Source organism: Neodiprion lecontei, chromosome 5 (assembly GCF_021901455.1).
Source record: "Neodiprion lecontei isolate iyNeoLeco1 chromosome 5, iyNeoLeco1.1, whole genome shotgun sequence".
In the NCBI taxonomy this organism is placed as follows: Eukaryota; Metazoa; Arthropoda; class Insecta; order Hymenoptera; family Diprionidae; genus Neodiprion; species Neodiprion lecontei.
In genome coordinates, this window is record NC_060264.1 from 27,155,263 (window position 1) to 27,438,544 (window position 283,282).

Below are 283,282 nucleotides of genomic sequence, written 5' to 3' on the forward strand. Positions count from 1 at the left end.
GAAGAAGGAACACACATCTGGAGCGACGAAGAGATATACATATACACACAACGCGTGCGTACGTGCGTAAAACGCAGTGCAGGCAGCAGCCTTGACCTACCGAACATATATTTCTCTCTGTTCGTATATTATCGACAAATCAAAATGTAGTGTGAAAAAGAAGACAAGACAAAACAAAACAAAACTTTAACGAGCATTGCTGAAAAGCAAAGAAAGAAAAGAAAAAAAAACCGTCTACCGAAGAGTCGAAAAACATATACCTACATTCGATTCGAGAATAAACCGGCAGATATTTGATCGAAGAGATGTTCTTGTACTGACCCTTTGAAGGTGCCATTTTTCGACTCAACAAATTTAAAAAAACCGTAAAGAATTATGTTGACAAGTTCTCTTAAATACACAAAAGATGGATATAAAATAGGTGGCAAGAATACTTATCACCGTAACTCAACCGTTTAAGCCAACGAAAACAACAACAGGAAAGTGAAAAAAAAACAAACAAACACGAATCGATGGCAACCGCATTTTTTACCAAGAACCTGTTACTCAGAACTATCGCCTCGAGACGAGTTATCAAACGTTTATAACAACTTAATCTGGGGCTTCTGGAACCGTTAAGTCTTATCATTACCATTGTCATTATTATTTCACGATAATCGTTAATTCATTCGGGATTACTTTACGCACGGTTTACACATTTCTTCGCTTCTTTTTAGAAAAATCTTTCGTTTAATTAAGAATCGAGAGAGGGAGAGAGGGAGAGAGAAAAAGAGAAAAAGAATTTCAACGCTCGCGTGTTGAAATAATCTTCATCCTATGCTCGCAAGTGTGGAAGTCTCTTTACGTATAATATTTCACACGTTCTTCGAGGTCGTCGTGTGCAGATGGAGGAAGAAGTCGACTGCGCTAACCGTGAGCATTAAACCGGCTGAAGAAATTAAGAGTCGATATTAACGCTCGTCGTTACGTGCAGGCGTAAATACTACGCGGTGAAATCGTATGATAATTCCATTCCTTCGTTCGATCGCCAACGCGATGTCGGAAAAAGTGGTTTTTCGAGAGGAAGAAAGAGAAAAAATTCCTCTCGCCCAATGTGGAATTCGCGCGAGAGTCGTCGCAGCGTTGTAAATAGTATCTATTCCGTACGGTATCAGCAAAGTGAAAATACCGCTGATGATTTTCATTCTCGAATGTCTTCTTATTCTTCTTCTTCTTCCACTTCTTCTCTACTTCAATCAAGAACGAATTCCGACGGCTCGGTGGTGAAACGCGAAGGAATTCCAAGACACGATATAAAATTCTCTGGCGTTTCTATCTTTTCGTTTACTCTCTCAGGCAAGCTCTCCTCCCTCTCTCTCTCTCTCTCTCGCTTTCGTTCTCTCTCTGTCTCTCAAGGTCGAAACATCAAATTCCATGGTGGGAGAATTCCGTGACTGTCGAAATTCCACGACGACTGAACACCCTGGTTATTGACGCTTGTTAAAAATCGTAAAAGCGTGAAGGAGGCGAGATCCTAATAACACCGAGTCGTCGAGGTTTAGCGACGGGTAAGCGAATTTCGAGAGGTGCTGCTGCTGCTGCATATTCCGTCCGTTCAAACATTGAATAAAACATAACGAATTCTCGCGCAAAGTGCCTGTAGTAAGTAACAGCGAATTGCGAAGGAGAGAACGTCGTTTTGTTTCTACGTATCGGGGTAGCAAGTAAATACTCGAAAAAATTAGAGCGATGAGAGGTATGCGAGGAAAGTTAGCGGACTCTTAAAGGGCCGGTCGATCGAGCAAGAATTAGGAAAACAGGGGGGAAAACGGTTAGAAACAGGTTCGAAAAAGTACGAGGTTCCACTCAGGAAGAGGAGAAAAATAAGCAACTTCGAGAGTTTCTCGCGGGTCGCTGCGTAAACTCGGTGACGATTAAAGACAAAAAACAGAGAAAAAAAACAATCGGGAAAAAATAAAAAAGCAATTCACACACTTCCCGACGGGAAACGCGGTCTGGTGTTCGTGCACACTCTAGTGCGTGGATGAGAGTCTCTCGGACTTCTATCCTCGTTTCGTGTAAAATTCTAGTAATTCTGTTTATATCGTGTTGTTTACGGATGAAGGTTGTTTTCCTGTACATTACCTGTTAACTAAGTGGAGTCGTGGTTTCCGCACTCGGTTGTATTCGTCGAGGGGTTAAACCAGCCAGACACTTTTACCCATCCACTTGACACAGCGCGACACCCGACGAGTATTTCACCTCGGACGTCAATTTTTTACCACGACGTCGACACAACACCGTAACAAACACCGTAACACTACATAGAGAACACCTTCGACTTCTGCGAGAAGCGAATGTCACACGCTCATCTCGACTCGTCGGCCATTTTGCCACAGAGCCTAGGTATCTGGTATGTAGGTGGAATTGAACGCTATAACCACTACTGTAATATCCGACAACACTTTGCGCCCACTTGGTTGGCAGCTCGTCGCTTGTGTTAATTCCGCTCGGCTGTTTGGTTGGCACTGAAGTAATACGGTACGACCCGTAATAAGAGTCCACCGACTAGGCAGCCTGCGGCCATCTTGCGGCCGCTCAACGAACCTCGGCTCCATGCTCTATCAATAAATTCTCACGCTGTGCCGCGAGGTGGGGGGAATCCGTAAATACCGAAAAAACTGAATGATTTCAATTCGGTTGATTCTGATCATTGTCTTTTCCCATGACAAATTAATGAAAGGGGTCGTTGTTACGACGACCGTAATTGTTCTCAATTCGCGATTTAAGTCTGTAAATTGAATATTTGGGTGAAACTCGTAGTGATCAATTCGTTTCCATTAGCTGTATGTACACCTTTAATACCATCAAACTGAAGTTAGTAACGTTATCGTAACGTTTGGAATTATTTGAAATTCAGTAAACCGTAACAGATGAAAACACACTCATGTTTCGACATCTTGTTCGTTCAAAACCATTGTAAAATTAAATAAGTACTCATTTTTCCCCAATGTTTCGTTACGATAACGTTATCCATATGAAAATATTTTCTTCATTATTCATAAATGAAAGAAGAAGAAGAAGCAGTTAACACGATAATAACTATTATATATTGACAAAGATTATTTGCTTTGGATGAATGTTGAATTTCAAAAACTTCACCAAACCAGCTAATAACTGGATATTCAGGCTCTGATAATTGCTAAAGTCCCTATATCTGTATACTGTAAGACTGTATTCTGACAATAGCCAAATGACTGATCTCGTTATTATTTTTGAGGGGAATATCAGCTGGTGTCTCGCCAATTGCATGCAATGATGCACATGGTATGCGTGTACATTGTCCACGTACGTCAGTGTGTACATATAATCGCGCAAGGTGAAGCAGTGAGTCACAGTGGTTTTGGAAGCGTAATTAATGGACGACGTTGACACTGTCTCGTCGAGGTTTGCAGCACATGCGACACACTGCATACATATATAAATACATTAAACTTGCGACAGAAGCAGTCATATATATAGGTATATCACAATGGATACTCTCCAGGGTCGCTTTCGACACGATTCAATGTTATGCCTAAGGTGATCTTCATGCATTCGCATTAAATCCTCTCTCGTGCATACTATATCCACACGATATACTCGCAACTATACAATATAGAGTCTGGTATATAATGCAATGCTTGCCAAATACACATTTAACAATCAATTATTTTCAAATTTACACAAAATAATAAATATGCTAAAATTTAATTTACGAATATCGTTCTATTTCAAAGTATTTTACCATTTTTAGTTGTCGTCAAAGCAGAAAAACGATTGGCAGGCGGTTAAATTTATCAGAGTACAAAATTGAGGGAGACATTTCGCGCCTGGACTGCACAACCTGTGGCAAGTTTATCGCGATCAAGACCGTGGATGATGTAATTAATCTCGACGGTGTTATTGACAGCGATTGCGATGATATTTGGTTGGAGGTTGTAGTAAATAAATAAATAAACGATTGAATGATGATTGCTTACATTACCGTTTCTACCTTACATATCTTTCACGCATAAGTATTTTGTTCATCAGGCTAAAACACGAAAGGAAAAAATCGTCTACTACGCATTGTCTCAGATTATCTACTTAGAGCGTGATTCACCAAAGGAAGAAAAATATGAATCGGTCTTTGCTTATGCTGACGAATCTGACTTAGTTATGCTTAGATGGAAAAACGGTACGGCGATCGGATTTTTTACGCTCAAGCAAAAAGGTAACACACGTCTAGGTGAACATAAGTAACTCGAAATCCTAAGAATCCAATCTTATTAAATTGAGAAATTAACATTTTCCAATTCGGACAAATTGATTTACACTAACAATTCGTATGTATCGAAACATGCTGTTCCGAGCTGATGGCAGAAAACGTGATGCTTAAACTCGATCATATTCAAATACAAAACTTGATTTTTGTTCCATATTTTACTTGAACATTCATTTAATACCGGAAAATAAGTTTAACAACTTGGATGATATATTCTGTGCTTCATGTTCGAATAATTGACTTCAAACGATCAGCTGATAACTCAGCACGTCGCCATGCTGACGAAATGTATGTTACTAAAATATTATTTATAAAAAAAAATTTTTTGCAAAAAGTTAGGCCCTACTTATTGTCAACCAACAACACAACTTCATAAGGATAAAAATAATCTCTGAAAGAAAAATTGTCATTTAATAAACCTTCCAAAATTTTTTTCATGCACAGATTGTGACACAAGTTGGATTTCACCTCGACTAGATGCTTAAGGAAATTTGTCATTGACTGTGAAAAGCTGTAAAAAATATTAATATTTGATGACATTGTTTTTTTTATAGGTACTAAAATATTCCCTGAAAGTGAAGTGGAGTACGCGATGCCAGTGCTAGATACGGCCTACATACGTTCAGAATGTAGAGGTAATGGAATCGGCACTGAAATCATAACTAAAATAACGCAAATGTTTCCAAACGAAGACATTGGCTTTTCACGTCCGATATCGGATGGAATGTCTAAAGGTTTTGTTTACTCATTTATTTGTACAGATCGATTACTCATTAACTTTAAATATTTTTATTTTAATTTTTTTCTTTCTCTTTTTTCTTCCGTCCACAAACTGCAGTCTTGGCGAGATTTTTGACGAAAAGCAAAGAATTTCGTTTGAAATTTTGGGAAATTGTAGACGGCGGTAACGAGGGAAACAAAAAATTGGTATGGTATGGGTTGCAAAATAAAAGAAAAAGTTAATTATATTGATTTTAATTGGATAGCTGGGAAAAAAAAGAAAAACAAAAAATCGAATTAATAATTCAATAACGTGTGTATATATATGTATATATATAGCTATTATTTGGATAACATTTGTTATTATATATATATTTATAAAAAAAATATTAAGAAGAAAAATGATGGTTAAAATGGTTAGAGATGATATCAGTATAATATACAATATACGTTACATGCATATGATTTACACATGTATACTTTCAATCCGGTTTTACTTCCCAATTCAATGTTAGTCTTTTAATATATATAGTGTGATTGAACATGGAATGAAATATGCGGGTGGGGTGAGAAAATTTGTTTGTTTTTTCAAATTTGATCTCTATCGTTTTTATATCAATTATGTATAACATTAAGATTAAGAAGGCGGGTTTATTTAAAATTAGCCTTAATGTCGTTGAGCAGCATCGATCCTATCACCATTTTTTCACAGTTTACGCATACCTCCAAATCGTCAGTTTCTCCGATTTTTATTGTTATCAACACTAACGATTTAGAGGCTAAAGTCTGCGCCGCGAACCTGTAACCAGATTTTGAAAACTATTTTTATTTTGTGTAACCATCAATTACGTATGATTTTAAGAATTGGAAAATTTTATAGCATTTAAATGAAACGGAAAATTTACTGAAGGATAAAAGAAAGAATAAGGAAAGAGAATTCAGCTCAGGTAATTCTAGAATGGTCACTTTTGCGACCAAAATAATCCGAAATCGAAGATAAAAATTTTTTGTTCGACATGAAAAGAAAATACAAACTTATAAAACTTCACTTTTTCTATGTCTGAATAAAGCGACTGAAAGTTGGTAAATATCTTACCTTAATATATTGCCTTCACTAGAAATCAGAGCAACATTGGCAGATTCGAATACTTTCTGTGATATAATTTTCCTGTTGTGTCCAGGAAAAGCTATTTTCACCACATGCTCATTCATCCCTTTCAACTTGGCCTGTTCCGCGGTAAAGAAGCTCTCAGTCACCATTACAGATCGTACTAATTCACCTACGGGTGCTTTGACTGTTACTGAGGACGACAGCGTTTCATCGTCTTTTTGATAATTTATGTTTAAATTAACCGGCTGCGTTGAATCGTTGAAGTTAACGCCAATTGTTGAAGATGATGTCGTTTTCGGCTGAAGTATTTGTATTGGCATAAAATCGTGAACTTGAATTCCCGATGGCAGATTCTGAAAGGAGAAAACTATCGTCATTCCGTTTTATCGTGAGACGGTGAGTTGGTATTTGGCTAACCTGTAAAAATCAATATTTTTACGATAAATAGAAGTTTTGGAAACATGGTCAATTTTTCAATAGCTTTTTAACTTTGCATTGAACTTGTAGTATAGAATATTGTAGAGGAAGAGTCAGTCTGACAAAGCAAAACTTGTTGGTTTTAAAAGGATCAAACACACCTTAAAAAGTTTTTTTATACTTGAAAAGAATATTATCACATTACGATTTGGTTACCGAAATTACTGGCTAGTTTTACAAAGTAAAGTTATTTAACGGTTCAGAACAGTTGATAAAGTTCTACATCCTTCATTAACAGGAGAGGAAAAACAAAGAATGAATGAAACAACAAACAAGCAGCGAAGAGGAATTAACACCCTTCATAGTGGACAACCTCACCTTGTTTCCAACTTTGATATCTTTTATGGTAGTGCTACTTTCGTTAGAAAACGTTAGCTCAATGCTATTCATGGCAGAGCTAACAAGATGCTGAGATCTGGTAAACCTAAAATCAAGTTTCAGTCCTTTTCCACTGACTTTATTAAGCAGTTCTGTGGCCTTGATGGGAATAAATGAAGCCGCTACTTCCGTCACTCCGTTCAGCTGCAGCGGGTTCATTGGAGTCAAGAAACCACCGAGACTCGGTGTCATTATTGGAGTTATTGGAATCACTGAGAAGAAACGATCCGAATTAACCAGTTGATCCATTAAAATATTGAACCAAGAAAATATTTTGAATCACGCACCATCATCCAAATCCAAAAGCAGATCAAGATTGCTCTTTGGCTTTTCCTTAGCATCTTCTTTACCCTCTCTTTTAACTGGCTTAATCTTTTCTTCCTCTTCGGATTCCTCGCTATCAGATTCATTCTCGCTATCAAAATCCTGGGAACTGGATCCGCTGTCACTGTTGTTCAACTTCTTAATCACATTTTTCTTCTTCTTCTTTTCATCCTCTTCGGAGTACTTATCAGAATCGGAAGAATACTCCGAGGACTCCCTATCCTCAGACGAACTTTCCGAAGAATCGGTAGACTCGTCTTCACTCTCAGACTCTGAAACTAATTGTATTCTTCATTTCAATTTTATTTACGTCGCTGTAATATAAACGCAAAATTGGTTTCATTAAACTCGGCATTGAATTTTCAAACCTATGGATTAATTTGTAATGAAATTTTCGACGGGCAGATATCTTGAAATTTTCCAAACTCGACTGCAAAATATTACAGTAGAAAGAGATGACGCCTGACAATGATTGGTTTGCAAACAATACTTTGGAAACGATTGTGAAAAATTTCAAAAAAGGATATAAGGAATTTTCTTACAAAACGATCCATGGGTGTCAACATTTAGGGCTGAGTTTAATAAAAGAAATATCACGTTTATACTACTGAGACCGTTCAACGTAGCCTGTTGAGAATCAAACTGCAGTGGTCTGGCCCTTACTGTCCATAACTTCGCGAGTTTAGCTTCTTCCGCTAGTCTCAGCATCATTTGACAATTGCTTAAATTCCTACATAAATCATGCTCCTCACTCCATCTTTTCTTACCTTCCGCAGGACTGCTCTCATCCTCGCTATAAAAGCTCTTCTCCTTCTCCTTTGTCGCCTTCTTATCTCTCTTTTCCTTTCTACTGTGTCTTTCATCTTTTATTTCATGGGCGCTGACTGGCTCGGCGACATCTCTGACAGAAGGGTCTGGTGCAACCTCTGGAAACTGTGGTAAAATGTGATGACCGACACAAGGAGTGTCAAGATAATGAGAGAGCGTGCCCAGCTGGAACTGGGAGTCTTTAAATCTAGACTCCAGCATCGGGGCTGGTTTGGGTGCCAAAAATATCTTCTTGGCAAACTGTGATAACTTGGTTTCGGCGGTTCCGCCATCTTGATTGAATATGAAATGCCTGAGGAATCTGGCCCTGTCCCTAATGTCATAATTTTGGTCATACTTAGCCAGCTGGAAGACGTACTGACAGAGAAGTTTGGTCTGGTTCGGATTTGATAGATATAACTTCACCGCGAGGTTCAGCGTTTGGAGCTTTACAATGTCCTGTTCGTTTATGAAACTCTTGGCCATTTTTCTCAGCACATCTGGAGCTATTTTTGGCACTCTGTCTGAGTACTCTCCCAAAAGCCATAGAATCGAAGCTCTAGCTTGAGGGACAGTTATAAAATCCATCAGTTTTGCCATATGCGCTATTATATCTTTGTGCTCGTTTGGCTGTGTTTGCAACAGCTTCTTGATCACCACCACACTTTCAGCCACCACGGCCTCTGTGATCAGATAAATATTACTAATTGTAATTGCTTCATGTGATCACATGAAAATATTTCCTACAAAGTTGATTGTAAAGATTTTATGCATCTTATTATTTTACGTTTTTGTTCTTGTTTAGTAGATACGATACTAGTAGCTAGTAATAAAAGATTCTACCAAGAATAATCATGAAGCTTCATGTAATTTTTGTTGTGCAGTTTTATATTTGCAGTAATCATTCAAATTAATGGGAAATCTTTGTAGTCACTAATTTAATCATAAGTCAATCCAGTTTCCACACCAACAAGTGTACTTCGGAAGATCGATATGTATCAAAGTTTTTGTCTACTATTGTGTGCTCAAATTTCGAGAGAGGACGATGAACAATGCGCAAGTAAACAAGTATTCTTATCAACTTACCATCTCTGTTGCTCAGCAAAGAAACCAAGCCATTCAGACACGTATCAGTAACTTCCTTGATGTTACTGGCACATCTACCAATGGCCTGTATGCTAGCGCCAACGAATTCCTTGTCGCTGCTAGAAATGTAAGTCTGAAATTCTCTCAATATAACACCGATGCTGGTTTCAGTTGCTAAATTTGTAAGAATGTCAAGTTTCAGTAGCTTGATGTGTGTCGCATCCGATGTTCTGACAAAAAACGATTTCAGGAAAGGCTCGAACATACCCTGAAAAATTTCATTAACTTCTTTGATAATTCTGGGAAAAAAATTTCGTTTTCTTTTGTATAATATTCTGTTTTCTTTTCAAGTTAATTACCTTTCTGGATATGGATATGCTCGCTATGCAGTGAAGAACTATACTTTGAACTTCTCTGTGGCCGCGTAATAACCTGATCAACGCCTTTGCAGCTATCATCACTTCGCTGCGAGGTGCTGCATGGTGGTATAGCTGTGCAACAGCCATCACTACCGATGCGTTCCTACTCTGCAAAAGTGGTTTGGTATTCCTTAACAGCAAACGGTGGTCCGGGTCTAGAGAAAATTTAGGCTTCTTTGAGTTGGATGAATCCGAATCGGAGTCGTAAAATGGACGATTTTCCTCCTCCTCTGCATCCTGAAAACCAGCTTTGAATCGTCAGTGGAATCCTTCATCAGAGTGTCGGCATTGTGAAAGAATTTTTTTTTTCAAACTACTGCAAATGTTGCGAATTTGGACATATAAAATTTCTTGTAGATATCTTTTTGCTACATTTCTTACACAAGACTTTGATTGTATTAAAAAATTTCTGGTTCAGAATAAATGTTCTCACATGAGTGTGAAAGATCACAAATTTCCAAATATTTCGAATTACTTGATCGTTTTCTTTGGCATACTCTGTTTATCTTACTCACATCTGCATTGGGATTGGTGAATTGTGTTCTAGCATATCTGGTAAGCATATTGACTATAACGACTTGTCCCCATTCGTCAACGTCCACCAATAAGTTGCAAAGTTTTCTATAATTTTTATGAATCAAATCAATTCTTTCTGGACAGACCTCCTCGAAGGCCATAACAGCAGATCCAACGACTAGAGTAGTTTTATCTGATAATAATTTTTCTAAAACAGCGATGAGTTCTTCCTTTTGCTCCGGATCCAACGAATAGAGTTTTGGAATAGCATGAGCAGCTGTCTTTCTAACATAGGGAGACATGTCGCTTGCAGAGTCTTTAATGGCCAGCATGACAATAGGCACAATCATGGATACCCTGATACTTGACAAAACTCTCAGGGCACTGGCTCTTATCAGCTGATTCGGATCTTTCAGAGCTCGTTGAAATGTAGATATCGATAGCAAGGCCAGGTCCTGTTGGTCCTCTGCATAACGTACCAAATATACGTACACCAATTTTTTCACTTCAATATTCTTTGATACGACGTTCTTAACCACCGCCGGAAAAAGCTCCGATGCATCTCTACCTTTCGCCACCATCTGAAGGCACATCATACGATTAAAATTGTTTTCATATATCTGTGTATTTGTGTTATTTTAATTTTGAGTTGGCAAAGACATGTTTCGATAATGTTCTGTCATATTTGCCGAACTTCAGAAATTTGACTGACATCTTCTGGATCAAAGGGGGGCGGATATCGGAACTCAGTTGAAGCTCTTAAATTTTCACATAGGTTTGAACAGATCTGAGTTATCAATGTTTACTCACCCCGATAATTCGTTTCATGGCCTCCAGTTTAAGTCCGTCTTTGTTGCTGTCGAGCATCTGCTTGAGATCTTCATGTCTAGTAAGAAGCGTAATGAATGAAGTAAACTAATTAAAAATCGAAGAATCAAAATCGATGTGAAAACATACGTTTTAATTTGTACTGTTCTAACCTCTTCGATCGGGATCGAGAGAATTTAGCCGGTAGTAAATATGTTCATGGTTCATTGTGATTGGCAAGTGTTTAATAAGTGTGCGAAAATACGGCTTACTTTTTGTAATCAGAGTGAAAAAATCCTCCAGAAGCAGCGTCGGTCGCCAATTCTGGTTCACCAGCGCTTGCGGGCCTGTCATTGCTGTACGAACCCCCGTTGTTAGACATGGTATTAGCCGCTGCCGACAACATTGTTATTACGGAACTCGCTGAATGGCGATTGACCGAGTTACGTTCGTTTAACGGTGAAAAAATATCTCTAATGCATTTATCCTTAATATGTTACAATAGCTATCTATGATTCTTCACGGGTATTTGACAGCTATCACAAAACTCCGTGTGGTCGTTCAGCTTCGGTGAGCTGCCGTCACTGAGTTAATTTTTGCGCTTGCATCGCTACTCAACCTTGCGCAACAAACTTACATAGGATGCGTTCCGAAATTAGCTTGCAGCGCTAAAAAACTCACTAAAACAGAGGCAGAGCTGATCACGAACTCGGGAGTGCAAAAGAGATAAAAGATAGTTGATAGCGCCGGGAGCTAAGAATCAGAACGCACCCATACAAGTGCAGTTCCTCAACTGATCACGCCGCAGAGCGAGAGAGATAGAAAGAGTGTACTGGTGATTGCCTATACCGCCTATACCTAGTTACTCGTGGAATCATTGAAATCGAAGATTGAAATGATGCTACCTTTTTCTTTGACTCCTAAACTTGATGACTTTGAGCGAAAAAACAAAAACGCCGCCTTCAACTGTATCGTGCGTCATCTGTCATCTGGTGTTGCAGGTTAAAACTAACCATAGTTTGTCATAACACATTATGTGGTTAGCACTCTAGATTGAGACGGAATAAACGCGTTGCTCATGACCACGTCGTGATATACACGTTCAATGTGCGGTCACTATGTTTCACTTGAGGGGGGGGAATGTTAATTAGGTTATGAGTGCACGAGTGCCTGGATTTACAAACTCGCATTAGATTATTAATAAAAAAAAAATAGATTAACAATACGTGGTAATAAATATGTCACGAACAAAGTCGGACAAAAATGGTAACACGGCAAAGACAGAACTAAGCGTTTGGACGCGGGCGATTACTGCCAATTCGGAGTGGCCTGACAAGGTCTGACCATCAATCTTACCTACATTTATTTCATTACTGTTTTAGGATTTACACGAGCATGTAAAGTGCTATTCATTACACTTTGATATAAGTAAAATTACCTAATCACTCGTATTACTCGTCGACTATTATCCTGCAAAACACTTCTCTGATCAAAAGATCACTGCCAAGAAATTATGTCCAAATTACTTTAAAAAATATAAGATTTATATAAGGATTAATTATGTTGCACCTTTTATTACAACTGAATCTTCTTTCTTCTAACAGTGAACTCACAAGTGATTTAGAATTTTTCAATTCATTGATAAATTTGGCACAATTTGTACAGCGCGTTTCTTCAACAGCTGATAGCTATACCTAGCTGCTTAAAGTAACTTCACAGGTTGCATCAATTCGAGAACAAAGTTCTTTACAAAAAAACAGAAACTGTTTATAAATAAATATTTTTCAGAATTTTTGCATGTTTAAAAAATTGAATGAATTAGCAAATATCGGCGATATGAATTTATCAACATCTTTTGCGCTTGTAAGAAATATTTACTTTTCTCACCACAGGAAGAATTCCTTGATGTAATATATTGGTCAAGACAAGCAATAGGAATTATTGTTGGCATTGGATGGGGATTAATTCCGCTAAAAGGATTTATAGGCTTATTATTGTAAGTTTTATACTTTATATGAATGAAATATTGCTCATTTTATGTTTCAGACTTTGCCTGTTGTTAATTGTTTTTCAGAAATTGATTTATGTACGTCAACATGCTGCGTCATTGTATTTCAATGTCATTCATTATAATGAATTATATAAAACTGTACGATATTATTTGAATTAGCATTAGTAAGGTAATTATGTGGACCCAAGTGAATTCTTGAAGTCGTTTAAAGAGGAATTTGTTTTTTTCAGATTCTTTCTAGTTAATGCTGGTGTAATGTATGTCTACTTTAGTAATTTTCAACAAGTCGATGAAGAAGAATACGGCGGCCCTTGGGAATTGACCAAAGAAGGTTTTGTAACATCGTTTGCCGGTTTTTTGGTAAGCTTGTGAATGTATATAATTTTCAACTATATACATTCATTACTCAAAAATCACTTGAAGAACGCATACTAACGGACAAAATCAGATATAAAAGTAAATTTGCATATTTCTAGCACTTCTTTTGTATTCGAAATCAGGCTGAATTAAAATCTAAATAATCGAGCTTAATTATTGTTTTTTGTTTTCTTTTTTCTTTCTTGATCTGTGCAGGTAACTTGGATAATAATATATTCCGGTCTTCACTTCGACTGATACCAATTTAGGAGAGAAATAGCTGCTCAATAACCTGCCAAACAACAGTGAGACATCTAGTATATCTAGCATAATTGATAAGCTCTGTATAATGTAATACGATGAATTTGAACCAGATTAATTAATTCCTATTTATTATATACTGCATCGAGAGCAGCGTAAGAACTATAATTCACGATATTTGAATATTCACAACATACCGGATGTATCGAACGTGATCTTGTATTATAACGCCACGTCGCAATGTAAATTCCATTTATAAACACATTTCGCACACTTTAAATGTCTTCATTTACTGAAGCAGTCATTTCCAGATCTAATTGTAAGTTTGAACAAAGGCTGTGGAGTTTTTGCTGTTGGTTTTGGAATTGTCTAGGAAACATCCATATTCATGTAGATGACAGATTTTATTCTTCTTAGAAAACTTTAAAGAAAATCATTTCGAATGACATTTCATAAATGAGAGCATGAAAGTCTTCCTATCTGTCAAATCTCGATCATCCAATCATAAGACGCTTTCGACCGCGTGCCTGAACTTCCTTGTATTTTGCAATAACATCGCGTTTGTCCTTTGATGTGCAGAATTTTTGGTAAAACTGCAACATTTCGGGAAACAAACTTGGCACCTCCGAATGCGCGCTAAGCAAGGCTCTCTCCAGCACATACAGATCCACGGCTTTGTCTTCTGCTGTAGATTCGACATGAGCTAGTCCGAAATCTATCAGGATAATCTCTCCTAAGAAATGATGTTTAAAATTAGAAGATGACGAATTAAACTTTGAAATTCCTGGTGATAGGAATTCAATTTAAGGAGCAATAAAATAAATCACCTTCGAAATTATTTTTCTCATCTTTTTCACCCGTACGTTCTCTTTGCGACACGGGATAATTTTTCAGAAGCATATTTGAGGTTGTCAGGTCCCCGTGAATTATGTTTCTTGAATGTAATCTGGCAACGGCAGATCCGACCTGCTCTGCAATGAAACTTATCAAACAGCCCACATTTTCTTTGTCAGAGATATTAGAGTCTATGTAATCTTTTAACGTGATTGCATCATTGATATACTCCATATATATACGACGTCGATCAAAATCAACTAAGAATAATGCTGGTGTTTTTACACCTGTAATGAAAATGAAACAATTAGCATAATTACGAGACATGGTATCAGAAACAACATTGGAAACTAACTGTTCTAAGTTGAGAAATTTAAAAAATGTCCATAGAATTTTGTGAAAAGTTTAATAAATTGACTTAGTAATATAATAAAATGGACATTCGTAAATAGCAAGAATGAAATCCGAACAACACGGGTTCCAAATTCGTGCATTATTGTTCACTAGTACAAGTTTCTCAGTAATACGGAGATTTGAATTTTTGCTGTCATTGTAGTAGAAAAAAAATTCAAGTTCAAGGATATTTTTTTTCTGTTTATTAGAAGAAATATTTTTTATTCAAGTTATCATCATACCGGCGGCCTTGGCACGAACAATCGCGCGTGCTTCGCCCTTGGTTCTATCTTTAGTCAGGAGCGTGTCTAGATCAGGGTGTCTGTATTTTTTAACAAATCTTTCTTTAATTAGGGCTGGGCGCCCAAGATACGTTCCTTTAAATAGTCGGGCTTCAGCGCCCTGTTTGACAATTTCAAACCCTTTAATTTCCATCGTATCTTGACCCGAGTGTCTGTGAAATAAAAAACTATATGTTTTCAAACTTATTCCGTACCTCCTGTAAAATGGCAACAAAAGAATGATCAATTCTCATTTCGGTCCTGCATTCTTGGGACGTGCGTCCACCTCGCAACTTTGCCTTTAAATTTTTTCACTAAAACGTGGTCAAAAGTAAGAGAATCGATGATCAAAACTTAATAAAAAAGTAAACAAACTACTTTCTCTTCCGCGATCTAGTCGTAAGTCACCTTGCAGCGAATGATGAGCGTCTCTATAACTATGTCCGGTGAAAATCGGATACCTAAATCGGGAACACCCGATACGTAACAGTCGGACGCAAAACGCTCAAGCAAGCCTCGAGAAAAACAAAGTAACAATCTCTACAAATATTTTGAGAACCCCATTTGCGAGGTACAAACTATCGATTCTTCCAGATTTTACCTGTATTTTTTAAGATTGGATTACGGTTGAACCTTCCGTTGCGATGTAAATATTGGTCGCCCGAATGGCCGAGTGAAAAGGAACTGAAATGTGCGGCCCTGGTCTGGCTGTTGTAGCTATAACAGCTTCCCTGCTAGCGCTAGCGTTGTATGGGCGAATCGATCGTTACTTGGCGTCCTGCGCGCTAATCGCTATCCCGCCGCTATCTGCGCTAGTATTCGCTCGTGCATCGCTCGGACCGGTTTTGCATGAATATCAAGAACTGTCGAATGCTTCCGAGTTCGGGGAGAGAAAAAACGGAGCGATTTTTATCGGAAAAAATAGGCCGAATAGAAGAACGGAAGAATACGGCAGAAAAAATGAGGGACGAAGTGAAAATGGACGCGAATCGCTTGATAGCTGAAGTTTACAAGAGACCGGCCCTCTGGAACCAAAGACACATTTCCTACCATAACCGCGAAGTAACTAACCGCGTTTGGATGGAAATTGCCACGATTTTTAAGCTTCCACGTATGTATCTATCCGCCTACCTAATATCATCCTCAAATGAATGCCAAAAACTCCAGCCCGCCAAATGCAAACCCCTTTCTCTTATCTCGCACCAAAAGTCAAACAACCATGCCAACGGGAGTCACAGCTGTACACACGCAGCCAGGTTTGCGCTGTTTTACATACGGTACTCGCAAACTCTTTCCAAACACTCCTCTCGCCGAGGTTCCTCACCCATCGATTTCATTTCATCCTCCTTTTCGCCCTAAAAACGTCCTCACGCGATCGTTACGTGCGTATAAAATCCCCTCCCTTCGACAATTCAAGCGACTAGCACGAGATTGTGTGAACGGTGAAACTGTAATATCCCGATGCCACCTCATTTTAAGCCAATCGGTGTTTGAACAATCGGCGAAATCCTGTTCAACACACGTTTCTTGCTCAGCTCATTATAATAAAGCGTACTTTTACGTACAATTCACTTTGGGATAAACATCCGCACAAATTATCGGATAAATTCAAGTTGAGAACCCTGACTTTACGCTCTAGCTTCTCCGTGGTCTCAAACGCTCACCGTCAACGAAAAGGAGAAAATGATACCTAGCGAGTGGTTGCGACAGAGACTCAAGGCAGACGCAAAGGGGAGGGGCGGAGATAATCGATCGCGCTAGTGTTCGCTATAGCGAGTGCAGCTACAGCGACGTGTATAGGCTTGGAGGTCCGTTAGAAAACAGTATTTTCTGTTGTAAATAAAATCACAATGCTGTAGGTTTACAACTCGATTTCGAACTTTCGAGTGGGAAAAACTATCGGAAACCGAATGACATTAGACAGGTCTAGGCTGCTTGAGCTGTGGAAGTAACGTTATACATATTCTAAGTTATTTAAAGTTCACTGGTAAGCTTAATTAAATGGTACAAAATACAAACCAAATAGAAAGTAAGGTTCATCACAGTTTTCAAAATACAACAAGCTTTCTTAACCTCTCGTCATTGCGCGATTAGATGCATTCGGCCACGGAACAACTAGATACAAAACACCTGGTCGCACGCTAGTGCTGCCATCTAGCGCAACTGAATAGAAGCGTCGTGAACTTTCGCATTAGTTGGGCGGGAAAATATTTAGCGAAGCTGCGCGCAACTAGAAAAGTGTGTGTAAGTGTAAGTGGAGAGCTGGCTGATAACTGCAACTTATCCTGGGCTACGTGAATAAAAGTAACTAGGATCAGTCACTGCTGGACTCTTTGTCAAATAATGAGAGTAATTGTGTGTTTGCAGAACCAGTCCTTAAGGCGAAATGGAAGGGACTGAGAGACACTTTCCGAGCAGAATTGAAGAAAGAACAAGTGTACCGAAAGAGTAAATACCATAGAAATCGTCCGGTGTGGATACATTACAAGAATCTTCAATTTCTGAAGGAACAAATGTTACCACGACCGCCGATTTGGGAAAGAAATAGGCGCGAAAACGTCGAGGAAACCGATACGAGTGAGAATGAAAATTTATTGCAAGAGGATACTCAGGAGGCACTCTCCGAGCACGTCATGTCAATAGACGGAAACGACTCTGGTAAAGTGGATTCTGTAAACCAAGTCGAGGTCAAGCAAGAGCCAGAAGAGAATTTTGAAAATCTTGAATTTCAAAGTGTCTCGGAAAATTTCGCTGACAACGAAATGATGCTCCAAAATATTTCTCCTGAACAAGTCCTGATGGGTGGGTCAGATTCGAATATCAGTTTGACCGTTGATCCGTTAGAAGCAAGTCGATGCGATGATAATTACTATTTTTTAATGAGCCTACTTCCCCACATTCGAACTCTACCCGCGGAAAAAAGAATGTGGCTGCGAATCCAAATGCAGGAATTGGTGTATAAAGAGGTTTATAAAAAAAGCAATGCTGATGGAGCGGAAGTGACCAAAAGTTCGTGAATATTGTTATAATTTAAGGAACAAAAACTTTTTTCATTAATGTAAATTTTTCACTTTGTATTTAAATTATAGTATTAGCTCTAAGTCATGCATTTCAACGAGTTTTAATGCAACTCTATTTTATTATTGTAATATAATTATTCAAAGTATTAAAAACCTGATCTCTCATACATCTTTAACAAGATGTTATAAACGAGTGTCATCATTCGAATTCCAATGTTACCTGTAATATTTTATTCTTTAATTCGAAACACAGAAAGATACATAAATCGTTCTTTCTAAATTGGACGGGCATTATAATATAAATTGTTGAAAATACTGTAATACTGAAGGTACAATAAGAGTTCGGTTTTCGGAAACTTTCCGGAAAAATCTCTGGAATTTCTGAAACAGCAGTTACTCTATGGTGGAAATGTATAACGTGCAACAATTTAAAGAGCTCAAGCATAGAAATAAACAGTAATTCAAAAGTCACTCGACTCTAGCCGTGAATAAAATGTTTTTTTGCAGTTTTGATGCAAACGTATAAATCACACATGGGCGACCTTTAGCCGCCTGTGTGTAGGCAACTATTTTCACTGATGGAACTTCTACATGCATGGCGAATAAGAACATCCAAAATCTGTTACCAGGCTTATGCATTACGATAAATATGTCCTATACAGCTATTCCAGAAAAAATAACCTAGCAATTGCGCGAACTTGATGCATGAAGTATCCCCAAATATTTTTCTGTTGATGCAGTTTGGTTTGCCAACGGTGCGTGTACGCCCGATAGTTTATTCCCGTTTCTATAAAATTCCCTATTGGCGGTACCGGGTGCAGAGATGAATCGCTGTCGGGTGTAGAAATTTCTGGTTACTTGGTCGAGAGTATGTGAGAAGCCAGTAGAAGGTGAGTTGGTCAGACTGTGAATATAATCGAGGTGAGCCGCAACGCGCTTCACAGCTGTTGTTATTATTCTCTCATTCGCCTCTCGTGCATGCCCAGTCAGTTAAAACGACAACTATATACGTAACTTGGCTTACATACATACCGACGACACACTTGTCAGGAGAATAATAATGGTGAAATCGCCGTGTTGCAGCTGGGTTCAGAATCAGCTGAGTTTTTGAACGGGAAGTAAAACGAGAAGAATACTGGAAAAGCATATCGCGACGCAAAAAAAAAAAAAACCGTCGAACACCTTGCTATTGTGTAACAAAAATCACGCACAGATGTAAAATGACGTCGGTCGACTCCGGGGTTGAGACTGGTAACGATTCGAACGACAGCTCGGTCACCCACGAAAGCAACGTCTCCGCAAATTTCAACTCTCCCCAGGGATCAAATGCTGGTAACAACAACGCGGGCAGTCAGTTTTCCAATGTTGAAGTTGGACCGTCCCGACCTCTGGGTTTACCCATCGCTTCGATTTGCCCTGGTTTAAACACCAATGCTGATGGTCAAGGTACTTCGAAACCGAGCACCTCAGGACCTTTGGTATTGCACGCCAATGCCGAGCCTACAAAGGTATATCAATGTTATTAATAGCCCACTAAAGGCATCATCAATATACTGCGCTTTACTATTCGGTCATATTCAACAAATTACAAACCGTCCTTTTCTAGTACTCAATAGGTTTTCAAATCTCTAGGGTAATGCACGACTCGTATAACTATAGTTCAAGTTTAATTATTTACTATGTGCATGCAAACACTTCTCTGTATGCCTACCAATGGTACATATTTATATTTACCTTAGGACGCAATTGTGTTAATACATACATTATCATAAATTTGACTTTGAATTTGGATAGCGTAATTATATCCAAACAATATGTCAAATTTATTCTTATCTCATTTTATAACGCCCTTCTTTCGTCAGCTTTCAGCATGTCCCACCTCTCCTCCCCCCCCCTCTCTTGTTAGAGAAAGTTGAGAAACTTGGGATGTTTTACTAGCTTTTACTCGAAGGCCATTACTCCTCTTTTTTGGATACCTAAATATGTTCTTAGGTTCGAGATTATACAACAATAATATTTCAATAAATTTGTCAATCAAATGATGCTTGCTTTCATATGTAATTCATAGTCGTTCATTCCTTTCTTTTCTCTTTCTCTTTGTTAATCTTTTCTTGTATTCAATGCTAGAGGATTTTATACATGTCTATACTACGACTTATAATTAATACAATGAAAAACTTTGTCATTTGCTTTACAAATTTATTGATCAGTCTTTTGGTGTACTTAGATAGATTATACTTAGATTCAACGATTATAAAACAGAGATGCTTATATTTCATACAGGTTTAAGTTGTTCTTTTACATTTTTATCTTTTCTTAGGCGCAAAACAGAATTTCAATTTCTAGTTGGATAGTGAAAGGCTATTAACAGTAAAAAAATGTAACATCTATTACAAACTCATAATGTAATGAATAGTAAACTCAATTACATTCATCCCAATGACTTCACAATTAAACAAGATGTAGCATATCCAATTATAACCAAGGAAAACATTCACTCCAATTGCGAATATGTGGATGGTTTTTTTGTATAAAAGATAGTGAAACTAATTTTTTTCATCGTGATGATTTCAGGTTTTGGAGTTTCGCATACCACCGATGTACATAGAGCCTCTTTATGGAGCGAATGGTCAACTGCTCAGTACAACGATGGAGATTTTGAAAACAAGTGAGTTGCTATTTTTCTTAAGGTCGCTGAAGCTTGGACGAATCAAGTTTTATCGAAAGCTCAATTTATCATCGATTCTACTGCACTTTTCTCATTACACCATAAAACCAACTTTACATCACTGTGCCGAAGTGAATATGCCAACAAATCATTGGCAGAATTGTAAATTTATTTATACAAACTGTTGAATTTAAAACTGCATTTTTTTAAATATTGAGCATTCCTTAGAGCCAATGCGATGAGAGGCTGTATCTATAATTATGATTAATAAATCTAGCCCTCTGAAAACTGTGAATCATTGGGTTAAAAGACTCAGGAATACCATGGAAATCTCATTTTCAGATCTAGCTGTGTTTTCCACACCCCAAAGAGCGAGAGCTTTAGATAACTTCTCTAAATTATATAAATTGGCCTATCAAGGCCATGCCTGATATCGATAAGTTCAAAGAAATATTGACCAATAAATCGATGCCTCTATTTATCGATTGACTTAGATATGCTTTGGTCTCCGCAACGGGCAGGATCAACATACCATAGGAAAATGAAACTGCATGCCATGCAGCGCAAATCGAAGTTCAGGATGAAAACGTGGCAGGAGTTTCAAGGGCCTCTCGACGAAAGGAAGATGAGGCTGGCAGCTGCAACAAACAACATTGAACTGATGAGACGACTGTTAACAAGTGGTGTCTATCCCAATAATCACGATGAACAGGGAAGATCCCCTCTCCACTTAGCATCATCCAGGTTAGTGCTATAATTCAAGCTTTTCAATTAGTTCACTTCTGGAATAACAACATATAAAAAAAAAAAAAAAATCTCTGATTCTTCGAAAGATTAGACAACTGATGGTGAATTTTAGAATGCATTTGAGAAAAAAATTGACAAACCCAAACAGATTCTTATAATTTTAAGTAAGGAAGTAGAATACTCATCACAATCAGACTGTATTCAATTCACCAGTGTTTTAGACTTTTATTCCAGCTGTATAAATAGTTTGAAATATAAATAGTGAGAAGAATCACCTGCCCTGCTTACGAATATCATAAACATCCATGTTAATTTCAGTAAATTTATCTTATTTTTACAAATGGTCAAAAATTATATAGCAGGATAATTTAATTTACCTTCATGCGCAAAACAGAGAGACGAATCTAGTTTTCTATGAAAAAAAAAAAAAAAAAAATTTGGCAAAGCCCTTGACGAATTCTCAAAGACAGCGGAATTTCACTAGACACTTTTCACAGCAACATTCGACTTTGCGATACGTTAATTTGATCAAGTTTGTTATTAGCGATATTTTTTTTCGCGCAATTTTAAGGGGTTACACGGACGTCGTGCGTCTATTATTGGAACACGGTGCGGACCCGAATCAGCGTGATTGTCTCGGAAACACGCCTCTTCACTTGGCTGCGGTGACGAGTAAAATAGCAGTAGTAACACTCTTGCTGAAAGCAGGAACGGACGTTCTCTCATCTGACCAGCACGGGCACAACCCCCTTCAATTAGCGCAGACAAAGTTGAGATTATTGCAAAGCTTCAAAGGTTCGGACATGAATAAGATCAAAGAAGAAGTGCACAACGTGGTCGGCATGCTGCTCGCCTATTTGCAGAGGCAAAAAGATGCCAGAGAACAGGTCGAGGCTCTCAGCACATTCTGTTCCCGACTATCACTGTCCAATACTTCGGATGAAATTCAAGGCGACGTCAGGGACTTATTGGCTAACATAGATTCTCTCAGTCTTGCAAGTTAGAAAAAGGGTAAATGAGACAAGTTGAAATTGAAACTTTTGGATTTCGATGTATATCTATTTTAGTATTCTATACGTATATTAACGGTGTACTGAGTTTAGAGTCTGAGGAAAAGAAAAAAGATGACAAAACGTATGTAAAGCAAAAAAGAAACGAAACAATTCCGTCGATATTAAATAATTTGGATTGAATAGTAACTAGAAATTGTTGAAACTTTTAACGTTAATCTAATATTTGTTCTAATTTACCGTATGTGCAAATCGTCAAATACGTATAGAGTTTTGGAAAATACAGGGTGGATATGAAAAGAGTTGTTTTTGAATTTTTTTTTTACACTTGTAACTATGTGTGTGGTATACTCCGCCCAGCTGTTTATTACAGGTTTTTTTTCTAATAAACTCTAGCTACCATTTATTACAGACAAAATTTAAACAAAGAAAAATATTGAAAAATGGCTGACCGAGTCTGTAATTAATCCACGTCGCACGACTAAAACTCGGACTAAATTGTGCGCCTACGATATAATATACTTTGCAACCGATACATGCTAGTTGCAAATTTTTAATAATTTTTATATGAGGTTTAAACTCGACAAGATGGTCAATTCGATATTATTGAATTTATAGACATGTGTAGGCTTTAGCGATGTATTTATAATCGCATTGTCTAAGAATTGATCATATTGAAATTCATTTTCGTTTTCGCTTTGTTTTTCTTTTGATTTACATGGTGAAAACTTGAATTTACATATAATAATGCATGAAATTTCTTGAAAGGATGGTTTGAATATAGTTATAGTTCTTAGAATTAAAGAGAAAAGAATTAGTATCGTTTTTTGCTAATCGGATTTAATGATATGAATTTTCCTTAGTGATGAGAAGAGCAGACTGTGAAAATTTGTGCAAATGTCAATCTCATTTAACTTTGATAGCTTATAGGCAAGCTATTGTTGAGAGCTTTAGAGCAATACTTGAATTTTTCAAAGAACAACAGTTAAGTGAACCGTAATTAGCCTGCAATCAGTTGCATCTTGGGAACTGAGGATTGTAAAGATATTTTTTTTTTATCGGTTTATCGTTCATATTTCATACGAATTTTGGAGAATCCAACTATGAAATATCTGAAAAAATCACAGGTATTCTCAACGCAGATTATTCGCTCACGATGGAATGGATAAGATTTTAGGATTTATCGTCGCGTAGACGTGAGAATCGACTGACTTCGTGTAAATCGTTGTACAAACTGAATAACAATTATAAAATTAAACAATGAATGAAAAAAAAAGAAGTAGATAAATCGTTATGAATCTAGGTAGAGTATCGTACGCGATTAACTCGCGATCATATTGGTTTTAGAGAACAGTTTAACTCGAAAACTTAAAGTAGTATCATTTGCGTAATTGTATGAACTTGTAGATGCGTGATAAAGTGTTGAAATCGTACATTTCGCTATAAATTATCAATGTGTGTGATTTAAGCAATTCATATCCTAGCCCTACTACCTACTAAAAATTCCCAAATTCTCCCCATATTCAATACCTACAATGTTTAATTTATAAAATTAATATGAATTACGGGTGGTGTCAAGTTGACAAGTTTGATAAAAATTTTTTCGATTTTATAAAAGTTATCTTACAATAGAGCAAGCATCTTTGGCTAATTTAATGAGCCAAGGTGAAAAGTTTTTGCTCCAACTTACATAACACGCATCTATGAAAAGTTAAAAAACCGCAGTTGCCGATTACATGTGCCGTTTTTCACTCGCACGTCCGTGTCTTTGTAGTAGGTACGCAGTTTATTTTTCGAACATGTAATCTTATATGTAAGTTAAGTATCTTTAATTAAGTCATTATCCGAAGGAGTTGCAATTTTCATTTTTATTTTTTTTTTTCTCGTTTTTAATATCAGCCTATCTGTATACGTATACGATAATTGATGATTTTGCTCATTATTGTTATGTATTACTGTTGCAGCAGTCAGCTTCATTTTTTTTTATTAAGATCATTGAGTTGTATATAATTATTTGATTGTTTGTTTTTATTTTAATCAATATTCTTCTTTCAAAAGATGTACATAACTGATGTAGTATGATCAATGCATCATTTGTACATATAATACTATATTCTATACTGTACTTAGATATTACACGCATATAATTATACGATAACTACCGTTATTAAGAAATAAGTGAATATAATTATATATAAATATGTGTAGTATCTTGTGTAAACTTCAACGAGCCTGATGATACTTTTATCGATAAAGAAAACAAAATTTTTACGCTGTAATTCTTATAAAATTATTCTCATAATTAATTGAACTGAAAATACAGATAAACGTCTTACTTCTCAATAAAGTGATACGAACGTTTTATTGGAAAATTGTAATTTTGTTCTCTGTGTAATCTTCTGAAAACTTAACAAAAAATGTTAGGTTGTTCTGAAAAACCTTGAATAATGAATTTAGATGAATGATAAAAGCGCGACAGCTTGAATAATTTTCACCGCTCGACGATACTAAAGTGAAAATTGTTTTATGCTGTCGTCAATGACATAATGTCCGCGCAGTTACTCAAGGAAAAGGAGAAATATAAGAAGTTGCAGTGTTTCGAAAAACACTAGTAAACTGTACAATAATATAATAAATTCATAATTTTTATTAATACAACTAATATTTTAGTAATAATTGCCGTAACATTAAAATGAAGTGCCTGGATGGCATTGTTTTACAATTATCATTGGCCATTCTCGTACTAGTCGTTTAACAAAAAATACAAAAAAAAATAGCAACAATAATAAATGTATAAATTGACGAACGTGGTTTTCCAGTGCATTGCGAAATTGATTAAAGAGAAAAAAGATACAAGAGACAATCCAAGCACCAAATTTAAATTTAACTTACAATCCTTAATTATATATAGACTCATAGTTTGTCTCTTAATTTTTGGTAAAGCTAAAATTTCATATCACGCTTAGTTCCCGTTACAGCAGAGAGTGAAGCAAAAAAAAAAAAATCACTACGGCTAGACTATACCCGCAAAATTTTCGCACATATAAGAAGTTGACTATTATTTCAATACTCATTCAACTCGGTATTTAATCCGTGGAAGAGGATTGATTGAATTTACTATTTTGCTTTTCCTGCCAAAGTAACATTCGATTAATTGTCTTGACGTTTTAATTGGCACGAAATTTATGTATCCGAATATCATACTAATCACTTTGCGATGTCGCAACATGTATATATAATCTATTTACATAAAAAATTGATTAAAAACAAACAAGAAATAAGATTTAAAAAAACAAGTATTCAACTCCAACCGTAGCTTAAATAATTCGTCTGCAGCCGTTAATTGATGAAATGATGGAATTGAAGTAAGTAGGTCCCCTTAACTGGCTGTTGATATTTCATTTATACAGTATAGTTTAATATGTACACATCATAGCTTCGTTTACGAGTTGGAATTCAAGGGGAATGGAAATAAATATCATCGACAACAACAACAATAACAGTGATTCCGATACATAATTACAATCGCGAAACACGCTCTCTGGACCTATTCAATCACGAATATAATTGCACGCTCTTATCACAATTTAACGGTAATGATTTCGTGTGCACAATTGTTTTGACACATGCGTAAGTATACTCCTGATCCTTATATTTGTTATTGAGCTTAAAATTTTTATATTTAGCTGCTTCATCACGCGTCTCGAACAATACTCATATACATTTTAAAGACGGCGTTATAAATTTTATATGATTTTTTGTAGCCCTTGAATGATTATTTTTTCTGTAATTTTGTACTAAAAAAATTCTCGTTATAAACCATAACAACAACAATGGCAACAACAACGCACAGGCAATGCCCGAAAATTCTAATATGTATTTGGTGGTGTAATGATATAATACAAAATTTTATAATTTTGTGCAAACTGCAACTATTATTATTATCATCATTATTATCATTAATCATGTTATGCTTTTGTATCTCTGTTATTTTTACATTTTGAAGACATACGACACTCGATTGAAACGTCATAAGAAAATTTTTTTTTCCCCGAGTACCTCAACATTTATTGTAAATGCAGTTTATTGTTCTCTGTTGATTATACGTTTTTATTGACCCGTGTAGGTAGAACATCGCAAATTTTTTAAACCAAGTTTATTGAAATAAGTACTACGGTATTAATCTATGCATAATATCTAATCAAGTCTACTAGAAAATTTCACGAACACACGTGGACGCGATTTCGTATTATACTAGAATCAATAATATATCGTTGTCTAAAGTATTATTTAAAATTTCGCGATTCACTAAATATATACACAATAATTAGTATCTTGGAAGTTGAACTATACCACGCAATACGTATTATAGCTTCGGAAAAAGCAGAAACGACAGATTGCCATATATTTAATTTAAAAAAAAAAAAGGTATCAAATAATCAAATTAGATTATCTATATCATAACGAAAAAAATTTACTTACAGAAATTATAATACGCGAACGTGGCTGGATTCGCCGAGTAAAATACTTTCACCCGTACGATATAATTACATGTAATATTTAAACAAGTCATAACAGGAATAGCGCAAGTGATAAATATGGCCCCGTGAAAAACTCAAAACAATGATAATATAATAAATAGTGGTAATGAGCTTTCGAGGTATCAAAAACCCTCGCGAGATAAATTTTCCTAAAACCTGAGCCAATTTGATTAAACAATTTTTGTAATCATGTGCTCATAACGTTCGCTAAGGATGGAAATACTTCGGCTTGAAGCGGTCCATAATCTACGGCCTCCCCATCGACCGTCAAATAACCGATCATACCTTCGGCTGGTTCTATTCGGAATGCTTTTACAGGAATCATTTCAACCCCAGGGCAGTTGAGGTGGGAACCGTTGCTTAGACCTAATAGAAACTGTAATAATACGAGATTATTAGTGTGAAAAGACAAAAGCGTAGAAAAGCAAAAAGAAACAGATTGAGATTTTGCAAATTTCTTTAGTGATCCGATTACGGTTCAATTTTAGAAATCTCTCAAGAAATTAACGATTTCTATGATTACTACGATGACTATTTCATGCCTTTAATCGGATCTATCGCTAAAAAATGAACAAACAGAATAAAAGGTAATTAGCAAAATGCACGAATAAGGAAGAGGAATAGTATAATACCTGCAGAAGATGTGCCCTGGTGATACCCGCTCTAATAACAAGCAGCCAAATTACACCGTCAGCCAATTTAGCACGAGGCGCGAAGAGGAAATCCTGTCCGAGATGCGTCTGATAGGAGGCGTGGACCATTATGAAATCCCCTAAGAGAAAAGAAGGTACTATCAAACATTAGTGGTACTAAGTGTTCTACAACCGTGTTTGTTCTCATTGCAAAAGCTGAGTTTAATCTTCACTGACGCATCCCACGTTTATTGAACTCTGAATTAACATCAATTTAAATCAATAATAATTAGTCAAGACGGTATCGCATGTCGATGCAAACCTTCGACTTGAGTCCACGTTGAAGGAAGCGCTGCGGTCAATGCTGGCAACGTCGATGCTGGGCCGTACATAATTCGATTCTCACTTTCACCACTGCCTGAAAAAACGGAAAAATGCAGGGCACATTTTGTTATTTGATTTTGTAAACAGAGTGCAAGGGACGTCATAAAAACGTTGGATTTTTAACATTATCTAGGTGATTTGAACTAAGTCTATCATCTTCGATAAATACAATTTATCTCTTATCTTTCAGAGATGATGTGAGTTCAGTTTATCTTCATCAAGATAAATTTTCTGTTCGTATCCACCTTTTTTTTAAGTTAAAAAAATAAACCACCCTACTAAAATACAATTACACCACTTCGAATCGAGAATCTGATATAATTTTGCGAAAATAAATAACCCAATCAAAATGTCTGGTAGAAACTCCTCGCAAAAATATTTTTTTACGTGAGAATAATAATAAAAAAAAAAAATAATAATATCGTATTGTTCAAACTAAATTTTGCTTGATCTCGTAACATTTTTTGTTGTTTTAAAAAAACACCTACACTATCTATAGTTGCTTTCGCATAAAATTTCCCAGCACCTCGATAGCAAAAAATTATTCGCAGCAACAACGTATTTTATTTTTTTTTTGTCACCCACAAAGAAATATTTCGGTGAATCAACGGTTTTTTTTTCGCAGCGTATTAGGAACCTCCCGTTTTTATAGTTTTGTCTTTGATCACCTACAAATGAAAATGAGAACGATGTTATCCTTTATAGAGATAACTGTATGAGAAAGTATGTTAAATTTTATCCAGATGAATTTTTATAAGGATAATCTTATCACCATCGAAATGACAATAATACTCGGTAATTTTGTAAAACGCGATTTAATACCTAATTCGGCGCTCTGCGATTCAGAGAAACTCTGATAACTGGAGAGACCCCCAGTACTGTAGTATGTAGACTTTTTTGAAGTAACCGAGTAGAAGCTGTCGAGCCTCCTTCTGTGATTCCCAGTTTCTAGAGATAGGCTCTCAGTTATAACTTCGTCGACATTGGCGTCCAGGCCGTTTATCCTCTCCTGAGCATCTGGGATCTGATCGCCGTCAATCGCGTCGTGGTAACTCCTGGATTCGCAGATAGTCGAGTACCTAAATTCGACGTCAATCATCGACTTGATTCAAAATCCGAATAATGCAAAGCGACATGTCGAGTACACGCAAATATTCTAATCATGATTACCGGTCTAGTTGATCCCCGTAGCTTTTTGAATGAGAAATTTTGCCGATGTCGGGTTGCCGATCTTTCTGAAATCCGTTGCCGGTGGTGCCGTTCTCTTTTGGAATTGGCTTGTCGTACGGCAGGAAAGACACTTTGCCTTTGTACGTTCTGAGCCCGATTAGTCGTGCCAGGCTCCAAATGGTAAACCTTTGACCACCGATAGCACGAAGTTTTTCGCTCTCGATGTCAATATCGGATAACAAACCCCAGCCGACGGAGAGGAACGAGAACAGTATCTAAAATGATAAGACGTTAATGAATCAGTTTTTGTTACTGCTGTTGATTTGTTTTTTTTTTTTTTTTTATCTTATTCGTTATATCGATACACTAATTATAGAATATAATAATCACCTGATTCCTTGTCTCCACTCGCACTAAGTCCATAGGTGTTTTTCTACACTTAACGACTGATAGAGTACTGATAAGCATTGGATTCAGGTCAAACGGTTCTCTGAAAAATAACAGGGAAACAGAAACTGTTGTGAGATTGTTTATAGTATTGTCGTTATTTTTTTTTTTTCGCTCAACGTACATAACATATAGCAGAAAAATCATCATGGAAAAGAAATTGGTAGAAGAAGAATCTTTCAAGTGCAGTATAACGAAATAAATCGATCACTAACTGCGCGGCATGTGCGATGGACTTGGCGAGGCCGTTTCCGGATCCGCAAGGGATGATGCCGAGAGGTAATTGATTCATGGCTTTCTCCCAGTCCGGCCTTTCGAATAGTCCATTGACGACTTCGAATATGATACCATCGCCACCGACCATCAGCAAGCCGCTCCATTGGTAAATATCCTTCGACCTGACAAAGTCCCTGGCGTAATTTGGGTACTTGGTGATATGGATCTCGTACGATTTCTCGGCCTCCGATAAAATCGGATGAACTCTCCGTTGGAACGTTTCTCTCGCCCTGCCTGGTCCCGATTTCGGATTCAGTAGCACCAACAGCTTTCGATCTTCTCCCGGACACGCTAAGAATGAGAAGAAAAAAATTGAAACTACGTTAGAGCGAAAAGTATATACTATTTCAATTACGTCATTTTGTAAGATTAGACGACAGAAATCTTATCAAATCTTTAAATCACTATCTCCAACCAAAGTGGAAATATTTTTCTTAATCAGCCGAATTAATTGCACAAGTACTGGATATTAATGGCTGATTGTGAACGGTTAATACAATTTTCACAATATAAGAATAATTAAAAAAAAGTCTGAGAGGTTTTTCTTCGGATTTTGGATAAAAAATAAACTACAGCATTCTCAACAATCAAAATTATTTCTATGGTGCGGTAATTATTTTTTGCTCAAATTTCGTAGTTTCCCAAAAAATTTAACAATTTGAAAATATTTCGCATAACGTGTATTGCTCAATAGTTATTTGGTTCATTCTGTACAGCGATGAATTTTCTACAAGAATCTTTGAGGAAAAAATAATTGGCAATTCGTAGTATCCTCCAGCAGACCTTTATTGTTTAGAAATATGCAGTATCGAATTCCACATCACGGCCGCACGTGTGCATTGTTCATAAATTACAAGATTAGCATGAAGAGAATAAGCGGTGAATAATTAATCTCAAGGTCGTTGTCTGCGGTTCGATTTACTCCACGCGGACACTTGAAAATCGGTATTTTTTTAAAAATTGTTATACAGCGAATGAGTGATTGTTCAAAGAATATAACAATGTTACATCAATCGCATAAATAATATATGTTTAAGATAATGATCAAGTACATATGAATCATCGAGTAATTTTCTTGTAAGTAACAAGGTAGATCGTGAATTTTAAAAACAAATTTTTGTGCGGCAAATGCAGCGGTATAATAATAACAACAATACTAATAACAATAACGACAAACACATCAAATCAGTCAACCTGGAAAAGTCAGATTTGAGTCGATAAATGTCAAATGCGATAACATTTTATCTTCTGAAATATCGGCACGATAACGAATTATGTCGTTATTCGTAAGAAACGAAAACGGCTGTATTTGAAAAACCGTAAGATTAAATATTACAAGAATTTTCGGTGGGAACTCAAAACTGTAGAATTGTGTGGGCGGAAACAAAGGGAAACAAAAAATGATATGTTTTTGAATCACAAAATGAATTTGAATTACTTTGCCGATCTGACGGAGATCGAATGAGGCGCCAGCTGGCGGTGGCGTCCTGAAACATAGCGACCGGTAACGATAAATCGAAATCCCAATTAAAAAGAAAAATCACGTTTGAAATTAATTTTATTTTCGACCGCATGACCATGATGTATTTCCAATGAATTTGATCATGTTTTAAAATTTTAATCTTGAAGTTGAAACCACTTGAGTAAAAAAACCCTTTGACATCTTTTTGCATAGTATTTTCAAAAAGTATATTCAAAAACGCACAAATTTTAGAAAATAACATTCAAATTCAGGGTTTTTTCAAAAATTTATAAGTACGTGCCGAAAAAATTGTAAAAATTTTCGAAAATTCATGACCTCCTGAACGGTTGGGCAAGAAAATTCGAAAAAAATCAACGCAGCTTTTTTCACAGAATTCAAAAACAGGGTCATGTTCCAGCAAAATCAAAAATGGTAACCTTCGCGTTAGTTTCAGTTGGCATGGAATGCCCTATGTGTACCTATAATCAAACTTTGTAATTATATGTATATACATACATATCTTACATTATGCGAAAAAATTTTGATCAATATCAAATAGGAACAGTGTATTGTTTAACAAGGAGGCAAATTCCTTATTGAACACGATTCTTTATATAAAAAGAGAATGTTGCACGTTTTTTCCCGCGGCACGAGATTGAGGTTAGAGTTGCGTAATGTCAAATTTATTCGCGACTGCGCGTGCGCGCAGTGTAAAAAATACCGAAAATACGATCGGCCGCCACGGGCTGAATCTGCGTTGCCAACGTAACCAACTTAGCATAAAAAAAAAAATGTCCGTCTCAGAATCCGTGATAAGTGGGCATATCATCTAACTACGACACACGGATCAACTTTACGCGCAAGAAGATGTTTCGTATCAGTTTACGTTTCTATCTATGATATTATTGTTAGAAGAGGCGACTCGCAAGGCAAGATAAGCGTAAGCATTTATTATTTCAGTCTGACGTACGTTATTATTCCAGCAGTACGTGCAAACCTCGTAATATATGCAAACGTATGCAACACTTTGCACGTTTAGTGAAATAATCGTTTTGTTTTCATTCGACTGATTATGCCTACAGATGATTAATGCTGCGAAAGGAACGTGAGAAAATGGAAAACACGATCGGAGTTTCTTACCATTATCATCGTCATTTCGTTTTTTCATTTTTGTACCGCTGAATTCTAGGCCTCAAGATACATTAGCTCCGAGGAACGAATAAAAAATCCAATTTAAATCGAGGGTGAAGTAAAAGAGAGAGAGAAAATAAAAAGATGAAAAATTGGCGTATATCGACGAGAAGTTTGTTGCATCGATAATTATTATTTCAAACAGATTCTTTGTAGAACGGTAAAATATCCACGTATATTTATATCGTAGTTTATATAATTTCACCTTGAAAATCAACAATAAACAACGATAACGAAAATAAAAATTATGCGCGTCGCTCGACAACATCGACTGTTTGCGAAAGAAAATATACCGTATACATTATGTATACGTAAGAGCGATTAGTTCCAAATAAACCGTGTATAATTGAGTGTTTACCTGTCTACCTCATTACATTGCATCCATACATGAGTGAGCAAAGTGTGTATACGTACGAGGAAATGTTTCCATCGAAAATGCGGCTGTGTAAGGTAATTAAATCGTGAAAATGACAATGAAATGGTACGTATATTTAATTGCGAAAGAATTACGTGATCAATCATTCCTATGACGGGCACGTGCATACATCACTCCTGATTAGTCAATTAATCATTGAAGACGTGTTGTTGGGTCGTGGTGTATCCATGAAACAATACTCAGGGTGGTTAGGGTGACGTCAAGAAATTGAAGAATCGCTTATGCTGCCAATTTTCATACTTTGCAGTATCCGGATTATAAGAAATCGTTTTAAAATAGTAACAAACTTTTGAAGAGGCAGATATTTTACATATAGAATCACGCAATTGTAAAGAAATTTAATTATATAGATTGGTAAACGCGAGACGTAAGAAAAAAAAAGCAACAAAAAATATATGAATGATTAATAATTTTCATGTTCAATAATATGAACGTAAATTTTTCTAGAAAGAGAATTAAGAAGTCCGACGAAAAACACTGTGGGAGAGAAAAAGATAACAAATTATAAACCTGATCGTTGGACTTTCACCGGATGGTTTTACAATTCTGACACTTTTTCTCTGTCGAATCATAAAGACAAATTAGCATAGGCGTGTTTCTTCTTCACGTCATCGTTAACAGGAAGAGGTTCTTATAAACATTTTCGACGTACAATATCGAGTCGTTAACTGTCGGTATGTTATTCCGATATATTATAAAACATTACGGGATCTGACGATTACATCACCGAGATCAATCATCTAATTTTCCAAATAACTTTTCTATCGATTAAAAATTTAAAGGAACCTAACTTTTATGAGAGAAAAATCTCTACAGCTTTCTATTCAACAACTTGAATAATTCTGTAATTAGACATGAAAAATAAAAACGAAAGTACTTACGTAAATGATTTTTCCCCGATTCGTACCGAAAAGAGATCATTTCATTCGTTCATTTTAATTCGAAACGAACTCAGCATCATGGATCTTGTATACATAATAAATAAACCCGACTTAACGTATTCATTATGAAATTCTCGATAGCAGTTTCGTATCGAATTGGTTAAATTCAAGGCCTAATTAAACCCCAACAGCAAAGTAAGTAACAAGTACCAGATTTCGAAACAACTCAAGGTTTAAAAAAAAAAACAAACAACAACAAATTGTCAATCAATGATCGTAACCTTTGAGTCACACATTATTGTACTGATCGGTCAACTTTTATATCAAGATAGAGTTCCATGATTTTTGGGATCGCTGATTACGAATCTGATATCATATTTGGAAAATTAAGTATAGCGAATTTAATCAACGACCCTGAAAATCCCTGAACAAAGTTTTTTAACCGGATTCGATCGGATTTCAAATTTTGATCCGCCAACTCAAATGACGTGTATAAAGTTGATCTTTACAATATTTCTCAATCTGAAATATACAAATTTGTCGCAAAGAAAAATAATATACAATATTTTGTTTTTACGTAACTTATCATTTGTTTTTTTTTTTTTTTTTTTCTATCTCTGAAACTCTTTCGCATCGTAACTTTGCAAAAGCTGCACCGACGACGTGTAATTGTAGGCAATTGTGCAGCACTGCACCTCACGGCATTAGATTAGTGCACCTGAATGCATGACGTAGAAACCTGAGACTATTGTATAATAAACATTGCAGCAGCTGCAGCACGGAAAAATGCGCAGACCATTGTTCAAACGCGCATTAACTCAGCTCGGTACTTGAAACAAAGTTTCGCAGATGGGAAAATCCGAATAACTCTTTGGTCTGCAGGAATCTAACGTCATCCGCATTTGTTTTAGGATATTCATGAATGTTCGGAACGCAACGGTTTGAAATATAAACAAACGAAAATATTTACAACGATAAATAGAAAAACTTGAAAAATTCTTTCGCCGATAAATTTTTCGTCACGACAACCTCGACGGTTTCATTCATTTCATTAGAAACGTCCGTGTTCGGAACAGGGATTTTCATACCTTTCGGAATAAATTTCGCACTTTTCCCCGCAGGGATAAAGGCAAATGAAATAAAAATAAAATACAAAGGAAACTTAACACGGTTGCATGACTACGGTAAATTAGCTTTACTTCAATTTGAAGAATGACAGAGTGCATGATGCACGATCGGTCAGTTTGTTGTTTACGTAACAAACATGTTCGTAATCGTATAGCGTTTTATTTATGATTTTATACAGTATATGTGTGTAAAGTTGCATTCGGGGATAAATTTTCTATAACCACACAACGAGTACGTGTGAAAAATTTCACAACGCGGGTTCGTGAACCCCTTTCACTTCTATAGTTGTGAATAAACGACTGAGAATAACCATAGAGTACTTACAAGGATTTATATGCTGTACACGTACGGCCCTGATGTCAAGGTAAAAACGTTCGTAACATTACGATTTATTGCGTGTGTGTGTGTGTGTAAAAATTTTGTACGGTGCGGAGGAAAAAAAAAAAAAAACAACGAAAGATTCAAAGAAACTTGTGTCCCAATTTCAATTTTTCAACGAAATTTGTATGCATAAAAATATGAAAATCATTCTATTCCAAAAAATGTATATATATTCTTTTTTTCTTCCCTCCTTATTATCCATCGAAATCTAAAAACTTGCGATGAAAAATTTTCATTACATGCATTCACAAAGTTTTAGATCGAGATTTGTTAAAATTGACCTTCTTTCAGAACATCAGGAATGTAAGTATATATAATCTTGAAGTCTGGTTAGATAAGGAGAAAACGAGGGAATGGCGTATGTATTATAAATCGTTTTCTCGAGAAAAAATTAGTCTCATAATTAGTGACATTAAAGTTCCAACTTCCGGAGACTGATTTGAATCAGAGTCATAATTTACCACAATTCTTTCTCACTCCGTTCGTAATATCTGTTGAACAAGTTATTGGTATAATACAGAATTCCGATGTTTCGCTTCTTTACAATTCTCGACAATTTGCAAAGATAAAGATTTTTGTAATATTGAATTCAATTATTCTATACGTACGTTAAATTTGTTGCTAGTTTGTGTTAAAAATTGAAGCTACAATCGTAGATTATATAAATTAAACCGAAGAGTGATTTCGTACATACATTACAGACAGAATTCTTTGAAAATTTTTCCAGTTTTTTTCACTTCGTTATTTTCTTTTCGTTTGGGGATATTTAAATCGTTTCATCTGGAATTTTTGATATAATAGAATTTTACAAATTTTATGAAAATTCAAGGTGAGCTGATTAATTTGCAAAAAATGTAAATAAATATGTATACAAAATATGAACGGTTTTTTTTTTTTTTTTTTTTGTTTTTCTGTTATGATAATGAGGTTAATTGTTTCTTTACGATCTTCCGCAACGTCGTCAAAATAAGAATCTGAATCATTGAATGACCCATAAAAAAAAAAGACCAGAGACCGACAATGAATTATTCATGAGTTATAACCGATCTCGAGATAATAGCTGAGAGTTGAACCTATTATATTAAAATAACAGAAACGATTATGATTATATTACTAAAAGCACGCATGGGTGAAACGTGATTTGAAAGACTTTGATCCTATCGCAAGTAATTTAGGCGTGATTGTTAATAAAATTATTTTTTGGTCGGGATTATTATATGCGTAGAAAAAAAAAACCTTCGATTTCTTGTTAACCTTACAGACTAACTGCGGTGATTTTCAATGATAAACTTAAAAAGATTCGGGTCATTCCAGAGGCCGGTTTACGGATCTGTACATCTATAGACACAGACGTAACTATGACGAACAAGTTGTTTTTATTTTCATTCGGTATAATTCTTTCATAAATTTCGCGTCTTCCGCGTCATCGGGGAGAAAATTTGCAAGGCGAATTCTAGAACAGTTCGTAATTGAAATTTTTTATTCACGCCACAGAACGGATGAATCATATCTGCGGTTTAATTTATGCTCTTTTTTCAAGTTCGTTCGTTTCATTTGATTTTTGTTTTTTTTTTTTTCATTTTCGTCTTTTTTTCATTTTAATTTCACCGCACGACAGCCGTAACGAAGTTTGATACATTCAGCGAGTTCGAAAACAGATGTTATACAAGAAACCAGTTACACGCTATTGAATTAGAAAAAAAAATAGCAGATTATAAAGAACGATAATAAAGAGAAAAAGAAATTAGCATCGAACGATTTTGCGCGATCGTTTACATCGATGGATCGATCGATCAATTCTTTTCTTGCGTTAGGTAGACGTAGTTTTTTTTTTTTTTTTCTTCTTTCCTTCCTTTCGTATAGTACACAAAGAATCGGTTGTACAATTTTTAAATCGATCACGATCGATTATTACGTAAATTTTTATACATCTCTATTCCATTCTTTAGATTCTTATACCAAATTATACAGAATGAAATAACGGCGCAGAAACTTTGTACGTCGGAATCTCTATAACTTTTCGTCACGATTATCATTGTTATCGATGTTTTATTTTTCCGCTTAACTACCAGTGACGCGAGTCGTGTTTTCGAGAATGATTATGCAGGAGTTCATAACATCCGCAGTGGCGGCGATCCTTGAATCAATTATACCCGAGGAGTAGCCGCGTAAGAGCAGGTGGAGGAAAAATAAAAAAAAAAAAAAAGGAGGGGGGGTGGAGGGGGAAATCACGATCACAATCACGAACAACGAGAGAAATTCGGAAAAACAACGCGTCAACTATCTTATCCTGTACCTACTATTTCGACACAGCGAAACCTGAATTCACACAACCAATTCTGACGATCTCGGAGAAGAGAACCTTTTTATCTTCATCGATCGTTCCATATACCAAAAGCTTCGATTTTTAACACTTCGATCCCTTGTTTCGCAATATTTTCACCTATTAACCGGTAAACTTTTCCGTCCGGGTGTGACGTAAGAATCGCGACACAATAACGTCATGTGGGTTTCTCACTTTTACATAACAAGGTCATCGACCTCGTTGCACGTAGCATCCTTGCCTACGTTATACCTACAGAATAAACCATCTGCCTGAGACCAACGTGCAGGCTGAATCGATTCGCGTGCAGGTTGAGGATTCGTCGAGCGGTGCAAGTGGCAATTTCGAGATGCACTGCACCGTGTGATAACTCCGACTCGTTGATGCTGTTGTCGCAGTGTTCGGATATGTGATAAAAAGGACAAGTGAGGAGATGAAGCTTCTACAAATTTCCAGGTGAAACTATCCTCGACGCTCTTCTACAGATTTCTGACACTGTGCAGTACCGATTATCAATTTTAAAGGGGTGACTTTCGTCGATTTCGACGTTGTGCATAGCTCAAAATATCCGAGTCCACGTATGCTCAAACTCGGCAAAGATACTCTCACTTCATACGCAATTCTGAGTAAAAACACTCCGATGGATTTTCGTTTGACGGAGAAATAAAGATATGGCATAGATTCTAATTCAGGCCAAAAATTAAGCGGTTATTCCGAAATTTTTTCGACAGGGAAAAATTGAATGGATATTTTCAAAACTCTGAGGATCTTTCAACGCTGGTTTAAACTATATCTAGTAACTTTTTAAAGTCATTTGAATCATGATAAATCGAGTTGTTGTCCGCACTGGAGTTCGCAATTTTGTTTTTTGAAATATTCTCGTTGTTTGGATTATTTCCACGAACACGAAGCCAAATCTATCAGAGTTGAAAATTTAATGTTTTACACGTATTTTGAAAAGAAGTTATCATTTTTACCAATTTTTTTCTCACAGCTTTTTGCAATCGAAAACGATACTTTAAACGATGCAATTATCTCAACGGTAGGTTCGTGGTCTTAAAAATTATTCCAACAAAAAATTTTAGTCACGAACGTGTAGGTTCGTAGTTCATGTTATGACTCGTCATTCGTTGTGCGCATCACTTGACTCGATCCTGCTCAACAGTAATTATGTTAATGGGATGACACGCGATACTCTTCTTTAAGTGCATTCCTGTCTCAAAGTGTCCAAGATTGGTTTTCGTGTCTTGCTAGTGTCGATGTACGTATTTCAAAGAGTGAGTTTTATCAACGTTTACACTGCAATTGATGTAATTTCCTTGCTGTTTCAACCGCGAAAACTTCTTCCTCATCTTTCACGGATGCTAAGACACTAGATTGTTTTATAACTATGCAAAACAATTCTGTTTTCAATGTCAAACCTAAGGACGAGATTTTACTTTTCAATACGTTATCTCTTACTGCCACGAGCGTTCAAAGATATAAAGGTTACTTTAATTTTCGACCGATTGTTTGCTCTCGAGCTAATTATACCCGAAGGGGCGCAAACTGAATGCTCGTTAATCTGTTTTCGTCGTATTTGTCATCTATTGTTTTTACACCGTAAGAGAACACGTTTCTTTCAAAAAACACACGTTATATCCTATTATTACTACGTCATGCCGTGACAATAAACCGGAAAAACGGTAAATTCGAAATTTCTGTGCACTCCACGACGATATAACGAAAATAAAATATTATTCGACGTGTAAAATCGTGCTACCTTGAAACTCGGGAGAGGAATAAGAGAATTGATCTATGACAGTTAGAATGAAGGTTTAAATTACTGAATTCAGAATGTAGCCGGATAAAATCGCTTATAGTTAGATCTCGTGTGGTATAAGATTATAAAGTGCAATATTTTATCAACACGACGATATGATCGTGCCGTGTTCGCATCGTTAGTTCTGATCTTGCTGCTGTTGGATAATGGCACATTGCACACACGCGAACGATCAACGTTCATTCAATTTGACTCCCAAATTATGTTGCATTGATAAATTAGTCGTCACAAGAAGTAAATTTATCATCATTCGTGATGCAGGAGCATGACAACAGTTATAATTATAAATTCGCCACCGTAGAAATCGACTTGTAAAGAAGAAGAAGTTTGCGAAAAAACAGTTATACAAATTATACCGATTCGTACCGTGAGATCAAGATTACAAATTTTATATCTTGTACCAAAAAAGGTATAATTAATCACAGAAACGTAGGTTATCTGTATACCTTTGACGACGGTGAAAAAAAAAAAAAACAAACAATTTTTATAAGTCCGTGAATTTTTAGTTACTTCAATTGTCGAGGTCAATCTTTCACTCCTTATACTGCGTGGAATTCTGTCTTTGCAGGTATTTATGAGGGATATAGTGGTAATTTAATAGCAACATTCCAACATCCGAACGGATAGTTTTGCTTGATGTTTTTGATAAATAACTTTCCGACGTGGATGCGTGAACTACGATAACAAACAATACAATATATTGATATTTTTGAGGAATAATATTTTCCCGATTCGATACTTTTCGAATTTGAGAATATTTTCGAAAATCTCTTGACCAGGAACGACTTTGATGATTAAGTCTAAAATCACGAAGATATTCCAGGAAATCCAGACAATATTTCTCACTAATGTCTTGTATTCACTAGCGTGTATTATTACAATGAATAAATGATACATGATTATTACAAGTTTGTGAAGTACATTAAGTTGGCAGCGTTTTATGATCAAGTACTCGGAGAAATTTCGAGACCTTAAATATCATTCGCGATCTATAGACGAAGTTTTTATCTCAAAATTGTGCAACTTTGTCCGTTCAAATTGAATGTAATTTACAAAATCATTTCAACTCCAATAATTTGAGTGTAATTTACTTCACCAAATTACCGGTGTAAGCAATTGACATTGAATCTCAGCGTTCAGGTAAAAATTATTGGAGGTTTTATCTCCTTTTCGCATCGATACTGCACTTCGCATACTTGTTTGGCATGTAGCGTAAACATAGACGGGAATCTCCCATAAATTTCCATAAAAATATCAAGTCGCGAAATAAAATCAGTCACATTAATAGAAATTTAGGCTTAGAGATTAGCTAAGCTCTGAGGTTAATTTCAAATGATATTCGGTTGACCATTTTTCATAACTACTGTGCAGAATTACAATTGAAAAATAAAAAATTCAAGTGACTTCAAGTGGCTTTAAATGAATTGAAACAGGTTCTTGACCACACTATAAACTATATATACATATAACTACAGTGTGGTTATACTAATTTGTTTACGTACAACTTAATTAATATTACACATGAAAATTTCTTTACGCAAGGTAAACCTTAGGGTAATGATTGTGTCAATACTTTATGACATCATATCCATAATCCTGGTTCAAGATAAAATTCCCCAGGATTTCTGGTTTTTCCCAAGATTTAAATATGACTGTCGAACCGACGAAATGAGAATTTCCCGAATTACCAAAGGTTCAGTGTCCGCATTTCGAATATTATAGATGGGAAAAGTTTGATAGATAATCCTCGTAGTCAGTTTTTACCAAACGAGAAAAACGTTATTTATATTGACTGTTATGAGGATTCACGCATGCATCATTGACCAAAAAACATAGCAACTATCGCAATTCAAAATCTGCGGCATTTTCTCATTAGTAATACTGTAATAGGAATGAGTGACGTTTCGCTCGGTCGGTAAAGATGAAACAAAATGCTAACGAATGAGGAAAAAGTAGAAAAACGCGTTTCCGGTTGTAAGGCGAGAAAATTTTTTCTTTCCGTAGGTAAAAAAAGGTGGAAATCCCCTGCTTCTTACCACTGAGAAGAAGCTCCAAATTGGCGTCGGTAGGACTGAGTAGCGATTTGGGAACGGGTACCCTGGCGATGAGGCACTTGATGGCGAGTCGCCACCTGCTGGCTTCCCTTAAATTGTCCTCGTACTTGTCGAAGCTGCGAAACCTGAGGGTAAGAGTGCTTCTTTCGCGTCTTCTGGCGCCCTTGACGCGGGGTTTTTTCATCGGGTACGAGTAGATGTAGAGATAGGCGGACATGTCGAGTTCGTCGTAGGGCTGAATGTTTTCGCTCGATTCGACGACCTTCAGTTGGGTTCGAGAGGCGCCCGGGTGACAGACGCAAGAGCCGGCGTTTCGCTTCTTCGACCGCATGCATCTGCACCCGATAATATCGCTCAACGCGATCGTCTCAGTCTTGGTGGATCCGTTGGTCTCCTTTTGAAGGCTGAGACCCTTCTCGGTAAGCTTGACTCGGTAGAACGTGTTCTTCTTCGAAGTTATGTAGAATGTTTCCTCGAGCACCGGATCTGCCCGGAGCGCCTCGCCATTCCCTTCCATTACAATTAATCTTATTTAATTAAGAACAATTGCCAACGTCGCGCCGTTTCAAACTCGAGTTACCGGCCGAGTTCTCGTTCAGATGTTCCGTTGTCTTTTGTTTTACTCCTCAATGGCATCTGTCATCTCAACGAAATCTCGTTACTTGCTTTATTAACAATGATATCGTTACTTGTGCGAATGAAACTTTACTCCATTATTGCATACAGAGAAACTGACGAACACGCGCACACACATTGCGAAAATATCAACGAAAAAAAAATCGAACCAGTGTTTATATCAGATAAACGGTTAGAATACGGCGCGATGGATAATAAATCCGCATAGCATTTGCACGCCGAGGAGAATTCACGATAAGATTAAACCGCCTTTTGCAAAATAAGATTGAGGCAATAATCGGTAGGCCTCGAACCTCGTTTCACGCCGTAATCCTCAATAGTGTGCGTATATACGGCACCTGCACATTCGCGTCGATAGGATGCAGCAGCGAGTGGCGAAATACCCCACGCTTCATAGTTGTCCGTTGCTCAGGTGGCAAGTGACAACCAACTCTGTCATGATTTAACCCCCGACAGCCAAAGTGTTCAGAAGTTCCTTCACCCGGACAGCACGTCGTTGTTTTCGCAACAAACCCAGCTCGAATTACAGTCGGCGACAAAGATTAGGAAGCCGCGAATATCGCGCTGTATAATAATACTTTATAAAATCGTCCACTCGAAAAACAACCGCCTTCTGTTATTCGTTTGTTTACTATTAACACGTCCTTTTTTCGACTCGGAAACCAGTCAGTCGATTGCGCGGGGCCCGCCTCGTGTGCTGCACTGCGACAGCAACACCTCGTTACACGGCTAACGGGATCCTACGCACTGATCGCCGGGTCGCTCGTATCTCTTGAAGTTGGTCTCGATACCGTCTATAGTCTCATGCCCCCCCCCCCCCACCCCCCCGCCGCCGGCGACCCTCGGAGCCCTTCGCCACTCCGGCGCCGTACGGCTGCGTACAACGAGCAGGTGTGCATGGAGGTTCCCCACTACCCACTTGCCTTTCTAAGTGTTTATGCTAATTATCAGCAATGCGAATGCACCGATTCACCGACCGCGGCATAAGTGCTTGTCGGAAAACTTGTCACAACGCTCGTTGCTGAAAGCATGCTGTCATGAGGGGGAAATGCTTGTCACAGAGTTCCAAGTTGGTTTAGAATTGTGATGCCACCTAGTTACACTCCGTTGAAACATTTTTCATTGGTGAGGTTATGGGGCGGGAAACTTTGGTACGAAAATTTTGTACTGTTACCGACCTATAAGTGCTTACACTTTTCGTATTGAAATAATGATTAATATATTGAATTATAGAATTTTTAGGTGTGCAGACTTCTGCGCCGATTGTGAGTGATGATGTATTTCTTTCAATCACTTCAATAAATCGATATATCTACGAATGAAAATTGATTCGATACTATAATTTTGGATATAATTCAGACAGTGCAAGTTATTCAGTTACCGACAATGTCCGTAACGGACCATTAAACATTTTTATAAAATAAAGTCACATGTTGGAACTGTGATTAGTTCAACCAGGTTTTGGAAGCTTCTAGTTTTGCCGTTGAGAAATTATGATAACCTTGTAAAATGCAAATATAATGTAAATACGGATTTCACAAATCTACAATTCTAATAGAATGGTGAAATGAAGGTAACGCCTCCCATTGCATACAGCGCATGAAACTGCAAAGTTAAAAAAAAGTGTCGCGCGTTCGTAAATTTGATCGTTTCAATACTTTAAATATTTGTTATAAAAATGCCTAATACTGATAACAGAATACACAGTTCAAACATGTTCTCCGTTGTGGAATTTTATTCGCTTTAAAAACACGGCAGGATAAAATAAATACCTTACCCTATGCAGTATACGGTTTTGAGAAAAATCCGATAAGTACGGATAAGTGGTGTAATTTCGAATTCTCGCGACTCGCGGCTGCGTTCAAGATTGACCGGAAAGAGTCAACAGCCAGCAGTGCTGCCATCTGTTCCACTCTCTCTTTCATCGCCGTTCACGTTAATCGGCGTCAGTTTCTTTTTCCGGTGTGTCAAAATGGTAAGATGGTGAACATATTTTGTACGCTCCACGTAATCCCTTGGCATCTGTTAAATACGGGATAATGATGACTTGTGCATAAAGTGATCCTGTAGGAGGTGTATTAATAAAATGGATTTTCTGCATAGGGTATCGACATCAACCATAAACATGACCGTAAGGTTCGGCGAACCGAGCCCAAGTCGCAGGACGTGTATCTCAGGCTTCTCGTCAAGGTATTTATTCTTTCATTTGCTTGAACATTTCACTTCTCCTCATTATTTGCCTGCATCAATTCAAAAACACTTCCAAACTTCGAAATTTTCAAGTCTGATAGGATTTTTTACATAAGATCTTTCAGCTTTCAAGCTGTGCTAGGTTAGGTTAAGTTTTAATTGGTTGACCGTTTCACGGCTGTTTATTCCTTGCCGAAAACACGTGTTCAACACCAATTTATGAAGCGATCCAATTCAAGAATTGCACATTTCTACAATTTTCCGTGAACAAACTTATTTATCGATTGCGTGCCAACGCCAATATGATATCCGATTTGTCTGTCAGAAAATTCTATATTTTTTTTGCAAACTAACCTTCAGCAGTTGTGTGGTTGTTATGTTCCACTCTGTCGAGCTGTTTTCCGGTTTGTTTCCACATTTTTGATGTTTCGCATTATCTTAGGTGGTCGCAACACCGTGACTATGTTATATCTGACTTCATATAAGATAGTAGGTCCTGACAACCGTGATTTGACTGCGATGTATTACTACCGCTTATATTCTAAAGTTTTACTACGTTTAATGTGGTAATTATCACATTTGATGAAACCCAAAAGACAAGTAAAGAAAGAAAGAAAATTATCATTTCTTGTTGAGTAAGTGTAATAAATTGATTACTATCATAATTGCATGTGATAATAAAGGTTATAACAGTAAAAAGATGTACACATATAGCAGATTTCTATTGGAAAGAGACCTGATGTTATTTGAAAAATGAGAGATGTATCATTTCGTATTTGCTTGCAGCGTTGATGGTAAATTAAATATTATCTGATCCGATGTTTGAAAAAATTAAATTTCACCATTGTGATGTCAATTATTACAAAAAAGTATATCTATAACTTGTTGCGAACTGCACTCTGTGTCAGTTTATTCATAAGCTGGTTCAATTTGAACGTTCGCTAGAGAAAACGAAGGAATCGATTTTCCTATTCAGACTTTTGGCTTCCTGTTGTCAAAAGTTCCTTATAAAGGTCGATACAAAATGTAAGTTTTTTTTTTTCAAATGAATTGCTGAAATGCAATATATTACCAAATGGACAATGCTGATAGTTTCATGCAATATCCTTTCGCAGTTGTACCGCTTCTTGGCCAGGCGTACTACTTCCAAGTTCAATAAGATCATCCTCAAGCGTTTGTTTATGAGCAAAATCAACCGTCCGCCGATTTCACTGGCTCGTATTATCAGGTTCATGAAGAAAGAGGGTCGTGCTAACCGAATCGCAGTCATCGTTGGAACTGTCACTGATGATGCCAGAATTTTGGAAGTACCCAAATTGACGGTAAACTGATATTTTTTCGATTCAATTCTTGGTGATAAATTTGTTAATTTGCAGGCAATCCATGTTTCGACATTATTTTTCATCTTTTTTCTTGTTATTGTTCTAAGTTAGTTATTGCGATTTAATATTCAATTCTCTGTTTCTGAGTTTTCCTTCAAAGTTTGTACTATTACGTCAACCCGATACAATTTTAACAGAAAATCCCTTTATTCAGGACTTTTGCAGGATCTCGTTCGAAAAGAATAGCTGCCTGTTGTAATTGCGCAAAACACCGAACTGTAATTTATAATCTATCATTTACTTGGCCCTCATTAAATTCGGTCAATTTCGGTAGGTATGCGCACTCCGTGTTACTGCAAAAGCGCGAGGACGTATCTTGAAGGCTGGCGGAGAGTTGATAACTTTTGATCAACTGGCGCTACGTTCACCGACTGGAAAGAACACAGTTTTGATGCAGGGACGCAGGAATGCTCGTGAAGCAGTCAAACACTTCGGGCCAGCACCCGGAGTGCCACATTCTCACACTAAGCCACTTGTACGCTCAAAGGGACGTAAGTTTGAACGTGCCAGGGGACGCAGGCGTAGCTGCGGTTACAAGAAGTAAACCATCCTACTTCGCCGTCGTTTTTTTTTCGCCATCAGTACACGACTTTTACGTATAGATATTCATTTAATACTTCAATACCTTGATTGTGTATCGATTGTGTCGTACTTTGGTACAAGGGAATGGTGCGAAATAAATGTCGGTATTTAAAAACTAACAAACCTGCGGTTTTCTGTATTATTAATTCCTCATTTACCTTCCAATATTTTGATACAATTTTATTCATCAATTCTTGTAACTATTTCTATTACTGGTTAAAACTTAACAAATACCTTAAAATCCTAGAATCTCGCCATCAGCTTCGCTCGTTTATTTACGATCCGGCAGGATTCTGGCCAAAAATAAATTCATTAGATCATCATTCCGCACTTGTAAGCACGCATTTCAAATGAGGTATAAACAATTTTGGAACAAAGGAAATGAACAATGGTGTTATTGTTAGACTGACCGCTTCGGGTGTTTCAGTGGCCTCTGTTTGTCCTTCCGGGTTCTCTTCCCCTTCAAGGTTCTCTTCATCGTCAGACGGCACTTCTTCAACGAGACCTGGAGCCGGAAAGTAAACCGCAGTTTCGTCGACGGCCTTTTCGGGGCTCTCGCTAACGTGATAAGGTCCGATCCCCGCAAAAGCCAAAAAAGATTCGCTGTCTATCTTTTTAACGACGCAAACGAATACTTCGTACCTAAAACATCGTTGTTCAGCCCACTATTGATCGATGCTTCACGATTTTAACTATCAGTTTCAATTCTCATTGTACAAATTTCGGAAGTCTGTTAGTAGTGACATTTGTGAAAACGGGAAGGAACCAAATTTTAATCGTAATTCAGTTTAACAGGAGTTTCGTAAATTTCAATCGAACCTCGTAAAATTTGCAACATCTATTTGTTATCTTTCCAGTTTCGTTGAAACTTGTAGGGTAGGAAAGACTTTCGAATTGAGCACTGATTGCTTTTCAGCCGAATCAATTGCTACGGAAAAAGGAGAAGAAAAATCTACTATTTCGCTGAATTTCACTCCAGGATATAGAATGAGTTTGGTAATTAACAAACCCCGTTCGCTCCTCGACCTTTTCCTCGTACTCTTCGATGGACGTGGCAATGCGTTTAGCCTCCGGCGGTTTGTCGCGTTCAAAAACACCGAAGTTGATTAAATCGGATTTGTAGTTGCTCAGGATCATCTTGATGTCGTTCTTTTTCGTACTGTCGTATTTGAACACAATCACCGGTGGCCGAGACATTTCGTGTTCGAACTGTACAAAACAAACTCATTAGATATCAATAACAACGATGACGTGCTAACACGAATCTGCACTCAATCTCCGATCAAAATCATCGAATGAACGGATGACATCCATCCTAAACATTAATTGAAAACAACGATATTCGGCACGATTTTCAAAAATCTTAGTAATCGTCGCGGTCCCTTTGCTCACCGGATAATTTTTCTCGACGTAGTTTCGAAATATGACTTGAAAAACGGTGGCCTTGCTTCGAGAATTTGGCGGGGCCCAAACGACGGGGTAAATATCGTCCTTTGAAGGTGGTGTAAAAGCGGGTCGATGGCGCTCGCCGAAACTAGAATAAAGCGAATAGTAATTTACATATGTAATTAGACGCAATAACACGATTGAAGAATAAAATTTCTTATCGAGAGAGAGTTGGAATGACCGAATAAAAAGACGGCTAGTGAAAATGGTGGGAAGGACAAATCTTGAAGAGCAACGCTGATCCATTACCAGCCTTCCATCGGAAGTTTATCAGGTTTGGGTAGCGACGGTTCACCGAACAGAATGTTCAGCAGATACTTTTCAACGTCCATCTCCAACTTTTTATCGCTGATTTTCAGTCGCATGCACATACATTTTCCATCGAGCAAAAATTTCCTCGCAGTTTCCGTCATTTCGTAATCTGACTGTAAAAATGAGCGGTATAGAAGTAGGTCGAACGGATGCTCGTTGGGTTTTGTTTACCTCCTTGAGCATATCGTTGATCATCGTTTCGTCCAATTGCTTTCTAAACTCCTCAGCTATCTTGTAATTTTCGGGTAGTAATTCTTCGATAAGTTCCATGTACGGTGGGCTGGATTTTTTATCCCTCCTGTGAAATTCTTCGTCCTTAAATACCCACGGATAAAGTATCAGGCACGTTTCCTTTGCCAGTGAAGTTGTATAATGCGTCATTTCAGCTTCGTATTTTGCCTTTATCTCAGCCTCTGTTATCGTATATAGTGATGACGTTTTTAAATATAGTTACCAAATTAGTTGCAATGATTAATTTTAGAAAAATTATCTGGGTTTAATATGCTGTACCTTCTTGAGCCCTTTTCGCAGCCTCTTTGGCCAGTCTCGTCTCCTCAAGAATCCTCAACCTCTTCTCTTCTTCTGGACTTCGTTCAGTCACTTCCATTGAGAATCTAAAAGATATATTTTTGTCACAAAATGTGTTGGTTTTTTATTCATATGACGACGTAGGGATAAAGAATGAATTCCATAGATGGCAAATGGCGAGAAACTCACTCGGGAGGATCTCCGGTCTGCAATCTTTGCAACTCCTCATTCAAGACTCTCTGAAGTTCCGGGCAGTTGGCTCCGAAGAGTAAATTGATCATTCGTCCATTCTGAAATTTGTAAAAACATGCAGAATGTCGATCAGTGGATACGTAAAACATCGCGAATGCTTCACGCACGGCAAGGAATGTTTTTATCCTCTCAAAGAATCGTATGAAAATCAAATCATTCGTGAGGCCTTCTATAAAATGTACATAAATTCATGGAGTGAAATCGCATTCTTTCTCTTAACTGCAATAATTTTCATCAAATCAAAGCGTTAACTCACGTGAAGAAACATCCATGTCGGCTCGCTCTTTCCCCTAAAACGTTCGAGATCCTTGATATGGTCACATTTTGCCTGAAAATGAAGACTAGAAATCATGCGAGTATCGAATGAATTAGATAGTCCTTACGAAACTTTTGCGGATTTCAAAGTTTGTACTTTCTCTGTTTTTAAAAATTTCTCTGTTTTATTTTCATGCGACCGCCATGGAATCGTGATTATATCGTGACGATGTCCGTGCCAAATTGATTATTTCAAAAATAATTACAACAGCGTAGCTGAGCAAGTCTCCGCCGATTTCCATCTTGACCTTTTTCAAGAGACTTATCATCCCTGAGCAGGGTCCGCTCCATCCGGAATAAACGTCGACTACTGAAAACATTCACGGAGTATCCGATTCAGTTCCAAGTATTTGATAAAAATTAATGGGGAAGAGTTTTGTAACGATCAGCCGACCTACGAGCCCTTTTCTCTCCAATATCTTGGACCAGTCGTCATCCGTGTTGACTTCCGTCTGCAAAGCAGTCGGTGTGCTTTTCTTTGCCATTCGTCGGGCGGCGCTGATTCCACCCTTAGATGAAGAAAAGTTTTTTTATAATCTTCATAATTTAGGTAAAAAAATTGTCATCTCTAATATAATCTCGACAATTCTTCAGTGAGGAATATATTACTTGCGCAAGCGTTTGTTCCGCACAGACAATCTGCTCTAAATTCTATTTCAAATTTTGCAAGATTTTGTTTTAACATTTGGGGTGTAAGTTTTGGTAATCGAAGAACACGCTGATTATCTTGTGGTTTGGTTAAATTTTTTATTCGTATGCGAATATTGAAGAATACGATATTATCAACTGGTCAGATGTTAAAACGTTCACAATTTCAAACAGGAGGAATTCATTGCAGTGTAATAATACGTCGAATTGCTTCTCTACGCAGAAATAAATCTGACACGATTCAAACGATATGCAATCAAGAAACATGATAAGTATACAGGAACGAATGTATAAAATATCACCCTTTTTCGGCCCAGCATTTTCTTGTGTTTATCGATGGTAGCTTGGATTTATCGAAGATGAAGTCTACTTTGTAATGTTGGGATGAAAAGAGTAGAGGGATGAGCGAAGAGACGCGATAATTCGAGGCGGAATAACACAGCTGAGAAATCTGCCCCGAACGATAGTCGAGTATAAACTGCAGCTTTAAGGGCTTACAACAAAAGCTGTATAATTCTGATGTACTACGGGGACATCGCGACATCGAGGAAACACGCGAAGCCTTTGCTTGCGAGCATTAGCAAACTTCGGCTGTACTCATACAAACGCGAAATAATTATTGTACACCGAGAAGAGAAGAGAAGAGAAGAGAAGGGCGCTGGAAGTCGACTTCGGCGAATTCAGAGCCACGTTTATTGCCGACAACCCCTTAATTACATAATGGGATAAGTAGTTCATGTCGTTTCGCTATAAATTGCACGGCGGACGGTGATTCCGATCTCAAGAAAAAGTAGCAGAAGAAAGAAAAGGGAATATAAATCGTTCTTAAAAAATATAACATCAGCGTTAGAAAAAAGTTGGCTCGAATTTGACTGATTAGAATTTAATTTAAAGAGTTTTTCCTAAATATGGAAGATAAAAAATTTTAAACTCTTAAAAGTTATATGAAGAAGCTTCAGATGTTACTACAATGTCAACTTGTAAGAAAGTTCTTAGGGTGTTTTCGGTGTTTTACAGACATTGGACAAACAGTGAAATTAAACAAGTTGCAGAATTTCAAACACGATCATAAACGTTTTGCGCTGTGAAATTAACCCCGTTGAAAAATTTGACTTTGATACGATTTAGATTGCACAAAATTGCTCAGCTGCAACACGTCGCAGAATATTGTCGCGAAGTATATTTAACGGTCGATTTTGTTAATTGGGAGGATCGTAAAATCCGTCGAACAATGTACGGGGAAAAGTGGATGTAATAATAGAGATAAATCTATACCGAAAACGGTAAGCTGTAAATCACGAACGGCAGGGAAAGTTCCGAATTATATTCGGTTCACGATTTCGCGGTTTCGTATATACATCATATTTTAGGATCGCTTCCGTTTATACGTATATGTATAATAATATTACGTTCTCTGTGACGAAAATGAGTAACAGTTCCGTTTCTAATCTATATCGTATAAAACTTTTCCCTGAGAATGTCTCTTTACAAACAATTAACCGGAAGACATTTTATCTGTGGAATTCAGAGCCGTAAGTCCAATAAATGTATCCGAGTTTTTCTCGTTGGTAAATTCTTGTAGTAATTACGTAACCTTGGAAATTCTTGTGAGTCACCACTGTTTTTCAATTACGTTTTTTGTCGTTTTTTAATCGATTTATCTCAGTCCTTGTAAAAGTTCAGTGAGTAGACTCGTTTTCTTCTATTTGGAAGAAAAAAAAAAAAAAATCGGAGGACAGAAACACAGACATGGTATTTTTTTTTAATTGGAAAGTCTTATTTATAATTCGTTTTAGAAGTATAGATTTTTTATCGCTTGCAAGAGCTTGAAATTCGTCCAAAGTTTCGAACCGTCGTCATCGAAGTTGTTTGAAAAAGTTTTATTTCTCCTTTCTACATTGTTTTGTGATTTTTTTACTCGTAGATCTAAATTAATCGGCAACAAGAAATACCAATTACATACTTTCGAAGTATTGAAAAGTAGTCTTTGCAAAAATCTAATTATTTTTACACTGTAATATTCGTGTTAAATCGCAAGCTCGTAGCGAAGTTAAGAATGATAAGTTTGAGGGGTGAAAATCTGTGTGGAAGAAATGATGTATTAATTTTTTGTATTTTTCAAATACATCGATTCTAAGTATATAAAGTTTTCCTTCTTCAATTCTACTCCAGTAAACCTTGAGGTTTGTTTCACACGGCAAGTTTCCTCCGCAGAGGCCAGCTGAATATTTGCATTGAAAACTAAAAAATGCGGAAACTGTAGGAGAAGCCTAAATACCTGTGGATACCACTGGCTGTATCTGTTTATTATGCGGTAGGGTTTCAGGGACAATCGTTTGAAATACGTATATACCTACAAGAGAATAATTCTCGTATAACTATACATCGTATAATACGTATTAGGTATATAGTGAAATACGTTGAATTTACCAAAGGATTATTATCGAACTATCATTTCAACATTATAGACTACCATTTTCCTTTCTGCTTTGATGTGCCTTTATTGAATCAAACACGACATCTGATCAATATGTGTTGTATAATATTTGTATGTTCTGAGCAAATACGAATTTTCGATTAATTGACTTTTGTTTTTTCGTATGCTTGAACCGAATAAGAAAATCGTGTACCTATTAACGTTGCTTGTATTACAAAACGTGCAGATAAGATTGGTGAAAAGTGTATTTATCGCATATGTTTACTAATTTCATTCCCTGTCCTTTGATAAACCCACCAGAAAATCCATGGTTGCAAGGCTGTTTTGATCGAAGTCAAGTCAGTCCAAAGAATATAATGATCGATGATTAATGTTATATCAAACCGTGTATTAATACGTTAAAAATCAACTATCATTATTATCACTATTATTGCGTAATGATTTCTTTTCAATACAATTTTATTCACGAATTGACTGGAATTGAAAATACAAAAATTTCGTATTAGGTGTGACTGATCTTCACGATGGCACCACCATGTGTCAACTATTCTCAGCCTTCGAGAATCGCTCGTATATAAATATAAAATCACCGCATATGTCGAACATATATTGTGTATACGTTTGTATCGATATTATATGTACATATATGTACATTCATAGTGTGTGTCTATAAAATAACGTGCGATTCGAGCCCTGACGTGCAACGACGTGACTAAAACTTCACGGATCCCCTTGGAAATTATTCTAGCTGTGATTAGACAGATTCATCGATTACCAAAAAAATTTAAAAGGTATACAAAAAAAAAAAATTCTCTCTTCTTTGCTCTCAAACTTTAGCTTAAACGACAATTTATCTGTACCTATTGAATAATTGTGTGAAATGTTTTGCCTGCGATTTATAGTATATGAAAAAGTATGTTTCTAAAGCCAGGTAAAAAAGTAACTTAACTATTCTAACCAGTGCTACCCGATTAATCGATTAATCGATGATTTCGGTTAATTGTTATTCCAATTAATCGATTAATCGACGATTCAAAGCTGCCCCATAATAATTCTGCAGGTCGATCGGTACACGAATCGAAACCGTCGATTAATCCATTAATTGGGATAAAGATTAATCGAAGCTGCCGATTAATCGTTTAAAAATAATAGGTAAATATGTAAAACAGAAAAATAACGTTAGGTCAGAATTGAACTGTTCTGAGAAATAAATAGAAAGTTGAAGGAATACGAAGTTATATAATACAGAGTCAGAAGGAAATTCGGGCCCTGGTCGACTACGCGACTGGGATATAAATCACAGTGAGAAAATATGGGCTGCGCGAAAAGCGATAAATTTGACATATCGCATCACGCATTGCGCGAATACACGAAACTGTGACAGGTATAAACGCTCGAACACCATCGGCGTCAATATTTCTTGAATATTCCGGTACCGAGTTACCTAGCTTTGTGTAAGTGTGACAATAAATTGGCATCGTCCTTGGGAGACAAAAATGAAATCGCCGTCGAGGACGAGGCGAAATTGCTACACGCTCGTCGCTCACTTCCGGTACGGAAATCGCAAACAGGATTAGATCGCAGCTGTGAACCCGCAGCGAATTGATATATATATATATATATATATATATAAGGTGTAAGAAATTACAAAGGTATTTGTGCCTCGGCTAAGGTGGTAAACAAAAGTTATTTTTGTACTGAAATACTTTTTGCAACAATCTGTATAAGAACATGTAGAACATTTTGCGAAGAAGTTTTTATTTATCGTTTATCGTGGAAAAGTTGGAGCGATTCCTTATCGTTAGATGAAAATATTCGTTTCTTAAACACGAGATTTCTGCTCTGCACGTTTCCAGGTGAAATTGCTATTTTTTCCTATTTTTAACATGTGATTGAACGCGGAGTATTTTTACAATTAATATGTAATGTAATCATTCCTTGTATTTGGATTTGAAGAAATTACTCTCGGCTTCTTTATTCAACCGCTTTCTTGATTGCTTGCAATTCTCTTATAATTACTTCGATAATTGAATTTGCGTGCATCACGTTAACGGTATACGGTAATATTTATTGCTGTGAGATTAATCGATTAATCGTTTTTCCAATTAATTTCGATTAATCGACGGTTTCGATTCGTATACCGATTGGCCTGCAGAATTACTATGCGGGACTTCGATTAATAGATTAATCGAAATCGTCGATTAATTAGAAAACCGATCAGTCGATTAGCACTAATAATATTATTATCGTTAGAAGAAATATCTGCTAAACCATCGTCAAATTTTAGAATAATGGCAAAAAAAAACACTGGTGTTATAATGGAAAATTTAGAACCGATTATGATGGCAATCAATTAATCGCAGACATAAAGAAATAAAATTCACCCAGTTTTCATAGAATTTTCCAAAAAATTTATATATTACCAAAAACCATCATTATTTTGACTGCCTGTAAATTATAAGCAATATTCTGTGATCAGAATAAATTACCGACATTTTTTTTATAACAGTGTACGAAAATTTGAAATATCGATAATATTCCAGGTTTAATTATAAGATAAAAATGTTACTTTCGTTCCAACATTCCTTGTTTTCGTCATCAAGCTTGAAGAAACAAATTACGATTCGTTTCTGCATGTTATTTTATTTTTTTAAATATCAAAACCGACTTTATCGATTCTCGTTACTCCCACAGCAGCATAATTGCATGATTTACTGCAAATTCGTGCATATGACAGGCTTGTTTGCACACGCAGTAGGAAACTTCTTTGATTTGTCAACCGCAGGTAAAATTCACTACCAAAGACTAAACAGAATAGAAAAAAAAACACATACACACACACACACATCAAGGAAGAACTGCGTTATTTGTATGCCACAAGTGTGTATGATGATGACAATGATCGAAAAAAATTGTATTACGTACGTGTAATGTGAGGGAGAAATATATCCGTGTAAGAAGACGAGTATTTACTCGTTGCCATTGGATACGCGTATTTCGAGGAGCAAATACCAGCGTCAAGTAGTGTAATCGACAAATTGGTGTATATACTCCCTGTATAAGTCCGGTCTAATTGGGTAAATATTTAGGGATGATTATACGTATTTCGGATAAGTTTGAAATTTTTCTGCGTGGCAAGAGTTTTTATTTTGCAGGAATATAATTTCAGGCGACTTGCATGATGTATGGTAAAGATAGGAAGTTAATACTTGCAATAATTCTTAGGTAACTATATATCACGAAACCCTGAAAAAAGTTATAACTGCAGTGCGGTCGACTTTTGCAGCGGTTTCGTTAGTTAGTAAAAATGGCTTTGGCATATAACTTACAGACGCATAATAGCTGTAATATTAATTTCACGACAGCAGTATAAGGGATTAATTGTTGTATTATTACACATTGAGGTTAGATAAATTCGTTTCTTCTTAGCTATGTGACAAAAATAAATGCACACGGTAAACGAACAATTTCGTTACAAACGGGCACTACAGAATGCGTGGTCAATAATTTAATGAAAACGAATATCAGAGTGTACTCTGATAAAAATCATAAACATTCGGAAATGGAGAACACATATTGGTTTTGAGATAATTAATTGTCATGTAGCTGTCTCGCGTATTTACAATATTCCGAGAAAATTGTAAATATGGAAACTGAAAATTTCCCATCTGCTGAAGAATACTGTTGAATCATATAATCAGAAATACTTGGTAACTAAAAAACTCTTGGATAAAAATTTCAAAAAGAAACCCGAAACTCGCCTATGTACAGGCAATTGTAGTCACGCATGCCGCAAAGGTTGCATATACATAGGCAACACATGTATATGAGCATGGATGTAGGCAAGTATAGTTACACATTTGTGAGATGGTTGCCCAGAGAGAAGATACGATAAGTATCTTTTTTTTGGCATTACAACATGATTTTTCTAACTGAAATAATGTCGGTGTTGATTATCGATACACATAGACCGATTCGGAACTAAATTCTCTTCCAGACGATATCTTGAAATTTGCCAAAATCGACTGCAAAGTTTTTGTCGCCTGAAGAAGTGTTGTTTCAATTAATGGCGCGTGTCGTTTGTTCGTCAAATCGCCGCTGCTCGTCGCGCCGACCATCCCATTTCTCTACACCATAGACTTATAAAGTCTATGGCTTACTTCAATCCCATGTGCTGATATTTTGCGGTGTTCGACTTTCCGCGTGTTGTGTTCAGTTGCGTTGACTGTCGATTAAAGAATATCTTCGGTCGACGTGTGTTGTGCTCCGACGAAAGTGCGTGAATAGTGCAAAAGATAAACGCATGCCGGCATAAAGTAACGTTGCCGTATAATTTCTGCGTTTGAAAAAAAGTAGTTTCAATAGACGTGTGAAATTTTTCAAGCTTAGACGACGCACACGATTTAACCTCAAAACGTCCTCAAAATGGTAAGTCGTCGTTTGTTTTGCTCCTTGTCTGTAACTTTGTCAACACTTCTTCACGGGACGTCATTTTCTTATAAATTCTACCATCTGTTCTTCATCCCCTTCATTCTTCTGTTTGCTTTCAGTCTCTTTGGAAGTTTTTTTTTCTTGTGTATTCGAAGAGTAATCCGGATACAAAGTTGGGTAAAAAATAATCTCATATTACTAAAAGAAGAGAGAGAAAGGGATTGAAAATAGTATACACGGAATAAAATTCTTAATATTAACTATTCTTGCTTAGACTGATGACTAACGAATCTCGAATTTTGAAAACCTGATTCCTTTTGTTGAGGAATAAAATACCGATGAACAATAATAGATAATATGCATCTCAACTCGGACACATTTTTACAAGATCTGAGGATCTATATTATTACTACCTAAAAAACCACAAATCTTGTTTATATGGCAAAATATATTAATACGAGGTGCTTTCAGATAGTACAGCTAATAAACTGAACAATTTGATGTTTAGTAAAAGCGTGCGTGCCACAAAAATTACAGAGTTACGTGATTTAATCAAACTTATTGATATCCTTAAATCCTGTGGAATCAAATAATTTGTTTTTATATGAAATGCAATGTATATATTAGAAATATGTTTAAAATCTTTGCCAACGGATTTAAATATACCACACTTGCGTAAGTTCTGTGTCTTGTATCTTTCTGTTTGAAACGTCCAAGTGAGAACTTCACTTATAGGAAATAGAGTTGAATCGGAAAGAACGAAACAGGAGAATTCTTATCAAGGATGATTTTTTGCGTAATTGAGCCATCTGAAAAAGCATGCCAATCCTGACGAATGAAAACATATGTGACCTCATTGGTAGAGAGTCTTTTGTTATCGGTCATTGCAACAATGGGTGGTAACCGAGTGACGAGAGAAGCAATGGTTTGGTTGAGTTTTGGAGATACGTCGCTGTAGCAAAACCAGAAATTGTAACACCCTCCCAAATATTCAGAATTTGTACTAAATAACTTGCGGTTAATACGCGATTTAAAGTAAAGTTTATTCGAGTTTGAAAGGCTAACGTTTTCTGCACTCATCACTGATACCAAACAAATCCTCTCAATTTTGAGAAGAATATTAATATGTTTTCGCACAGCAACACTAAATTGACAACTAAGTTTCATTTCACAGAATTCACAGGTAAATTACAGCCCTTCTTTGCTTCCTCATTGTTTGATTTCAATTTCTTTTCTTTACGTATCAATTCAAACTCTGATTATTCTATCGTTTCAAACCGTGTGTGCTGTAATTACAGTTCTTGTTTTGATGTGCGTCAAGTTTGTATTCAGTTTCTCGTTTTGCAAGATATGATATCACTTAATAATGACTTTTAATTTAAAAACTACAAATTTAAGAAGCAAAAATCAGTCATATGTTATGTTCTTATTGTAAATTAGTGTCAAATCTCTTGCAGAATTGAATGTTTACGTATTATTATTGCAGGATCTAGATGGTGTTGCGCCTAGAACTTCGGAGCGCATTGTACGATCATGAAGACACCGACGGGAAAGCAACTACAGAGAATCGAAAAGAAACGCAAAAAAATGGCCGCGCTTCTAGAGATCACCAAACTCAATGACAAAGATCGAGAAGCTAAGGCGCTAGCCCTGAAACAAGCGGTAGATGGCACAAATTTTGAACTAGTAGGTGAAATTCCTATTTACATGGTTGAAAAAGAATGTGAACGCTTTGTTTCTTTCACTCTTTGTTTTCACAATCTGTTTGACTCTTCTCTTAATTAGACGCAGGAGGAGACACTGACGAATCTATTGAGCGATCAAGAAACGAGCAATGAAGTCTCCAGCATCGAAAGTCTGAGCAGGAAAAGACCATGTACGAGAACGTTGGATGATGCTGCACAAGGAAGCACTAATTCTGAGCCGCCGACAACAGAGGTGGAAAGCAATGAGGAACCTGATCCCCTTGCCAACAAAAAACCTAGGTATTTTTTAATTTTACTCAAAAACTGATAATATGCATTGCGTGCAAAACTGTAACATCATGGCATCTCTAAATGTTTAGAATTCTGTTAAGAAATAGCTTCACAGAAAAAAACAAGAGAATTCCTTGCTGTTCTTATAAGGACTCGCAACTTTATATATTGTTTTATTTTATTTTTATTTTATTCTGAGAGAGTCGTTCAGAGCGATTTGGTTTACCGGGATTTTGTGTTTCGATAGATTGAGTGGCGAAGAGTACGCCAACTTGAAGCAAGAGCTGAAGGAAAGAAAACAGCGGTTGAAAGTGATCCCTCGATTCCGTTTGAAAAACGTTGGGGAAAATGCAAGTCTAAATTTCAACGTCAAGGACGAAGATAGAATTCCAATATTTCTCAGCGACGTGCAACATCTTCTGATGTACTCTTTGCTCGGCCACCACTCTCCGTATTTGCCGGCCAGATGGTGTTTGCTTGAAAAGTATAACAAGGTGCAAATTTACGTTCTTGTTTTCATTTCATCAATATTGCGAGCATTGAAAGTCTTACGCAAAGAACAATGCTGGACGTATTTTGTTACGAAATTTATATGTGAAACCTACTTTCTAATTTTAATGTCAGCGAATTTTTACACAGGTAGCCCATACGGTTGTTCTCGTAGTCGAAGGACTGTCGTTGTATCATTTCAGTGCCTATGAGTCTATATTCACTAACATAACGACGAACCTGACACATCAACTCGAACTGGTCACTCCAGCTGTGTACGGAGGATCGATCGTCGAGGAGTTGGCTGCCGTCCCCCTCACAGGCACTCAAAGTGATAGACTGATCAAACGTTAGTATAAAAAACCTAGTTCCAAACTTTGAAGGTAATGAATAACATGCAAAACGTGGATCGCATTCTCGAATCTCATGCTTTTACATCGTTTGAGGCTTGTTTAAATTTGAATTTATCACAAATGCCAGTGGATTGGCTGGTTTCAGAGTTTGGATCACTGGAAGCTGCCTTGCAGAGTACCGGTGATCTAGTCAAGCTGTTGAAAACAGTGTTTCCAATGCAAGCTGCAGATAAGCTAGGTGTCGGGGATAAATCTTTCAAGGTTCACCAAAACTTGCCTGTCACCGACAAGTTCCCAAGAACTCAGCTCCTCTTGTCTCCGTGGCAATTAGTAGAAGAAAATTATCCGCTGCCACTGAAAGGCGAGTTAGCGAGAAAGTAAGGATCATTTGAAGAAAATCAACTGTATTTTTACTACCGTTCGGCTTATCAATTTATTTGATGTCCAATTTCTCAGTGTACGCCACATGGATAAATTGTATAGATGTTCGTTGGTATATACCGTAATTGACAAAAACAACGAATGTCACAAGAGTCGGCCAGACCTTTTTTTGCCTTTGCCAAATTTCAGATTGATATTTTGAATGTTGATGGTCTGAAATACTCTGGTTTTGCATAAAAAATGCGTGTATATACCTGTACTCAAAGCTTACAACGTTTACTTTTTTTTTTTATTGTAGATATGAGGACTACATTTTAACAAAGGACATGTATGTCGAGGCTACTCCAAGATCTCCAATGTTTGGTTTGGATTGTGAGATGTGTAGAACAACGACTGGTTTACTTGAGCTAACTAGGATATCTATCGTGGATGAAAGAATGAATGTAAGTTTGAGTATCGACTGGAAATGAATTTGTTCAAAGTGTTCTAAATCGAAACGAAGTTAGCATCAACTAGACTGTATCTGTAACTTGTATCTCTTAGATTATCTATGAAACGCTGGTAAAACCGGCGAATGAGATTACCGATTATCTCACTCGGTACAGTGGGATCACAAAAGAGCTTCTCCACAATGTCACAACAACTTTAGTAGAGGTGCAGAATGCTTTGAGGGAAATATTACCACCAGACGCTATTCTAGTGGGACAAAGTTTAAATTCTGATCTTCACACTCTCAAGATGATGCATCCTTACATCATCGACACATCTGTGATATACAATATCACTGGGGACAGGTAAATCCGTACGAAATTCGCAAGTATATTTTTCCATAATCTTGAAGTTCGGAAATTTGCTTCGATTTCATTTGATAAGCGATCATATTTCATGAATCATTTCATAGATAAGATGCTTTGCTCTGGGTCATAGTAACAGTTAACAAATAATAGTTATTCAATCATTTACACAGGTATAGAAAAACCAAACTCCAAACATTAGCGCGAGAGTTTCTCGATGAGAGAATCCAGGAAGGACGACGAGGACATTGTCCCTCCGAGGACTCAAGGGCTTCACTGAAGTTGGCACAGCTGAAATTGGCGAACAGTCTCGATTTTGGTGATGCGGTACTGGTCGGTCAGAAGAATATGGAAATTCTGAAAATGAATGCGGAGAGAAGGAAATCCTTTAAAGTCATAGACAGAATGGAGCTGAGAAACTACGCAACGTCAATTTTCAACCATGTTACCAAAGACAAAAAGACAGCGGCTATCATTGGTACCGAAGACGTGATGAATGAGTATTCTAGGTATCTCAAAAATTCATCTTTGAGCATCATGGATGATCAGAACTTCGACACAACCGATCAGGTTAGTCTGCAAACAAAATTAACGGGTCGAACTGCTCATTTGTCGATATGAGCTTTTACAAAACTCTATGAATTTATGCATCAGTTTCCTAGCATTTTAAAACATGGCACAAAATCATGTGCAGTACTTCATTAAATTCGATACAGGTAGTATCCCGGAGTTTCACAAAAACAGACGAAAATTCATGACATCTATAGATTCATGAGTATTCTAAAATTGTAATGAAACTTCATAAAATCGTGTTAGAACTACCTAGTTGCGATATGATTTTATACATCTCTCTGTGATGTCACTAAAATTGATTAAATCTGAGTAAAGTTGCTTATAAGATTCGATGAATATACGGATGTTTCGCAAAATGTGAAATATTTTTCTGAAATCTCATGCTGTTTCATAGAATATCACGATCTTGCACGAGTTTCTGTATAATCTCAGCAACCAAATACTCTGATGTTTTACAAAGCGCCACCGTATTTCTCAAAACTCAACGAAATCCCTCCATGTGAGGTAATGTAGAAGAATTTCGAAAAACAATAAAATCGTATGAAGTTCTTTGAACTTCAATTGATGTCGAAATCGCATAATCAAAGACTTCAAACGGATCTGGCAAAACTTCTATATTGTGAGTGAAGAAAACTTTGTGCATCGCATGAATACGGAAAAATTATCATCTCTGCAACGACTGAGGATTGAAACATGAGAGCAACTTGAAGAGTCTCTCAAAATTTTTCTCCTTATTTACAATTAAAGGCTATACGTATATCACTTGAAAAACGCGTTTTGAAAAAAAAAAACTGAATGTCCTTCTTCACGTTTTTCTTCTTAGGTGCGTCTTGTAGTTGCTGAGAACAATAAGCACGCGGTATCTCGAGCCTCGAACGTGTTGATGGAGCACGCCTTCACTCTTTGCCACCTACGGATCACGGAGGATCAATTAAAGAGCGAGAAGATAGAGAAAACTTTTAGAACAGTGAATAAATGGATGCAGAAGCTCTGGCAGCACATGGCGATCCACGGTCTAAGCTGCGTTGTGTTTGGGGGTCAAAACAACGCTGCCAACGGAGCCTGTTTCCTTGATATAAAGAAGGATGTAACAGTAATCGGGCCTTAGTCAATTTTCTCAGTGCGTGTCTCTCCAGTCTCTAAAACGGTGATTATATAGTGAAAATGGGATGAAAAAAAAAACAAAAATACAAAATACAAAGTCAAACAAAGCAATGGCGTTGTTTGATGATAGCTGTGACACCGAATCTGCGCCTGTTATGTAACAAGAATACCAGCTGCTACACGGCGACATAATTTCAAATAATCAAGATGGGAGTAGTGTTGACATGTCGCTCTCATTTTGATATATTTATGTTTGCTAGCAATGTACAAACAAATGTGTTGTCAATAAACATTTTATATTATTGTTTATTAGCTTCATTTTGTATGGTTCGACAATTCAATGACTTCTGTTATTCGTTGAAAGTATTTTTTGTTTTTCTTCTTTTTTCTGTACATAAACATTGAAAACTATATTATAATACCTAGTTAATTATATCTATATTCAAATCTAATGATATAATGATATTCTAATTGCCCACAAACTCTCGACGGTTAAATTTGCGACCGTTCTTCAGGCTTCTAACTCGTCTCTTCTACCGTCCGAGTTTTCTAATTACCGTGAAGAACAAGCGGTCCGTCGGACTTGAGGTACGAGAGTATAAACAGGACGAATGACGACGCATCTAATGACTATTGCGTGTAAATCGCGTGCAATCAAGATAGTTCTCGTTCTTCAACAGCTGCCACAGGGAAATTGTTTGCCGGTGATTTAAGTACGTACGTTGAAACGTGTTTTTGTAGCGGTCGTTCGTTTGTCACCGAGCATTAGCCATGAGGCTTTTCACCCCGTAGGTGTGCGCTTAATTATTACGTTACTTTTTTTTACCCAGTCCCAGTATTAAGTCGAGTAATTGCAACGGTCGTTGAGAATTTAAAGGCAACTTGTCTTGCGGTTTTTACACTTCAGTGGTGTTCCTCATTCACACTAATCTTAATCGCAGGATCGCATGCCTATCGGTATTCCTGCATTGCAGTATTTATAACTTGCGGCATACCTCTCGACGATTTATTTTACACCGCTGCCATTTTTCACTCTCATAAATCAATCGTTCGGAATAAGCATCAACGATTTCTAGTGTTCGCGTTTTGTCAGACTGAAAGTTGATAACTATATCATTTATATAGGGAGATAAATCGAAATTACATTTTCCTGTAGTTTTATTAGATAGTAGATTTGCCATCGTTTAATTGCTTGTGAAAAAAAAGTTATAAGGAATCGCCGAAAAATCGATATAATCTGTTCTGATTTGCAGGGAAAAAAATTTCACCTCATACATATTCTCTGAGTCAGTTTGAAAATGGATAACAACTTTACTAATTCGCGTTACTGATAATAACGTTCTGTCATGATATTTGATTGGCACCTTTAACCTTGTGTGGCTGCTGATCCATTTCGCACGGCAGGTACTAATTGCATGAATAATATTTGGCTTTGGATCAACGGCTGTTTTGCTCGGTGATCAGCTTGGTCCAGTGAACCTTGGTCTTTCTCAGTTCACCCACTTTAGGAGATTAACTAGAGAAACCGTAGCTGCAGAAGATTTGATAACTTTCGAAAGGAACGGTTATATCGAGGCTTTTAACGCCTCGATATCAACGGGAATAGCGTATATACGATGTATTCGTTGGGTCATTGGACTGATTCTGACGCATTCTCGTCACTCCAAGTCCGGGGAATTCTCTGTTTGTAGATCGGTCGATTCATACTTACTGTTGGGAAGTAATTTTTATTGGAATTCGTTTGGAAATGCTTTTTTTCAGTTATCGTTCCGTTCAGCTTTTTTCTTCCTTATTCGTTTATCTGGTGGAAGTGTTTGAAAAAACAAATGCGTGCGTGCGTTAGGGGCAGAAAAAAAAACCAAAAACGGTCACTGGATAATTGAACGTGGAAAAAGAAATCCAGTTCAAATTTATTTTCAGAATGTTCGATTCTTTGAGAATTACAACTTGCTAGAGTTTATTTTTATAAATCCAGAAATTTTTAAGGTCATATTCAATACTTATGAACTTATAAAAAAAAATCGGTGGAAAAATGAAGAATTTTTTTAACCGCAGATAATAATAATATCAAGATAGAAAATTTCGCAATACATACACCAGTTAGACGAGAGTACTTTTAATTTTATCTACGAATCTTTAAATTCTCGTAACACAATTGGGTGTTTCTGGGGAGATATACAAGGAGTAGAATAATGGCATAACACCTATAATAATTATCATTATCTGCTATGCAACGGCAGGATGCGTTGCATATTGAGGATCTGGTAGGATATCCTCACAACCAGAGAATCAGCGGCCTTTACGTCTAACCGAGTGGAAATAAACGTCTAATTCCGTTCCGAGGTACCTATAGTTGAAAATCTTATTGTTAGCACTGTACAAGTTCTTCAGTATTTACCGGAAATCAATTAGACGCACTCCGAGTTTGCAAAAATCACCAACTAGTCATTCCGGTTTTAATCCATATTTTTATTAACAATATTTCAACCTTAGGACGGTTTTATTCGTTCTCAGATAAGTAATGCAACTTTTATTCAATCATTATTTCTCAGAGTTTGATACAACGCCTATAACGTGAAAAAATCGGAAAATAATATGAAGAAATTTTGGATGGAATGACGACGTTTCAATCTGAAACGTTGAAATAGTTTTTGTTTTCTAATGTTTAAATTTTATTCAGCAAATCTAACTTTGATAAATAACAATCTCTTAAATATCGAAAAATTATCAATAAATCGTATTTTCAAGTGCGATCGGTGAAATAATTGAATTTTGCACTAAAATAGATTAATTTCCGTAATGCAGATTTTTTCGAGAATATTATTTATTAAGAAAATTATGTCTGAATCTATTAGTCGATACTCTTACCATTACAGGTTCATTTATGAATAGAATTTCTTGAAATCGGTTGAAAACAAATGGAAGAAAAATGTTTATTACTTTCAATTGAAACAATGTGGCACTTCTTTTTAACTACTAAGATTGAAAACTGTAATAGATGTAGTTTTTCTCTTCGTCCCACTGGTTTCAGACAAATTCACTGCATTATACCCATCTTACCCAATTTTCTGTTGTCCTTTTACTTTTCACCGAGGCAATACATATGTATGTACACTTGGGAACAATGAATCTAAGACGGCTGATTTTTTCCACCAGACAGTTATGTTGGCAACGCCGAAAAACCTACAGCGCCATAGTCGGCCGAGCGCGAAACAAACTCAATCTCAATAAACGTAACATAACCTATGATCGTATAATCTAACCTTAGAATACCGTGGGAATAATGACTTGTTCGATTGACACGTATTCTAAGGTTAGATTCGACGGTCATCGGTTATGTTACGTTTATTGAGATTGAGTTTGTTTCGCGCTCGACCGACTGTGGCGCTGTAGGTTTCTCTGTGTTGCCAACATAACTGTTTAGTGTGAAAAATTAGCCGTCTCAGATTCGGTGTCACCAAGTGTACATACATACATAAATATATTTCACGCGACAGCCTTATGATTGAGAGAGGAGACTGACATCCCGGCGTCAGTTTACGCTCGAGGATGAAATCTCTCATAGATACGGGTCAGATGATACATCTCTATATAAATACGTACAAGAAACCTTACATTACACGTTTAATGTGTGCATGTAAATTGGTGCTCGCGTAGGATAATTGCCCGCTAACTTTCTTCTGCCTTCCTATCTCCGTCTCCATATGTAGGAATACCTTTTGTGCATGGTTTTTTTTTTTCTTTGCATAACCATCTTTTTTTCCGTTAATACTTGCGCGCGGTGTGTGTATAGAAGACCTGTGAGAAGTCAGCCAGGTATGGATATCGGAGAAAGTATCATCTTATCTTTTCAGACTCCGCCCGCGCTGGAGATTCAAATATTTTACGCGTACAATTTATCCGCGCATTGTCTCTGGCCGTTGTAATATCCGTGTTGGAAATTTTCACTCCTTGTGCAAGAAAACTGCACCGATTTTTATGCCGATTTCTCGCAAAGTCGTTCTTCATTTAGTCACGTATTTGTGCCAATTTATAACTGTTGACAAATTTCGTCAATCCCGTGGTTATTCTGAAGCCTGAAGATTTCAGAAATATTTTGAAAGAATGGCAACCGCTATGTAAGTCAATGCGCAAAACGTGTACTGAATGAATGAGCGAGAATATTCAATGACCACAAATTTTTATCAAGCACAAGAGTAAATCTAATATTTACAACCTTTCACGGGGGATAGAAATAAATGAACATATTTGAACTTATTTGTACGAATTAACGTCGCACATTGTGTCGAATTTTGATCGTAGGCACTTTTTGAAATTAATAGTGAAAAAATACGTTTATCGGTTTTTTTTTGCTTTTGTCTGTTTAGTCTTTGAAGTAAAAAAAGGAAACGAAAGTGACGATGATCAATTTAACAAAAGTATCCCGCGATTCATTTCTTTTATTTGAAAGTAAGGAGATGTGTGAATATCACTTAACTTTGAAATTTACTGCGGCTGTTTGGATTTTAAATACCGGTGTATAAATGAATGGGAAAATTTAAAGAACACTGACTGCAACTCGAGTTATCAACAGCGCGATGTTGGTTGTATACGAGTATTAGCTTTCTCATGCAACGTGTTCTTGAAAGGTTTTTAGCGATTTCACTTGGCGGGTTCATTTGTTTCGTTACAAATCATGTATCGTACACATTTCTACATAATAAACATATACATTCCGTGTATCTATGATGTGCATAATTACATACACACGTCCGTACGTGCATAATATAGCAATACACATTTTTTTTAAATCTTCTATTTTTGTCAAATCCGTTTCACACGCTCTAAAAGTTTTCAAAACGAAAACTGTTCGTCGTTTTAAGAAATTTCATTACTTCCTCGGAACTTTGTAGAACTTTTATTTTTTTCCCGTGTTACTCAAGTCACCGAAAAATTATGCTATCGGTAGGTCATTAGCGTCAAACAGAAGATCGGAACTAATGTACTGAGATAAATTGGTTAGGATGTATCTTGAGCCTGTAAATTATACTAACGCATTGGCTCTTCTTCGGTTGATAATTCATAATTATTAATGTACACGTATAGTGCAGATTCGTGCAGGTAATTGGTCGGTTCCTCAATTTCTCGGCAAACTTTGAAGCTTGTAATCAGTTTGCACGTTATTCTCTGTGCCTAATAGCCGAGGATCAAATCTCTGGTAGGTACACTGCACAAGAGGGGGTCTGAAATCTGAGAAACCATTTGTGTCTACTGCGCGATAAAAAGGAGAAAGAAAAACGAAACCGCGCATAGCTGTAACTAGATATCAATTTTTACCTCACTCGGTTATAGACACTTACGTATGTACATGAAGAACATTCTAGAAAGAATATTGCAGTTAGTCTCGATCATTAAACGTGAGATTGGTAAATTTTATATTATTTACAGAACACACAAATTCAGTATTCAGTACACGAAACAAGACGGTATAGAATTCACTTCAAACTTGGCTGCAAATGAAAAGGTCAATTTTTAGTCAAAACCCGCAATCACGTTTCTGAAAATATCCGTGATTAATAAATTTTCAAATATGATCCCGTTCAGGGGAAATCCGTAATTACTTCAAAGAACCTGTCAACGAAAAGTTGCAACGCTTGATTTTGAAGTGAAATAGCGAAAAAACGTGATTTAGTAAGTGACGAGCAGAAAACAAAAATGGCGAGTGTATAAACGAGAAATTTTTAGCCTACGAAGAAATATTTCCTGAACGGAACCGATCAGTTCTCATATCGGTGAAGTTCAATCGGCTCAACGTGGTTAGAAATTCAATTTGGTGAAAAAATTATTCTGGATTCATTCGTTTATCGACAGAGATTTGAGCAAGCATTTGTCATGGATGGATTTGTTCTAGAAAATACAGTTCGCCGATTTCCTTTTGACCGTATAAAAGAGCGTGAGAATAGTGGTGATATTTTTATTCATTTGTTTGTAGAAATTTTAAATTTGAAGAAGCATTGAGGTGTCGGAAAAAAAAAATTTGCGATTACGCGGCAATTTTTTGTTTATACGATTCTTGAAGTGTTTTTGTTTCTTTGCAGACTTGTTTCTCGTTACGCAATTCGAATTACAACGAAGCCGGAGGACAAACGACTCTCGCAGTTTCCGTTCGTGTCCTTCTTTACATGTGTCTATAATTCATACGACACACACGTACAGTGCATTAATGTACAGATCCACCGATGATATGATTAACCAAATCCTCCTCTTCCCACGCGATTTCTATACATATATGTATACGTACGTCTGGTAATTGTTCGAAGGCAGGCAGCTGCAATCATTTTTATACTCGGATGTTGCATTGTTAATAAGGTGTATAATTCCGGGATCAAAATGAAAGTCGTTGACAAACTTTTACAACGACGAGGATCTCTTCTTCTTACCGGCAGAGGCAAAAAGTGCTTTTAGCAATTGAAGAGGTATTGCATCGATTAATCATTGCGTACTCAGCTCTCTGTGCTGGTGAGAATTCTCTCTGCGAATTCTGCTCGTTGCAGGATCTATGGTAAATTTATCTCGCTTCAAGTAAACATCAGAGTGATTCAGTGTTTTATTTTATTTCTTTTTATATTCACGCAGTGAAGTTCATAAAAAATTTTTTACGTGAATTTTTTACTCGGGAATATTTGAAGCGAAAAGTGTAAGAATCGCGAAGAAAAACCGCAAAGCGTATTTTTTTCGGAAAAATATACAGCCCACGATCAGAGAAACTCAGCAGCAAATTCGCACGGTCAATTTCTCTGAATTTCTCACTGTGTTTTTGTCGCGATTTTTTCCAGAGAAATTTGCGAGGAAATATTTCACGAGGGGCTTTCGATGCAGTCGAAGGATCTCAGGGTACAGTTCGTAGAACGTGAAATTTGAAATTCTTCAAATTTTCCCGGCAAAAAGTTCAATTTTTTTTACTGCAACTATTTTAAAACGGGAATCGAATGTGCATGGTTTACGAATTAAACTGTAAAAATTCAACAGCTTTTAGTTACACTGTTTACTTTTGGCTTTCACAGAAATTTGTAGAAGAATTTACAAATATTAACAATATTCAAAGTTGCTGAAACGTCAACTCGCAACATTGTTGAGTCCGCACTGTCGTTGTTATTCACAAGATTGTGATAAAGTAAAAAATAGTCGGTGAAATACATTTAGTATCTGGAAGAAGAAGATAATATCTGATCTTCAATTCGGTTAAGTAGTTAACCTTGGTCCGAACGTCTCTTCATCTTTAGACGGCGCGTCACTGGCCAAGTGTGCTGTAAAAAATATGACATCGAAATTAACAATTTTTGCGATCAATTCTGAAATTTAGCGTCAGGTATTGTTAGATTGACATAAGATAGTGCTGGATTGACATCAACAGCGTTAGCTTAACCTCGGAAACTGTTAGATTGGCATCGAATAGCGTTGGACTGACAAGAGATAGTGTAATGTTGACATTCGATAGCGACACGTTGATATCAAATAATGCTATATTGACATAAAATAGTGTCACATTGACATCGATTTAGTTAGCTTGACATCAAACAGTGTTAGATTGATATCCGATAGTGACACATTAACATCAAATAATGTTATACTGGCATCAGATAATGTGGTAATGACATCGATGCAGTTATATTGACATCAAATAGTGTTATATTGACACGAGATTGTGTAACGTTGACATCCGATATTGACACATTGACATCAAATAATATCAGATTGGCATCAGATTGTGTAACATTGACATACGATAGTGACACATTGACATCAAATAATGTTAGACTGGCGTCAGATGGTGTGGTATTGACATCGATGTAGTTAGCTTGACATGAATTAGGGTATAATTAATTCGCATCAGACAGTGTTGGACGGTCGTGTGATAGTCTTATATTGACATCAGAATTATAGTCCCCGCAAGTCCTCAAAAAAAATTTTCCTCACAGTGAATTCGAACGATTGCAGTAAATACAACCGGTGGTTTCCGTGGACTTGCGTAAATCGGTGATGTACTGGTGCACAGGCCGTGGTCGGCCCGTGTCCTCGGTTTGTTGGTGGTGCTGCAGCAGCAGCGGTTAGAAAGTCCATCGTCGTCGTCGAAGAGAAGGAGGTGGAGGAAGAGGAGGGGGGATTTAGTGGAGCGGGGGGAAGGTGAAGGGGCCCGCTAGGCTAGCGGCCCGTTACCGTTGGGCATCACACTGCTCGCCCAATCACCGAGTAATCAACTTCCTCCGACAGGATCGTCCGAAAAATCATCCTCAGATAATATCACATCCTCGTCATTCCATCGGCACCCTCGTTCGGGGCAACAGTTCGCGGTCTTATCGCACCAACCACCCTATTCAACGTCCCCTAAGGAGGCCAGACCATGGACAAGGATCAGCCAGACTCCCTGGCCACCGTCGCCGTTGGAGGCAAGGAAATACCGCCACCCCATAGCCACTATGCGCCCAGCGAAGTCTACTCCACCACCGAACCACCACCGGTAAGATAAACCAGCACCTTACTGTAATTTCGGGTTATCGGTGACGTTGATGGATGAAGTCGTCTTTTCGTCGAACGGATAGCTCAAGACTTAGTCCTTGCAGTGTTCCTTTGACGGGCTTCTCGTCATCTTACTTCGTTCCTCGTTCATTGTCTCGCATGTCAGTTAGCATCGTTTCATCTGCACTTCGTTACCATTTCGAACCACCGAAGGACACGTAGGTTGGATTATCGCAGCTACGCGAATCTAATACCGAGTAGTGGAAAGTGGTCGCGTCTTTATGTCATTGTTGTCATTCCAATTACCCACATTAGGACCTCGCGCTGTTATGAATAGAAATTGGAGAAATTATATTGTCCCGAATTGACTCGTCGATGTCACGTTTACTCACTGCAGTTATTGTCGTTACGACGGTGTGAGTCTCTTCTTAGTTGATTGTCAAGACCGATTTCACCTCAGGCGATAGTCACGGATATTACGAATTAGAAATCCTGGTGTATAATTATTGGACACTTCTATCTTCAATCTGGTATGCGTGTCGTTCCACTTAAGCTCGGATTTCGATCACGATTCCAGGTACTGCGGTATCGAAGCGAACGAGGTTTACCATTTGAATCACAACTTGTGCCGGGTGTCATTACGGTAAATGCCGTCCGGAAAGAATACCACGGCGCGGCGTTATCGTGAACCTTTGGAATATTCCGTGTGCCCAGTCTTTCGACGAAACGATCCATCGATGGACGAAAGTTTGATGCCCGAGTTGTAGCCGCAACCGGCCTTCTCGATTTTAATCAAACGGTAGAAATCGTTAAATTCCACTTCTCGTTAGGGTTTCCGAGTTTTCAGTCTTCTCTCACACCGGGTACTTATGCCCCAGTGGTTCGTAATCGGGCTTGCCTCATCGACCCTACTTTCCATCACGTTTTCACGCTGCATCGTGGCCACGACTGAGATCTAGAATAGAGAAAGATTGTCTCAGATCTAACGAAGAGATTGTCACGGCTTATGGCCTCGTTCGGAGAACCGCGATAGACTTATTTGGAAGTCAATCGTGGATTATAACCTGTTATTCAATTATTTTGATGTTCCAACGCGAACATTATGCGAATCGATCTCCATTCCTAGAGAATTTTCGCACATTCGTGACAATAGTTGAATTGCATGTTATATCGTCCGTTTTTATTATTGCTGCTTCAAAACAACACTCATAAATCATTCGTTTATCATTGGCTTGGACTCTGATACATTTCATCCTTTGGCACTATTCCAACATCCTCCTAAAGTGATTCGAGAAACATTCCAACATATTTCTGTCATCATTCGGGCCTAATGTTTGCGATACCGTTTGGAATTATTCTACAATATCATCGTTTCAATTGTTCGTCGTTTTTTTTTTTTGCATCCGTCTCTTCACTAAAAACTGAATATAGCGTGCAAATTTACGGTCTCTTAATTAAAAGTGTACACAGTGATATAATTTAACTAAAATTAGTCCAATTAATAGACCCAGAAAAATAAATTCCACATTAAAGCATGCAACTCAAACTTGGGAAGTACCGTAAAATCTCGTCATGCTGCAAATGATCTTTCGCCGTAATGCGTCAATAATAACAATTTGTCGAAAGTTAAATTTTGAGTTTGCAAAAAGTCCCCGTTTTAGCCCCATTAACGCCAACGACAAATGCCCCGAAACAATGAAAAGGGGAGTTGAGGGCGGGGGGAAGAACGATTCCGTCTGTTTGTACAAACCGTGTATCACCCACAGCATCATTGTATTCGCCGTAATGCTGAGATAGTATAAAATTTGACCCCGATGTGGACGAGCCGTGCAGATCGTCGGCTGGTAAGAGGAGGACTCTCTGCTAGGAGATAGTAGGTCATCGCCTGCGAGTATATCTCTCTTCCTCTTCTTCGCCATTCGTCCATTAGTTGGCTGGGAATTTTATGCCGTACCCGGCAATGCTCACGTTTCAATTACCGATCCTCCCGCAGGTTGGGCAATAAATCGTAGCTCCGTGGATCGGGAAATGGATAGTTTTGCGGCTTCTGAGCGTGAAATCTTTTCCACTTCTCGTTGGGGCATATTGTTTCCGTCTTCGCGTATCTACTCTCATCATTTTGCCCCCGATTATTGTAACGAAGTGAAATTATCCTCGTTAAATTTTACGTACCTTTCTTTTTCTTTTCTTTTCTTCTTCTTATTTATTTCTCTTTACTCATACTTTCTTTATTTTACTCCGTATACGATTTCCGTAAATTATCCCTACGATTTCCCGATTTACTCACCGATAATATCACAGATCGTTGTTGAGTCGACCGGTTTCATTGATCGTCGATCGTCCTTCGACTTTCGGTTTAACGAACGATTTTCATCCCATGCGTCGAAGAAGCTCTTACGTAGAAAAACACTGAGAGAGAATTTTAAGCTGAGTAAATAACGAGAGATACACGCACATAACGTTTGTCCGCTAACGAGGCGTGTCTGACGTGCTTCTTCCTTCCCGATCAACGGATCACTTGTAATGACAAATTGTACAACGAGAAACGCTGCTGGGCGAAGCTAAGATACAATTTTTAAGGATCGGTATAGAGTGGAAACACGACGCGAGGTTCACGCTCTTTTACACATCCAGCCTCACAAGATCGTTAACCCTGTTCCATGTTCAACGAATCCAGTCTCTTCTTCATCCTCGCAATATATATTATCATTATTACAGTCATTATTACATCGACCTGTAAAAAACCACATCTATACGCTATATCCAGGAGTGTATCAATTAAAACTAGAATTTCACTGTTAAATTTTGTCCGAAAACGAGGGAAAATGTTACGTGAACGAAAGTGAAAACAAAAAACGTTGATTACAAATCGATGATTTTATTCTACCTACGTGATGTATAAATTCGTTCAATTTTTTGTACCTTTCTCCATCTTTCTCTTTAATTTTCCACCATCATTTACCTCGTCCGATTCTTTCGCGATCGTTGTTAAAAAGAAGAATTTAGGAAGTTTCAGCTCTGCAATCCACATGCATTATTTATATACCCGTAAACGGCGGGAATTTACTGCCATTTATAATCCTCACAATACTTGGGGAGGCTGCGTTTAGCGTATTAGCATTTAAACAGCACACTGTGTTGTGTTATTTCTTACGTCTCGTTTCCGAGGGACGTTCGTTGTTTAAACGCTCGCTAACGAGTAAAAATATTATCCTCAAATACTGCCTGCACCTTGTATTCGTTTTACCTGAGACCGCGTCACGCGGATCCTTTTCACGGATCTTTTAAAACTTTTCTGCGAAACACAGAGACGTAACTACACGCGCATGTATTTATTATGTGTGCATAATGCTTTAGCAATTTTGCATTATGTATGTATACAGTGACGCGTTTGCACGCCGTTTGCATATATATATGTATATCAATGTTCATGTACACGCATCATGTTATTTAAATACACGTTCGAGAACGACGCAGGCTTGTTTTCTGCAGCGGATTCAGCGATTCTCGCAAGCTTGTTTTGTTTTTATTTTTCTCTTACCTCATTTTTCCTCTTTCGTCGAGCATTTTATTCGTCGAATAAAAGTAAATGTAATATAATTGTAAATTATAACTGTGAAGAATAATCAATCGATAATAAATAACAAATGAATAATGTCCGGAAATTTAATTACAACATTACTGTTATTCGTTATTAAATGCTGTAATCATATCACACAGCACAGGTTTTAAATTTTCGGGCTTCTTAAAATGTATTTATTTATTCATTTTTCCTTAACGTATTACGTATATTAAATAAGCTGTAAATAATTGCGATATTATATCTCATATAATCCATACGGTGCAGAATAATGATTATTTGGTCAATTATTCATAAAAATTGAATATCGAAACTTTTGTGAAAATATATATTTTTTTTTTTTACACCTCGCTGTAACGGTTGGGTAATTTTTTTTTTTTTTTGTTTGTCAAATTTTTGCACAGACACTTCGATATTGAAGAATAATTCTCATTTCCTGTTCCTATTCCTGTTTCAATTTTATTCTGTCTTTTTATCGTTGATTTCTTTCATTGTGCAACGATCTGCTTGATATACCTGTAATACCCGTAACTGCGTGTCCGCTTTTCGCGTTTGTATTACGTAAGGTGGTCATACAAAATCCCGGCACTGCGTATCACCGCGTATTTACTAATAATAATGTTTATTTTGTTCGATCGTTCCTTTTCCTTTCGCCTTTCGTTTTTATTCGAACGACACGAATCGCCGCGTACCTTTCAAATTTTCACCAAATTCCAGCAGCTTTAGCATACAAGCGTATCCTCGTAAAGATTTCCATTTTTCGAACGGAAATGAAAAAAAAAAAGAAATGTCACAGGTTTTTGTGTAAAAACATAGAAAACAAAAAAATAAAATAATTCATTCAAACACGGTACGTATTTCCTTGTCTCGAGTTTCTGGCAAAACGGAGGAACAGCGGCTGCGTCAAAATTTTATTGCGGTTCTTTTTTTTTTTTTTTTTTCGATGAAAGAACGACGATTTATTGAATTTTAATACTTTGCGCGACATTTTCATACTTGTCGTTTATTGCGCGACGTTTGAGCTGCTTAGATATGCGGCGTCAATATCGTATCTCCATTTTGAAAAGAAGGATAAATCTGACGTGCAACGGTTTCTCTATCGTCGATCGAATCCGGATAGAGTTATAATATTGGGTATCTCTTTTTCCTAGCTGCGTGTGTGAAGTACAACCGTATATGTGCGAAGAGCCGGAGGCGTTCATTCGATACGATTATATTACGGTATGTAATTTAGTAGCAACCGGAAACTGCTGTGCGGTAGAATATCCACCCGTTCCATCCTGTCCTGCTTCAGCTAATGCGTTAATCGATGATACAGCCTCCGTAATTCCGCTCTTCTCGCGACAATCGTAACGAAAACAGAGGAAGAATGAAAACGAGTGACAAGAATTTTTATCGACTAAATTTTGATACTTTTTATTGATTTTAATACGAGATAGTCGCACATCGAGTGGTTGTCCAGTTATTATTATATTTGCAATTTACGAAGCTAAGTCTTGAAAAATTATACAAGAATAATAAATATTGAAATGATTAAAAAAAGCTTGGACATTGATGCTTTGTTTGAAATAACTTTAAGAAATTAGTAGATTCGTTCGATTTTACTCTACAATGGATCATTAATTTGTTCAGAATACTATCTTCTACAAAGTCCCCGAAGCGGATTTTCTTTTGTTTCGGTAGTTAATTCAATATCGCCACTCATTGATCGTAATAAATATCGACGCAATGTTGTGAAATAAAATCTTCAACGTTGCTAAAACGATGAAAAAAAGGTGTTTCAGCGAGTTTGTAGATGATAGTCATCTGGTTAAAATGAGTCATCGTTAAGTGAAATCGAACCAAAAATTTATAAGATTTTTAACCATACCGAAGCGATTTGACACGAATCGTCGATATCTACTTTGGCAAATCAATAAATATCAGCTGCTTGTGCATCGAATATCTTCTCTAGATGTCTGTGTAATATTGCCTGCCTGATAGCAATTAAATGAACTGAGAAAAGTTGGCTGGATAATATGAATGAAAAAAAAAAAAAATGCAACCAGGCAGCTATATTTATACACATGTACGTTCATACAGTGCTATTAATCAAAGCCTGTGAGCTATAATGTTCGTGGAGTGATTACGTGCGAGGAAATTGCGTAACCATTCGACTGTATACCTATTATAATACCTGTTTACGAAATTGCATAATTACGGAGGCATTTCGGCACTGCCGGACGGCTCTTTTGCGTACCTCGTACCGTATTTTCATGCACCTCCACGAATAACGGGGGATCGTTTCCATTCACCACGCGAATCACGGTGTAAAACAATTTCATTATCACAGGAACCGGTGGCTGGTTCTTAAATCACGTCACAAAAAAAAAAATATCGTCCAAATCCGGCAAATATGTTTATTTAAGTACCTGGACGTTGACGGAAAAATTTAAAGACGGTTTAAATTATATTTTCATGAACGGTACTATGCAAATAACCTTTCGGAACACAAGTCGTCCGTATCAGAATCATTACTCGCCTGGTGAGAAAAAATCTCACGCTTCTACGCAACTGCTGAGCACGAAATTTGAAATATAATAATAAGATAATATTAGGTTAAGTTGAAAAAATGATTAGTGAAATATATTTTTAAATTTTATAATTCAACTACTGAACATTTTTTGCGCAATGAAATATTTAAACAATTTAATTATTTATGAAAATTTGTAAATTCGGTAGACTCATTGAACGAAAAATAAAGTTTAGAAAATTGCACGTCTCCGTGAAGGAAATCAAAATTCTAATTTCTCTAAAATGTCTTTTCAAAATTTGCTCTCTGCATGCGTCAACAACTCAAAAACGGTGAATGAGTTTCTATTAATTAATAAATTAACGGTTGATCAGCTCGAGGCCAATGCTTAATACGGTCAATGACTAATAGTGACATCTCGATGTCCTCTGGGAGCGATATAAAAGCATTACATATATACATACATACATATATATATGTATACATTTGTGCACACGTCTAGATGTATAGCTGAAAAGCGAATAATCAGTGAACTCTAACTCTGCGCGAAGGTTATTTCATTCCGCTAATTTTTTTGAGCATTGAACTATATACAGAGTGAATTGTTAACGAACGAATGATTTAACGCGCATGCGCCAAAGTTCGAGAGCAAGAGCATTTGTTTCATCAGGGTGACCAACATTTTTGAGGTTACATACATGGCGGCGATCTGTCATTTGAATTTAGGAATGTTGGTCGCCCTGATGAGACAAATGCTCTTGCCTTCGAATTTTAGCGCATGCGCGTTAAACCATTCGGTCGTTAGCAATTCACTCTGTATATATATTATATATATGTATAATAAATATACAGAAGCTAGCTGAGAATTTTTTAGAGTTTAATCAGTCCGTTTTCCTAATTATATACGCGCAGTAATATACTGTTAAGAAAATATCCGATATTTTCCCACATTTCGCATACATTATTCAATAACAGCTTTTATTTCATCACTTGTAACATAATTTACAACTAGATAATGTATTATAAGGATCCCACACTGTAGAGCTTCGAAGGCCTCGGCTCAGTTGTTTACTAACCGTGACAACAAGTCAGTCCTGTCATGGCAGGCAGAACAATAAAATATATCCTTGTTTGCCGGTGTTCCGAGTGTCTCGACGCAGCTGATTTATTCGTGTACCATTTTTGCCACTTTTCCCTGTCGTTGTTTTTTCTTTTTTTTCTTTTTCTTTTTTTATCGTCGTCTTATTTTCAAATTCTCTGTTTCGATCATTGTTTCCACAAATTCCAATAACGAGCTGTAACAAAATTGTTCAAATTTTCGAATGTTCGCCCCCCCCCCCCCCCCCCCCCGTTTGGTCGCGTGATTTTATTTTCAGACCTTTTGCAGGTTCTCGATTCCGATACTCCAGAATCGTAGAATAATCGTGCTTTGTTGACGCGTTCTTTCCTACACCTCAAACTTTCCCAACCCTAACAATTATGTAAAAATCATTCTGACGCCGAAAAATGTTTTTTACTCGCAGGCTTACATGAGGCCAGGAACGAAAAGCTCAGCGGTTCAAATCGCTCGTATCGCAGCCGTAACTTTGATCGCGATGTCCGTTGTTTTGGGCTGCTTTATTTTGGCTTCATCCTACGTTCAGGCGCGCGCTTCTTGCACCCCGGAAGCCATCGCAGCTCTTCAGGCTGAAATGAAGCTGCAGCAGCATCAGCAGGATGCCTCTCAGTCCCAGGGAGAATACATCAAGCATATTCAGCCGGAAGCTCTGGTGCAGGTACGTCGAACATTCTTTATTTTTATCCATATGAAATGCAGAATCTATCGAAAGCGATGATGAAAAGTCTTCGTTACTTTTGTTATTATTTGAGGATTCGTCGGTTGGATAATGACAACCCATATTTATATCGCCAATTAATTCTTATAATTTATTTGTAAACTTTAACGATGTAAGAGGAATAGTTATGGATATACAGGAAATTTATGGGAGGAAAATTGAACTGAATACGATGTGTAGATTTTTGTTTTCTTCGTCATGTCTATTCGATGCTAAGGAAAGAAAAATGATCATTTCTTCCTATTATACTGCCGATGATATTAATCAATGGTCAAATGGTTTCAAATTTTTTTTTTCGCTTTTTCCTGTTTGGATCAGGAAAATTCAACGAATGGATCCCATTTCTTCAAAGTATCATGTTTTAAACGCTGGAAAATTCTTTCAGCACGTAAGTTATTCCAGCTATTGTATGAATAATTGCCGGATGCAATTGTCTCTGCGTTGCTACATGCCCAAGGTTTGAAAGTAGAAAGCTTAGAAAAAGAAATCTTATTTACAACTAAACTTGCTGTACGTACAGGTATACAATGAAAGGATTTTTAGTAAAAATACACTAAAAAATTACGAATATTTTTCAAAAAAATAGTTCAATTTCTGTAACAAATTACAATTTTAGTTATTCATAAAATACAGAATTTTTTTTATACATAAAAGCCCGAAGCAAAATAGTGCTAAATTCAATTTAAATTTTGCCTAATGTCTTTTAGTATAGATGTCTCTCTAATTATACTAATTAGCTTCAGCTAAATGGGATGTTTTTAGCCATAGGAGATTCGATATTGACAGTATGAACTTATCAACAATCTGCGTACGTCAGTAATACAAAGTTCCGGTATTCGCGGTTTCAGCGATTACTTTTAACAGCTTTAGATCTGCGTTTGCATTTCGCGTCTGGGATTTTTCACTCGCGATTTCTGTTACATTAGAAATTAGTATTAATTCGCTGATAAGGATATGAAGAATCTACACGTATTATAACGTCATTAGTATATATTTAGCCAGGCCTAATCAGTTCTCAAACTCTGAAAGTATATCTCGCGTACGAAGATGAACAAACAGACGTCATTATTAGCAGGAAGTTGACCTAGAGGTTCGATAATAACTCACGTTACACACAGCATTCGACTCTCGTGAAGAAAAATTCATTCGTTCGCCATTCCCTTTATTCCGTCTTACAATTGATTCGATGATTAATTGATTATGTAATTCCTCGGTGTCATTTTGTTTCTTTCATTTTTTTTATAAAAAGTTCGAATCCTTTCAGAATTTTTACGTAAAATAAATATTATCATTCTCACCCACGACTAATTCACCGGGTTTAGTTAAAGGAATGCTAAAAATACACGTGATCGTTGTGATCGGTAATGATCGCAGATTCATAAACCTAGATCAGACAAGGCGGTACCAGGTTGTGCTCAAGGTGAGCAGGCGCGACACGAGGTTACGTAATTCGAAATGCATGTAAGAAATAGACACTAGACTTTATTCTATGTTACACGTACACACACACTATTCATGCACATCGTTAATATCTAAACCTATTTGCGAAACGGTGTGATTATTCCTGTTTCCGAAGAATTATTGCGATCGAGAGATAGATAAAGAGAGAGAGAGGGGGGAGAGGAATCATCGTTATTTAAATAACTAGGAAATCGATGTACTAAAAAATAACTAGAAATCATTAAACATCGACGAAGTTAAATACCTGTCAACTGCAATTTAATCCATTGAATATGACTGACTAGTAATTGATCAACTAAATTTGTACCTTCATTGTATTTAAGTAACGAATGAACTGAATAATTGGATACGAAAATTAGTGAATAACCAAAATGTGTCGCTTTCGTACACTTTGACAATAATTGATTGGGGTGAATTTTGACGATATCGAACAACTGAATGCGATACAAATGACGGAATAACCGAAGCGTTAGAATAAAGCGAAAGACATACCGAAAAAAAAAAATCCCATAAACTATTCAATATTTTGTAAAATTAAATATAGGTGGTATACGAGTACTAAAATACTATAAAAAGATAAGTAGCCAAGCAAATTTAACCGAATGACCGAGCAATTTATTGACTATTCCAGCGAAGTAACTAATCAATTGACTACAACTACGAGTAACTTAAAACACTCGATAAGAAGATGAATATTTAATTTGCTATAATATGTGGTTATTTTATACGTATACATACTGTGCGTGAGATTTGTAATTACTTTCAAACGTCACCACAGGTTGTACTTTCTAATCCGTTGTGCACAGTCATGGTTTATTATTTTTACGAAAATTAACAGACAGTTGAGCGGTCGTTGACATTTCATTCTGTAAAACTAATACAAGAACGTTGTTGTTTGTTTATAATTACTGTTATCTCGCAACGTTTTAGCTTTGCTTTAATTTTAACGTTTTTACACTGCATCTCACGATCATTCTGTAATCATTGTCTGAATTGCTGATAGTTGTACGGTATAAAATTGAATAAGCGTAGATTCGAACTTCTTCAGGAGAAGATTTTCATCCCAGCGACGTCACGCCAATTGCAAAGTTATTTACCAACCGAGAAACGAAACACTGCATCGGACTTCCGGTATTATGCCGCTTGTCAAACAGGAAACAGTTTTCTCTTTAGGTTAACCCGCTTTTCGCGTTTGTCTATGACAAATTTCACCTGCAGCGTGTGTTAAGTTGACTAAAAGACCGTTCAACGCGTTTAATATGGATGTAATTGGTGAATTGTAACGCAGGATCTCATTTTGAGAATAAATTTTGCAAAATTCACAAGATATTGATAAAATTTAAGAGACTCGAATTTCTAGTCAAATTGGAAGCGATTCCTCCATTTCAAAGGTATCAGAATTTCAGAGAAGTTTTCGCAATGTTTTCAAATCTTCTATATTGGCATTAAAATACTATTATTTTTTATCGGAGAATTTTACCACTACTTTTTTTTTAATCATTTTATTTTTATTAATTTTATTACGAGGTTGTCGTACATCGAATACTTATCGAATTATTGTGCTCGCAACGTACGAAGACTTTTCAAAAAATACAAGCATAAAAAATAATGAAATTACAAATAAAAGATTAAAAATTATCTTATATTATCCATGCTTCATTTTGAATCACTGTAAAATCGTAAAAATTGTACAGATTCATTCGATAATACTCAACGATAGCTAATTTTATTCAGAAGACTATATTTTCTACAAAAACCCCGGCAAAAAATTTCCTTCTATTTCAGTAGTCAATTAAATACCGCGAATCGTTGATCATAATCAATATCGGTGAAATATTGTAAAATGGAATATTCCACGATGCTAACATGGGAAAAAAAATGTTTCAATGAATTTGCAGAAAACAGTCCGCTGAATAAAATGACTCACCGAGAAGAGAAATCGAACTAACCTAATATATTTTAAACTATTTTAAAGCATTTTGAAACGAATCATTGCTATCTAGCTTTTGCTTTTACCTCTAGTAATCTATACTCTCGGTATTATCCGAGAAATATTTAAATTTCCGACAAGTATTTATTTATTAAATATTCGATGTACACTTTGGGTAAGTGATACCGAGATGTCTAATTTCTTGGACAAGTCGGTTAGGTTGGCAATGCCGAATTTGCCCGCAGCGCCATCGTAAACATAACATAACCTATGACCGTCGAATTTTTTATTTTTGGGTTAAATTCGACGGTCATAGGTTACGTTACGTTCACAACGATTGAGCTTGTTTCGCGACCGGCCGTCGGTGGCGCTGCAGGCAGATGCGGCATTGCCAACCTAACCGACTTGTCCAAAAAACAAGTCGTCTCGGAATCAATGACCCCGAATGTACGACTATCTGGCAATAAAATAGATAAAAAGTATGAATCTTTGGCAAACCAGCCGGCTTGGTTAACCTCCTTGAGATCCTGTTCAGAGATGAATTGAGAACTCTGATGGATGCAAGGGGAGCGATACAGTTAGGCTCTAAGGCTAGGAGAGAAAACTTAATAAACCGTTCACTTCTCGGAGCTATGCCGTGAGTATAACCTACTTTTGCACGACGATCTCCGCGAGTCCATCCTCGGCTCATCGTGTCTAGTGGAAGAAGCAGTAGCGTCATCTCCGAGGAGATCGTGCACCGCGAAATGTCGAGAGAGTTTAAACTTTCCACCCACACACATCGGTACTGTATCATATTATTCTTGAAGAATTATCGCGTGTATACGTGCGATTTCACGCTCACGTACCTCTTCTAGATTCTTCCTCTTCTCCGTAGTATTCTTATTCTTTTACTCTCGCCAATAAGGAGCGCACTTAAACCTCCTTTACATAATTTCTTTTTACCGCCGCGAGATTTTCACCACCGAGTGAAACTTTCCACGATTCAATATTATTCGTTGTTTGCCTTTTGTCTTTCGTTGTTTATTTATATTGTATATATTCTTTTTCTGCACAAATATCTGCTATGCGATTTCTACTGTATGTACGTTCGGTTCTATCACGATTTAGAAAGTCCTGTGCGATTTATGTTGTTACCAAAGAATCGTAATATCGTTATCCAGATTGTTAGAAATTCAACAGAGCTGTTAATAAGTGGCCGTGTTTTTTTTTTTTGTCCTTCCGAGTTTCGAAATCGCTAGTTTTTTTTTCTTTTATCTCATCAGTTTTCTTCGCGTCAAACCGGTAAGCTGGTTTTTTTATTTCTTGTTCAAATTCACCTCGTTGAAAAATTGTTATAATTTATCACGCTTCAATTTGTTTCCACTGTTTTCCAACTTGAGATATGCATCCGGTTTCATGAACATATCCAAGAAGTATCAAAATTCAAATCCGTCATCGTCCTAAATTACATAAAAATTTTATTTATTTCTCATCGAATCCCCTTTTCTTCGCTGCGATTTTTTATTGCAATTTTATAACTGCACGCAGCTACGCGTTCGTGCGTAATAGCTGGATGAAGAAACACCGCCCGAAGGCTTCTCAAGTCGGAGATTTGTGAAACTTCAGTGCGTGTAAAGCGAGTAAAACGTTTCAAAGTTTCACTGTGCGAAACGACGACAACCTGTATACGCTAAATCACAGTATAATACGCGATACAGCTGCTAATGGTAGTTATTCAGCAAATAGAATTATACTGCATGCTGCAATGCGGCGGTGTAAAAGGAGGCGGAAACTGCGGAAGTATCGGGTACCTTATACTTCGTGGCGTACAACTTTCTTTAGAAATTCATACTGTAATGCGTGCGGTACAAGAACGGCGAAACATGTACATCGTAAATAAAACCCCAGAGACGTGTATATATATGCGTGTGTGAATCGATATAATTCGATCACTTGTTGCAGTATAAGGTTTCAAATTTTAGTACACGATCAAGAATCTTGGCAATGATTATACCTTAGATATTTGAAAAAGCTCAAACATTTCAGAAATAAACGCATCAACAGAATTATTATTCAGACGTCAGGATTGGAATTTATATCGATTAAGTTGATAAAATTTTGGTAAAATTATTGTCTGCAGGTTTTTTGTTGTGCGAAAAAAAAAATTATACAATCCAATTCAATTGGATTTAATTACAGCACGAAATTTAACTGGGTTACATGTATACAACGGCATAAGCGGTAACGATATTACTGCTAACGATAATGACGACAATCGGTCGAGTCGGTCGCGTATTACACTTTATACACATGCCGGTTTGAACAATGTAACGATTTTTGTATAATTGCATAACAAGAGGCGTACTCTACGAGTGAAATAGGAAAACCGGTATACCGCAGAGATAACCGTGCGTAACTTTGGGAATATCTCATACACACAGAGACCTATACCTCATACATACCGTACGTATAACGAGATGCAGAGATGGTTATAAAGTCGGGGATCGAAGGAACAAACGCACGAGGTCAGTGACTGCGGTACCACAAGAGTCGGAGAGGCCAGGCTAACTGGAAAGTTGTCACTCATACCGATTCCCCGAGGAACATTCTCGTACTCGGAGACGTTACACGACGTGTAAAATTGCACACTGACGTCTCCGTACACACAGAAGCCTCGTAAACAGAACGCCTTTCTCGCGACGCTCGCGTGACGCAACGGACTCTAATTACCTCCTCCTGCACAGCAGCGGCTCGTCAGATTATTGCGATAATAACATTGAATATAGGTGTATATGTATATATAAGGCATGACGGAGGGGAAGCAATCGGACAACAACGAAGACGGTGACGGCGACTTAAATAGCGGTAATGCCCATGACGATGTCGGCGGTGGATGTCGAAACACTTCGATACTTCGATCCTGGGACGATCCGAGGTGCAGCAACCTCTGCCGGAAGTCGCGAGCATATTATGTTGCACATCGTATAAGCCGCAATCTGATTGTCATGTGGAAAAACTCCGGTTAGTCATACCTGGGTCGTTACATTCGTTCTTTGGTGTAATCACGTCGCATTTGAGGTAAACGTCCGGGACTTGTGCCGCTTGCATTCAAACCTACGTATAAATATACCTTTTTTCATGGCGGAACATCGGCTTTGCCTAGATTGAGTGAAAGCGGGCGAAGAGTTGTTGATCGTGTCGTTGACGGGATAAAGATTTCTCGGAATCAATTTTCGACACTTGTAGATACATTGTCACTTTGGGTCAACTTTAGAAAACAATTATAGCAATATACTGGCGCTCCAATGAATCGTTGCTAATGCAGGGTTCTCTTTAAATGGGTTTTCAGGACCATGTCGATCCGACTGATTCCCTGCAGGTCTTGACTAATTCGGTTGAAACCGAAAAAGAAGTCCAGCCTGATACCAAAGACATGAAGGTCCAGAAGGACGAAAGCAGCAAAACTGCTGAGAGCAATGACAGCAACGATACAGAGGAGGAGGACGACTACGATGACGACGAGTTCCCACCTGTTCACATCAAGCTTCCACTTCAGTTGGATCTCGACGATATTGCAGGGGTAAGGAAAATGTTCTCAATTTTTGTCAGCTTTGCTAGTGTAGCGAAAATGAGGATCGAGGTTACTCTGGCAGAAGATTCGATTCAAGTCCAATTTCAATGGGAAATAACTGAGAATCAGTGAACTAGGCCAAAAATGTAAATTTTGATAAGCGGTAGAAAAGGTTGGCCTAATTTAGGCGAACGTCATATTTCAAAAGTCCTTAGGTGACCTCTTATCGTTAGCACCAATCTTGCAGACATTAGAACTTTCTCCCGAGTCCTGTTTTCTCCTTTTCTCATTCCGCGGGTAATTCCTTTTCGGCTTTGTAATTACATTCTCACGTATCTTAAATTTTTCAGACTCTGATGCAGCAGGTACGTAGCCGCGTTTCTTGCGTCGTTGAGCGAAAGAGAGCCGGCGAATTGACCGACGGATCGAACGACAACAGCATCGACAACAGTACAGATCCTCAACGCTTCCAGAAGCTCCTTGGAGAACGCATCGCCATATTCTGCGAGTCTGGAAACCCCCAACAAGAGTAAGAACGACTTTAATTTGTTTTTTATCTGAGCAAAAACTATCTGAGCCTTTACCACTCCCGTTTCACCGTTTCTCGGCCGATTTAACGAACGCAAGAACCGTCATTGATTCCAGAGCTCAGGACCAAGATATGATGACGCCGATAATAGTGCCTCTCGGTACCGTCCAGATCCCAATCCACCCACAGGACTCCAACGCCTTCAACCAGTTCCAAATCCACTCCCAGTACCAGGTCCCAGACATGCAGCAATTGCCCTTGAGCAATCCTAGGGGACTGAACCACATTCCTCCCGGTCTTCTACCACCCGCCTTCCGAGGTCTCCCTCAACTCACCGTTGACATGAGGCCCCCGCGCATGGAACCCCTGCGACCGTTGATGGGCCCCCAGAGACCGATGATGGGACCACAGCCGCCCATGATGGGCCCCCAGGTGAGCGTGGTTTCTTGACTCGAAATTTCGAATGAGAAGTTCTAACCGGAAGCAAGACTTGAACTTAACCACTTTTTCACTATTTCGCGAATAGCCTCGTTTCTATTGATGAAATTGTAACTACCGTCATTTTTATTCCAGGTTGAAATGCGTCAAATCCCAATCGAACTGCGCCACTTCCCGATGGATCCGATGCGCGGAATGCGTCCCCCGATGCCGCCGCAGCCACATGAGGAACAGCAGCCACCGATGATGCCCTCCCAGCCCCGTCCGATTCCAGTAATCCACCCCGAACACATGCAGATGTCACGTATGGTGCCACCGCAGCCCGAATCCTCGAACAACCACTTCGCCGAACAGGAACAGCAGAGGCCAATGATGACGCCAATGATGCCACCACAGGAATCCAGGTCACCGATGATGCCGCCTGCTAATTCTGACTCCGAACGCTCTTCCTCACCCTTCCAGGGAATACCCATTGAGATCAGGAGAATCATCCAGCAGGTTCCGCTCGAGATCAAGAACATCATTCAGCACATCACAAGCGACTCGAGACCGTTCCCGGTACCAGAAGGACAGCGAAGAGAGGTGAGGAATGATTGTGAAATTCGATATTTTTGTTAGCTTGGTTTACATTTATTGCGTACCCTAGGTGTACAATGAGTGTCTAAAATCAACGAATATTACACGAGCTGTTTGTTGTTGATGTTTTATCACGAGACTTGGATATGAGCCACACCGTGTTTTATTTCTTATGATGAGAAATTTCTCAGTGTCAAATGTAGATTCTAGATGACTCGAAATGCTTAACTTTTCCCCTTTGCTTCTTAGGTTGTCCAGGAATTCAAACCATTCCCGGATGGCGCTCGGCCAATTCCTCTCGGACCATTCCCGCTTCCAATTGAGGTGAGGAACCTTCTTGAGCACGGTAACATCGAGGGTCGTCAAGAGCAGCAAACGGACAGCAGCGAGGAACAACAGCAGGATGCCAAGCCTTTCCCAGGACCGGAAGATCAGGGCGAGGAAGCCGAAAGAAACTTCCCGGTACCCGTCGAAGTCCGCAATTTAATTCACCAGGTATAATGCTACTGTAAATTGCCTGAGAAATTGCCATCACTCCTCCCGTAGATACCGAATAGCAGAAAGTCCGAGGAGGGTTATTGCTTTTTATTAAAAATTGATTGTTCAATTGAAAAGAAAATGGCTTTGCTGTTTCTTATTTATTTATTTGCTTATTCATTCTAACGAATTCCGAGAAATCTTGTGTTCAGCTAACGCCAGAACCGTAATAAAATGTAAAACCTGTACCTGCAAAAACGTCGATTTCACGGATATATGCTGAGGCACAGCAGTGACGCAATGAGAAGCAAGTGCAAGGAAACTTCCTTACGCGAGTCACGGTATAGAGTTGTTTTACGCCTATAATTGTTTGAAAACAAGCCATCTAGAGACGTGAAATTCTTGTCCGGCCTGAGGGCTTTCAAAGAACCCGGGGAAAGTACGACGCTACGGTACTTAACACGTATGTATTTGAAAATCAACTTATCGTGGAGGAACAAATATACCTAAGCACATGACTCGCACGACGTAACGAACCGAGGCCAATGGCCACCGTTCTCCGCGCCGCGGTCCACCTCGCGACTTCGACACCTTCTTTCTCGGCCTGAGTGTTGACTATCCGAGAATTTAAGGCATCGGGACTGTCCTACTCCGTGAGGAAACGAAAAAAGCTACGCAGCGTCTATTTGAACGAGGCAGCAACATCACGATACGCGCACGAATTTTCCCGCCACAGAGTCGATGCCGCCGCGTATTTAGAAATAGAGTCAACTCGCACCGCCAAGCGGGGTTCGATAACTGGCCTATTTTCGACAAATGACCCGCGTCGCACTCGGGTTGAATCACCCGAGGACCACTTTCTCTCGAGGTAGCGTGGCCGAGCGGTCTAAGGCGCTGGTTTAAGGCACCAGTCTCTTCGGAGGCGTGGGTTCGAATCCCACCGCTGCCAAATTTTTTTTCTCCCCCCCTTAACCTTTCGTCACCCGTTGTCGCTCAACTTTCCGCGCATTTCGGTTCGCAGGTCGTCGAAGGTCGAGCTTTCCCCGTTCCACGGTTTCCCCTTCCTTTGAAGCCCGTCGAATCTTTGGAAATTCCGGTCGAGGCACGCACCGAAGTCTCTGACGACCAGGCGACAGAACCAATGAGGGACGAGGAACAGCGAGGCCGACAGGAAAGCCTCGATCTCCAAGCGCACCAATCCCAACAGGAACAGGACATGGAAAATCGTCCACATTGTTAGTACCATTTTATTTTTTTCAATAATTATAAGATATGAGAGAGTATTTTCTCCATACCCAAACCAAATTTATTGCTTATCTTTATTTCCTTCGAATTCCTCGATTCGTTTTGATAATTGTCTTCCTCTTCCAGACGTTCAGCCACGTTCGGTTCGCTCGATTCCAGAACCGTTCGCCCACCGTCGTGAGAAGCGCGTACGTCGCTGCGCTTGCAACTGCGCTTGTTAAATTTGCAGATGCTTTCGAAAAAGCTCCGTTATTTCCGGTCAAAGGATCGGCATCAAAGAAGAACAGGATTCAAGGTAACGACGGTTGGCGCCTCACGCACATTGTGAAAACGAGATTGATTACAAATTTTGATATTTCCGGCTAGATAACGGTCACTATTATCATTTGTGTAACGAAATTGTATCGAAATTATCAATCCTTTATCACACCTAGCGCAGAATAAATGGTGAGGATTGCACTTATGAATATATATATATATTTTTTTTAATCACCGTTTAATCAACGTACGTTGAATGAGCCTGGATTTAATCAATTCTGATGCCGATTGGTTAATTTTTTTTCGAACGATCTTTCGATGTCAATAAGATTAACATCAAGAAATAAAATATATAAAAAAGTGTAATAGAATTACACACAAATGTTTACGATAAAATAATTATCGATACAAAGTGTGGTGATCGTAAAAATATCTTCGCCATACGAGAAAAAAAAAAGAAAAGAAAAACGTGGATACAAAGTGATACTTTAAATAATTTTTGTACAGTTGAAGAGAAAAATTGTAAGAAAAGAGAGAAAAAAAAATAAACTCCAAGAAAAAAGAACGATACATATATATATATATATATATATATATATATGTATACCTTACGCCGATATATACATATTGCATATAATTATTATAAAGCATTATTTTGAATGATTCGCTAAATTTGCCTCCTAGATTTTACCCATGAAATCTGTATGAACACGCGTGTATAAAATGTGTATGTGTCTTTCAAATCGGCGCTTTGTGCTTTTTTTTTTGTTTGTTTTTTTCCCCAATATTTTTCCTGTTATTAATGTCGAATAGATGCTATTCCGTTAACTTAAACCATACGTAATATACGTTTCAATAACATATTATAAAAAATGAAAGAATAAAGACAACTATTATATATATATATACACGTAGATAAAACTGGTGCCTAAAGGATAACGACATCATGCGGTCTTTACCGCATTTACTACAGCGTGTACATTTTTTTTTTCTTGATTATACATATATAATATACATAACGGATATGTTATATTTTAAGGAATAATGGACACTTTACTTATCTGTATTATTATAATTTTTTTTTTTTTTCCCAAGAAAATAAAACACGTAATTGGTTTAATATTTTTCCTTTTTCCTCTCGTTGTTAACGGTAATTGTATCGTTTCAATTTAACTCTAAACTTCTTTGATTATAATCGAAACATCCGTCCTCTGTTTATACAGAACTGTAAGTAATACGCATCGAGACGAATAACGCGTACAGTGATAATTTTGCAACTACATGCAAGATTTACAGTTTAGCTTTGAAGTTTATGGAAAACTTCGGACCGATTATTGCAACTGTCCAGAAAAGGATTAATTCGTAGACTTCGATCGAACAGAACAATGATACTTAAAATTAAAAGGATGATTGCCTTTTTACTTATGAGAAATGAAAAAAAAAAAAAAAAATAACCAACATGAAAAAAAAAAATTGCTTCCCAAACGAAACTCAGATATTTCGAAGCAAATTGACGACTCGTTTGGAACGCATCGCATCGCACGTAATAAATCCTTGATTCTTGTGCGCAGGCTATTCAAAGTCACTTCGGAAGATGATCTCACAGGTAGGGTCAACGGCCTCGTTTCTGTTAGAATCACTGACGTACTTCATACCTGTATAGTCATGTTCATTATACGTTTACCCATCCTTTCAGTTCCGAAATTGCGTCTTAAGCGAGCGGTCGAGTTTACGTTAGAATTAAAAATTTCCTTAATACAGTTTTTCGGCAACGAGTTGAGTAATTTTATTCCACTTGACATTTATTAATTTCTTTTTATTTCTCTGAATAGTTTCGATTCGTCAAGTTTAAAGTTCGTTTCTTAAGAAATTTGAACGTACAGTTTGTCGTAGCTGATAATTCGGTGCTTTAATTTATAACAAGCGAAATCATATTTCCATTAATTAGATGTTGACGGACACCGAAATCTGTGCAGAGTGCAACGATTAGTAAAAAAAACTATGTACAAATTGTTACAAGACGTTGTGGAAAATTGTACAGATTGGTTGAATAAAGTCAGATGAATTTCCAATAGACTTTGGGATATTGGAAAAAATAAAATAATCGAAGGCGCAACGTTAAATTTTCAAATTTATCATTCCATTCTATCGAGTGACTCGCCGGCCTGAGGAAACATCGAGTGTCCAAATCGATCGAATTCGTGGAAACTCCCGGAATTTCAGATAACGAGAAACGTTACGAGTCACGTGGAATACACGAGAATTATTTCTGCGCGCGTTTCGAGCCGACGACGCGTCGCGTCGCGACGCTTGTAAGAGTAGAATAATCGGCTCATTTCGTGGACGGCTTTCCGCGCGTCGATATCGCTGCGTAGAAACTTCGTCGGCGATTCCTTAACTACATCACGGTGACGTGTGTGCCGTCAATAAGTTGCATCGCGGCGATGAAAAACTAAAAATTCTTCAATCAAGTTCACCTCGGATTTATAAATAAATTTATACGAACATTCAAGCCCTGCAGCTAATTTATTTTTGCATCAAAATCGAGGATCCAGGTACGCTGTGTTTCTGTTTGTTAAACGTATTGCTTTAATTTCACACCTTTTTTACAACGTATATTGTTTATACATTCATTTATACGTGGGCATTCATACGCGCGTGAATTCGTATTGAATGCATATTTGCGCGGCGTGTTTCTAATATTCCGTGAGCAGCTGACGCAACGGCGAATACGGTTGGGCGATTATTTAATCGCACGTGTTTACCGTTCTCTGACTCAGGAACAGAAGATCCTTTTTTTTTTTTGGTTATAATTTCACGTAAGGCATGTTTTTGAGTATTTTTTACAGGTTTGTCGAACTTCTAGATTGATTTTTTTTTCCTAAGAGGATGTTATCGTCAGTCCTTATCGACCGAGTGAAATATCACTTATTTCGACTATTACCCAAGCTTACGCGTCGTTAACGCAAAAAAGATAATGACAATGAAATAGTTATTCTGCATGCATTTTCTAAAAAGAATTGTATAAAAACAGAAAACAAAAAAACACGAAGCTCGAAAACATTTTTCATTGCGTCAATGTTACACGTAGGTACATAAACATTATTAATTAATAACGGATTTTTAAAAATTTCTGCAAGGATATATTTATTATTGTCAATTTAAATAGAATTTACGCACAACGTACGCAAAAAGGAAAGAAAACATTCGGTAAAAGAAACGAACGGTATAATTTTTCAGCTGTCGGGGGTTTGGTGATAAATTATAATATTATAAATAATCAATTTAATTGCAAATTCCCAGGCATGTGTGATAACAAAATTTAGCGGAAGACAAAAAATTCTATGCGATTGTTATCAAACAAATTATTAACTTTGTAAATAAATTATCCACAACGTATTTTTGATTACCAAAGAAAAGACTGAGTTTAAAATTTTCCTTTATCAAAACACAAGTTGTTTTTTACCAGTTCTTTGTATAATAATTTCGCATGTTTCTTGTATGTTGAAACAGGTTGCAAACGCAATCAGCAATGGAAGATCCGGCAACGCATCCGGATGAACGTTTAACAATAAGCGATCATGACATGTGCCCGAGCTTACGAGCTGCCTTAAATTATTCACCGGTATATTTCGATTCCAGTGACGCGGATGACGACCCTCTCGGTATGTCGTAGAAAGATTTGCCTTACTTTTTGCAACGCGTTTTTCGAACAGCGTAGGTAAGATAAAAAATTAGAAAATGATCATTCCATCATGGAACTAGTGAAAAGCGTTGACTTCCGATTAATTGGAGATTTCGCTCCACGTGGCCAAAGATAATATCAAATCTTCCTTATGTGAATGATAAAATATGAGATACGCTGCTGTTTATCATTTCATTGCAAATCAATGGATTCAGCAAATTTATAACACTCGTATGATCTCAGAGATTGCATCACTGCTATTTATGAAATTCTTCAATCCATTTTTCACATGCGAATACATAATAGGGTGTTTTGTTTGGAAGCCGGATTCTTTTTTTTTTTTTACTTTAGTTTTTCGATTAGATCAAAAACTTGCTGCAAACAGCAAGAAAAGAAACCTCACAAAAGGATATATCTTAAATTCAATCTGAAAAGCTCACTTTCTGAACTCGGAGTCTTTCCATTGAAAAACAAACAAATGTCATCATCAAACCGTGTTCAATTCATTATTGCATTTCTTCTTGAAATGACAAATTTTTAGTGAAAATTTTATCGAAATATTATCAGATTTTTCAACCGTCTGATTTTTCACGCAGCCCTTCCGGAAACGACTTTCGTAATTAACGATGACTGGACAATTTCGTCGCAGGAATTACCATCCCTCAGACATATTCCGGAAGAAGATTCTGACGCAACCGACGCGGATGACGTCGACGCCGAAAATACCGAGGACGAAGTCGACTCCTTCGTAAACCATGGCGATATCCTTTCGCGAATAGAAACCAACTGCGACGGAGACGTAAGAAGCTTTTTCTCTTAAAAAAAAAAGACACGATAACAAGAACGAATCAAAAGTCACATTGATAACCAGTGAGACTATATTATTTTTTTCAATTTGAAAACTTATGCACACAATAATTAGCATATGTGTGTGAAATAAGTTGCACTACCGGAAGTTGCGATAGTACTTCGTTAATGATTGTCATATTATACACACTTCGAAAACAATTATAATCATAATGTCATTACTTTTATCTTTGCTATTGCGCGTGGAATTTTTTAGAATTCAAGTTTCAGCAGAAATCTGCAGTTATTCGCATTACATTGTTATAATAAATAAATTGCATTATTTTGATATCAAATTGTGTGTGTAGGTATATGAAAAGTCAATATTCCCATATATTTTATTGATCCTTGTAACTAATCGTGTGATAATTTGAAGATATTATAGAAATTTACTAAGAAATTAAAAAACCAACATTTCTTTTAAGCTATGATTACTATCAATTCGTCATCCGTAGGTGTGGTAATAAGATGTGACTATACGAAAACCGGAAGAATAATCAATTATCAAAATTCATTACGTAAAAATTTTCGAAAAAGACATGAATAAAAATTCTTTTCAAACGTGGAATAATTCCAAGGTACCGATTATAAATGATCGAGAAACTAACGGCGAAGTGAACGGGCAAAATGAGAATGAATAGAAGGAAATAAAACGATAAAAAAAAAAAAGAACTAGGTACATGTACCACAATGTTGAGTTATCGTCATTCGGCGCGTCGTCGTTATTAAACGCTGATAAGCTCGGGTGTTCCAAATCTCCTTGAACCTTGTTCCGTAACGGCGGTGTGCCGATGAGACCGGTCTTCTCGTCGTGTTTACTCGAGATAAGAAAAATCATGTACGATGCGTTATCGCTTTTCAGCAAGGAGGCTTAAAACCATGAGCGATAAATACATACAATGAATGCGTTACGTGTAACAGAGTTGAGACGAAGGTAGAAAAAGGAAACAAAAAACGACCCAGTTAATATCTGGGTCCACAATCTTGTTTCCTTATAAATTTTATCTATTTATTTTATTCGCTTTCAGGAGCAAGTCGTCCCCTCCAGTCCTAACGAAATCCTGGACATTGGCGAGGAGTCAAATTCTTCGGGTTCGAGTCTAGACGGTGAGAACGTCGAAATAATCGACGAAGAAATAAACGAGGTTGAAGAGGAGCAGGAGATTCCGGAACCGGAAGTGAAGAAGAAATCAAACGTCGATGAGAAGCGCGGGAATCGCAGCAGCAGTCCTCAACCTCCGTGAATATCGGCGATACCGGAAACCGGAACAAGTCGAAGTTCTTTCAGACTGTCACGATTTTTATTGTACATTTAACGCGGGACATCGATCGATGATCGGAATTAGAAAATCATCGTCGTAACTCAATTGTCGGGTGTTAGTTGAACTTTGCATGAATCGTCAATGTGTTTTCTTGTTTATAGAAGGTTACTGATGACGATCATACGTGTATCGAGACTTGTTGCTCGCGTAAAAACGTAGACACGTTATTGTTCATTTTCTGAATCACTGTTTCATATAAAACGCACGAAACGTGGTCAGCGTTATTATGGATACGCTGGATATTGTGTAAATAGAACGATGCAATCGTGACGTAGATAATTTGTGGATGTGGTTATTGTCTCATTGTCACAAGAGATTTCAACGATTATCTCTGATGAATCATGTATGAATATGTCTTTTTTCCGAATCCTCGATAAATACTTTCAATCGTGAATATTACACTGAAATTTAAGTCAATTACATCACGCGGACAGATTATGTTCATGATCAATGAATTCAGCAGCAATCTTTCTGCATATCGGTTAGAAAATTTCCGATCGTTTAACCTTTTTTCGTTATATACATATTTAAATGAAGTCGGTGTGAATTTTCATAATATGTGGATTAAAAATCGATTTTACTTTCGCTGAGAAACTTTTCAAAGCGAATTTCAAACGAATTATAGCTCTCTCAATACTATGTGTAATTTTATTTCCATTACTGGTATGAATCTGTATTTTCAATCAAAAGAGTTAACCGGACTATATTTTATATTTTTTATTCTCAACTTCAGGGTTAATACAGATCGCGACGTGTTAATAGTTGAATTTTTAATCAACGTTTGATTATTTTTTCTGTATTCTTGTGAAACTACACGAGAAATTGTTTCTCAGACTTGTTCTTTCGCCGTTCGAGAATTTTTAGATCATGCCTTCCAAACATTTCAATATTCGATGTATGTAAATAGTACGATTCTAGAAACAAAAATATAGTATAATTTTGATTCATTATATGAAATAAAATTTCATTACGGTGTTACATATATCTGGGACGGCTGAAACTAGGGTTATATGCATAAGATTTTTTTTTCCTATATGAAACTGACTGCTATTGAACAACCGTAATATATCTTTGAAAGTACGACGTTTTATCTATATTGTGTGAAAATTTGGTTGAAATATTTCAAACGGTAAAAAAGTTACAGTCGTTTTTCTGGGACGTGTATTTGGTTCGCTACTTATGATGAAAACAAAAAAAAAAAAAAACTATGCCAGGTATCGAAAAAACGGCTCGACAAGTATTAGATTATTGTGTGAAACGTAACTCTGCAAAACTAGATCTCGGTCGGTCAAGTAGACGTGGAGATATTTCTGGTAGCGATTTTGAAAACATTGTTTCGAGAAAAACGCGTGGTAAAATTGTTGAGTAGAGTTTACACTGCGAATGAAATAACTGGTTTATTTAAAACTAACACGAGATTTTCGATTCCTGGGCAATATGACTCGGATCTTCCTGAGATGTCGATATTGTTCCTTCTTTTGATGCCTTTATCGCTGCTCACCTGGTCGGTTACAAAACGCTATAACTTCGTCATTACTGCGAATTTCATTATGAAATTTTTAAGGTAGAAACTCAAAGGATAGTACTTTCGAATGAGCACCTTTTTAAAAAATCGATTTTTTTTTATGTTACTCATCCAGGTAAATTTAACCCCTTAATGCGTGTAAAGCCGTTGATTGTAGTGTTATTTTTAATTTCTTTGTATTTCATGTTGTTATGTTTCAAGTTCGTGTCTCCCAGGAGCTTGAATCGCAGTTCATCGATGTAAGTATCGAGATTCATCTCACACTCGAATAAATTATATACTTCGGGTGTGTGACATAAAAAATGGGCGTTTAACTTTCGAGTAAATTATATCCGAGATGAAAAAAAAATAAATAAATAAAAAATAATGTCAGCGGACTCTTGCCTCACTGTAGTGCTTTATACCTATGTTTGTAAATAAAATTTATTCATAAATTTTTTCTAACGAATCACTCCGCGCGGTATCCGTGAAGCAGTTCGATCACCTGTAAAAATTTCACCTCCAGTTTCTTTTCAAGCCTTAAACGTAGCCGTGGAAATGAATACGGAATTCGGTTTTCGGGTTAAACTGTACTAATTAGCATATCGGATATTCATACTTCATATTTATGCTATATTTATTACGATGTGATTTTTTAACCATGTTTTCTAATTGGTTTTTTAGAGAAATGAAAAAACAGAGGTATTAACGAAGGCCTATGATTTCTGAAAATCATTTTCACTTCATCGATCATCAGGAATTGAATATGATCAATTACAAATGCTTTAGTAAAATTACTAAAGTTTCGAATTTTGTCTCTTGGTTGATTTCAATTTTTTGCGTCACGTGCAATTCTTCGGAAGACCGAGAATAGAAAATAATTTATTGCGTGATAACGATATATTTTTCGAGCGAAAAAAAATGTTGTTATTAATACATAATTTCAAAAAGTCCGAATCTCATAATGAATGCGTTTCACTTGGCTTTCATCTTCAATATAAGTCATGATCACTGAATATATGATATTCGAAGAATTTTAATCTGTAAGACTTTCAATGAAGATTTCAAAGATTTTTATCTACTTGAAAGTTTCTAAACTTCGGAATACTTCGGAGTTTCAATGAACGTGTCTTCGATTTAATTTGAAAATCTTTTCAAACCAATACTTTCACCCGATTTCAATATTTTTCGATCTGAATCATCAATTCAAGATGGCGGCCGAAGCGACTCCATAACCCGTAAAAATTCGGGACTTAGACTACCAACGATTAGACAGAGAAAATAGTTGTGTCGAAAAATTGCAATTTCCGATGTTTTTTTTTTTCTTATTTATACATAGCATTTGGGTTAGTAATACAATATTAGATGTGAAATGCTAGCAACAGAATTAGTCTCTCGTTTTTTACAGTTTACTGCGCATGCGCTACGATCTAAGAGCAGTTCTTTGCCAGGTTGACCAACTGTCACAAATTTACACGACAGTTTACCGCGATGTATGTAACCTGAAAAATTTTTGTGGTTACGTTACCGACGGTTGGTCACCCTGGCAAGGAACTGCTCTTAAATTGTAGCGCATGCGCAGTAAACAGACTAATTCTGTCGTTAGTAATTCTCACGGTGAAAATGAAAAGTTGTTGTCCTCATATCGGAAATTGGACACCGTATTGCGAATTCTCTGTCAGCTGTATTCCTCGCCTGGCAATAAACCGAGACGACATTACGAGCTACGAGGATTCTTGTTACACTTGCAAGTTGGACAACGTGTCATTCGAGATGTAATAGAATGGCATGCACGCGGAAAGTTGCAGCTGTCGACACGTTCGAGCAAATTGAGGCCTGAATTAAACAGCTCGGTTTGCATTTTTACAAAGCGTCGTTGGATTCGAAATGCGAAATAACTGTTTGTATTTGGAAACATGTGTTTCTGCTTGTTTCCGACCCTTCGCATACTCGGTCTCGTTTTTTTGCACACGCTATTTTATTGTCCGCCCTGCACGGAATCGCGAATATTTGCAACACCCGCACAAATGTAATTTAACCCCTCCGCATTCTTCGCTCTTTAACGACGATGTGGATCGACGAAAATAATTTATAATAACAATCGAGAATATCGGTGGAACTCTTCGTGCATAAATTCTTGCGTATATTATATTTCCACTGTCATTACAAGTGTTAATGCGTCGGTCAATAAACCGACAATGAGTCATCGCGGTTTATATTTCGCAAAATTACGTATAGCAATTCAAAGAGTTTCCAAAGTTACGTGACTGACTTAAGGAAATATTTAACAGCAAGGCTTGTTACGTTACTTGATTATTTCTACCCCGGGTATTTAATTAATGCATATATGCATAATCTCCGTGTTTTACACATTCCAATTTTTCTTTCTTCGCCTCTTGTGTTTCAGATAATTTAATTTGCATGATACCAGGATATCGACATTGCCGCTTTTTGTATATAAATGATTGTTTAATAAAACACATTTAAAAATATTTACATTAGGTTTTTTAAGTTTCCTAAACGACTGGTACTATACATACAAGAAATCGATCATAGAGCTGCAGAATTCTATTGAAAGACAGTGAAAAATATACAATCTTCATACCCGGAACGTGATAAATTATTACGAAATTGCTTTGCTTGAAAAAACGATCGTTCGCCGCGTTTAATAAAATTTACTATCTGCTAATTCATTCTAGCGATAATTCACCTCCGGGTATTGTATGTACCAGGATTAAAAAGATTCTTAAAATTGTCTAAGCGAGTTATTTATACACGCGGTATTTGAGGTTTTATTCAAATTTTATTACAACCATGTGTAGTTTGTCTTCTTCTTTTTTCCCCCAGGCATGTTTAATTTAACGGCGATCTTTTCGACCCTTGCGTGCTTTTACTTTTAACAGCAGTGAGCAGATCGCGTGTTCAGAACCAAATCGAGCCCTCCTTACACGCTCATCGATATAATAAACATTCTACACACTGAGAGATAATTCATTCAAATTATCCAATAAAATGGGTAAATTTCGTGGATTTTTTTCGATACCATACTTCAAATAAAGGAAGAATAATTTGACCGTTTTTTCCACTTTTCATTGGGAACATCTAAGTCAAAATTAGTTTGAAATATTCTACATTATGCAACATATATAAAAAGTGGAATATTTTTTTACAAGTAAATTTCCCTGTTCACTCAAAGCTCAAATACAAATCTCGTGCTGCTTGGATCTTAGACTATTCCACAAACGGTCAAGAATCGTGGTTAATGGATAAGATTGAGATTCCTACCGCGCAAATTAAAAGACTGGATGTACCGTGTGCAAAAGTTTTTTAAACGGGCGCGGCCTTAATTGGATGTCGGTAAACCGCAAGACGTGATTAACGATCTTTTATAAAGTGCAAACTGCAGTGTGAAAGTTGTTCTGAAAGTTCGTGTAAATATAATCAAAACAGATCTGCACTTTCAATTAATCCCCCGCAGGGTTATGGAATTCTACTCACCGACGTTCTTGTCTCTCATAGAGACAGCAGGAACCATTAAGTTCCGATAATTTTGATCAAAAAACTATCCCCTTGGTGTGTAAAATATTAAAAACCCGTCAATTTCGATCACGTACGAAGTATTAGTTTATTATATTATGCGACAGTAAATTGATTTTACTTGAGTTGTTTTTTCGGTCAACTTAGGAGCCCAAGAAAAATTCAATTTCGAGCGATTTATTGAATTTGTATTAACACTAAAAATTGTTCGTTAAAAAAAGGTAGCAGAATTCATATCTCGTATAAATTGGTGCTCATGACCCGAGCTATTCGTATCTCTTGAAAAACTCCTCGACTTTTTTCTTTTTTTATCGTTTTTCTTTAAGCCTAATTAAACTTGATCTACCTGCAGTGCAGTTGCGCAATAGTTGTTCAGGTTTTTATTAAAAAAATCTCTTCCTTCGATATCAATTGTTTAAACTGGATATTTCAGCTGATATATCGTCAAGAAAAACAGGCCAAAAAAAAAATTAACGCAACAATGTCTTATTTTGTTTCACGCGTATCATTTTTTCGACAGTTGCGCAAAATACGAAGTCATTGAAACAATACGATGACACAATTCTCGCATAAACAGTAAAGCTGAAATATTGCAAAGTATAAGAAATCCGAATATAATTTGGGTTTAATATCTGAAAAATTGGCACAATTATCGATTGTGATCTCTGATTTTTTTTTTTCACATCTAAAAGCGAAATTACAGCTGACATTCAAGAGCGATAAAAGCGGATTCCTCAACTTCAGTCTGACGATGATAAAAAAGAAAAGGGCAAAGCAGACGATAAGATAGATTTAAAAAAATGGATCATTGTTTCCTGGGTTTTGACCAGCGACTGACCTCGATCTCTCGCGTGATTTCGATCGCCGCCTTTCGAATTCGAAGCAATTCTTTGAGACAGCTGTAAAGGAGAACCGGAAGTCCCGAGAAAGTGCTGCACGCTCTCTTGTTTCATACTTGGATCTGCATGTGCAAAACTTGTGCAAGAGGACCGTTCGATTGTTTCAGCGAAGAAAGGATCCGATCGAGGCAAATTTATCTCCGCATAAAAATCAAATAAAAAAACTTTCCCAACGACGCCCGGAAGGCTTCCATTATCTTGTTCTCTCCCTAAACCGCGACCGCAAATTAAATGTCAGATTAGCGATACTTTTAAGAGCAGAAGTCGGTTCGTGTAAAACACTAGGAATTTAATGTTTGCCCGACGATTTTTCGCGGCGAAATGGTTGAGAAATTCCAATCGTTTGGAGAGGCTGTGCACTGAGAAAAATTTCATTTGTTATAATGAATAGAAAAATTCAGTAAAACGGGTATCGTTAAAAAAACTGTTTGAATATTGTTGGAATCACGAAAAATGAGGTACGCGTAAGCATTTTGCGCTATCGCTGATCCTTTTTTGGTTATTGCAACGCAAAATCTGTTTCTGAGATTTACTCTACTCTTTTACTTAAATAAGGCTTTAACGTTAATTTATTGTCGCACAAGCGTTAAATTTTCGAACCAGTTACAAGAAAATATAGTGACTGTGATCGTAATGAGAAAGAATAGTAACGGATACTAGACTTTCCGGTAATAGCGAGAAAACTAATTTTCATTTTCTACCTAGAACAATATTTTTCGATTGTGGTAAAAATGAAAATAGTCAAGGACCGAGCGGTAACCGGAAGTAAAAATTTCTCTCAGTGTGGAGACTATTTTCTACAAAGTCACTGAAACGGTTTTTTCGTTTTCTCAAGTCAATTTAATCTTGAAACATCGTCATGTCGTAAAATTGAATATTTCACCATGCTTAAATGGTAAAAAAAAAAAAAAACATTTTCACCAAACTTTTCAGAAATGGTATTTTGAATAAAACTAATTCACCGGATCTTTAAACAATTTAAAAAACAGTTTGAAATGTAGCATCGATATTTAAGTTTTCGTTTATTATTTCAATAATTTATGCTCTTATATTTTTTACCACATCTTTGTAATTTGCACTAATACAATAATTATTGATATACTTGATGTACGAGATAGTCTTGTGAAAAAATTATTCAAAACTATCGATTTTCAACTAACTAACCTCCTTAATTGTTGGAAATGCTGATTCATTGTTGATTGTATAATCCTGTCTAATTCGATTCACTTTCTAACCAATTTTCCAGATCTCACGTGACGATCCTATATTCAAGTAACAAAAACTCGAAGCACAGAATTATTATCGCCCCATAAAATCTCCAATAAAACGAAGAGAGAAGGATTGTAAAAAATTGAACCATCGCCGGCCATAAAAGCCGGATTCTTTCGGACGCCCTCTTCTCTCTGCTTCGGCCGCGCCAAACTTTCTCCGAACTTTGAATGACCTCTGGGAGAGTTTCGATGACCGCAAACTGTAGCGTTCAATCTGTTCAAAGGCGGACATAAAAATACCTATATGGGACGAAGCTAATGGCGCGTTGTACATCTATAATTTAAATGTACGTGAACACCGCGAGCATCCCAAATGCCTGTAAAAACTTCCGACGACACGTCCTTGGCTTTCTAATCACCCTTCACCGTCCATTTTTATCAAGCTCTTTTCCCACAGACTTCTACGTTATAGTCTGATCCGTGACAGGGATAAAGATGGGCACATTACCTCTTTTCCGTTCCAATGTATTTCTCTCCTTGTTGTTATGTTTACCTTTTGTTTTTGTTTGTTTTACCTGCTTTGTTTCATAATATCCTGCTCATTATTTTCCATTCTTTGTCATACATTCAGTTTGAAAAAACGACCGAAGTCAGTTCTGAACTTTCGCTCAGTGTAGGGCGGGAGTAGATATAAAAGGCCGGTTATGGACACAGATTCCTATTACCGACACTTATCGACGTTTCAGTTGAGACTCGAACCCTTTTTTGCTATTACGTCACTCCTGGTTCGAATCGATCGGAATTAAGTTAATTGTACTATATTTATTTGATTTGAGAATTGTAACAAGTTACACAACAATGTAGTCGAAGAAATCCTATTATACGTATAAGTTTCAATGCTCTATCTCAATGTTGAGGGGTGCCAGCATGGTTTTTTTTTTTAAATTTCGAATAGACTTTTTTCTAGGCTATATTTTTTCTGGACGCCATATTGATTATTCCATCATGAAAAATTGAAAATATTCGAGTAAAAAGTGTTTTGAATCCCAGATTTATTTGTATACCGTTTGATTTTTTTTTAATTTTTTTTTCATTCGTTGTAAAATTCAATAAGATCAGGTCTGGAATAAAATGAAATCTTATCTTATAAGGAAAAACATACATATATATGTATATATATATATATACATATACGTATCTGAATTTTTATTTTTTCATCTGCTGGCACCCTTTAATAGTGAGACAGAGCATTAAAACCTTGATGATTTTCTTTTTTCAAGATTCACTTAATATTTTTGAACTTGGAGCATGAACATTTTCTTAACGACCAACCTATTATACATCCGAAGCATCGATCTCGGTCCTCTGTCAGAGAAAAAGAGACCCCCGTTTTTACGTTGCCTAAACAGACGATTCAAGTATACCAGAATAAAGACTGTACCGAAACGAAACAACGAACGTTTGCAAAACCGTCATTAGCATTATTTCATGTACATTATTAATCGTATTGCTCGTCGCAAAAATGTGTAATGTTCCTTGTAACGTGTGTATTAAATGGGTTGAGAATTCTGTTACGTCGTCTACACAGAGAAATGAATCAGTCGTCAGCAAAAAGTGATCAACACTTATGTCGCTTGAGTTGTCCGAGTAAGGAATGGAAAAATTCTGAAGTCAGTACTATTTCTGATTATCAGTTTTGACTCTTTTTCCTTCCTCTTTTCCTCTTTGGTTGCAATTCGCATTTTCAATGCTCGATGATGTTGACACAACTAAGAATTATACAAAAAAAAAAGGAGAAAAACTATTTTTTCATCGCTGCATAATATGTTTATTGCTTGACAATTTTTTTTCGCAACAATAGCACTAACAGTTTTTTTTTTTAATACTCCTCTTCAACTGATCTTTTTCTTACGCATGTTAGTGATAAACAATTGTGGATTCTAGAATTGACATATAACTGGAATCGATTCTTCAACGATATTCTAACATAAACCGAACAATGTGTAATGGCTGATAAAAATTACCGTACCTTTAATTTCACATAAAAACGACGAATTCTTAACTAGTAATCAATTGCTCGGCATAATTTCTTCACTATTTTAAATAAAATAGTACCAAGTAACACGTTACCTACGTAAATTCAATATTACCATTTGTCGGCCCGATGAAACATTGAAATAATAAGACTGTTTCGTTTTCGGAATCGTTGTTTATTCAACTGAAAACGTCAGGAAATTGAAGATTTTGAGGAAAAACATTGTTACCTTTCACCGTTTTCCTTCGATATTTTTTTTTTTACTTTTCTTACCTCGCAGTCTAAACAAGCAGAAAACACATATTTGAACGAACAAAGAGACAGTAAAACAATTATTTATGCTATCTCTGCGTACGGCCTATTAAAATGCTTAACTTTGGTTGTTTTTTTTTTTTTTAACGGAATAAACTCTACGGAGAAAACAATTATTTTCATTTCATTACAGTTTCGAGTCTGCTTGTATTGCGGGAGTTAGCCAAAACAAATTTGCGTACACATTCTAGACGGTAAATAGTCAATATTTTTCACCCTCGTGTTCGATGTGAGAAAACAATATATTATCCCGTTATATATATTCGATAACAGGTTTCATTGCTTATTCCAATTTTCATTTGCATAGACTAAATTAGTTGTTCTCAAAAGAAAATAGACAAAAAAAGGAAAAAAAACAGCTCACGTCCTTAAAAGAAATAGATGACAATTGAAATATGCCGATTTGATAAAGTAAGTTGTGCTGTGTTTTAAGGAAAGCAGAGACAAAATAAAAAAAAAAATTCAGGATCCGCTAAATTTTACAATATTTAGGAAAAAATAAACTGACAATTTATTTTATTCGTTCGTCTATAATTATCATTTTTTTTTCCCCCCTATGTTGTGAAATATGATAAATTACGAATCAATGTGCGACCTTTAATTGTTGTACATAGGTGTACAAATTTTAATCGCGCAAAGAATAATCGAGGTGAATTGACTTGGATATGTTTAGAAATTTGAACACGTGTCTTTATTCCATCCTAACCCTAAGAATTTGTAAAAAAAATTCTTCAATTTTGAAAGTAAACATTTAATCGCGACTAAGATAAGCTTGCGAAATTTAGCAAATAGCAATAAGCCCGATTCCTGTCTTTATTCTGTCTATGTTTTCACAGTCGGTACGTTACATATTGATCCTCATAATTTTCTGCGATCAGTATTTGCTCGACCTTCATCCGCGGAATGTGCGTTCCGCGAGTTAACAAACAAATGTAAAGAAAAACGAAAACAAGTTTACAGAAAAAAAAAAGAAAAAAACAAAAAACAAAATCGAGGAAAAAACAGAGATGCAACGACTTGCAGAAGGTATATTTGCAACTGTTCAATCGAGTCAATATTGATTATAGGTATGTATTTGCGCAATCGGCTTCAGCGTTGTGCGGAAATTGGCGCAAAATGAGAAAACAAAAATAAATAAATAAATAAATAAAAATAATAGAAAAAATAACGACCGGGGGGAAAATTACACGACTGACAATGATGCGCGATATATTCTCGCATATACAGTAATTGTAATGCGAATCATTCGATTCGAGAATGTGGAACTTCGAATGAAAAGTCGCGGTCGTGTGAAAAGCTGTTACTGTAAACATAAATATAAACCGTTGTTATTGCCAAAGTAAGGCGACAACATTTGAGGTGTTTGAACGCATGCGCGGATCGGTGCGAATATCAAGTATTAAGATACAGAGTATTTATCAGTTTTCATAAGAACGATCTGTACAGTGATGGTTTTTGTGCAGATGCTCAGATCCAGTTTATGATTAATTAATTAACGTTACAAGCGGGAATGAATAAAAATTACAGTGAAACAGTTCTTTAAATCGTATTTCTAATTGCTCGAAGTGTGTGGAAAAGAGCCGGGCGATACGCTGAGAGCATGAGAAAAGAATAATAATAATTAACGCTATGAATTAACGGGTAAGGTAAAAATTAGAAGCATCGTAATTATTGAACATCCATGCAATTTCACTGTTGCAAATCATATTCTTATAACCGTAATACTTGCGTAATGTGCTTGTGTAATCAGTCAGAAGATGTGAGAAAATATTTACGCAACGATCAGTATTTTTAACCGTATTTTGTTACTTGTTGGGACGTGTGCAAAAGTCAGTCGATTCAATTCGCTTTTCATTATTATTGTCATTATTATTATTACTATAATTTGTGCTAGCTGCTAACGATCAATGCGGTTTTTGCTAACTATTTGTAATTCGATAAATTTGGCTGAGAGCATCGGTCAAAGTTACAAACTCGGTTTTTTAAACGGTACCAAACCGTACGGAATGTGAAAAAGCTGTTGCTCTGTTATTATTACAACGTCGTTTCGCAAACAGCACTAGACTTCTGCATCGAGTCGATTTGTTCAGTATGTTCGGGTCTTCGGAGTTCAGTTTGGGATTCCGTCAGTCGACCGTGGATCTTAGGGCTTGACGATCCGGGTTCGTGAAAAACCTCCGTTTCGCCAAATTTTAAAATCGGAGGAATAATTCTTGGACGTAAATCTTGGTCTGCAATTTTTTTTTTTTTTTTTACAATTCAGGTTGTAGTTTCGTCCAATTTTTTCAATAAATTTCTCTAGTTTGCGAATGTTACGCAGCTATTCAACACGAGTTGAATGAAAAAGGGAATGGTTAAAGGGAAAAAAATGAAATCAATCATTCGTACTTTGGAATAAAATAAAATTAGACAGTTGAAATAATAAAGGTATTTTTATTTTTTTTTTTTGAACCATGAAGCAATTCTCGGTGTGAATTTCGAGTAAAAGTTTATTATATACTTTTCACAGTAATGATATAAATATACCTAAGAAAAAAAAAATAATAATAAAGAAACATCCATCGGATTCGATAGAAATAAACGTATTAGGTAAATCTTTGATAGTCATAATATTCAACTGAATTAATATCAGAGCAGATTGCATAAAAATTAGGGTAACAAGTCGTTAATTTTTAGTAATTTGAGACAGATTAAAAAAAAAAACCATCGGTCGGTGATGGTCGAATTATAAAAGAACTGTATAAAATTTGGAAAGATCGATCGAGAAAACGTGTTTAATAATTTCACTCTCTTTTGAAAATAAGACTGGAACCGAACAAGCTGAAGTTTTGAGAAGTGCATCGAGACCTTACAAAAATATGATCATGAAGGATAACACGTGGAGGAAGCGAAGGCTGCCAATTCCCAGGAAGTAAGTCTGTTGCAACGGTTCCTTTACTTTTTCATTGAATCATTCAAATTTTTTTGTTCACAATTTTCCCATTCCTTGTCTACGCTTTTAGTTTATCCCCCTCCCTACTTTAAACATACATGGATGTTTCTCGACGTTATTGTTTATCCAATTGTTCATCTTTGTTTTTTCACACAGTGTGTTGCAATAAACTGAATATTCTATGCTCGAGACTACGTACTGAGAATTTCATCGAAAAATATCTAGCGCTGGAATGGGAAAAATGCAGAATTGACTCAGGTTCAGATAAATTTTCCGGTTTGCATATAGAACGGAATATCGGTTCGTTTTTGATGAATGAAAAACATCACGAAATAGCCATTGAACTCGAAACGGTATCCAAATAGAATAGAGCAATACTGAGTACCTGAATAAAAACCAAGTGAATTTAGTGGTCGAAAGTTTTTTTAATTGTATCTACTTATTTTCAATCGCCAGCTAGACCGGTACGTGCTGAGTAGTTGTTTTATTTTTTCTGTTCACCACGAGTGAAGCATTACAGCTGATATTGAAGGAAAAAAAAACGATTCAAGGACGCGCTTGATTGAAACAATGGTTTTTTTCTCCTTCAAACGGTTGTTATAAAAATCGCTATGCCGCGAACGTGAATCGTTTCTTTCCCTTCCGAAAATTGTAACTCACCTGAGATGACAATCGTAACTAAATGCATCGTTTCTCTGCACAATTCCTCGTTATCCGATGGACCGAGATCGATGTCGGAACAAAGCTGGCAACTTTGTGAACGAGATTTGAAGGCAGAATTTTCGTCGCTCAGATGAGCCGCACGTCGCGATTCTAACGGTTGCCGGTTCTCCAAACGGCTTCGGGAATGACGAGGTGGACAACATTGAAGTCACGGAAACTCGGAGATCCTCAAAGTTTGTCTTCTCGGGAATATTAAAACCGCTGTCTAAAAACAGCAATGAAAGTCTAAAAATGGATTTTCAAATACGGCTGAACGGCCGCTGATTCCGGGCCCTTAAAACCGACGAGACATTCGCAAGTCGTTATTGTCATCCGTCGATGAATGCGGAATTAAATCTGCAATCGCGTTTCAGAAACACTGACAAGGAGCCGTGATACCAGTCTGACAAATGCTAAAGGATATCGAAAGGATTCGAAATTCATTTTTCATTGGTGGAAAAGTTTTTCCAACGTTGCGCTTTCCTATTTCTCTTCGTTCTGTTGCTTTCAATGCATTCTACGCGTGGTTGCAGAGCCTGCTGATTGGACAAATGCAACACACTTGGAAATTGTGAACGAGTAGTTGAAGCATGTACAATGTGTACATCTTGTAGTTAACTTTGTCTCATCTTATAAACCATGTCGCATTGACTGAATTTTAAAAGAGTGGATCGATTTTCAAGGGATCGATTAACTTTTAAACATTCGCATCAGGCGTCGACTGAATGTAGTTAACAAATTCACTTTCATTTATTTTCGGCATCATTTCTGAATCAGAAAAAACGACGTGCTCCTATATTTAGGGCATTCGACCCATTTTCAAAGCCGTCGTGAGTTTGAACCTAGACCGGTGAAACCCTACGGCGGGTTGACTCCTTATAATCTCTTGGCCGATTGCTCGAAGGTACGGAGAAAAATGGAAGCCCAGGTCGTTGCACTCGGGACTTTCCCGGGACCTTATGTGGCTCACTTTCACGGATCGGTTTACGGAGTAATAATCTCCCGAAATTTGGAACGCGGACGTGATCCGGTTACCCTTGATGCAGCCAGCGGGAAGGTGAATACGAAAGGTACACTTGTCCGCAGTGATTCTGAGACGTCTACGTGATTTTACGGATAAAATGGTTAGGTTGGCAATGCGGAATTAGCTCGCAGCGCCACCGCGCGGCCGGGCGTGAAACGTGAAGTCCTCTACTCAAAAAGAATGACATTATACCCGGCCGGTAGGGGCTGACTATATAATTCTCTCAGTTTCTTTCGAGTAATATATCACGTGTGTGATGGTAAAAAGGCGTATTTTTTTTCCTTTGTATTTATGCGAAGAACATGAGGTTATATTTAAAAAGGTTAAGATTGAAAAGATGACTCAAGAAATGATAGAAGTTCATAAGTACTGTCAGTTATGCTCTTTCATCGCGAACTTTGTGAAAAATAATCACTTTTACTAATGGTGTAAGGTCGCAAAAAAATTTCGAACATCCTTCCCGAAATCGACGAATTTTTACAATTCAAGGGTTCTTGCGCTGTTTAAGAAAAAAAACACGATAACGGAGGATACAATCTCATACCATTTACAAATGTGATAAATATAAATAAATTTCGGCGCTGAAAGGGTGATTCCAACAAACATAAGGACTTTTACCTTTATTTATTTATTTGTGTTCAACTTTAATATTCGTTCGCGTTTCGAGTGCTCTTGCAGCGACTTTCGAGAAGAAAACAAATTACACGCCCTTTTCTAAATCTAAAATCCCTGTTCTAAATCTCCGTCTGCTTCAGCAAACATTCTCTCAACCAATCAGAGATCCGCACTTCATTGTCTCACCATTCTCTAGAGCGTCAGTAATCAAATCTAATCCAAAAATACAAAATTCTCCGGTCATAGGTTACGTTACGTTAAGAAAGATTGAGCGTGTTTCGCGGTCGGCCGTCGGTGGCGCTGCGCGTTGATTCTGCACTGCCAGCATAACCGACTTGTCCACAAACTTAGTTAGTCGTCCCAGAATCGCCGAGACAAGTGTACAAAAGCGGCATCTCGGCTATTTTCGAAGCCTCGCCTTTCGTCTCCGGCCTTCCGCTTCTATCGCTTCGTTTAAACAGCCGGTTGGGCTTTGTTTCTCACGGATTGGTTTCGGTTGACGACTCGTGTTTGTGTCCGGACAAACGCGTCTCGCACAATCGCAGGATCCTGGTGTAAACATCGTTCCGCCATTTCTTAAATTCCGTTCTATTAGCTTTACAGCTACGCGACGACACAGATTTTCAGACAAATCGCCAACCTTGTCTGCCAGCGTGTTCGCTTTTCGTCATCTTGCAGCCGTCCTCGGCTGAGAACAGAGTTCTTCATGAACGATACATTGAAGGTAAAAATGAAGATTGTTATAATTTGCAGGCAAATACGAGAATTGAATTGAGACTTCGTTCCGTTGAATGCAAGATCTCGCGTGCTTGCAGGGAGGATAAATTATAACTATTATTAAAGATGATCAACGGTGTGAATTAACGTCGAGATGTGTAATTGTAACAATTTCCTGAAAGCATTAACTCGCTTATAGTCATGGATAGAATCGTAGACCGTGAAATTGGCGTAGCCTTCACGGCGTTCCCATGTACACCCATGTTTATATTTGATGCTTTCCCTGACTTATGGTGGATATGGTCTGTACGGCTGTTGCGATTTACCAAAGTCGAAAATATTATCTATACACTAACGGAAAATCGTTCGTAATTTCAGTGCTCGTGAAGATGGCATTTTCCCTGAGACCACGTTTTTCTCGTGGAAATTAAACTGCGGTCCGAGTCTTTTGCTCCTCGATTTCTTTTTCTATTTTCTTCACGCATCTGAGGGTGAAGCGGGTTCAGGTATTTAAACAAACAACGCGTAATGATCTTGACGACGGGACAGCGAGTCACGCGAATTTAACAAGACGGTTTTCGACTCTGGCGGAAACAGGTCACGTGTAAAAATTCATCTTTTAAAACAGCCGCATACACGCATATATTCTCTGTGCATTTCGTAGTGTGGGCGTTGCTCCGCGTAATTAAAAAATAAATTACCTCGAAGTCGTTCTATTTGTATTCAATGTGTAACGCGGTAGGAGCGAACGAATGCAGCGTGATGCCCCGGTTTTTCAACGCCCTCGGCACACATATTAAATTGTTGGAACCCGACGCAATATCAACGACATTGTATTATTTCCGATCCGCGATTGAAATATTTTCGTCTCATTTTCGTTTCGACAATTTCACGAGGATCAGCCTTCAATTCCCTGGCGATTCGTTATTATATTTACGATTAGAACTGGTGATTGAATCGATGTGAATCCGGGAAACGAAACGAAAGAGCGATAATCATTTTGAGAAGACTGTTGAAACTGATTCGATCCATTTAATTCTTAAACCACGTGAATCGGCGAGGCAAAAAATATTCTTCTCTAATCAATCGAACCCTCGAGCGCAAATCTTACGTGTTACAATCTCGTCCGGAACTTCATAGAAACAAAATATAACCCTTGTCCAAAGTGAATCGATTGGAAAAGTGCTATGATATTGGATAAATAAAGTAATCTTATAGATAGCTATTACGATTAACGAAACACAAAATTTCACGTTCTTATTGCAGAACCAGCGAGCTCATCGCCCTGATCGCATTGTCGAGTACGCTGTTCCTGTTTCTTTACACGAGCGATCTTCACTCTCGATTGAGGGAGATGGAAGTCCGACTTCAGCCAGGAGACGAAGAAGGATTCTCCGCGAGTCAATTATCCTCTGGTGAGCGTTTCGTTGCCTTATGCTTTTTTCACAGTATTCTCGTTTTGTTCTTGGGTTGTGTAGCGAAACTTGAAAAGAAAAACGAGGTTTTTTTTTGAGTCCATCCATGTGAATACAAAGCTACAAGACACAGAGAATAAAGCTACAAAAAAAAAAGGAGTTACTGCGGACAGTTTCGTAAGTTTGAGAAATAAATGGCAAGCAAACCGAATAAACGTATCAGAATTTACTGTGGTCCTCATAAATTTTTGCGTTTTAAAGGAAAACGTCGAAATGATGGATTGGACTTTATTCAAACGGTATACCGATCATTATGGAAAGCCAATTTAAAAAAGTCGATAAAATGTAATATAATCATTTCTGATAATTGATGTTCACATGCAAACTAATTTTACGTGTTAGTTTATGAATGGTCTACCAATCTTGTCACGATTCCTTCGAAGAAACGTTTGAAGTAACGAGTAAATATTGTCTACTCGTTTCCACTAAACAATTTCATTCTGAAGCAAATAGTGATGCTCTACGGTGTTCGAATAACCAGAAATATAGTGAAAAATTAAATTTTCGTGAGATAAGCGATGTGGGGATAACTTCATAAAATTAAAGTTTCCTCGGTGCCTAGAAAAGTCGGAAGAGAAATGAACATAATAAAATAAGACGTGAAGAATAATTGATATCGTAGAAAACGAGACTTCGAAACGAGAATGAAAATAGCGGTACTGACAATGAGTGTAACCGTGAAGTTCCCGGTGTTTACTTCCATGCACCGCTTACTCAGTCGAGAGATTGAAGGTCAGGCGTGGATCTCGGAGTTTGAGAGCGAAGCATCGTGGTACCGAAAGACGGGGATCTGTAGGAACCAACGAAATTGAAGCAGCCAAGCCGAGGAGAACGGCAAGGCGGAATAGCGGAATTCCACTCGAGGGTAAACCGAGTCGGGCGAATCCTGGAAATGATCCAGCAAAAGCCGTGCTGCCGAAGGTGCGACTAACGGTCCTAGAAATGTTCATTTGCATGCGATCGGGATCCTTGCTGATTAGTTGCGCCGCAACAATTTATCAGCATTCGCGGCGTTTTCCGATTCTACGTTTCACCCTACTTGTGACGCGTCTCTCACTTCGAGCTCGGTTGGACGCTGATGTCGTCTTTCACGTACACGGCGCATCGCTTCTCGACCGATCGACGTTCTTTCGTCGGTATTCAATTTTGGCAATCCGTGCGAATTCACCGTCGGATGTTCGATAGAGGAGGAACTTTTTGTCAATGCTCTCCGAGTCGGAGTAACCGGATGTCGCTAGAAATCGTCGTACGATGGTTGATGCCGATACGAAAGACTGGAAGTTCCACCTTTCCTCGGTCACTCGTCGTTGATCACTCATCGATCAGTCGTACTCAACATCGTTGAGCGTTTGTGGTTCGTCGTTTGTCGGTCATCATTCGTAAGTAACGTGCACTCGTCCCGTGTCAGGGACTGGTTTTAAACGACCGTTGTCATCGGTCGGAATGGCTCAGTGATCGAGTCCGATTGATCGCTTACTGATTGTTAATTGTCATTTACGGTGCGTCGTTAGTTCCTCATTCGCGGATTGTAAAAGGAACGCGACGTTCGACATACGCGAGTCAGAAAATGGACGAGACTCTCAAACTTCGTCGTATTCACCGCTGACAAAATAGAAACCTTAAAAAATGAATACGTCGAATTACTTCTGCTTGCATCAAAGTTGATTTCAGGCACGCGCCTTTCTCGACGAGAAACTCAGCCTCGCGCCGCGACCGATCGAAACGACGAAGATGTAGCCTGGAAGGCAATCCTCGTATTTCGGAACTGAGCAAGGCATTAATTTTTGAAAATTAAAGCGAACGATCGTTGGCGAAATGAACCGTTCCGCGCGATGCTCTCGCATCAGAGCCAATTGTCACTCGGCCAAACTGGACGCAACGATTATCGTGGCGTTGCTGGTTCCTCGCAACTGAGGCACGGCTACCGAAACGCTGATGTTCGCGGCGGACGTTTTCTCGAGTGAGGAAAAACGCGCCGCTTCCGCGGCTTTGGTTCTCGCAGACTACGAGCGTCGATGTCCGGTGTGTTCCACTTGCAACGGCGGCTCTAGGTCAGTCGGCGTCTGCCGCTAATTGCGGGAGTTGCTCCGCCTCGGGGAACCCGCGGAGGTTTCGCCCAATTCGATCGACTCGCCTGCCAACTTCATCGCCGTGATTCGGCATATCGCGCACCCTAAACTCAAACGCAGCTTCGGGCAAGACGGACGCGAGGTGACGATGCCTGCGATTCGACGCTTTCGATTCATCTCTCTGAAGTCTCAGAAAGCCAAACCGTGCCCCACAGCGTGAATGTTGCTTGTAAGAAGAGAGTGAAATCCTGAGCTGTCAGAATATATACTGCATGATACTTGATATCAATGATTCTATGCACTGATTCCTAGTATTCGTTAGCCAACTCGCAATGCTTTCGGCGATTTCACAGAACGTTCGATTATCAGTGCTTCGAATACTGTGAAAACGAGCGGAGGTGTGTATGACATGTTTCTTGACCACGTTGATTTACATCCAAAGTAAAACTTGCGGCCTCTCTCTTTGTGCCAAAACTTCAGACGTATCATTTACTGCTAAAGATTGCACGTCGTGAATTAGTGAATGTAGAATTACTAGCTTTCTCAACTAAATTGATGCAGTACGCAATATTCATCGCGAATCGATCACTCTCTCGGTATTTTAATATTTGATTCCTTCCTCGAGAACCTCAAGAATGCCAGTTATAATATACCTCGTGACAGAAGAAAACCAGAGAGTCCGCTCAACAGTAATGCTTCACTGAGGATACAATTCTATTCGTTGATCCGAATCACGGGATTTATTAGCACGTGATAAATGATCCATGAAGTAGGTCGTCTCATTCAAATATGTTACATTAGACTGGGGTGCAATCCGCACTCACGTATAATCCCACGTGAAACATTCGATCTTGACGTTGACAGCAAAATATAGACAAGAATAATCGTCGAGGGATATTTTATGGCCACCCACATCTGTGAATTATGCGCAATCCTTTTTACAACGAGATGAAGTAACCAGAGTCTAACCATTAACTGTTGCTTACAATTACGTGGGACGAAAAGGTTGTCGGCTCGCCTTTCAGACCGTTATCTGTTTCTTTTCGTGTCAATTTCCGTTCTTGCCCCTCTTTTTCAAAGCGCTATTCAGGCCCATTTAGTTATTCTTTCAACGGACAAAGCAGGAGACGGCATATTAAAATATCTCGAAAGGATCCGCCAGCTGGAACCTTTCACTCGCGGCGGAAGATTATCAGCAAAGAGAAGAAGAGAACCGAGAAGTGCTCGACTTTGAAACAGATTGCTTCTTTCGATCCTGCGCCTTGAGACACTCGGGTGTTTTCTGAATCATTTCCGCAATTTTGCTGTCACTCCTTGAAAAAATATGAAAAACGAGTCAACCCAAAACCCAAACTCAAATCATTCCGATCAAATTCCGATTGGATTCGATCGGCAAGCCATTCGTACAACCGTAAAAGTTTCTTTTAACGCTTCGAATTCAGAGTATAGATCCGAAACTTGGAACGCGTGAGAGGTTAGTGTTAACAAAATTTAATTCAATTAGAATAATACCAGTACGTTCACTCTGACTCAAACCCATGATCCGACCTATCTCACGCATTTTTTCATCGAAATTCTTCCCGAATGCAAAACAGGCGTTCCTTACGACCCAGAACTTGTACCGCTTCCGATCTCGGAAAGGTTCTTGGAGGCCTTTTTCCTATTGTTCAGAGATCGTTTCACGTTTCTCGCTAACTAATTGTGAGAGTCAGCTGCAGGATCTTTAGGCTCATCCTTTGTTATCGTGACCATAATGCATTTTTCTCTCTTCTCTTTATTTTTCATAATTTCACTACGCGAGTTATGCACTCCTAAATCTCATTCACCGGCACAATGAGGTCCGAGGTTCGATGTCAGACTCAAATCGCAGAGCGTTCCTAACTTCGGCAATTGTGATATTTTCGCAGACTCGATCAAATGGTCCGTCTTAATTTGAGTAATTGATTCCGAGGTGAACAGAATCGGAACAAACTTGCCGAATAGTCGGTCCGACCTAACACAACAGATCTTTCGAATGATATTAAAAATTCCCTTGTTACTTTTGGAACAACATTATCTTCTCATTTATTCAACTGCTCAACTGTAACGGAAGTTGTTCCGTCGATTGAAGAGTTCGCGCTATCGTTATAAAAGGTAAAATATTCTTGTGTCTAATTATCCTAAAGCACTTGAATCAACGACATTTTATATTACCTAGGACAAAATAACCGGCGCCGGGTCGATAAAACAATGGTAAGAAATACGTGAGTAAACACAACTGATAAATTCAAATTTTTCGTACTATACATTAACACAAAAACCATTGTTTCACATCGGACGTAATATCTTTATTTATTTTTATTTTTTCAATGTAGTAATAACTAAAGACAGAATCAAATAATTTCTTACTCGTTCTTCTAATTCATGTTTCACGTGCGCGTTGATCATTAACTACGTTAATTAGCGCCAAACGTGCAGCTGTTAATGACTTTAAGACGAAGCCTGGCGAGGTACAGAATTAACAGCTCAATTACGCTTAACGCGAATCACCAGCTCTGTTACTTGTATTAACATTGTTTAAACGATGATTGGGTGAGAAAGGTGAAAACTAGACACGGCTGCTAACGCGCCGCGAATACTAATTATACGTGTTTTGCTTCTCAAAAGTAGGATTCGCCTTAATTTGGACAGATTTTTATCTCCCGAGTTACAAAAATTACTTACATACTTCTTCTAATTAATCCGAACTTGTTTAACTACTGTTAGGACAAACTTTGTCGAGAAAATAAACAGCTTATTTTCTTCAACGATGCTGATATTTTTATTGCGAAAACTGTAGGAAGCAGAGAAAATTTTTGGTACAGTCGTACCTAAAAACAGAATTCTTAATAACTATACAAGTAAATAAAATTCGATTGATCACGGATATCGAGTTGAATTAATTTTAAGCAATTAAATTAGAAAACTGATTATGAGTTTGCGCAACATTTCTCCATCGCAATTATTTCGCGTTTTTAAAAAACTCGGGAATTTCCGAACCTTAAATTCAGCCTCGAATTATTCCCACGTGCCTGCAAGTATAATATTATTATTTAATAAATCTTAAAGTTAGATAAGTTGTCGGTAAGTTGTTATAATTTACTTTTGCACGCCATTCGAAATTTCCCAATTTCTTTCAAGGTTCCACCCCCCCCCCCCCCCCCACATTTATTTCTTTTGCTATTTTGACCTCCAGCGTTGACCCGATTAAAAAACCGTGAAAATTTTTCCCCCTGGCGTTTTCGAAACGACCGAAGAGCGCGACGTCCCTCCGAAAAAATCCACACGAATAAGAAACGAGGTCTGTTACTCCGTTCGCGACTTACGAGCGCTTCGAAACCGCGCCGCGAGTTAATTGACCCGCGGAAGAAACGAGCCTCGAATCTGCGGCCCCGCGTTACGCGCGTTACGCGCAATCAAAGGCTCGCTCTCTTGTTAGGCGAGTGAATTGTCGCAAAACGGAGCGCGGCCTACTTCCGCTAAAACTTACAAGCGAGTTTTCAATGCGTTCGGCTAGATTTCCTGGGCGGGCGATCGCTGACCGGAAGTCGGCTTTGTTCGATCGCTGCATGCTGCAGGTGCGTCGAATTCGTCGGGATTCGTGAGAATAGTCATCGGTGAGTGAACCCGAGAAATGCGATGCCGGTCGTCGGTGAGAAATGAAGAATGCCGTGAAAATCGCGGTGAATGAGATGAGGAAATTAAATGAATGACATGTACGTACAAAACATGACGTCTCAAAAATTTGTTTCTTCCAGCTACAAGCGACGAGTTCAATTCTCCTTCTTCTTCTTTTTCGAAGATGTCATTCGGTACTGTTTCATTCCTGAACTCGCGTGCATTCTTGTTTTCAAAGACGAAAGTGTCAGCTTTTTCTTTCGATGTGTAAAACCCGCTTCTACTAACGTAATCCTCCGAAATAAAACTTTCGTATACGTAAGTTATATTACAAACGATTAATGATCAACGCGTGCAGAGCTAATCGCGATTTTCCATCTTCCGTTGGTCGTTAGATATTATAATTTTAGACAATTTTTAACGATTGTATAAGCGAGCGACGAACGAGGAGTGAAATGTAACTCTAAAACTATTCATCGGTCACGTAATCAGTCGCGTAACTTATCTTGCACATGCAACAGCTTAATGCGCGGCCTATTTACGACTGTCGAAACGATTCATCTCCGGTGAATGAATGCGGAGATTTGATCTCACCAAACTTTCGCCAGAACTTATTTTAACCGTCTGATTTTTCTTACAAACTCTAACAACCAAATCCTAAGAATAAATTAACTGAAAGAATAAAACACCAATCAAGTCAACACAGTAACATTGAAGCACTCGGCACGTCTTTTTTTCAGAGAATCACGATCAGTTAAATATGATACATGAGAAAGTTACGAAAATAATGACACCTTTTTTAAATTAATATTACACAGACTTGCAATAATTGCCATGAATAGTGATATCGGAACAAGAGTTCAGAGTTTAAATTCTAACAGAAACCGAGATTACGTTGTACGAACGCAATCTACGCCTGGCTTAAATTCGGGGCCACGATGCCTCGCACGCTCTGTTGACGGCAAGACGAGAAGACGAGCTCTTCCCAGTTCACCGCGACTTTCCCAAGTTCTGGGTCAGTGACTTCTTTCTGGATCGAACTCGACGCCGCCTCCTTTACTGGATCGATCATTATTCTTCAAAATCCACGTAACATCCTGCGGAGAAAACGTATAATGTAATTCGTCCGACGCACCGATCCGTGATTCGAAACGTTCTGACTCGCGATCCGGTGATCGAGTTTCGGTTTTCATTGATCTCCGTTTGCTCGAGCGTGATTTTGAACCTTAGGCGAAACCCAACCAAGCCTTCCGACGGACAGGAATAATTATCAAACACGTCCCCGATTCCGTTTCCGCTTCAAGCTGGACCGAGTCGCAGACAGGGGTGATTTATCCTCCGAGGAGAACTTGTCCGATTCTCTCGGGATCGGGATCGGCGATCGATAAGAGGAGCCTCGATCTTTCGCGCGGCACGCGATCGGCATCAAACGGCAGACGCGCGTCTCGGGAGGAACGTCCGAGGCTCTCGGCATCTCCTCGAGCGATTCGCGGTATTAATTAAGGAAGAGACCCGGAAGCGAGAATTCCGTCCGTGGCATCCGCTTAGCTTTAACGATATAACAACAGGCGGGTCTGTTGCGACTCGTCCGAGGATCGCGAGTTCGATCGGCTTCGCGCAGCCGGTTGATCGTCGTCTCTGCGAGTCTACTTTCTTCGCTCTCCGATGCCTCTTTAGCAAAATTGACTCGAGTTAGTAAGAGCGAAGTAATTGCCCCACCGGCAGGAAGGAAGATCTGTTTTACTGCCTCTCGCGGAGCTGGTAAAACCAAAGTAACGTAAAACCACTCGAGACTCCGCCGAGCCTCTCGATACGCATCCGTGTGTGAATGATTACGGGGATAGCGAAGGCGGAGAGCAGCTTCTTTCCCCTTTTATGGATACCGAAGATTATACGTTGAGCTAATGAAAACCGCGCCTGCACAGTTTATTGCACCTCGTAAATAGGTAAATTATTCAATTCGGGACACGCCTTATGTACTTGAGGATAGACGTTGATCGTGTAATAACCGCCTAATTAAACGACACTGGAGAGTGAAAGGCTTTTCAGTTTCACATTACTGAAAGTCAGCGCATGCCAGATGTCCTCTGCAGATCAGATACGATGTTCTGTTTCACCAGCGTTTTCTTCACTGTTTGGATGACTTCAGCTCAATGGCTGGTAATAACATGCCTACGTAATGCAAGTAAATACAACCAGGCACAAAGTTCTACGATCTTAAATCACCCTTGCTCACTTTTCTTGAACTCTACAATTTGCAGGCTTTCGTCCGAGCTGAGAGAAGATGGGGCAAAAAATCTTGCACAGAAGTTCCCTCTTTTTAATGGTACAGTAATATGCACTCGTGCATGATGCAGCGTCGTTCATCAGCAGATATTCGAATGTCGACCGTTCTATTGATTTATGGACCGGTTATCTTCTATGCTCTAATTCTACTGGTCTGTTCATTCGCCTCTTGGTAATGTGGAACGATTCATTTCTAGATTGGAAGATGGTTGTTCTTCAAATTATGTAACGATTGTTGTTGCGATGGTGGCGTTTGAAGATCGCTGTAATGACTTTACGAGTGATGTAAGTAGACCAATTCATCTCACCCCTTTTTCCTCGATCACAACACTGCTGCATCTTGAACTATATCGAAATACATAAAGATCTCATAACACACGAATCATCGAGCTGAAAGAGTCCTCCTTCTTCTCAAGTCAGCAGCAAGAAAGAAATATCGAGAAGAGAAATTCCGTTCGTGGAATAAGGAGTAAGCTGTTCATCTGCGGACGCGACTTTGCGATCCAAGCTTTGTACCTCGATGGAAAATCGACAACAAGTTCATGGCGCTCCAATTCGACCGTTGACTCCATTTCGTTCATCGTTCCTTCTCGGTGACCGCGAACACCTGATGCGTGGGTAAAATATGAGAGAATAATGTGCGAGCATAGAAGGCATCTCGCCTTGATTACACGCGTACGTATGTACCGGAAACGGTCAATGATTTCAAGTTTTTCATATTAAAATAGCTGATGCGTACTGTTCAGTGTTGCGCAACGCTTGGCCAAGATCATTATCCACGCATCGGGTCTTCCGTAAACTTTTCACACCAAACTATGTATAATGTTCGAAAGCCAGGGGACTATTGCTTTGAAATTGAAGTTTCTATTTTGCCACGACAGCCAACATGCTGAAGAATTTCGTTGAGATGAGGCGAGAACGCGTCTTTCGATGCAGATACGTGATAATTCTACCAGAATGACTTTGCACAGTTTAATACACAGTAAAGAAGTCATTTAATCAAGTTTTTAATTGAAGAGACTCAAGTTTTTTGACATGTGAATTTCACTTTCCAAGGCTGTTTGATTGTGTAAAATTTTCCTATAGAAATTTAAACACTTCAAGAGCTTCTGAGAGGTCCATAATAAGCTACAAGAAACATTGACATTTTTTCCGTCGGATTACTAAAAATAAGCCGATGTGATTTCCTTTGGATTATCCAATGTTTAGAAAGACATCGATAAAGGCATATGTGGAGAAAGAGGCGCAGTGGCAAGCGCATGTCACCTAGAAAGCGATAAACCGCAATTCCGCAAACGGCCCCACACTGAATTGCGTATATTGCGGTGTTATACAGGCCGCGTATACATAGCTAGTATAGAATGTTTGGCCGTTTGCGGTAATTTTTTAAGGATACGGCGGAGATGGAATTTATATGTTCCTGCGTTAGTGGTACGGATAACGGTCGCACACCTATCCTAGACTCAGCCACTCTATTATGTCGCGCAATCTCCCAAACCCTGAGCCGGTGAACGATGCCAGTGAGTGATGCGGATAAACGAATGAATGCAGGTTTCCGGATTGAAAACCACGATTGGAAACATCGAACGATTGGAATAAGAACGGTGCGAAGACCTCACTCCGGAATTCTGCATGAAATCCGAAGACTTCAACGGCCACCAACAGCGGTGCTTGACCCAATTTTTTCCTGCAAAATAAATACCACGACGTAGCGAACCTTGGTAAATTCGAGCAGGTTCCCGGATCGAGGCGCGCATCAGTTTTGACCCTACGGAGCCAAGTCCGTCCCTGGGTCAACGTTCGTCTCCGGAAGGAGTCCTTCTTCGCTCTTCCGCACCGCGAGTCAGGCGTGCAGGAATCGAACCCCGAGTCGTTGGAATCCTCGGTCGAGGATGTCGAAGCGAGGCGGGCGGGAAGAAGGAGAATCCAGCGGGAAGAGAAAAGCTGGAAGCGAGGATAACGCGGTTGGGGCGGAGCGGTTTTGTCCGCAGCCGCGGAGAAACCGTCCGGCCCGAGATAGAATCTTCGCGTCACGAATTCCGCGTACAATAGAGATGTCGGAGATTTTTAAGAATCAGCCCTCGTCCGCGTTTCTCAGAGCTTAGCCGCACAGGTTCGACAACTCCTGGCTCGCGTTGTGCTTAACGCGAAACCATCCGCTTGCCCCTCGACTTTGCACGTCGGGTCGACGGAGGTCTTGTGGGTCCAACGATCCTCGCACCGTTAGCAGCGTTTACCGATTCCCGAGGAAAAAAGCCTCGTCGTTTGTCGTCGTGCCACCGGATTACAGGCTTTCGTATTTTTCATGGTTCAGCATGAAATTACTCTGCCGTTGGTGATGCTTATAGTCATTGACCGCAAAGTATTTCATGCGTTTTTAGTGGTTAGGTTGGGTTTGGTAATATACTTAAGCGTAATGGTTATAGTCAGTTTTAATGATTATAATTAGAGGACAACTGGTGCGAGGTTTCGCTAATGACTGATCGAGGAATAAATTGTCAGCATCAATTTTGAAATCCACTCATCGTAGTTATCTCACTAGAAACGGACAAACTCTGTGATCACTTCTCAAAAAATTGCAGCAATTCTCTAATGACGCTCTGGGATAAGTGAACAGTACGTGAGCCGTTCCTGCACTTAACGGAGAACGGTTCTGGCTCATCGTTATACGTTGTACGCATATATATAATATATACCATTTGCGATTGTCAGTCAATTGCCGAGATGGGAAAAGCGTGGCCCGTTTCGTGAAATAAATCAACTCCTTAAAAATACACTGACGATCAGATTATCGTAACAAGACGAAGTCCCTTGGCCATTGTATGATAATGAACCAACTTAACGCTATCGCGATGTTAGCTCCCGTGATGCTTGTGCCTACCTGGAGTACCATGGTACCGCTGAACACATACATTATTTATATAAATTTCGTTCATCTAGCTCGCCGCAATTCAAACCTAAAACCCCGGAGCTGTTTCTCAAATAACTAGTACTCCATGATTTATATGAATAGTCTGAAAAAAAAAATTTTTAAAATTAGTTTTATTTGTGGTTTTAATTTTTTTTACATGAAAAACTCTGATGACTTGCGATCCGAGGTTTTATATTTCTCTCTGAAACATTTCAACCTATCGATATGTTATCACACAGTGTATACAGTACTACTCACTTATTACCATGGTATGGAAACCATTCTGATTTGCCATAAGTTTCTGCATTTGCATTGGAAATGATGAAAAAACAATGATGTGAAACAAACAGTAATCCCGAAGACAATGATTTTTAGGATTTTATAAAAATTTCAGAGAAACTGAAACGTTCCGTATAAGCTTGTAAGTTTTTATGAAAATGTGTATTTTTTAAGTAAAAAATCTAAAACACTAATGATTTAAGAAAATTAACAATTCCGCATGAAAACCTATTCATGTTTACAATTTTTTTTCGAAATAATACGAAACATTTCAATTTCTGTAAAAAATTTTAGCAGTACAATTTTCACACTCTCATGATATCCTCATTTGACACTGTTTCTCTTGTTTCAGAAGAGCCGACCTCCACGGACATGGACTTTGAATCCAGCGGTGTCGTTCAGTATTATTCAGACATTAACCGGAAACTGACAGAATCGGTGAGCATGCGTGATAAATATATTTCACGAATTAAATGACAGCCTCACTATCAGGATGGCAAAAAGAACGAACAAAATATACCGGTAATGAATGAAAAAAAAAAAAAAACCGTTTCACCTACAATCTATTCATCGCATGCATTAGTTCCATGCAATTTGAAACTGTACGATTTTTTGCTTATATATTATATGAGTTGGGTTGGGTTAAAATTGGGGTAATTGCCCTGGTGGAAATAATTTCGACGTCTAACTGCGAATTTGACTTTACGCTGAACTAGAGAAATTCAGACGCTTTCTTAGTTCTGGCATAGAATTTTTAGTAGGTTATCATAATTTTTCTTAGATTATCGTCGTATTTGATAGATAATTGTAGAACAGCTCCCATTTACGCGATCATTTTTTTTGTATCGAATGTTAAAATGGATATAATTTCTTGTAGAATACCGTCAAGTTCTTGGTTTTAGAAAAATAACAAATGTTAGTTTTTTTTGTTTTATCAAAGACTCACCTAATTAGACAAGGTGAGTTCAGAAATATACGACAGATTCTCTAAATCAAATTCTGCTAGGCAATTAAGTTATCTGCCATAAGTCTTCCTTGTGAGAAGGATGCGACATCTAGCGGTGATTAAAAAGTTCATGGAGTTTGTAAAAAGCTCTACTTTTCAACGAAATTCCAAGAATAATACGATATAAACAATTTGTGTTGTCCGGGTCCGAAGTTGTGATTATCTTTTTTAGAAAATTGTGAACTTTTTGTAAAAACTTGTATTTTTTTTTTTCTAAAAAGTTTCACAAGTTTCTACGAAAAAAATCTCTTTCGTCGGTGTTGGAAATATTAAACATCTCTCATAAATAATTGTAGATTTTTACAATTTTTCATAGAAATTTATAAGTTTTTATCCGAAACACTACGATCCGACAATTTCCCACGATTTTCGAATATTTCTTATAATTTTCAACAAAGTGTACTTTATTGTAGTTTTGCGTGGAAGTTATTTGTACCAGGGTGAGCAATTTTTTTACAGTACGTAAACACGAATGTCCCGGATATCGAAGCCTTGAATAACACGCGTAAAGCTGACAAGGCCGTGATATTCTTCAACCGAGTACCAAAAGTCGGTTCCGAAACATTCGCTGAACTCCTCAGAAGACTCTCCACGTCGAACGAGTTCCACTTCAATCGAGACCTCCCTCAGAAATACGAGTTTGTTTTTCTCGCTAAGCAGGACGAGGTACTTACCTTAAATTGGCATTCGAGTTTGCTTTGTTCCTTGTTTTCCAGTTTTAAAAATTTCAAACATTCTTCGTATCTCGATCACGTTATAATCGCCTCAATTTATTGGTACCTTTGAACTGTTACAAATGGCAAATTCGACAATGTGCTCACGGATGATTTGATTTGTGTAAAATTTGAAGTTCTAGAGGACATTTTTCACAAGAATTGAAATTTATTGCTGTAATTGTTGGTCGGATATTGGTACTGATCGATCAAATAACTTTTCAGTTCGAACTGGCGAAAAGTATCGCCAATATCCCTGAACCATCCGTCTTCATCAAGCACGTCTGTTTCACGAATTTCACCGAGTGAGTAATGGGAAAAAATGGGGGTCCATGTTATCTTCTGCTTGTCAAATTGTACACTGAGAGAAATTTTTAGTTACGGTTACCGCTCGGTCCTTAACTATTTTCATTTCTTACCATAATCGAAAAATATAGCTCGAGGTACAAAATGAAAATTAGTTTTCTAGCTGTTACCAAAATGTCTGGTATTCGTTACTGTTCTTTCTCATTACGATCGCTGTTGCTATATTTTCTTGCAGCCGTTGCGAAAATTTAATGCTTGTGCGACGATAAATTGACGTTGAAGCCTTATTTAACTAAAAAAATTAGAGTAAACCTCTGAAACTGATTTTGCGTCGCAATTAGCAAAAAAGGATCGACAATATATTCAAACAGTTTTTTTTTAACGATACCTGTTTTACCGAATTTTTCCAGTTACTGTAACAAATGAAATTATTCTCAGTGTACATAGTTTTTGAAAACACCAAAAGATTATAGTTCACTTTCAGGACCGATATTCATATAATTTTTTTTTATCTACTGAGAAACATTCGAATGTTAAGAGAAGGAAGGTTTGTCTCAAAGTCTGGGAATTGCAAACGATAAAATAATTATACGACCTTTTTCGCTGATTTTGAGATGGAGTAAATTTTTCTAAAGAAATTTCCGTCGGCACGTACTAAAAAAAGCAGAGTTCTTTCCATTCGAGCTGATAAGTTAAAGAAAAAAACTGCTTTCCCGGCTTGTTTCTCCTGATTTTCTACGATCTCCTGTTAATCCCTCAATTTTTTCGCCGAGGATTTTTCCACCAACGAATCTATCTCCTCTAGATTCAATTTGCCGGAACCAATTTACATGAACCTGGTTCGAGACCCGGTCGAGCGTATAATTTCCTGGTACTACTACATCAGGGCTCCGTGGTATTTACTTGCACGAAGGCAGATGTTTCCCGACCTGCCTTTGCCCGATCCCCAATGGCTGAAGAAGGACTTCGAGTCCTGCGTCCTGGAGGGTGACATGGAGTGCCAATACATCCAGGGCGACATCGCGAACGGTATCAGTGACCACCGAAGGCAGACGCTCTTCTTTTGCGGCCACCAGCAGGAATGCTTGTAGGTAGAATTTATCGCTATTTATTCAGTTTTCACAGGAAATAATCGTGTTGGAGGCTGGATCCGTGATTGCGATAGTAATTAATAATTGCAGGCAGGATTCTGGGCAGAAAATGAACGAAGAATGGAACGTATAACTTTATTACATAGATAGATTGTGACCAACGGCTTAATGTAAAAGTCACTAGGCGAGCCTAGTTAGGTATAACTAGTTAGGTGTTTTTAATTTCAACAAATCGCATAAATTTTTTATGCCTCTCGTGATAATGTTGCTTGTAATTTGAGTGAAATTTTTACAAAATCGTTTGTGTACTGAACCCCAATTAAAGTTAGGTATAAAACTTGCGAGGATAATTAAAAAATGTCTGAGATTGTTTACAGGCATGCGGTAGAATGAAAAATTTGACAAACCGACGAAAAATTGTCAAAGTTTATTATACAGTATATTTGTTACATAGTACATTATAAACTACCAAATTTCCAAGTCTATAATAACGCTAGATTTACACTGAAAATGAAACACAATCGAATTCGTTTTTCTGGTCGTTAATTAACATTTCGACCATTCATACATAATTTATAGTTACATGAAAAAAGTTAAAATTTTCGTACATGTAGCTTGATTTGTGAATATTTTTTTTCCTCACCACGTTTTGTTAATAATTTTTAGACCGTTCAACACAGTGGGTGTTTTAGAGAGGGCTAAAATGACGGTAGAAAAAAATTACGCCGTGGTCGGAATATTGGAAGACTTGAACACCACTCTTACCGTACTCGAAAAGTACATACCTAGATTTTTCCAAGGAGCATTGAATATGTACTGGGGTAAGTTGATTAGATAAGAAGTATACGTATAAGAAAAATATAAGTTGTTTTGATCTATCCCGAACAAATTCATCATTATTTTGCCATAACAACAAAATTTTCTGGATCACGACGGACTCCCTCCAAAAATTTTACAATTTTTTTAAATAAATCTAAATCCCTCAATTCTACCTGTATTGAATAAAAAAAAAAAAATAATGTTACGTACTTTGATTCAACACATATTAAACAAACTTCTTATAATATGTTATTGTTGGTATCAAAAAAAGTCTTCCCTATAATATGAAGTTTTCTCTGTTTGATCAATTATTTGCTCATACTTTATTGACAAATTGTCGATTTTCTTCCTGATCTCTTTATTGGCATCCTAATCAACGATGACACTCTTTTCCCATTCAATTTATTAATTCCAATTTTCACTATCCACTGTTGTAATTTTATTTATTCTTCATTTTACGTTTCGATTTATTACAGATCAAGTCAACTCGTTCTCCAATATAAATAGGAATCCTTTGAAGCCGGCGACTAGCGAAAAGGTGAAAGACATATTGCGGAGAAATTTCACGAAAGAAATTGAGTTTTATCAATTTTGTCAACAGAGGCTTTACAAACAGTTCAGAGCCCTGAGATTAACGAATTAGTCGAATTAAGATAAGTGACGAAAATCTTCAAAGATTAATGTCATAGACGGTAATTGGAATTTCCGAATTTCTTCCGCGCGTATCGTGCAGTTTATTCGATACATGTAATTAAATCACGATTGGAACATTCGCGGAAATATTCGCAATCATTTTTTTTTTTTTTTTTTTTTTTTACGTCGTTTCTTGCCATCAAGTTTAACAATAATAGAACAAATTCAAACAAGGATATATGTGAAAGAAAATAAATAAACAAAAGTAATTATTATTGTCCACCAGAAAATCTGAAATTATATGAAAAATCACATAAATATTCAAATAATTATCGAACCATGGTGGTAAGTATTATTACCACCTATTTTATATCCATTTTTTTTGTATATTTTAGGAACTTTTCGACATATTTCTTTGCGGTGTCTTTGCTATTTCCGACAGTATGCTAATAGATTTTCATTACTCGAGAGTAATTGTTGCGACATAATTTAAATTGTTATTGTTAGAAGAAAATTTATTGAGAAAAAAATCTTGAAAATTGTAGAAATGATTTATTTCCGAGAAAGTTACCCGTCCACACAATATGCACATGTTTTACACAAATTATGAGTTTTTGGAGTTGTTGATTACGAATCTGAGATCGGATTTAAAAAATTCAAGATGACAGATTTAATATGGCGGATAAAAAATTTCAAATTCGATAAAATTCGGAGAAAAAACTCTGTCCAGGTGTTTTTTGGGGTCGCTGATTACGAATCTGAAATCGAATTTCGAAAAATCCAATCATTGATCCCGAAAGACTTTTTTCATCGGATTTGATTAAATTTCAAATTTTCGTCCGCCATATTGGATCCGCCATCTTGAATTTTTGTAATTTGATATCAGATTCGTAATCAGCGACCCCAAAAACCATCGAATGCCATTTTAATCTTATTTCAAAAGTTGACTCAGCGCAATAACGTGTTACTCCAATGGTTAAATGATGTCATTGTACAATTTTCATACACGCGTACAAGGATAGAACAACAGGCATTATAAATATCCATTATTATTTACAGGAATTTATTTTCTCATATATTTAATAAATGCTTGAACAAACGTTTCCTTGTGGTTTTTTCTTCTCTATGGTATTTAGAAGTTCGATAATTTTGGATCGAACCTTGAAACAAGCACGCTGTATTGAATAAAGATGAAAAAGAAATTTTTTTGGTTTATGTACTGCTTTTCGGGCATTCGAGTAAACTTCGCATTTCCCCAAGTCGTTCAAAATCTTCTACACTGTTACTGTTACTATTCCGCTCCGACACGCAGCGCTCGGTTCGAATTCCAGTTAGTGTGAACCGAGCTTCTCTACAGAGTTCAGATTCAGTCAGTCGCACGCGGAGCTCACGGCCAGACGATCCGTTTCCGAGAGCCGAGGATTCGGCCGACTTTCAAAATCGCCGATCACCTCGAAACCCAGAATCTGGCTAAATCTTTGACGGAAAATCATTGGCTCCGATTTCCGTTTTTCGCCCAGTTTTTGGGGCAAAAAAAAAAAAATTTAATCCCTTGATCGTAATTTGAGGTAAAATAATATCGATAATAAATGACGAAGACAGATTGAAAAAATACAAACACACGTATACGTATTTGCAATAAGTTAATTTGCCGCAAAAGCTTGTCGCATATTTTCGCAATATTCGTGATATACGCAAAACTACGGAAATACAAATGTGTTTCAGTTATCTGCATGGATTTTTACGAGTGGAATATTCGCCACGATCTCAGCTGATAATTATAGATAAATATTGATTGGTGATATTCGTTTTCTTGCTGCGTTCGGTGATAATGAATTTTCTGCGTGAATAGATTAATGAAGGAAAATTCAAAGACAGTATCCAAGAATTAATGGAAATTATTATTCGTGCAGTTGATAAATTCTAAAATCGTGAAGTGCGTCAAGGCGATAAAAGGAATAGAAATTAGACTAAAAAAAAAAAAAACAACAACAAAGAAACATCCATCGGATTTTACAGAAATAAACGTATTTGGTGAATCTTTGACGGTCATAATATTCATTGAATTAATATCAGAGCATATTGTACAAAAATTAGGTCAACAAGTCTTCATTTTCCAGTAATTTGAGACAGATTAAAAAATAAAAAAAAATAAAAACCACCGGTCAGTAATCATCAAAATATAACAGAACTGTGTAAAATTTGGAAAGATCGATCGACAAAACGTGTTTAATAATTATACCGTGTTTCGAAAAAAGAGTGAAGTTTGACAGTGCATCGAGGACTTGAAAATATGATCGTAAAGGATAACACGTGGAGGCAGCGGAGGTTGGCAGTTCCGAAGAGGTGAGTTTCTCCCAATTATTTCTTCGCATGTTCATTGAATTATTTAAATTTCGAACAGCGTTGCATTCTTGGTTGTAAAGGTCAGTGTGTTTTTATTTAGATTATCTAATATTTCAAATCATCTGAAATGTTCCTTTTACGTTCGTATTAATTTTAGTGTAAATTTTTGCCACTTGTCTGTCCTACAATACAGTTGGTTGCAGTTTTTGCACGGTATTTTGTACACAATGTTCGAACGTCTATCTTTAGGAGCGAATCTTTACCTGTATCATGCAAAAAACTTGAATTATTGTTTGTGAAGATGCTAATCTGCCGTATTAGGCATAGCAATGAATATGTTAGGATTCTTCAAGTCAGGAATCATACACTTATCGTTACTGACGGTGTTTATAATTGATTTAGTGTTTTACTCAAATTCCCTTCAAAATTATTATTCCCCCAAAAAAAAAAAAAAAAAAAACGGGAACGTAATAAGAAATGAAAGAAACTGGCACAAAAATGAAATATCCACTTGGGGTGAGTTGAAATTTATTCACAACTTTATTTATATCTTGAAATATGTTCATCCGTTAACGAATCAAAATTTGAGTCCATCAGTTAAGTGGGATAGGAATTATTACAATACATTCAAGAAATAGTGCACTTGGTTGAGTTTCGATTTCTCTAGCATTCTTGAAATTCCGTTTTTCAAAAATCCTCGCAACGTCTACCCGTATGTATAAATTTGAATCGTAGAACGCTCGTATTCGTACAATCAGTTTTCATCACCGTTAAATTTAACGAGCATAAGAAAGGAATTGAGAGGAAGAAAAAAATTAGATCGCAATATCAAAACCAGGACAACGAGCCCTGTTTATTTTTTAAACCGAAAACCTTGGGTCGCTTTTGAATTGTCATATTTGAAATCCGACACCGAACTCAATTGACTTACGGTTTATTTATTACAATTGGTGAATCCAGTTACTGCAAGTGTCAAGTCATTATTTTTCGTCGTTCAAATACCGTTGTGCTAAATTTTTTCTTCATTCTCCTTTCTCGCTTCTATTCATAACGTTTGTTTTTTGTTTTTTTCCTCTCTCCAATCGCATTCAGCTATTCGCCACACAAGAAATCGTAAATCGTCATATTACACAAACCGGCGCCCTAGATCCCTTCGATATCGAATGACTGTAAAAACCATGGAGAGTTAGAAGGGAGAAGTTTTACAAAGGTCTGGTTTGTGAATAAAGGGAAAAAAATTGTACACGCGTTGTGTATTAAATTCAATTCTTATATTCGTTCAACCTGCAAATTACAAAATCGTCTCGTTTTTGCATGGGAAAAAAGTTACTCAAGTCATGTTCAGTACAATATTGAAACTGAGGTGGGTCACATTATTCAATATCATGTGATTATAATTTTTAACTTAAATTCTAATATTTTAACCCAAGATCGTAAATAATTACAAGGCCGGAAATTCGTGGGCGCGGAGAAAGTCGATGGAAACTTTTTTTTCTTCTCTTGGGATAAAAAGCCGGTAATTTCCTATTAGTAGCATTAAATCTGTTAGGAAGAGTGAAATAACCAAATAAACAATCAACGGTTTAATAACTTGAATAAAAGCAGGCAGAGGAATAGATTGATAATAATAACAAAGAAGTAGCGATTTTTACACTTCTGTAAGTGAAATTTATACAAAAAAAGTAAACACTTGGCTGAAGATTTTTACTGAAATATTTATCAATAAATTCTGCAAATTTCCTTTCCGAAGTTCAATTCAAAACTGAAAAATTCTGTAACTTGAGACTCTTCAAGGTTGGTATTGAAAAAAATTTGTAAAACCCATCAAATATTGAGATAAAATTTTGGCCAAAGTAAAATTTTATCGACAGACTTTTAATACCTATACTTTTAGAGAATCTAAATTTTTGATTAATCAGAGAAATGTTGATATAAAATTTTTTGCCAGGTATAGGTTTCATGATTTAATTGCCGGCTCGTCCTTGTGAACAATTAAATACCGAATTTCAAGTAAGCCCGGTATTTTTTCTAAATCTAGACACATTTTCAGAACGAAATGATCATCGATTGAAAAATAGTAATTAATTTTTACGTACGGAGGAAAGTAGAAAATTTTATTTTTAAATGAAAAAAAAAAATCTGGGTTCTAATCATCGAGTAGCCAAAAAGTGTTGTGAAAGAAACCTAATCTCTCACAAGCAATGTGAAAACAGCAATTATTGGATCAAGCGAGAAAAAAATAGACAAAAAATTGTTTCTTGCATACTTTTCTTAAATTGTAACTCACCTGGGAAGACAATCGTAACTGAATGCATCGTTTCTCTGCACAATTCCTCGTTATCCGATGGACCGAGATCGATGTTGGAACAAAGCTGGCAACTTTGTGAACGAGATTTGAAGGCAGAATTTTCGTCGCTCAGATGAGCCGCACGTCGCGATTCTAACGGTTGCCGGTTCTCCAAACGGCTTCGGGAATGACGAGGTGGACGACATTGAAGTCACGGAAACTCGGAGATCCTCAAAGTTTGTCTTCTCGGGAATATTAAAACCGCTGTCTAAAAACAGCAATGAAAGTCTAAAAATGGATTTTCAAATACGGCTGAACGGCCGCTGATCCCGGGCCCTTAAAACCGACGAGACATTCGCAAATCGTTCTTGTCATCGGTCGATGAATGCGGAATTAAATCTGCAATCGCGTTTGAGAAACACTGACAAGGAGCCGTGATACCAGTCTTTGACAAATAGTGAAGACGCCATACTGAGTATGGATGAATAAATCAGAATATTCAAAATCTCTACAAATTTATTCAATCTTCAAGACGTACCGCTGGCACACATCGCGTCTTAACTGTCGCGAAGAGTACTCGTACACATTTACGATACGTTATGAATTTGAATTACGAAGTTCATACGGAGAAAAGAGGGCAGAGAAGCAAGGAGAGGGAGAAATTAAGACGAGAAAATAGGTTTCGGATAATTTTAATTAGCGGAAAATATTTCGGTACAGACACTTTTTCACAACGATTCAATTATTCTCTTCTATTCTCCTTCTTTCACTGCATTCTGCGAGTGTTTTGAGACCGGTAATTACACACATGTACGAACACACTTACGACTAGAAATTGCAAATGAATGGCTTAATGATCGTACGCACATTCTATATTTATGCTTTTACCGTAGTACAAACAACACCGCCTTCCTTCACTCGTCGTCAGTTCTTTAAATTAGCATCTCGAATTTATGGACTTACAATTAGCTTGAGTTACTCTCGTATATAGGCCATTTTACACGCAAACGTCAAAGGCTGTGTTGAATGTCGAGCTGGTGAAAAGTCGCACTTCGCACAATTTGAAAGAAACATTACATTTTTTCGTTTTTCTGAATCCCGAGCAATAAATTGACGCGGAAGAAAAATTAATTTACATTAAAATAATCACAACGCACGTAAGCCGATATTTTCTTCAGTGCCCAAAGTTAACTTAGCGTCTATTAATTTCTTCCTAATTTTACGTGACAACTGATATGGAATCCTTTCATTCCATTTACTAAATTATATCTTAACACGTCCGAGCTTATTATTAATGGCATTCGATGATCTTATTTGCATTTCAAACTAGCGTATCGCCTTCGGTAATTAATTACTCCCATCAGCATAACGACTCTTATGAACGTTATCGCAATTATGAAATTTTTCACCACTCCCGATGACCCGTTATAGACTTTGTTGTGCAGATTGTATCTTTTCTCTCGTTTATTTGGGTGTTTCTTTCTCTTATATACGATTCGTGGCGAGTAATTTCGTCCATTTGGAACATGCATGACCAATTTCCTTCGCTTCTCGAAGAAAAGGAATTGATGATCATTTCTGTATCAGAATTGCGCAAGAGCGTAACGGATTTATTGGTCCCAATTTTCGATCGAAGATCCGTTCTGTACGTGATGTGAATACATTGGAATGTTTTTATAGAGAATTCTATGACAGCCGAACGATTTTTGATATTGTTCAAAAATTTTTCATTCAACTAGTTAATTGTTTATAAGTATTGAGAGTGATGTTGAAAATGACCGTTTTCAAATTTTCAAAACATTTATAAACTGTATTTTCCTATTCGACGATTTCAAGATCGGACCTATAACGGGCTAATTTTCGCATCTATATTTTTAAACACTTTTAATTATTTTTTTTATCAACTACAACATTGTTTAAATGGTGTGAAAATTCTCGAAAAAATTCTCAAAACTTCCATTCATCACTTAAAACAAATCTAGACCGGTTTGATTAAGGGGGTGGTAAAAAAATTTGAGTGTGGCAAAAAAATAGGCAAAGTACCCGCCAAAAACAAGTTCAACAAGTCGCCGCAATGGCGCTCATAAGCAATAAGGGAAACAATCCGATTGGCGCTTGGTAATCAGGGTTCAATCTGATTGGCGTATTGTGGAGCTTTTGCTGCAGTAATGCCAACTTAATTTCTCTCTACTTTGCGGACACTTTCTATGTACACGGAAATGGTCCTCCTAACCTCTACCATCCGTAATACGTTGCCTTGTCGGTTTTTTTTTTCAAACATGACTCCGCAGCTGCTCGTTCTTATCACTCATTTCCCGATCGTCCAGCCTCGATCCAGTTTGGCCAAGCTTCTGTGCTGCAACTCCGTAACTAATCTCCATACCTTGTGGGTCCGGTTACATGTGATACAAGCATGGTTTGCCAGTTATCCGAGATAGCTGTAATATCGTAACGAACCCGCGGTTATCATACCGTAATCGTATTCTTACGGCTCCCCATCTGGTTCGCTGAATGCCTGTGTAATAATGCATACTTTATGATATTGCATGTACGTGTAATATATGGGGCGTTCCACGCCAATTCGACCAGGGTCTGACCTTCGTCCTCTTGGATTCGATTCACGATTTTTTATATTGTTTTTCCAATTCTAAAAAACTTTCCAATTTTTTTCAGATTTTTTATACCCTCAAATGACGATGTTATGACAATCATATCGACATTTTTGAAATTTATGACAAAAAGTGACGTGAATACTGTGCCCAAAAGCAAACATATTCCAACCAAACTTGAAGTGTGCGGGCAAAACGATGATTTTTTTTTTAATTTTTCAACCATTTATTAAATTTTTTGTAGTCATTTTGATTTTTTCTGAAGATACGGGGTTCGATGTGTTTTCCCTATCACAACAACAATCTGTTATTCTTCAATTGAAATTCAAACAAGAATTAAGAATAATATTACTCAATTATTTTGAGTATTCGATTTCGAATTCCAATTAAAATTTACAAATTGCCATTTGTACCAGGATAAATATATCGGACCTTGAGATTTAAAAAAAAAAATCAAAATGACTCGAGAAAAAATAAGCAATTAGTTAAAAAACTAATAAAAAATTACTGTTTTGCCTGTTCGCTTCAATTCTGATTGAAATATTTGTGTTTTGACCACAGAACTTGGGTAATTTTTTTCAAAATTTTGAAAAATGTCGAAATATCAAAATTTACGGTATTCTAGGGGTGCCGGGAAAGGTAAGAAAAATTTTTTTAAAAAATCAGAATGCTTTTTGGAGTTGGAACAACAATATAAAAAATCACGGACCAAACCCAAGAGGGTAAAGGTCAGACCCTAATCGAATTGACATGGAATGCCTTATATACACTGCAAATGGAGTTAATTTCCGAAGAGTCGATAATTAGCAACTAAATTAGTTGCGTGATTTATCTTGCTGCAATCATGCGTAACGGATGTTATTTCGGTGCGGTAGAAAAATTTGCAGAAATTTATACGTCTTTCATTTATATAAATCAAACGCTAATTGACCGCGATCTTTTTCGAATAACTTGATCATTTTCTTTGATTATAACGGATATAACGGAACTATCAGCTGGGAATTTTAGCTGTTATTTTCACGAATGAAAAATAAATTTGTAAATTAGAATGAAAAAGAAGAATAATCGAATATTCAAACTTTTCAAAGTAAATGTCAATCTAAGAATACAAATTTCTTTTTTCATAAAGAATCGCTGGTCACACAATAACTTAAAAATCTACAACCTCAAATATGTGGAGTAAACTTTTTATCGGATAAAAGTTTTTAAAACGTAAACGTAAACGAAAATAAAAAATAAAAATGAAAAACAGAAAATTAAACATGATCGCAGGATCAACGGTGCGAAATAAAGTCGAAAGGTGTAATTGTAATAATTTCCTGTAAATTCTACATTCACTCGCTTACAGTCATGTTGTGTGGGCAGAATCGTAGACCGTGAAATTGGCGTAACCTTCACGGCACTTTCATACACGAAGTTACTCGATGATTTTCAGTTTTACCCGGGCGTGGGAACTTGCAGATTTAATGCGAAGCTTCCACGGACACTGCGAATTAATTAGGGTCTTGATTTCGTTTCTTTTCCTTCGTTTTTTTCATCACAACATCGAACGGGATTTTTAAACTCATCCTGTTTCTCCTTCTTTTCCGCATTCTTCATTCCAGTGGTAAAAAAATCAAGATATCGCAACAACCTGCAGCACAAAACGCGAGATGTTTAGAATGCGAGAGATAAATGTGGTTAAGTTATAACGTTGAGATATTAAAATAAATGTAATATTCCTTAAATTCTATATACTTAAATTGTTATATTCTGTTGTAATGCTCATACGTATAATAATTGTAGGGATTTATTATACGTTATTTTAATTACAAAAACCTCCCGACTTAACGAACACTTGAAAACAGAAGACGTATCTGTGAGCTTATTACGTGTAACAGAACTGCTGTTGTAATTATAATTCATCTATTGGTTTAAAATTTTTGTATGTGACTTTGAAATCCGGTGAAAAAAAAACTTAAATCTTGTCAAAAGATTTTAGCTACGCTATGAATAAAAAAAAAAAAAAACTCGCTCACAAATTTGATAAAATGAATTATATTGTTTCTTATTATGATATGTGTATATATTTTTTTTTTTATGCTTCTGAGTGTATTATATATTTCTACAAAAACGGTCACAATGTCAGTGCTCGTGAAGATGGCATTTTCCCTGAGACCACGTTTTTCTCGTGGAAATTAAACTGCGGTCCGAGTCTTTTGCTCCTCGATTTCTTTTTCTATTTTCTTCACGCATCTGAGGGTGAAGCGGGTTCAGGTATTTAAACAAACAACGCGTAATGATCTTGACGACGGGACAGCGAGTCACGCGAATTTAACAAGACGGTTTTCGACTCTGGCGGAAACAGGTCACGTGTAAAAATTCATCTTTTAAAACAGCCGCATACACGCATATATTCTCTGTGCATTTCGTAGTGTGGGCGTTGCTCCGCGTAATTAAAAAATAAATTACCTCGAAGTCGTTCTATTTGTATTCAATGTGTAACGCGGTAGGAGCGAACGAATGCAGCGTGATGCCCCGGTTTTTCAACGCCCTCGGCACACATATTAAATTGTTGGAACCCGACGCAATATCAACGACATTGTATTATTTCCGATCCGCGATTGAAATATTTTCGTCTCATTTTCGTTTCGACAATTTCACGAGGATCAGCCTTCAATTCCCTGGCGATTCGTTATTATATTTACGATTAGAACTGGTGATTGAATCGATGTGAATCCGGGAAACGAAACGAAAGAGCGATAATCATTTTGAGAAGACTGTTGAAACTGATTCGATCCATTTAATTCTTAAACCACGTGAATCGGCGAGGCAAAAAATATTCTTCTCTAATCAATCGAACCCTCGAGCGCAAATCTTACGTGTTACAATCTCGTCCGGAACTTCATAGAAACAAAATATAACCCTTGTCCAAAGTGAATCGATTGGAAAAGTGCTATGATATTGGATAAATAAAGTAATAGTAAAATAATAAAGATATTACGATTAACGAAACACAAAATTTCATGTTCTTATTGCAGAACCAGCGAGCTCATCGCCCTGATCGCATTGTCGAGTACGCTGTTCCTGTTTCTTCACACGAGAGATCTTCACTCTCGATTGAGGGAGATGGAAGTCCGACTTCAACCAGGAGACGAAGAAGGATTCTCCGCGAGTCAATTATCCTCTGGTGAGCGTTTCGTTGCCTTATGCTTTTTTCACAGTATTCTCGTTTTGTTCTTGGGTTGTGTAGCGAAACTTGAAAAGAAAAACAAGGTTTTTTTTTGAGTCCATGCATGTGAATACAAAGCTACAAGACACAGAGAATAAAGCACACAAAAAAAAGGAGTTACTGCGGATAGTTTCGTAAGTTTGAGAAATAAATGGCAAGCAAACCGAATAAACGTATCAGAATTTACGGTGGTCCTCATAAATTTTTGCGTTTTAAAGGAATACGTCGAAATGATGGATTGGACTTTATTCAAACGGTATACCGATCATTATGGAATGCCAATCTAAAAAAGTCGATAAAATGCAATATAATCATTTCTGATAATTGATGTTCACATGCAAACTAATTTTAGGTGTTAGTTTATGCATGGGCTACCAATTTTGTCACGATTCTTTCGAAGAAACGTTTGAAGTAACGATTAAATATTGTCTACTCGTTTCCACTGAACAATTTCATTCTGAAACAAATAGTGATGCTCTACGGTGTTCAAATAACCGGAAATATAGTGAAAAATTAAATTTTCGTGAGATAAGCGATGTGGGGATAACTTCATAAAATTAAAGTTTCCTCGGTGCCTAGAAAAGTCGGAAGAGAAATGAACATAATAAAATAAGACGTGAAGAATAATTGATATCGTAGAAAACGAGACTTCGAAACGAGAATGAAAATAGCGGTACCGACAATGAGTGTAACCGTGAAGTTCCCGGTGTTTACTTCCATGCACCGCTTACTCAGTCGAGAGATTGAAGGTCAGGCGTGGATCTCGGAGTTTGAGAGCGAAGCATCGTGGTACCGAAAGACGGGGAACTGTAGGAACCAACGAAATTGAAGCAGCCAAGCCGAGGAGAACGGCAAGGCGGAATAGCGGAATTCCACTCGAGGGTAAACCGAGTCGGGCGAATCCTGGAAATGATCCAGCAAAAGCCGTGCTGCCGAAGGTGCGACTAACGGTCCTAGAAATGTTCATTTGCATGCGATCGGGATCCTTGCTGATTAGTTGCGCCGCAACAATTTATCAGCATTCGCGGCGTTTTCCGATTCTACGTTTCACCCTACTTGTGACGCGTCTCTCACTTCGAGCTCGGTTGGACGCTGATGTCGTCTTTCACGTACACGGCGCATCGCTTCTCGACCGATCGACGTTCTTTCGTCGGTATTCAATTTTGTCAATCCGTGCGAATTCACCGTCGGATGTTCGATAGAGGAGGAACTTTTTGTCAATGCTCTCCGAGTCGGAGTAACCGGATGTCGCTAGAAATCGTCGTACGATGGTTGATGCCGATACGAAAGACTGGAAGTTCCACCTTTCCTCGGTCACTCGTCGTTGATCACTCATCGATCAGTCGTACTCAACATCGTTGACCGAATGACTCAGTGATCGAGTCCGATTGATCGCTTACTGATTGTTAATTGTCATTTACGGTGCGTCGTTAGTTCCTCATTCGCGGATTGTAAAAGGAACGCGACGTTCGACATACGCGAGTCAGAAAATGGACGAGACTCTCAAACTTCGTCGTATTCACCGCTGACAAAATAGAAACCTTAAAAAATGAATACGTCGAATTAATTCTGCTTGCATCAAAGTTGATTTCAGGCACGCGCCTTTCTCGACGAGAAACTCAGCCTCGCGCCGCGACCGATCGAAACGACGAAGATGTAGCCTGGAAGGCAATCCTCGTATTTCGGAACTGAGCAAGGCATTAATTTTTTAAAATCAAAGCGAACGAGCGTTGGTGAAATGAACCGTTCCGCGCGATGCTCTCGCATCAGAGCCAATTGTCACTCGGCCAAACTGGACGCAACGATTATCGTGGCGTTGCTGGTTCCTCGCAATTGAGGCACGGCTACCGAAACGCTGATGTTCGCGGCGGACGTTTTCTCGAGTGAGGAAAAACGCGCCGCTTCCGCGGCTTTGGTTCTCGCAGACTACGAGCGTCGATGTCCGGTGTGTTCCACTTGCAACGGCGTCTCTAGGTCAGTCGGCGTCTGCCGCTAATTGCGGGAGTTGCTCCGCCTCGGGGAAGCCGCGGAGGTTTCGCCCAATTCGATCGACTCGCCTGCCAACCTTATCGCCGTGATTCGGCATATCGCGCACCCTAAACTCAAACGCAGCTTCGGGCAAGACGGACGCGAGGTGACGATGCCTGCGATTCGACGCTTTCGATTCATCTCTCTGAAGTCTCCGAAAGCCAAACCGTCCCCCACAGCGTGAATGTTGCTTGTAAGAAGAGAGTGAAATCCTGAGCTGTCAGAATATACTTCATGATACTTGACGTCTATGATTCTACTGACGCTTAGTCGTTGTCAGCCAACTCTCAATGGTTTTAGCCCTTTCGCAACGTGTTGAATTATCAGTGCTTCGACTATACATTTACATCTACGAGCACAGATGTACATGAGGTGTTTTTTGATCACGTTGATTTACATTTAAAGTGAAACCTGCAGCCTCTCCCTTAATATTACCATTACACGCGTGTTATTTATCGCCGAAGATGCTTCGTAAGCGTTCCTAAAGCATCATCAACTTTCTCATTTAAATTTATCCCTATATTGCATCCGGCTGACTGTGAAACGAATATAGTAATGTGGTAAACGTGAGCATCGCTTCAGAATAAGTCCCCGCAAGTATAATATGATATATTATTATAATATTCACCGCAGATGGAAAAATCTATCGGCATTTATAAGATTCCTACCTCATAATCAGCCGAAACAGAAAAGACTCATAATTAGTGAAATTGCTTTCGTATTCCGGAAGTGTAAATTGCATTGGTCTATCATCAAATCGATTGTCTCTTACAAGCAATTGTCACAATATATAGGACACGTATTCAAAAATGTCAAGTTAAACCAGTCCGCAATATTTACTCACGTGCAGTCGAGCGTGAATACTTCAACCTTGATCTTGACCGCGAAGTACAGACAGATATAATCATCGGGGATCTTCTATGGCCACCTACATCTCTAGATTATGCGCAATCCTTTTTACCACGAAACGAAGTAATCAGAGGCTAAGCATTAACTGTTACTTACACTTACGTGGAACGAAACGATCGTCGTCTCGCCTTTCAGACCGTTATCTGTTTCTTTTCGTGTCAATTTCCGTTCTCGCCCCTCTTTTTCAAAGCGCTATTCAAGCCCATTTAGTTATTCTTTCAACGGACAAAGCAGGAGATGGCATATTAAAATATCTCGAACGGATCCGCCAGCTGGAACCTTTCACTCGCGGCGGAAGATTATCAGCAAAGAGAAGAAGAGAACCGAGAAGTGCTCGACTTTGAAACAGATTGCTTCTTTCGATCCTGCGCCTTGAGACACTCGGGTGTTTTCTGAATCATTTCCGCAATTTTTCTTTCACTCATTGAAAAAATATGAAAAACGAGTCAACCCAAAACCCAAACTCAAATCATTCCGATCAAATTCCGATTGGATTCGATCGGCAAGCCATTCGTACAACCGTAAAAGTTTGTTTTAACGCTTCGAATTCATAGTATAGAACCGAAACTTGAAACGCGTGAGAGATTAGTGTTAACAAAATTTAATTCAATTAGAATAATACCAGTACGTTCACCCTGACTCAAACTCATGATCCGACCTATCTCACGCATTTTTTCATCGAAATTCTTCCCGAATGCAAAACAGGCGTTCCTTACGACCCAGAACTTGTACCGTTTCCGATCTCGGAAGAGTTCTTGGAGGCGTTTTTCCCATTGTTCAGGGACCACTTCACGTTTCCCAGTAACTAATCGTGAGAATCAGATACAGGATCCTCAGGCTCATCCTTTATAATCACGACCACTACGCATTTTGTCTCTCTCAAGGTTCATTTTACATAATTTCACGAGGTGAGTTACTCACTTCCAAATCTCATTCACCGGCATAATGAGGTCAAAGGTTTGATGTTAGGCTCAAATCGCAGCTCGTTCCTAACTTCGGCAATTGTGATATTCTTGCACACTTGATCAGACAATCTGTCGTCGTAACGATTTCAATGCTTTATTCCGCGATGAATAAAATTCCAACAAACTTGTCGAACGATCCGTGTGACCCATCACAATTGAAAGGCCGTATTCCTAAAGTTCCTTTGTTACTTTTCAAGCCATCTTTTTTATACAGTCTCCACACCATTCGCTCAATAAAAGACTTCGCATTCTCACGGCAAAAGGTAACATATATATATATATTCACGGACGTAACGGTGTGATGCTAAAATCTTGCGGTATTATATGCATGACTTATGGCCGATTGTTCGACACCAAGGTTTGCCGTATTCCAAGGTCCGATTCGTGTCAACTCGAATCCACGACATTTCACACATAGCGTATTTAATCTCACCGTAGATATGTGAAAAAAAAAAAAAATTACCGCGCGTACAAACACGGGCCGTAAATTGACTTCTCGTGTATTTTTTACATGCGAAAAGTATTAATTCACACCATACGTGATTTCTTTTTTTTTTTTGCTTGATATTTTTAAAAAAACTCTGGAAATTCTTTCAATTTTACTAATTCACGTTTCACGTGCACGCTGCTCATTAACTTTTTTAATTAACTCCAAACGTCCCGCTGTTAACGACTTGAAAATGGAGCGTGGTGAGGTAAATAATTAACAATTCAATTAGGCGCAACACGAATTGTGTTACAATTGTAATATTAACTTTCAACGATGATTATATGAGAATAGAAAAGAGAACTAAACACAGCCGGTTAACGAAACAAAAAAAAAAAAAATTCGTCGTTACTCTAAAGCCTTTTCTCTAATTTCGACTTCGTCCAAATTCGCACAGATCATTATTTCTCGATGTATGGTATATAAAAATGCTTACCTCTCGTGATTTATTGCAGGAAGTTTACTTTTTTATTACGACGAATCACTTCATTGACACAAATAAGCTATTTTAACGACAGCTATCCTTGATTTTATGAATATTGATAATGGCATGTCGAATTTAAACGTAAGAATCGCAGTGATGAACTTTTTTCACCTCCTTTTTTTTGGCAATTTTATTTATTTTGATGATAATAACACTTCTTATAATTTAGCTACGTTTGTTCGAATCCTCCTTCATTCATGTATAACGTACATATTATTTCATTGCCTGAATTGCAAGAATCCATTAAAACTAGTACAGTTAGTCGGTGCAGAGACACATGTGTTAAAACCCGTTATATTGTATTACATCCACGAAATCTCATCAAACTTTGTCATAAGAAACGCGAAATCGGTCATTCATATATTATACATACATGCACAATTTTTAATTTATTCAATCAAGTGTTTTTATCGATTCACGAAACTATACATCACATCTAGTTCACATCAATTTTACATTTATTTTTTATTCCGTCTTGAACTAAATGAATGTTGATTGGTTTAAAAAAAGCTAGTCATAAAATAAACGTCGATAAATTGCTCACAGATCGAGTTTTCAAGTCAAGTAATTATGCATCTAACGACAGATCTGAGTCATCGCACAGATTAGCAAATGGATTCTGCGTTCCTGCAAAATTTCGCCTCTCGTTACTACTTCAAAGTTAAACTAAGACCTCGAATTTGAAACATTCTTCGATTAACCGATATGGGAATTATTCCTCACATAGTTGTTCCCACGTACCTGCATCGAGTTACACCCTGAGTTTTTCTAACAGCCAAACGATCCGTACGCCTGATTCAGGCAACCGTAGTTACAGCTTATCTTCAGGTTGAACGTCGTATCCCAAATGCCTGATATTATTCGTTTTGACAACTTCGAATATCATTTCTTTTTGCCAATGTTTGGTATTGCTGAACCTGGCGATGAGCCGTAACTCCGGTTGCCTAAATCAGGCGCACGAATCGTTTCGCCGTTAGGAAAACACGCGATATAATACACCGATATTAAGTACAGAGATCAGTGGTATAATATCGTTGCAATAAAATGACCGAGTTAATTAAATGCAGGAGTCCTTTCGTCGCAACAAGGAAGGTATCCCAGGTCGATCTCTCGATTTGATTTCTTTTGTAATATGTTATAGTAGACTAAAAACTAAGCGATGCGTATTTTTTTTCACCTACCATCCTAACAACCAACCTAACCTAGACTAGCTTAAATTAACCTAACCTAGGCTAACCGGTGTAATTGTAACGTACATATGTGGAGAAAGGCAACGTAATGGTTCGCATTCTATGCGTACAGAAGATTACACGTAGCTTGCGTAGAAAACGAGACATTGAACTTGACTAAATCAGCCTGCGGTGAGCGTGCCGAGTCATGCAAAAGTCCGACGAAATTACCTCCGAGGCTCTAATTCCTCGGCATCGTGAAGGTTAGACTTGCAGTTTCACGAGAACGGTGAAATCGAATTGTTGTATGTACACTGGGGGACAACGAATCTGAGACGGCTAATTTTTTACACTGGACGAAGTTATGTTGGCAACACGGAGAAACCTACAGCGCCACAGTCGGCCGAGCGCGAAACTAACTCAATGTCAGTAAACGTAACATAACCTATGACCGTAGAATCTAACCTAAGAATACGTGTCAATCCAACAATTCATCATCCCCGCGGTATTCTAGGATCAGATTCGACGATCATGGGTTATGTTACGTTTATCGAGATTGAGTTTGTTTCGCGCTCGACCGACTGTGGCGCTGTAGGTTTCTCTGTGTTGCCAACGTAACTGTCTAGTGTAAAAAGTTATCCGTCTCAGATTCGTTCTCCCCAAGTGTACAAATAGCGTGGATTCTATCCTCACAGTACAAACCGAGACATCAAGCAAGCTTTCTCGGGTCTCATGATTTTCTCTGCCCATTTTTTTTCTCCCTAACTTGGGACTGCCGATTATTTCTTTTTTTTTTTCGTCTATGAAGTAGGTATCTTTAATTACGCATCCTCTCAACAAATCCACCACAGTGTTGGATAATAGAGAATTCATGAATTATTATAGAGGAATAAATAATGCAGCATCGTTTTTATTCGGAGTTGGTAAACGTCTCGTATAATAGGAGCCTTTTTAAATATCCTTATCCATGGACGTTCGGCAATTTGTCTTCGATTTATGTAAAGAGAGACTAATCATTTCGTTGAAAAATTACACTCCTGTCCGTTATCGTTTCCTTGCATCGAAGTACAGTATTCGGTTCCTAAAACTAGACAGGATATCAAAAAGATCTATATCTCGTTTTCCACTAAATTTATAGCCTATACATATATATTCGTCCATTTTTTGAGTTTTTTTCTTTTGTTTTTCATCGAAATGTATACGCTACGTACGTATATAACATTTTACAAATTCCTAGTCAAATTTTTTCTACAGAATCGTCAAATTTTCGTAATCATTTCAAGTTTCGATATTTTTTTTTTTTTTAGTAGAAGGCAACAAACGCAAATCTACAAAAAGATATTCTTCGAAAATTTCGAAGATGATTCAGTTTAATCGTTTTCCATGCATCGTTTGGATTATAATATTTCTTGAAGTGAGTCAAATTTTTGACCGAAACTCCGAAATAGGTGGCGAATTTTACCAACAGATATTTATTTTTTGTTTAAATCGATAACGCGAGATAAATAATCTGGAAATTTGGACGAGGATGGTGATGAAAATCGCACAACTTTTCGCTAACGCGTCGCGGTGAACTTCGTTTGTAAAAATATAGCAGTTGCCCCGTGTCTAACGGTTGTCTAACCTTTATTACGCCGTTTCACGGTCCTTTTGCTTATTTTCCTCTTCTTCTAAACGTCAAAGAGTGCAGCAGGCTGCCGAGATAATTATCGGCGTGGGTGCATCGACGGATCGAATGGTTAATGAAGGTGTTCCACAGACCGCAGCATCTCCGGCCTTACAAGGAGAGCTGCATGCTCTCCTTGCTCATCGTCGTTCCAGTTTGACGCGACGATAATTTCTTCACTCCTCAACCTCGTTGTCTACTTTAATCTTGCAAAAAAACAGAAAAAAAAAAAAAAAATGCAGTTATACGGGCACAAAATGAACAATTGGAATTTTTTTTCCAGTCGAGGGAAAAATGTGGAACGATCAGAAAATAGAAGGATTGCGACGTCGAATTTTCAAAGACGCGAATATCTGACTTACTGAATTTTTTCATTATTAATATTCAGATTAATTTTTTTTTTTAATTCTATTGAATGGAATTTCGTATTTTTGAAAATTCGATAGCGCGATCATTCGGTTTTCTAATTCTTCTACATCTCTACCACCTATGAACGTAAAACCCGATATGTAATCGTATTTTTTTTTTATTATGGTCACCCATTACGATAATTTGATGTAAAGATATTATCCAACTGCAAAAAATACAGTCAACCGAAAAAATAAATTTAATGTTGCAACAAGCAGAAAATTTACTACTGACAATTATAATCATACACTAAATAGTTACTCGTACACCATTTTTTCTTTTTTTTCTTTTGTAATTGCAACAGTGTTCAAACCGTTATTGTAACGATATTACCATGGAATTATCTAGTAACCATAACGAATGAAATTTTTCCCAGTACGACGCTTGCATTCAGGGTTTTATGCAGCTGCGTTATGGTATTATGCATAACTGTAATTACCTTTGTTACTTCTGTAATCGGTGGAATGATCAAAACGACGGCCTCAATTCGGAACTGAGAGAAACGAGGCTGCAGCCTGGTTTCTGCTCTGAATACACGAGTAAATTTCATGTCGAGCGATCTGCAAGGCTGTTACAGATATGTTTTTCCCTTAAGAAATTCGTCTTTAGCACAAATTTAGTCTAAGCTTCCCAATAAATAGTGCCTTGATGAATTTTATCAATCAGATTTTCCGGATTGGGTTACAGAGATAAATAACGAATTTTAAAAGAGAACGAAGATTATACACGGTTATGTAAATATTTCGACTTTAAGTCAAAACTTCGACCACCGGCTTTCTAAAAAGCGTATAAAAGTTATTTACTTCACGTGGATTCTCTGTAAACTTGAAAGCACCTCGTGGCGGTGAAAAAGTACCTGCAAGTATGTTGTCTTATATAGTCGTAATTAATTTGCGTGAAATACTCGTGCGGCAGAGTGTTAATGAAATATTGCTTCGGTATGGTTACGACGTATTATATCTGTCTAGTTTATTCGGAGAAATTATATTCTCATCTGATGAAATGAACGGTAATTTCTCTGCCTAGACAGGAGAGATTTGTATAACACGTGAAATCGGTACGGGTGTTTTCAGAATGAGCCAGATGAATTCAGAAATAATTGCGTTGATTCTGAAAGTATTTTCGTGGAGGCGTTTGATCCGTGATGGATGAAAGACGGAAGAAAGATAGAAAATTAGCCAAGTGTTTGATACTGAAATTGTTAAGGAGAGGAAAAATTTTGGAAACAAAAATGGAATTGTTTTACATATTATTTGATATAAAAACGAATCAAGTTCAAATGTGGCAGGAAACTCTTCTGCCTTTTAATTTTGACCTGTGAAAAGTTGATGAATTTTTTATACCAATCTTTGACTATTCAAAAACTTGACTAAAAAAATGAATTAAACAAGATAATTGGAAAAATGTTAATTAGTGTAATTTCTTTTAAGGGTTGTTTCTCCAGTTTTTTTTGTTTTTTTGTTGCTTTGACCTCCAGCGTTGACCCGATTAAAAAACCGTGAAAATTTTTCCCCCTGGCGTTTTCGAAATGACCGAAGAGCGCGACGTCCCTCCGAAAAAATCCACACGAATAAGAAACGAGGTCTGTTACTCCGTTCGCGACTTACGAGCGCTTCGAAACCGCGCCGCGAGTTAATTGACCCGCGGAAGAAACGAGCCTCGAATCTGCGGCCCCGCGTTACGCGCGTTACGCGCAATCAAAGGCTCGCTCTCTTGTTAGGCGAGTGAATTGTCGCAAAACGGAGCGCGGCCTACTTCCGCTAAAACTTACAAGCGAGTTTTCAATGCGTTCGGCTAGATTTCCTGGGCGGGCGATCGCTGACCGGAAGTCGGCTTTGTTCGATCGCTGCATGCTGCAGGTGCGTCGAATTCGTCGGGATTCGTGAGAATAGTCATCGGTGAGTGAACCCGAGAAATGCGATGCCGGTCGTCGGTGAGAAATGAAGAATGCCGTGAAAATCGCGGTGAATGAGATGAGGCAATTAAATGAATGACATGTACGTACAAAAAATGACGTCTCAAAAATTTGTTTCTTCCAGCTTCAAGCGACGAGTTCAATTCTTCTTCTTCTTCTTTTTCGAAGATGTCATTCGGTACTGTTTCATTCCCACAATGCGGTTCATCAACGTCACCAAAGTTAATTTCCGCCCTTTTTCATCAATTTTTGTTATTCTACGTGACAAAACATCTCCAAAAAGACTCAAGTTGCGCAATGCACAGCTTAAATAATAACTATTCCTTCGTTTTTTACTCACTCCCGGTACATTTTTAGATCAATTCTCTGCTTTTTCTTGCGCCGAAGAACAACAAGAAAAATTTTAGTGCCGAGTTGTCCCAGTTCTTCCAATCGAATGGAATCATTTCCGGTCGTGGGATCAAGTCTGCATGAATTTTTTTTTTACAGTAATCGCTTCTTCAATAATTAACGATTAGATGGAATCTGAGTAAACCGTTGCGAACTTTGATACCGATCATCATATGAACCGTTACTTCTAACCGCAGATCGTGTCGGACGGTTGAACGGATGTTGATGGAATTTTTTACCGCGAGTTCTCGTTTTTCCTTTTTCATTTCCTGTTATCTGATTTGAAAATAGTATCCTCGAGTAACAAATGAGCAACGGTATAGTCAGCATAACCGATTGTTCTTACCGCATAATTTTTCTCCGTAAAATCGAAAGTATCAGCATCGTCTTCCGGAGAGTGAAACCCGTTTTCACACCGGTATTGAATCCTGATATACGTAAGCGACGTTTTAAACGATGATAATTATGTCCGAAGCTTTTTGCGGTTCCCCTATCTGCTACACCTCGTTAGATATTCTAATTTTAGGCAATTTGTTACGATTTTAGAAACGATCAACGGCCAAGAAGTGAAATTTAATCGCGTAATCGGTCGGCTAACTTGTCCCAACGTTCAGCAGATTAATGCGACGCATATTTTTGACAGTGGAGGAGAATTCAGCTATGATTTGATCTCGCTCAACTTTCGCTGGTAACGATTACAAATTTTGACGTCATTTAATTAGCTGTAACGCGATTGAGCCATCGGAATGCAGGGAATATTTTTACATATTTTATTGCCACCACGTATAAATCACACGTTGTCGCATCAATTATCGCTTATTTCTGCCATGCTTCGCCACTCAGCTCCACGTCGTTGGTCTTGTGATGTGAATTCACGAAAAACAGCGTCTCTGTTCAACTCAATGACCAGCGAATGGCATCAAGAGGTCAGGGTTAAATTCCAATAGAAGCTGCGCCTACATCGTATGAAAGAAATCGACGCGTGGCATAAAATCGGGCCTTGATGCTCCGTGCGCTGGGTTAACAGGCCAGAAGAGAGCTCTTCCCAGTTCACCGCGACTTTCCCAAGTTCTGGGTCAGTGACTTCTTTCTGGATCGATCTCGACGCCGCCTCCTTTACTGGATCGATCATTATTCTTCAAAATCCACGTAACATCCTGCGGAGAAAACGTATAATGTAATTCGTCCGACGATCCGTGATTCGAAACATTCTGACTCGCGATCCGGTGATCGAGTTTCAGTTTTCATTGATCTCCGTTTGCTCGAGCGTGATTTTGAACCTTAGGCGAAACCCAACCAAGCCTTCCGACGGACAGGAATAATTATCAAACACGTCCCCGATTCCGTTTCCGCTTCAAGCTGGACCGAGTCGCAGACAGGGGTGATTTATCCTCCGAGGAGAACTTGTCCGATTCTCTCGGGATCGGGATCGGCGATCGATAAGAGGAGCCTCGATCTTTCGCGCGGCACGCGATCGGCATCAAACGGCAGACGCGCGTCTCGGGAGGAACGTCCGGGGCTCTCGGCATCTCCTCGAGCGATTCGCGGTATTAATTAAGGAAGAGACCCGGAAGCGGGAATTCCGTCCGTGGCATCCGCTTAGCTTTAACGATATAACAACAGGCGGGTCTGTTGCGACTCGTCCGAGGATCGCGAGTTCGATCGGCTTCGCGTAGCCGGTTGATCGTCGTCTCTGCGAGTCTACTTTCTTCGCTCTCCGATGCCTCTTTAGCAAAATTGACTCGAGTTAGTAAGAGCGAAGTAATTGCCCCACCGGCAGGAAGGAAGATCTGTTTTACTGCCTTTCGCGGAGCTGGTAAAACCAAAGTAACGTAAAACCACTCGAGACTCCGTCGAGCCTCTCGATACGCATCCGTGTGTGAATGATTACGGGGATAGCGAAGGCGGAGGGAAGGCTCTTCCCCCTTTTACGGAAAGCGAAAATTATACGTTGGGCTGATGAAAATCACGGAGCAATTGTTATTGCGTCTCGTAAATCCACAAATTATCTTATCAGAGTTGTGTCTGACCACTGGAGAATCGACGCTCGTAAACTGGTGCTCACCTATTTCAGTACACGAGAGTGAAAGGCTTGGAAGTTTCATTTTACCGAAAGTCAGCGTTTGCCAGATGCGCTTATGACTGCCCTATATTACGATCTGTCTTACTGGCATTTTCATTGCCACCCCCATCACCAGAGAGCAAAGGCTGGCAATAACGTGTATAATCTGTGTGCAAGTAACTATATACACATAAATATTGCATTCCTAATGGCATCAGGAATTTCAACCATAGAGTGTAAACTGAGTGGATAGAAGAAAGTCATGTGCCCACAAGTTCTATCATTTTGACGGGAGAGATGCACTCACTTGAACAATATTTATTCAGAAATTCGAATGCAATTGTGTAGATTTATTGCTGTTCATTCGCCTCTTAGTAATACCGCATATTTTCTTTCTATTAAAAAAAAAATTGTTATTCGAGCGATGTGCACATTGTCATGGAAATTAATAGCATTTGAAAATCGTTTCGATCTTTGAATGCGAAAGTGTAAATGGGTCACGTTGAGTAAAGCATACCAATTATCCATCTTTGTCCTTTTCTGTACAATGACAACACTGAAACCTGGACAGAATTGGAATTGATCAAGCATTCATATCACGGATCATCGATCAATCGAATTAGTCCTCCTCTTTTTTCCAACGTCACGCACGTACCACGGAAGCATCGCGAAGAGAAATTCTGTTCGTGGAATTAGGAGTAAGCTGTTCATCTATAAACGCGACTTCCCTATTTGGACTTTTATCTCGATGGAAAAATGAAAACAAGTTCATGGTCTCGGTGCTCCAATTCAACCGTTGACTCCGTGACGTGTGTTTACGTACCTGAAACGGTGAATCACTCCAATTTTTTCATATTAAAATAGCTGAGGCGTACTGATCAATGTTGCGCAACGCTTGGCTAAGATCATTAACCACGCATCGGATCTTTCACCAATTTCTCTCACGTTCGCATCTGAAAACTCATGGGATAACGGATCATCCTTAACGCTGAATGGCCCGAGATATCTGATTCTCGATTGCGTCATACCAAGATAACATTCATTGGTAAATAAAAATATGTAAACTGCGTGAATTGTAACGTTGTTTTGTTGGCTAGCCGTTTATTGTAAATTTAGTTAAATCCAGATGACACGCGAGTACGCCAAGTTTGATTATATTCGTGACTGTTCCAGACATGGTAAAGTGGGCGGGCTCATTCTACTTGTAGAAGCCTTTCTTGGTCTGACCATAATTGCGCTCTTGTGATTACCGTCGAAAGGTTTAGTGTTTAGAACGACATCAGTAGGCGTGTGCGGAGAGAAAAATTCAGTAGCAAGTGCACCGCACGCAGAAAGCGGTAAGCCACAATTGCGCGAATAGATATTCCGTAAATGGTTTCGCACTGAATTGCGTACATAGTCTCGAGGTGTACCGGCCAGATATGCGCAGTACAGGATGTTTGACCGTTTACATTAATTTTCTACAGATCGGCGTAGATATAGAATTTATATGTTCCTGCGTTAGTGGAACGAATAACGGTCGCACACCTATCCTAGACTCAGCCACTCTATTATGTCGCGCAATCTCCCAAACCCTGAGCCGGTGAACGATGCCAGTGAGTGATGCGGATAAACGAATGAATGCAGGTTTCCGGATTGAAAATCACGATTGGAAACATCGAACGATTGGAATAAGAACGGTGCGAAGACCTCACTCCGGAATTCTGCATGAAATCCGAAGACTTCAACGGCCACCAACAGCGGTGCTTGACCCAATTTTTTCCTGCAAAATAAATACCACGACGTAGCGAACCGTCGTAAATTCGAGCAGGTTCCCGGATCGAGGCGCGCATCAGTTTTGACCCTACGGAGCCAAGTCCGTCCCTGGGTCAACGTTCGTCTCCGGAAGGAGTCCTTCTTCGCTCTTCCGTACCGCGAGTCAGGCGTGCAGGAATCGAACCCCGAGTCGTTGGAATCCTCGGTCGAGGATGTCGAAGCGAGGCGGGCGGGAAGAAGGAGAATCCAGCGGGAAGAGAAAAGCTGGAAGCGAGGATAACGCGGTTGGGGCGGAGCGGTTTTGTCCGCAGCCGCGGAGAAACCGTCCGGCCCGAGATAGAATCTTCGCGTCACGAATTCCGCGTACAATAGAGATGTCGGAGATTTTTAAGAACCAGCCCTCGTCCGCGTTTCTTAGAGCTTAGCCGCACAGGTTCGACAACTCCTGGCTCGCGTTGTGCTTAACGCGAAACCATCCGCTTGCCCCTCGACTTTGCACGTCGGGTCGACGGAGGTCTTGTGGGTCCAACGATCCTCGCACCGTTAGCAGCGTTTACCGATTCCAGAGGAAAAAAGCCTCCTCGTTTGTCGTTGTGACACCGGATTACAGGCTTTCGTATTTACCATCGTTCGACACAAAATTTCTGTGAACTTAAAGCAGTGGGATGCAAACTACTCCTGCTACTGCAGCTCAGCCATTGATATTCACCGCAACATGTTTCATCAATTTTTATGGTCAATAACCTGCGTTAGATGCCAAATCTATCATTCACTGTCATGATCGTTGGGCGGGTTCTGCCAATCACTGTAAAATTACTGACTGCCACCGACGATTTGGAAATCCACTCAATCTGTACGATATGTTCACTTCTGACAAGGCGACAGAGAGGATCTAAAAACGCTGCTATAATTTCTGTCATCCTCTATTATGAGAATGGGCCAAAATTTAATACAGCGGCTTATCTCTGCACTTAGCGATGAACGATTTTTGTCCACCGCTATCAGTACCATTTGTGAGTGTCAATCAATTTCGTATAGTTAATGGCATGGCTCGTTTCGCGAAATAAATCAACTCTTCGAGAATATACTGACGATCAAATTATCATAATAAGACAAAGTCCCTTGGCCATTGTATGATAATGAACTTACTTAACGCTATCGCGATGTTCGCTCCCATGCTTGTACCAACTTATGTACCATGATACACTGCTGCACTTCCCGCTCAATATGTTTGTACGTGAATTTTGTTAACTTCCCCACGCCATTCAGCTTGCGAAAAATCGAACCGGAAGCTCTACCTTCAGCCGCGTTTTTTCCCTAACCTGCGATCCACGGAGAAATCTTGAGAAAAGTGATGCTATATACTAAATACAAATTACTTTGTGATTTTCAACCGTTTTATAGAGCAAAAACCTACCGAGTTAACATGCATCGGAATTCCTTCAATGTTACATAGTTAGAATTTTTTTTTTTCTACGGACCATTCCAACTACCTGCATGATTGCCGTTTGAAGTAAACTCTTCCCTTCCGGAAGCGTTTACAGTATACTTACCTGTATCGTTCTGGTATGGGTACCATAATTCTCTATACGTTTTAACACTGAACGAGAAACCGATCGTAAAACAGCCGGTAAATCTCAGCAGCAATTTTCTCTACTTTAATGACAAGTGTTAAAATACCGCGGTAACGAGATTGATCTCTGTAGATGTTGTTTCCTGCTATCCGTATTGCACAATACTGCACTCGTTTGAGTAGCTATTCAGAGTATCTTCACAGTTAAAAATCCTCAAAGTGATCTCTCATGCTAAACGAAATGAGCGCCCACCCAACTCACATCCCGGAAAAAAGTGACCGATTTATTTGTCACTCGGTTGAATAATTGAGGATCGTGAATTAACAATACTCTCAAGTCAACCGACCAACAAAACCATTCGACACTGCGCAGGCATCCGTAATCGACGATTGAGTAATCGGAGATCGGACATACTCTTTTTTTGTTTCTATGCACCAGACGATCAATTATTCGATGCTCGTTAGGACTTTTGGCCTGATTGGGTTCATCAAACTATGCTCTTGTTTCAGACGGCGAACAAACCTCGATACACATAGAATCAGGACCCAGCGGTGTCGTTCATTACTACTCGACCATCAATCAGAAGTTAACAGAATCGGTGAGCGTGCACAGTAGTAATCTCCAATTTTCATCCGTGACTACTTGTGCGGGATCTTATGGAAAAACGACACGCAGCTTAAATCGAAATTGGAGTGATCGAGTATTTTGTTACAGTACGACGACATGGAGGTCCTTGACATCGACGCGTTGAACAACACTCGAAGGGCCACCAAACAGGTGATATTCTTCAACCGGGTACCGAAAGTCGGTTCCCAATCATTCATGGAACTACTTAGAAGGCTCTCCGTGTTCAACAGGTTCTTCTTCAATCGAGACAGGGTTCAGAGGGTCGAGACCATCCGCCTTGCTCCAATCGAACAGGTACCGTAAATCTTGTAAAGTAATGTTCGTTAAGGCTTGACCTTTCGGCTAACTTGTACTCGGTCGGAAAGAAAATGCGAGTTCGATTCTGTACGAATTATGTGACGATGACTCCCAATCTCTCACGTCGGCTGCATCGCCAGTCATTGTCACAAAATTCGTATAGAATCGAACTCGCATTTTGTTTCGTATCGTAAACAAGGTAAACATTCTTGCTATATGTATGATTTGTATAGTTAGGACTCATTGAATGAACGCTTTTCAGCTCCAACTGGCGACAATGGTTTCCGGTTACGCTGAACCTTCAGTCTACATCAAGCACGTTTGTTTCACGAATTTCACCGAGTAAGTAGTGTTAAATAATAGACGATCATGTTGCCCCGTGCTTGTCAAATTAAACAAATGAATTGATTCGTTAGTTTAAAGAAGAAAAAAAAATATCGATCTATAATCTTCTGCAGAATCCAGATTCAAATAATTTTTCGACCCGCTGAGTTTGTAAATCATAATCAATTAAATTTGAGAAATAATACGGGCTGTTTCGTTGAATTGAAATATATTCTATAAAAATATGATTATTCGAAAGGAAATTCCATCATACCTACAAAAAACTGGGTCACTTCAATTTGTAATAGGAGCTTCGATGAGGCAAATTTTTCAATAAGATTAAAGTCGCACAGTTACAGATTCTCAAATTTCTATCCCTCGCGTTTCTTTCCTCCTGATTTTGCCTGATTTCCATTCGATCCTCCAAATTTTTCGACGAGATGCTTTTGACGAACGAATCTGTCGCCTGCAGATTCAATCTGCCGGAACCGATTTACGTAAACCTGGTGCGAGACCCGGTCGAGCGCGTAATTTCCTGGTACTACTACGTCAGGGCTCCGTGGTATTACGTTGAACGGAAGCAGATATTTCCCGACCTGCCTTTGCCGGATCCGAATTGGCTGAAGAAAGACTTCGAGTCCTGCGTCCTGGAGGGTGACAGGGAGTGTAGATACCTCGAGGGCGAGATCCACGAGGGCATCGGGGACCACCGAAGGCAAACCCTCTTCTTTTGCGGCCACAGCGATAAATGCAGGTATAGCTTATAAGAATTCACCACAATTTTCCTCATCTGTAGTTTGGATTTCGATAAGATTTTCGATATTTAGAGTCATTAAATTTGTCTTATTACAAATTTGTATCTTTCCCACGAGCTTGGGCTAAATTTACAACTACTCGGTGTCGTGTGTCAAGTTTTTGTAAATTGTGCTTCTTTTTTGAGGGAAATTTTATCAAACCTGCTTATACATGTATACTGTGAATCTTAATTATTAGAAAACTTGCAAGGATGCTCGAACTATTTATAAGGATGTGAATGAGCTGGTACAGGAGTATGAATTGAGTTTCCATAGTTTAAAAATTGTATAAAAATTCACCTACTCTCAATAATTTTCAGACCATTCAACACGGTAGGTGCTTTGGAGAGGGCTAAACTGGCGGTTGAAAAACATTACGCTGTTGTCGGTATCCTTGAGGATATAAACAGTACGTTGACGGTATTAGAAAATTATATACCGAAATTTTTCCGAGGAGCAACAGACGTCTACTGGGGTAGGTTAATTGCAAAAAAACAAAAAAAAACTGTTTAAAAATATATCTTAGCTTTTAAATTTTCCCCTGCTTTTCGCAAGGGATCACAATTCCCGCTGGTCGATTCAAGCTGAAATCACGTCACCATATCTGGCACCACATGATGTCGAGAACTATATTTAAATGTTACATTTGCTCGGCCAATGGCTGATCTATTTTTATACAGTCTTACGGATATATACACGAATACGTATATTTACACATGTATTTGTTTGAAATAATCAGACGAAAGGAAACTTTAACCATCGCAAATTTAGGTCTTGAATAGAGTATTTATCATCATTCATCAATAATCGCAATACCAAATGAATCATGCAATGGATAGAACTGTAGCAGCCGGTGGAAAAAAATGAATGAGGAATTGAAAGCTGCATATTGCGCCTGTGGTAGGCAACCGATCTTACGTCCGCGTAAGACTTTCACTTCGTACATCAAGGCGCAACAGACATGACTGATGACACGAAAAGAAAACTCAACGAAACCAAATTTGCATTGCGAATAAACAATTTGTAATCATTCATAAATAATCATGATACCAATTAATTGTGCCATGAATGTAACTGCAGTAATCGGCGAAAAATATGATCGGGAATTGAAAGTAGCGAGTTACGCCTACGATTGGCAACCAATCTTACGTGCACGTAATACCTTCATTTTATACAAGGCGCAATGAAAAGTTTAATGAACTGTGTGCGTCGCGTTTTCGTGAATTGTAAAAACATTAGGCAAATTCGATTACAACAGGATTTTTACTTTTTTTTCACAAAAGCAGTCTTTTTAACCAAGGCAAACACGGACAGATAAGATTCTGTTTTTTTTTTTTTTTACGTCAAATCTTAGCTGGCGATAATTTTGGTTTTACTGTTTGAATAATTGACTGGGTTTTTTCGCTCTCATTACTTTTCTAATTTTTACATCAAATTTGTTTATCTTTGATTTCTGTTTCTTATGTTTTCAGACGAAGTCAACTCATTTACGAAAATAAATCGGAATTTTTTCAAGCCACCGGTTAGCGAGGAGGTAAAAGATCTGGTGCGAAAAAATTTCACGAGAGAAATTGAGTTCTACCAATTCTGTCGACAACGACTTTACAAACAGCTCAGAGCCCTGAGGTTAACTAATTTGCCAAATCAAATCGACAACACTCTTTAAGGATATCATTTCCACGAACGGTAAGGAGGGGTTCCTCGTTTTTCTGTTCACATATCGAGTGAAAACGATCACACCTTACGGGTGAAGCGTCGCAGAAATTTCCGGGACAATTTTTCCCCCTTTTCTCTCCTCGAGTATGAAAGCAAAGACAAAGAAGAAGAGAAAAATAATAGCAGACAATAACTATTTTTCAGTTGGTAAAGATTTTCGGTTTTCTCGTCGACTAATAATAATAAAATATTGTGATTGTGAAACGTCATCACGTTTAGAATTGTAGACTTTATAAGTACATTGTATAATTTCACTTGTATAATAGTCTTTAATTGTATTTGCGGATAAAAATGCGTGGGAGCATTTTCGATCTATATAGGTATCACAAAATTCAAGAGGACCAATCTGCGCCTAGATTACGAATATGAAATGTATGTATGTACGCGTGTGTGATTATGCAAAGTATTAATATATAGTGTATTTAGACCGCAAACTCGTGGGCAGCTATACCTATAAATATTATAATATCTTTTATAATCTCGATGAAAAATAACTTTACATGATAATTTGCAACGACAAATGGTTAAATTTTGATGCAAGCAAAGCGTTAATGATAACAATGATGTTTTTCGGAAGATCGAACAAATTTTTATAAATCAAAAGGTAGATATCGTTCAGTGTATTTTCTGCGTATTCTAGATATGTTTATTTATTATCTATTATACTTTTATTCCAGAATACATTTTGTATTACAAAAGCTGGCAATTAGAATATAATGAGTAAAATAATAAGTAAGTAAATCGCTGAATATATTCGTGGTAGAAATTTTTGAACTAAAGAATATGAAGGTTTCCATACTTGATTATTCAAAATTAGAAAATTAATAGGACTAAAAGGATAGAACGAATTAAAAAAATGCACATTTTACGAAACGGTAATTCCGTACTTATATTACTATCTCGGTGTAGTTTGAATTATTGTTTAGTGTATCGGACGGACCATACTGCGTGAATAAAAATTGTATACTTTCTAAGGTGAAGTTATCATGAAAATATTCACATCCTCATAATCATGACAAATATTGTACAATTAGTTAACTATACTTACACATATCACGCAAATTTAAACGTGCGCGAAATATATATCAATGCGAAATAAACATAATGAAAGAACAGTTTTCCTCTTTTCAATTTTTACAGGCTCACATAATACAGCAAATTAAAAAAAGTAATAACTATTCTCAAATCTAGGTACGTATATTAGTTGCAAATTTTTCAAATTACCAGCGTTTTATTTAACTAATTTAAAAAAAAAAAAAGAACATGACAAAATAGTTCAACGAAGACATTTTTTTTCTCTTTTCCGTCCATTTCTTGCCTTCAAAAATCCAGCGGTAAAATCAATTTACAAAACTGAAGGTATAGATTTAAAAAATAGGGCAAAAAAAATATTTCTAATCTTCCCGTTCATTTTATAGCTTGTTAAGCAATTAAGCGACGATATCCGTTCTCGATTTCGACAGCATTCCTCGTTTCACCAATTATTTTTATGTCATTGTAACGATTTAATAGTTTTCCAAAAACAGCGAAAAGAAAGCCGAAAGATCGATTAATTTTCAGCATCGAAGCGATTCGTTCGTTATAATATCATTTGAATCGAAGTTTTCAGGCGTCGCGTACTCGATAATAATTTTCTCTCGTTAAATGGCCTTCGCGACGAATGGTTGCTCAAGATGAATATATAATATTGGCCGGTGATCGCAACGCGGTGAATTTTTACACCGTCCGATATATGCACGAAGTGCAAGACATTCCGAACACCGATTGTTAATATAGTCGAGATGGCGCGATGGATCCTGACCTCTGAATGCCAAATAAGTTTAAAACAATCTCCGATTGATCTGTTCCGAACAATTACGGATGACGGACGTCTGCGATGAAATAAATACCTCTTGTAAGCCTCGAGTGGGTTTAAAAATTTTTTTTGAGAAAACCAAATTAGCCGAAAAAAAACTAACAAACCGAGAAAACAGTTTTTTCGCAAAAATTTTCTTCAGCATGAAAAGGAAAGAGTCTGTCAGTTTTTTCGACAATCTTCCGCGACGATCTCGAAAACGGCCGAATGAAAAAGCTGAAACCGATAGAAGAAGTTTCGAAAGTTTTGAAAGAAAAATTGAAAAAAAAAACATTCAATAAATGTATAAACTCTACGATACTTTTCGCATATCACCAAAGGTGATAAAAAGTAAAAAGTCTACCAAATTCCGGAGATCATTTCAGTTTAATTTCCACGTACCAAGAACCTTGCGAGGTCTTCCGTATATTCCAGTAACTTTAATTCCGCATTGCGCAGTCAGTTTCAATCAGTTTCCATTACCTCAAAACTGTAATTTATTTATTTGCTCGTTTTCCTTGCTTCATCCACGCTGGTTGAATTATTTCGAAATCTATTTTACGTGTATCTGTACTCTGCAGACTTTTGTGTGAACAATTAATGTATCATAGGATCGGCTTTTTTACATTTTCGCACGAACACACACTTTTGTCAATGTGCAAAATCTAAAGAAATTACAGTTTCGGTGAAACACGCGTCGAGGAATGAAGTACGAGATGTTCAATCTGTAGTAATATTCCATAAGTTGTCGATTTTCTAAATCATTTTCCAACTGATCGATATTTATTTATTCTCTTAATTTTACGGGGATAAATAGTTTTCCAAATTTTTATTTAGATACGCGAGTGAACCAAGCTTGATACCGAAATAATCGTGTAGGAACGATATTGATCATAGTTAATTGATCATTAATTTCACTTCCCTGTGTTGTTTTTGACACTGTCCCATAAAGCGATCATGTATTATCGAGTCAAAGTTTTCCATGTACATAAGTGGGAATCAATTATTGTTCCGTGCATAAAACCTCCATTGTTAATTCATTATCGAAGGTCGTAGGTCGTATAACGCTGAGGCGATTAATTATGTCTATAACAATACACAAATGCACTATGTAGCTATATGAAAATCGAATGATCAAAGTGAGAGAATAAGGAAGAAGAGAAAAGAAAAAAGGAAAACGATTTATTGTGTATATCAGCGTAGTCCTGAAACAACGTTACATTATTACTTGCTTGCGTATGCAATATATGTATATATTTATAAATAGTTTATGTATACAATATATAAACCTGCTTTCGGTGACAACGTGTTACGATACACACTTCATAGTTTATATAGGTATATATATATATATATATATATACATATACATATAATAGGTGTTTGGGATACGTATATATACACGATGTATGCACGTTTTATTCAATGTATATAATATATTTACAATTATTCGTATGTAATGTTATAATTATATTGCGCGTACAGTGTACGTTCGATTTTTATTAATTATCAAATGATAGGAATAGATTCGATCATTTTCACGATCGGTTGGAAAAAAAGGAAAATGAATAATGGATGTGAAATTAAAACTTAAAAAATATATTATGGCCTAAAAACAACTATAACAACAACAACAACAACAACAAAGACTAATTAATATTTATTTTCAGTGGTCTCGTTAATTTATCATTATTGCCCAAGATCGTTTCATTCCACTATTCTTATCATTTTTTGTCATTAATTTCTCTTATGCAGTGCCTATACATCTGGAGTTATATAGTTTTTCCTCTCTTTCCACCCTCAAATTTTACCTACCTATAGAATTCAATCGTGCTGCGATCATATGGATTTTATTTTTTACCATTATCAATTTTCTTTATTATTAGATTATACAATTCGTCGACCTTTTAATTGCTCGTTCATTTCACTCGATATTTTTATATTTTGGTTGTTGGATTTTTGTTTTGTATTTCTCTTATCGAAGAAGAAAAAAACTCTACAGACAGACTAGAGATAATACGTACATAGAAAAATATACTAGTTATATATATACATATATATATATATATATACATATATATATATATGAATATATTAATATAACATGTAATATATATAATATACTATAAGTTTCGTTAAAATCTAAGTCATTTGACACGTCACGTATATTATATATTTAAATTTATGCCGTTTATAACCATATACATAATAATATTTTTATCAATTCAAATTCAAATTCGATTGTAGCGCATTTCTACAATCTCAATTCGATATTTATCGTGTATAAATTTAATATACAATATTATTATATTATGATGGATTCGAACGAATAAAATTCACAAATCAGAAAAATCAAATTTCAATACGCTGCGATCGAAAATTCTAATCAGATAAATATTATCCTTTACAACTTCATTACGTATGACTAATTTTTTTCAATCATTACTTATGTTTATTGTTATAAAATAAAAGAGGACACATTTTACCGTGAGGTTTGTATTATTTATAAGCTTAAATTCGTTAGTCTGCGTCTTCGGTTATGTGGAGAACGGATATAACATATAATAATAATAATAGTAATAATAATATAAGTAGATAGATATTTTTCCTTCGTAAATGTAAACCTAGAAAATATATATCTATATATAGGTTCGGTTCTATACGGAGTGAATTTTTAACGACCGAATAGTTCAATGCGTATGCGCTAAACTTCGAGAGCAAGAGCAGTTGTTTTGTCAGGGTGACCAACATTCGTAAATTCAGATGACCGATGGGCATAAAACTTTTTGAGGTTACATGCATCGGGGAGACCTGTCGTCTGAATTTATGAATGTTGGTCACCATGACAAAACAACTGCTCTTGCTCTCGAAGTTTAGCGCACGCGCATTGAACCGTACAGTCGTTAGCAATTCACTCTCAATATTTATCGGTTCATTTTTTGTTTTTTATTACTATTCAATTATCATAACAGCAATATATCTCCTTGGTTTTTGCACCTTTTCGTAACAGATAATATAATTCAATTCAATTCGTTTCAGTCTATCGGTTCCAACAATCGGCATTTTTTTTTCAATTTATAAGCATCCTAATACCGTCTACATGTTAACTTCTTCCCCCCCCCCGCCCCCCCAACTCGTCTTTCTTATTAGTTTCTCTCTCTATTTCTCTTTTATTTTCTCCGTCTTTGAAATAATACCAAATTTACAACGAGTGTCTAGAGAAAAGAAAAAAAAAAAAATTAATAGGGAAAAGAACTTTAATGTCATGACGTATTATATGTATATAATAATCACTCTGAACCTGTAGTATATGATTTTCTATATAATAGGTATTATTAATACGATCGAATCAGCACGACATTTATTTATTTCTTAGGTATGCCAGTGTGAAACAAAGTTCTGAACGGAACATGATAAGATCGTGCTAAATTTGTTATACGCACGATTTTTTTATTCTTATAACTGGACGTAAAGACCAGAATCGATTTGTCTTAGTGTCTCTCCTCGATTATGCTACTTACAAATGTGTCTGTAGAAATTAGAGAGCAGAATTGTTAAGTAACCGTTATCTGATTATTTGTGAGAAAAAATAAGAAAGATTAAAAAAAAAAAAAAAACTAAAACTCTTTTTGTGCTTCCGTCAGAATGGAAATTAAGATCGTAAAACTCGCGTTTGTTCCGCGATACAAAGATATTCTGCAGATTATTATCAAGGCTTTCTCGTTTATCGCAGCTGTAACGTATTCCGCGCTGCATAATTATTATTGCATTCGCTCCACCGAACGATTCAGCTATACGATCTTGTCACAACAGTGAACGTTGTTTAGTCATTTTTTCTTTCTTCGTTCTTTATTCAATGAGGCAGGCTTGTTGCGTCTCGGGATATATATTTGAAAAGTTCTTTACTCTACGTGTTGTGAAGAGAATCAAAAAAAAAAAAATGAAATTGCACTTAATTCGCACTCGCACCATTTACGAACGAGAATTGTAGCGATGATTCAACTCACAATCAGCTGTAGCTTAGTAATCGTAGTAATCGAAAGTCGTAATTCTCGAAGGAATAGCAAAGTGAAAATAAACCATCTCGACAATTTTTTTATCGCCTTCCAAATTTTCACTGCTCTGCGAATTATCATACGTGAATATTAGAACCTGAGCCGTTATACTGGAAACATGTTAATTTAATGCTGAAGCAATTCGAAATTCAGACACATAATAAAAACCCCTGACTTTTTTTAATTTCCAGATTTGCAGTAGCCCTGAGACACTCGTAATAGTTCGAGTAGAGTTGCCATAGGATTTTTCGAAAATGATCAAGTGATCACGAAAATTTGAGTAAAAGAAGCACACGGAAATCAAAAGAGTAAGAAACTGGATTAAAAAGGAAGTGGACTAAGTACGAAGAGAAAATTTTCACTTTGAGATTCTGTTGAGGCGATCACCGTGTGAGCTTACCGTGAAAAATTGGGAAATTACAGATTTAGTCACATTGCTTCTGATATTGCTCTCTACGACAAACAAGCCACTTTGTGATAAAACTTGCAGTTTGTTCATTTCGGTATGCATGATTTTCAACCACTCCCCATTCCTGATGATCGACAAACTGCAATGAGTTTGATAAGTTCAGTACCATGGTTGACATCACTGACTTGTTCCATTGATACAGTGATAACAATTCTTACCGAATCTGTATTTTCTCAATTTTTCCAAGCCAACTCATACCGTCCTCAAAAGTTTACCGACTGAATTCCGCTTGTCTTTTCCCCCTGCAGAATGGCGGCAATGATCATGGTGAACATCATCGCATAATCTCCATTCCAGGATCGGGTTTCACCCGATTCCTGTCGCCTCCTAAATAATCCAGCGCATTGGAAAAGGCTACCCTAGTAAAAAGCAGGTTCGAGCCAGTCCCTGGATCCGTTATCGTTAGCAGTAATGGGTATATAAGAAGTGGAAGGAACAGCGGGTAGACACTGGAAGCAATAATTTGCACCAGCGTTGTTGTCCCAGTACTGAGCACCCTTGCACTGATACCTGACGGCGAATTCGATCCGTTGACCAACGGCTAGAGTATGACAATAAAGCGTGAAGATGAACTTGTCGCTGAACCCGTCACAGGAGTTGGTAACATAGGTGGCTTGAAGGTCGCTAAAGCTCTGCCATCCGTTCAGGGAGTAACGGATGTGAACGGACTTGTGGAAGTCGAGATTTCGTACCCTGACAGTACCACTGAGGCAGAGACTCACGGGGTCCTGGACGAGGACGTTCTCCAGGCATACCTGACGCTCGCGGACCTTGTCGAGGAAGTCGGAAAGGCCGCCGGGCTGCTGGAAGAGCGGTACCAGCAGCTTTTCAGGCTTGTGTCTATCCAGGGTGCTGGAAGTCTGGGTCTGGAGGTACTTGGAGTGCCAGTTTTGAGGTGAGGTTTCCTTGATCAGGGTATCGTCGTATTTGAGATCCGAGTAGGCGGAGTTCGGGACCTTCGGTATCTCGTCAAGGAACGTCCTCACGTCGGCGAGATCTAGCCCAAGGACATCGGCGAACCTGACGATCTTCTTGCGCCCCGGAGTTCCGGGTGGCGTCTTTCCGGTCTTGAGCGACGAGCACCGTCTCACCCTGCGTGGCCTCTCCTCCTCCTCCTCCTCCTCCTCGACGATGTCGTTCTCATCCTCGTTGTCGATCAACTCCCCGGCGCCGAGCCGCTTCAGGAGCTCAACCATCTTCTCGGCCTCGCTGTTCGTCACCGTTTCGTCCTGAACCTCTAGCTTCACCTCATTCTTAACGAGCAGATCATCGTCCTGCAACGATATTCGGACCCCGCTCGGACACTCCAGGGTAAGATCACCAGGTATGTTTATGCTACTGCTGTAGGTCGAGTGGTCGGTCTCCGTATCGCTCTGGGCCTCGTCGCTACCACCCGGCAATTGAAGTTTCCTCGGCTCGATCCTTGCGAAATCGCCCTCGTCGTTCGCCCCGTTCAAAGACGGTATGATCTCCGAGTCGGAGTGGGACTTGTGAACGTTAACGGGAGCGACGAGAGCTCCGATTCCCCAAGACCGTGCGGGACTCTCGTCCTGAAGGGACATCGTACTGTCGTCGAAGGTGCTCCAAAGGGATTCGTGGCTGGGAGATGTGGTGTCGAGAGAGTCCTCAGAGCTTGCCTTGTGCCCCGCTGTCTTCGCATTACGGAACGGTCCAAAAGCGTTCGACTCGCTGCAGGACTCCGAGGACTCGGCCTTAGACGGAGGTGGTGGTTCACCGGGTCTCGGTGATCCGTTTATCCGTCCGACGACCCGGGCCGTTGGCCCGTTTCCAATTCCGGGATCGTCGCTATCCGAATTCTCAAGGTCGTAGAACGACTCGGCCCGCTCCGCCTCCGAGGTCTCAGGATCGTAGTATACCTCGGACGAGTCGCTTTCCGGCGAGGCCCCGGAGGCCGGGGACGAGAATACGCACCCAGACTCCGAGCCCAGTGAGCCGGGCTCCGGGCAGTGGGTGAGAGCGAGAGCTTCGGGGTTCAGGAGCAGGCCCGCAAGCTCGGCGGCGGTAATCTCCTCGGCTGGCGATTCGGGGCCGTCCGGATCATCGATGTCGAAGTCGAAATAGAGGTCCGAGTCCGAGCTGTGCTTCGGCTGGCGCTGGAGTACCTGCTGTTGGCTTTGCGCAGGCGCCGCGGTAGCTCCCGAGTGAAGCCACGAGGTCTCAGATGGCGCCAGCTCAGCGCCGAGCTTTCGTTCATCCCCCTCGCCGCCTAGCGACGTCAGACGGTGATGAAGACGACGCGCAAAAGCTTCGGCGCGACCCCTGCAGCTGCTCGGGAAAAGCGAACTCACGAGACCGCAGGACTGACCGCCCCCCGCGTTTCCGCTCGAGTCTGTACTGCCCATAACAGTTTCTACACCGGAATCCTCGATGGCTGCGCTTATGGCCGAAGACCCGGACGCCTCCGAATCCGAGGCACCGAGGTCTCGGACCTCGTTCAAATCCTGAAACAAATGAGCGAATACCGCACGTTAGTGTCGGGATAGCAATGGAGGTATAATACATTGACAAATTTTAAAGTAAACAAACAAAAATTTTTTTCATTTACAATTTTAGGCCAACTCCATCACTGCGTCATTTTTTGGCAGAGGACTCGTGCCATTTGTCAATTCTTGATGAATTACAACTCAATTTGAACGTTTAAAATTATAAATTTTTATCGCAAATCTTGCATACTGGTTACGCTGAAATTTCATAGAGTTATAAACGAAATCATTTTATTAAAGTTACAAATAATAAACAGATTTATTCAAAGATACTATAACAGGCTTGATAAAAATCGGACAAGCGCCGTGATTCTAGCAAAAAAGAAAACAAACAACGGTGTTACTTTTCCAAAATCATGGTGCGCATGATTAGAAACTGAGCTTATGCTTCATTTGCAATTGCAGCTGTTTTCAACTTTTTTTCATCCTAAGAAAATAGATTCTGTAATTAAAGTTCACCTGAATTAATTTCAGTTTCACTCTTCCAACCTGGATACTAACATTTTTCGTCGATACATTTCACACATCATTCGTTAATTTTGGCACACAAATACTCAGCTATGGGAAGGGATCACATTTACAAAAATTATTTCTAACATTGCAATGTATAGTTTTGGCATCAAACGAGGTCAACCAAGCGTCGAAATAGCTAAATATGAATTTTCCAACGCTAAGAAGGTTACGCTGACATATTTTGAGTGACAGTAATTATCTTCCATTTATTTTGCGCATTCATTTTCGACTTATAGACAGTTAAATCATTGCGTTTCAACGTCTTTGAAACGTCAAGAAGAATAACAAAGAATATGGAACAAGCGAAAAATTGGAAAATTTCTAATGAAACGTACAATTTCACGATAATAAGATGCGTAATTCATTAAAATTCAACACACCGAGCAATCTCGTGAGATACGTTGCACCGACTGACGTTCGAGGTTCCCAGAACGAGGTTGCGTTTCATTATTTATAGCACACTGAAAGGTTTTATCACAATACAGTACCCCATCATTATTTTTATTTCCTTGTTATTCTTACTTATTGTGAATATATTTTCCTCGTTTTAGTTGTTTCCATCGCTTTAGAAAAATCACGAGTGATTTTTGTTGCAATACTTTCTAAATTTGTCGCCTTATCGCGTTTCACATTGGGAAAAGTATCCGCACAGATCGAATAATCGAACGATTTTTTTTATTTTTTTTTTTTGTTGAAAAAAGGAGTCTCTGATATTTTGGGAAGTAGACAGATACAAAAAAGTGTATTCTTAATTTATTACATAGCGAAATGAAAACAAAAGAAATTCAGACTCAATGATCGCTGGATCTTAATACCACCCGGCATGATTTCAACCCGTCCCAGTTTCATTCGAGACGCTCTATTAATATTTTTGGCGTCGTCGTGCTTGGAACAGAGCGACGATTGCAACCAATTGGCATCGAATGAAACTACGTGTTCTAGTACGCGAGGTTGATAGTAACGCGTCACCAATTGTCGGGCAGGAATGAAAAAAACATAACGTTTAACTCGTCTGTCCCAAAGTGAAACTTGAGAAGCAAAATGGTTTGGATTTTTTGTTAGAGTATGTTTTCACCGGATTACCTTCTCATACCTAATTTCCACTATCCATAAAAACAAATACTTGTAAAGAGGACGAATAACAAGGAGAAAAATGAGAAATAAGGCTCAGTTCAATATTGCAAGCCTCCAATTTGCACTAACTACAAGGCAAATTCCTAACGATACCTGAATATCTATAATAATGTGACAGCTATAGTAAAAAAGAAGAGAAAAAAGTTGATACCTCGCACAAGCGTGTAATAATAATACTCTTTTACATGGATACTGATGGTATTAAGTATTATGTATACGGTACCTACATAATCTATTCCTTTATCGTTCGCGAAGAAATTCTTCGAACGAGATATATTATCCGGTTTGCAGAACAAACAGCTCGAGGAATTCAATTCCTGACCATGGATAACAACTTCGATTGCCGTTCCCGCCTGTTCCTTACGAGCTTACTGTCTCGTGTACCAGCCGTTTGGTGGATTACGTATTACATGTATCGATAGATACTTAGCGATTATTTGGTGTGAGTTTATCTTTGGCTAAGCCCGGAATTTTCTCCCGTACCTCGGTTGATCAATTTCCGGTAAAATTGAAGCGTTCCTCGATTCTCGAATGTTGATAAGGACAATTATGACATCAGGTCATGGTCGCTGCTAACGGTGTAGATGAGTACGTATTTATGTAATAATAACGACTGTAATAACGCGTGAGACATTCCTTGCTATCCGAGGCTTATACGGTCTAGCTTCACGGTACATAACGTATATACATAACAGTTTAGATAACCTAATCTGATTTGCGTGTAATTCTTACTGTGTCTTATAGACACTATGTGACATTTATCGAAAGGTTCTTCGCCTTTCGAGTATGCCTATAAGTAAATACCAGCTGTTCGCTAATCTCCGTTTACACGTAGTTGTAACGAGAATTAGATAATGGTGTAGTAAAGAGAACGATAGCTGCAGTTTTACTATTGGCGAAAATAAAACTCGTTGAAGTAATACAGGAGTTAATTTTTTAAACCCGTTATCAAAATCGTCGATAATCGATATCCGATGTTGATTCAAGATCCAGTTTACGCGCCGTCTAGACGTTGATCGTATTTTTGCACAAACTGAAAGTGAAAAAGGAACAGAAAGAGCTGCTCAAGCATTCAGATTCCTTTGAACCGATCCACATGCATCGACGAATCGAGTGGGCAGCAGCATCTTGTATGCGGCCTTCTGCAGCCCATGTGATAAAAGTGTGTTGTTGGATTGCAAGTGAACGATCTATATACGCCTGCCTATTTATATGCTCCACGCTATTACTGAGCTAAATTGCAAGAAGGTAAACATTGAACCTACTTCACGTATAATGTATAAAACCGTGTGGTAGCGCAGCAGTCAGTAATAACTACGGTTACAATTGTCTGACCCCGAATAACCTCGCGTAACACAAGAATTTCGGTAAATAGAAACAGAGAATGTTTTAGTTTTTGACAGTTACTAGACGGCGAAAAGTACTAATTTTATAAAATTTCATCTCCGCAACAACGCTGCCAGGTGTCGTGCCATACCAGCATCACGTACAATCGAACAATTCACCTTCCTACAACTGTCTTCACATCTACGACTTTGGCATTGTCGACGTGTTCGCCGGCGAAAGCTCTCCGCTGATCGTAAAAAAAAAAATCAAACAAAAAAGAAACCTCTAAGATCAAAGTGGCGAAATAATCTCCCCCCAAGTTCAATTGTTCTTCATAAATAACTATGAGGAGATCACTTTGTTTGATTGGACAATTACTTGGGTCAGAACGTCCTTTATTCTTTACAAGTAAGTATCGGCAGAAACGTCTCGCTTTCCATCTAACCGTTAGTAGATGTTCAATCTTACAATCATCGATCGATCAATCGAAACTTTTCAATTAATTTTTCGCACAGCTGTATTCTTCGATGTAAACCGAAACGGATTTGTAAAGGAAAGAAAATCGTGGATGTTGATGTTTTCGAACGAGAACCGGTTGAAGTCACGGCCAATCGGCACGCGGAGATCGAAGCAAGCGCCATCTGGCAGTTGTTTCCGGTGGCAGAGTGGCCGTTATTTTTTCGCGCGGTGCTCCCTGATTTGTCGAGAACTTCGAACGGCTCTCATTTGAAAACTATAACCCGCTCAATTTTCCTGTTTGAACAACTTAGTCGAGGTTCTTCGCCGGAAATATAATGGACACGTGAATGAAACGATTCTGATATAGGTTTCAGCGTAATTGCAGCGTTTTGCGAACGTCATTCGAAGATAAATGCCCTCGGTAGGTTATAAATTTATGAAACACGGGTGCTTTTGGCTTGTAAATAAATCAATTGACTCTGAAATTGCCTGCAATTGTTTCATACGTCATTCTCTGGTGGATTTAAGTTACACGGATACATACATACACGCATACATACACACAAACCAAAGCGCAAAGAGTTGACTCGTGATTGTTGTCATCTCTGAGAGCTCTGCAGCCATTTGTGAGTCATTTAAGTAATTGTCAAGCATTATAAGGGAGACTCTGGAAGCCTTGAAAGGACCTGTTGTATCGCGCTTAAAACCAGACTCAAATCATAATCATCCGATCATCAAAAGCTAGTTTGAACCGATTTCCCAATTTCTCAAGCAATGTAATCAATTATGCATTGATAAATTCCTCTTTCACGACGAATCTTATCGTTTATCGAACAAAAGTAATCAACAGGTTTAAAATTGTGAAAACCAATAATAGGAATTCTTTTTATTTTCGGTGAGATCGATTTATAAATAAAACAATCATTGTCACAGGTGTTGTTGTAAGACTAAGTCAGCATTACCGCTAAAGTATGACCGGTGATCTGAACCGGCGGTGTTTCCGTCTTGTCAGTTCGAGCAGCTGTTGAATGTAATTCTTGGTTTTGCGTCATATTGATATATTTTCTTGTTTTCTTTATTTCTTTTTCTCGACTCTCTTCTTATTATTATCGCGATTATTAATTCGGAGTTGAACGAACTCGTCGGAATATTTTGGACGGGCTGTAATCTCGGACTAAGCGTTGTACGTATATATTATATGAAAAACGTACGTGCGATTCGAGTGATCGGAAACACGTTATATTAAGTATTGATTATTTCGGGATCACCACCCATTCATCGCTCTTTTTATTTATAACCAACCGAAGGTTATCTAAGGTTATTTCCCCTGTGCGAAAACATACATTTTTTTATTCACAGCAGCAGCTGACTCCTCCGACTCAGGCTAGTTGAAAAATAAACCGATTGACATATCATTATTTATTATTTTTGTGCACGTGTAAAAAACGGTTATCGGTTCATCACTAATCGCGCCCCGATTACTCAATTTAGTTATTGCGAATATTATTCATCCGTATCATTGAGAATGATCTTTTCATTTTTACTTACTTTGTCGGTATTCATTCATTCACTCATTTATTTAATTCATTTATTTATTTATTCACGAATCACTGTAATTCACCAACGCATAATAGAATTTTAGTAACAAAAGAACGGAAATGACAAAGTAAACATAATATCCCTGGAATTACGGTTTCTTTAAACGTTCAATCATTGCGAATAATTTTTTTCAATCGTTGTATTATTCAAAATGAGAAACTTTGACACAGCACAAATTTTCGCGTCTCACTGTTAATTAACCGTTCACATTTTCTCATTTCGCTTGATATATTTCGACATAACTATACACATTATAGGTATACATGGACTTGAAACTGAAGATAATCCGGTACAGAGTGACAGTGAACACCGACTGACAATAACTTCTCTGCAATGGGTTAACCAGTGATGTTCCTGGCTCGCGACCAGTGGCGTAACTCACAGGGTGAGATGACGGGAAAAATCTAGTACCGAAGAAAACGCCGACGGTTTTATTCTACATTCAATTTTTCCTGTCGTTTAATATTTTTTACTACTATTCCCGTAACTTTATTTTATCATTTTTTGTACACGGTATGAAAAACCAAGAAAATCATGACGCGAAGAATCTAAATAAGTGTGAATCAAATTATAATTGCGACGTTTTTCTCGGTATTTTTGAAGTTATGACTATTTCGAATATTTCGCTCTTGGCAAGAGCTTCAAATTTTTTCAAGAAAAAAAGTGCTTCTGTCAAAGAACGAGATAAATTCTGAAAAGTATTGAATCGTGAAATGTTATAAACTCGAGGGAAGAAAAAAGAGAAATCTTCAACAACCAAATGCGATATCTTAAAATATTAGCAAAACAAGTGGTGCGGGAAATGGTAAAAGTAAAAGTCGCACTGAGAGAAATTAAGTTCCGGTTACCGCTCAGTCCTTAACTATTTGCATTTTATACCACAATCGAAAAATATAGGTCCAAGTACAAAATAAAAATTAGTTTTCTAGCTGTTACCGGAAAGTCTGGTATCCGTTACTATTCATTCTCATTACTATCACTGTTACTAGATTTTCTTGTAACCGTTACAAAAATTTAACGCTTGTGCGACGATAAATTGACGTTAAGGCCTTATTGAACTAATAAAGTAGAGTAAGCCGAAGAAACTGATTTCGCGTTGCAATAACCAAAAAAGGATCGACAATGGCGCAAAATGGTTAGGCGTACCTCGTTTTTCGTAATTCCAACAATATTTAAACAATTTTTTTAACGTGTGTTCTCAGTGTGATAATTGTAGAAATTTCTGACACGAAAATACGAAATGCTGATTATAGTTGGTGCATAATTCGTGCTACTTTTGTAGCTATAAGATATCCTACGCACAGGGAGAAACTCATGTGAATCAAATTGATAATTGATGAGGGACTCGGGATTCGTAGGCACATGCCTAAGTGGCTACCTTGGCACATATGCTGCGAGTGCGTAGTAACCGTATTAGCGATATATTATTTTCTTGCAATATACTGCAAACTGCAATGTTAGCTGATAACGATTGGACGGTATTCAAGTACTTTCCCAGTCAAAGGTTATCGGCATTCGTTTTCCAGGAACAGAAAACTACGCCGGAATTCGAGTGTTTACATAAATAAAAATCGTGAAAAAGTTATTTCCCTCGATTTCCGATCGCCAAAACGGTTCAAATTATTGTCTGCAAATTTTGAAAAGAAGAACAAAACGTTAAAACTATTTTTAATTTTTCACCTATACCAGTAAATCACGCTGTTTTTCTCTCACATTTAACGAATCATGTAAAAGTGAAGGAGACTTTTCTCTCCGAAAAAGCAGAAGCGTGTTTGCACACACACACATTTCGTGGAACCGGCACTGCATGACTACAGAGAAAGGCAGAGGCATCAAATTGCCGAAATAAACTGCCAAACATCCAAGAATGTGTTATGGAACATGAAAAGTTTAAGCGAGCAAGGTGCTGTTTTTATTTTTTATTTACAATGCTTTATACGTCTTTTAAAAAAATATTTTCATACGGGTAGAAAGTTTAACAACCGAATGAACTCACAATCAACCCGATAGGTTATGTGAATCAAACGTACGATTAAAACGTTTGTAAATCAACGTGTATTTTTAATGAGTATAAATTAAAACAGCTGATAATTTTCTTCTGAATAATAATAATTACTGTTATCGTTAGTATGAACTACAATGAAGAAAGGCTTCTGGTATTAAAACGTATAAAAGTAATTTTTAAAATTTATAACACAGCGGGCAGTAAAAAATATTTTTTAATTTTTCTTTTTCAACTACTGAAACCCTTCAATGAATTATTCTTCAGGATAAAAATGTCTAACGGGCGAAATTACTATTTGGATATAAAATTGACAAGGTTCGATTATTCAACTTTGTTCATTAATATTGTCCAGTTTTTCTCGCTTACGAATTTAATTTAAAAAATCGGTAATTTCATGCAAGCGTTCATTACTGAAACACGAGAGTGACTAACTACAATTTTAACGTCACTTAGTACTCCCACCTTTACCGACCGAGCAAACTTACCCTTTTTCTTTCTATATTAAATAAACAAACAAACGAAAAGGGTTTAAATTTCGATGGTGCATCGTTCTTTTGTAGCCTTTCGTTTGTTCGTTTGTTCATTTAATGTGGGAAGAAAAAGAGTAGGTTTACTCGATCGGTAAGGGTAGGAGTACCACATGGCCTTAAATCATTCAACTTGGATCAAATTGTTTTTCATCGAAGTTAAACACCTTTTTTCATTTCATATTCTAAATCTGAGCCTATGTATAAAAATTTTAACAATTTAAAACCGGAAGTGAATGAGTCTGTTTCGAAGTTAGCATTCTCGATTCCAGCGAGAAGAAGTACCGGTTATTATGCCAGCACACCGTTTTGTTGTTTGTCGAACATGTTTACGAAATCACGTTTCTTTTCACTTTTGGGTAAAATAATATTTGCTCGCGAAAACGAAAAAAGAAAAAAGAATAATAATAAAAATCTGTTACTTCAATACCGCTTGTGCAAAATTCCTGTTTTCTTTTCATTTCTTTTTCCATCGAGGCTGTAATACATACGTATCAGCGAAGCTTTTAGCAGAAAATGTAAAGAATTCATAACTACAGAGCAAAACTTTTAGACTGTCTACTTTTGTTGACACCTTTTTTGTTTATACGATGCAAACATTTGTTTTTTCTGTTCGTTTGCCTTTTTCCTGATCGTTTTTTTGTCGCACGAGCGTTAATGCAATAAATCGCACGTAAAAAATTAAAACCGTCAAAATTATTCGTAAAAGTGTTCTATTCTAAAAAAATTGTAATTTATCAAATAAAAATTGGATGTATGTGGTTTACGGAATGACAAGGTCGTTCATTAATTAATTATGTATACGAATTAAGAATTGTTATTTTTCATTTTACTTATATAATAAGCCGGGCTCAGAGGCTTCGGCACAGCAGCAGCAACAGTGCAAGGTGCATTCAATTCTTATCACTGGTTAATTATCGTGTCCAGCTACTTGCAGCAGCGGATATTTAGCGGACTTAATTTGCATAATAATCTTCAAGAGCTGCTTCGCGGTTATATTCATTTCATGTGTACTAGGCTGTATCAAAAAATCGACAATCTTTTTCGTTTCGTCCATGTTTTGAAAAAAGTTAGTAAATGTGATGGTTGAAGCGTTCTTGAAACGAACAATGTGTTGTCGAACGAATGTTGAGTTAAAACAAAACGGAATCAATCGCAAGTAAAAGAGAAGATAGCAAATTCATTTTTCCAAACACATTTCCGACGATCCGGAATAATTTTGAATAAAATTATTCGACGAAAATAGATTATACGGATCAACAAATAGAATATATTGTTTCGTTGCCAATTCTCAGTATAAATGGAATTTCCCAATTTTCACGCTACTTCACAGCTACGAAGCATTGTCTTTATTACAATTGTATAACAGACGTGGTTAATAACGCGCGAGAGACGTCGTTGCTCCCATAAAATTCAATCACGCAACACCATACGTGAGTTATTTGGCTTAAATGTACCCAGTGAGTCGAAATTTCGAACGCGGAATGAACTCTAAACTCTAAAGTGCAGGTTCCAAAGTGTCGTGTTGCCTTTTGCTGGTTTTGGTTATCCTTAACTCTGCTCAACTGTGTAGGTGGATCGTAAAACAAATAGCTAAGAATAATTTCCTGTCAGTTGACCGATGAGACGCGGTACAAACGGGAACTGCGTGATTGTGAGAATGTACTATATATATTCAACTATATTCAACTATGTTCAACAACGCAAACACGCGTTTGCGATACTTAATTTACCACTCGAACCTCGTGCTCTGCAAACTCGCTTGCTCGCTTACACCTTCGACGGCTATTTGTGTCACGTAGTTGACAAGCCGTAAGCCTATTGTATACCATCGTCTGGTTAAGTGATGTTTATAAATTTGGGTCATTGTCAGGTGCAGGGTAGCTGAATAACAACGGCGATGATTGTCATTTCGTTGTTTTATTTTCGCACGTTTTTAACATCCCTTTGAAAAGAAATAGTATTCGAAAATCGGCAGGCTTTTGTCAAAGATGCGAATATTCATTTTTGGAATCCACCCAGAATGATATCGCAACTGATTGTGAGTGTGTGAATAAAATTAAAAAAAAAAAATATGCGTGTATATGACGAGGTGAAAAGTGGTAAGACCTTAGGTTCAAGAAATAGAAATAAAGTTAATAACAATGGTGTTCACATTTTATTCTACATTACGTGAAGATTTCATTGAAATTAAATTGAACTCGATTTACTTCAGTCGATTATAGTGTTATATTTCCGGTAACAAATATCGGCCGAATTTTGGATATTGAAGGAAGGAAAGAGAAAAAAAAAAAAACAAAAACAAGGAGAAACAATGTATCAACGTTAGTGTGAATTTTGCTTACAAACATGGGCTGAAATTTTGTGTCTCTCGGGTGTTATTGTGTACAGTGTTACAGGCTTAGCATTCGAAATCCAGTTTTCTTTGGATGGCATGAAAAATAAAAAAAAAAAGAAATAAAATGTTTTGCTAGAAACGAAACGTATACATACATGTAATAAAAATGGTACGAAAATAAGAGTTTCAAAAATAAAAATGCAGACCCCCCCCCGATCATGCGATGTGGAACGTAATCCATAGGCTTGCACATTTACACACAGTTTATACTTATAGATGTATGGATAATCTATGCTATACAACAATTCTGTAAACAGGTTCGCGAGTGCGTGTGCCAAAACTTGCGGCCGACCCAGCTGGAAATAGTACAGCATTTTTGACAGTGTCGTTAAGTCGTTCTAAATTCGAGTGGTGCTGCACCACGATTCGCCAGCCATCGGAGCAGCATCGGCAGCTGTTGTTACGCCATGGACCAGTCGCAGACTGTAAATCGAATGACATTTGGTTATGCCGAAGAGACGGACGTAAATCTGTGCAACCTTTGTCACTCTGCAGTGATGGATAATTATTTTTTTTATTTCAACGCTAAACGCCTTCGCTACTATTTTTTACACGATTATGTTTTTATTGTTTTTTTTTTTTGTCATCATTAGTTGGAAACGGAATTTCGCGTATCTATCACAAGTTGGCGACACTTGTTCAGCAACTCCGTGAGAAATATCAGGCTGCGTCTAGAAGGAAAGATCTGTTTGATGAGCGATGAATTACTCGAGGCACATTCGCGACAATGGAAAGGCAATTGTTTTACTCAAATCGAGACGAACAACCCATTTTTTAGCTTCACAAGTCGAGTTGAAACCGCAAAAAGGATATTTGTAATATATTTGGTAGGTTAACTGAAGTTGAGATTGTCTCGTTTTATTAACATGGCCGCCGTCCGCTCGCTTGCGGTTTTATGTGTACCGTAATATCGATGCGAACCTTTGGATATTATCAATCGCTATTTCACCTCCGACAAAATGATGGCAAGAATTGCTTAGCTGTAGTTTTACCTTTGATAAATGTCTGAGAACAGTGAATTTAGCATCTTTCGAGTGTGTGTGTAAAAACCTGAACTTGGTGAACGCCTTGAAATCTAAAACTAGTTGAATACTGTTGAAATCGCACCTTGCATATGAAATCTGTGATGTCTCAAAAAAGTCATTTGAAATTTATCCAGCACCACGTGCGGTCGAAATGTACGATAAATGGTTGGCATCGTTTGAAGTAACGTGAAAACTGTCGAAATTTATTGGAATCTTTTAAAAATCATCTAAATCCTTTGAAACCTTGGAAGCATCCCATTAAACAGTATTTCGAAATCGAGTAAAGTTTAGTAAAGTCAGTGAAGAAAATTTGGAAATCCTTCGGATTCCGTAACGCGAGGAAATATGAAACGGCGGTAATAACTCATGGAACCAAACTAGCAGATGTTTATATCTTAGACCGGAAATCCAAAATGGCCGGTGCCTGTGAGAATCGGCAAATGTAGTTACACGTGTATTTGCACGTAAGCATCCCGCATGGCTCGATATAGGTTTGAGGTTCGTATCATCGTTGAGGCAGTTCAGCTAGCAGCCCCATTGCGGGCGGGTAATAAAGTCAATGGTAACCAAGGTGACCTTTCTAACGGGGAACGCCGAACGCTTGACGCACACCAAAGTGCCACACACGTACACACAATACGAAAGTTTGAAGCTCTCGGAGAGGTCAACGGGGTCAACGAGCTTCGGGCTGCCTCGGTTCACCTCGGAAAAGCTGTATAACGCGATGCTGCAAGGAATGCGATCTTTCGTCCGAAGGTCACCTCTGGAACCCACAAATAACAGAACCCTACAATCAGAGTTCGGAACGTTCGTCGTGAGGGCGAATTACTTCAAAGCTTTATCAAAAATTGAGATTCGATGTACGGCGCCAGGCGACAATGCTACAAATCTAATTATAAAAGTCGGTTCCAGCCTGCCTTTTACTTGGTTTCCACGTGATGTCACAAGTCAAATGCCCGAATTCGAATTCGAGGCATTAACCCATAAAACGATCAGCTGATCTCTATTCTCGGCGCCATGTTTCTTCTTTCGTGTCTCACTGCAGCTTCGCAATATTGTACGCAACGATTACTGTAAGTATGAAACATCACCTGAGTTTGCGTAATACCTGAGTGAATAAAAGATATCGAAGTTCTTATCACGGGATCCTATCTCACGATATCGATAAATCCATTTTATTCTATCCCATTTTCAAGGATTTGTCCTAAATCTTTGCTTCGCTTGATTAGTGTTTTAAAAAATGCTGTATATACGTTTTCTTCACTATACGAATTTCTGCAACGATGAAACGAGACAAGTTTGTACAGCTGTCTATTACGATACTGACATCACACATACGCGATGAGTATAAAACTCTCGTTTCTTACAATTATTTCTTTCTGGCTAAAAGTCGAGAAATGCAGATAAATTTTTGCAGCGTAAGCAATTAACACGAGCCGTGCATTAAAAAATTATTGATTGAAGTAATCTAATGAAACATAACTTTCCCCTCAGTAAATTATAAACGAAGGAGAATCAGCTACAATGTAAGGTTGACGATGATAATAGTAATAATAACGATAATGATTATAACCTGGTATAAATATATGATTCGTTCGAGTAGTCAGTCGCTGTTATCGATGGATTTTTTACACCGTGCAACCGCTGCAAAACCTTTCGCCGCCTATTAGACTCAAAGAGAAGAAAGTCAATCTTCGCAATTGCTTATTACACAATGTTACGTTGTAATATGTAGTTTAATTCATTTCCCAAATCACCATTGTACATATGTCGGATTTGAAAGCTTATGAAATTAGAAAAAACAAACCCGAGCAAAGCAAATTCTTCTTTCTGTTTATTCACCCTCTCTCTCTCTTTTCACCACCTTTATTAATCAAATTCTTGAATTCGGAAAAAAAAGTAAATATACCGTATTATTAAATCTAGTCGATCCGCCGTATATTATACAGTAATTTTATACCCTGAGAGAAAATCATATCTACTGAGCATGCATCTGCAAATCTTGAGTAAATTGGATTTCCGATAAGAGTAGTAGTTTTATTTAGAAAAAAACAAACTGCGCAAAGAAAATGAACACCTGAACCTACATTACAAGCATTTGTGCCTGGTGATTGAGGTTGAAAAAATGAACTGAGTCAGGTGATACTGAATATTATTTCATTAATGATCGCAATTATTAGTCGGCAAAGGATTTTCAAGATGGAAATTGAAATACCCTTCGAAGTCTAAATGATGGATCGATGCCGGGTTCTATGAAAATTCAAAAGTTACGCCGCTGTGTGCCAGTATCTGAGAATGTGTGAACTATCTGTTGCGTCAAGCACAGAATAATTTTCATCGTAGAATAGACAAGTTAAATACACCAAAACACCCGCAATACGAATTGATTACAACAATAGTAATAATGATTATAGACCTTTTGATTGTTTTTGACGTTCCGCGTACAAGCGTCGGAATTAGCAGAACCCGCGTAAAAGTTTCGTGCACATGCATAAAAGAATCGTGAGAATTTTTTCATTGTTTAAGAAATTTGTAAATGTAAATTGACGTTGATGTACAGTTAAATATACAGCAAAGACAGGATCGAACGTTCGTTAAACTCTTCAGCGTTTCTGCATCGTTGTTCATAAATATAATACAACGCGTATGAGGCTGAAATTAGTAACGTTATTGTAACGATCTGTGTTTACGAAAAATCGTTATTTCGCACCTTTCAAAATGTATGAAATTCAACAAACCATAATAAACTAAATATACTCATATTTTGCAAAGCCAACTCCTTGAAATTCAGTCTAAAATTGCGCAACGATGATGTTTATCCCCGATATTTCGTTATGGTAACGTTACTAACTTCAGCCTCATCAACGCGTACCAAAATCAATGAATTGAAGTTTCTTTTCAAGAGAGACTAAGAGACACCTAAATTCTCCACTTCACAGTTTTGTCAGAGTATGAGTGTAATTCGTTATTATATAGGTTACTATATATGTGTGTGTGTGTGTGTGCGTGCGTGTATATATAGATGTGTATATATAGATATATATATATACACATATACGCAACCTTCTTGAGTTACAGAAATATTTTTGGCAGAGGAAGGATGCATCATGCAGCAATGCTGCACACAATCGCACGATGTGGAAGATACATAAAAAGTGGGACACAAGCAATTTTGTCCAATATTCGGAAGATCATCGATTCCATTTATAAGTGAATTAATTTTTTCAATTCATTCAAGTACCCTGAAATAAGGGATCAGATAATTTTACAGGATGATAAGAAAGAAGGGAAAATGCGTCGCATATGTAGGATCGATACGGCTGTCAGACGATACGCAATTAGAAATAAACCGCTTTCGCCTAATTGCGAGTACGTACGTAATGAAAGCATCTGTATGCAAATAGATGCTGTTTAGCACATTGACTCGACTTGGATGCGATTTTCTCGTTGTTCTGCCTCCGGCGTCCGCATCACGTAGGCATATTAAAGCTTACGTAATACATTGGGCTCACCTCAACCACGTGAATGAAAAACTTTTTTAGATCAAGACCGAAGAAAATCTGCTTCTCTCCCCATTTCGCTCTCTGCATTTTTCTCTTTCTCGCAGTTTTCAAGGTGACCGACGAGCCGCTCTCACGTGACGTCGAAACGTCGACGAAAACGTCCGCGGAAATCGATTTATCTATCTTTATTTTCGGGGTTTTTCTTATTATTATATTTATTTCCAGTCTCACGAGAATTTCGAAGCCTATGCCGCTCGGTTAAAACTTGTCGCTAAGCGTTATTCTTTTCCGTTTTTGCATAATTATCGTATACAACACATATCACGCGTCCCGTTACACGGAATGTGAAAATTCTGACGGGATTTCGCCGCGCGTCTTCTTATACGCCTGATCAATTAACCCGATTAATTTCATCACTGCTGCGAAATTAATTGGTAGTTTTTTTCGTTTGTGTTGTACGTTTACTCTCCGATATATTCATTTCTCTTTTATTCATCCACAAGTAGATGAGTACTTGATGAAAAATTTTCATAAACAAACTTTTATATACGTAAATTTAAATTTGATGAAAAATTTTAATGAGAAACGTAGTGCCGCATACAGAACAGAATATTGCAGAACCTTAATAAAACGAATTAGATACTATTAAAATTTTCTTCATTATTGCGTCATAACAGTCTAGCCAATTGCACGTCGGAGGTAAACTTAAATTTCAGCTAAATATCATTGCAATTGAATATCCCGCTATAACTTTTGTTAAAACAATTTTTTCTATTCCTTCTTTGATTTCCTTTATCTGTCATTATTTCGCGGTTAAATGTGTCAAGGCAATGTTACGTGTGACGAATTGCAAAGAAAAAAGATGAACAGCGCAACGGTAAGAAGGAAGTGAGAAAAAATGAGGAAAAAAAACGAAACACATCGTCAATAATTGGCACAGCGCCAGCACAATTACGCAGAGTAATCGCGCCTATGTTTAGACATTAAACGACGACGCGCCTGTTTCAAATAACGTATATAACCCGCGGTGTGTGCATAGGTCGCCTGTATCAAATGTCGAGGGGAAAAAGGACGAATGTACACATTGCACTCTCACTGTCACGTATGCCTAAAACATACATGTGCATGTATAAATGTAGTACATTGCACATTGCCATCGCGTCGTACGCGAAAAATTTTTTTCTCCTTCAAACGCGTGTACGTGTATATCATATGATGTGTATAAAAGCGTGTAAGTTACAGAATGATAAGGCGAAAATAAGGTAGACACAAAGAAAGATATCTACAGATACTGCAGGTGGATGCATGTAGAGATTCAGCCGAGATGAGTGTTTACAATTTTTGTGCACGCTCTGGCAATGTTTGCGCATCTCGCGGTACGCGGAATTTGAGTTGAGAAGAACTGGGAAGAAGATCGGAAATTCGATACATTGGTATAAACGCGGCAAAAATAAATTTGACAACATATTCACTCACTGTTTTTGAAATTTGAACTCCGATGTGATTTTCTGCAGCGGTGACAACGAGGATCCGGCGAAATTTGGGATAAACTGCGTTCGAAAATGAGCACTCCTCACTTTGACACTCGGCTGTTTTTTTGCCGGCGAGTTCTGTGACGCCGGGTTATCATATTAGAGCAGCGTGGAGTCGGCACTCGCGAGGACGATCCGCGTCGAGACGAGCGGTGCGCGTTGCTTTGGAAAAATGACGACGGCTCGCCGGCGGTCTGACAAGGGCATCGAAGGTCGCGGGACAGCGCAGCACGCAGGTATCTCACACATGTGTAGGTACCCGCGATTATTCGCATCTGGTTCGCGAACCAACGCTGCAGAAAATAGGACGAAGGCGCCGCGAGGCGGCAGCATGCGACGCTCGGTACCGCCGCTCGTAAAACCGCGTCCCATCGACGTCGGCGAAAGCTTCGCGACGCGCGTCAAAATGCCGTTGCGCAGGCGTAAAACTCGCCGCGCGCCGACCACCGCTTTTTTCGATATTCGAATCAAAACTACTGTGGGTCGGTTGCATCACCGGTACTGTAAGGTCATCGGCATTTTCTTTTATATCTTTCACACGGATGACCCAGAGGTGATTTTTCATCCTGTGAGGCACTTAAGTTGGAACTCTGCACTCTCAAAACTGTTATATCCGAACGCAGATCAAGAACCAACCGTACCATAAGTTTCCTTTTGCAATACTTGTAAGCATTTACAAGTGATTGTCACGGATCAAGTTTTTGGATACATATGTATCTGATGTGAAAATTATTCTTTCGATGAAAAAATGTTAGGCGTGAAGTAACGCTTAACGGTAATTTCAAGTTTATAATATCGAGAGAAACATTGTTTCTTGCACAGAATCAGAAAGGGCTGCTTTTGTAATTTTATTTACACTCTAAACTGATTTACAAAGCTCGTCAGATATTGAATATTGTTTAACGTCAAACAAAATGATGTATAGAGCCACTGACGTATAATTTCACATTTAACCAACTGTTAATAACCGAAAATTTAAGCCATGAAAATCACCTTTACGCGTGTGTACGTATAAATTTTCTAACTATCGACTCAGGGATCTTTGTAACTCATCGTGATTTATCGTCGGTCTTTCCACTGCGACGTAGATTTTTGATGCCATCGTAAGAATAAGTGATGATAAATCTTTATACTCGTCGTCCAGCATCTAGGATCGAGCTATATACCCTGTTGGATAAAGGAAGCGTCGGTTGTATATAAGTACTTACATAAAATCCGATCACTCGTTATTTAAAAATAACACTCGAATTTTTGCGATGTTGGCAATCGCTCGTCTGGTACAAAATTATTCTGCATACCAAAAAAATTAAATGACATTCACTGCCACAATCGCATTTCCAGCTAGAGGCAAATAACACGTGTACATGCTTTTCGAAATTTCAAATCAACAAGCAGATCATTGTAGGTAAATTATCCAAATATCAAGGCACAGAAAACTTCGTGCAAGCGGTGAAATTCTTATTTCATTCTTTTGAGCTAATGCGAAGTAAAAACAGTGACAAAAATCAACTTTTATAACTGAATACGAGTCCTTTCGAGTGATACATTTTCAGTCACAAGATGGCGTCTTCGTTTCCGAACACTGTATTGAAAGGAGTAGATTGACTGTACAGGTAAAACGGCCCTGTCCCGTTATAGAGATACAATGTATGTAACAAGTTTAACCATGCGTAGAGCTGCAGCAGACGCACCCAGATAACGAGGTTATTTGTGAACGGGGCACGCGCCTCGGCATGTACGTCATAAAGTTATGCGCGTCACCCGCGGCTCCTAGTCATTTAAACCGTGAGGCCAGAGCAAAGACCTGCAAATGTTAGCAAATTCGCGGAATAATCATGACGACAGCTACCGTGACTTCGCGTTAGCCTGTTGAAATACGTAAAAATGCGGAATAACGACGTCTAGGATGAAAATACACTTTGAAACCTATCCAATTTTCTTCCCACCTGACTTGTTAAATTTGGTATCCGATACAGAATTACTTCAACGTTTCAAAGATTTCAAATTATCACCTGCACTTCACCTTGTTCTGTAACGAATATAAATTGAATTGATCGCGCCTGATTGTAAATTGTCAGTTAAGCAAATACTTTCACAAATATATCTATCATCAAATTTTTATTGCATTGAGTTAGTTTACATCGGACAATCATATTGTAAATCATGAACACGAAAAACACCCTTTCACTAATTGGCAGCTATGCTAGTTTGAAAAAATGGAAGATCGATAGTCTCGCACCCTGCATTACCGACAGTAATTTGATTTTCAGGCAGGTCAGTGTAGCCCTACAGTAGGCAGCCGTACATACCTGAAAGTGCTTTCGGCTGCAGCCATAGGCGGATACAGACGTTCAATACGAACACTGGCGGCTCCATCTGCCGCGTTGTCCAATATTTTAGATGGCTTGTTACGTACTGTGATTAATCCATGAGAGGCGCTCGCAGCAAGTGCGGCAGCTGGAGGAAAAAATCAAGCTGCAGATGTATGCTAACATTCTTCGAGTAAGCTGCGTGAAAACATTTTGAAACTAGTAACAATGGGGAGGATGAGCAAAGGTCGGAATTACCATGCGGTGAATTCCCGGTAAGAAAATCAGAGCGGCTGATGATCCTCGAAGATGTTGGAGCATGTTTTATGATACAAGAAGAAGGAGTTAACAGCTCAATTGGCAACGGTGGAGAATTATCAAAGAATAGAAGAAGACACACAAACAGTTACAACGAAGATGAACATCAAACGGTTACCTGGCTTCATAATCCACTACAAACTCGTTTCTGTAGCAGCATTTCTCGTCCTGGCATCCATCGTCTATTTGCTTATCCACTGGGGGATAATGTGCACGAATTTAGAGGCCTGGAGGCACGTATCCAAAGTCGTGAGTATATTTAATATTAATATAATATTATATAATTTTAAATACGGCACTTATGCATACTTCACTATAAGTATAATATATGATATACGCCACCCCCGATACACTTTGCAGCGATGCGCAACGCGTGCGGCAAGTGTGTAGACTTTATCAGCTGAGACGGTCACGTGATGACTGCACTAGTCTTCAAGAAACGCGCAAGCGCTCTTCCTTTTTTACTGCATTCATCTGCGCGGCCACGACGGCTACTCATTGTTGTTATTGCCATTGCTACAACCTTAATTAATAGCCTGCAGACACCTGTTCTACTCGTTAATTCGTTGAATTTTTATTAACTCAAACAGTAACCACACTTGACCTTACACTGTATATTTTCGTTCACAGACTAAAATATCCTCAAGGACCTATCTCTGATTATATTCGGTACATTGACTGCTCGTGTTCAGTGGAAAAAAAACTGTTGAGGAACGTTACACGTTTTTCGCGAAATTTGAATTAATCCTAGTTCGTTTGAAATACGCGCGGGTTGATCATTGGTATGATGTCAGAAAACTTGCAGCCAATCGTATAAGCCATGACAAAACTACGCGGTACTTTTGAAGGAATTTATTGTTCGGGTAAAATATAAGAATAATTTAGTCCGGTGTCCAATAATTCTACTTGACTGAATTAACTGTCGTTTATTTTTTGTACTTGCATGCTTCAAAAGGAAATAGTTATTCGTTGCATTGAAAACTCGCATCTTTTGAAATGTTAAAAATGTTTAAATTTAAAACCCGTCGCATAAAAACTTCAAAGTACGAAAGTATTCGCGCAGAATATCAACAGCTCCAATGTAACTCGATATTATCGCGTGCAGCGCGGGTGTGATTTCACACTTAGATAACAGATATGCTATATGATGTATGCTTATGCGAAATTTATGAATAATTAAAGTATACAAGAATTTTTTCCATCTAGGAAATTCGGTTCCGAAATCGTATAATAAGCTTGTTTATTTGTAGATCCGAAAACAACAATCTCTGCGTCAAATACATTTTTCTAAGTAATAATTGTAGCGCCGTAGCGCGTGAAAACTTCGAACACAAAAATTGAAAGTCATAGAAACGGGAGAGCTGGTTTTTTGATTAGGTCGTTTGTAATATCAATTTTTGAAACGATCGAAGACACTGGTCTGCGAAAAATATTTTTCCACGATTACTGCAGCTTGTATAGTATTAAAAACCTTCTTGCGTAAGTTTATTTTTAGTCGAGTATAAAATTATTCGATTAGACCAACGTTTTCCTCCCTCTTTCAAAATGCTAATGGGACTGAATTATCATTCATTTCTGCATGACTGGAAATACGATAATTCTTGATAATACATTGTAACATAAAAATCACAGTTGAGTATATTGCATCGCGAATTGATCGAGCTAACAGGATGTTATGAAAAATTTTCAGTGTTCCTTACACAGCTCTGGGACTGCGGCAGGAATATTGTGTGGTCCCCTATGTTCTGAGAAAAGAATTCACTCTCTGGCCTGCGAGACGCTGCACGCTGGAAAGGAAGCCGTTTTCTCCGCGCATTGGGAAACTACAAGGCTGGTCTTTAAGGCTTCCAGGTAAAGAGCTAAGTTTCATACATCATTCTGATTCTGCAGATTTACGGCAAAGCTCAATATTTTAAGATGAGAAACAAAAGTAATATTTGCTGAACTTTTTCCTGTTCAACGTTTTGAGCAATTTACTTCAATGAAAAGCAACACTATATTAAATGGAAAAAGGTACTGGAGTTAATAAATTTCATCATCTGGCATAGTGTTCGTCAGTTTCGACACGAAAGAATCCAAGAGAAAGAATCCGAGGTGGAAGTTCACCCCATATACTTTTCTGGATGTACTCTACTGAAAATGTTCGTGTGTTAAATCATAAAATGATTTGAAAGAATGCAGCATGTAATTTATAACATGATTTATCTTGTAAATTCGATAAAATATCTAAAAAATATATACGAATAAACTACATCAAAAATCATACCGTCAACCATACAGACCTAACTAACTAATAGAAATATTTTCAGTACGGTAGTCGTTTAATAGTTCGGATTCCATCGCAGTGACTGGCGAAATACGAGCTTTTTTTCGTTTTCGTCGCAAATTAATTTCTCTTGTATATGAAGGTAATTTTTATACAACATTTATATGTTTTCGTCGTGCCAGAAATCAACACTGAAAAAAAAATCACGGGTCTTGAATTTGCCACAGAATACAGTCGAATCCCGATCAATCGGAGTCCCTTTTCTGGACGGACACCGCTGGTATCAAGCATTTCCCTTCCGAGGAAGAGTTCGGGGACATGATTAGAGACCTGATAACAAACAATCTGAATCTGACGATCACCGGCGAGCAGCTGAAGCGTTTGAGCCGTTTGCGGCGACACCACGTCGAGACGAACCCGACACGACGCAATCTGGAGATGGAGAATGTCTGGCCGCTCCTTCAGGAGAACGAGTACATCCTATCGATCCTCTACGAGGACAGGGACGTATTTCCGCAACTGATCGGAACCTGCGGTACCTTTTTCGCAGTCGAATACGTCAAGCCCATCCAAACGCCGACCGGAGTTCTTGCCCTCTCGGACTCGAAACCAGAATGGGCAAAGAGGTTCATCTTGAATTTTTTTTACCTAAAATTAATTAAGGGGATACGTTTGAGTAGGCGGCTGAAAGTATTTAAATCGATGCTCGATCAACATACGCTTGAATAACACAAACCCAAATCAAATTGGAAATTGGTTTTTGAATGAAAACGTTCTCAAAATTCGGTTCACTATTCCAGTCGTCTACTGGTACACCGTGAAACCTTCTCAGATAGATGCTGCAAAATCGTAACTCGTTGCGACTTCTCCCGTTGTCGAAGGTTGAAGCTGGCCGTGATGATCCTCGACCTCCTCGAGGAATTCGACTCGAATTTCGTAGAGCCTTTTCACCTCTGCGACGTGAAGATCAATCACTTCGGACTGCCTCCCGGGGGTCAAAGATTGAAGTTCCTCGACTTGGACGCGGTATTTTCCAAAACGGCACTTACCCGCCTCTTGGCTGACGGACGATCCTGCGAGAAACACGAGGACTGTGACTTCTTTGATTGCAGATCGTTTTGCTCTTCGAAACAGAAGTGCGAGTCTCCGGTAGTGAACAACAACCTTCAGGTACTTAGGCACCGAAGCTTTCTGACGATTTCACAATTTTTCAAAAAGGCCCCTTGCATTCGAATCTACGTCGATATCAAACTAGATTATGTAACGACTAATCCGACGAATCAGTTACAATTGCAAAATTTTCTTTCTAGATAATATGCGAGAAAATCTTTCTCGGCTGGACCTTGTCCGGGACGATAATAATCCCCGGCCTGTTAATGTCTCAACACACAACAAGCACTTTGGCGGTGATGTTGAGGCAATGTGCAAATCCAGCCGGTGATGTGACAAATTTACCGAGGGCTGCTGTACCGGATAGTTTGAAATCAAGATTGTACAACATGTTGAGCGAAATGGAGCAGCAGTTCAGCACTCCGGAGTGATGAAATCGTCCTGGGTCTTTTAAACATGATTTGAACATTTGGTGATGGACAATGATGTCGCTATCAACGAGAAGACTCGCAGTGATTAACAGTAACGTGTCAGATGGCAGAAAAAAATCATGTGCGTCAAACGCGCATGTTCAAATGACACGGATTTTTTATCATATACGTGCAATGTGCATAGATTCACATATTTTCATCATTTTTTAAAAGAATCTCTTGAAAGTAAGCAATGACCCGCATTATCGATAGCAAGTTAATAGATATTATGCTTCTCTTCTCGATAACTTTGTAGTTCCTACACAAATTAATAGTCTTGTTACATACTAAATGTAGTCACGAAACCAAAGAGTCTCTAGGAAATTGAAATGTTGACTACTTATTAGATATTGACATTGCCTAGACGTTACAGGGAATAAAGTTTATAATTATGCTTATTCTTGGTTACGATTAAGCAGGAAGAAACTATGTAATATTCGTCTTCCTTAGAATTATATTTTATCACGGGTATTATTGCCTGAAATTTCCATTAGCTTGGTGCACGCGACGGACGAAAAAAAGCAATACGTGCAGGGTCCTCCATTCCACATAACGCGTGCCTATTTCGTTACTCCATGATTCGATTTTCTGCAATTTATTGAGACGTGACAGTTTTCTCCAAAATACAAATAATGTATATATCTAAATATAGGTACACGTTTATAGTTTACGAAATATTTTTCTCGGAAAGAGAGAAAAACTAACGGATCTGTACATTGTGTGTGAAATCAGAAAACATACCAATAATATGGTTCGATAGCTAAAAAAAAATGTCACGTTGATGCCTAATCACCTGATTTCAAAGAATACAAAAAGCAATTTATATGCATGTACTTACGACTACAATAGAAATAGATTTGTGTAACGTTATTAACCAGCATTCAAAAATATTAAACATTATCAGCATTTCATTTCGTAGTATTATTATCGCTTACATAATCCTATAATATAAACTCGAGGAGATGATGGAAAAAAATCCACAAGTTTCGATGTCCGACTCGGTCGTAGAAAAATGTTCCAAAGCTGCGTAAAGGATATTTTATTTGTGCAGACAAAAACTCACAATCAGTCGATGCCCAAGATATAATTGCTTCAATAATGGTATATGTATAAATATTTAGCTATAACTAAGCTCGATTAACATACGTCCAGAAAATTTCTAAAACTTATTTGTGCAAGTCCTTCCGTGTAGTCATGTTATCATAATCAATTGAATTTGGACGATGCAAAGAATTTCAAGTAAAGACAAATTCGTACATCATTTAACGTTGTAAATACGAATACTATTGCTTATTATATAAGTAGTATATAGTTTATAGGAAGACGCTTCTTCTAACGCGACGTACAATACCGAAAAATAATCTTTATGTGGTGAAATCTATATCTAATTTTTGAAGTTTTATTTTGTTCAGTTATCTTATTACTGGATTGCATTTCAACCCTCGAAATTAATAATTCTGAATTTGGATAACAGCTGTCTTTAATTTCCAATTTTTTAGTGAAGAGATCTAATATTAAACATAGGTACAACATACAAGTTATTCGAGTTATCAATGCCACAGCCGAAGTAATTCTGACCTCAGGTATAATTCCGCCTTTTAACTTAGTATAAAATTAAATTATAAAATGTGAAGATCGACAAATTTGACATGTGTCTAGAAATATCAAATAATGAATATGACAAATATACCATTCTTCTTCTTTGCAAATAATACGACAAAGTAAAATGTGTGTAAACGATATACGAAAACATTCAATACTAATCCTTATTTTAAAATATTGCTTCCATCGGCATAATTATTCAGATACTCAAATGGATTGTAACTCAATGACAGAACAAAAAATTTATCACTGACAATCATATATCATAAACGAAAAGTAAATATATGGAATGTAAACTGATATCATCAGTCGCATGAGGAAGAAGAAATAGTGAATAGTAGATCGTGACTGCTTATTTAGATGGAGAAGAGATGATCTGTACTCTGACATGGATTAATAAAATATCACCTCAAAATTGACAAACATCATACAAGCGATAAGGTAAGAATTCGTATATTGCCAATGATGAGAGAATATTTAACAAATCTGAGGTTTTTCAAAAGCGAATCTATTGCGCTTGAACACGGTCAAAAGAAAACGGTATGAAACGCGGACTCAAAAAGGAAAGTGAAAGGTTTTCTTAAAATTAAATCTAAACCTAACTTTTGCGTGTTGATCGCAAAACCCGCATCAAAAAATCTTTTCCACAAGTCTTCAAGTCTTTGAATCGATTTGGTATCATAAATGAGCTTTTACATTCTTCACATGGCACAGCTGAAGCTGTTGTACACTGAATAATGGGTATATTCAAATTGCCTATTCAAGTCGATTAAATTTCTATTACAATAGCAATGCTTACCACTGTTAAGAAGCGTTCACTTTATTATTGGCCATTATTTCAAATCTTCTAACAACTTTGTTGACGTCGATATCTCTGGTCAATTTCAAGTAATTAGTTTTTTGCACCTTCTGAATACTCGCCCAAACAGGAAGCAACTTGCACATCAGTTTGATAAGATCCTCCAGCTCATTGGGGGTCAATTTTGCCCGGTAAGAATTATCGAGCTTTTTAATAACGAATTCCATAGGTAAGACACCCTTCTTTTCCGCGACAAAAATATTTCGCAGAATTCTGGACAGCTCTGGCAACCGCGAATACTGAGTTGCCTCTTTGTCTGAGTCCGACGTTCTCGTCATTGATTCCAATGCCTTCGCTGCCTGCTTCGCGCGAACCTGTGTTACACACGAGATAAATAATTTTTAAATGAGCTTGTAAAACCAGAATTATCACTTAAACAAACACAATCAATATATATTTTTCAGTTTTTATGGTAATTCGATTAGTTAAATGTTTTTCCTTCGCAAAACTTGACATACCTTTTCAAGAAGCGCTTTTGGAATACCCTTGAAAGCTGTGCTAAGGTAACTGTTATGTGTAGGAGTAGCAGGTGGTGTATCAACAATAGAAATGTTAACTTTTCTCATTTCTTGATCATTAATCTGAGTTGATACATCGACAGTCAAGGTTGAGCTGGGTGAACCGGATCTTGATGTCATTTTAGCTTCTGCCAACCTCTGCAAAGCCTTTTCCATACGCGTGTTGCAGTTGAACATGTCCTTGGCTTTCTCTGTAAAAATACAAGCCCCCTTTTAGTTATTATAAAATATTGAAATAATTAAACCTGGTAAAAGCGTCCACTTTAATCCAGCCAATTGCTAAACTTCTCCGTTCCAAGTTACTAGCTTACTGATTCTTTCCAATGTCTGGTGTCTCGGTAGATGAAACTTGAAGCCGTCTATAAGGGGTGGAATTTTAGCATATGCTTTAAGCATCATATCAGATAATTTACGCTTAACGAACAAGTTATTGAACGATTGAATGAGTAGTGCCGAAAGTTCTGGATAATAATTGGCAGCTGTAAGCAGCGTGCCTAATGCATTTATTGATATAACGATTCTATCTTTATTCGATAATTGCATCATATAAAGGTATCTGCTGATGCAAGTGATCTAGATTGAAATATTGCAAAATTAAGGTCAAACATTAAACACAATTTTTAACGCTAATTGTGTCACAGGTCTCTTGTCTAGATTTACAATAAATTACTCAATGTTAAATTGTGTCAACATTTATGCTGATAGTCAGCAATTGTGCAACTGATTGAGGAAAAAAAATAAGACTGCAAGTTGGAATTACATGTTATTATGCAACTTAAAGGAATCTTTGCAATTACTTAATGCCTTTGAAAAGTTCGGAAAATACTAACAAATACGTTGTAACCAATAATCACTATCACAACTCGTTAGAATTCAATAGATATGATAGAAGTATTTGTGATTTTTTGTGAACTTACGAAGTACGTCTTTCGCAGTTGTAAATTTTTCAATGTTAGGAGGTTGCGGCAGTTCAGCTTTTTCGATAGTAGCGCAACTTTCCACATCAAATTCCGGATGCCATCTGGTCAACTTCTCCTTCGGAATAACCATTGGAGGCTTCAATGATAGAAGATATTTCTCATGACAATCCTTGACCAGATCTGTAAAAAAAGAACCAAGCTGTTAAGGATGAAGAGCATAAAACATAACAGAACGTGGATCAAAACCTCGATGCACAAGAAGTAATTCTACATAATTCGTGAACACAAGTAGATACAGATTAATTAAATTTTGGAAGAATTTTCTTTTTTGCATGAATAAGTTTCTTATACGGAATTTGATTTTCACCTAAAAGCGTATTGTAGAAGATTCTTCGACGTTGCAATAAGACCGTTGGACACATGCTCATTTCCGAGGCAGACTTGAGAACATTGTCAGCATCTGGTGTGTTTCTCCCAATCTTTGGCTCAACCATAGGCGTTATAACAAGTTCGTACTTATCCTGCTTGGAGGAAGAACCAAAGTTATGTAACTTCTCCTGATTAAACACAAAGGCATTTGGATACACTGTTTTAATCTGTGCCAAATGATCCATTGTAAAATTGCGCCTCAGTAATTCCTGTACTGCTGGTTTCAGCTTCTTGAATGTTATAACTTCTTTTCGATTGAACAGCAATGAAACAACCTGTAAAATAGTATGTCTCTTTCATAACCATAAAATTCTAAGGTCCAGTCATGCTGGTATTAAAATTTCCAGAAAGCATGAAATTTCACTAGAAAAGCAATTGAAAGCGAAACTGGAAATAATTAGTACCCAAAGATTTGATTTGAATAGGTTACGTACAGTATCAACACATCTAAAGGCTTCGGCCAAAAGGCGATAATTGTAAGGTAGCAACAAAGTCGGTGTTCCAGATTCAACCAAGGATTGATATTTTTGATAGGCAGCTTGCTTAGTGGGACTTTTACTAGGACTGCCTGAACTCTCTTTTGGAGCAAACAGTAGCCGCTTTTGAGGGCTAGCATTCTTTGGCAGCTCAACGTTCTTTGTTGGGGTTAAGACGTTCTTCTTTGGAGACATCATCGCTTTCTGCGGACTTTAAACAAAAGAAATTAAAATAACTTTTCATCAGTAAACTGATATTTTCTTAAAACATGGAAGGAGCTTTTCATCATGTCACCTTGCCTCATGGACACTCATTTCTTTTTGTACAGCCTTTGTCAATAGCATAGAAAACTCTATTTATCTTATCGTAATGGTATGAAAATTAAAAAAAAAAAACTAACCAATCTACAGGTGAGAGCAAAGCGCAACTGGGTGATTTTATAAGGAAGGGGTTAACGGCACTGAAGAAAGTAACAAAAATATGGAATTTGATATACCTAACAGGAACCTCCACTTCAATATTTTCAAACTTCCGGATTTGAGGTTTTTTAGCCTGAATCTCGCCAAGCTTCGCAGCACACTTGTTGATCTTAGCAATTGAAGCTTTGAGCTCTGCAAGTCTGGACGACCGGTTAATTCGGTTTTTTATTTCTCCAAGGCTGAGATCCTTCTGGGCTAAGGCGTCCATTGTGGATAATTTTTTAGGCGTCACAGAACCAGCAGCTGGTTGTTCTTCGGCTGTCTCGTAGGCCTTGGTGTTGGTGACCTTCTGTATAGCGCAGTGCTGAGGAACTTTCTGAGGCGTCGACGGTCGCTTTTTGGTCGGACTTAGAAGGCCCTTCTTCTCGAAAATAACGTTGCTCTTTTGTTTGGCTTCACCTTCGTCTTTGCTCAGTTTCAAAAAGGTGTCGCGGATGTCCGGCTGGCCTTCCTGGGTTGCGGTTTTTTTCATACGAGCACCGCTGCGGCTGCGTGAACTGGATTTCGGGCTCTTAGGGCTCCCAGCCTTCACCGCATCAAACTGAATGTTTCGTACGACGCGATTGGGACGAACAACGCTACTGCGGATCTCGCAGCCTTCGATCTGCTTGGAGTCCACGTTCGCGAAGATGATCTTCGGACTCATTTTGGGGTTAGTATCGTCCCCCTGAATGGCCGGAGAGGCTAATGAGTCGAGGTTTTTTGTCTCATCGACATTACGATCGTTCAGATTGCTTGCCACGTTCACAGCTTGATCATCGTCCAGGATGAGGACTTTGGTCCTGCTCCTAACGTCTTCGGCAGCTGTCCGTTTTCGGGTGTTGAAATAAGCGTCAACGTACTGTTGCGACATTTTTAACCGATTTTAACAGTTCTTGGCGTTAAGATTATCTGGCAGGCGCCAATTTTCTGGCTGTCTCGAATGGAATACTTTTTTTGTCTAATGAACAACGCTGCTAGTCTCGCGTACTTGGATCGGTCGCCGATGTCTCACTCCATCGTTTACTCCCGCGTCTTTACCCGCTTTTGGCGCGTAAATATACGGCAACTATAGATGGGGCAACACTCGAATGAAGGACAGAAGTTCAAGTTTCCTCCGCAATAAGCGCAATCGTATTTCCGGTGAAACTGGTTTGACTAAAAGATTACAGAAAATCTTGGTAGATTTGTGTTCATGAGGATAAACCTATTGAATAAACTCGGAGTATCTATACATAGTAAAACAAAGTTAAGAGGCCCACGTCGAAACTCAGAGTCGCAAGACCTGTATGTAAGATCGTGGTATGACCCTTACTCGACTAATTGGACCCTCAGGAACTCAGAAAACGCAGCGAAAAGAGCGTGGGACCAACAGGAGAGAAACGGCAACCGAAAAAGCACCTGCTGAAAAATGTCGAAAACACAGGATCTCATGTTTTGGCTCTAACTTTTGATGCGTTGATCGCAGCGTATTGGCACTGCGCCCAATCGATTTCTCTCGTAAAACTACGTCAGAATAGTGCATCGAAGAATTTATTCCAGCACTTATCGGAATCGCCAAAATTTTCGCCAAAAATACAAAGGTGTTAGCCTTACTTTTTTTTCATTTTTCGACCAAAAAATGTTTGGTCTCAGATTCGATTTGTATGACCCGTTTCTGACTAATTGGACCTCCAGGAACCCAGAAAACGCAGCAAAAAAAGCGTAGGATCGACAGGAAAGAAATTAGGAGGAAAACTGCACCTGCTGAAAAATGCCGAAAATACAGGTTCTCGTTTTTTAGCTCTAACTTTTGATGCGTTGATCGCAGCGTATTGCGACTACGCCCAATCGATTTGTCCCGCAAAATTACGTCGGAATAGTGCCGGAGAGAATTTATTTCAGCACTTTTCAAAATCGTCAAAATTTTCGCCAAAAATACAAAGGGGTTAGCCTTACTTTTTTTTCATTTTCCGACCAAAAATTTTTGGTCTCAGATTCGATTTGTATGACCCTTTCCTGACTAATTGGACCTCCAGGGACCCAGAAAACGCAGCGAAATGAGCGTAGGATCGACAGGAGAGAACCTAGGACGAAGACCGCACCTGCTGAAAAATGCCGAAAATACGGGATCTTGTTTTTTGGCTCCAGCTTTTGATGCGTTCATTGCAGCGTATTGGAACTGCGCCCAATCGATTTCTCTCGCAAAATTACGTCGGAATAGTGCCGGAGAGAATTTAGTCCAGCACTTTTCAAAATCGTCAAAATTTTCGCCAAAAATACAAAGGGGTTAGCCTTACTTTTTTTCATTTTCCGATCAAAAATTTTTGGTCTCAGATTCGATTTGTATGACCCTTTCCTGACTAATTGGACCTCCAGGAACCCAGAAAACGCAGCGAAATGAGCGTAGGATCAACAGAAGAGAACCTGGGAAGGAAACTGCACCTGCTGAAAGATGCCGAAAATACAGGTTCTCGTTTTTTGGCTATAACTTTTGATGCGTTGATCGCAGCGTACTGCGACTGCGCCCAATCGATTTCTCCCGCAAATCTACGTCGGAATAGTGCCAGAAATAATTTATTTAAACACTTTCCAAAATCGCCTAAATTTTCGCCAAAAATACAAAGGGGTTAGCAAAAGGGGTTGAACAAAAGGATAGAGATTGGGGATAGGGTTGACTCGGATTATCACCCGGTAATAGTGTGAATGAGGGGGGCAGTGACTAGGACAAGGAAGGGAAAAAGAGTAGGGGGAATTAGTAGAGGAGACTGGACAGAGGAGGGTAGGATGAGGTTTAGAACAGAAGTCCTATGGGAGGGGATAGGAGAAGCGGATGTAGGCAAAGAGATAGAGAAAAGAATAAGGGAGTTTAGACGAGCCTTAGATGTAGGAGGGAGGGGGAGGGAAGCGAAAAAGGGATGGTGGGATGAGGAATGTAGGCGAAAAAAAGTGGAAGTTAGGCAGAGTCTAAGGAAATGGAGAAAGGGGGAGGGGGAAGGGGACACGTATAGAAAGGAAAGAAGGGAATATAATAGGCTATGCGAGGAGAGGAAAAAGAAAGAAAATGAGGGTTTCATAAAAGAAGCAGCGGAAGCAAAGACAGAAAGCAAGGTAACAGAAGGCGGGGGGACGGTAAATAGGAAGGGGGACGGGGAAGGGGAGCTGCAGAGGGAAGAGATTAAAAAGGTGATAGGAAAGCTGAGGGATGGAAAGGCACCAGGGGGGGATGGAATAGTTAGCGAGGTATGGAGGTATGGGGGGGGGAAGAAATGGAGCAGTGGATATGGAAAACATGTAACAGAGTTTGGATGGGGGAGGGCTGGCCAGAGGATTGGAGAGAGGGATTGATAGCGCCGATAGTAAAGAAGGGGGAGGGGAAAAGGGTAGAAGAGTATAGGGGGGTGACGTTGATGCCAACTCTGTATAAGGTGTAGGCGATGGCATTAGCGGATAGGTTAGAAAGAGAGGTAGAGGAGGAGGGGTTGATACCGCAAAATCAAACGAGATTCAGAAAAGGCATGGGTACAATTGACAATGTATATGTACTTAATTATTTAATCAATAGACAGGTGGGAAAGGATAAGGGAAAGACGGTGGTGTTCTTTGTGGACTTAAAAGCGGCGTTCGATTCAGTGAACAGGAAGGTGCTGTGGGAGACTATGGAAAGGAGAGGGATGAGGGAAGGACTAAGGGTAAAGATAGAGGAAATTTACAAGGAAACAACGAGTCGGGTCAGGAGCGGGGGAAAGGTAGGAGAGGTGTTTTGGACGGCGAGGGGGGTAAGGCAGGGATGTCCGCTCAATCCGCATGTGTTCAACCTGCTGGTGGCGGATTTAGAAGAGGAAATGGGGAGAGGGACAAGGGTTGGGGGTGAGTTGGCCGGCGGCAGGGTATGTACGTTAGCGTATGCGGATGACATAGTGCTACTAGCGGAAAGTGAAGAGGAAATGGAGGTAATGATTAGGAAGTTAGAAAGGTATATAGATAGGAATAGGCTGACGGTAAATGTAGGGAAATCAAGGATTATGAGATTTAGGAAAGGAGGCGGCAGTAGGAAAAATATAGATTGGAGATGGAAAGGGAAAAAGATAGAGGAGGTGAAAGAGTTCAGCTATATAGGGTATAGAGTAAAGTGCAATGGGGGACAGGAAGCACAGGTGAAAGAGAGAGTACGGAAGGCAGGGATAGTAATGAGGCAGGTATGGGGAATAGGAAAAAGAAGGTTTGGGAGGGATTGGGAAAAAAGGATTTGGTTATTTGACAGGCTAGTATGGAAGGTAATAGAGTGTGCATCGGAGATATGGGGGTGGAGGGAGTGGAGGGCGGTCGAGGCGGTACGGGATAGATTTTTGAGATAGACATTAGGAGTGGATGGGCGAACACCGGGATATTTAGTAAGGAAGGAACTACAGAGGGCGAAGCTAAGGATTAGGGCAGGGAGAAGGGCATGGAATTTTGAAAGGAAGCTGGAGAGAGGGGAGGGTAGCGAGTTAGCTAGGAGATGCTGGGAAGAGATAAGGGAAAAGGCAGAAGCTGGGAGGCAGGGATCGAGATGGGAAAGAGAAAGGGAAAGTTTCTTTGCGGAAAGGGGAGCAGAGAGTAGAGAGGTAGTCGCGAGAAGGAAGAGATGCGAGATGGAGTTTAGGGAAATAGAGGAGAGAGGGAAGAACAGAGAAAAGAGAGGTAAGAGAAAATAAGGAAATCGAGGTACAACAGATGGTACAGGCTAGTGAAAGAAAAAGGGATACCAGGGTATCTGGGAAAGGAATGGGGGGAAAGCAGGTGGAGAAGGGTGGCAAGATTTAGATTAGGGAGCGAGATGAAGGAGGCAAGGTACTGTGAAGAAGAGGAAAAGAGAAGGTGTAGGGTGTGCGGGGGGGAGAAGGAAACATGGGAGCATGTATGGGAAGGGTGCGTGGACTGGGATAGAAGGGGGGAAAGCTGGCAGGAGGTGGTGAGATAGATGTTAGGTGAGGAGGGGGTGGGAGAAGTCTGGATGAGAGAACTGGAAAGGATCAGGGATGTACAAGAGAATGAAAGAGTGAGAGATGAATGAGAAATGAAAGTCGATTAGGATAAGGACGAATAGGGAATAGAATAAGGTGAAATAGGATAAGGTTAAGTAAAGATAAGCATAAAGAATAAGGAAAGGATAAGAGGGTAAGTAAGGGAATGGCAAGGCAACGGCACAGGGCACAGGCGATTAGAAATTAAGTCGGGATAAGGTAGGAAGTAAGAATAGGGTAAGAATAGGTTAAGAAAACATGTAAAAAATATTGTAAAGGGAGAGAAAAAGAGAAATCCTTGTAACCCCAAGGGGAACAATAAATATGACATACATACAAAGGGGTTGGCCTTACTTTTTTTTCATTTTCGGACCAAAAATTTTTGGTCTCGTATTCGATTTGTATGACCCTTTCCTGACTAATTGGACCTCCAGGAACCCAGAAAACGCAGCGAAATGAGCGTGGGATCGACAGAAGAGAACCTAGGAAGAAAACCGCACCTGCTGAAAAATGCCGAAAATACAGGATCTCGTTTTTTGGCTCTAACTTTTGATGCGTTGATCGCAGCGTATTGGGACTGGGCCCACTCGAATTCTCTCGCAAAATCACGTCCGAACAGTTCACGAAAGAATCAATTCCAGCACTTTTCAAAATCGCTTAAATTTTCGAGAAAAATGCAAAGGGGTTAGCCTTACTTTTTTTTCGGCCGAAAAATTTTAGGTCTCAGATTCGATTTGTATGACCCTTTCCTGACTGATTGGACCACCAGGAACTCAGAAAACGCAGCGAAAAGAGCGTGAGATCAACAGGAGAGAAATGGCGAGCGAAAAAGCACCTGCTGAAAAATGTCGAAAAAACAGCTTCTCGTTTATTGGCTGTAACTTTCGATGCGTTGATCGCAGCGTATTGGGACTGCGCCCAATCGATTTCTCTCGCAAAATCACGTCCGAATAGTGCATGAAAGAATCGATTCCAGCACTCTTCAAAATCGCTTAAATTTTCGAGAAAAATGCAAAGGGGTTAGCCTTACTTTTTTTTCGGCCGAAAAATTTTAGGTCTCAGATTCGATTTGTATGACCCTTTCCTGACTGATTGGACCACCAGGAACTCAGAAAACGCAGCGAAAAGAGCATGAGATCAACAGGAGAGAAATGGCGAGCGAAAAAGCACCTGCTGAAAAATGTCGAAAAAACAGCTTCTCGTTTATTGGCTGTAACTTTCGATGCGTTGATCGCAGCGTATTGGGACTGCGCCCAATCGATTTCTCTCGCAAAATCACGTCCGAATAGTGCATGAAAGAATCGATTTCAGCACTTTTCAAAATCGCTTAAATTTTCGAGAAAAATGCAAAGGGGTTAGCCTTACTTTTTTTTCGGCCGAAAAATTTTAGGTCTCAGATTCGATTTGTATAACCCTTTCCTGACTGATTGGACCACCAGGAACTCAGAAAACGCAGCGAAAAGAGCGTGAGATCAACAGGAGAGAAATGGCGAGCGAAAAAGCACCTGCTGAAAAATGTCGAAAAAACAGCTTCTCGTTTATTGGCTGTAACTTTCGATGCGTTGATCGCAGCGTATTGGGACTGCGCCCAATCGATTTCTCTCGCAAAATCACGTCCGAATAGTGCATGAAAGAATCGATTCCAGCACTCTTCAAAATCGCTTAAATTTTCGAGAAAAATGCAAAGGGGTTAGCCTTACTTTTTTTTCGGCCGAAAAATTTTAGGTCTCAGATTCGATTTGTATGACCCTTTCCTGACTGATTGGACCACCAGGAACTCAGAAAACGCAGCGAAAAGAGCATGAGATCAACAGGAGAGAAATGGCGAGCGAAAAAGCACCTGCTGAAAAATGTCGAAAAAACAGCTTCTCGTTTATTGGCTGTAACTTTCGATGCGTTGATCGCAGCGTATTGGGACTGCGCCCAATCGATTTCTCTCGCAAAATCACGTCCGAATAGTGCATGAAAGAATCGATTTCAGCACTTTTCAAAATCGCTTAAATTTTCGAGAAAAATGCAAAGGGGTTAGCCTTACTTTTTTTTCGGCCGAAAAATTTTAGGTCTCAGATTCGATTTGTATAACCCTTTCCTGACTGATTGGACCACCAGGAACTCAGAAAACGCAGCGAAAAGAGCGTGAGATCAACAGGAGAGAAATGGCGAGCGAAAAAGCACCTGCTGAGAAATGTCGAAAAAACAGCTTCTCGTTTATTGGCTGTAACTTTCGATGCGTTGATCGCAGCGTATTGGGACTGCGCCCAATCGATTTCTCTCGCAAAATCACGTCCGAATAGTGCATGAAAGAATCGATTTCAGCACTTTTCAAAATCGCTTAAATTTTCGAGAAAAATGCAAAGGGGTTAGCCTTACTTTTTTTTCGGCCGAAAAATTTTAGGTCTCAGATTCGATTTGTATGACCCTTTCCTGACTGATTGGACCACCAGAAACTCAGAAAACGCAGCGAAAAGAGCGTGAGATCAACAGGAGAGAAATGGCGAGCGAAAAAGCACCTGCTGAAAAATGTCGAAAAAACAGCTTCTCGTTTATTGGCTGTAACTTTCGATGCGTTGATCGCAGCGTATTGGGACTGCGCCCAATCGATTTCTCTCGCAAAATCACGTCCGAATAGTGCATGAAAGAATCGATTTCAGCACTTTTCAAAATCGCTTAAATTTTCGAGAAAAATGCAAAGGGGTTAGCCTTACTTTTTTTTCGGCCGAAAAATTTTAGGTCTCAGATTCGATTTGTATGACCCTTTCCTGACTGATTGGACCACCAGGAACTCAGAAAACGCAGCGAAAAGAGCGTGAGATCAACAGGAGAGAAATGGCGAGCGAAAAAGCACCTGCTGAAAAATGTCGAAAAAACAGCTTCTCGTTTATTGGCTGTAACTTTCGATGCGTTGATCGCAGCGTATTGGGACTGCGCCCAATCGATTTCTCTCGCAAAATCACGTCCGAATAGTGCATGAAAGAATCGATTTCAGCACTTTTCAAAATCGCTTAAATTTTCGAGAAAAATGCAAAGGGGTGTTAGCCTTACTTTTTTTTCGGCCGAAAAATTTTAGGTCTCAGATTCGATTTGTATGACCCTTTCCTGACTGATTGGACCACCAGGAACTCAGAAAACGCAGCGAAAAGAGCGTGAGATCAACAGGAGAGAAATGGCGAGCGAAAAAGCACCTGCTGAAAAATGTCGAAAAAACAGCTTCTCGTTTATTGGCTGTAACTTTCGATGCGTTGATCGCAGCGTATTGGGACTGCGCCCAATCGATTTCTCTCGCAAAATCACGTCCGAATAGTGCATGAAAGAATCGATTTCAGCACTTTTCAAAATCGCTTAAATTTTCGAGAAAAATGCAAAGGGGTTAGCCTTACTTTTTTTTCGGCCGAAAAATTTTAGGTCTCAGATTCGATTTGTATGACCCTTTCCTGACTGATTGGACCACCAGGAACTCAGAAAACGCAGCGAAAAGAGCGTGAGATCAACAGGAGAGAAATGGCGAGCGAAAAAGCACCTGCTGAAAAATGTCGAAAAAACAGCTTCTCGTTTATTGGCTGTAACTTTCGATGCGTTGATCGCAGCGTATTGGGACTGCGCCCAATCGATTTCTCTCGCAAAATCACGTCCGAATAGTGCATGAAAGAATCGATTTCAGCACTTTTCAAAATCGCTTAAATTTTCGAGAAAAATGCAAAGGGGTGTTAGCCTTACTTTTTTTTCGGCCGAAAAATTTTAGGTCTCAGATTCGATTTGTATGACCCTTTCCTGACTGATTGGACCACCAGGAACTCAGAAAACGCAGCGAAAAGAGCGTGAGATCAACAGGAGAGAAATGGCGAGCGAAAAAGCACCTGCTGAAAAATGTCGAAAAAACAGCTTCTCGTTTATTGGCTGTAACTTTCGATGCGTTGATCGCAGCGTATTGGGACTGCGCCCAATCGATTTCTCTCGCAAAATCACGTCCGAATAGTGCATGAAAGAATCGATTTCAGCACTTTTCAAAATCGCTTAAATTTTCGAGAAAAATGCAAAGGGGTTAGCCTTACTTTTTTTTCGGCCGAAAAATTTTAGGTCTCAGATTCGATTTGTATGACCCTTTCCTGACTGATTGGACCACCAGGAACTCAGAAAACGCAGCGAAAAGAGCGTGAGATCAACAGGAGAGAAATGGCGAGCGAAAAAGCACCTGCTGAGAAATGTCGAAAAAACAGCTTCTCGTTTATTGGCTGTAACTTTCGATGCGTTGATCGCAGCGTATTGGGACTGCGCCCAATCGATTTCTCTCGCAAAATCACGTCCGAATAGTGCATGAAAGAATCGATTTCAGCACTTTTCAAAATCGCTTAAATTTTCGAGAAAAATGCAAAGGGGTTAGCCTTACTTTTTTTTCGGCCGAAAAATTTTAGGTCTCAGATTCGATTTGTATGACCCTTTCCTGACTGATTGGACCACCAGGAACTCAGAAAACGCAGCGAAAAGAGCGTGAGATCAACAGGAGAGAAATGGCGAGCGAAAAAGCACCTGCTGAAAAATGTCGAAAAAACAGCTTCTCGTTTATTGGCTGTAACTTTCGATGCGTTGATCGCAGCGTATTGGGACTGCGCCCAATCGATTTCTCTCGCAAAATCACGTCCGAATAGTGCATGAAAGAATCGATTTCAGCACTTTTCAAAATCGCTTAAATTTTCGAGAAAAATGCAAAGGGGTTAGCCTTACTTTTTTTTCGGCCGAAAAATTTTAGGTCTCAGATTCGATTTGTATGACCCTTTCCTGACTGATTGGACCACCAGGAACTCAGAAAACGCAGCGAAAAGAGCGTGAGATCAACAGGAGAGAAATGGCGAGCGAAAAAGCACCTGCTGAAAAATGTCGAAAAAACAGCTTCTCGTTTATTGGCTGTAACTTTCGATGCGTTGATCGCAGCGTATTGGGACTGCGCCCAATCGATTTCTCTCGCAAAATCACGTCCGAATAGTGCATGAAAGAATCGATTTCAGCACTTTTCAAAATCGCTTAAATTTTCGAGAAAAATGCAAAGGGGTTAGCCTTACTTTTTTTTCGGCCGAAAAATTTTAGGTCTCAGATTCGATTTGTATGACCCTTTCCTGACTGATTGGACCACCAGGAACTCAGAAAACGCAGCGAAAAGAGCGTGAGATCAACAGGAGAGAAATGGCGAGCGAAAAAGCACCTGCTGAAAAATGTCGAAAAAACAGCTTCTCGTTTATTGGCTGTAACTTTCGATGCGTTGATCGCAGCGTATTGGGACTGCGCCCAATCGATTTCTCTCGCAAAATCACGTCCGAATAGTGCATGAAAGAATCGATTTCAGCACTTTTCAAAATCGCTTAAATTTTCGAGAAAAATGCAAAGGGGTTAGCCTTACTTTTTTTTCGGCCGAAAAATTTTAGGTCTCAGATTCGATTTGTATGACCCTTTCCTGACTGATTGGACCACCAGGAACTCAGAAAACGCAGCGAAAAGAGCGTGAGATCAACAGGAGAGAAATGGCGAGCGAAAAAGCACCTGCTGAAAAATGTCGAAAAAACAGCTTCTCGTTTATTGGCTGTAACTTTCGATGCGTTGATCGCAGCGTATTGGGACTGCGCCCAATCGATTTCTCTCGCAAAATCACGTCCGAATAGTGCATGAAAGAATCGATTTCAGCACTTTTCAAAATCGCTTAAATTTTCGAGAAAAATGCAAAGGGGTTAGCCTTACTTTTTTTTCGGCCGAAAAATTTTAGGTCTCAGATTCGATTTGTATGACCCTTTCCTGACTGATTGGACCACCAGGAACTCAGAAAACGCAGCGAAAAGAGCGTGAGATCAACAGGAGAGAAATGGCGAGCGAAAAAGCACCTGCTGAAAAATATCGAAAAAACAGCTTCTCGTTTATTGGCTGTAACTTTCGATGCGTTGATCGCAGCGTATTGGGACTGCGCCCAATCGATTTCTCTCGCAAAATCACGTCCGAATAGTGCATGAAAGAATCAATTCCAGCACTTTTCAAAATCGCTTAAATTTTCGAGAAAAATGCAAAGGGGTTAGCCTTACTTTTTTTTCGGCCGAAAAATTTTAGGTCTCAGATTCGATTTGTATGACCCTTTCCTGACTGATTGGACCACCAGGAACTCAGAAAACGCAGCGAAAAGAGCGTGAGATCAACAGGAGAGAAATGGCGAGCGAAAAAGCACCTGCTGAAAAATGTCGAAAAAACAGCTTCTCGTTTATTGGCTGTAACTTTCGATGCGTTGATCGCAGCGTATTGGGACTGCGCCCAATCGATTTCTCTCGCAAAATCACGTCCGAATAGTGCATGAAAGAATCGATTTCAGCACTTTTCAAAATCGCTTAAATTTTCGAGAAAAATGCAAAGGGGTTAGCCTTACTTTTTTTTCGGCCGAAAAATTTTAGGTCTCAGATTCGATTTGTATGACCCTTTCCTGACTGATTGGACCACCAGGAACTCAGAAAACGCAGCGAAAAGAGCGTGAGATCAACAGGAGAGAAATGGCGAGCGAAAAAGCACCTGCTGAAAAATGTCGAAAAAACAGCTTCTCGTTTATTGGCTGTAACTTTCGATGCGTTGATCGCAGCGTATTGGGACTGCGCCCAATCGATTTCTCTCGCAAAATCACGTCCGAATAGTGCATGAAAGAATCGATTTCAGCACTTTTCAAAATCGCTTAAATTTTCGAGAAAAATGCAAAGGGGTTAGCCTTACTTTTTTTTCGGCCGAAAAATTTTAGGTCTCAGATTCGATTTGTATGACCCTTTCCTGACTGATTGGACCACCAGGAACTCAGAAAACGCAGCGAAAAGAGCGTGAGATCAACAGGAGAGAAATGGCGAGCGAAAAAGCACCTGCTGAAAAATGTCGAAAAAACAGCTTCTCGTTTATTGGCTGTAACTTTCGATGCGTTGATCGCAGCGTATTGGGACTGCGCCCAATCGATTTCTCTCGCAAAATCACGTCCGAATAGTGCATGAAAGAATCGATTTCAGCACTTTTCAAAATCGCTTAAATTTTCGAGAAAAATGCAAAGGGGTTAGCCTTACTTTTTTTTCGGCCGAAAAATTTTAGGTCTCAGATTCGATTTGTATGACCCTTTCCTGACTGATTGGACCACCAGGAACTCAGAAAACGCAGCGAAAAGAGCGTGAGATCAACAGGAGAGAAATGGCGAGCGAAAAAGCACCTGCTGAAAAATGTCGAAAAAACAGCTTCTCGTTTATTGGCTGTAACTTTCGATGCGTTGATCGCAGCGTATTGGGACTGCGCCCAATCGATTTCTCTCGCAAAATCACGTCCGAATAGTGCATGAAAGAATCGATTTCAGCACTTTTCAAAATCGCTTAAATTTTCGAGAAAAATGCAAAGGGGTTAGCCTTACTTTTTTTTCGGCCGAAAAATTTTAGGTCTCAGATTCGATTTGTATGACCCTTTCCTGACTGATTGGACCACCAGGAACTCAGAAAACGCAGCGAAAAGAGCGTGAGATCAACAGGAGAGAAATGGCGAGCGAAAAAGCACCTGCTGAAAAATGTCGAAAAAACAGCTTCTCGTTTATTGGCTGTAACTTTCGATGCGTTGATCGCAGCGTATTGGGACTGCGCCCAATCGATTTCTCTCGCAAAATCACGTCCGAATAGTGCATGAAAGAATCGATTTCAGCACTTTTCAAAATCGCTTAAATTTTCGAGAAAAATGCAAAGGGGTTAGCCTTACTTTTTTTTCGGCCGAAAAATTTTAGGTCTCAGATTCGATTTGTATGACCCTTTCCTGACTGATTGGACCACCAGGAACTCAGAAAACGCAGCGAAAAGAGCGTGAGATCAACAGGAGAGAAATGGCGAGCGAAAAAGCACCTGCTGAAAAATATCGAAAAAACAGCTTCTCGTTTATTGGCTGTAACTTTCGATGCGTTGATCGCAGCGTATTGGGACTGCGCCCAATCGATTTCTCTCGCAAAATCACGTCCGAATAGTGCATGAAAGAATCAATTCCAGCACTTTTCAAAATCGCTTAAATTTTCGAGAAAAATGCAAAGGGGTTAGCCTTACTTTTTTTTCGGCCGAAAAATTTTAGGTCTCAGATTCGATTTGTATGACCCTTTCCTGACTGATTGGACCACCAGGAACTCAGAAAACGCAGCGAAAAGAGCGTGAGATCAACAGGAGAGAAATGGCGAGCGAAAAAGCACCTGCTGAAAAATGTCGAAAAAACAGCTTCTCGTTTATTGGCTGTAACTTTCGATGCGTTGATCGCAGCGTATTGGGACTGCGCCCAATCGATTTCTCTCGCAAAATCACGTCCGAATAGTGCATGAAAGAATCGATTTCAGCACTTTTCAAAATCGCTTAAATTTTCGAGAAAAATGCAAAGGGGTTAGCCTTACTTTTTTTTCGGCCGAAAAATTTTAGGTCTCAGATTCGATTTGTATGACCCTTTCCTGACTGATTGGACCACCAGGAACTCAGAAAACGCAGCGAAAAGAGCGTGAGATCAACAGGAGAGAAATGGCGAGCGAAAAAGCACCTGCTGAAAAATGTCGAAAAAACAGCTTCTCGTTTATTGGCTGTAACTTTCGATGCGTTGATCGCAGCGTATTGGGACTGCGCCCAATCGATTTCTCTCGCAAAATCACGTCCGAATAGTGCATGAAAGAATCGATTTCAGCACTTTTCAAAATCGCTTAAATTTTCGAGAAAAATGCAAAGGGGTTAGCCTTACTTTTTTTTCGGCCGAAAAATTTTAGGTCTCAGATTCGATTTGTATGACCCTTTCCTGACTGATTGGACCACCAGGAACTCAGAAAACGCAGCGAAAAGAGCGTGAGATCAACAGGAGAGAAATGGCGAGCGAAAAAGCACCTGCTGAAAAATGTCGAAAAAACAGCTTCTCGTTTATTGGCTGTAACTTTCGATGCGTTGATCGCAGCGTATTGGGACTGCGCCCAATCGATTTCTCTCGCAAAATCACGTCCGAATAGTGCATGAAAGAATCGATTTCAGCACTTTTCAAAATCGCTTAAATTTTCGAGAAAAATGCAAAGGGGTTAGCCTTACTTTTTTTTCGGCCGAAAAATTTTAGGTCTCAGATTCGATTTGTATGACCCTTTCCTGACTGATTGGACCACCAGGAACTCAGAAAACGCAGCGAAAAGAGCGTGAGATCAACAGGAGAGAAATGGCGAGCGAAAAAGCACCTGCTGAAAAATGTCGAAAAAACAGCTTCTCGTTTATTGGCTGTAACTTTCGATGCGTTGATCGCAGCGTATTGGGACTGCGCCCAATCGATTTCTCTCGCAAAATCACGTCCGAATAGTGCATGAAAGAATCGATTTCAGCACTTTTCAAAATCGCTTAAATTTTCGAGAAAAATGCAAAGGGGTTAGCCTTACTTTTTTTTCGGCCGAAAAATTTTAGGTCTCAGATTCGATTTGTATGACCCTTTCCTGACTGATTGGACCACCAGGAACTCAGAAAACGCAGCGAAAAGAGCGTGAGATCAACAGGAGAGAAATGGCGAGCGAAAAAGCACCTGCTGAAAAATGTCGAAAAAACAGCTTCTCGTTTATTGGCTGTAACTTTCGATGCGTTGATCGCAGCGTATTGGGACTGCGCCCAATCGATTTCTCTCGCAAAATCACGTCCGAATAGTGCATGAAAGAATCGATTTCAGCACTTTTCAAAATCGCTTAAATTTTCGAGAAAAATGCAAAGGGGTTAGCCTTACTTTTTTTTCGGCCGAAAAATTTTAGGTCTCAGATTCGATTTGTATGACCCTTTCCTGACTGATTGGACCACCAGGAACTCAGAAAACGCAGCGAAAAGAGCGTGAGATCAACAGGAGAGAAATGGCGAGCGAAAAAGCACCTGCTGAAAAATATCGAAAAAACAGCTTCTCGTTTATTGGCTGTAACTTTCGATGCGTTGATCGCAGCGTATTGGGACTGCGCCCAATCGATTTCTCTCGCAAAATCACGTCCGAATAGTGCATGAAAGAATCAATTCCAGCACTTTTCAAAATCGCTTAAATTTTCGAGAAAAATGCAAAGGGGTTAGCCTTACTTTTTTTTCGGCCGAAAAATTTTAGGTCTCAGATTCGATTTGTATGACCCTTTCCTGACTGATTGGACCACCAGGAACTCAGAAAACGCAGCGAAAAGAGCGTGAGATCAACAGGAGAGAAATGGCGAGCGAAAAAGCACCTGCTGAAAAATGTCGAAAAAACAGCTTCTCGTTTATTGGCTGTAACTTTCGATGCGTTGATCGCAGCGTATTGGGACTGCGCCCAATCGATTTCTCTCGCAAAATCACGTCCGAATAGTGCATGAAAGAATCGATTTCAGCACTTTTCAAAATCGCTTAAATTTTCGAGAAAAATGCAAAGGGGTTAGCCTTACTTTTTTTTCGGCCGAAAAATTTTAGGTCTCAGATTCGATTTGTATGACCCTTTCCTGACTGATTGGACCACCAGGAACTCAGAAAACGCAGCGAAAAGAGCGTGAGATCAACAGGAGAGAAATGGCGAGCGAAAAAGCACCTGCTGAAAAATGTCGAAAAAACAGCTTCTCGTTTATTGGCTGTAACTTTCGATGCGTTGATCGCAGCGTATTGGGACTGCGCCCAATCGATTTCTCTCGCAAAATCACGTCCGAATAGTGCATGAAAGAATCGATTTCAGCACTTTTCAAAATCGCTTAAATTTTCGAGAAAAATGCAAAGGGGTTAGCCTTACTTTTTTTTCGGCCGAAAAATTTTAGGTCTCAGATTCGATTTGTATGACCCTTTCCTGACTGATTGGACCACCAGGAACTCAGAAAACGCAGCGAAAAGAGCGTGAGATCAACAGGAGAGAAATGGCGAGCGAAAAAGCACCTGCTGAAAAATGTCGAAAAAACAGCTTCTCGTTTATTGGCTGTAACTTTCGATGCGTTGATCGCAGCGTATTGGGACTGCGCCCAATCGATTTCTCTCGCAAAATCACGTCCGAATAGTGCATGAAAGAATCGATTTCAGCACTTTTCAAAATCGCTTAAATTTTCGAGAAAAATGCAAAGGGGTTAGCCTTACTTTTTTTTCGGCCGAAAAATTTTAGGTCTCAGATTCGATTTGTATGACCCTTTCCTGACTGATTGGACCACCAGGAACTCAGAAAACGCAGCGAAAAGAGCGTGAGATCAACAGGAGAGAAATGGCGAGCGAAAAAGCACCTGCTGAAAAATGTCGAAAAAACAGCTTCTCGTTTATTGGCTGTAACTTTCGATGCGTTGATCGCAGCGTATTGGGACTGCGCCCAATCGATTTCTCTCGCAAAATCACGTCCGAATAGTGCATGAAAGAATCGATTTCAGCACTTTTCAAAATCGCTTAAATTTTCGAGAAAAATGCAAAGGGGTTAGCCTTACTTTTTTTTCGGCCGAAAAATTTTAGGTCTCAGATTCGATTTGTATGACCCTTTCCTGACTGATTGGACCACCAGGAACTCAGAAAACGCAGCGAAAAGAGCGTGAGATCAACAGGAGAGAAATGGCGAGCGAAAAAGCACCTGCTGAAAAATGTCGAAAAAACAGCTTCTCGTTTATTGGCTGTAACTTTCGATGCGTTGATCGCAGCGTATTGGGACTGCGCCCAATCGATTTCTCTCGCAAAATCACGTCCGAATAGTGCATGAAAGAATCGATTTCAGCACTTTTCAAAATCGCTTAAATTTTCGAGAAAAATGCAAAGGGGTTAGCCTTACTTTTTTTTCGGCCGAAAAATTTTAGGTCTCAGATTCGATTTGTATGACCCTTTCCTGACTGATTGGACCACCAGGAACTCAGAAAACGCAGCGAAAAGAGCGTGAGATCAACAGGAGAGAAATGGCGAGCGAAAAAGCACCTGCTGAAAAATGTCGAAAAAACAGCTTCTCGTTTATTGGCTGTAACTTTCGATGCGTTGATCGCAGCGTATTGGGACTGCGCCCAATCGATTTCTCTCGCAAAATCACGTCCGAATAGTGCATGAAAGAATCGATTTCAGCACTTTTCAAAATCGCTTAAATTTTCGAGAAAAATGCAAAGGGGTTAGCCTTACTTTTTTTTCGGCCGAAAAATTTTAGGTCTCAGATTCGATTTGTATGACCCTTTCCTGACTGATTGGACCACCAGGAACTCAGAAAACGCAGCGAAAAGAGCGTGAGATCAACAGGAGAGAAATGGCGAGCGAAAAAGCACCTGCTGAAAAATATCGAAAAAACAGCTTCTCGTTTATTGGCTGTAACTTTCGATGCGTTGATCGCAGCGTATTGGGACTGCGCCCAATCGATTTCTCTCGCAAAATCACGTCCGAATAGTGCATGAAAGAATCAATTCCAGCACTTTTCAAAATCGCTTAAATTTTCGAGAAAAATGCAAAGGGGTTAGCCTTACTTTTTTTTCGGCCGAAAAATTTTAGGTCTCAGATTCGATTTGTATGACCCTTTCCTGACTGATTGGACCACCAGGAACTCAGAAAACGCAGCGAAAAGAGCGTGAGATCAACAGGAGAGAAATGGCGAGCGAAAAAGCACCTGCTGAAAAATGTCGAAAAAACAGCTTCTCGTTTATTGGCTGTAACTTTCGATGCGTTGATCGCAGCGTATTGGGACTGCGCCCAATCGATTTCTCTCGCAAAATCACGTCCGAATAGTGCATGAAAGAATCGATTTCAGCACTTTTCAAAATCGCTTAAATTTTCGAGAAAAATGCAAAGGGGTTAGCCTTACTTTTTTTTCGGCCGAAAAATTTTAGGTCTCAGATTCGATTTGTATGACCCTTTCCTGACTGATTGGACCACCAGGAACTCAGAAAACGCAGCGAAAAGAGCGTGAGATCAACAGGAGAGAAATGGCGAGCGAAAAAGCACCTGCTGAAAAATGTCGAAAAAACAGCTTCTCGTTTATTGGCTGTAACTTTCGATGCGTTGATCGCAGCGTATTGGGACTGCGCCCAATCGATTTCTCTCGCAAAATCACGTCCGAATAGTGCATGAAAGAATCGATTTCAGCACTTTTCAAAATCGCTTAAATTTTCGAGAAAAATGCAAAGGGGTTAGCCTTACTTTTTTTTCGGCCGAAAAATTTTAGGTCTCAGATTCGATTTGTATGACCCTTTCCTGACTGATTGGACCACCAGGAACTCAGAAAACGCAGCGAAAAGAGCGTGAGATCAACAGGAGAGAAATGGCGAGCGAAAAAGCACCTGCTGAAAAATGTCGAAAAAACAGCTTCTCGTTTATTGGCTGTAACTTTCGATGCGTTGATCGCAGCGTATTGGGACTGCGCCCAATCGATTTCTCTCGCAAAATCACGTCCGAATAGTGCATGAAAGAATCGATTTCAGCACTTTTCAAAATCGCTTAAATTTTCGAGAAAAATGCAAAGGGGTTAGCCTTACTTTTTTTTCGGCCGAAAAATTTTAGGTCTCAGATTCGATTTGTATGACCCTTTCCTGACTGATTGGACCACCAGGAACTCAGAAAACGCAGCGAAAAGAGCGTGAGATCAACAGGAGAGAAATGGCGAGCGAAAAAGCACCTGCTGAAAAATGTCGAAAAAACAGCTTCTCGTTTATTGGCTGTAACTTTCGATGCGTTGATCGCAGCGTATTGGGACTGCGCCCAATCGATTTCTCTCGCAAAATCACGTCCGAATAGTGCATGAAAGAATCGATTTCAGCACTTTTCAAAATCGCTTAAATTTTCGAGAAAAATGCAAAGGGGTTAGCCTTACTTTTTTTTCGGCCGAAAAATTTTAGGTCTCAGATTCGATTTGTATGACCCTTTCCTGACTGATTGGACCACCAGGAACTCAGAAAACGCAGCGAAAAGAGCGTGAGATCAACAGGAGAGAAATGGCGAGCGAAAAAGCACCTGCTGAAAAATGTCGAAAAAACAGCTTCTCGTTTATTGGCTGTAACTTTCGATGCGTTGATCGCAGCGTATTGGGACTGCGCCCAATCGATTTCTCTCGCAAAATCACGTCCGAATAGTGCATGAAAGAATCGATTTCAGCACTTTTCAAAATCGCTTAAATTTTCGAGAAAAATGCAAAGGGGTTAGCCTTACTTTTTTTTCGGCCGAAAAATTTTAGGTCTCAGATTCGATTTGTATGACCCTTTCCTGACTGATTGGACCACCAGGAACTCAGAAAACGCAGCGAAAAGAGCGTGAGATCAACAGGAGAGAAATGGCGAGCGAAAAAGCACCTGCTGAAAAATGTCGAAAAAACAGCTTCTCGTTTATTGGCTGTAACTTTCGATGCGTTGATCGCAGCGTATTGGGACTGCGCCCAATCGATTTCTCTCGCAAAATCACGTCCGAATAGTGCATGAAAGAATCGATTTCAGCACTTTTCAAAATCGCTTAAATTTTCGAGAAAAATGCAAAGGGGTTAGCCTTACTTTTTTTTCGGCCGAAAAATTTTAGGTCTCAGATTCGATTTGTATGACCCTTTCCTGACTGATTGGACCACCAGGAACTCAGAAAACGCAGCGAAAAGAGCGTGAGATCAACAGGAGAGAAATGGCGAGCGAAAAAGCACCTGCTGAAAAATGTCGAAAAAACAGCTTCTCGTTTATTGGCTGTAACTTTCGATGCGTTGATCGCAGCGTATTGGGACTGCGCCCAATCGATTTCTCTCGCAAAATCACGTCCGAATAGTGCATGAAAGAATCGATTTCAGCACTTTTCAAAATCGCTTAAATTTTCGAGAAAAATGCAAAGGGGTTAGCCTTACTTTTTTTTCGGCCGAAAAATTTTAGGTCTCAGATTCGATTTGTATGACCCTTTCCTGACTGATTGGACCACCAGGAACTCAGAAAACGCAGCGAAAAGAGCGTGAGATCAACAGGAGAGAAATGGCGAGCGAAAAAGCACCTGCTGAAAAATATCGAAAAAACAGCTTCTCGTTTATTGGCTGTAACTTTCGATGCGTTGATCGCAGCGTATTGGGACTGCGCCCAATCGATTTCTCTCGCAAAATCACGTCCGAATAGTGCATGAAAGAATCAATTCCAGCACTTTTCAAAATCGCTTAAATTTTCGAGAAAAATGCAAAGGGGTTAGCCTTACTTTTTTTTCGGCCGAAAAATTTTAGGTCTCAGATTCGATTTGTATGACCCTTTCCTGACTGATTGGACCACCAGGAACTCAGAAAACGCAGCGAAAAGAGCGTGAGATCAACAGGAGAGAAATGGCGAGCGAAAAAGCACCTGCTGAAAAATGTCGAAAAAACAGCTTCTCGTTTATTGGCTGTAACTTTCGATGCGTTGATCGCAGCGTATTGGGACTGCGCCCAATCGATTTCTCTCGCAAAATCACGTCCGAATAGTGCATGAAAGAATCGATTTCAGCACTTTTCAAAATCGCTTAAATTTTCGAGAAAAATGCAAAGGGGTTAGCCTTACTTTTTTTTCGGCCGAAAAATTTTAGGTCTCAGATTCGATTTGTATGACCCTTTCCTGACTGATTGGACCACCAGGAACTCAGAAAACGCAGCGAAAAGAGCGTGAGATCAACAGGAGAGAAATGGCGAGCGAAAAAGCACCTGCTGAAAAATGTCGAAAAAACAGCTTCTCGTTTATTGGCTGTAACTTTCGATGCGTTGATCGCAGCGTATTGGGACTGCGCCCAATCGATTTCTCTTGCAAAATCACGTCCGAATAGTGCATGAAAGAATCAATTCCAGCACTTTTCAAAATCGCTTAAATTTTCGAGAAAAATGCAAAGGGGTTAGCCTTACTTTTTTTTCGGCCGGAAACGGTTAGGTCTCAGATTCGATTTGTATGACCCTGTCCTGACTAATTGGACCATCAGGAGCTCAGAAAACGCAGCGAAAAGAGCGTGAGATCAACAGAAGAGAAATGGCGAGCGAAAAAGCACCTGCTGAAAAATGTCGAAAAAACAGCTTCTCGTTTATTGGCTGTAACTTTCGATGCGTTGATCGCATCGTATTGGGACTGCGCCTAATCGATTTCTCTCGCAAAATTACGTCGGAATAGTGCCGGAGAGAATTTATTCCAGCACGTTTCAAAATCGTCAAAATTTTCGCCAAAAATGGAAAGGGGTTGGATTGAGATATAGATTTAGTTTTATTGTAACCTTTAGCCGTATTTATACATTTGTGTTCTCATGTGAAATGTCCCTGCATGAGTGTGAACTCGTTCGCAGGGTTATGAGGTGTTTCTATCTGCAATTTTGTGTGTGCCTAAGTGTGGTGTGTGATGTGTATTCTATCTTCATATATTATATTACATAACAAGTTGTGTCTTAGTAGGTAGGTGTTTCATTTCTTCATTTTTCCATCCTTTTTTCTTTCTAGGTTTTCTCCGGTCTGTGTTTCTTCCATCATTGTTCCATTTCGTGCTTTTCATGTTTTATATACAATGATTTGTTAGTTCTTCATATAGTGTTCTTTCTGTCTGTAGTTGCCATGGTGTTATCGATTTTTTGAAGGAATACATTGTCATTTTTTTAATTTCTGATGGTAGTCTGTTGTATACTTTATTTGCACTATATTCTTCCATTTATTGTCCATGTTTGGTGTGTGCTTTTGCAATTTCCAGCTTTCCCATTTCTTCTGCTCTTGTGTGGCAGGAATGTTGTCGTTGCCTTAACGCTATCTCATTCGGGTTTTTATGAAGTCTGATCATTATGTCTTTAAGATACTGCTGCCTGGGGTCGAGGATTTTGTTTTCCATGTAGAGTTGTTCTGTAGGATAATCTTTTGGTTTATGTAGCGCAATTTTTATTATTGCTTTCTGTGCTTGTTGGAGTGGTTGAATTGCTTTTTGATAGGCGCTACCCCACGCTGTGATTCCATATTGTACGACCGAGTGTACTAGAGCGAAGTATATTGCTCTTATCGTGTGTGTGTTGACGATGTGGCTCAGGTTGTACAGAGGATGCATCAGTTTTCTTAATTTTTTAACAGTGAAGTTGATGTGCTCCTTCCATTTTAGCTGCTCATCTTTTATTATCCCTAAGTATTTTTGTTGTGTATTCTTGATCAATTTCTCGCATCTGCATGGTTCTGTGTCATGATGACATGTATGAAGTATTATATGCATATTTAATATTTGAAGTTTTTCGTTTGGTGTTGTTTTAAATGTTGTCTATGTAGTTTTGTTAGTATTCAGTGTTAAACGGTGGTGTTTGAGATGGTCTTGTATTGTCTTCAGGTCTTTTGTCGCTGTGTAGTAGGTTTCTTGCCAAGTGTTCTTCACTGTTATTAGTGCCGCGTCGTCCGCATAAGCAATTATTGTTGATTGGAGGTCCAGGGAGATAATATCATTGATATAGATATTGAAGAGTACAGCTGAGAGAATAGTTCCTTGTGGTATTCCGCAGACTATCTTGGTTTGATCACTGTATATGTTTCCTATTTTTTTTTTTTTTGTTTCCTCTTTGTTAGGTAGCTCCGAAACCATTTTTGCGCTGTTCCTCGTATTCCTATTGCCTCGAGTTTGTTGCGTAGTTGTTCGTGTGGTATAGTATCGAAGGCTTTAGCGAGGTCCAGGTAAGTTGCTATTACTTTCGTGCCATTATCAGTACTGCTTTGTATGCATGTTATTAGTCGGTGTATAGCGTCTTGTGTACTTTTGCCAGGCTGAAATCCATATTGATTTGGAGAGAGAATATGGTGCTTTGTTAAATAATTTTGTAGTTTGTTTGTCATTACCTTTTCTAGAATTTTCGCCATGCTGTTTGTTACTGATATGGGTCGATAGCTTTTTGGTTCTTCTTTATCTCCAGCTTTATGTATGTTAGCCTTACTTTTTTTTCATTTTTCGAGCAAAAAATTTTTGGTCTCAGATTCGATTTGTATGACCCGTTTCTGACTAATTGGACCCCCAGGAACCTAGAAAACGCCGCAAAAAGAGCGTAGGATCAACAGGAAAGAAATTAGGAAGGAAACTGCACCTGCTGAAAAATGCCGAAAATACAGGTTCTCGTTTTTCGGCTCCAACATTTGACGCGTTTATCGCAGCGTATTGCGACTGCGCCCAATCGATTTCTCTCGCAAAATTACGTCAGAATAGTGCCGGAGAGAATTTATTCCAGCACTTTTCAAAATCGTCAAAATTTTCGCCAAAAATACGAAGAGGTTAGCCTTACTTTTTTTTCATTTTTCGACCAAAAAATTTTTGGTCTCAGATTCGATTTGTATGACCCGTTTCTGACTAATTGGACCTCCAGGAACCTAGAAAACGCCGCAAAAAGAGCGTAGGATCAACAGGAAAGAAATTAGGAAGGAAACTGCACCTGCTAAAAAATTCCGAAAATACAGGTTCCCGTTTTTTGGCTCTAACTTTTCATGCGTTGATCGCAGCGTATTGGGACTGCGCACAATTGATTTCTCTCGCGAAAGTACGCCGGAATAGTGCATGAACGAATTTATTCCGGCACTTTTCAGAATCGCGAAAATTTTTGACAAAAATGCAAAGGGGTTAGCCCTACGATTGGATGAAGAATTTACAGACAGTTGCCCTCATGGGCGTTGATATGACAACCGCAAATTGCTCTGTGAGATGTTTCAACGTTAGAGTTGAGAACTTATTGCAGAACATCAGAAAGTTTTCGATTTCGACATGATGCTGGCTGCATTCACCTTCTGAGTAACACAGTCTTTGCAATGGTAAGCCCAAGCTAGTACTTGTCCTGAATGTACTTACCGACTTGTCGGCGATACAAGAAATAAATAATGAGAATAAATATCTTTCAAAATTCTTAGTAAAACAGTGATTTAATTAAAGTATAGGTACCCGAGAGATGAATGTACACATAGGTCATGAATAAAAATAGATCAGATGTAATAATGATTCAGAGACCAAAAAGTATAAATGTATATGCGGTCCATGTACGACATTGAAATATATGATTCATTTATGATTAATATGTGATGCATACTATAAAGTTTATAATTTTCTCGGAAACATACTAGATTATCTACTATAATCGGCTATAATATGACAATAAAAGAATTGTTCGTTTCGATATGGGATTTAATTCGACACGCAGTCTATATATTCCATAATATTAGTATTCAGAATTAGGAGTAGGAATAGGAGTGGGAGTAGGAATAGAAGTAGGATGAGGAGTAGGTTCAAGAGTGAGAGTAGGAGTAGGAGTAGGATCAGGAGTTGGAGTAAGATCGTAGTAGAAGTAGGAGTAAGATTGGAGTAGAAGTAGGAGTAGGATCAGGATTTGGAGTAAGATTGGAGTGGAAGTAGTAGTAAGATTAAAGTAGAAGTAGAAGTAGGAGTAGGAGTAGGATCAGGAGTTGGAGTAAGATTGGAGTGGAAGTAGTAGTAAGATTGAAGTAGAAGTAGAAGTAGAAGTAGAAGTAGAAGTAGGAGTAGGAGTAGGAGTAGAATTAGGAGTATAGGAGGAGGGTAGGGGCAGGAAGGCTAGGGGAGTGTAGGGTAGGGTAGGGTAGGGTAGGGTAGGGTAGGCTCACGTAGGGTGTAGGGTAAGGTTGGTTAGGGTAGGTCCCCACCACCCCGACACCTTAACACCCCAATGCCCCAACACTACACCAACCCAACACCCCAGACTACCTTACCACCTTCATTCACCTACGACGATCTCCATCCTTCTTGTCCACCTCGTCCTCCTCCTCCCCCTCCTTGTCCTCCTTCTCGTTCTCGACCACCTCCGTTTACCTTCTACCACCGGCAACTACCTCCAACGACCTCCAACCAGTTCAAATCACCTTCAGCTCCCTCCAACCACTGCCAACCACCTCCAACAACCACCGATAACCACCTCGGGTTATACCTTGAACAATAATAAATAGTTTCAGTATAAGAACACTTCAAAAATATTGTGTAAGGATTAATATAAATAATTAATTAATAGATATGTAATAAATTTCATCAGCGCATTTGCAGCTACTGAATATGTGCTCGCGCGAAAAATGAATTGAAATAATTCATTGTAAACGTGACAAGTTTGAAATATTTTAGATGAAATATAATTACAATTGCCATCAAATATTTTAAAAATGTTTTACTCGTCGAGCACAAATCCTCGTCCTCCTCCTCGTCCACCTCCGACCACCTCCAACCACCGCCAACCACGTCCAACAACCACCGATAACCACCTCACGTTATACCTTGAACAATAATGAATAGTTTCAGTATAAGAACACTTCAAAAATATTGTGTAAGGATTATTATACCTAATTAATTAATTAATAATGTAATCAATTTTATTAGCGCATTGACAGCTACTGAATTTGGGCTTGCGCGAAAAATGAATTGAAATAATTTATAGTAAACATGAAACAGGAACCCCGGAGCGCTTGTCCTGGAAGTCAAGCTCCACCAGGTAGCGAACCTGGAGCGCAGGAACCACGGAGCGCTTGTCCTGGAAGTCACGTTTCACCAGGTAGCGTACCTTGAGCGCAAAAACCACAGAGCGCCTGTTCTGGAAGTCAAGCTTCACCAGGTGCGTACCTGGAGCGCAGGAACCACGGAGCGCTTGTCCTGGAAGTCACGTTTCACCAGGTAGCGTACCTTGAGCGCAGAAACCATGGAGCGCCTGTTCTGGAAGTCAAGCTTCACCAGGTAGTGGACCTGCAGCGCAGAAACTACGGAGCGCTTGTCCCTGAAGTCGAGTTGCAGCAGGAAGCGGACCCGGAGCGCAGGATCCAGGAGGTAGAGAACCCGGTACTCGAAATCTGCGGAGCGCGATAATGATCCGTCCGCTCTACTGCGCGGTTGTTTCCAAACTGAGGAATTCGGCTAGCAGATTTTCAAGCAGATCGATGACGTCAAGAGAAAAAAAAATTTGGGTGACGTCACTTTCTGAACATCCGCACATCCAAACTTTTGTTTCTAATTTTAATACTATGTGTGATGATGTATGGTGTATGATGTATGATAATATGATACGATATGATGTATAATGATTTTGGTTTTCACATTTCATATAAGAAATACGCACTTTTATCCTTCCTGCTGATTCCAGACTCAAACGACCAGGCCCTTCGATAGTCAGCCGTTGACTAAAGATATATTCTTCAGTTAACGGGTCGGCTAATAACGCTGCCGTTCTGCGACAGTTGGATGATAATAAATTTTGCTCGTACCTTTCAAATGTGTGTTAAAATACACTTGAAATTTTAAAGAGCTTCGTTCTTTCTCTCCCTATCACCTTATTAGGTCTTTAAATCACTACACTGCGTTAAATACAGTCTCATATACGGAGCATCCATTTCATCTCGATCAAAATTAGCGCATCCGTGATGTATTACAGTTACTCTGAATTTTTTTCCATCCGAACAATTTTCGAAAAACAATTCTGCTCTCTACCCAACGTGGATACGTCACTTTCGACTAGCTAAATTAGCGTTTCGATTCTATGCCTAGGAAAATTCAAGATCAAGAGAACAAATGAAAAGTTGTTGGAATAATTATGAATACTAATGTTATGGATACATCGAGCGCGTGTCGAATAGAACCCCATTTCGAAATGAATAATTTTTCTCTTTTCATATTATAGCCGTATTATTATAGATAATCTAGTTTGTCTCCTGGAAAATTATAAAATTTATAGTATGCATCACGTATTAATCCTAAATGTATCATACATATCAATATCGTACATGGACCGCATAAATATATGGGGCATTCCATGTCAAATTTATTCCGTTTTTCCCTCCCCATTTTTGATTCGTTCCGCGATTTTTTATGCGGTTAGACCATCTAAAAAAGGCACTCCTAAATTTTTTCAAATTTTTTTCGATAACCGTTTTTTTTAAATATTATTCAAACCCATTTCGAAAACGGTCTTTTTTAAAAATCTGAAACATTCTGAAAAATCTAGTTTCTCATTCCGGTCATACCGACACCTGGGCGATGATGGGCCGATTTTTTCTTCTATGTTTTTTAGCACTTTAAACATTTTCAACAAACGAAACGCCATCTTGAAACGTTATGAAAAATCTTCAAAAAGTCTCAAAAATCGAGTGTGCGCGATTTCGGAACGCGGTTGCCAGTACTTGCAGTACTGCGAGTATATTGTAACATCCAACCGGCAACGCCCAGTATCAGGCAACCAACAAACATAAGAACAACGCTCTAATACCTTCCAAGCCGATCTATATCAATATAAGAATTAATAATTACAGAAGAGAATTATACGAAAGCACACATTTAAACCTACTCTAAAACTACGAATTATCAAATTGTTAAATACCCTAAATCTGTTAAGATTGTTATAACACAAACACCTAAGAATACTCGCAGCAGCGCAATCCTAATAATATTAAGCAAATAGCAACTATGTCCGAATATATTAATATATTACCAATCTACGCTGCAATTCATCATATCCAGATTATTCTCAAAAGGTAAGCCAATTAATTAAATCTTTCATCCAACAATTACTCCTTCCTCGGTTCGTTCGATTGGAGCGATAGAATGACCGTTGTCCGGTGTATTTCTATACTTTATCGGTAATTGGTGACCCAAACTACTGAGAGTCTAGCTGCAGCTGTGTGAACGATTCCAGTGTCTAACATGTGGAAATTTCCACTAGGTACCGTCGATGTCACAATATTTCGGAATACACCCTATAAACACGTGGCTCAGTTCAAGATATCCTCCTTGGGCTCAGTTGTCGAGAACGTAATTGTAACGCACTTCAAAACTGCATTTAGAAACCATGATACTGCAAACCAGGATCAGAAACGATTTGAGTTATAAGGCACGGTACGGAAATTTTATGAGGAGTAAAATCAAGTGTAACACGGAAACTTGAGGCGTCAAGTAGAAAGAGACAAACATATAGATATCTGTAGGATTGAACGTGCAAAAGAATGAGATGGAATACATTACATAGCGTATCCTATACTCGGGGTCTCCTCTTTCACCTCTTTGTACGATGCTTCGTAGTCTCACTGTTCGAGTTCACTACCTCTGGCTGAGAGTTGAATGAGTGCGTATGTTTGTACGTGTGTGTTGTGTGCCTGCGTATTACGAAGTTCTGCCGTAACTTACATGCTGCCGCCGAGTACAGGGTATGCATGCTGTACAATAAATACATATAGTAGCATTTATTATATCGATACAACGTACACAAACAGCAACCAAACCATCAACTTTTAATGTTCTGATTTTAAAGTTTTCTTGTACTTCTATGCATTGATACGTGTATTTTTATGTACTACGCTTTTATTGAAGTAATATAAATAATCGGAATAATTACAGATATATGTTTGTTTCTCTTATCATTTTGGAAAATGCGTTCACTTACCCTCTTTTTCTATTCGATATATATCATAATTATCCTTCGTAAGGAGTAAACTCCAGTCGTGCGTCGGAGCTGACACACACACACTTTTTTTTTTCATCACAATCATTTTGCTCTTACTTTGTTTACTCATTCGCCAAACTAGCTCGATAGCTATCTGCCAGTGATAAATTTCATAAGGCAATCCAGTGTCCACTCAGTTAACCTAGTTAAAATGTCGCAATCTTTCTTCCCTTCTGTATAATCGAGGCCTAAATGCGTGTTGTCACAGGCAGTGTTATTGGTTGACAAAATCATTCGGTATTTCCATGGATAAACCCTCAGTTGCATGTTGACTCTCCACCATCTCTACCAAACAGTTTAAAACAGTAAGGCTATCAATTTTTTTCAGGTTACAACTGTCAACAGTTCTGAATGCGATGAGAAAATTATAACAATTGATGAATCGACGATGAGCAGGTACTCGGCAAAAATGAAGAGAATTAGAGCAAAATCGAAATGTCCAAATCCTCTTTTTGAAAAGTGGCTTGAGGAGTGGAAAGAGGATGCAGCATCACAGGGTTCACAGATGCAGTATTGTTTTATAAAGGCTTTGTCTTCTCTAAGAAAATGTCCGCTACGTTTAGAGACAGGCAGAGATTGTAAAATACTACGGTATTTTGGGGATAAACTATGCATTATGTTGGACAAAAAATTGACCGAATACAAAACTAAGGGCTTGTGTACAGCTGCTAACAGCATAAAGCCAGCCAATCAGTTCCAAGATCCAAATGACTGTGATGTGAACAATACTGACGATTATCTAGGACATAGAGCACGGCAAACTCCGAATAAAAGAGAAAAAAAACCCAACGGCGGTGAACCACAACCAGCAAAAAAAACAAGAAAACTAAAGGACAATAGTGACACAGCTCGGGCTATAGAAAATGTAAGCACAATTATAAGTTATGGTAAAAAAATGTTCCATAGCATTTTGTCACTTGTCAAATTTTTTCTGTACGGTTTCATTTTCTCAACATCTTATAATGCGATTTGCCATAAACTTTCAACCCTCAACACTCTCGTGTCTGTTTCAGGGAGTGAAAACTAATTCTAAGAACAATTCCTACATACCTGCGTGGAGATCTGGAGGATATGCAATACTGTTAACATTTTATGAAAAGATGCAGAATCCAGATTTCATAGGTGATAGATAACAAACGACACGCTCATTGTAGAAGCAACCAATTCGAAACTTTTTAAACGAAATTATAATTCCTCTTCATTCAGTAATTATAATCAGTATAAACATAAGTTTTCATTTCTGAAAAGTGGACAGTATTTTTTTATTCATTCATTAATTATGATGATTTAAACTTGTTACAGGATATATGAACAAGGCTGATCTTCAGGCCGCTGCTCAACGTTACTGTGATAATTCTTTAAGTAAACCAGAACCTGGTAGCTACTATTCCGCGTGGGCCTCTATGACTACTTTAATACAAAAAGGGCTCGTCATTAAAAGCAGCAACCCTGCAAAGTGAGCTGAGAATAATAAACTGACGAAAATTAATATTGCTAAGAATACCATAAAAATGGCAGGAAAAACTACTGCCAATTAGTGTTCAAGTGTATATTTCAACAATATCAATTACGACGTTTATTTCAGATACCGTCTAACAGATGATGGGTACACAGCAGCAGTTCAGCTGTCCGAAATTGACGAAAACCATCCTGCTTTTAACAACCCATTTCCATGTTCAAGTGCAGAAAGAAATGGCGATGTTAGGATGTTGTCACCTGCGAAAAGTTGTAGTTCTGCTAACTCGGAATTGCACAGTCCAGAAGTAAACGAGCCAGTTTACGAGATAAACTCTCGCTCAAATTCTCCAATTGAAATCGAAAATCGAAGAAATGAAGTTGCGTGCAGCAGTGCTGTAAGCTTGGCTAGGGAATTGGACGTTTATTCTGCGGGTCAGATAAAGGAATCAGCTAATATACTGAATAATGGAGAAAAATGTAAACAGGGAAGTGTGAGCTCGAGCTTTGAAACAGTCATTCTTGCACCGAATACTTTTGATGTGATTTTATTAGTTGACGACCGCGAAATAGCTGGGTAAATCACAATTGTTGACGAAACATTTATGCATATTTGAGAGTATTCATTTATTTTCATTGTTTCGATTTGTATTTTATTCTAGTGGTAAGGTGCGACCCAAGGACGACATAACACTCGCAGAGTTAACGAGAGCAGAAGTCAGATTTGAAGTTCGAAATTTAAAACTTGGGGATTTTACTTGGATAGCAAGATGCAAAAGTTCTGGCTTCGAGCTGATCTTGCCCCATATAGTAGAGAGAAAACGGATGGATGATTTTAGTGGCAGTATTAGGGATGGGAGATATCAAGAGCAAAAGGTCAGCTGAGTGAAGGACCTGTACGGAAATGATCGATATTAAATTAAAATAGTTTTTTTTTTCTTTTCTTCAGTTTAGATTGAAGAGATCTGGTATTGATAATATAATTTATCTAGTAGAGAATCATGGCAATAATCAACACTCCCTACTACCTTTGCAAACTCTGTTTCAAGCAGCGACTAACACATTGATTCAGGACGGATTTGCCGTGAAGTACACTAATAGTCATAAAGACTCAATGTTTTACTTGGCCTCCCTAACACTGATGCTCAATAAAATTTATCAGGTACTAGAAAATATACGTGCTCATAAGAGACATGTTAATTGACAACAGTGATTGTAAAATTACAAATTTTTATTCCTACTTTCAGAAAAAAACTCTCATTGGGTGTAACAAGGACGACCTAACGTCTTCCAATATACTCTCAAACGAAACACGACTTATGTTCTTTAAAGATTTTAACAAAGCAGTCGCCAAAGTAAAGGTGAGTAATATACAATTTACGAGAAATATGAAGGTGAAGACAAATTTAATTTAAGTACAACCAAAGATTATTAAGAATTCCAAAACATTACGGAACGTGAAAAACACTTTTTTACGCATTTTCAAAACAACTGCGAAATCTTTACGAATTACTTACATTCGTGTTTAATTTCAACTAGTAATCCGATCGTAATGTTGCTTACCAGAATTTCAAATTGAGCGAAATGTTCATCCGACAATTGGTTCAATTGAGAGGTATGTCTGTCGAGAAAGCTATGGCGATCGTTGAGTTTTATCCAACGCCATTCGCGCTAAAGAAAGCCTACAACGACGCGGGTTCTAGCGGAGAAAACTTACTAGCTTCAATACTGTTTGGAAGAACCCAACGCCAGCTAGGACCTGTGCTAAGTAGAACTATGCATCAATTTTACACGAAAAAAAGTTTTTGAAAGACTTGGAATATAAGAGCTGTGGTTGCCTTATGAAAATCTTTACGAAAATCTTTACGTGTATATACGAAAAGACATTTCAAGACCAATGTTCGATGGTAGTTTCACTTCAGCATTAGTTATATAAAACAATTTTATCATGACAGAACTGTATGGAGACTAATTAAAAGACTTTTTTTTTATTCTTTTTCCGTTTTACCAATAGAAAATTAAAATTCCATCAAATTTTTATTTTCGAAATACATCTTTAATTTTATTCCCGTGATGAAACATGATTTAAAAACAAGAAAAATCAATCTTACATTTCTCTCTTCTCTAATTTGTCAAATTATACTGTCTCTTTTTCATTTATCATTTACCCAAGTCTAGATCACAGTTTATTCACAGTTATGACTGGATCGCCAAACAATCTATTAAGGTTTTATTGTTTATTGATTACTTTTTTCCAGTGCAAAATAGGAAAACTGTGTTTTGCGATACTTGATTTCATTTAATCAATCTAATACAAATTAAAGATTACCGATATCTATTCTCGTTAAACTTAATGTAGGTTTATTAACGTTGTTTATGTACATGATTACTATCTTAAGCAGGTGTAAATGTATATACATTATTTATAATATGTAATATTCTTACGTTGCATATCATATATTACTATTTATAAAAATACTCGATCCTAAATACCTATAACAATCATCACGGCAAATAATTTTAACTCTACGTCAAATTTTATTTTGTGTACATAAATAATTCACATTTCTAAAATTTATTATTGCAAAATACCTAATTGAATTGCCTATCTTTAAATATGTATACTGAAAATCATTACAGAGGTACCACTGTTACCGTTCATACATTACTCTCAATATTACTCTTCCCAATTTAACTCAGGGTATCTTAAATTTTTCAATCCATAAACGAACTTTAAACAGTACTAACCGAAGTTTCCGTATTACCCTTGACTCCGCCATCTCCAATTTCTTCTACCTTTTTTACTGCCGTCTCTAATCGCTGTGCTTCATGTTGGGCCAATTTTCCATGTGCAAGGCTGGTCGAGCTCAGAGTAACGGAAATCTGATCAGGCAAAGGACAAGCAATGAGGAGGAGTTCCTCGGCGGTATAATTATTACTCAGCAATTGCAGCAACTGTGTAAAAGCGGCAACGATGTTATTCTTGATAGGTCTAAAAAGTATGCACTCGGTTTCTCTGTTGGCCAAGTAAAGCTGCATCGATTGCTGAATATTTGGTAACTTAAATTTAATAAGTCTCTGAGTATCCCCAACGGTCTTGGCTATTTCTTGGGCAGAGCCAAAGGGCTGCTGCCTTATTCTACTAGATCCATCGGAATTGACGTACATTTTCGCTCTCTCCAACAGCTTTATCACTGGCTCAATCAGTAAATGAGTAGCATGCTGTATCAGACGTTGACAAGTCGATTTGAGCTTAGCGTCAACATGTTTACGCGAATCAATAAGCTGCTCCTTCATCTGCGGAGCACCTTCTAGCAGAAATTCCAGCAGAGCGTTATTTGAGAGTGTAAAAAGTCTAGACCTCTTTTCAAGAAGTCCAAAAGCTGCTGTCTTAACTTTGGAAAAGTCCAAGCTATATTCCTTTATAGTGAAGTCGACCTGAAAAGGGGCGATCTGCTCACGTAGTATCAGTAAATGCTTAACTTGGAAGAGCTCCGCATCTAGTGGCGTTGACCTGAGATTTATCTTCTGTCTAGCACTCTCTATGCTCTGAACGCAAAGCGATATGGCTTCCTGACTCAGTGATTGAAAGACTGGCCTATCGACGCACCTGTAAAGCCTGGAGAGACAGACAAGCGTGCGTCTCACTGTCGGATACCACATTCCATGCAAATCAGCCGGAGAGTTTGCAGCGCTGGACTTCTGATAATGAAGGGGATCCATCATCAAATGATTACGAGAAATCGCTTCAGGTGTTCCACTATCATTCGACGATAACGAAATCCGTTTCATTCTGAGCTGGTTAGTTTCCTCACGTATCGACTCTGCAATGTCCTCCATCATCTTGAGTTTCTCCGGATATGCAAGATCTCCGGCCGACGGGTTGTAATTGAGAACGTCTGATTGTAGATATAGATGAGCCCGGAAGACTAGACGTTCCTGAACGTCGTGAAGAAGCTGCAGGCAGATGCTGCCGAAGCCTTGAAGAGGCTCAGAGTTGTTCTGTACGTGCTCGTCAAGCATCTCTATTCTAAGGATACAGCAGATCTCAGCAAGTGTTTCAAGATGGTTGATGTGAATGATGAAAGGTCGGAGCGAATCATACAGAGATGTACAAAGACCTTCCAGGTACACGTTCAATGATGCCGATGTCTTACTGAAGAACTGGTAGAACAGACGGTGCTCATCTATTGACGCATGCAACAGCAGTGCACAAGAATGACGCACCAGACTGCAGTGGTCCCCGTTGTACCTGCAATGATCATATTTAAGAGATGCAAAGATTGAAAAAACAACTTTTCAAGTTCAGAAAAGTTTTGAAAAATAGAAGGTTTTGAAAAAACTGTGATTAAATTTGTGAACCAACAAAGAGACTATGATATTCTTACCCATTATATAAAAAGTTCCATGGACTCACAGCTTACGTAAAATAAACCTTGATCAACTTGGTTCAAGACAGTTGAAACAAATTTTGAGATTTTGATAATAACAATGAACTGAACGATGGCAAATAACATCAAGGAAACTTTCGATACGTGAGAATACTTTACTACTATAATAGCGTATCATACATCAGAACAAGGTAAGTGTGCTTACCTTTCCTTGACGGAATTGAGAGCCTGAGTGACACCAGGGCCTAAAACCGTTCCTCTATGGCTCAAGTAAGACTGATGGCACTCTGTCAACAGCGTCTCATACTCTTGTCTCTTAGAAGACTTGGACTCAATCTGTTCCAGAACACTTTTAATCTTGGGTAGGACAGATTGAAACCTGCCGTAAAATAGAGCTAAAGCTGCGTCCGAGTTCTTGGGTTCATTGTCAGTTTCTTTGGGGCTTAAAATGCTTTCAGTGGCATTGGCAAACTGGTTAAAAACATAGTGTTGTATCAGAGTAATAGCCTTGGACTGGCAATGCCTGTACTTAACAAGGTAAGTGCTGCTCTCTTTAAAGCTATCGTTGTTCTGAACAAAGTCCATATTGGAGTCGATCTTGTCGAGTAGATCGAAGAAGATTTCACTGTTCACAGAGAGAGTTGGAGCCTCGAGTTTTTCCAGAATCCGATCGACCTCTTTGAAGTATTTCAAGTGGCGCACTATCTCATCATTGAACGAGTTCAACTTTTGTTGGTCTGATATCAGCTGCTCACTGGCCTCGTGTAGCAATGTCGTCCTGGAGGATACAGCTGTATATTGCTTGGACAAAGTGGCAAAGTCTTGCAGCGCATTTTCTATCTCTACGCACAGTTGATGACACTCGTTTCGACGCGATTTCAGCTGGTCTAAGTAAGCTGTGTACTTCAGGTCCGCAACAGACATAAATCGCTTCTCCAAGGCGGTATAGTTTTGGAGTAACTCTTGATACGTCTCGATCTTCTCCGAATAGCACATCTCCTTCTCCTCTTTTTTTTCTTCATTATCATCCTTCGACTTCCTATGAGGTGCTGTGACGTTGCTCGGACGATCCGCTGGTAGCATTTCATCCTGCAATACAGACAGACACTTTTTTTGACTCGGTGTCAGAGGAGCGAGTGGATCCTCCGGGTTGTCCCATCGCGTTAGGTTATACGGTGCGCTTTTTGTTCTTGACATTTTCTTCCCCGTGCATTAGCGTCGGTATATTGAATGTCAACTTGTTAGAAAATCTCTTTTCGCTTCCGAAAAGTTTCAGTCGGCCCTAACCGTTTTATAGCACGCTCAGTTGCCTTAGTACGTTAAATATTTATTTGTGCAAATGCATTTTGGCAATAAACAATCCGCATTCTCAGATGCCACATACGCGATATTATTTCCATGGAGTATATCGACATTTAAGAGCGCGCTCGTTGCGTGAAAAACCATCGATCGTGCAAAGTGCTCTTAGAATCATGGAGTATTAAGTCAACGCGTGAAAGGAGCGATATGACAGACTTGTCATTTGTCAGTATCATCATTGGTTTTTGTCCTAAAAATAATGACAGTGACTAAGGTTTTCAATTTATGCACTAAGTGTGTTCACACTGAGGGTCAGAATCAGGTTAGAATTGAGTTGGAGTTGAGTTGGAATCGAATTACGAATCACAAATCTGAACAGAGAGGATTGAATTTTTTTAAAATGATTATTTATAACAAAATTTTCAAAGAAATTCCCTAGGATCTAGTAATCCTTAGAGCATATACAGTCCAGAGAGAAATCTGAGAGGGCTCACGAAGCGAAAAGCCTGGGACAGACTGGTAAAGCTCGGTTCCGTCGGATCTGTGTGTCCGTTCCGTGAACTAAATTCTCGGCGGGTAAGCGATGGACGCAGATAACGAAGTATGCTCTGTATTGTCTGCTCCACCGCTGAGCTCTCTGTTTTGCTAACCCATCCATGTAAACTCACTCGCACGCGTATTACAGAGTGAAACCGTCATATCCCTCGGCTACTCTGCCGCTTATTTCAAAGATTCAGTTGCTTAATATTACAGAAATACAATTTCGGATCTTGCTTCGTAAACGGATGCAATACTCTACATGTGATACTGATTCAATTATTTATTATAGTACTACAAATAAATCCAGTATTATAAAAATAAATAAATATTAGTATTATAAATAAATAATAAACGAATCGATAATTACTCTCTTTCTCCCCCCTCCGTGCCCCTTACAAATGAAACAAAAATTTCTTCATTTATATTTTTATAGAAAAAACAATTTAGCGAGCAGGTAAACAATTATGTACGATCAAACATGTTGAGCGTGGCAAACGTGTCAAACGTGTAAAACCGAATTTAAAGAATTTTTTTCGTTTTATCACTCACGATAACCTTATTTCTTGACCACCTGCTTTTATACAATTATAAATTACGCGTACGCACGTCTTTAATTATTGCTGGAATAAATGTAGTTATAATTAAAAGTTGGCCAATTCATTCGTCCATTCGTTGAAATTGTGTGTGTGGAAATCTGTTTAATATATTCGACTTTTTTTCAATTATTTTTCAAGCGATACATTATTTGTTAACCATACAGTTAAAGAACGCATTTATGTAGCTATTATTCGCGCTCGATCTTTGGAGTTTTTTCACAAATTCTTGACAACAGACAGATAATGCTGTTTCACTCGCTCTCGTTCATTATCACACCCGCTTTTTCGTCTCTACGCGCCCTCCCAATGTTTCATTTGGCATATGCATCTTATTTTCATCTATCATTGAATCACCATTTTTTTTCTCTGCACCTCTATTTTCTAGGTATTGTGGTATTTAACATAATCCATGGCAACTCACCACCATATTTGAAGGAGTTATTTTCTCTCCAAAATCATACGAACCATACTTCCCGACAGCAAAAAGCTCACTATTTCCACTTACCTCTACAACGCACGTCTACCTATCGCGATTCATTTTTTCTTTCTACCATGTATTTTTGGCACTCTCTCCCTGCTGAAGTAGCAACTTCTCCCTCACTTCCAATTCTGAAGGTTCGACTGCACAACTACCTCTTTGCTATAGATAAGGTTACGGTTTAGCTATTGTTAATCAAAATTTTAACGTTTTGGCTATTTTAATTTGAATTTTAATTTTAATTTTAATTTCAACTATCATCACATTGTATCTATCCACAATCCTTTGATCTTTATTTATCTTTATTTTAATTGCATCCTTATTTTTATTTTTATGTTTAATTTTATTTTCGGCACATTATTTCATACTCTTTATTTCGTGTCCTCTTGTAGATGTCCATTACTATTAAGTAATTCTATTACCATTATATCAACTTGATTACTATTATTGAATATTTTTGATACTTATTTTTTATACTTATACAAACTATTGTTATTTTGATGTCCTTGAAAACCTTATTTCTGATTGACACTGAATAATTTTATGTAATTTCGTAATTCGCTTCATAGTACTACCAAGGCTTAATAAAGGTTCGATCAATCAATAAATCAATCAATCAATCAATATCTCTCTCTCTCTCTCTCTTATGCTTTTTCCTTCATAGATCAAAGAAGCTGATGAATACGGTACAATAATTGTACTTAACGATCAAATGCGTAAGAAAATTCGTAAGCAACATGCCGAACAGATCATGATTCTGGTGCGGCAGAACGGAATGACTTGTTCACAGAGAAACAAAATAAGGAAGAAAATAATGATAACGGGTTATTCATTTTTATTTTTTATTTCGATTTTGATTTTAATTTTGAACCCTTGAATCGCGAAAATCTCGAAAACGGTGATAAATAGCGCAAAAATAGCAATAATTCGGGATCAGCAGGTTATATATTATCTGATTTTATTAATAACACCTATTATTTACAGAATTCCGACTACACGAATATAAAATCGCGAATATCTCGAGAACGGTGATAGATAGCGCAAAAATAGCAATAATTCGGGATCGGCGGGTTCGATTTTATCTAATTTCATAAAGAACTCCAATTAATTCACAGAATTTCGATGACAGAAATCTAGAAATCGCGAATATCTCGAGAACGGTGATAGATAGCGCAAGAATAGCAATAATTCGGGATCTGCGGGTTCGATATTATCTAAATCCATTAGCAACTCCAATTAATTCGCAGGATTCGATGACAAAAATCTAAAATCGCGAATATCTCGAGAACGGTGATAGATAGCGCAAAAATAGCAATGATTCGGGGTCTGCGGGTCTGTTTTCATCGAATTTTATCAACGACACCAATTATTTCACGGAATTTCAATGACAGAAATCTAAGATCGCGAATATCTCGAGAACGGTGATAGATACGGCAAAACTAACAAAATTTTGGAGGTATCCCTAACGGGAAATGGAATTAAGCAGGTAATTAGCCCATCGTAAGAACTCCCCTGGATCCCTCAATTTTATTTCGATTTTAATTTTAATTTTCAAACCTTAAATCGCGAATATCTCGAGAACGGTGATAGATAACGCAAAAATAGCAATAATTCGGGATCTGCGGGTTCGACATTATCTGAATCCATTAGCAACTCCAATTAATTCACAGAATTTCGATGACAGAAATCCGCGATGATCGGCCGCAAATCTTGCGTGGCGAAAATCGCAGACCCAGTTCGGAACCCAGAAGCCTGAAAAATGATGTTGAGTGATGACTGATAATGAAGGAGACCGTCTGCACGAGGTTGAGGTTATCATACGACGAGAATAAATATTCCCGGTTGGACTGATGAGACATTCTTGGCGTAGAATGTTTACCGCCGAATCAGAATGAGAGAATACCTTGCAAAGGAGCTTCCTGTATCATGAGTTACTTCCTCAATTCACTTTCAGACCAGTTCGCGCCCTGAGAATTGTTCTGCAAAATCAGCGACGCCAGATTTGCAGATTGGCGGGCCGCGAATCTTGCGTCGCGGAAATCGCGGACCCAGTTACGAACTTAAAAGCCTGGAAAATAATGTTGAATGATGACTGATACTGAAGACGACCGTCTGTACGAGGTTGAGATTATCATACGACGTGAATAAATATTCCCGGTTGGACTGATGAGACATTCTTGGCGTAGAATGTTTACCGCCGAATCAGAATGAGAGAATGCCTTGCAAAGGAGCTTCCTGTATCATAAGTTACTTCCTGAATTCACTTTCAGACCAGTTCGCGTCCTGAAAATCGTTCTGCAAACTCAGCATCGCCAGATTGGCAGATTGGCGGGCCGCGAATCTTCCGTCGCGAAAATCGCGGACCCAGTTATGAACCTAGAAGCCTGGAAAATAATGTTGAATGATGACTGATAATGAGGAAGACCGTTTGTACGAGGTTGAGATTATCTTACGACGAGAATAAATATTCCCGGTTGGACTAATGAGACATTCTTGGCGTAGAATGTTTACCGCCGAATCAGAATGAGAGAATGCCTTGCAAAGGAGCTTCCTGTATCATAAGTTACCACCTTGATTCACTTTCAGACCAGTTCGCGTGCTGAAAATTGTTCTGCAAACTCAGCGACGCCAGATTGGCAGATTGGCGGGCCGCGAATCTTGCGTCGCGAAAATCGCGGACCCAGTTATGAACCTAGAAGCCTGGAAAATAATGTTGAATGATGACTGATAATGAAGAAGACCATCTGTACGAGGTTGAGATTATCTTACGACGAGAATATATATTCCCTGTTGGACTGATGAGACATTCTTGGCGTAGAATGTATACCGCCCGATCAGAATTGATGAATACTTCCCGACGATGCTTCCTGCATCATGAGGTACCACCTTGATTTACTTTCAGACCAGTTCGCGTGCTGAAAATTGTTCTGCAAACTCAGCGACGCCAGATTCGCAGATTGGCGGGCCGCGAATCTTGCGTCGCGAAAATCGCGGACCCAGTTCGGAACTTAAAAGCCTGAAAAATAATGTTGAATGATGACTGATCTGCCAATCTGGCGTCGCTGAGTTTGCAGAACAATTCTCAGGACGCGAACTGGTCTGAAAGTGAATCAAGGTGGTAACTTATGATGCAGGAAGCTTCGTCGGGAACCATTTTCCAATTCTGATCCGGCGGTGAACATTCTACGCCAAGAATGTCTCATCAGTCCAACCAGGAATATTTATTCTCGTCGTATGATAATCCCAACCTCGTACAGACGGTCTTCTTCATTATCAGTCGTCATTCAACATTATTTTCCGGGCTTCTATGTTCATAACTGGGTCCGCGATTTTCGCGACGCAAGATTCGCGGCCCGCCAATCTGCCAATCTGGCGTCGCTGAGTTTGCAGAACGATTCTCAGGACGCGAACTGGTCTGAAAGTGAATTGAGGAAGTAACTTATGATACAGGAAGCTCCTTTGCAAGGTATTCTCTAATTCCGATGCGGCGGTAAACATTCTACGCCAAGAATGACTCATCAGTCCAACCAGGAATATTTATTCGTGTCGTATGATAATCTGAACCTCGTACAGACGTTCTTCCTCATTATCAGTCACCATTCAAGATTATTTTCCAGGCTTCTATGTTCTGAACTAGGTCCGCGATTTTCGCGACGCAAGATTCGCGGCCCGCCAATCTGCGAATCTGGCGTCGCTGAGTTTGCGGAACAATTCTCAGGACGCGAGCTGGTCTGAAAGTGAATCAAGGAGGTAACTCATGATGCAGGAGGCTTCGTCGGGAAGTATTTTCCAATTCTGATCCGGCGGTAAACATTCTACGCCAAGAATGTCTCATCAGTCCAACCAGGAATATTTATTCACGTCGTATGATAATCTCAACCTCGTACAGACGGTCTTCTTCAGTATCAGTCATCATTCAACATTATTTTCCAGGCTTCTAGGTTCCGAACTGGGTCCGCGATATTTGCGACGCGAGATTCACGGCCCCGCCAATCTGCCAATCTGGCGCGGCTGAGTTGGCAGAACATTTCACTGGACGCGAACAGGTCCGAAGGTGAATCTAGGTGGTAACTCATGATTCAGGAAGCTAGGTTAGAAAGTGTTATTCACTTCAGATCCGACGGAATATATTTCGCGCCGAGAATACACCATAGAAGCACGATGAACGGTTTGGCAGCGGAAGTGGGTTCTTAAATTCAACAGTCGAACCGCAAACATTCATTCTCATCGTCAAGCCGTCGTAAAGCCATTAGCAATTCCAATTAATTCACAGAATTTTGATGACAGAAATCTAAAATCGCGAATATCTCGAGAACGGTGAGAGATACGGCAAAACTAACGAAATTTCGTAGGAAACCTGAAGGGGAAATAGAATCGGGCAGGTAATCAGCCCATCGTAAGAACTCCCCTGGATCCCTCAATTTTATTTCGATTTTAATTTTAATTTTCAAACCTTAAATCGCGAATATCTCGAGAACGGTGATAGATAGCGCAAAAATAGCAATAATTCGGGATCTGCGGGTCCGACAATAACCAAAGCCATTAGCAACTCCAATTAAGTCACAGAATTTCGATGACAGAAATCTCAAATCGCGAATATCTCGAGAACGGTTACGGATACGGCAAAAATAGCGAAAATTCGCGATCACTCGGAGGGGGTACATAATTTATGATCATTATAATGTAAGAATTCCCAATAACCCAGAAAACTCTCAAGGTGCAAACTCACCAATGTAGCTGAGAACTGGAAAATATACTCCGAAGTCTCTGCTTAAATCTGCAAAGAACAAAACAGAACATATCAATTAATTTAGGATGTTGCCTTTTCAGTTTTCAATGTCATCGTCACTGTTGTCCAGTTTTCATAATAACGTATAGCGTGTTATGCAAGAACAAAAGTTCGGCTTGACATGTAGCACTTTGGATTATCAATCAATAATTGAAGTCAGCATTGTTACCTCGACGCAGGGCTGCTCAACACTTACAGTATTTCCATGCATATAGTATTTCACGTAGCATCTCATGTTTATTGGTGAAACGACGCACTTGTCACGTCATTTAGATTTTCACTCATCACTTGTAATCCAAAAATCCGCACTGCAATAACACTTGATTCTACACTCACTTTTTGTACTGTTGCTGTCTGTTTCGACCGACTGAATAAACTTGCTAATAATGCAACTGCGCATTTGCTGAAAATCGGCCAAAGAAATAATAAAATTGACACACGACTCATCGAAAAAAAGTAGACTTCACTGAAATCTGAAGTTGTACAAAACAATGAAAACTCGAGACACGAAACACACTGATCGAACAACGCGACACAACTTGATCAACACGGTTTTAATGTTGAACTGATACCGGTAACACGTGATTTCGCCCCGAACGCTCGGAAACGACTGATGCCGCACGGCGCTCAGAAGAGTCTTGTATCCATTCTCTGAATCACGGAAGATAATAATTCTCCCTCCATCTTTGTTACTCTTCCCATGGAGTGGGGGTTGATTCGATTCGATAGCGAAACTTTATAAATTTCCAGAGACCATTCTTGCTGCTGCATGGAAAATTGAAAAACTTATAAAGTACATACATATAGCAAAATATTATGTGTAAGTACTATATTAATAATAAAATAGGAAAAATTTGTCACATCTGTAATGAAATCACAAATATTTCAATATGTGAAGCCTGTTATATTGTAATAAAAATTATAAAAGTCCTTTGATAAGTTCACCTTTTTGTTACAAGTTCACGTAAAAGTCACGATCCTAAAATAAAGTGCACAAACCATTGGCGTTCCTTTAATACGACAAAAACATTGACATCGTCGGTAATGTAGTTTCCTACGACATTTCTACACCATTGCGGTCGTGCTGTGATCGGTCACGTATTTAAATCCCATTGACATGCTGCGCGATCATACATGACGATTCGGAATACGGATATCAATTGTATCTCCCTATGCGATCAGTATTGATCGATTCTGTTTATAACACTGCAATTCCTGTAACAAAAGGTGAGCAAATTTGTTGGTATGTTTAGCGAACAAAATGTGGAAGTACAATCTAACTTCGACAGTATTATAAACTTGTTGATAGTTCCATATTCTCAAATCTATACAAATATTGACATCCGAATTATCAATTTCAATTCTTATTCTGTCACAGAGGTCACCTTCTCGAGAACGGAAGGAGATACGGCAGAGCTAACTGAATTTTAGCGGGTTTAATAAAGAGGGAAGTATAAGATGCATGTTCAGTGCCTGAGCGTCGTTTTGTGCCCGTGTCATTGCGATCTCCGTGCGAGCCGCGCTCGAACGATTCGTCTCCGCAGGGATGCCAAATCTCGCGTAGATGAGGAGGCGAGCGCGCATCACGCATGTTTTAAAAACAGTCAAGTTAAGTCGTCCGTCTAGTGACGATCGTGAGTGACGCCGTGCGTTCTCTCGTACCACGACCAAAAGACGAGAGGACCAAATATACTCTCATACACGTTCGCTCCTCGGAGTAAGGCAAACGCAAATCATACGAAATTCGATCGAATCGAATAAAAAAAATCGCAGTACGAAACGCACTCGAGATCGCGGTGGCATGAGCCAAACGGGCTGTAACCGGCATATACCCATTCATATACACAATCGACACATGCTTTTATACGTTTACAAATACACGTTCATACTTCGTGGGTTTTTATGCCGCAAGGCTTTTCCCACAAGAGCCAATAAAAATTCATAATTCGATGGCTCAAACGCGAGAGTTTTTTTATTCAAGAAACCTCAACCTCTATCCTTCATACTAATAAAAAAGGTTCAATTCAAAACTACGAGGCAACTTCGCCTATGAAGAAGCTTCGACTATACAATGTAGTTCAGAAAACCGTCATATTAATAATCCAGGATTCGGATATTCAATCGCGAATATCTCGAGAACGGTGATGGATACCGAAAAAATAGCCGAAATTCGGAATCAAGTGGGGGGAGTTTATAATTTTATATTGTAATTAATAAATCCTATTACTTTACAGAATTCCGATTACAAAAATCTAAAATCGCGAATATCTCGAGAACGGTGATAGATACGGCAAAACTAACGATATTTTGGAGGTTTCCTATAGGCGAAATATCGTAGCTGTCTGTATCATGAATTAACATCTTGATTCATTTCCAGACCTGTTTGCGTCCCGCAACTTGTTCTTTAGACTCAGCGACGCCAGAATATCGGCCCGCGAATCTTGCGTCGACAAAATCGCGGACCCAGTTCGGGACCTAGAAGCCTGACAATGATTTGCAATGATAACTGAAAATGAAGAAGACCGTCTGTATGAGGTTGAGATTATCAAACGATGAGAATGAATGTTTGCATTTGGACTGATGAGACTATCATTTGATATTTGCTTCTCCGTTGAATTTTTTATTACGTAGGTTGAATATTTTCCGACATCGACCACGGTATTGCGGTACCATACTATTCTTTTGTGACAATTCACGCTCCGTAAAAATAAGCAGCAGCATAACCTCAATCCACGGCTTTACACTCGAGAGATTTACAGCTTTTGTTTCATTTCGTGTACGTTGGCGCCCTGTTCAACAGACGAAAACATCGCCGCGATTTTCGGGGCGATTTCAGCGACCAATGAAATTGAATTATTTGACGCATGCGCAATGTATGTATAGTTTCAAGAGATTGTCCGGGTTAAGACCGTGGTCCGGGTACTGGCTCTCACGCAGGCGCAATAAGTCTCTGCCATAGTGAGAAAGACAGAATATTTTGTTCTCTCTTTTTATCCAACGCTACCTAACAACAAAGGCTCCTCCATTTCTATAAGGTTTATAATACTCCGTGACTTCGAGGTTGTTTTGACTTTTAAGGTTATGTAAGTCCTAGTAGATCTGAGGGTGTGAGAGAGGATTGCGTTTAGTTAGTATTTATTCATTTATTATTTGCGGCGCTGTCGTTTGTTGAACGTGTCTCATCACTCAGGCACAACGGAACTATGTAGAAAAAAAGACATGCCGTTGAAAACAGAGAAATAATAACAAAGGGTAACATTAATGGTGGAAGAAGGACATACCTATCTGCATATCCCATTCCGTACAATTTTGTAGATGAACGAACCAGAATTGAAAGAATTGTTGCACCGTATGTTGTAAACTATATATCTGAGTTACTGTAACATACAAATGAAGAGACGACAGCGGAGGCCCGTTTTGGATATCAATAGCGAACAATCAGAATCTCCTCGGGGACGCTGGCAAAGTAATTACAATTTCCATTGGATTGTTAAAATGCATCTTTTTGTTTTGTCGCTAACTGTATCATCGATTATCAAATTCCAGCGAAAATTCCATAGCAATGCATTTTGGCTCTGAATAGAGCCTGCGATAAAATATTATCTTAAGTGAATTTTCGTTTGTAAAGGTAACTTACATCAGTACATGTTTCACTATCTCAATAAACTTGTATAAAACTTTTGTAAACCATGTGGTATTCTTGTAATTTTGTCACAATCTTTAGTTCATGTTTATTCTTTTATTTTGACTTGAGTCATGACGGTTTTTTTTTTCAAAGTTGAGGCAAAAATTAACATTTCTTTCAAGATTTCAGACCGTCATTTTATTTTTGCCAGCTGTTTAATTCTAATTCTCTTAATTTTTTAAAATCAATTAATTTCATTGTTCGTGCATCAGTTTTACTTTATTTATTTCTAACCAGAAATATATAGCTTACATTATTCAAGTGTAGTGGTAAAAAAAACCGAGATAGTGTCCAATTTTTTTACAAATAAAAGTTTTTTATTTTTTATGTATGGCTTTAACCAGGTATCTGTTAGTAAAAAAATTTAGGCAATAGCGTAATAATTTTTTTGTAAAATTATAGACAAATATCAACAGATCGCTGTTGATCACCCAGAACAAAATGGAAACCCGAATAATCCATTGGCCAGTTTACTTGGCCAGTATAACTCGGACAGTGAAACCGAAGATGTGAAACAAGAATCCAATCAACTGAATGATAAAGTTAATGACTTTTTAAAGGTCATTCTTGATTACTTAATCTACCTTGAGTCTAAGTCTAACTTGAGTATTTTGGATCTGTATTTTTATTCCATAGTTTATCATCATTGTTGCTTGTACAAATGGAAAAATTAAGAAATGGTTTTGCAGGAGATTCAAATGATCATCCCGGACACTGTTAATTCTAACAATACTAAGAAAACGACCGATCCAACGATTCCATCACAGCGGAGTAGTCAGCCTGGGCAAAATGAAACCTCAAACAGCCGTAATAATTTTATAAACTTGAAATTCACTACAGAGATCATTCAGATGTTTAAAAATTAAATGAAATTTTTATACTTAGATAACGCACACTTTTTTTACAATTCTCTGAAGCATTAATATTAGAGTTTTAAAAATGTTTGCACTGTTCACTTTTTTTTTTTACTGTTCTTATAGCCTGGCAAGAATGTTTCGATGAGACAACAGGTTACCCGTATTACTGGCACATTGAAACAAACGAAGTAACTTGGGAAATGCCAAGTGAAATGAGATTACACCGGGAAAAATCCTCTCAAGTTAATCAGAATCAGAATCAGGTCGCAATACAGCATCAAACTCATCCTGCTCACACCCAAGTACAATGGCCAAATTTTCTGCCAAACACATGTAAGCGACTGATGTCAATTACAATTAAAAACTTTTATTAAATATTTTACACACTGTAGCATTAACTGTAATTTCCGTAAAAAATACTATTCGTTCGTTTTTTCATCACTACACCTGTATTATTAGATCCAGAACTGCAAACCAACATTCCAGAGGGAATGATACCCAAAGAAGTCGTTGCTAGAAATAGAAATAGACAAGTTGGTATATCTAGAGGGAATCAACCAAGTACTGAACTCACTACTGAAGCTCCAAAAAAAACTGGGCCAAAGGATGATGAATCTGACGATGAGTACGATCTTTCGAAATTTCGGCTATTTTTTTTTAACTGCATTTGCATTACGTTGTCCTGTTTACTAACATCAAGATTTTTTTGCAGGAAAATTGAAATGATAACATCGTTTGGCGATGAGGAAAGTGAGTCTGACGGAAGCGACAGTGATTCTGCATTGAAAAAATCAACATGTGACAAAGTCTCTGCCCAAAAAATTCATAAATTGAAAGAAGTTTGTAAGAATTCCCTGTCCGAAGTCGAGGAAAGTCCTTCTATTGGTCCTTTTCTTCCACTGGAAATCATTCCCATGATACACGGACCTGAGAACGTTAGTGAAAATGGTAATAGTCATGTAGATAATGGTATAGAAAGTGTTACCAAAGCCGAGGGAAGGGATGAAAATGTATATTCGAGCAGAAAAATTGAGAATTCTTTAGTGAACCAAAAGGTGACTGTTAAGTCTGAGGATAGTGAAGAAGAGAATATATTAATGAGACTCAAGAACCAGGCAAAGCTGCTACAGTCATTGGGAGGTGAGGTTCCAGAGTCTGTTGAAACTTTGATAAAGGATGAAGTAAACGATCAGGCAGAAAATCTGGAACAAGATGACATAATTTCACAGATAGAGAAAGAGATGCCCGTGGATCACGCGAGAAATTTTAGTTCTATTAGTAAAATGAAATCAGAAACATTGAAGGGCTTGACTAGCAAATCATCCAGACTACAACAGACTGAGAAAAACAAGGATATCAAAATCTCACTTGTTGCTGGGTACAGCGACGACTCCGACTTTGAGGAGGAAACTTCACCCAAGAAAACTGGGAATGCTCAACCACTATTTCCAATAATGTCCAACTATACCGGCAAAGAGAATTCTGATAATGTGTTGCACAGTACACTGAAAGTTTCCGACGAATTTAATCCTGCAAAGGATGTTTCTGTGGTTAATTTAGGAATAAAAGGTGCAGAACAGAAGCAATGGGATTTTGTTAATGCTGGTAAATTATCGAACAGCAGTGCAGAGGACGCAGACAATGCAGACGGTGATTCAAGAGGAACAACTGATAATACGAGTCAGTCAGCGCTGAATGGACAAGAAAGCTTAGAATCTGGTGAAACTAGGACAACCAGATTGGACACTGAATTAAGCCGTCAACAAACTTTTTTGGAGAACTTGGAAATGCCAGTTAAAGGATTTCAGCGAAAAAAACGAATTGCTTTTGATGGTATATTTTTTACACCTTCACATTCTGCTTGATTCTTCATTTACTTCTTGTGAGAAATAATTCAGAGAGCATCTGCGTTATATTACACTTTATCATAACAATTGATGTGAATCAATTGAAATTTTCTTACTAACCGCACTAAAATTCATACACTTTTTACAGTTGTGCCAAACAAAATAAGCAAACCACAGTCGGAGTCTGTGACAAATCAGGCTTCGAGAACTGAACCCTCATCTTTGACTTTTTCGACAACTGGAACATCTCTGGATGATTCAGAACGCCATGGGTTTGGATTTCATAAAGAATCTAAGGCGCAACCAGACGCTGAGACTGGAGATTCCTCCGGAGAAGTTTCAAGAGATAGAATTACCAGCAACAAACAAAAAACAGATAAAGAAACTAGTCAATCAAACAAATGCATAAGCTTTGTCAAGGGAGAAACGACTGAGAGCTCTATCAGTACAGAGGAAAATGTCAAGTCTGAAGTAGATAAACCAATCGTTGACAATAAACAGTTAAAAGAAATGACTGAGATTGTTATGGAAAAAATTAAATTTCTCTCTGAGGGAAGCCAGAATCTTTCGGCCATTCAAATAATGGTGATACAGCTCCAAGTAAGATTCCTATACCTTTTTGGTAGAACAATTTTAATTTCCATTCGCAATCGCATGTTCGGTTATCGAGATCAATCACTTTTCAAGTCTAAAGCAACATTTTCAATAGAAATTTCAAATTCAACAGACCTTGGTTGGCGCATGGGAGGCAGGAGACTTGAAGGAAGGCTACTTGCATGAGTGGTTGAAGGGTACGGGACTTGAGTTGGGCAGATTAGAGCAGGCAGCTGCGCCTCCAGGATGGGATTGCCACTGGGATAGGTAGAGTATCTCACACACACCGTTAATACACGTGATATTCACCTGCTGCAAGTTTTTGCGGCTATAGAGCTGGTAAAAAGTACAGATTTGCCGAAAAGATTCCACTTACGTCTCAATTTTCGGTGCTCATTTTATTTCTTTCTCATTGTTCCCAACGATTTCATCATCTGCAAACTGCAAGAAGATGGAAGAACAATTGTCACGAGTTTTCGGGAAAAAACTCCGCATGACCACCACAAAAAATAGTTTCACATAACTTCTTCTAGATCGAATAACTGAAACTTGGATGACACTTTGTGACCAATTTTAAATACGATATTGAGCAACGAGTTTTCAGATATCCAACCGAAATAATTATCTTCGTGATTTATGCTTTGTCTTGCTGTTTTAGGTCATCGGGAAGCGATCATGATTTCAGTGGAAGACATCGGATTGCCAGAGTGCGGGATATTTTACAATGTTTTAGAGCATAAAAACTAAAATAAATTCATTCGTGCTTCGCTTACTAGCAGAGCCAAATCAAATTTACCAATTATAAACAATTCCTAGATAGCAAAAGGCGAATATCCTGGTTTCTTCAAATGCAAATTTCTTTTTCTTTACTCAGCATGAAAAAGCAAAAGAAATTTCATCTACATTTTCAAAGAGGTTTTTTTTTTTTTGATTTTCTCTTTGCGTGTTTCAAGATACTCCTGCGATATTTCAAATTCTTCTCTGTGACTTTAATATCAATTTTTTCATGTTATATTTCTGATAAATGTAATTAGGAATTTAACACATGAAAAAAATAAATAAATAAATAAATAAATAAATAAGAAGGAAGGTTCCTTCTTGGCGAACCGCAACGCAGGTAGGGGTATCAATGGATTATGTTACTACTGTTTAAAAAACAAAAAAAAAACAAAAAAAAGTTGCACAAGACGTGCAGACGAGTAAATAAACGATTAAAATCTACCCAATATTCTCACACATTATTTTCCTTCTCGGGGGGATGTTTTTAGATCGCATAAACGATACTACTATCGCAACTCTGTCACTGGGGAGGCTCAATGGACATATCCAGAGGCTGATGTTGTTGGCGGTACTGAGGAAATGGACTTGTGCACCACGCCACCTCCCCCAGAGGACGAGGGTCTGCAGCTAATCGGTACATATATTTTCATTAATTAAAATGACAATTGGAGAAAAAAAAAAATCAGCCTCTCAAAATCCACAGAATGTCTTTCGAGATTTTGGATGATAAAATCAAAGAGAAAGTGATTGCAAGATCACAAAAAGCGTCTGTAATCACTGACTTCTTGTTACAGAAGAGGCGTCAAATGAAACTGAGCAGAAACCTAAATTGGATTCAATGCCATTAATTATTACTGGCGACAACAAAATCATCCAGGTAACCAAGGACGAGTATAAAAGCTTAGAGGCTCCACCTCCACCTCAGATTTCAAGTCCAAGTCCTCCGCCACCGCCGCGAATATTTGCAGCCGACTTGAAGAAAGGTAAAAAACGACGAGGAAGTACCAGTGAGCGGAGTTTAGACTCAAAAAAAGAAAAAACAGGTAAATGAATATCATGTCTTTAACAATTATGCTTGAAAATCTTGAATGTAAGAATGGTAATAAATTGCTTAATGGTTACATGTTCTTAATGTTGGCTATTTTTTACAGAGACGGCAGGTTCTTTGTCCGATGGAAACGTCAGTGTGGATCCCCCGCTGCCCTCGTCTCCCCCCAAGAACCCTTCTCAGCCTCCACTTCCCCCGACTCCTCCTCATCCTGCGGTTATTCCAAACCCACCTAGCAGTGAACCCTTACCTCCAGGTGTCGACCCTAAAGATATGCCTTATCCTCTGCCGGCTGTAACTGCGGTGGAGCAGAGCGTTGTCTACCCTGGGCCAACGCAGCAGACAAATCCGATTTACGCAGCAACGATCAGTGATCGAGGGATAGCTGTTCCAATTATTGATCACCGGTCGACGATCATTCAAGGACAACTAATGCACTACCCAACGTATCAGCATTTGCACAATGTAAGATGATCTAATTAATCATTGCTGAGGTAGAGAAAGTTTAGAAAAACAAAACCGGGGAACAGTGAAATAATTGAATAATTTTCTTTGTTACGCTGCAGCAATTGGATTGCTTGAAATTTATATTTTTTTTCCAACAGCAAGCAATGATCGCGGCAGCAGGAAGTCTGACAGGCCAGGAAGCCGTACAATTCGTGATAACAGATTATGCTCAAGTTTATGCCAATACACAGGTGATTGCCAAGCCTCCTGTCAAATCGCAGACCGAATCGCTGGGCTCAGCCCTTGATTCGTTTTACAGCGATATTGCATCTATTGAAAAAACAAACTCAGAACAAGAATGTATGATTCAACAAGACATTGAAACACGCCGGAAAGAAGCTGCTACTCCTCCACTAGCAACATTGCCTAACACAGTAATTACGTCATCTTCGCATGCAGAAATCGAACAGCCTAACGCGTCTATAGATCTTGCAGGAAAAGAGAAAAAGAAGAAAAAGGTATACTGATTTAATTATAGGTTTTAATTTCCTGAGATTCACTGTAACAATTACTTACCCATGTTACTTTACTGATTTTCTTTTAATGATAAATTTGTTCATTTATTTTTAGACGAAAATAGGTATTGGAAAGAAACAGAAAGAGATGTCGACTATGGTAGCGAAATGGCAGAAAGCTCAGCAGGACTTTGGTGACAGCGAATAGAACGAATTACAGTGATGAATTCAGAAGTTTATATGATTCACATTACCTGATCAACATACAGTGAGAATAAAGTGTTACAATATAAGGACAGAATGAGTGGAATTGGAATAGAATAGTAAATGATAAGAATATAATATGTATTATACTTTGCAGAAATAATTGTCAAGGCAATTAAATTTTTCAATTAAATCTCGAAATTTTATTACACCGAAATCCCAAGTCTCACAAATGTAAGTGAATATGAAATCTGTTTGAAATAGCACAAACATCTGGCTTAGTGATTGGAGTCAGGATTGGCTGTAGAATCTGTTTAATTAAGGAATAATTAGTAATTCTTAGTATGATGATCCATCTCTGTAATGACAGGATAACTAGTCAGGAGAGATGAGACAATAATCGAAAAGCCTTTAGATTCTCCAAAGAGTAGGCCTTCAGGCTGAAACTAGAATATCTGGGTACCGCCAGCAAGAGAAGAATCAGCTAAGACTTAGTGAAGGTGAGTTTCTGGTCTAGAAGTACACAAAAGGGATAGAATTTGCTTAGTGATAATCATCAAATGCAAATGAAACCTTATGTACTGTACTCAATACAACACAATGATTCAATTGAACGAAAGTAGTCTGTCAATGAGAGAGTGCAGATTTAAAATCGTGAGATACGATAACAAGCAATATATAGCTAAACGTCAGCCCGTAGTAGCTAGCTGAAAGGTGGTTGACAACTGAACGATCCAGAGGAAAGCTCCCTTATATACTCAAATCACGGGAGCGAGAGCGTCCGCTTATTACGATCGATAACAGAGAATAATCTAGGAAATTGAAAACTGAAGAGAGCTAATAATTATCGGAAAATAAGAAGCAGACGTGTTAGGCCGTACACAAAAACATCGACTTTTTTAAACAAAATTACAAAGAAAAATAATGCCGCTTTCAAATACCTTTTTAAAGAAATATTATAGAAATTCTATAAACTCTCCATTTTAAACGTAGATTTGATGATTCGGAAAATATTTTTTTCACTTTGTTCTACCGACATCTACCTGAAACACGAGATCAGAGATAGAGGATCTGTTTGTGGTTGTAACCAAATCATGTGAAAAATAAAATTGCGGACGATTAAATCAATAAGTGGAATTTATTGATGTAATAAAATTTTAGTGTACAGATTATCATTTAAGCGACAAGGGCGCTAGCTGTGGAGCTTTCGTACTTCCAGTTGGGAGGAAGGGTACTTTTGGTTTTGTAGTAACGAGCAAGCCTATGGATTCTCGACTCTACTAGAATCAAACGGAACTTGCTGTCCTTGTCCTTGCGATTGCGCTCCAAGTGTTTGCGGATAGCTACTGCCTTCTTGATCAGGTAGTACAAATCCTCTGGTAGGTCAGGCGCCAGCCCCATTGCCTTCTGGATGCGCAGGATCTTGTTGCCGGTCAAAAACCGGACTTGGGCAACTCCATGAGAATCACGAAGAATCACACCTAGGTAGTTTAAAGATTGATTACAGATTTATTCAACTCGTATCAGCGCTATTACTATATAGTGCTATTGATAATACATTTGAATCAAGCTTGCTGTTCAACGTTCAAGAATTGTTAGTGGCTACCTATAATGAAGTTGAGATAAGGTACCCAAAATCACCTCAAAAGCCACAAATAAAATTAATCTAGCAAGCGTCTAGGAAGGGATAAGACTAGATTCAGTCAAACCTCAGCTGGTAGCTTGCATAATTTTAAAACTAAGTAAGCCGACATAGTATCTAAATGATAAAATAAATAGCTGGCGTTACTCGCTGTGCGCATCTTTATACGTGTATATAACATGTTTATGCAATGTGTGCCTTCTTTGTCACGACACAGCTTGTTGCACATGGTTTAATAAAAGATACATACCAATTTGAGACGGAGTCAGACCCTTCTTGGCCAGTTTATAGATGTGTTCCTTACAGTCCTCTGGGGTGAGTTTCAGCCATGTTGGAACGCTGCGCCTGTAGGGCAACGCTGACTGGGAAATACCCTTTCTACAAAGAGATAAACAAAAAATTTTTATTATTGTTACTTTATGGGTGAAATTGTTTATTCAACGTTAGAACCGATATGATTTAGTACTGTTCAGTAACGTGAACCACGTGTTGGAAATGTGCAAATGCATCATTTCACCGATATGCCGCTTGCATCAGCGGTTATGACCATCAGACAAGCCACGGCATATTTTTAGACGATATTTCTCGAAGTTATTTGTGCTCCGTGCTGTGCAACCGTTATTGGAAAAACGGACGCTAGCTAGAAATTATTGACGGCAAATATTCGTGGATGAAACGCCATTGCGGAAATATCACACCGCGGGATGAACACATGGCGACGACATCTCGCGAGTAGGTTTATTCACGCGTATATCAGTGTCCATACACCGCTTAGCGAAGGGGTTTTAGCTTTTAAATTATACGGGATTTTACGAGATTCGTAAAATCTAAGGAAAAGAAAGGTTTATATTCCAAACTTTTGATATTTAAGACAATAATCTCTTACCCGGGAGCGTGCATGCGACCCATGATGCCAGATTTTTCTTACCGAAAGAACTGCACTAGCGCCCTTTCGGCGGACAACACAACCACCTAGGTCATTGGTCATAAAATATTCAGGCTGTCGGCTGGGTGGCGTGTGCTTTACACAACGTTGCAGCAATCACAAAACCCTTACCAGAAATGGTTTTACCAATTGCGTTCATGAACAAACACTTGGCACTTCTTCACAGCGAAAGACCTTTTTTACTTTTACAATCATTCAACATACGTAAGCGTTGATGTAATAAAAAATCTAAATAATGTTGAATTTCGAAAGATGATTTCAAAAGTAAAAATGCCCCTTGCAAAACTTCAATGTAACACTAACAAATTCCGTCAGATGGCTAGTAATCGCTTGATGAAGATTTGAGAATCGGCAACGTCGGAAAGTCGGCTGAATCGTGCAAGCGACTAGCCTAGCAAGAATTGGTAAAAGGAAAATGGCCGCGGTTTTCTACAACCAAGCGTACCTCTGGCTGTCATTATCACCAAAGTTTGTCATCACGGAATAAAATATTTTTAAAACCGTATAGGTATATGGAAATAAGTTATATTCTTACGTAGATATCTATTAATAATACTGAAGTAATATTTCATGCATCACTTGTACCCAGGCGTGTTAAATTTTGCAAATATTTACCAACGACCGTCATGTTTGGGACGCAAATTGGTAACAGAACGGGGAACTAGCCAAGGATACTACGTGTGTGAACAAGAAAAAATAACGATAGATGAAACGAACCTTGAATAATTTTCGAATATTTTGACTACTTATATCCCCCAAATCTTCGTGCCAGATCTTACTAGCGAATCTGAATTGAGACGTCTTTATTCGGTTTCCTTTGGAGAATTTTTTTTAAGTATTCGACCCTTCCACTTTTTTTTTATTCACCCTTTTCACTCCCTATTTTCTATCTCCCTTTCTATACATGTGTGTATGCTTAATTTGCATATAGCGAAAATAATTTGTAGTTTTGAAGGTTCGTGATATTTGTCCCACCTTCATCACTACGTCCAGGGACTGTTCGTTCCAAATAAATCAGCCATCAGTCAATGTCGATATTACATTATTCCAATTTATTGCAAATTTGAGGGCAACCGATTATTTGCTTCTTGAACCTGTTGTGGTTGTATGAGATTACTTAAGAATACTCATAATAAAAACCTGTTGTATCGATGTTGTCTGTTATTCAGCTGAGGTGGTGAGCGAAGCAAGGTTGGAACACACATGCACATGTTTTGACCGTAGTGAATGAAGATGTCTAGCGATAGCGAAGACAGCGAGCATTCACCAAAGCCTTCCAAACGGAGACGAGTTATCGTTTCTGATAGTGACAGTAGCGATGAATCAATAATAGGGATGCCAAGAAAAAGGAGAGTATATGTAAGTAAATACGTTGAACAGATAGTTGAGATAGCAAAAGGTAGAGTTTTACTTTCAATACTGTAGCTTTTCTATTTAATAAATTTATTCTTTGACGGTGTGAGTAAACTAAACTGCTTTGTATTTTGAATTCTCTGTTGAAGATAGAGATTAAATCTAATTTGTTATATTCATGTTTCAGAGGGTCACAAGTGACTGCGAGACCAGCTCAGATGATAGCGATGTTCCAAAGCCTGTAAAGAACAGAAAAACTTATGTAAGCATATTTTAAATAGCATCCAAACGTCCTGCCCCCCTCATTTGGAAGATCAGATTGGAAATGAAAATGAGAACCTTAATCACATAGCAACTAATATAACATTATTCTGTCATATCTCGAATCAAACAAAGTAACTGAATTTTCACAAACATCATTTATCTGTAAGGATCTCAGTTTTAGAAAATTTTAATCAGCTGACCAATTAATCATCTCTTTTTACATTAAATTGCAGAGACTCGTCAGTGATGATAACACAAGTTACGGGTGCAGTGATACAGATGCTGATGGATCAAATGATCTAGGTTAGTATATACTTGTTTGGTGTGTTAATTTACGTGAATGATGAACTTTCTCTTTCATCTTATTCTGGCCTGAGATCTTACCCCAAATTTTTTCTTTCACAGTCATCGATAGTGATAGTTCAACCTCACGGTCAGACTGGAGGACTGTAGATGGTTCGTCGTCAGAGTTGGATGGACAAGGTGGCACAGGTACTGGGCGGAAACCTAAATCGTCAAATGGGCAAAAAAAATCAAAATTCAAAGTAGAAGGAGAATCAGGAGAAGTTGCGGGTGTTAATGAAGCGACTGCAAATGGAAGTGACAGCGACAGTGACAGCAGTAACTTGCAGGCAGAAAAATGCCCAATTTGTTTGCTATCCTTCAAGAAACAGGAAATCGCTACACCTGAATCTTGTGACCATTCTTTTTGCCTTGAGTGCCTCGTCGAATGGAGCAAGAACATCAACACATGTCCTGTCGATAGACAAACCTTTACCTTAATATTGGTCAGGAAAAATCTTGGTGGAAAGGTACTGTTAAATGAGAAATTGAAGAACAATAAGAAAGTAACAGTAAAAACCTTTTTTTTTTTTTTTTTTATATATATCATTAATTTCGCCCTATTAATCAGCACATTCATTGATCTCAGAATTTATGTTACGACTTAGCCGTACTCTTTGTAATTTGACATGTTTTAAGCAAGTGCTAGAAAGAAAAAGCTACATAGCATTTTCATGATTTTTTCAGGTCATACAGCAGCTTCCAGTTACTATCAAACCTCCGGTTGAGGAACAAATCCAGGAAGATGCTACATACTGCGAGATTTGCCAACAGTGCGACAGGGAAGATCGAATGTTGCTGTGTGACGGTTGCGATCTGGGTTATCACCTAGAGTGCCTCACTCCACCCATGAACGAAGTTCCTATGGACGAGTGGTTCTGTCCTGAATGCGCCCAAAATAGTCAGAATGATGCCGAAGTGGTAACAAATAAACTTATACAAGAGTAAATAGTAGAGTACAAATCAGGGAGTGGTATAAAAAAACATAAACGAAGACAGCTCAGAGTCATCCCGCAGAAGCTTATGATATTTTTCTGAATGATTACCATAAAGAACTCGCGAAGAGCACTTTATTATATGACCTGGATAGCTGGATGAGTAGGTAAAAAAGATTATGAATACATTTTTCCATCATTTACGAGCAAACGCTGAGTTTGATCAACTTTGTTTGTTCCAGTTCTAAGTTGGGCTAAAAAGTTAACAATTATTTATAACGCAACAGAATCTTTACCACCCTATTTCGCAAAATCTACCCACAATGTTTTTCTTGATTGCTTATAGCCCTGAAATAGGTCCGAAAAATGAATGAAAGACTAAGAAACGAAACTGTGAAATTTTAGGTGGAAATCGACCTTGACGAGGTTCCAGATTTGATGGAAGAGGCTCGTAGACTGGGCGAATCGTACGGGAGAACGCGAACCGGTCGTGACCGCGAATTGTCGGTAGGTCCACGCGTAATTCCTCGTACTCGTCAAACGGAACGCGTGCGGGCAAATATACGCGCCGATCGTAACCGGGCAGCGTCTTTATCGCGAGAAACAAGACACGCGGCGGACTCGCGAGACGCGGTCGTCTTCTTCGATCCTGACCAGCCCTCGACGTCGTCGTCCGGTCTTGACTCGGTTGCAGGATCAACGTCCCGCGCTCGAGCTGCGGAAGCGGCGCCAGGACGTCGCGTTTGCGAAGTCACGGGCTCTAAAAAATCGACTTCTAAGTCTGCGTCTAAGTCTAGTACGGTAAAACGTAAACGGAAAAAGAAAAAAGTTCGCAAAACCAGCAGCAAGCAGACGATCATGAAGCTGCGAAAAGTGAGGCTAACTGAGATTGACGATGACGGCAAGAAGGTGGAAATCATCACATACGTTAAGGTCAAGTCGTCCGGAGCCAATGATGGATCGTCGAAAACACGTAAATACAAGAAGAAGAAATCGAAGCGCAAGCGAAAGGTACAATACCAATAAATATCTCAGATGATATCTGCAATTGACTAACCCAACTGTGTACACCTAGACAAATATGCGCAAAATTAGGCCATGATCCATTTCTCATGTGATATTTGCATACTACATGAAATTCAATCAGTTGTAAAAATTTTGATCGAATCTATTGCTAGATTTTAGACCAGAATTTATGAATTTACCTCTCTCTTTTTTTTTTCCCCCCTCTTTTTTTTAATAAATTTACATGGACTTGCGCTCATATTCCAATTAATTTTCGAAATGAGTTCCATAGATTTCCACTGTCTGCAAGATACTTCGAAAAAACAATATGCACTAACACAATTTGGCTACAATTTGAATTGAATCTATTCATATTATTTATGTAATACTTTTATACTTGCAAACCGGGTTGGGATTAGGAAATTTGAGAGTGATTGACAATTCGATCTTGTCGCAAATCTGCTTACCGAACTTAAAAAAATCTAAATTCTCTGATCATTGTAAAGATTGCTCATGAACCAGCTGTGATTCAAAATAAGTACAGTATCTGGATTCTGTGGAATATTGATAATGTTTAAGAAACGTTAACGGGAATCCTTGATATAATATTTTACCCTAGTCTACTCATATTTTGCAACTCAATTCACTTAATTTTTCAACCAACTTATAGTTACTTCTTTCATGATAGTCAGTCTCTTAAGTACAAGAGGTTTTCTGAAACAAGCCAAATTTTTATTTATTTTCAATGTGTTGAAATCAAACACGAAAGCTATACATGTCCTCTAGTCTCTAAGTTCCAAACCGGTGAATGAAATTGTTGTAACAGCGCAACGAATAGTGCATCTCTGCAATATGGGACATTTTTTTGTAAATATTTTTGCACTCTTTTATATTCAGTACTGACTATAATAAGAATAGTAACAAAGTACAATCATTTTTATTTCCAATGTATCATAATTATGAATAATGCAGAACCTAATGACACTGATAAAAAAAATTGCAATTTATAAAAAATCTTCTATTGTTTTGAACGGTTTTGATTTAAAAAATCCTACTGATTCCACGCGAATTGTTAAAATGGGATATCAGTTTCAGTGACTTGGAAATTATAAAAATATATAAAAAACCGCTAACAATTTCACTTTACAACATTAATTTGATATTACTCATTTTCTGTATTGAAAACAAACGGAAGTACTTAATGTTCGGAGTTTGAGTGTATCTCTTTTTCTTGTAAAGAGAGACAAAAGTAAAATTGCGTCTTGTTGTCTTCTCACTTCTCTTGTATAAATTTTCGCTTAATATATCATTATCACAAGAGCTAAAAAAAAGCATAATTATACATATGTGTATTAACCATGTCATGTATCGCGTAATTTTTCAATTAATGACCACATGATTGTTCATATTATTTTTTTTCACTCATCTGTATCCAACCTTAATCCTTAATCCTTGATTCATGTTAATAAAAATTTTTTGTCAGTAGAATCTTTTGAGTTTTTTTTTTTTTTTCTTTTCGTGTTTCTCACATTTTTTTTCCGTCTTCTCATAAGTACACTCTTTCATCATATTATTCATATTGAGATCAACGATGCGAAAAACGAAAGTAGAGTATCAGAAAAAAAAAAAAATTAAATTGTAACAAGTTAACCATTCAAATTTTGCTTTTTTCTCTTGGTAAACGTAAGGGAGAAATAAAAATTGAAAATAGTTCTAAGTGAAAATCAAAGATTTAAGACAATTTTGGTATAAATTTAAAATTTATCAAATTCAAGTAAAAAAGTTATTTTGATCTTGTCGATTGCTAAATAAGTTAATAACATAAAATTACATTAGTAGCGATGTACAATTTTACAGATTACTAAGCTTAAAATTCTTCAGAAATGAGTAATACAAGAAACGAATCAGAAGCAAATCTCCACTTAGTAAAATCACAGGGGCTCTATACTTCCCAAACCATTTTTTACAAGCTATAAAATTATACGAAATTGAGATCCATTAATCTTAGTATGTACTCAAGACTATCTAACTTTGATAACATCAATAAAGAACGCAATTTCTTCTGAATATTATAATTAAGACAAGGAAAAAATAGCTAATATTTATTTCTTATGTGCGAAATTTAACAGTAATTTTTTATCAATTTCAGCAACGAGGTAGATATCGTCGTGCCCGTACCGTACGTTCTGTAGCCAAAGCTCAGACTGTCAAAAAACGGTTGGCAGTGGCGCTGGGAATGAGCAAACCAATCCGTAACGTTCCTCTCCTCGTGCCAACGGTTAAAAATCGTCAAACCATAAGCGATCGCACACTGCTCAGAAATTCAAGATACACAGCGGGTATATCTCAAGTCAGCCTCTTCGGAAATTCACGCGACCTCAACTACAGCCCGACTGGGTGAGTGAAAAATTTTCCAATACCTATATTTCACCAATCATTGTATAATTTATTTACTCGTTTTTTCAGTTATTGTTTGACACTTGTTTTACTATTATTAATTTTAAAATTCATTTCGTTGCTTTGTCTTGACTATTAACAACATTTATGGCAAGTTACGGTATTGATTGGGTATGCGTATACCTTTTATTCGCATTCCATTGCGATTTATCAATCATCGACTAGAAAGACATTGATGTACTTACCCTCCAGTTATTGACAATGAGGTTCTTGCGAAAATTTTGCGAATGAATTTGATTTCAGGCTCGGTACGCTACAGCTTTACGTACATTTAAACCATATTCCTATACGACGATATGAATTTGATCTCTATTACAGTTATTACTGCTGTTATTACTGCGATTATGATTATGATTAATATTTATTTAGTATTGCCTGCCAGGCTCTAATATCAAAGAACCCTCACGACCATAAGAGAGTAGGATATTTTTCTGGGTGTATGAATCGAATTTTACCTGAATATACAAGGATGCGCACAATACACATTGTTCTGGTTTTATCTGCAAACATTGATTCTAATACTATTATATTCTTAAATGTCGTTTAAATGTTTAGTGTCTAGGCAAACCATATTGAACGAAGCATTTGAAGGCAATAATTATTTTATTACGGAAGAGTAATTGTCATTTACAATTATTTGCAAACCAGCAAGGAAAGTTCTTCTTACTTACCAGATTTCAACATTGCATTCTCTTTTAGAACATATTTGGCAATCGCAGAGAAAAACTTTATCTGTAAAACCTATAATCTCTGTAAAATCCGAGCTCGGTATTGATACATATTATTGCCTGCGAATACGTTAAATTATTGGATACATACTGCGAGAGTCTCTCGAAGTAGGCCTGTCAAGCCAGTCGAGGTGATTACAATACATGCCTTTCGTCAAATGCTGTAACTTTGCTTCGATTGATAGTTCGAAAGGTCCACTTTGAGAGATTCTCTTCGTATACGTACAGATGCAGCAAGCCATTTAGATGCATCATCCATCTAAATGGTGTGAAAATTTATTTGTTTCCCAAAACAGGTCCGACTCGGAAGAATCCGACAGTTGTACAGTTGGCGGTAATGGATTACTAGTAAGTAGTCGTCCCAGAAATGCGATTGCATCGACACGTCGTCACACAGCATTGAAAACGATTTCAAATCCACTGATACCACGTGATGAAGTAAATCCAGATTTGATGACCCCCGTCGATCTGATTGGTAGCATATTGGACAGCCAAGAGTTCTGGCACTCTAAGAAAAACACTGATTTAACTCTGAAGGCAGACGGAACGTTTCTGATAAAAAATAACACCAACAACAACAACAACAACAACAACAACAACAACAACAATGACCACAATGAAGACAACAAGCACAGCATAAACAACAACGAGAGTCCGATAAAGAAAAAAATCTTGACAAACGACGAGGAGAATATTACAGCGAAGGAAACACGTCTGGACTTGACAAAGACCGATCAAAATGATATGGTACAAAATCCGATGTACAACAGTCCAAGAGGTGGAGGAAATCGTGGAAACTTTAGGGGAAGCGGTAACTATAACTGCGAAAACAACCGGCATAGTTATGGCGGGCAGGGTTATGGTGGAGGCAGAGATTCGTATGGGGGAGGAGGAGGCGGAGGAGGTGGACGGCACAGCTTTGGCGGGCCAGGGGGAGCAAGGGACAGTTATAACAGTGGCCGTGACTTTAGACCCCCAGGTAACTACAATCCAGGATTTGAAATGCGCGGTCCTCATCCAGGATTTGCAGGAAATCTTCATCCCCCGTTTAGGAACCGCAACCCTCAGCAGCAAAACTTCCGTAACGAAAGACCAAGGTTTCCACCTCCGCTGATGACGGATCGTAACGATCGTCAGCAGCCGCAGCACCAGCATCAGCACCAGCAACAGCAACCGCCGACACCGTTCGGCCATCAAGACGGTAACAGCGAGAGACCACCTCCTCCTGGTTTTCCGCACCAGAATTCCTTCCAGAGATTTAGACCCCAGATTCATCCACTGATGTCTACACCACTGCCTGGACCCAGACTTCCCCCGATTAGGCCTCCAAGCTTTATGCAGGGTAATTTAGGGCAAAGCTTCCAAGACGAGGGGTCAGGGTTTAATTTGCATGACGACGTCCAAGATCACTCGCACTTTCCGCAAGCTGGTTTAAGCAATACTGAGCCCACATTTGGCCCCAGGAATCAGGCGCCAGATGAGGAAGAGTGCGACCTTTACTCGGATATTGAACAACCTGACAATAAGAATTCATGCGATAATGACTCTCCAGTTGTCGATGCTTTGAATAACGACCAGGGCGTTGGGAGTGTGCTGTTACCTCCTCCGCCTGAGCCGCCGTCCGGTCTTCTTGACTTTGAAGAGTCAAAGAGCGACAGGGACTGCAATGACAGCGATCAGGAACTTGTAATTGACGACAATCCGAAGGAGGATAATAGGGAGCACAAGAGTGACGATAAGTATGATCCCTTCGCTGATGACAGTGATAGCAATGCCGAACATGGTGAGAGCCATGGACTGCGAGGGGTTTCAGAACCTGCAGCTCACTCTTTTGCAACTAGCTTTTCTAATCAACAGGCTATCATCGATAAGCCTGGAATCCGACTGACCGCTTATGACGACGACGACGAAGACGACTCGCAAGCTGACTGTCCAAACTTTTCAATTTACTCATCTCAGACAATGGATGTAGCTAGAAATAGTGAACAGGAGCTTTCCCAGCAAATAGGACCGCTCGAACCGCCGCCTCTGCCACCCGATATTCCTGACGACGATGATATCATTGTGGGTGATGTTCAGGCCTGTGATTTGTCTGATATACCTGAACCGTCTGATCCCTATGTCGAATCATTGCAGAAGGAAAGACAGACGCTCAGTAAGATACCACCGAAGAAAATATCAAATGACAGTAGAGGGAAGATCACGTTTAAAATTGGCAATAAATTTAAGCTTAGCAACAAACTCAGCAATCTGTACGACGAAATAGATGAGACTATAGAAACCTCGATCCAGCAGGAGAAAGAGGTCGAAGAAAAGAAGAATGCTGAGATTGAAAAGGCAAAGGCTAATGAAGAAAAACCTATTACCAAGGAGGTTAAAGTTGCCACAGAGACTGAAGATGAGACGGTGGCGAAACAGGATAGGACCAAGGACACAGATGCTGAGGAGAAGTCTGATGATGACGAGGAAGAAAAATTGGAGGAACTCGAAAAAGAGCTCAAAGAAAAGGAACAGAAGCTAAGAGAAATGGAGCAGCAAGAGGAGCTGGAAAAAAAGCAAAAAGGTGAAAAAACGTTAACTGTGATTGATGACGAAGAGGTAAATGAACAAGATACTACAAATAAGGGTGAGGATGAGCCTGCTGTAAATGACTTGGATCAGTCACGCGATTCATCCAAGAAGAATGAATTCAACTGCGAGAAGGAGAAAAATGAGACTCCATCGATGGTTGACTTGACTGAGAAAAGCTCGGATACAATCATCTCCATTACTGACACCATCCAATCGTCATCGCCAAAGGTTACAGCCGAAGACGATCTGGAGGTCAGCCTCAAGGATAGTCTTGAAAATACGCAAAAGAGCCAAGAAGCAAAGAGCAAAAAAGAGGCCGTTACTACTGGAGGATGGACGAGGGTAGACAATGTCCAAACAAACATTGAAACTCTAGCCAAGGAACCAGTAAAAGAGAGTAATGTGCTTTATGATCAGATAGACGAGGAATTCATTTCAAGGAAACCTGAGAACCCTGATGATAATGCCCATGATGACAAGGATGAAGATAAAGCACAAGAGAAAAAAATGAATAAGACTACAGAATGTGAAGAGAAAGATGATTCGGAACTTATTGAAATTGAGGACAATTTGGAGGAGGCAGGCTCCAGTGAAAAAATGGATTTTCTTCCGGAAACAGAGAATTTTCCCCTGGAAAAAGACCCTAGTGAGATATTCGAAAGTATTGTGCACACTAACTTGCATCAACAGAGCTGGGAATCTGACGGAGCTTATACTCCTTGCAAAGACGAGCTGCCTGTAAAATATAAGGATAATGACAGAAGTTCTCCCTCGCCTTTCGAAAGTGGCCTGGAGCCGATAACCCCGACCAAAGATAGATCAAATGACGATTTGGATGGGTGCAGAACTCCCGCAGGATACGCGGGTCTGGGAACAGAAGCAATTTCAGAAACTGACGAAGCAATGAATTTTGAGGATGAGTTAGCACTGCTGCATCTAAGGAAGGAAAAGGAGATGGAGGATGGAGAAATAATGGATGACGGCAGAATGAGCCGTAAAACAAGTGAAAAGCCTGGCAAGGAAAAGGAAGACGACAGTAAGAGGAAGAAAAAAAAAGATAAGAAGGAGAAGGGAAAGGAATTGGACAAAAACAAGGAGAATATTGCATCACAGAACCAAGTATCGTGGAAGAAAATATCTAAGAGTACCAAGGAAAGGCAATATCGCGACAAGGACAGGAGGTCGAAGTCCAAGGAGAAAGAAAAGGAGAGAGACAAGGAAAAAGATAGAGATAGAGACAGAGACAAGGACAAAGATAAGTCGAAAAAGAAGGGAAAGGAAGTGGCAAGAAAGAAAGAGAAGCGTAAGGAGCTCGAGAGATACGATGTGAGAAAGATTGTAGCTGACAAACCGTCGAGGCCAAGAAAAGATGAGTATGGTAGAGATATCAGGGATGAGACTAGAAGCAGATCTAGAAGCAGGACTTTATCGCGTAGAAGAAGTTTTTCCAGAGATCGAAGAAGCAGATCTCACGAAAGAAATCGATCGAGAAGTAGATCTAGATCCCGAATGCGAAGATCTTGGTCCAGAACCCGTCAGTCTTATTCTAAAGGAGATCGATCAGTGTCTAGAAGAAGATCCTTGTCTCGATCAAAGCGTAAGATATCACGAAGGAGATCGGTATCAAGGAAGAGATCGGTGTCGAAAAGACGATCCAGATCTCTCTCAAGGAAGCGCAGATCCTCTCTTTCACCGAGAAGGCGATCCAGAGGTAGATCTCTGTCTAAAAGTCGTCGGTCGAGGAGTAGATCCCGGGATAAAAAGAAGGATAAAGCAAAAAAGCACAAGTCTAGAAGCCGCTCGAGAAACAGAAAGCGATCACGATCAAAAACACCCAAGAGAATATCCTCCAAATCCCAAGACAAAAAACACACAAAGAGAAAGAATGCCTCCCGTTCGAGAGATAGGTCAAGGGAAAGATCGCGGTCCAGGGATCAAAGAGAACGCAATAAAAACTGGGAATCGATTAACGAAAAGATAATCGAGAGAGAAAGACGCCCGGTGTCGAGAGACAGAAGATCCTGGAGTGCTCAATGGACTCCGTCCTGGTCCAGATCACGGTCCAGAGACCCATCGCCAACTAGACACGAAGAAGTGGCTTCTCATACAGGCTGGTCGTCTCCTGTATTAGATACTGTTCCAGTCCCTCCTAAAAACTTGACTGTTATACTGACGAATAAAGAAGCGATAAAGAAAAAGAAGAAGGAGAAGAAAAAGGACCCCAAGAAAATGAAGGAGATTGAAAAGCGAAAGAAGAACAAACGTAACAGGACTCCACCACCTTCTAAAGAAGTTTTCGCCAGCGGAGACAACATACTTGTTAGCGTCTGCTTCAATAAGGAGAATGAAGTAAACCAGGCTGAGTTACCCCCCCTGCCTGAAGTTATGCCACTTGTGACACCGACAGTAAAACGCAGGCGCCGAGAAACTGCGCAAACTGCTGAGCCTGTGCTTAAAAGGTCTAAGAAGGAAAAGGTTAAAGAGAAAAGACCGCCTAAGTCTCCGAAGAACAAGAAAGAGAAGAAGAAAAAATCAAAGGCTGCTGAAATAGCAGCAACAAAAAAACCTGTGGCGGTAATAGACCTCGACCAGTCTCCGTTCAGGGAACAAACACCTTCTCCACGTGACGTCATAGTACTTAGTGACGACGAGGAACACAAGCAAACCCAGGAAATAGCCACCCCTGAGCAGCATGTCTCTGCTCAGGCTACTCCTCAGCATGAGCAGTTCATTTCTCAGGGTCCAAAGACTCCGCCGGAGCCGCAAATTAAATTTTCTATAAACAAGCAGCAGAGTAACCTCAGGGCGTCGATGATAAACCCTCTTCACGAGGAAGAGGAAGAGGAAATAGACGAAAGAGCTGACGAAGAGTTGGAAATGAGGGCTCAGGAGGAGCTCGAACTGCGACTTAAAATAGGGCCCAATACTCCGCCCGAACCACCCACATCACCGCCGACGTCACCTGACGCGTACGATCCATTCGACCCTACAAAGTCAAGGTCTCCGACGCCAGTAGCCAGTCAGGAGGCTACACCAGCAGACGAGAGAGACAGAAATCAGTGTAGTTCACCAAGAAATCATGACGCAACTGATACTCTTTCCTGCACTCCTAGTGAAGCAGACAAACAGATCCAGGAACAACAGAGTCAGGACACTAATAAACAGATGGATAAACCCAAGATCATATCTATGGTTACCATAAGGAAAGCCTCACCTAAGAGAGACTCACCGCCTGTTGGTGATGGACAGACTGAAATAACACAGCCGAGCGAAAGTCCCGCTAAAACTCAACAGAGTCAACAGAACCAACAGAATCCGGTTAACTTTACAAACATTAATCCGGTACTTGCTACTGTCACTGCAGCTGTTCAACGTAGCACTTTGTTTAACACCAGTACACCCATCAGCACTCAAAGAAGTTTAATACAGGTGGGTATATTTGTTTTTTCATAGAGTACTTCAGTAACTAGTACACTTGAGGTGTTTTCAATCTATCTTCGATTCACTCAGCAGGCCTTGTAGTTATAAACCGCATCCTATTTTCACACCTGAAACAGAAAGATGTCAGAATCGATATCTGGTGGTCTAGACTATAAGGTCCGCGTCTTTCATAAACGTACCATCCTTATCGTTTGGTGAGTTGAAACTTTTTCACTCTGGGAATGAAATGGTTTCGAATCTCGTAACAAAGTTCTTCATTATTGAACACTTAACCACTCTGATAAGAAAAAACCTCAAAGTCTCCAGTTTTAGATAAAAGGTTTCTCGGTTTTTAAGATTGGTGAGAGTGAATATACACCTTATGTTCTTTTCCTAGTACCAGTAAGTCTCGCATCTTCAAGTTGAGATTGTAGTAAGCAATGTTGAGAAAAAAAACTGAACGATATCTTGAAATGCGAGAAACTTTTTGATATGAGAATGTACAATGACGGATTATATTAACGACAGCCAAACCGAATCTCGCCGATAAATCAGAACAAACAGAGATCAAACGAGAGGCCACAGCTGCCAAACTTATTCACTAATCCGGCAAAGCCGGCTCCATCGCGTGGCAACAAGTCGACATCTTCACAGAGCAAAAATGCTTCAACAATGGGACAAAATGGAAGCGACGCTACACTTGAGACCACAAACGACACTATTGACATGTCGTCGCCGTATTCGCCCGGTTCCAGTCTTAGCGATGGGATTTTTGATCCTCCCAGTCCAGGAGGCCACAGTCCTCAACAATTGCCCCCTGGTAATACAAATAAAAATACACCATCGAAAACTGCCAACAAACCAGCTGATAAAAAAGACGCTTTTGACGTACTCTTTGGCTCGTCACCAGCTAAAGGTCTGGGAAAAACGAGGGCGAGAAAAGTTCTTGAGAAGGATAAGAGAAAGAAATGTAGGTACCAACTTCTGTTATCCTTTTAACTTGTTTAGCGTACATATTTACTGAGCTAGAAAATAAAGATAGTGGTAAAGTTATAGCCTTGAAATCAGGGATCTCTAGTGATCCTAAGTACATTGGTATTACGTATATCGCACGTTTTGCATAGTAAAATTCTCTAATAATATTTTTAGCAACAAATCCCAAAGTCGGTGTTCGAATGGACGAAAACCAGCTTCAGATTTTGGACGATCTCCCGAGTTCAGCCGTCGAAATGCAGGTGAAAGACAAGGTTCGGTTTTTTTAATGATTTTTTTTTGAATTTTTGACGCATAAATGTTTATTTAAGTGATCCAGTTATTTTTTGACGTTAAAAAATATACCTACATTGATAGAACCAAACGACAATATTAATTATAACAATATTAATGCATAATTTTTCATCGTTATTACTTGATTTGTCTTTCCGATTTTCAGTTTCTAAAAAAATTAAACAGACAAGAAAGAGTCGTAGAGGAGGTGAAACTAGTTTTGAAACCACATTACACAAAGAAGCACGTAACAAAAGAGGAATATAAAGACATTATGAGAAAAGCTGTGCCTAAGGTGGGTCCGAATTGCATCTACAACCTCTATTTTACAACAGTATTAAACCAAAAAATTCAGTGCAGCGTGTTTCTATGTACAATGCTACGTGTTTTTGCGTAAATTTCAGATTTGTCACAATAAAACGGGGGAAATAAATCCTAAAAAAATCGGCTTGCTGGTTGAAGCTTACGTGAAAAAATGCCGGATGAATAAAAAAAAGAGTTTTGGGGGTGCGACGATGAATCAGCAAAAGGCATCTAAAGCTGCGTAAGTATACCCTATTACTTCTATACATTCGAGAAATAACAACATTCCGATATGTTGATTCAAGTACAAAGAGAGAATGTTTCATTCCATAATGAAACTGCTTACCATTTCCGTTTTATCATTTTAGGAAAAATCTCTGGAGTTGATCATAAGCCAATATTGGGTCTAGTATTTAAATATAATATGCCCTCGTCGATAAAATTCCGTACTCCCGAGAATCGAATCTGGTGGTAAGTGAAAATACACAATAGCCCGGAATGAATATGATTTTGAAAATGAACAAGATTATGGATGTGAACACGAATATGAATATGAATATGAATATGAATTCTACTCCACATCGTTAATTCTAACTGTAAGGAAATCAGAGCAGTATAATCTGCTATAAATCAACACCGAACAATGTGTATTGTGTGTGTAAATACTTATACTAATGGCGTCTATCGATTATCCATTTGCAAACCCCCGCCCCAGATATATATATTTTTCTTTAGTTTTTGTTTCCCTGTTTTCTTTCGTTCTCCACTATTTAACTTTGTTTATCACATCACAACATTATTATGATTGGTCAAATTACGACCATGATCACAGTCGCAACGATGATGACGGGTTTTGTCCCAGTTGTAAGTAAAGGGCAGTCATTGATTGACTAATTTTACTCTTTAGTTCATTCGTTGGTAAAACACGTTGTAAACTTTATATTGGGATACTGTTTTTTCTTATTGTCTCTTTTGTTCATTATCTTTGATAAATTTTAAACATATACAGTGACAAATTCACTCCGCACTATATTAGAGAGAATTGAGGCTCTACTGCTACATAGTAATTTTGCTATAAAGTTTTGCTCCTCATACTTTTTCCGAAAATAAAATTAAAGAGAGGGAGAGCAATCGATGAAAAACTCAATTCGCATTATTGAGAAATAAGTAAATGAATAAATGTGTAAATAATCGTCGTGCAATTCTTCTGGAAATAACTGATTCAACTCCTAAGGAATTGGATTAAATCATTAATGTTTCTCTCCTAATTGCATTTTAACTTAGTTGTCAAAACTGACTGTGCGCCAATATTGTTTCTGATTCCGTTTTTTTAATTCCTTACTGTATAGACTTCATAATAAAAGTTGTCAAACTTTGGTACGACTTTTTCAATATAGATTGAGAGATGCTAACGATTATCGTTTATCGTACAACGTTTTGCTTTGAATGAATTTTGAAGGGATAGCGTGGACTGAGGTAGACCAAGTGGAGAAGGTTACACACGGTAAAAAGATATATGTATACATATAAATATAGGTAGATAACGACGCAACTTTAAAATGTACAAAGATTTGTACGACTTTGTTCAGACTTATAGATGATATATAGCATTAAACCGTATTTATGGTGCGTACACCTGCTGTCCAATAATTCGTCGATGAGTTTGATAGTGAAAATTTAGATACTTTCAATTCGATGAATATGATGATCATTATTATGATTATTATTTTTATTATGAAAAAGAAATTATGTAACGCCTAAAGTCTAGTATTATTATTTAACGAATTATTATTATTATTATTATTATTATTATTATTGTTATTGTAGATAAAGAGTGATAATCGGTTACACTGATTGTTTTGTATAGAGAATACACAAGGAATAATTATAATTGAAAATTTTTGATTGTTTCATAATACTGCTACTGTGACCGTAATTAATTGCTACTGCAAACACAAATTCAAAGGTTTACGACGGTTACAATTACGTGTAATTCGTTAGTAACAATATCGTGATTGTAAGTTCGATGAACCAAAAAAAAACTATAAACGAAAAAAAAGATTTGCAATCAAAATCGACTGACGCTTGTTTACATGTGTAGAGTTCACGTTTTAGCATTTTTAATTTTACTTTGATTTTTTTTCTTTTTTTCTTTTTTTTACCAATTAAATATTATGTCAGAAATACGAACAATGTTTCAAAGGTAAAAGTATTTGAAAATATTGGAAATTTTTTAACAAAATGAAAAAGTCTATGCAGAGCATCATTAACAATAGGAATAAAAAAAGAAAACGCAATGACAATTTTACAGTGATTTTACAAATGAAAGATCTCACGGTCGTCTTTGATAGTTACTTTATTACTACCGTTACTATTAATTGAAAATAACCCTCGTTGTTCCAAATTGCTACACACCAATCCATTTACACCCCAAATTCGGTCTATTAGCTAATGCGTGAACGGTAGTGTAAAAGAAAATTCCAACAGCCAAAGCAGGTGTTATTTATTTATAAAGCATTCCGGAGCTGCTACTTGAACGCCTATACTTCACAATTTTTGTTTATGAAACAATTTAATTTATTAGTCATTAAAATATCAGCTTATTTGTAATTACAATGCCAGTGGAGTCGTTAAAAATATACTTCACGCGTGAGATTAATGCACTTTGTCGAGTTTTGAAAAACTAAATTCTCTAAAGATTTTTCTTGTTTGGCGTGTTCTTAACTAAAGTTCTACATTTTAACACAATTTTTTTTTCATTTTTTGTTGACACTACATTTAAACTATTGAACTTCGAACATAAAACTCAAAATCAAAAAACTGTGTAATACGTATTTTAGGTAAGTATTGTATACATAATTATATTGTACAACTATTCAGCAGAAGATTTTAATAATGATAGCATTTAATTGTTAATACACAGGTATTACAATGCGTCGATCATATTTACAGCGTCGGCAGCTATTGCCATGGCGGCTCTGCATATTTAGATGGTATCAAAGTTCACTACTTGTACACAATAAGTTCATTATGTATAAAATAAACGCGTAGGGCGTATCACTGCAGTCACAGTATTGCTGTCAGTGTAGGGTATTATGTATAATTTTACTTTCATCTATTTAGTCGTTTACTCGTTTATTTGGTGATAGCGAAACCAATGCGGTTGTTTCCCATATCGAACTCTGTGTAGTAACGTCCAATGAAAACATCTCCCAATATCCATAGCGGCCCATTTGGCGGTGGAATATCAATGCCCATAAATCCGCTAAGACAAATAGTTTTGCCGAATTGACTCACCTGAAAAAATAACAAAAATTATATTAATAATATTAATTAATTGATCGAACTATAAACAGATTAGTTATTTTCTTTCATAGTAACCGAATATACCATGTCGAAACAATTTTTGCTATCTAAAATCTCCATAGTGTATAGTTCATTATAATGTGATACTTGTAATGAAAAAAAGAAAACTATGAGCAGATTTCAATTTTCACACTCTTCTTAAAACTATACACGAAGTTTTGTATCAAATAAAGAAGAAAGAAAGCTTGGATTATAAAACTTGATGTTTTATGGCAAACAAAGTCATTACCTTCAGAATGTAGTCTTCACCTTTCAGGGTGAACGTTTTTTGTCCCAAGACAAACCCAATTGTTGGGAGACTCGATATCAGCTTGCAATCGACCTAAACACACGAGAATTCGGCATTGAAAGAAAAAGAACGTATCTTCGATTTGCATAGGCCGAAGACAAAGAATATTTTTGATATCATGAAAGCAACAAATTCTTTTTTTTTTTCCAGGTATGAAAATTAATTTAATTAGGTTATTCTTTACGATTGTTTAATATTTTGGTAAAGAGTAGAGAAATAGAATACCATAGCTTCCCCAGCTACGAGTGGAGTTGCACCAATAGCCTTGTTTATAGCTTCAACCTCTTCAACAGGTCCAGCGATCAAAGAAGTTCCCGTATCCGCGATCGCCTCACACCCGTTTTTGCAGAATACTTTATCTCCTACTTTGACTCTAGAAACATATTTTTGAGGGTTGGATTACAAAACAAAAAAAAAAAACGTTTTATGAATGAATAAAATAAATGCAGACGTTCCGTTAACGGCATCACTTGAGGTAAATGATTTAACGATTCACTTTAGTATACAATAAACAAACTCAAGTTGATCGCGATCGTTACAATTCTAAAATATCAAGAAAAATGAGGAAATTTTTCAATCTACTAGAAAATTAGTGAAGTTTACATAACGTATTCACGAAGATATTTCGCCCAGATGCGAAAGCAATATCAATGTTTCAAGAATACTGATATTACTTTGTCCCGTTTTCATTTAATTGCAATACACATCATCGTTTAAAATAGATTTTTCGCAACAAGTGTGGGTAATTTATTGCCTGACAAGGAAAAACTTTTCACTTCAACACTCTGTAAAATACAGGTTTTGATAACGTAGATAATCTGGAACAACCCTGAAAGCATTGACTAAAGATACGTAAACGAGGGGTAAAGATAAAATTGTTATTCTGATTATTGAGATCCCATAAGAACGCCGGTAATGAAGTGAACCTTGCAGTGCTTGCATGCCTACTGTCAGTCAACGATGAAAGTAGACCCTAAAAAGAAACATTACGCGATCGTGCATGATTTTTAATTAGTACGTACTTGTCCATTTTGAATTGCCAGTAGGCTTGACGGTCGACTGGAACGTACGTGAAATCACCAGTATAATGTTCGGGATCGGAACCGCCAAGAATCAATTCGCCACCAAGCTTCTGTGAAGCATCCCTACGGGAAAAAAAATTGAATGAATGCATAGATTGAAGAACAAATGAGTTAATAATATGAGGTTTTAAGGATCGGATTACTCGAATTTGGGGGTAGAAACGTGAAATACAATATTTTCGGTAGGCATAAGTGAATAAAATCTACTCAACTGTAGACATAGGCATACCTGTTCAAGTAGAAGCTGAAAACTGGTTGAGATATGAGACCCTGGTTCAGCATGTTGTTGAAAACTGGCGTCACTCCGTCGACTGAGATTCTTGGGTATGCCATTCCTAAAATTCCATCAAATTTGGCCGCCACAAATGCGAGCCCAGGCTCACTCATGGCTTCGGCAAACGTTTGTTTCTGAACGTCAACATTTCCGAACTGAAATATATTGAAAAATTCACGAGAAAAATTAATTTTTGAGGATAAGATATAGCAATACAAACTAAAAACAGACCACTGTATGGAAAAGGAAATGATAGACAATGATAATAGATAATATGTGTTGAATACTCACCGATACCACATCGGTGGATAAAAATCCGGAGAGACTCCCTGATCCGTAGCGAATTTCAAATTTGGTACCATTTGCCTGGTAGGTAGTTGATTTTTTGCTATCGTACTTGTTGTGAAGCACTGTAATTTGGCAAGTAAACAAATAAACAATGATGAAGATTCATTACGTGGTATTGAACGTAACTGATTGTGAAACAGATTAATCTTTAGAAATGATATCAGCCAATTTTTTTTATAAACTTATGAATATCATTGGTATTGCGTGGATTTAATTTCTGAATAAAGTTGTCGGCGTAAATCTGATAAGATCATTTGATCAGATTGCAAGATTTAACTAAGCGGCGATGACTTGTAAGAACTAAAGTCAGTGCTATTTAATTGGCAGGTGGTCAAGTAAATATTTATGATATATATAAATACACGCTAATACCTTCAACTTTAGCTTGGCAATATTGTCATTATTTATTATTTGTTTACAAGATGCAAATAAAGAGCGTACGCATACTTACAGCAAGCTATGTTTGTGTAGTGGCATTTTTTGGAGGGCACCCAGAGGTTGGATGAGCCAGTGTCAAATACGACACTGAACTGTTGGGGTGGGTTGCCAATCGTTATATAGCCGTAATATTGCGCATCCAAGTAATTCGACAGAGGTTCAGGAGTGGGACCACCGTACCGTAAACGGATTTGCTGCACTTCAGTACCAACAGATTGAAGCTTCCTTCTAGCACTTTGTGCTTTGTAGAGAGGAACTCTGTTGAATGAGCAAAAATTATACAATGGAAAATGACCATTCAAAACTGATTTTCGAACAAATTTCGGCTTCTGCATTTGTTCTTAATTCACGAAAAAAAAAATTGAGTAGATTGTTTTTTGGTTAAAAATTATGCAAATATTGAGGTCAGGAAACTTTGTGGAAATTTTAGTGCTTTTATTTTATTATATTGATTTGGAATAGAGTCAAAGATTCAATAAACAACGTCGTTTATAAATAAATATTACTGTTGTGAAGTATTATCATTTCTGCTCAGCAAGGAGGTCTGTAATTATCTAACTTATACGATACAGTTTCCACAGAAGTGAAAAATGAAACATAAGTAATAGATAACAGGAGAGAAAGCGAGGTGCAACCTCTAGAGGTCAATCTAAGTAAAGCATACATTCTATATGTATACGACGGCTGATAATATTGAGCAAACAAAATTCCAGAGGATAGTTACATCTACTCAAACGTGGACAGCTGATTTAAAAATCAGGCTAAGTCAGTATTCGTATTAACAATATATGTATCTCTGTACGTATAAATATAATGTATCCATTCGTAAATCACGTTGGACAAGCACGATTATTAATGGGAAATACAAAACTCAATGACAGATTCACGTTACATTTATTTCAGTAGTTTTCGAGCCTATATCTTAAAATAAATTGAAGTTTGGTTTAAAGGAAAGAACTTTTTTTGATGGGACGATCCAATCATAATAAATAGTTAATGTACACGCACTGCATGAGATTCGTATTATTCGAACACGGGAACAAAGGTTAATTTTTCAATGGGAAAATTGCAGTCTAGAAATGAATCATTTGGTTCGGACGTTTCTTTCTCTTTTTCTCTCTGTGTCAGAAAAGGATGTGCTCAATCCTTATTCATGCGTTGTTTAAAAGCAACAAGTTTCGATTCGAAGCCGATAATCCTCAAAATATGTGCATTTGCATTATTCATATTTTATGACGAGTCAGTTGCACGTGAGTTTTGTAAGTGTGGTTCCCAGTTGCTATAAATTTTCATCTATTAAGTTGTATTCTCGTAGCAGTACTGATATATGTATATCCGCCAGGCGGTGCCAAAAAGCCACAAAGTCAATTGCCTCTGTAGCAGATAAAACCCCGTTAACAATGGACGAGATAATGAGTAGAAATATTATATTGCGAAAATACAAATATAGCAGGATACGTAATAAAGGTGAAATTGACCTGAAATATCTTTCTAACGGCCATAGATTATTCCCGTTACTTATTTTCAATGATATTCTAATATTGCTTTACCTGACTAGATCTCCGCTGACAAGAGCAACTGCCGCAGCCACCCATAAAATAATTCGCCACATATCGGCGCCGTTGATGTTGAAAAACGTTGATTCGACTTCACCGTGGACTAGTGGAACAGCGGATCAATTCGCGTACGCGGGAGACAAAGTCTCGGTTTAATATGTGCGTAAAACTTGGACGAACGGTAGATGTCGGCGTCAAAACGATGACAAATAATATTGAAGATCGGTTGTTTCCGCTCCCTCCCGACTCCCGACCCCTGATTCTGACGTCGATATCGCAACAGTGCCGACAATCGAGAATTCACCGTCTCGATTCTTTTCGAGGCAATCACTCGATGTTCCGCATCGTTCGATATAAGCGAGTCGATTGCACACAGCGATAGATCGTAGCTTTGGAGGGAAATTTAAAGTTTGCATTGCTGATCTTCGCCTTTGATACGTGACACAGCGTAATGCAGATGTTTCACACGGGTAAATTTTATTATTTTTCGACCGTAGGTACACATACATTATTTGAGAAAAATTAAAATTTGTATAAACATTATAAAAGGAACTTATGCGCGATTATTTTTATATAAACGTACGTTGACGGAAAAATATAAAGACTGTCAACCCTGGGATAACTTTCGTTACCAGTATTCGACGGGTAAGTGAGGCTGGAGCCATAAGAAGCCTAGTTAGCGATTTGGTAATTTCTTTGTCCGCGGGAGCTGTTTAACACGCAATCCCATACGACATATAAAACCCCATTAGGTTCACAGTCTTTGAGAGTCTTCAGTCAACTATACATATTATGTCTTTAGAATTTAGTTTTTCCGATTGTCACTTGACCGTGATCAAAATTGTACTCTGTATAAAATTCCATTAAAAATGCTCCGCCTAGTTGCCAAAACTTCTCATCGCTCGGTACAAATGGTGATAGGCATATTTCCAAACTTTCGTATGTTAGCTGGAAAGTCACAATCAAAATTATTAAAATAAGATGGTTCCATTCAAAAACTTCGTTTGGTATTTCTCATAGTGAAATAAGTAATAATACAAACACTAACCTTTTCACAGTTTTCCTTTTCTAGATATCATATACAAATGAAGCTCATACAGTCATTTTTCGTTTTTTAAGTACTTACTGACCGGTATAGGTGTGAAAATCAAAAAAAAAATCTCATAAAGTTATAGCGTATACTCACATGTTGAACGTAGTACTTTGAATTGATGGTGAAGGTCTTTTCAGCTATTACGAAGTTGATCGGTGGTAATTTTGCAAATTCCCTGCAGTTCACCTGATGCAGTGTAGGTGATACAGCACGCAAAAAATCACATTCATTAAATTTTTATGACACAAACTTAGCTGTCACTTATTTATAGGAGTCTAGAAATCCCTGTACAGTTCGAAAAAATAATATCTACGCCATATTACCATGTATCTGTCCATTTTGAAAATCGCTGGCACGAATGATCTGGCACCTAGCAGGTCGTTTATTAACTGAATTTCGTCCCTTGGCCCGACTATTGTGTTTGTGCTACTATCCAAAAGGGCTTCACAGCCATCCTTGCAAAATGGATGAGACTTATCCCTAACATCTATAACCATTCTGCAAGAATCAAAACGAACCTTGTTATCGTTTTTGTCCATTTATATTATGTATTCTCGAAATAAGCAAGAAGAAACTTATTACCATTCAGATGGAAAGTGAAAAGTGAAATATTAATTGATGAATTAACTCTGAAAGATCTGCTGTGCGCTAAATTCACCTGTCCATTTTGATCTTCCAGTAAAGTTTCCCTATCACGGGAACTGTAACCAGTGTTGACTCGTTAACATGCTTTCTATCTGGTGCTCCCAATACCAGACGACCAGCTCTTTCTGTGGTCGCATCCCTGAAATTGTGTGTAATTTTATTTATTTATTTTTTTACTACTAGTACAATAATGGTTATTTTGGAGTATTTTAGAAACGAAATATTCTCCATTGCAATTGAATAAAATTATTTGCGAGAGTGGGAAATAGCTCATTATTGTCCGAGCCTACAAACACATAAAATTGATAGTCGTGTATAGAGACGTTTGAATTGCAAAATTCAGAAACGAATTTATTTCCTGTAGAATAATGTAATACGTGAAATTCACCTGTTGAAGTAGAATGAAAACATTGGCTTATTGATAAGCTTCTGTTTCAGCATGTTTGTGAAAAAAGATGGAGCCTTGATGTGTCTCAGGTCTGGAAAACCAAGACCTATAATTCCATCAGCTTTGCTAAGTCCATAAGGAATCCAGGGGATGTGCGTCATCTCGATGAAACTTTGATTCTCTATTGTTAAATGATCGAGCTAGTAATTTGAATAGAAAAAGAGCTGAGTTAATAAGATTAATCACTTCATTGGATGGGTGAAAGTGCGAATTGCTCTGGTCGACAAGATATAAGGAATTATTAATTTTCGCGCACAAAATTTATACGAAAAGGAATAATATAAGACAGTTCTTACTCTGAATTTATCCCGGGAAACAAAACCTTGGAGATCGTTTGCTGTGTCTCCAGTTGAAAAGATGGTTCCATCTTCTTGATAAGATGAGGATCTACTGCTGTCATATCTCGTATGCGTCACTGTATTAAACCAAACGTTAATTGATGAAGAAAGATCTTGAATCTTATGTAACAAGAAACATTCATGTAAATCATATAGTTTGAATATTTTTTATGCAACGTGTTAATCAAATCGTTATAAATACAATTCAATATTGATTTATAACTAAGAGTTTTGTACGTGGTTAAGAAGGAAAGCTTAATACAAATTGTTCCTGGTAGAACCATATTCAATTCTTACTGCAGGCTATTTCAAATAATCCACAATGCGCAGAGGGTATCCAGGTGTCTCCCCACATGGTGTTGAATACCATTTTGAAATTCTTGGCCGGACTTCCAATGCGAATTATTCCGAAATATTCTGCCTATAATATAACGTGATCAACATAGGAACAAAAAGACACTCGATACCTGGTATCAGTGTGCGTTTTCAGAATCGTATGATACATGTAAAATAAAACTACAAGTCGATGTATGTTAGTCTGTTTACTGCATTGCTTTCACTCTTGAGATAACAAGTATTGAAATTTATCCAAGATGTTTAGTTTCACAATGATATGTTGGATAAAAAAAATGTGAGCCGTCACGGGACGCCTGGCAGATGTGAAACATCGACATTATTTTGTAATAAGAAAAACATTCGTGCGCTACACGCCATCAGATGATTTTGAAATACAATTTTATCAGTCTTTATAAAATTTATTCTTTAAGCAATTGTTCTGATGCATTAATTTTAATTAGAATGAAATTAAAATTAATTAAAATTAATAATCAATTTAAAAACATTGTATGCAATGAAATTTATGTGAATTTTAATCTACTAAGAAAGTAGATTTTACATTTACTGGCGTTAAAACACACCAAATATACACGTGCTTAATGCACAGATAAATGCACACTTTAATTATAAAAATTTGTTTTCAAGTAAAACACAGGTTATGTGTACTGTAGTAAACAAAAACAAAACACTGTATACACTCCGGGAGTACACAATGGACAGTCGATTGCGCACGGCGACGCGTCGCCACACCGTACTACCATCATATAGCGTGGCGACGCGTCGCCACGGCTTGCGTCGCCACGCCAGAAATCTGTTTTACGTGCGGCTATAGATGTTTCACATCAAAAATGTAAGAGACAGTATGTGTGTGAAATTTTATTCTAATCACTTGATTGGCCTAAGTGCAATTTTTAATGGGTCCACTTACATCCATAAATTTTTGCAGAGGGATCGTATCGTTGTGCCATACTGGATTTGGCTTAGTTTCACTTGCTTTGATACTTTTTCCACGTGTTTCATCACCGACAATTAAATGTTGCCTGTATATTGGTATGCTGCAATAATTTTATCGTTTTAACTGTTTTGAATTCGATTCGTTCCAGAAAGAATTGAATCTAAGAACTCAACAAGAATCATGATATTAGACAATAGTACATATTTTAACTTACTCAAGGGTCGCAGCGATGCACAAACTGATTAATACTGCGGTAATCGCAGCACAGAAACAGATATTTCTGGCCATTGTTCGCCTTGGTTCGAATGCCAAAATTCGTGTTCTCCACTTTGGAATTAATAGCGATTAAACAAATATTTTGATACGGTTCACGCGACTATTGTACCAATCAACATTCGCCGAATAAGGACGGTTATTATTACTGTTAATTTCGCACAAAGAATTATTCGTGTTTGCACCAGCAGCGGCAGATCCGACCTGATCGTAATTCCAGATAGAAATAAAATGCGTATTGTGGAATGACGCCGGACCGTCACATGAGTGACTCAAGCGGGGAATCCCGGATAACGCGGTCTTACTTTTTTATCATCTTAGGGAACCCCGGATTAAGACCATTCCCACCATTCCTTATGTCGTTGACTGAAGACCGTTAAAAGAAGGTTCCCTAGTCGAGTTTCGTGGACCGTGTAAAATAGCATGTTAAACAGCTCCCACGGATAAAGAAGTTACCGGATCGCTAACACAGCTTCTTATAACGAAAATATATTTAGGTTGCTGCTTATCTTCGGGGTTACAGTTTGTCAATTCTCCGTCAACGTTCGTATCTTACGGAAATCGCGTTCCTGCCGTTCAATTCCCACCACAGACGGGTACGGTAATGACGATTAAACACGTCCATCAATTATGCCCAATAAAATCGTTCAACAGAGGTCAGGCTTTTAATTTTTTGCATCAAACTGCGGATAAGAATTGGAAATCAGCACGATAAGCTGTTAATCTTTTAAATAATACAATCCTGGAACTGTAATTTTCTGCTACTTTGCTATCAGGTGGCGTATTTCGGTACGTAAAATTCTTAACGACCGCGAATTTTCAATCGAAATTTTAGACGTGCTTAGAAGTAAAGAATGCTTGAATTAAAACGAACATTTTTATTGCCATACTAGAGAATCAGTTTAGTTTTGTCTGCAATATATTGTTGAACACATATTGAATTACACAAATATATATATATATTTATATATATACATACATATATATATAGTAGTAGTAATAATAATAATAATAATATTATCCTGTACATGTACATCTTTTTTTTTCTTTTTCGTTTGTTAGGTCAATAATATCTTTATTATTATTATTGTTATCTTCTAAACGTTAGTTAAGATATATTAGAATTATTAGATCATATCGTCGTTTGATTCTACATATTGTATTTATTTTATAAAATCCACCTGTTTCAATATACATATAATTTTGTTGTTTTTTTTTTTTTTGTTCCTTTTTCATATTTTTTGTATCATGCATTTCCTAGGTTTCCTTTTGTTATTATTTTGGCTTCTTTCTTTCTTTTTGTACGATAATTATCTAGTCTTTTTGCCGGCTCGAAAATGAGACATCATTGGAAAAAAATCTGGAGATAAGCAGTAAGAGTTGGGTTGTTTACAGGTTTGATGCGATTATTATTATTATTACCTTGTTTGTTAGATTTGTTTCCGCACTTTACTTTCGCATATTGTCAAAAAACTGTGGCAATATTTTTTTTTCAATCTTTACAGGTCCCCGTGTAGTGATATAAATTTGCAAGGGTTGGGAGAGAGATTTCGGCAAATGTATTAATCTGGTTGTATCACTTTGTGATTTACTGGTTTTTTCTTTTTCTTTCTTTTTCACGTTATCCTAGCTTTTCAAAACAACGAAAATTTTCTAAGTCGACACAGATAGACACGTTCTACTACTTTAGAAATTAAATTTATAATATATTAATTGTTTGCGCAGCAACAGCTGTCTGCAAAACGTAATATTATTCGTCTATTAACTACCGTTAAAATATTATTCAATATAATACGTTTAAAATAATATAAATGCACCCGTCGCACCTATTGAGACTGAAAAGTCATACAGGTGTAATATGCGGTAGTTTTTTATGCAATGTTTGTTATGCAATATTTTTCACTTCTCTTTTTTTAAATGCAACCGGTATAAATGTAATTTTTTACAAGCCAATATAAGTATTACAACTCATCGAGCAGCTCGCGGTATGAAATTTGATGAACGCTGGTTTCGGAAAAAATAGAAGAAAAAAGAAACAACTTCGACACGCGCATTCTAAAAATTAGATAATGATTATTCTTCTTTTGCGTTAAATATACATACATTATTATTATCGTCGATAAGATAGATTGATGTCTAATAATTTTGCTCTTGCTCGTCTCTTCATGTACAATATTATGAGAATAACAAACGTAATGATAAGAGTAGTAATAATTATAATCATGCAAGTTACCTTTTATACTAAACTACCAAATACTGAGATTATGTTGCATCTTTTTTTTTAGTGTTGCGGCCGTATATATGGTATATAAATGAATTTGCCGAAAAGTAATACACTGCAAATAATGCCGTTAAATACAAAAATTTTGTTACTGGTGTAAAATGAGCGACCGATACTCGAGCAAACAAATAACCCGATGTATAATTTTCAGCTTGCAATATGTAGCTGAACTTTTTGAAATATTTCCATCCTTTTTTACCTTCACATATTTGATTGAATTTGCACGGCATACTGGCACCTGGTTTTACAAACCTGGTTTGACATTTCTCCTGTCACGCATTCAATGGTAAAAAAAAAAAGACCTGAACAAAATGTTTACGGCGGCAGGTGTACAGAGAAAGAAAAAAAACATAAAATTAACTGAAATGCGATGGTTGGTTTTGAAACGTGACTTTGGCAAAGAAGGAGAAAGACGGAAGACGAAATTCTAAAGCATAGAATGGAGATTGTGATTTTTAGCGCACAGCATGATTCGTTAAATCTAATTTATCGTCGCAGGAATGTAATAGATTTCACAAACGAAAATAGAATTAATTCTCTTCTCGCGAAGAAATTAGCGCTATGTGATATGGACGTGTGTAATATAATACGGGGTAAGGATGGTATTCACCTCGAAGAATAAAAGAAATTCTCGTGTAAAAGTTTATTAATTAAAGAGGAAGAGATGTCTACAGATTGTTTTGCGACATAAAAAATCGTAGTTAGACACGCTTCTGAAAAATGTCTTAGAAAGCGCGACATACGCGTGTCGAAAATTTCAGTTTTCGAGCAACGCGTGGCGTTTCGGAAATGATTCTTAGTTCGTCGCAAACTTTAAAAACGCATACCACAGAACATCGTAGGAGTCTTGGAACACGATTTTCAAAACGACATCATTTGAAAATCATTTTTCAGACCGCCTCGGGTTTAGAACGTCGTTTTTTTTCTTCCACAAACCGCGATTTTTACTATACACAAAATAACCCATACACGTATTTCAACTTCGATGACTTCACTTTATATTTTCTCTGACCATTGACCGACTTTCCAGTTTTCGATTCTCTGAGATAATTAAGTAATATGAAATAGAAAAAAAGAAAAATCTCGGGAAAAAAAAACACATGCATTCAAGCGTCAGATAACGGAATTTTTCCTTCGCAGAGTGATACTCTTCACGTCGTTCATCGGTAATTTACAATCTAATACCACGACGACACAGGTTGTATAAAAAAAAAATAAAAACGAAAGAGCGGTGAGGAAATCGTGGTAGAATCGGCATGGGTCAGGAATAGTTGAATATCTGATAATGAAAGTGAGTGTTAAAGCCACACACAGAAGATCGCTCAACTGTCAGTTTTTGCGCTCTTTCTTTCTCCTTCTCCGTCATAAAGTCGTACGTTATAACGCACATACACACGCTCATCATGTCACTCGGCACGAATATATAATATAACGCAATTTAAAATAATTATAATCATAATAATAAAGGTAGTAGTAGTAGTAATAGTAATAATAGTAATAATAATAATAATAATGCAGTACATATATCTCAATCAGTTAAATCAGAACGAGGTTTTCGTTGTTTTTTTTCCATTTTTAAGTTTTACGACACGATTCATGGTAAAAACAAGTGGTAGAGGTACACGTTTACTCTCCTATCTTTCCTTTAGCGGTTCTTTTCAATAACCTTATTTTATTTAATTTACTTAATTTTCTTTCATTATGTTCATTCTTTTTTGTTCCTTGTGTACGTTCTTGTTAAACATATATATATATATATATATTCTGGTGCTTGTTTTTCTTCTTCCTGTCCTGTCGAGTGAACTGTTGGTTGGGTATTATTATTATTATATTACTTTTAGTTTAAAGGGTTGGTTTTGTATTTCTCCTTGTTTTTCTTTTGTAAGTTTATATCGGGGGAGGGTGAGGTTCAAAATTAAGCAGCCGCCTCGGCTTCTCCGCCGTTGTTTTCCGCCTCTGGACTTTTATCCTCCAGTTTCGCCTTCTTCTCAGGGCTCCCGTCTTCCGCCGGTGATCCGTCGACTACGTCTGCGGACACCGTCGATTTCCTCTTTATGCAGCAGGCATCCACGGGCGCATCTGAAAATAATTGAACGTAATTTCATTGTGTGTACATAATAGAATGGTGCTCAATATCGTACAGAAAAAGAATAAATTCATTTCCTATAAATTGCATTTGTTATACATATAGTCATCCTTATAAAATGTTCTTGAATATTTCACAGATACCTTTTTCCCGTATAATGCCATGGGTGAAACACATACCTATATGTATACACTTACTATTTGAACAGCTGAATTGAATGTTTCTTTTTCTATCAATCCTCCCTACATCCATCATCATGGTACGAGTTAGTTAAAAATAAACATCTTTAAGTTTCAAATTGAAAAACGTGAATAATTGTATGTAAAAAAAATCACCTGTGGAATCACCGTTCTCCGTTGATTCGGGCTCCTTGCTGTCCTCTGCCTCTTCCTTCTCCTCGTTTGATCCATTTTCTTTTGCCTCCTTGGCCTCGCCGTTTTCGGACGCTTTTGAGTCTTCATCGACGTCCTCTACGACCTTTTTCTCCTCTTCCACAACCTTCTTCTCAGGAGTGGCGACAGTCTTCGTTTCCCTTCGAGTACCGCGAAAAAAATGGAACAGAAAGAGATACGAATCAGTATGGCAGAAACGATTTAATGTACATATTTAAAGCTACGTAGAGGGTTCCGGCGCACATTGAATAGTTGATTTGGTCATTACATCATTATCTCTGAGCCAAAAATCATGTTCAGAATGAAAGAAAATTTATAATGATAGGAATTCTAGGGTACAGAATGCCTTGGTTTGTTTCTTCTTTTTCTTCTCCAGGAGTCTCGGCATTCCCCAATCTCCTGAGGGGAATTGAAAGAGGGATGGACGCGCGATAAAGGAATAATATACGTCGGTCTAGAGAGTTTTAATCACGAAGCTCTGTTGTGAAGGGACAAAGTTACAAGCGTGTATAACGCGAAATGCATACATTCACACATACATACATACATATACACGTGCATGCAACAAGGTAATCGATAGATAAATTCGATAATTGTTATTTTTATGGAAAGGATTGACAACCACTGTCGCGTATAACGGTTAATATTGCGAGATATGTAAAATTCCCGGATTAAACGTAAGAATTAGTGAGAACCTCTGCTCCGCCGGCACCGACTGCCTAGCGACGTAAATATGCAACACACATACGTTCGCACACAGAAAAACATACACACATACCGTTGTCGGTAAAATAATGACCTGACTTATATTATTATGATCGTTATTATTATAAGGAAGTGTATTCACATTGTTTCAGAACCTAAAGCTTCGCTTTTCGTGCCGGTTCTTCGTCTGATTCTCGCATCGCGGGTTTCGAATTTAAATTCATACGCGTTCCCGCTAATCGGAAAGAGATTGCAAAAGTTCGAAGGGGAAAAGATTGAGATTGAAAAAAAAACAACTACGAGTAGATGAATAATTACATCGACGATAATGCCTTACTTAAGATATTTTGACACGCTTATCCAAATACTTTCATGGTCAATTACGCGGCAATGCAACGTAAAAAGAAAAGAAAAAACGCAGACGTTTTTACTCGTTTTTAAATCTATTTTGGGCAACGACGGCGGATAAAATACGGGACCGTTGTTCAATTTGCAAAGCAGTTTTACACGCATGGACGACGAATTTTAACACTCGTGCAGTTCTTTTTTCGTATACCGAGAGTTCTTACTGGATTGAAATAAATATATCCAGCCCCACGGGGCAAAGTAAATAAAATAACGCGCGGTTGTGTGTAGGAAAGCGGAGCGGAAGGGTGGGGGGGATCAGCGATTTGTTATCCTTTTTTTAATACCTTGTCGGAAAGTCGTTGGCACGACTAGTAAAATCGCACACTACATTCAAGGCGAGGAAAAAAACGGAGGCCAAGTGTTTTCCGATACTTTTGGCGGAGTCTTTACCTGCCGGCAATTTCACCTACCCTTTTACTTAGCTCGTACGCCAACGCTTGCGTAGTAGAGAATTACGCTAGCACAAGCAGACGGTAAACTTCTCACAGATGCTATAAGGACCGGAGAAATAGCAAATGTCTATGTGTACACTGTACGTACATTCGCATACTGTGAAAGACGTGAACGTTAACATTAAACATCGCCGGGGCGACTCGCCACGCGATCATGGCCGTTGCATTGCACGAACTTCAAAATGTTATAATTTAACAATCTCTGTTTCGTCTCGTGTTTCTTCTTAACTAGATAATTTTATTGCGCGAAAAGTAAAACTGACAATGCGTGAAACGTCTTTAGACAAATAAGTTAAAAAAACATATATATATATATATATATATATATATATATATATATATATATATATATGTAACTATTTTTCAAGCCATCCAAACTCCGTCAGATGAATTGCATTATTTATATGTATGGATAAATTGGATCTCTCCTGTTGGACATGATTAATGGGTATGTTTATTTAGCGAGATGCGACTCTACGGTGTTAAACAATTGAGGTTTTCGAATCTACGATCACATGATACTCGGTTATGCCTGCAGATAATTTGATATTCAAATATCCCCGTTCAATCTTCAATCCAACGAATTTTCCTCAATAGCGAATAACTCATTGAAACGGACCGGTATGCCGGCAGTATGCGAACGCGGATTCACAATTCTCTGCCCAACCTGAAATCATCTCAATCGGCTTTCGATGATTCAATAAATCAAAATCGGTTGTGGCTGGAGAGTTCGGACTTTTTTCAATTTACGGGGCTCACGTCAACCCGGCGAGCAATAGCCAACCCATCCAGACCTCCGACATATACATACTACGATTCATTCATTCGTTTGGTTGATTTATAGCGTGCAGCATATTCGCACACTCGCGCACGCATTCGTACACACAGGGCTGTGTGTAACGTGATTCAAGCAGTTCGGCGAAGAACGCGAATTACGGTAGTCGAACGCGTGGGAAAGAGAACCCGCGAGGATCGCTAAGGGACGGGGAACTCCCGACGATAGCGCCACGCGGCTAAGCGTCGTTGCGGCGAGCGAGAGAACAACTCGACTCCTCCCGCCCCTTCTAGCCTCGTTCCCCTACCCGTGCCTGTTCCTGGCGCTGCCCCCGGCCGACCCGTGCCGACCGGTGGAACGCGGCAAACGATGGAGAGAAGTTCACGGCACTCACACAGAGATATCTTGCAGCCTACCGGCACACAACAAAGCATAAAACCGCGGCGAAATGCTGTGTAGAGAGGAACGTATAAACCGACGTGCGCCGGTTCGATTCCATCTTCATACCACGGCCGCGGTGTTGTTGAATGGAGAATAAACAGTAAACGAAAATGAGAGAAAATGAAGCGAAGAAATAGAATTTAGGAAAGAGAATACACGTACAGGGTTACACGTGGGACCATTTTTGTAAACAGTTTGTGGTGGTTCGTGTACAAAATTGTATTTTTGTATTACGAGCTGGTAACATATTCCGGAAAGGAAGTGACCGTTATCAATAACGTCGTTATGATTATTCGAACACCTATTCAACGTTTAGGGACAATTTATCGCTAGCAGCGCCGCTGTACGATCGACGATTATTTCCAGGTATGGATGTAGCATCGCTATATCTACACCTACAGAATACACACGAAACGCTTTTGAAAGCGACAGCCGACACACGGAGAAGAAACAACGATCGATAGAACGGAGAGCGCCGCGTTCATCGTGTGTGTGTGTTTGTGTATGTATTTGTCATATACAGTGTCGGCATGGGTACATCGTACCCACAGGCACGCTTCATCATACTGTACCCACAGCGTATAGTGTAGTAGATGTAAGTAGAGTCTAGGACAGTACAGTCGGTGGCGAAAAGGCGGT

General features: G+C 38.3%; 26 protein-coding genes, 1 long non-coding RNA gene and 1 other non-coding gene across 69 annotated transcripts in view; 15 read left to right on the top strand and 13 right to left on the bottom strand.

Moving 5' to 3' along the window:
- Positions 1-2,481, bottom strand: part of LOC107226519 (tyrosine-protein kinase CSK) — a 20,342-nt gene extending 17,861 nt beyond the window's left edge. For 2 of the 3 annotated variants that reach the window (XM_046741487.1, XM_015667359.2), the window contains exon 1: positions 2,125-2,476. The gene's annotated coding sequence lies outside the window, so the exon portion shown is untranslated. Of the gene's footprint in view, positions 1-2,124 lie in introns of all 3 variants that reach the window. The other variant, XM_046741488.1, reaches the window with a different exon arrangement.
- LOC107226497 (protein FAM169B-like) lies at positions 2,274-5,262 on the top strand. 5 transcript variants are annotated; one of them, XM_046741507.1, is made up of 6 exons: positions 2,279-2,392; positions 3,260-3,561; positions 3,776-3,956; positions 4,054-4,234; positions 4,840-5,019; positions 5,124-5,262. In XM_046741507.1, the coding sequence occupies exons 2-6, from the start codon at positions 3,512-3,514 to the stop codon at positions 5,246-5,248; spliced, it is 717 nt and encodes a 238-aa protein (XP_046597463.1). In that variant the 5' UTR covers positions 2,279-2,392; positions 3,260-3,511; the 3' UTR covers positions 5,249-5,262. The 5 variants fall into 5 exon arrangements, with proteins under 5 accessions (XP_046597461.1, XP_046597463.1, XP_046597462.1 ...); XM_046741506.1 differs by lacking the exon at positions 2,279-2,392 and adding an exon at positions 2,558-2,825; XM_015667329.2 differs by lacking the exon at positions 2,279-2,392 and adding an exon at positions 2,558-2,825 and having other exon boundaries at positions 3,271-3,561.
- LOC107226517 (AP-3 complex subunit beta-2) lies at positions 5,245-11,549 on the bottom strand. 3 transcript variants are annotated; one of them, XM_015667356.2, is made up of 10 exons: positions 11,203-11,529; positions 10,934-11,009; positions 10,123-10,704; positions 9,548-9,844; positions 9,189-9,456; positions 8,063-8,785; positions 7,259-7,567; positions 6,912-7,183; positions 6,102-6,469; positions 5,245-5,804 (listed from the first exon to the last, which is right to left on the bottom strand). In XM_015667356.2, exons 1-10 carry the CDS (start codon positions 11,334-11,336, stop codon positions 5,657-5,659), a joined length of 3,177 nt encoding a protein of 1,058 aa, XP_015522842.2. In that variant the 5' UTR covers positions 11,337-11,529; the 3' UTR covers positions 5,245-5,656. The 3 variants fall into 3 exon arrangements, with proteins under 3 accessions (XP_015522842.2, XP_015522841.2, XP_046597440.1); XM_015667355.2 differs by having other exon boundaries at positions 7,259-7,573; XM_046741484.1 differs by lacking the exon at positions 5,245-5,804 and having other exon boundaries at positions 6,381-6,533; positions 7,259-7,573; positions 11,203-11,549.
- A 449-nt stretch (positions 11,550-11,998) lies between these two features.
- LOC107226514 (respirasome Complex Assembly Factor 1) lies at positions 11,999-14,397 on the top strand. 3 transcript variants are annotated; one of them, XM_046741510.1, is made up of 5 exons: positions 12,004-12,267; positions 12,823-12,926; positions 13,172-13,301; positions 13,515-13,603; positions 14,139-14,397. In XM_046741510.1, exons 1-4 carry the CDS (start codon positions 12,169-12,171, stop codon positions 13,554-13,556), a joined length of 375 nt encoding a protein of 124 aa, XP_046597466.1. In that variant the 5' UTR covers positions 12,004-12,168; the 3' UTR covers positions 13,557-13,603; positions 14,139-14,397. The 3 variants fall into 3 exon arrangements, with proteins under 3 accessions (XP_046597465.1, XP_046597466.1, XP_015522837.1); XM_046741509.1 differs by lacking the exon at positions 14,139-14,397 and having other exon boundaries at positions 11,999-12,267; positions 13,505-13,839; XM_015667351.2 differs by lacking the exon at positions 14,139-14,397 and having other exon boundaries at positions 12,005-12,267; positions 13,515-13,839.
- Positions 13,514-19,250, bottom strand: LOC107226513 (EKC/KEOPS complex subunit Tp53rk). 6 transcript variants are annotated; one of them, XM_046741504.1, is made up of 4 exons: positions 19,120-19,250; positions 15,029-15,240; positions 14,387-14,680; positions 13,514-14,292 (listed from the first exon to the last, which is right to left on the bottom strand). In XM_046741504.1, the coding sequence occupies exons 2-4, from the start codon at positions 15,219-15,221 to the stop codon at positions 14,054-14,056; spliced, it is 726 nt and encodes a 241-aa protein (XP_046597460.1). In that variant the 5' UTR covers positions 15,222-15,240; positions 19,120-19,250; the 3' UTR covers positions 13,514-14,053. The 6 variants fall into 6 exon arrangements, with proteins under 6 accessions (XP_046597460.1, XP_046597456.1, XP_015522836.1 ...); XM_046741500.1 differs by lacking the exon at positions 19,120-19,250 and adding an exon at positions 18,769-18,809; XM_015667350.2 differs by lacking the exon at positions 19,120-19,250 and adding an exon at positions 17,087-17,220.
- On the top strand, positions 15,843-18,804 carry LOC107226512. Its single transcript, XM_015667349.2, has 2 exons — positions 15,843-16,178; positions 17,435-18,804. Exons 1-2 carry the CDS (start codon positions 15,917-15,919, stop codon positions 18,082-18,084), a joined length of 912 nt encoding a protein of 303 aa, XP_015522835.2. The 5' UTR covers positions 15,843-15,916; the 3' UTR covers positions 18,085-18,804.
- A 46-nt stretch (positions 19,251-19,296) lies between the features above and the next one.
- On the top strand, positions 19,297-25,585 carry LOC107226511 (ankyrin repeat domain-containing protein 54). 2 transcript variants are annotated; one of them, XM_015667346.2, is made up of 4 exons: positions 19,297-19,595; positions 20,662-20,755; positions 21,250-21,499; positions 22,047-25,585. In XM_015667346.2, exons 1-4 carry the CDS (start codon positions 19,308-19,310, stop codon positions 22,504-22,506), a joined length of 1,092 nt encoding a protein of 363 aa, XP_015522832.1. In that variant the 5' UTR covers positions 19,297-19,307; the 3' UTR covers positions 22,507-25,585. The 2 variants fall into 2 exon arrangements, with proteins under 2 accessions (XP_015522832.1, XP_015522834.1); XM_015667348.2 differs by having other exon boundaries at positions 22,074-25,585.
- LOC107226518 (sphingosine kinase 1) lies at positions 25,142-43,062 on the bottom strand. Its single transcript, XM_015667357.2, has 8 exons — positions 41,623-43,062; positions 29,902-30,253; positions 29,630-29,729; positions 29,240-29,514; positions 28,892-29,148; positions 28,008-28,103; positions 27,686-27,825; positions 25,142-27,429 (listed from the first exon to the last, which is right to left on the bottom strand). The coding sequence occupies exons 1-8, from the start codon at positions 42,155-42,157 to the stop codon at positions 27,241-27,243; spliced, it is 1,944 nt and encodes a 647-aa protein (XP_015522843.2). The 5' UTR covers positions 42,158-43,062; the 3' UTR covers positions 25,142-27,240.
- A 1,041-nt stretch (positions 43,063-44,103) lies between these two features.
- On the top strand, positions 44,104-46,549 carry LOC107226521 (60S ribosomal protein L18). The gene is made up of 4 exons (XM_015667363.2): positions 44,104-44,251; positions 44,380-44,466; positions 45,582-45,788; positions 46,123-46,549. The coding sequence occupies exons 1-4, from the start codon at positions 44,249-44,251 to the stop codon at positions 46,390-46,392; spliced, it is 567 nt and encodes a 188-aa protein (XP_015522849.1). The 5' UTR covers positions 44,104-44,248; the 3' UTR covers positions 46,393-46,549.
- A 30-nt stretch (positions 46,550-46,579) lies between these two features.
- Positions 46,580-50,471, bottom strand: LOC107226498 (thioredoxin-like protein 1). 2 transcript variants are annotated; one of them, XM_015667330.2, is made up of 12 exons: positions 50,234-50,471; positions 49,678-49,792; positions 49,490-49,593; positions 49,225-49,296; positions 48,906-49,006; positions 48,699-48,802; positions 48,360-48,601; positions 48,126-48,301; positions 47,823-47,964; positions 47,440-47,639; positions 46,841-47,072; positions 46,580-46,723 (listed from the first exon to the last, which is right to left on the bottom strand). In XM_015667330.2, the coding sequence occupies exons 1-12, from the start codon at positions 50,249-50,251 to the stop codon at positions 46,706-46,708; spliced, it is 1,524 nt and encodes a 507-aa protein (XP_015522816.2). In that variant the 5' UTR covers positions 50,252-50,471; the 3' UTR covers positions 46,580-46,705. The 2 variants fall into 2 exon arrangements, with proteins under 2 accessions (XP_015522816.2, XP_046597449.1); XM_046741493.1 differs by lacking the exon at positions 50,234-50,471 and having other exon boundaries at positions 49,682-49,743.
- A 6,044-nt stretch (positions 50,472-56,515) lies between these two features.
- On the top strand, positions 56,516-62,778 carry LOC107226520 (small RNA degrading nuclease 5). Of its 5 annotated transcripts, none has more exons than XM_015667360.2 (10): positions 56,516-56,796; positions 58,286-58,485; positions 58,585-58,784; positions 59,023-59,269; positions 59,415-59,613; positions 59,745-59,994; positions 60,297-60,441; positions 60,542-60,792; positions 60,966-61,362; positions 62,189-62,778. In XM_015667360.2, exons 2-10 carry the CDS (start codon positions 58,333-58,335, stop codon positions 62,471-62,473), a joined length of 2,127 nt encoding a protein of 708 aa, XP_015522846.2. In that variant the 5' UTR covers positions 56,516-56,796; positions 58,286-58,332; the 3' UTR covers positions 62,474-62,778. The 5 variants fall into 5 exon arrangements, with proteins under 5 accessions (XP_015522846.2, XP_015522848.2, XP_046597441.1 ...); XM_015667362.2 differs by having other exon boundaries at positions 59,763-59,994; XM_046741485.1 differs by having other exon boundaries at positions 58,591-58,784.
- Positions 62,779-70,669: 7,891 nt separating this feature from the next.
- LOC107226510 (bromodomain-containing protein 4) lies at positions 70,670-90,479 on the top strand. The gene is made up of 9 exons (XM_015667344.2): positions 70,670-70,966; positions 78,581-78,832; positions 85,615-85,845; positions 86,187-86,365; positions 86,482-86,797; positions 86,939-87,385; positions 87,629-87,874; positions 88,878-89,091; positions 89,228-90,479. The coding sequence occupies exons 1-9, from the start codon at positions 70,850-70,852 to the stop codon at positions 89,320-89,322; spliced, it is 2,097 nt and encodes a 698-aa protein (XP_015522830.2). The 5' UTR covers positions 70,670-70,849; the 3' UTR covers positions 89,323-90,479.
- Positions 88,724-88,805, top strand: Trnal-aag. The gene has a single exon. It is a non-coding gene; the product is annotated as a tRNA-Leu (tRNA).
- Positions 90,480-90,842: 363 nt separating the features above from the next.
- LOC107226502 lies at positions 90,843-96,194 on the top strand. Of its 3 annotated transcripts, none has more exons than XM_046741498.1 (4): positions 90,843-91,134; positions 92,873-93,024; positions 93,641-93,843; positions 94,919-96,194. In XM_046741498.1, the coding sequence occupies exons 1-4, from the start codon at positions 91,025-91,027 to the stop codon at positions 95,132-95,134; spliced, it is 681 nt and encodes a 226-aa protein (XP_046597454.1). In that variant the 5' UTR covers positions 90,843-91,024; the 3' UTR covers positions 95,135-96,194. The 3 variants fall into 3 exon arrangements, with proteins under 3 accessions (XP_046597454.1, XP_046597455.1, XP_015522821.2); XM_046741499.1 differs by lacking the exon at positions 90,843-91,134 and adding an exon at positions 91,155-91,914 and having other exon boundaries at positions 93,694-93,843; XM_015667335.2 differs by lacking the exon at positions 90,843-91,134 and adding an exon at positions 91,156-91,914.
- Positions 96,195-105,952: 9,758 nt separating this feature from the next.
- On the top strand, positions 105,953-129,027 carry LOC107226522 (heparan sulfate 2-O-sulfotransferase pipe). Of its 2 annotated transcripts, none has more exons than XM_046742041.1 (9): positions 105,953-106,351; positions 107,515-107,621; positions 111,967-112,115; positions 123,709-123,794; positions 124,822-125,028; positions 125,301-125,380; positions 126,187-126,468; positions 127,139-127,293; positions 127,768-129,027. In XM_046742041.1, the coding sequence occupies exons 2-9, from the start codon at positions 107,569-107,571 to the stop codon at positions 127,932-127,934; spliced, it is 1,179 nt and encodes a 392-aa protein (XP_046597997.1). In that variant the 5' UTR covers positions 105,953-106,351; positions 107,515-107,568; the 3' UTR covers positions 127,935-129,027. The 2 variants fall into 2 exon arrangements, with proteins under 2 accessions (XP_046597997.1, XP_046597998.1); XM_046742042.1 differs by having other exon boundaries at positions 123,712-123,794.
- A 275-nt stretch (positions 129,028-129,302) lies between these two features.
- Positions 129,303-159,885, top strand: LOC107226218 (heparan sulfate 2-O-sulfotransferase pipe). Of its 2 annotated transcripts, XM_046742039.1 has the most exons (8): positions 129,303-130,270; positions 138,187-138,335; positions 154,699-154,787; positions 154,904-155,110; positions 155,376-155,455; positions 155,910-156,191; positions 156,552-156,706; positions 157,704-159,885. In XM_046742039.1, exons 1-8 carry the CDS (start codon positions 130,218-130,220, stop codon positions 157,895-157,897), a joined length of 1,209 nt encoding a protein of 402 aa, XP_046597995.1. In that variant the 5' UTR covers positions 129,303-130,217; the 3' UTR covers positions 157,898-159,885. The 2 variants fall into 2 exon arrangements, with proteins under 2 accessions (XP_046597995.1, XP_046597996.1); XM_046742040.1 differs by lacking the exons at positions 129,303-130,270; positions 138,187-138,335 and adding an exon at positions 140,486-140,598.
- Positions 159,886-160,946: 1,061 nt separating this feature from the next.
- On the bottom strand, positions 160,947-185,709 carry LOC107226221 (glycogen-binding subunit 76A). 8 transcript variants are annotated; one of them, XR_006904736.1, is made up of 3 exons: positions 185,576-185,709; positions 185,140-185,287; positions 183,654-183,997 (listed from the first exon to the last, which is right to left on the bottom strand). XR_006904736.1 is itself a non-coding variant. In XM_046742035.1 (2 exons), the coding sequence occupies exon 2, from the start codon at positions 166,666-166,668 to the stop codon at positions 164,665-164,667; it is 2,004 nt and encodes a 667-aa protein (XP_046597991.1). In that variant the 5' UTR covers positions 166,669-166,767; positions 185,576-185,695; the 3' UTR covers positions 160,947-164,664. The 8 variants fall into 8 exon arrangements, 7 of the variants coding, with proteins under 7 accessions (XP_046597991.1, XP_046597990.1, XP_015522442.2 ...); XM_046742035.1 differs by lacking the exons at positions 183,654-183,997; positions 185,140-185,287 and adding an exon at positions 160,947-166,767 and having other exon boundaries at positions 185,576-185,695; XM_046742034.1 differs by lacking the exons at positions 183,654-183,997; positions 185,576-185,709 and adding an exon at positions 160,947-166,767 and having other exon boundaries at positions 185,140-185,265.
- LOC107226220 (divergent protein kinase domain 1C) lies at positions 185,285-190,214 on the top strand. 2 transcript variants are annotated; one of them, XM_046742038.1, is made up of 5 exons: positions 185,285-185,706; positions 187,148-187,308; positions 187,951-188,349; positions 188,524-188,893; positions 189,034-190,214. In XM_046742038.1, exons 1-5 carry the CDS (start codon positions 185,557-185,559, stop codon positions 189,262-189,264), a joined length of 1,311 nt encoding a protein of 436 aa, XP_046597994.1. In that variant the 5' UTR covers positions 185,285-185,556; the 3' UTR covers positions 189,265-190,214. The 2 variants fall into 2 exon arrangements, with proteins under 2 accessions (XP_046597994.1, XP_015522439.1); XM_015666953.2 differs by having other exon boundaries at positions 188,605-188,893.
- Positions 190,215-190,328: 114 nt separating this feature from the next.
- LOC107226219 (DNA replication factor Cdt1) lies at positions 190,329-195,607 on the bottom strand. The gene is made up of 6 exons (XM_015666952.2): positions 194,605-195,607; positions 194,066-194,318; positions 193,570-193,906; positions 193,200-193,382; positions 192,223-192,473; positions 190,329-192,078 (listed from the first exon to the last, which is right to left on the bottom strand). The coding sequence occupies exons 1-6, from the start codon at positions 195,438-195,440 to the stop codon at positions 191,710-191,712; spliced, it is 2,229 nt and encodes a 742-aa protein (XP_015522438.2). The 5' UTR covers positions 195,441-195,607; the 3' UTR covers positions 190,329-191,709.
- A 20,048-nt stretch (positions 195,608-215,655) lies between these two features.
- Positions 215,656-222,591, bottom strand: LOC124294516. 3 transcript variants are annotated; one of them, XR_006904394.1, is made up of 4 exons: positions 222,428-222,591; positions 221,898-222,260; positions 217,264-217,443; positions 215,656-217,191 (listed from the first exon to the last, which is right to left on the bottom strand). It is a non-coding gene; the product is annotated as an uncharacterized LOC124294516 (long non-coding RNA). The 3 variants fall into 3 exon arrangements; XR_006904395.1 differs by lacking the exons at positions 221,898-222,260; positions 222,428-222,591 and adding an exon at positions 221,434-221,623; XR_006904393.1 differs by lacking the exons at positions 221,898-222,260; positions 222,428-222,591 and having other exon boundaries at positions 217,264-217,703.
- Positions 221,921-226,885, top strand: LOC107224061 (crossover junction endonuclease MUS81). Of its 7 annotated transcripts, none has more exons than XM_046739948.1 (9): positions 221,921-221,940; positions 223,234-223,770; positions 223,919-224,027; positions 224,208-224,361; positions 224,491-224,937; positions 225,023-225,236; positions 225,310-225,522; positions 225,608-225,721; positions 225,927-226,885. In XM_046739948.1, the coding sequence occupies exons 2-9, from the start codon at positions 223,294-223,296 to the stop codon at positions 226,167-226,169; spliced, it is 1,971 nt and encodes a 656-aa protein (XP_046595904.1). In that variant the 5' UTR covers positions 221,921-221,940; positions 223,234-223,293; the 3' UTR covers positions 226,170-226,885. The 7 variants fall into 7 exon arrangements, with proteins under 7 accessions (XP_046595904.1, XP_046595901.1, XP_015519462.2 ...); XM_046739945.1 differs by lacking the exon at positions 221,921-221,940 and adding an exon at positions 222,177-222,301; XM_015663976.2 differs by lacking the exon at positions 221,921-221,940 and adding an exon at positions 222,492-222,609.
- On the bottom strand, positions 226,699-230,158 carry LOC107224071 (conserved oligomeric Golgi complex subunit 3). Its single transcript, XM_015663986.2, has 2 exons — positions 228,957-230,158; positions 226,699-228,612 (listed from the first exon to the last, which is right to left on the bottom strand). The coding sequence occupies exons 1-2, from the start codon at positions 229,946-229,948 to the stop codon at positions 227,094-227,096; spliced, it is 2,511 nt and encodes an 836-aa protein (XP_015519472.2). The 5' UTR covers positions 229,949-230,158; the 3' UTR covers positions 226,699-227,093.
- A 9,327-nt stretch (positions 230,159-239,485) lies between these two features.
- LOC107224069 (formin-binding protein 4) lies at positions 239,486-246,623 on the top strand. The gene is made up of 13 exons (XM_015663983.2): positions 239,486-239,919; positions 240,541-240,698; positions 240,828-240,945; positions 241,119-241,328; positions 241,455-241,620; positions 241,708-242,828; positions 242,991-243,442; positions 243,570-243,703; positions 244,705-244,850; positions 245,011-245,259; positions 245,368-245,729; positions 245,870-246,229; positions 246,342-246,623. Exons 1-13 carry the CDS (start codon positions 239,844-239,846, stop codon positions 246,432-246,434), a joined length of 3,645 nt encoding a protein of 1,214 aa, XP_015519469.2. The 5' UTR covers positions 239,486-239,843; the 3' UTR covers positions 246,435-246,623.
- Positions 246,624-247,549: 926 nt separating this feature from the next.
- LOC107224062 (40S ribosomal protein S13) lies at positions 247,550-249,112 on the bottom strand. Its single transcript, XM_015663977.2, has 3 exons — positions 248,959-249,112; positions 248,323-248,450; positions 247,550-247,911 (listed from the first exon to the last, which is right to left on the bottom strand). Exons 1-3 carry the CDS (start codon positions 248,979-248,981, stop codon positions 247,607-247,609), a joined length of 456 nt encoding a protein of 151 aa, XP_015519463.1. The 5' UTR covers positions 248,982-249,112; the 3' UTR covers positions 247,550-247,606.
- Positions 249,113-249,389: 277 nt separating this feature from the next.
- Positions 249,390-266,467, top strand: LOC107224065 (serine/arginine repetitive matrix protein 2). The gene is made up of 14 exons (XM_015663980.2): positions 249,390-249,526; positions 250,188-250,377; positions 250,559-250,633; positions 250,869-250,938; positions 251,041-251,447; positions 251,665-251,898; positions 252,318-252,923; positions 255,067-255,314; positions 256,399-262,102; positions 262,622-263,063; positions 263,243-263,340; positions 263,526-263,654; positions 263,764-263,903; positions 264,031-266,467. Exons 2-14 carry the CDS (start codon positions 250,252-250,254, stop codon positions 264,047-264,049), a joined length of 8,298 nt encoding a protein of 2,765 aa, XP_015519466.2. The 5' UTR covers positions 249,390-249,526; positions 250,188-250,251; the 3' UTR covers positions 264,050-266,467.
- A 54-nt stretch (positions 266,468-266,521) lies between these two features.
- On the bottom strand, positions 266,522-271,240 carry LOC107224066 (lysosomal aspartic protease). Its single transcript, XM_015663981.2, has 8 exons — positions 271,010-271,240; positions 269,473-269,717; positions 268,965-269,083; positions 268,629-268,828; positions 268,340-268,462; positions 267,543-267,690; positions 267,258-267,350; positions 266,522-266,959 (listed from the first exon to the last, which is right to left on the bottom strand). The coding sequence occupies exons 1-8, from the start codon at positions 271,069-271,071 to the stop codon at positions 266,798-266,800; spliced, it is 1,152 nt and encodes a 383-aa protein (XP_015519467.2). The 5' UTR covers positions 271,072-271,240; the 3' UTR covers positions 266,522-266,797.
- Positions 271,241-271,458: 218 nt separating this feature from the next.
- On the bottom strand, positions 271,459-275,367 carry LOC107224068 (cathepsin D). Its single transcript, XM_015663982.2, has 9 exons — positions 275,045-275,367; positions 274,804-274,930; positions 273,837-273,960; positions 273,498-273,616; positions 273,142-273,341; positions 272,767-272,892; positions 272,432-272,606; positions 272,202-272,294; positions 271,459-271,963 (listed from the first exon to the last, which is right to left on the bottom strand). The coding sequence occupies exons 1-9, from the start codon at positions 275,116-275,118 to the stop codon at positions 271,814-271,816; spliced, it is 1,188 nt and encodes a 395-aa protein (XP_015519468.2). The 5' UTR covers positions 275,119-275,367; the 3' UTR covers positions 271,459-271,813.
- A 994-nt stretch (positions 275,368-276,361) lies between these two features.
- Positions 276,362-283,282, bottom strand: part of LOC107224063 — a 7,867-nt gene continuing 946 nt past the window's right edge. Inside the window, exons 2-3 of the mRNA XM_015663978.2 lie at positions 279,806-280,002; positions 276,362-279,463 (exon numbers count right to left, since the gene is read on the bottom strand). Coding sequence (XP_015519464.1) covers positions 279,300-279,463; positions 279,806-280,002 — 361 coding nt within the window. The 3' untranslated portion in view covers positions 276,362-279,299. The remainder of the gene's footprint in view (positions 279,464-279,805; positions 280,003-283,282) is intronic.

Bases quoted from the DNA above. Each gene is read 5' to 3' on its own strand.
- LOC107224069 (XM_015663983.2), top strand. From the start codon at position 239,844: ATGAAGAGACGACAGCGGAGGCCCGTTTTGGATATCAATAGCGAACAA. The intron at 242,829-242,990 runs GTATATTTTTTA...CACTTTTTACAG, and splicing joins AAAACGAATTGCTTTTGATG to TTGTGCCAAACAAAATAAGC. The intron at 245,260-245,367 runs GTAAATGAATAT...TATTTTTTACAG, and splicing joins CTCAAAAAAAGAAAAAACAG to AGACGGCAGGTTCTTTGTCC.
- LOC107226221 (XM_015666954.2), bottom strand. From the start codon at position 171,293: ATGACGCAAAACCAAGAATTACATTCAACAGCTGCTCGAACTGACAAG. The intron at 166,768-171,203 runs GTAATGCTGACT...CATTTGTTTCAG, and splicing joins TCACCGGTCATACTTTAGCG to GATTTGAACGAGGTCCGAGA.
- LOC107226220 (XM_046742038.1), top strand. From the start codon at position 185,557: ATGAACATCAAACGGTTACCTGGCTTCATAATCCACTACAAACTCGTT. The intron at 187,309-187,950 runs GTAAAGAGCTAA...AATTTGCCACAG, and splicing joins CTGGTCTTTAAGGCTTCCAG to AATACAGTCGAATCCCGATC. The intron at 188,350-188,523 runs GTTCATCTTGAA...TCACTATTCCAG, and splicing joins AAACCAGAATGGGCAAAGAG to TCGTCTACTGGTACACCGTG.
- LOC107224061 (XM_046739943.1), top strand. From the start codon at position 222,751: ATGTACTACGCTTTTATTGAA. The intron at 223,771-223,918 runs GTAAGCACAATT...TGTCTGTTTCAG, and splicing joins CAGCTCGGGCTATAGAAAAT to GGAGTGAAAACTAATTCTAA. The intron at 224,938-225,022 runs GTAAATCACAAT...ATTTTATTCTAG, and splicing joins GACGACCGCGAAATAGCTGG to TGGTAAGGTGCGACCCAAGG.
- LOC107224068 (XM_015663982.2), bottom strand. From the start codon at position 275,118: ATGGCCAGAAATATCTGTTTCTGTGCTGCGATTACCGCAGTATTAATC. The intron at 274,931-275,044 runs GTAAGTTAAAAT...AAATTATTGCAG, and splicing joins TGCATCGCTGCGACCCTTGA to CATACCAATATACAGGCAAC. The intron at 273,617-273,836 runs GTAAGAATTGAA...GGTTTAATACAG, and splicing joins ATTATTTGAAATAGCCTGCA to TGACGCATACGAGATATGAC.
- LOC107226514 (XM_046741509.1), top strand. From the start codon at position 12,169: ATGTCACGAACAAAGTCGGACAAAAATGGTAACACGGCAAAGACAGAA. The intron at 12,268-12,822 runs GTCTGACCATCA...TTCTCACCACAG, and splicing joins ATTCGGAGTGGCCTGACAAG to GAAGAATTCCTTGATGTAAT. The intron at 13,302-13,504 runs GTAAGCTTGTGA...TTTTCTTTCTTG, and splicing joins CATCGTTTGCCGGTTTTTTG to ATCTGTGCAGGTAACTTGGA.
- LOC107224062 (XM_015663977.2), bottom strand. From the start codon at position 248,981: ATGGGTCGCATGCACGCTCCCGG. The intron at 248,451-248,958 runs GTAAGAGATTAT...ATCTCTTTGTAG, and splicing joins GGTCGCATGCACGCTCCCGG to AAAGGGTATTTCCCAGTCAG. The intron at 247,912-248,322 runs GTATGTATCTTT...TAAACTACCTAG, and splicing joins TCTGACTCCGTCTCAAATTG to GTGTGATTCTTCGTGATTCT.
- LOC107226497 (XM_046741505.1), top strand. From the start codon at position 2,337: ATGTCACACGCTCATCTCGACTCGTCGGCCATTTTGCCACAGAGCCTA. The intron at 3,957-4,053 runs GTTGTAGTAAAT...TTTGTTCATCAG, and splicing joins GCGATGATATTTGGTTGGAG to GCTAAAACACGAAAGGAAAA. The intron at 5,020-5,123 runs GTTTTGTTTACT...CACAAACTGCAG, and splicing joins ATCGGATGGAATGTCTAAAG to TCTTGGCGAGATTTTTGACG.
- LOC107226518 (XM_015667357.2), bottom strand. From the start codon at position 42,157: ATGGAAGGGAATGGCGAGGCGCTCCGGGCAGATCCGGTGCTCGAGGAA. The intron at 29,730-29,901 runs GTTAGTGATCGA...GTTATTTTTCAG, and splicing joins TCCATCGCACATGCCGCGCA to AGAACCGTTTGACCTGAATC. The intron at 29,149-29,239 runs GTAATCATGATT...CGTCGAATTTAG, and splicing joins TACGGGGATCAACTAGACCG to GTACTCGACTATCTGCGAAT.
- LOC107224066 (XM_015663981.2), bottom strand. From the start codon at position 271,071: ATGTGGCGAATTATTTTATGGGTGGCTGCGGCAGTTGCTCTTGTCAGC. The intron at 267,351-267,542 runs GTATTCTATTTC...TCGTGTGTTTAG, and splicing joins TCGTAGCTGGGGAAGCTATG to GTCGATTGCAAGCTGATATC. The intron at 266,960-267,257 runs GTAATGACTTTG...TTATTTTTTCAG, and splicing joins GTGAAGACTACATTCTGAAG to GTGAGTCAATTCGGCAAAAC.
- LOC107226218 (XM_046742039.1), top strand. From the start codon at position 130,218: ATGATCGTAAAGGATAACACGTGGAGGCAGCGGAGGTTGGCAGTTCCG. The intron at 154,788-154,903 runs GTGAGCGTGCAC...ATTTTGTTACAG, and splicing joins ATCAGAAGTTAACAGAATCG to TACGACGACATGGAGGTCCT. The intron at 155,111-155,375 runs GTACCGTAAATC...AACGCTTTTCAG, and splicing joins GCCTTGCTCCAATCGAACAG to CTCCAACTGGCGACAATGGT.
- LOC107226512 (XM_015667349.2), top strand. From the start codon at position 15,917: ATGAATATCAAGAACTGTCGAATGCTTCCGAGTTCGGGGAGAGAAAAA. The intron at 16,179-17,434 runs GTATGTATCTAT...GTGTGTTTGCAG, and splicing joins CACGATTTTTAAGCTTCCAC to AACCAGTCCTTAAGGCGAAA.
- LOC107226498 (XM_015667330.2), bottom strand. The intron at 48,302-48,359 runs GTAAACAAAACC...TCATTTTTACAG, and splicing joins TCAACGATATGCTCAAGGAG to TCAGATTACGAAATGACGGA. The intron at 47,073-47,439 runs GTTTGTTAATTA...ACGATGTTTTAG, and splicing joins AAGGTCGAGGAGCGAACGGG to GTACGAAGTATTCGTTTGCG.
- LOC107226521 (XM_015667363.2), top strand. The intron at 44,467-45,581 runs GTATTTATTCTT...ATCCTTTCGCAG, and splicing joins ATCTCAGGCTTCTCGTCAAG to TTGTACCGCTTCTTGGCCAG. The intron at 45,789-46,122 runs GTAAACTGATAT...CAATTTCGGTAG, and splicing joins TGGAAGTACCCAAATTGACG to GTATGCGCACTCCGTGTTAC.
- LOC107226520 (XM_015667360.2), top strand. From the start codon at position 58,333: ATGAAGACACCGACGGGAAAGCAACTACAGAGAATCGAAAAGAAACGC. The intron at 58,785-59,022 runs GTATTTTTTAAT...GTGTTTCGATAG, and splicing joins CTTGCCAACAAAAAACCTAG to ATTGAGTGGCGAAGAGTACG. The intron at 60,442-60,541 runs GTAAGTTTGAGT...TGTATCTCTTAG, and splicing joins TCGTGGATGAAAGAATGAAT to ATTATCTATGAAACGCTGGT.
- LOC107226510 (XM_015667344.2), top strand. From the start codon at position 70,850: ATGGACAAGGATCAGCCAGACTCCCTGGCCACCGTCGCCGTTGGAGGC. The intron at 86,798-86,938 runs GTGAGCGTGGTT...TTTTTATTCCAG, and splicing joins CGCCCATGATGGGCCCCCAG to GTTGAAATGCGTCAAATCCC. The intron at 87,386-87,628 runs GTGAGGAATGAT...TTTGCTTCTTAG, and splicing joins CAGAAGGACAGCGAAGAGAG to GTTGTCCAGGAATTCAAACC.
- LOC107226502 (XM_046741498.1), top strand. From the start codon at position 91,025: ATGTTCATTATACGTTTACCCATCCTTTCAGTTCCGAAATTGCGTCTT. The intron at 91,135-92,872 runs GTTGAGTAATTT...ATGTTGAAACAG, and splicing joins ATACAGTTTTTCGGCAACGA to GTTGCAAACGCAATCAGCAA. The intron at 93,025-93,640 runs GTATGTCGTAGA...TTTTTCACGCAG, and splicing joins CGCGGATGACGACCCTCTCG to CCCTTCCGGAAACGACTTTC.
- LOC107226511 (XM_015667346.2), top strand. From the start codon at position 19,308: ATGACGTCGGTCGACTCCGGGGTTGAGACTGGTAACGATTCGAACGAC. The intron at 19,596-20,661 runs GTATATCAATGT...TGATGATTTCAG, and splicing joins CCAATGCCGAGCCTACAAAG to GTTTTGGAGTTTCGCATACC. The intron at 21,500-22,046 runs GTTAGTGCTATA...GTTTGTTATTAG, and splicing joins CTCCACTTAGCATCATCCAG to CGATATTTTTTTTCGCGCAA.
- LOC107226513 (XM_046741500.1), bottom strand. From the start codon at position 18,794: ATGCATCAAGTTCGCGCAATTGCTAG. The intron at 14,681-15,028 runs GTATGATGATAA...TTTTCATTACAG, and splicing joins TGTTCGTGCCAAGGCCGCCG to GTGTAAAAACACCAGCATTA. The intron at 14,293-14,386 runs GTGATTTATTTT...ATCATTTCTTAG, and splicing joins TGAGAAAAATAATTTCGAAG to GAGAGATTATCCTGATAGAT.
- LOC107224065 (XM_015663980.2), top strand. From the start codon at position 250,252: ATGTCTAGCGATAGCGAAGACAGCGAGCATTCACCAAAGCCTTCCAAA. The intron at 250,634-250,868 runs GTAAGCATATTT...ATTAAATTGCAG, and splicing joins TAAAGAACAGAAAAACTTAT to AGACTCGTCAGTGATGATAA. The intron at 263,064-263,242 runs GTAGGTACCAAC...TAATATTTTTAG, and splicing joins GAAGGATAAGAGAAAGAAAT to CAACAAATCCCAAAGTCGGT.
- LOC107224071 (XM_015663986.2), bottom strand. From the start codon at position 229,948: ATGTCAAGAACAAAAAGCGCACCGTATAACCTAACGCGATGGGACAAC. The intron at 228,613-228,956 runs GTAAGCACACTT...TGATCATTGCAG, and splicing joins CTCAATTCCGTCAAGGAAAG to GTACAACGGGGACCACTGCA.
- LOC107226517 (XM_015667355.2), bottom strand. From the start codon at position 11,336: ATGTTGTCGGCAGCGGCTAATACCATGTCTAACAACGGGGGTTCGTAC. The intron at 8,786-9,188 runs GTAAGTTGATAA...ATCTGATCACAG, and splicing joins TTTGCTGAGCAACAGAGATG to AGGCCGTGGTGGCTGAAAGT. The intron at 6,470-6,911 runs GTGAGGTTGTCC...TTCTCCTTTCAG, and splicing joins ATATCAAAGTTGGAAACAAG to AATCTGCCATCGGGAATTCA.
- LOC107226219 (XM_015666952.2), bottom strand. From the start codon at position 195,440: ATGTCGCAACAGTACGTTGACGCTTATTTCAACACCCGAAAACGGACA. The intron at 193,907-194,065 runs GTACGTAACCTA...ACTATTTTACAG, and splicing joins CCTTTAGATGTGTTGATACT to GTTGTTTCATTGCTGTTCAA. The intron at 192,474-193,199 runs GTAAGTTCACAA...GTATTTTTACAG, and splicing joins AACTGCGAAAGACGTACTTC to AGAAAGCCAAGGACATGTTC.
- LOC107226522 (XM_046742041.1), top strand. From the start codon at position 107,569: ATGATCATGAAGGATAACACGTGGAGGAAGCGAAGGCTGCCAATTCCC. The intron at 107,622-111,966 runs GTAAGTCTGTTG...TTCTTATTGCAG, and splicing joins AGGCTGCCAATTCCCAGGAA to AACCAGCGAGCTCATCGCCC. The intron at 127,294-127,767 runs GTAAGTTGATTA...GATTTATTACAG, and splicing joins AGCATTGAATATGTACTGGG to ATCAAGTCAACTCGTTCTCC.